Source organism: Ptychodera flava, chromosome 2 (genome assembly GCF_041260155.1).
Source record: "Ptychodera flava strain L36383 chromosome 2, AS_Pfla_20210202, whole genome shotgun sequence".
In the NCBI taxonomy this organism is placed as follows: Eukaryota; Metazoa; Hemichordata; class Enteropneusta; family Ptychoderidae; genus Ptychodera; species Ptychodera flava.
Window position 1 is genome coordinate 23873353 of NC_091929.1, and position 288358 is coordinate 24161710.

At 37.2% G+C, this 288358-nt stretch overlaps 10 protein-coding genes, 1 long non-coding RNA gene and 1 pseudogene across 17 annotated transcripts in view; 8 read left to right on the forward strand and 4 right to left on the reverse strand.

Moving 5' to 3' along the window:
- Positions 1 to 6442: 6442 nt before the first annotated feature.
- Positions 6443 to 45422, forward strand: LOC139117267 (zinc finger protein 26-like; annotated as a pseudogene).
- A 5858-nt stretch (positions 45423 to 51280) lies between these two features.
- On the reverse strand, positions 51281 to 84021 carry LOC139117282 (charged multivesicular body protein 2a-like). 2 transcript variants are annotated; one of them, XM_070680256.1, is made up of 6 exons: positions 83866 to 84020; positions 82132 to 82334; positions 81183 to 81362; positions 80160 to 80290; positions 54020 to 54081; positions 51281 to 53248 (listed from the first exon to the last, which is right to left on the reverse strand). In XM_070680256.1, exons 2-6 carry the CDS (start codon positions 82303 to 82305, stop codon positions 53124 to 53126), a joined length of 672 nt encoding a protein of 223 aa, XP_070536357.1. In that variant the 5' UTR covers positions 82306 to 82334; positions 83866 to 84020; the 3' UTR covers positions 51281 to 53123. The 2 variants fall into 2 exon arrangements, with proteins under 2 accessions (XP_070536357.1, XP_070536349.1); XM_070680248.1 differs by lacking the exons at positions 51281 to 53248; positions 54020 to 54081 and adding exons at positions 74970 to 76902; positions 78550 to 78611 and having other exon boundaries at positions 83866 to 84021.
- Positions 58874 to 72641, forward strand: LOC139117275 (zinc finger protein 26-like). The gene is made up of 2 exons (XM_070680233.1): positions 58874 to 59066; positions 67088 to 72641. Exon 2 carries the CDS (start codon positions 67796 to 67798, stop codon positions 69353 to 69355), a length of 1560 nt encoding a protein of 519 aa, XP_070536334.1. The 5' UTR covers positions 58874 to 59066; positions 67088 to 67795; the 3' UTR covers positions 69356 to 72641.
- A 1733-nt stretch (positions 84022 to 85754) lies between the features above and the next one.
- On the forward strand, positions 85755 to 108135 carry LOC139117354 (uncharacterized). 2 transcript variants are annotated; one of them, XM_070680389.1, is made up of 21 exons: positions 85755 to 85913; positions 86401 to 86501; positions 87213 to 87329; positions 88002 to 88093; positions 88563 to 88731; positions 90011 to 90141; positions 90695 to 90827; positions 91318 to 91494; positions 92585 to 92828; positions 93277 to 93427; positions 95474 to 95630; positions 96832 to 97000; positions 97593 to 97753; positions 98002 to 98081; positions 100172 to 100320; positions 101028 to 101133; positions 101736 to 101817; positions 102221 to 102389; positions 103086 to 103169; positions 104134 to 104204; positions 104718 to 105080. In XM_070680389.1, exons 1-21 carry the CDS (start codon positions 85877 to 85879, stop codon positions 104913 to 104915), a joined length of 2778 nt encoding a protein of 925 aa, XP_070536490.1. In that variant the 5' UTR covers positions 85755 to 85876; the 3' UTR covers positions 104916 to 105080. The 2 variants fall into 2 exon arrangements, with proteins under 2 accessions (XP_070536490.1, XP_070536480.1); XM_070680379.1 differs by having other exon boundaries at positions 85756 to 85913; positions 101733 to 101817; positions 104718 to 108135.
- Positions 108136 to 109265: 1130 nt separating this feature from the next.
- LOC139117375 (hsp90 co-chaperone Cdc37-like) lies at positions 109266 to 123463 on the reverse strand. The gene is made up of 10 exons (XM_070680452.1): positions 123334 to 123463; positions 121782 to 121915; positions 118990 to 119053; positions 118610 to 118711; positions 117571 to 117693; positions 116852 to 117010; positions 116263 to 116378; positions 115634 to 115754; positions 113436 to 113513; positions 109266 to 112160 (listed from the first exon to the last, which is right to left on the reverse strand). Exons 1-10 carry the CDS (start codon positions 123364 to 123366, stop codon positions 111966 to 111968), a joined length of 1125 nt encoding a protein of 374 aa, XP_070536553.1. The 5' UTR covers positions 123367 to 123463; the 3' UTR covers positions 109266 to 111965.
- A 151-nt stretch (positions 123464 to 123614) lies between these two features.
- On the forward strand, positions 123615 to 174791 carry LOC139117359 (DENN domain-containing protein 5B-like). Of its 5 annotated transcripts, none has more exons than XM_070680403.1 (22): positions 123615 to 123790; positions 141674 to 141783; positions 146372 to 147020; positions 147781 to 147968; positions 148202 to 148858; positions 149438 to 149672; positions 150504 to 150651; positions 151641 to 151734; positions 152644 to 152679; positions 154140 to 154265; positions 155036 to 155188; positions 155526 to 155616; positions 156699 to 156773; positions 162188 to 162290; positions 163207 to 163335; positions 163725 to 163846; positions 164336 to 164478; positions 165335 to 165453; positions 166070 to 166322; positions 167212 to 167338; positions 169162 to 169336; positions 169916 to 174791. In XM_070680403.1, the coding sequence occupies exons 1-22, from the start codon at positions 123694 to 123696 to the stop codon at positions 170097 to 170099; spliced, it is 4014 nt and encodes a 1337-aa protein (XP_070536504.1). In that variant the 5' UTR covers positions 123615 to 123693; the 3' UTR covers positions 170100 to 174791. The 5 variants fall into 5 exon arrangements, with proteins under 5 accessions (XP_070536504.1, XP_070536521.1, XP_070536531.1 ...); XM_070680420.1 differs by lacking the exon at positions 156699 to 156773 and adding an exon at positions 159432 to 159452; XM_070680430.1 differs by lacking the exon at positions 156699 to 156773.
- A 2363-nt stretch (positions 174792 to 177154) lies between these two features.
- Positions 177155 to 180370, forward strand: LOC139117379 (uncharacterized). The gene is made up of 2 exons (XM_070680465.1): positions 177155 to 177966; positions 178767 to 180370. Exons 1-2 carry the CDS (start codon positions 177408 to 177410, stop codon positions 179909 to 179911), a joined length of 1704 nt encoding a protein of 567 aa, XP_070536566.1. The 5' UTR covers positions 177155 to 177407; the 3' UTR covers positions 179912 to 180370.
- A 2605-nt stretch (positions 180371 to 182975) lies between these two features.
- On the forward strand, positions 182976 to 243772 carry LOC139117425 (USP6 N-terminal-like protein). Its single transcript, XM_070680537.1, has 13 exons — positions 182976 to 183462; positions 216409 to 216476; positions 221611 to 221696; positions 228228 to 228270; positions 228585 to 228665; positions 229197 to 229304; positions 230504 to 230613; positions 231416 to 231464; positions 232284 to 232404; positions 232876 to 232970; positions 233173 to 233238; positions 234241 to 234340; positions 234525 to 243772. The coding sequence occupies exons 1-13, from the start codon at positions 183459 to 183461 to the stop codon at positions 235673 to 235675; spliced, it is 2082 nt and encodes a 693-aa protein (XP_070536638.1). The 5' UTR covers positions 182976 to 183458; the 3' UTR covers positions 235676 to 243772.
- LOC139117450 (uncharacterized) lies at positions 222806 to 223588 on the reverse strand. Its single transcript, XR_011548539.1, has 2 exons — positions 223398 to 223588; positions 222806 to 222997 (listed from the first exon to the last, which is right to left on the reverse strand). It is a non-coding gene; the product is annotated as an uncharacterized lncRNA (long non-coding RNA).
- A 5115-nt stretch (positions 243773 to 248887) lies between the features above and the next one.
- LOC139117440 (alpha-ketoglutarate-dependent dioxygenase alkB homolog 4-like) lies at positions 248888 to 249936 on the reverse strand. Its single transcript, XM_070680561.1, is given in 2 exon segments — positions 248888 to 249763; positions 249765 to 249936. Coding segments are annotated over 2 exon segments (825 nt in total). The 5' UTR covers positions 249831 to 249936; the 3' UTR covers positions 248888 to 249004.
- Positions 249937 to 249963: 27 nt separating this feature from the next.
- Positions 249964 to 267979, forward strand: LOC139117434 (receptor-type tyrosine-protein phosphatase O-like). Its single transcript, XM_070680549.1, has 10 exons — positions 249964 to 250454; positions 252160 to 252244; positions 253817 to 253907; positions 255858 to 255931; positions 257000 to 257134; positions 258352 to 258474; positions 258836 to 258984; positions 260032 to 260173; positions 264155 to 264257; positions 266049 to 267979. The coding sequence occupies exons 1-10, from the start codon at positions 250354 to 250356 to the stop codon at positions 266114 to 266116; spliced, it is 1071 nt and encodes a 356-aa protein (XP_070536650.1). The 5' UTR covers positions 249964 to 250353; the 3' UTR covers positions 266117 to 267979.
- Positions 267980 to 273751: 5772 nt separating this feature from the next.
- The window catches only part of LOC139117390 (oxysterols receptor LXR-alpha-like), a 71381-nt gene continuing 56774 nt past the window's right edge, over positions 273752 to 288358 (forward strand). Inside the window, exon 1 of the mRNA XM_070680483.1 lies at positions 273752 to 273880. The gene's annotated coding sequence lies outside the window, so the exon portion shown is untranslated. The remainder of the gene's footprint in view (positions 273881 to 288358) is intronic.

The following is a 288358-nucleotide window of genomic DNA, read 5'->3' on the forward strand; positions in this document are numbered from 1 at the left end:
GATGGACAGAGCTTCTTCGTCCTTGCAGGCGATCCACCAGAGCGTTCGCATAACAAGGTGTTTCTAAAAAAAGAGAAATAGCGTTTATTTGTAATGAAAGCCCCTTTCCATTTTCTGAATATGTATATTTTTGCTATTATTGTCAAATCTCCTTTAGCTGTAAAGTTCCATTAGTAATGTTTTGTTGTAGTTTCGTATGTGAAAAAGGTGATGGAATAGTTGATGAAACAAGTCATTGTCAATGACATAGTCCCCACTTGTAATAGGAGTATTAGTCTTGATGGGGCAGGGAAATGAGGTCATTAAGAAGTATCACTGGAGTGTATATGTTCAGATCTATGGACACATAGGTCTATGTCATTGTTCCCAATTTGAAACAAGAGGCATGTATAAGTTATGGTTCTAAATCAGGAAAAAAGATCAGACCTCTAGTTGTATTGGCCAGCCAAGAAATACATATGTGCATAATAAATGAGGTACAAGATGTGACATCTTAAGGTCTATTATCCTATCAAAATCAAAGCGTAAAGAACTTGTGGTTACTGAGATATGCATATATATGCATATTGAAGGTCAAAGGTCATCAAGGTCACGTGACATTTTGAAAAAAACAACAACATTGTATTGCTAATTAATCCATATATGCCAAAATTCAGACCTCCAGCTCTATTGGCTTGGCCACAATTATATATGGGCATAATTAACGAGGTTAAGCATGTGTTGTCATAAGTTCTTCCAACCTACTCAATATAAAGGACATAGCACTTGTGGTTACTTATTTATTGACATTATCGTGTATTGTAGGTATAAGGTTATAGAGATTTTTGACATTTTGTCAAAAAATTTCTATCCTATAGTCTATCCCTATATACTAAAAATCGTACATTTACCTCTATTGGCTTGCTCAAAATTAGATATGCACATAATTAATTAGGTACAATATTTGGCGTCATAAGGTGTCCCATCATACCAAATATGAAGGGTGTAGCATTAATGGTTCCTGAGTTATGGACAAATATGTATATTTGAGGTCAAAGGTCACCGAAGTCACATGACATTTTGTCAAAAAAATTGTATTGCTAAGTTATCCCTACATACCAAAAATCATACCTCTAGCTCTATTGGCTCGTTCAAAGTTAGATATGCGCATAATTAATGAGGAACAATATGTGGCGTCATAAGCTGTCCCATCATACCAAATATGAAGGGTCTAGCACTTGTGGTTACTGAGTTATGGACAAATATGTATATTTGAGGTCAAAGGTCACCAAGGTCACGTGACATTTTGTCAAAAAAATTGTATTGCTAAGTTATCCATATATACCAAAATCAGACCTCTAGCTCTATCGGCTCGCTCAAAATTAGATATGCGCATAATTAATGAGGTACAATATGTGGCGTCATAAGGTGTCCCTTCATACCAAATATGAAGAGTGTAGCACTTGTGGTTACTGAGTTATGCACAAATATGTATATTTGAGGTCAAGGGTCATTGAGGTCACGTGACATTTTGTCAAAAAAATTGTATTGCTAAGTATCCCTACAAACCAAAAATCAGACCTCTGGCTCTATTGGCTCGCTCAAAATTAGATATGCACATAATTAATGAGGAACAATATGTGGCGTCATAAGCTGTCCCATCATACCAAATATGAAGGGTGTAGCATTAGTGATTACTGAGTTATGGACAAATATGTATATTTGAGGTCAAAGGTCACCAAGGTCACGTGACATTTGTCAAAGTGTCTGAGATATCTGCGTGAACGGATGGACTCACATGGATGGACTCACGGACTGACATGACCCAATCTATGAGCCCCCTGGACTTTATCTGTGGGGACTAAAAACTGTGTCACTGCATCCTTTTTGCAATATGAATACAATGAGAAACTAAATTTTTATTTTTCTTGGCCTTATACATGGGAGTCTATGGACTGCCTTATACATGGGAGTCTATGGACTGCCTTATACATGGGAGTCTATGGACTGCCTTATACATGGGAGTCTATGGACTGCCTTATACATGGGAGTCTATAGACTTCCTTATACATGGGAGTCTATGGACTGCCTTATACATGGGAGTCTATGGACGCCTTATACATGAGAGTCTATGGACTTCCTTATACATGGGAGTCTATGGACTGCCTTATACATGGGAGTCTATGGACTGCCTTATACATGGGAGTCTATGGACTGCCTTATACCGTACATGGGAGTCTATGGACTGCCTTATACATGGGAGTCTATAGACCGCCTTATACATGGGAGTCTATGGACTGCCTTATACATGGGAGTCTATGGACTGCCTTATACATGGGAGTCTATGGACTTCCTTATACATGGGAGTCTATGGACTGCCTTATACATGGGAGTCTATGGACGGCCTTATACATGGGAGTCTATGGACGGCCTTATACATGGGAGTCTATGGACTGCCTTATACATGGGAGTCTATGGACTGCCTTATACATGGGAGTCTATGGACTGCCTTATACATGGGAGTCTATGGACTTCCTTATACATGGGAGTCTATGGACTGCCTTATACATGGGAGTCTATAGACCGCCTTATACATGGGAGTCTATGGACTGCCTTATACATGGGAGTCTATGGACTGCCTTATACATGGGAGTCTATGGACTGCCTTATACATGGGAGTCTATGGACTGCCTTATACATGGGAGTCTATGGACGGCCTTATACATGGGAGTCTATGGACGGCCTTATACATGGGAGTCTATGGACTGCCTTATACATGGGAGTCTATGGACTTCCTTATACATGGGAGTCTATGGACTGCCTTATACATGGGAGTCTATGGACCGCCTTATACATGGGAGTCTATGGACCGCCTTATACATGGGAGTCTATGGACTGCCTTATACATGGGAGTCTATGGACTTCCTTATACATGGGAGTCTATGGACTTCCTTATACATGGGAGTCTATGGACGGCCTTATACATGGGATTCTATGGACGGCCTTATACATGGGAGTCTATGGACTGACTGCCTTATACATGGGAGTCTATGGAGGTGAAAACTAAAAAGTCCTCTAACACCGCCAAATTTGATCGCATTGTGAAACAAATCGACGTGCATCTGTATGAGGTAGGGTACTATCCTTGTACCAAGTTTGAATGAAATCGCTCCAGGCGTCTCTGAGATATCTGCGTGAACGGACGGACGCACGCACGGACGCACGCACGACCGCACGGACGGACGCACGGACATGACCAAACCTATAAGTCCCCCGGACGGTGTCCGTGGGGACTAACCATGGTAAGAAAAACGTTATGACTTTAAAATACGATTGGAACTAATTTGATATAATTGGATGGTGAAGTAATGCCGATTTAATCTACAAATGTAATCTCATCTGCTTTTCTTTTTACATTATACACTTGTTTTTATGAGTAATTTGTAATATTGAAACATTCAACTATACGGCACCTAACAGTTTTATAAAGTCCAATTATCCCAAATTAGTTCCAATCGTGTTCTTAGTTCCTTCGAAGAGTGAATGCGGAATTCTTGGGCAAATGGACATACGACATAATTTTTGTATTTTCGACTTCCTATGCAAGAAGTGGTATCCTAGAATTCCCATGATCAAAACTGTGGATATCATCGTCTTCAAGCGGTTGTCGTACCCCAACTTAGAATCATTTTGAAATATTTTTGCGAATATGCTCTGCCGCTGCGTTTGGTCTCCGACACGAACTTCGATTAAGTTTGGTTGCCCAGATGAGAAACTGTTTTCACATAATTACAGTGTACTGAGAAGGGTTTCGTAAAGGCTCGCGGGTTTTGTAACAAGAAGAATGCAATTCTGCTCTGTACATGTTAGATTCTGCACCCCATTTTCAACCTAAAACTGTGTATTCAATATTAATTTAAGGCAGTATGCGTCTTAATAGTGAAAGACTTTATTATTCCTCAATGCCAGCACCAAATTTGTAAGAATCCAATTTCATTTTTCCTTTTTAGATTTCGTAATCTTTCGACATACCAGGCGACGGCTTTTATGTTAGTTACGTCCAAGAGCGCACCAGTTCCTTGCAACATTTCACCAATGCGGGCGCTTCTCCTGCCGCGCAATCCATCACCCAATATTCCTCCTGCATCCCTTCATCATAGTCAGTGTTGGCAAAATATGTGATCCAAGCAGTCACTCTGAAATAAAGGCGTTATAGCAAAACAATCATTTGAGCAGGTTTTGGAAACATTTCCACCAAGAATTCGATATCGCCGTATGTCGTAGACCAAATGTCATCTATTTAATTTCAATCTGACTGTTTGAAAATCCAAATCCAGATTACTTCACTAAGCATACACTCTCCAGGCAAAAAGACCTTCTTTTACGAGTGTGTGTTTCTCAAGCAGCTTAGCATTTTGTCTTGAAATGTACCAAGGTGACACCACTTTTTGAATATGATTTTAAACTAAATTCTTAGTCTGAACCTTTTTTATGAAAGTTTCAAGAAAATGACAATATTGAAAGGATGTCTTCTTGCATTTCTATATGCAAACCAATGGAATTGGCTGATACTGTGCTATCCATGGGTAGTCCTCTACCTTACGAAGCGATGGATTTAGTCTCCTCAGCAGTTTTAATTCAACAGAGAAATGCCTCGCTTTATTGTACCGTAATTTCAAAAGAAAGTCGAGCAGGTCACAACGAATACATATAAAGCATTATAATTGAACTTAAGGATAAAAAAAAAAATTGTCACATGTGCAGCTGAGGCGTACATTTCCTGCAGTTAAAGGTATTCAAAGAAGTTCCAATGCAATTTACCAATTACCTATTGACTTACACCTTATCAGGCTAGCGATGAGAACTCTAAAATGTGAGCAGAAAGGGACTGACAAGGCATTACGGGGAGGGTCAGTGTTTTTGGATGGGTCTCCAATTTGCGCGGTCATTTTAAACGGTCATTCGATTTCACGCATGCTTTTGGAGGAGGGTCACCCGTTTTTGAGCAAAAAGAAGACGCAAGATGTGGCTAGTGTAGTGCTTTGTCCAAAAATACCAAATCATAATACATGGGACTCTATTGGGAAACTATTAACAATTTCCCTCTACCAAATTGATATAAATGAACTTGATTAAAATAGGATGGTTACAAGTGCATATTTGTACAAGACATTTGATTTTGGAATTTCATCGAAAATATTTATCCAGCATTATACATAGCGGCTGTGAGAAATCTATGTATAATGTTGTTTTTTTTCCAAACAAAACTAGCTGAATCTGTAAATATTTTATAACGGATATGATTATAAGGTGTTTAAAAGTGAAGACATGTATGTGAACAAAAAGTATGACACGTGAATTTCACCAAAAAGACTTCTTGTGGTAAACTATTAAACATTCTTTCCCTACAAAACTTGCCATGTCTGTGCACTTACACGTACAGCTTGTTAAATATAAGCTTGAAGGATGTAATAAGATTCTTGACAAATAATAATTGTGCTCGCTGTAAATTTACAAATTAAGGTAACCATTAAAGCATTTGTCTCACTTGAATTTGACTAGTCAATTGCAATTCAAGTTGTTTGTAGACTTCTATATTGTAAAATGTTGTCTGTTTTTCATCGAATTACTCGAAACCTTGCATAAAAGAGATTATTTGTAAAGTTTCAAAAGTATACTTTGAAAGTTCAAAGGTCAAATGATAATTTTAATGTCAATTTAGATGTTATTGATATGGAATTAGACACGCAGGTGATGGTTACTCTTTGTGTTTGCATGAAAATGCGAGGTTCAGTTATTTTCTTGAAAACGTTTTTAACGGATCACTATTTTTCGAAAAGCGTCATTTTGAAAAAAAAGGCGGAACAACCCAAACCAACCCCCAAGTAATTTCTCGCCAGTCCCTACCCATACTTAGGAATTAGTGGCTTAAACGGTTTAGCTATAGCGGCTGAAACGGTTAGATTGAAATGGTAAGCTCTGGTGGCAACCTTTCTTCCGCTGAAGTCACATCACAGTCACTTGTGATCTATTCCGCTCGGCGTCTATGCCCCCATAGACGTGTGTACATATGCATGAGCATATGTAGGCCTACACACGTCTATGGGGGCATAGACGCCGAGCGGATAGACCGATCACAAGTGACTGTGGTCACATGTATTATTTGTATAGGTCATGGATGTAAAATTTTTTTTACATCCATGTATAGGTCTACCAATGCATATAGCCTATGTCTCGATTACAAATGGATCGCCGTAAGCACGAACTCCGAAAACTACATGTAGTTTTCTAAACGTATGCTATACTGAGTTTGCATGGCACAGCAAAGCACAGCGTAGCAGCAGCAGGACAGAGAGATGACCCCCCCCACCCCCACCCCCACCCCCACCCCTCCCCCGACATAATGTTCCGAACAAGTATCCGGAACGAGGGGCGGGTTACGGTGCACTGTGGGTAAAAGCAAGTTTGCAAGATGGTGGAATAGTACACAAGAAGCGCCAAACTCCGAGATTTCAAGTTTTGAAGACTCGTGATTTCAGCAGATAATCACGAAAGGGAGACCCTCTGAAGAAATTCTCCTTCGATACGTCACGACTTATGTCTAAAACTGAAAGGGTGACCATACCGTTGTCAATAACAGGTAAGTACTGTGTAGGCCTACAGGCCTGCAGTGACAACATTGGACATTTGGCCCGCGTACATTCGACTCAATCACTCAATCAATGCAAGCCAATCGTGCTGATGCAATCAGTTGTCAGTGACGGTTTGCTTGCATTGAGTCGAATGCCTGGGGCCTGCGCCCCTATTATAATTACCTTCGATTTTTTGCGTACTTTAAAAGACTTAGTCGACACATATTGTTCGAGAACCGCGTTTTGAGTACAGTGCTCAAGTAAAAATTAGGATGCACATTGTAACAGTGATCAATCATATCCGTACGGTAACCGTGATCATATTATCATTATGAACGCAGGGTTTAACATGACGCGCATTTCTGCGTCCTTTACGCATAAAACCGGACGCAGGACCCCTCAAAAACTAAACCACACGTCCCTTGGGACGCAGAAATATCTGCTGCTGGTGTACACCTCACGAAGCTGCTGAACACGTAAAACACATCCCAGTAAACCTTACCGACCCCATACTTTAATGGAATGCTCCATAGTGCATTGGCCTCCACTGTTTCATAACCAATGGTAACCGCGGAAACAAATTCTATTGCTGTAAAAAGTGACTTTCAAAATGTAAACTGATTCTTAATTGGTCGATTTCTTGTTTGTGTCGATTAACACATGTTTATGCATCATGGCGGGTCGTGTCAAACAGGCCGATCTGCGAAAGTTTTTCGGTGGCCGCAGCAACAGCACCATGCAGGTTTGGTCGAGGCCGAAACGGCAGCTACGCCATGCGATACTGATACATCAGGTCCCCCGACCAAGTCAGCAAAATTACGAACATTCAACAGAAGTTGACTCAATAGATTTAAATGGCTTCGATATTCTGACGAGCGAAACGTCATGGAATGCGGTGTATGTCACATGCCCGTTCATGGAAGGTTTTTGTAATTTTCAACATTCAACTCTCACTCGTCATCAGGACTCGAAAAGTCGTCTCACAAGCGTTAAAATCCTAAGCATGAGGACCGGCAGTTGCAGGGTAAGAGCACAGTTACGAGTGGAGTGATACGTAGCGGTAAGAGTAACGAACTCGAGGCGTACGCTGCACAATTACGTACTGTTTACCTGATCGCTAAACGTGACCTTCCATGCGATGTATTCACTGACATCATTCATCTGCAGAATCTGAACGGCTTAGACATTGAATATTACAAACGTCCTCAGATAGTTATGGAGTTTGAAGAGTGTATTCAACGTGTGATCGAGAAGTCCCTGATTGATAGCATACATGCAAGTGACTTCATCGGTATAATGTTGGATGAGATTTGTGACATTACCATTCATAAGAAACTTGCAATATACTATATGTTCGATATATTCAGAATGGCGAGGCGAATGTCTCTTTCCTCTGTAACCAGCAAATTACAGATGCCACTGCTGCAGAGATCGAAAACGCCTTGATTGAATTTTTGACTAGGAAAGAAATCTGTGACGCAGCTGTAGACAAAATATATGGACTAGGAACAGACGGGGCGGCCGTAATGACCGGTCGGTTGAACGGGTTGGGGGCAAAATTAAAAGCCAGAAATCCCAACCATGTTCAAGTGCATTGTGTTGCACATCGATTGAATCTTGCTGCTTCCCAAGCAGGCAGAGATATTGAATATTGCAAAGAATATCATAATATAATCCATTCATTGTATAAATACTTTAATGACTCTAGTGTGAGATATGACAAATTTAGAGAAATTCAAACTCTGTTGAATGGGAAGGCAAAACAAATTACTGAGCCTACATCTGTTCGCTGGCTGTTGGTTGAATCAGCTGTCAAGATGATTTTCATGAGTTTTGAGCCAATTGCCTTGGCACTGGCAAGTGACAAAAAAGGGGGAAAGGCTGATGAGCTGTTGAAATTTATCTCTAATTCATTGTGTGTGCTATTCACTGCCTTATCGATTGATGTTCTTACTGTCATTGGAATTTTGAGCCTTACATTTCAGAAGATTCTGTCCACCTCTTATATAAAAAAGTGTTGTCTACTAGGGACACATTGAATAGAATGACTAATGATTCACACACTGTCAGATAAGTCTTTAATGATTTGGGTGATGTTCCTGGCAATGGTCAGAAAAACACATACAAAAACATTCAAAATACTGACAATCATCCACTCAGACAGAGGTTCTGTGATGCAAGAGAAAATTATATCAACAAACTGCTGCAGAATTTAGATAGCAGATTTCCAGATGATGAGATGAATATTCTGGAGTGTTTTGATGTGATTCTCAACCCACACAGATAACCTGAAAATGTGGCCAACCTACCTGACTATGGGGTCAACCAGCTTGATCAACTGTTGAATCATTATAACAATACACTGCAGGTATTGATGCTGATAGAGCTAGGGCACACTTTCTGTTTTACAAACACTTCACAAGATCTCATAGGGACGCACTGAATTTTGACATGTATATCAAGCTGTTGCTAACTGATTTTACAGAGGAGTATCCTGATTTTGCCATTCTTGCTAAAATTGCTCTTGTCATACCAGTGTCCTCTGCCCCATGTGAAAACATATTCACGACTCAGAGTACAAGCTGCAAAACAGCCACGCATGCAACATTGATAAAATTTGTCCGCATTTCAAGCTGCGCGTCCGATGTCGCGTGCGTACAGCTATATTTAGTAACAAACCTGTAACCGTGAACAGCGCTATTCAGCTCTGGGACTATTCGCCCCATAGACGTGTGTACATAAGCGAGAAACAACCCAAGTCTGGAAACAGAACGGCTATTTCCTATAGGGATTATGCCACCATGTCATCTTCGACGTTCGATTTTACGGTGAAAAGTAGCAAGTTCGTCTATCATGTAACCGTCGATCGTTCCCTAGCATTCTCAAAGTTCATACCTGGTACTTAATTTGCTTCAAAAACGCTCGTTTCGTGTGATTTTCGGCCAAATTCGACGGACACATCGCCAAAACATAAGCGTGAGCAACATTCCGGTCACCTCTTGGGCACCTCCACTTTACTGACGTTGGCGCCGCCAACCCATGAGGGGTGACTGGAATGTTGCTCACACTTATGTTTTGGCAAGGTGTCTCTCAAACTCGGCCAAAAATCACATGAAAATGAGCATTTTGTAAGCAGATAAAGTATCAGGTATGAATATTTGTGTGATTTTCAGCCGAGTTCAAAAGACACCTCGCCAAAACATAAGGCGTGAACAACCTTCCAGTCACCCCTCATAGGTACGCGACACTAACATCAGTAAATTGGAGGTGCCCAACGTTCACTGTGAGGTGACCGGAATGTTGCTCACTCTAATGTTCTAGTGATGTGGCCATCGAATTCGGCCAAAAATCACACGAAACAAGCGTTTTTGAAGCAAATTTAGAACCAGGTATTAATTTTGAGAAGGCTGAGGAACGATCGACGTTTACATGATAGACCAACTTGCTACTTTTCACCGTAAAATCGAACGTCGAAGATGACATGGTGGCATAATCCCTATAGGATATAGCCATTCTGTTTCCAGACTTGGGTTGTTTCTCGCTTATGTACACACGTCTATGGCGCGAATAGTCCCAGAGCTGAATAGCTCACGAGGGACTGTGGCCACAACCAATCCCCGTCATCCCGCTTCCGCAACCTGTCCACTTGCAGAAACAACCTCTCATCAACCCCCGCAAAAAGGTCATTCGATCAACAGAGAGAATTTTAACTTTTCCAGGATGGCGAAGTTTCAAAAGAAACCAGAGACGCCTATTGCGTCCAGTCGCTCTTCACAGAGAAAATTTTGCAAAGAGATTAGTCTTAGCTGTTTTTAAAAGAGGAACAACTGGGAAGGAACGTGACTGGCAAAGCGAAGAGTGGTTGACAAAAGATGAAAGTGAGTCCGACTCGAGTTGGAGTGGTGAATAGAGCAGTGTTCCATGAATATTGCAACCGCAGCAGAAATGGACCGGGCGTGGAAGAAATGTATTAGCAGTATTAACACCGGCTACGTAATGAGCTTATCAATCACGACAAGAAGATCTCCGATTTATTTGACAGCATTCAACAGTGAACTTTATTTCGTTTCTGTTGTCAGCAATTTTTTTTAAAAAAAGCTCCTTATATTGTTTTTCAAGATTTCTAATCGTAATTTTTAAGTGTAGGCACTCAACTGTTTGCCTTTGAATGTGCCTACAGAAATTCTCAACGGTTGATAATGCTTTATAAACGAAACAAGAAATGGAAAATGAATTCTTGTCATTTCTTAATGTTAGCAGAGTTCCTGCATGTGTAAGTAATACATATTTGTTGTAAATTTGTTAAATAAATTTGCAAACGGTGCAAATGTAGTGAAATGAATCGAAAGTATATGTCTATTAATTATGTTCCAATTGCCAGCAGGAGCCATCGCTGGTACAGATTTTGCTGGTATTTCTTGAATGGACAAATTCAAACTGAATGTGAGCACACTGTCCTTGACCGTATTTTTGTACATCCATGCTGTGAACTCTGTCTAAGACTAAAATTTTGGAGCTGCTTTTGGGAGACACAGAGTTTGGAGCTGGTTTAGGATGGGTTTAGGATTAGAGATCATTCAGTTACTCCCAGCCCCCGCAAGTGTAGCAATGTTGTCACCAACAACTACATGTACCTCTGAGCACACATTTTTGAGTTCAACACCCGCACTGTGCAGGCACATTTTTAGCTCATATTTGGTTTTATATATAAATACCAAAAGAGCTTATATGATGAGTCTGAGTGGCGTCTGATGTTTTTTATTGTGCTTGCATTGTGCTGGCACAGTGCTCCTAAAGTGCTGGCACTTCACACTCAATATTGTGCTGGCATAATGCTCTAAAGGTGCTGGCATTGTTCTCGCAAAATACCAGTATGATGACAGGTTCTCTGTGGCCTGTACTGTAGTGGGGGATTCGGAAATTAGTGTTATGAAATTTGACAAATGCTCCACCCCCTGGGGCAAGACAAAGAAACCCCCCTCCAATGGGTGGGGCATTCATATATTATCCTAGAGGGGTACATGTACTTGTTCAGAGAAGCAGTAGGGGTGTTTGGCCGCCCATAAAAAGCCAAAGGCCCATTTTAGACCTAAAATCTCATTATTTTAGGACCCCATTTTAGACCTTATGACCTTTGACCCAGGTCAAAAGTCATAATGTCAAACTTTTCAAAATATTATAGTGTAAAAAGCAAGCATTTCCACTATACCACATTTTGTTTAGGGCTACATGTTGTTGCTGGCCAAGCCATGATTTCCGAAAACAATTCTTGAAATACTACAAAATTTGAGTGAAAGAAAACATCTTTCAACCTCACCAAATTTTGATCCAGTCTCTGAAAATTATCAGTTATCTGCAGTTACAGTCATACTGGTGTTCGTCTGTAAAGCACCTATACCAGTTCATTTGGCCATGGTCGACCTGTCATGATAATTACTAGGAGTACTTAGTAGAGCCACTTTGTTGGATATTTTCTATTGGGCAAAAATCTTCTATGTATGGAGTTCTGTCTAAGGGCGACATTTTTTATTTTTTTGTTTCTCATCTACCGACCGACCGTAAATTTAAGCTCCGACATGAAAATAAAAAAAACTTTTTTATTTGCGCCGCCTCTGAGGCGATCATCCTAGCAACAGCACCACCATCATCAAATTGTGAGATTGCAGCGACTCCGACTGAAAGGACAGAGAGTACAGAACACTGAACTGAAAGACAAGCAATTGCAGTGACAGTGAATGGACAGAACATTAAACTGAAACAAATACATGTTTTTTTGTACTTAAAAATTGTAGAGACTGAATGGACAGAACATTGAACTGAAACAAATAGCATTTTTGGTACTTGTTTTTTTTTATTTTGACCGCCCGCCCTACCCGAGTATTCCTCTGGAGATGAGAAACAAAAAAAGGGTCACCCTAATCAGTGACTGTGTTTTAAAACCAAGTGGATATTTATTTTGGCTAAAGCCAGAGAGTTTCTTCAATGGTTCCCCTGCCACACAAAAAGATATCGATGCTTATTGAGTGCAGCTCAAAACTCTGTTAGGAAGATGGGAACTGATAGTTGGAATTTGTTCTTGTGTGGCACTCAAAAATTGACCCCATTTTAGACATTCCATTTTAGACCAAGTGGCCGAAAAACCTAACCCATTGGGCAGCACGTATACATATTGGCATGTAATGGAAGTAAATCCCCTCATTTTGTTGCTTTCAGCAGATACTCACGAGAGAGAGAGACCCTCTGAAGAAATCCTCCTTCCATACGTCACGACTTATGTCTAAAACTGATACGGTGACCATACCGTTGTCAATAACAGGTAAGTGTACAGGCCTGCAGTGACAACATTGGGCCGCGCCACAGGCATTCGACTCAATGCAAGCCAGTCGTGCTGATGCAACCAGTTGTCAGTGACGGTGTGCTTGCATTGAGTCGAATGCCTGTGGCCCGCACTCTTATAATAATACCTTTTGATTTTTTGCGTACTTTAAAAGAAGTTATTCGGCACATATTGTTTGATCGGAGGGCGAGTCACGTGTTCGCTCAGACAGGCCTCGGTTGCGTTTCACAGCTTGTTTGGGTGCCATATTATAAACACTGAGAACGGTGTTGAGTACAGTGCTAAAGTAAAAATTAGGATATGTTTAGAATCCTGCACATTGTAACAGTGATCAATCATATTATGGACGCCTGTGATCACAGGGTACAAAACCGGTGCATGCCGTAAGGAAAGGGCAATGCACACAGTACTGCGAAAAACTAGCTGTGGTTCCATAGCTCATGGTGTTTTAGTTATGCGGCAGCCAATTTTAACCCCACCCATCCCACCTCGGGGCCTAGTGGGGGATTTGGAAATCAGTGTTATGAAAATTGTCAAATGCTCCACCCCCTTGGGAGAGACAAAGAAAATCCCCATTGCCCCCACACCAATGGTTGGGGCATTAATAAAATCTGCGCTTTTCCATGAAAGTGACTAGGGGGATCAGTATGAGGCAATTGTCCCAACCTCTCAGGCATAGTTTCATGGCAAACACGGTCTTATCCCCCACATTAGTCCCATGTCGCCAGAGGTACATGTATGGGGTCCCTCAGGGATTGACTGCTGCATTATAACTTTAAGGTGGTTAGAAAGGCTAGAGCGTCAGTTATAAATTTCAAAAAAACTATTAAAATATAAAAGTAGTCAACATTCTCTGTGGAATAAAAAAAACTAGACATTTGGGCACAAAGGCATTGCAGAGTTATAGCCTGTTAAAACTTCTGAAAAACTGACCAAATAAGAAGAAGTTGGGGAGTCCTTAGTGTATTAACTATGGTAGAGGTCCCCTAGCTTTTAATAAAATGTTTGAAAAGGGAAAGTCATTATTTGCTGTTTTTCAGGAAAGTTTGACAAGGCGGTGCTTGCATTCAGAATGAGTGACTGCTATTATAAATGCATTTTTAGCTACTATAGACTATAGTCTATAGAAGCTATTGGGATGGGTATCCGTCCGGCGTCAGTCTGTATGTATGTATGTATGTATGTATGTATGTCCGTTTGTGAGGCGTCCGTCCACTCAAATATCTTGAGAACCGCAGTACTTACTGATTTGATATTTGTTGTGTAGATGAAAAATATGATTTTGAGAAACTTTTTTTTTTAATTTTTTGATATTGTTGAAAATAGGCAAATTAATGCCAAAAAAGGTGTTTTTGGTAAAAAATCTTCTTCTTCATAACCGCTGGTCAGACAGCTTTGTTATTTGGTATACAGGTCCCTAGGGGTAACCCAATTTAGATTTGTTCAAATTGTGATGAAATATGCAAATGTGTATTTTTTAGGAATTTTTTGTCATTTTTGGTCAAATTTGACTTACAAATGTATGTAATTCTTGTACTGTATAAACCCTATCAATTCACCCAGAAAAAAATAATTAATAAGATTTTAAATAATTGAATTAATTAGGAAATCATCAAAGCCAAAATAATTTTAGTGTGGAATTATCAGAAAGTTCAACTTTTTTGACAGTTCATAGTGAAATGCTTACCATCTTGGAGGATTAAAACATGTAAAGGCAACTTTCCTGAATCCCAACTTTGATATATTCTGAACCACCAGTTATGTTATCTAAAACTAAAGCTGTAGGATCGATTCGGCATTTTCACAATTGAGTGTACCAACTTTTGTTCTTGAGCGTTACGGAAAAAATTCTAAAAAACTATTTTACAGTATACCGTATATTTTTAGCTACTATAGACTATAGTCTATAGAAGCTATTGGGATGGGTATGCGTCCGGCGTCAGTCTGTATGTATGTATGTATGTATGTATGTATGTCCGTTTGTGAGGCGTCCGTCCACTCAAATATCTTGAGAACCGCAGTACTTACTGATTTGATATTTGTTGTGTAGATGAAAAATATGATTTTGAGAAACTATTTTTTTAATTTTTTGATATTGTTGAAAGTAGGCAAATTAATGCCAAAAAAGGTGTTTTTGTAAAAAATCTTCTTCATAACCGCTGGTCAGACAGCTTTGTTATTTGGTATACAGGTCCCTAGGGATAACCCAACTTAGATTTGTTCAAATTGTAATGAAATATGCAAATGTGTATTTTTTAGGAATTTTTTTGTCATTTTTGGTCAAAATTTGACTTACATTGTATGTAATTCTTGTACTGTATAAACCCTATCAATTCACCCAGAAAAAAATAATTAATATGATTTTAAATAATTGAATTAATTGGAAATCATCAAAGCCAAAATAATTTTAGTGTGGAATTATCAGAAAGTTCACCTTTTTTTGACAGTTCATAGTGAAATGCTTACCATCTTGGAGGATTAAAACATGTAAAGGCAACTTTCCTGAATCCCAACTTTGATATATTCTGAACCACCATTTATGTTATCTAAAAGAAATTGCTCACAATAGTTTGTCATGATAGGGTGGTCAAATAAATAGAGATAGAGAAAGTTCTAATTTCCATTTATGGTTGACTTGGTAAGGATAAAATAAGATTACTTTTTGAGGAAAAAAATAGAGTGGTCAATTAAAAGAGTGGTCAAAGTGATAGGGTTTTTATGGTAAAGCCGGGCTGTAAGATTCCTTGTGCTATTTATAGCAATTATGCAATCTGTGTAAACAGTGCAATGAAAGTGTAACATGATTCCTTATAATGCTTTTGATGACCTTGAACTTCTTAAGTTACAAACATTTGTCTCTTCAGTGTGCTTTCTCTGAGTATGTACAGTCTCAACTTATTCAACAGAACTTACTTACAATGTAATTTGAAAGTTAAAATTTGCTTGGTTAATAGGATGAAAATAAAAGATAACCAGCTCAAGATTCTTATAACCTGACAGATACATGTATGCTGTTTATTTTATTATATTATGACATAAATCTTGATTTAAGCAAGTCTTGTTTACTTTAATTAGAATGTAATTAACTCTCGTTTATTTGCTATTATAGACTAATATAGTCTGATGAAATATGCAAATCTGTATTTTTACGGAATTTTTAGTCCTTTGGGCCTTTGGCCCAAAGTACTAATGTGATGACGCGGCCTCTGTTGTTGCATACAGTGGGCCGTATGCTGTGGACGCAGGTATCTCAGAAACGCTTCAGTAACTTTTTCTGAAATTTGGTCTGGTGGTCACTTTGGCATGTATCTCAAACGGTCTTTTTTCTTTTTTTGATTGAATCATTTTAAAGTCACTTTTTTAGCTTTTTTGTGAAAACCACTATTTTCAATTTTTCCTCAAAACCACTGATTTGATTATTGTGATATTTGGCATGGGTGTTCGTATAGTTGAAATGCCGTCAGAAATGTTCAAAATTTGGTGATACATGCCTTGTATTATTTTTAAACAATATTTTTATCCATTTTTATTTTATATTTACTTGATTTTGACTCGCTTTCGTTAAAGCTACCGTCTGCGCATGCGCACAACTCTAGGACAAAAATCTGAGTTGAAGAATCGAATCGGACGCCATCTTGTTTCTCGGTCTGGGAACAGTTTTTACTTTGTGAACGTTTCACTTTGTATTTTAACATGTTCTATAGTTATGAAGTTGACAGTGATGCACTTTTACGGCTGTCGTGTATTTTTTGGTACGAAAGGCGCCTTTGATCGACTGAAGAATGATGGTACCGGCAGGCATATCAGAGGAAGTAATCCACTGGCCCGCATAGGTCAGGGACTCACTTAGGGAAGAACCACTTAATTTCTCGGGGGGGGGGGGGGGTATGGAGGATTTTGAGAAAAAAAAATTGTCAGCAGGCGAAATAAAGAAAAAAATAAGCCTGTAATGGCTTGAGAAAAAAAATTCTCATAACAGACAGAAACAAAAAAGGAATTGTCACAATGCAGTTGAAATGAGCAAAATTTTGGAAACTTCATTCTCATGTGTTCTTTGCTAGCATGCTGCCATAGGCAGCGCAAATGTTTTTACCACAAGCAATTCTCATGTGTTTTTTTTTACCAGCACTTATGATATAAGCATTCACTACTTTACACCTCAGTGCACTCGATGTTTTCCTTCCCTTTTCTGACCCAAGAAATCATATTTCAGGATTTCTGTTACAATATCTCAATGGTACAGGCAATATCTAGATGGGACTATTTGACTTCTGTACATTGTGAAAATTTAAAACACAAGACATGAGTCAATAAACTAGTGTAAAAAACCATATATTATTCTCTCAACATAAATATGTTAGAAAGATTACAAGTTGTCAAAGAAAAATTGAGGAACAACAAATATAATGAAATACAATGTGTGAGCCTTGTTTCTCTGACCACAAAAGATAACATCTCCCCTGAGAACTTAGAAGGAATTGACTGTTATAAAGAAAAGCAGGTATAGTACTGATCACTGTTGATTTGCCAAAAAAGTGTTCTATAATTTAAAGTTGTATATATACTAGAATTTCCATTTTGTTTTCATTCGTTGGAATGTAAAATGAATATATAAAACCATCCTGTGATATGTGAAACACTGGCTTAAATTTGAAAAATTGCACTGCTACTCCATTTGATAAAAAAATTGATGCAGGTGTGACAGTTGAAATTAAAAAATGCTGTCTCTCTGACAAAAAAAGTTCCCTACCCACTTCCTGCATATCCCCCCCGAAATCAAATGAGTCTCCCCTAGTTTGCGCATGCGCATATAACAAGTTAGCGTCGCTCCTGGCAAGGACTTTGAAAAATCAAACCGACGGGCGACGCCGTCTTGTTTCTCGGTCTTTTGCGAATTTTGACGTTTTGAAGCTTTTAGCGTTTATTTAATGATGTTTTGTAAATATGAAGTTCACAGTGATTGTATTTTTGTTGCTCTCATGTACTATTTTTGGCACGAAACGCTCCTTCGTTACCGGCGAATCCATTGCTTTAGCGAGGCAATCCCACCGGCGGCCCGTCGCTCTGTCCTTCTACCTCCATGTCATAACAAACTAGCGTCGTTTTATGTTGATGTACTGTCCTTTCGACACAGCGATAACTTTAAGTTTTCTGTTGCTTATTTTGGGTAATTCGACCGTTGTGCATTGATTTTGACATCATTGTTGAAGACAGTGTGTGCTTTAGACTGTCGGGTCGACAGTCCTCGTGCCTTCTTTTGACCGGATCCGGAGTCACTTGCAGTAGTAATCCAACGTAGCCGATCGAGCGCCGAAGGCGCAAGGTCGAGTGCACGACCTTGTATAAGGCACGAGCTTGTATAAATACCGAAAGCTACGCGAGACCAAGCAGTACAAGCGACTGGCGAGAGTCTGTGTGCTTATGTTGACCGATTTACGCGCACTTCAGAATTACGGCATAATCCGACATGGTAATTTGGCATGATCATCAGATCATACATGATCCGAGATTGCACTTTAGCAAGGTCACGATAACTAATGTTGTTTGTTTCACTGTCGTTTAATACCTATATTTCCACTAAAAGACCATTAGAATTTCCTCCTGGCTACTTTGAAATCGTGCACTGGCATGCATGTAGTTGTCAACATCACTATGCTTGAATGTAGTAGACTCTTACTATGAATATATCGACTGTCACTGCATATTGCATATGTGTGCAAGTCACTCCATATCATATCAAAAAATGTAGTATTGCGACGTTTGAGCTGCCACAAGCCAGAATTTACAGTTTATGAGAAAGTTATCTTACATGTAAAAACTCAGTTCTACTGTGAACAAAATGCAAGCTATGTTGCATAACTATGGTGAATAACATAATATTTGTACCTATCACCGTGTCAGAAAATCAGAAGGAAACAACCACTCAGACAAACTCTGGTCAGGATGATACTGTCCAATTTTAATATTTGTCTCTCGGCACACACTAGATACTCATGACTGTAAAACAACATTTCCATAACTGTATATTCAGTTTTTATATTTAGTTTGCTTTTCACCATATTCTATGTCCTTCCCTGCACTACATAATTCAAAATTAAATATTGTTTTTGGCCTATACATACTTGAGGGGTAAGCTTATTTAGTCTCATACATTAAAGATGCCCTGTTGACCTTCAGAGTCCAAACTTTTTATCATTGTGGTATTGTAGATAGGTGTACACTCCAAAACTAAGTACAAGTGTGGTGAGTGTAACAAGCAAATGTTTTTTAGTCAATGGCCCAAATTTATTTTCTATTTGATGGACAATAAATACATGTGTAATCAATGCCAACAATCCAGTTTAAGTAATTTGTTTAGATTAGCCATTGTCCATATATTACAATAGTTTGTGGCTAAATTTTCTCCCTTCTGTATCATATAAGTTCACCGTTTCCTGTTTTAGATATTGTTGATCCTATTGAGTTCCATCTCTTTTCTTGATTCACTTTCATATTAACTTTCATTTATGTCCAAACAATTTGACTTTTTGCCAAATTTCACATTTATGGCAAATAATAAACAGTAAGGAGGCACAAAGGACGTCGGTGCCCCGGGGCCCCATGTTTTCCATTTTTGGTCAGGCCATCCTGAAATGAGCTATCAAAGATATCCACCTTTTTCATCAATACATGTGTCACAAAAGGTTATTCTCTACATAACACAGCAGAGCTCTGTCAACTGTTTAGTCGCTTGTTTTTCAAAACCGCTGGTCAGACAGCTTTAATATTTGGTTTACAGGTCCCTAGGATGACCTTAGTGAGATAATTTCATACTGTCAGGAAATACTTAATTTTGTATCCATGTCTATGGTAGCTTCAGGGACTTTGGCCCTATTGTTTACTCTTGTGATAGCTTTCTGAGTAAGATTTTCTGAGCAAATCAAAGCAAAAATTACAAAAATCGGACCATGTTTGGCAAAGATATGGCATTTTTTGTGGTGTGAAAATGGTCAAATTTGACTGTTACGAAGGTACACTGCATTTTCAACGTTAAGAAAATGCTGTTTTCATAATGTAAACTCTAGTGAAGGTACATGTTTTTTCTTTCTGTGTGGTCTTAAGGATGTCTAATACAAGTAGTAAGTAACGCCATGGTATGCTATTCACCAGTTGATTAACAACATTAATAAATCCAAAAATAGCCCATCGTTACGGATTTTTTCGTTTTTCATAATGGACAATTAACTCAGTGTGTAACTTAGTTCTATTATATAGTTATTTTGTAAAATGTTGTTAAAAATCCATTGCAGGTATCTGTCAAGTACTGTAATAAACTCTACTGTCATAAGCATCCATTCATTTATTTTCAAGAATTTGCCAAAGACTCAGCCTAAATTTTCCGGAAATTTATGTAGTGTCCATACCCCACCATTTAATTCCACACCTATATTAGGCTTTCAGCAAACAAAGGTAAAATACATATTGTAGTACTTGGTATAGATGAATGATATATGCATTCATCTTAGACAATCACCATTTAAAAAATATATATGAATTATAGGCCAAATGTAGTGTCCGTACACCCCATGTAGTGTCCGTACCCCTTTTCCAGTGGATTACACTGATTTGGATTTGACTGAAGTAAAAGGTTTGATATACCTCTAGTACACTGCTGAGTGGTTTAATTATAATGTAACCATGTATAATCAGTGTGAAGTCAAACAGTAAAATGTAATTTCAATTGACAGATGGATTCAATAAGGTAATTTGGGGGGTCAACACAACACACAGTACGTTTTTGTACAGGAATTTGCCCTGGATAAAAATAGTGCAGATGACCTTGTAGCTACGATATACATGGATGGTATGGAACATGTACATAGTATACTACCAGTTATAGTAAGTGTACAGGTCCTATTCTAATGGCAGAAGAAATGTTTAATTTCGGCTCATACTTACCGACACCCCAACACCACCCCTATATACCGGTACACAGATATTAATCAATAGCCAACATAGAAAACTGCCATCAGGGCCTATACTTAATTTCTTTGCTGTCTGTGTCTGACATAAGGTGGACTCTTATACAATCAGGCATTGGATAAAAAGTCTTGAAACGTCAATGTTTATTAGACAAGGGGTTCCTGAGATGATCATTCATTAAATATGCCAAATAGCAATAACTTGATGCTGCTCAATGCCTTTCAGTGCAAGTACATCTCTATATCAACAACATGTTCCAGTATAGTAAGTGTCATTATTTAAATGTGATGCATTACTTTTTGAGGCTTGAGCTCACATTATCTACAACACTATGGTAATCCACCTAGCATAGCAGTCAGTCAGCTAAAACCCCTCGAAATAGACATTCAACAACTGGCCTAGCATCTGAAATGACTGTGCTGTGATATTTAAGAGAAATTAGATGATAGGTTTGAATCAGCTTTTGGAAAAACCACAATTAATATTAATAGCACTAGTGATAATACTGATTCTTGCATAAATATAAAAAATAGTGTCGCTCGCATCTAAAAAAAATGAAGTATATGTTCCTGTTTCCTGTTTTTCACTTGCAAACAAAAAGTGCTATTTGTATTTGCAAAAGGTTTAATTTTCAATGTTTAGACAGTAGTCCGTTTTAATGATCAATTTTTAATTTTGAAGATCAACAGTAAAATTTGGTGGCCCAAACTTGAAATGTTGGGATATCAAATTAAAGGCATTGCTCGCAATCCCTGGGATCGCCTTTGTTCTAGTATGGAGGTGTGATAGCCTTTTGTTTTCCATTGAAATTGTAATCTGGTGGGTAAATTTTGATGAGACAATCTGGTGCCAACGCATGCCTTTAAGGTGGTTGGAAAGGCTATTTTTGCACCAATTCTTTTCTCAGAGTTAATGTCAAATTTCAAGTGTTAGAATCAAGACATTTAGTTCAAATTTTCAGGATAACTCCCTTAGTTAATATTTTCTCCAAAGAATATAAAAACTGTATATTTGCAGCCATTATTTTGAAATATGACACCAGTAATATATAAAATTTAATTTTTCATATTTTTTACATATTTGAATTTAATAATAATTGGATAGTATTAATATTCCAAATTAGTCATAAATATGTAGACACTATTTATTGTAAGATTTGTATGGCAGGATTTGTAAATAAAATTTGTTTTTATGATTTTACATGGGTTTATATATCAAAAATTTTTTAAAAAATCTTTCAAATTTTAAAATGTGATTTTTCAAAAAGTACTTCAAATGCAGGAAAATTGTGCCGTACAAATCTTATCTGTAACCTTGTTAATAGGCTGTAAAAATTCCATGTCCATATCTCATTTCAAAGTTTGATTAAATTGGTATACAATTATGTAGGAAAACTGTTCTTCTGTCAAAAATGTTGAAAACAAGCCATATTTGCACCCCCTTTGAAGTCATAGAGCAGTTTTTTTTTTTTGGTTAACCCTTTTCCTGCCAAGTCGGTGAAAATCCGCTTGAAATTCGGTGTGTAGCTAAAAGCTGAGCAGCCACGGCCGTTATTCTCCTAAGGCGGTGGAAATCGGGCTACTTTTTGGTACCCCCTTTCCTGCCTAGTCGACGGAACTACGTGTAGCAAACCCTTGCTCACGCTAGGGGTCGTTCGAGGACAGGTTTTGGGCGAGGAACGGCGTTTGCTCTTGAAATGGGTTCACAGGGAGTCCAAGGACAGGGAAAGGTGCAAAAGCTACCCAGCCAGTCCCCCACCCCGTTGGGGGACTGGGTTTTTTTTGGGGGACGAGTAGCGTACTTGGCAGGTTAGCATGGTGACGTATCCCAGCGGAGTTTGGTCTAACTTGGCTCTGAGCCACTACATAGATTGCGGCCGAAATTGACCGTCTCGGCAATGCTAATCTATAAGGCAACCGCCTAAGACCGCCTCAGCTGGCGGTGCAATTTTTGCCAATGGTGCGAGACGAAAATCACGGACTTAGTCCTGATTGACGGGAAGTGCGGACGGATTTGACGGACTCGGCTTGATTAGTCCCTGACATGGAACTGATCCGAACGGACTTGAGCGACATTTGTGAAGGGTAACCACCGCTTTTAACCGACTTGTTACCTTCTCGAAAAGACTACCCAGTCAGATGTCGGACGTTGTCGGCTACACTTGGCTCTAGACGTTCAAGCCGTGCAACGAAACACACCGCCTCAGCCTTGCCATTCACGAACAAGGCCTCGAAATTCGATCCCATTGTTCACTGACTTGGCGGCTGCGGTTAGGTGCGTGAACCGTTGTTCACCGACTTGTTACGCCTATGTTGTCCCTGTGAAGTTCGGCTAACGGCGAGTCTAACGGGAGTTGGCAGACCTGTGTTTGGTTTATACCGTGGTATAACCGACTCAGGTAGAGGTACCTGTCGGTATATTCCGAGTTTTACGCACTCGGGCGTCAATGACGGGTCGTCATCACCGCTGATGACGTAGACGTGCTGGCCATGTTATTTGAAGGAGCCATGATTGCCCAACGGATGAGGCTGAGACAGCTGTTGACAATTTTGGTATCCTTCCTCTTTGACCGCCTTAGTTGGGTAAGCCGCTCGGAAGGCAACGGTTATGACCTAAACAAGCCGCTGAAGCACTGTTCGTTGCCGTACAAGAACGAGACGGCCAGTCCATTACTGCTTAATGGGCGATCAGTCGGGTTGGCTTGTCACCGACTTGGATGACAATACGCCTTGCTCGGGCGTACTTAGAAGGGACATGAGGTTAAAGATACGGGTTTCCACCCGTACTGAGCATGGGCTTGGGCCAACGTCCTTGGGTGGCAGGTGCGCATGCCACGTACCCAGCTGGACGGAATGTCAAGTTGAGATGCTAATGACATTGACTATGGTATGCTAAGTGCTCGAGGGATTTGCATTGCAAACGAGTATTATTAGCATATCAAATGGTACGGACAGGCAATTTACATGACGGGTAGGAATGTCAGCACGGTTGGTGGACTGATTGCCGTAGGTTCATTATAATAACAGGTGGCTGCATATATTAACACCCCTGCGTCCAATCATGTCCAGGGCTTTGTTTCCCTGTGGCTTTAAAAGGGTGGGACCTGCTAGTCTGTCGACACTGTTCCAGACATGAGCTTGACGGACCGCAAAACTTTTCTGAAGGCGAGCAGACGACTGAAGCTCAAAGATGCAGAGTCTCTGGGCGGTAGTGGTAGCGATCGTTGTGATGTCCCTAGTAAACGTTCAAGAAGTCGGGCAAGAAACGCGCCCGTAAGGCGAAGCTATCTCCAGCTGGAAAGCCCAGTGGTAAGCGTAAACGTAAGACTGATCGTTCTACCGATGATGATGGTGGGTCACCGGTTGCCAGTGGTTTTCACCCGGCTGCTCCGGGAGAGACTACTTCACCTGCAGAGACATCTGCTGCTCTTGTGGGAGATACTTCACCTGCACAGACTCGTCTGCTGCTGCTAGTGAGACAGTTAGTAACGAGACGGCTGATGCCATTGGTTCTCCCCGGCTGCTCCGGGAGAGACACCACCTGTTGCGTGCACCATGAGCCCTCATCCTGCGTCAGGAGAGGTTCCTGTGCCCAGTGCGAAAGAGCTTGAGTCCTCGTCATCAGTAGAGGCTGCCCAGCCCGCTCCTGCCATAGTTTCGTGTGCTGCGATGTCCCGCCGAAAAAGATAGTGCGGAGGGTTCGTTATCAGGATAGCCCACCTGATTTTGAGCCAGATATGATCCTTGATGCCGCTACGGGCGAGTTCAGGCCCAGACGCCCAGACGATGGTGATATCACCGCTGAGTCCGACTCGGAGGTTGACGAGGATGCGGCAGAGGACGATGACTTTTATGACAGGCAGTATGTAGGTGAGGCAAGCTCTGACGACGATGATGACGTTGCTGCTGTGTTGGCGGAGGATGACACCCCTCCTGTCTGGCGTATGTCGGAAACTACCGATGCTAATATATTTGAGGAGATCGATTTTGACCATGAGAGAGGACCGACTTTCACCTTGCCCAGCCACTCCCGTGAGATCGATTACTTTTTTAAGTTTATTCCAGCTACACTGATCAGATTGGCAAAGGACGAGACTAATAAATACGCCAAGTTCCACCAGCGATATATCGCTAGAAAGATCGATGAATACTGGTGTAACGCTGACTACCGAGAGGTGCAGGCGTTCATTGGCGTCTTAGTCTGTATGGGTATCGACCGTAAATCATCAGTGGAGGATTATTGGTCTAGCGATCCATTTCTGAGAAACCAGGGTATTTCTACTGTGATTACCCGCAGTCGCTTTCAGCAGCTTATGCGATATTTTCATCTGGCAGACCCAGAGAACGATCCACGTCGTGATCCTGATGAGGCACGCCGCCGACGTCGGTGTCAGGAGGATCCCCTTTATAAAATCAATCCATGGATGGAGCCCATAGTTGACAGGTGCGTAAATAATTATAAGATGGGTAGAGAGATCTCCATCGACGAGGGCATGGTGCGATTCAAGGGCCGTTCTAAATTTAAGCAGAGATTACCGCATAAGCCTGACCGAGAAGGTTTTAAGATATGGCAGCTATGCGACTCCACCACTGCATACATCGCTAACTTTGCACCGTACCTAGGTGTGAAATTTCGGGATCGGACTGATGAGAGACGGCAGGAGCGAGGTGTGTGTGAAAAGAATTACGATGGAGCTGGTCCAGCCATTTTGTGGATATAATCACAGCCTATTTTGTGATAGCCTGTTTAGCACGGTCGTTACTGCTAGAGAGCTGATGGAGACCGGGATCTACATGGTCGGGAGTTTTAACCGCCGTAATCGTCGCACCATGCCCCCTCAATTAATTCCGCCGGGTAGAGGAAGCGCCTTCCTCTGTCTGTTGGGATATGAAAGCCACGACCAGAACGGACTCTCGTCTTAACATCACTGCTTATCAGGATAGTAACGCTCAGGTGCTGATCTTGAATACGGTCTATCCACCCTTGGAGTGCGTGCCAGTGGGGGAGGGAGACGAGCAGCGACAAGTGCCTCTGTCGCTGTATAATTATCGCCGGTACATGGGAGGTGTCGACCGAGCCAACCAGAAGCGCAAGTACTTTCACACTGGGCGCAAGAATCACAGATGGTGGACATATCTGGCATGTTACCTGATTGATGTTGCCCTGGTAAATGCATATATATGCTTCAAGCATGTACACCCTGATAGTAAGCTGACCCATAGATGTTTCATCTGCGTGTCGGGAAACAACTCATTGGCGGTTATTGTGGGCGATCGCAGCCCAGTGTGAGAGAGGTCGAGGCCACCGTTTCTCTTGCCTCGTACATAAATCCACAAAATCAGCCGATGCACGTTGTCAGCCGTTTGGAGGGGCGGCAGAAATGCTGTAAAGTATGCAGCAGAGAGGGTAAGACCACTGCGAGCGGACGACTGTCTGAGACGTCCAAAGGATGTAGTCTGTGCGGGGTTCATCTTCACGAGGGCGAGTGTTTTGCGGCTTTTCATCATCGCATGATGCTACGAGGTAAGAGGAGCGTTGGCGTGCAGACCTCTACTCACACAGCCCCGACGACACCCATCAGCAAGAGAACCCGACGTAAATAACGGACAGGGGATAGCTTCGCCTTACAGTGGCTTGACTGTATTATTAACACGGACCATGATCACATTTTGAGCACGGTTGTGCCGTTTGTTTGTGCTTTACGATCCCGCTGATTGTAAATTGAAACACGGATTATTTTGTACAATCCCCCGATTGTAATCTTTGTAACACGGACCATGCACTCGGACGTCGAGACAGACTCTGAGATTTATTATTCGGCATAATGTAAATTATTCCCGAATAAAATTATATCTATGGATCGCATATTTTCGTTTGTTTTGTTTTGTTTAGACGGATTATTTTGTACAATTCCCCGATTATTATTTTTGTAACACGGATCTGCCACCCCCCCTTTTAATTTTTGAAACACGGACCATGCACTCGGACGTCGAGACAGACTCCGAGATTTATTGTTCGGCATAATGTAAATTATTCCCGAATAAAATACTATCTATGGATCGCATATTTCGTTTCTTTTCTTTTTACCCCCACTTCGTTTTTGGCAGATCCGTAAGGACGCTATAGTAATGGATGAACGTGCGTTGTATCACGTGGGAGGGGCACAGCCCAACGGAGGCTGTGCTCGTGCGACGTAGACGTTGTACCGACCATCTGTCGTTTGGGTTAGTGCATGGTGCAGTTGCACTGTCCAGAGCTAAGGAAGTACAAAACTGCACCTTAGAAACAACTGCCAACTAACCTGTTAGGAAACGGTAACACTAACGAGCTAAGTGTGCACTGAACTGGCCAAACTACGTACACGCCTTCCTTCAATGGCGGAACTATGTCGTTGACACTACGTCAAAGTGGACTGCACTGTGCGACTCTTCCAAGTCGTTCAAAGTACGTGGCCAAGTGACACAACCCAGGGAAACAGGACGGTTTGAGGGTGCTGCCGCACCCATAGCACTAACCCCTGGGTCTTCTACTAACCCACGAGCGAGGTGATGTTTCCCCGGTGTGGCCGTGCGTGCCGGCGAACGAGCTTTACTTCCGCGAAAGGAGGCTAGAAAAGGGCATAAAAGTGCACGTCCCCCGGGGCAAACAACGCCCGTGACCGGAGTCCGACTCGGAGGTTGACGAGGATTCGGCAGAGGACGATGACTTTTATGACAGGCAGTATGTAGGTGAGCAAGCTCTGACGACGATGATGACGTTGCTGCTGTGTTGGCGGAGGATGACACCCCTCCTGTCTGGCGTATGTCGGAAACTACCGATGCTAATATATTTGAGGAGATCGATTTTGACCATGAGAGAGGACCGACTTTCACCTTGCCCAGCCACTCCCGTGAGATCGATTACTTTTTAAGTTTATTCCAGCTACACTGATCAGATTGGCAAAGGACGAGACTAATAAATACGCCAAGTTCCACCAGCGATATATCGCTAGAAAGATCGATAAATACTGGCGTAACGCTGACTACCGAGAGGTGCAGGCGTTCATTGGCGTCTTAGTCTGTATGGGTATCGACCGTAAATCATCAGTGGAGGATTATTGGTCTAGCGATCCATTTCTGAGAAACCAGGGTATTTCTACTGTGATTACCCGCAGTCGCTTTCAGCAGCTTATGCGATATTTTCATCTGGCAGACCCAGAGAACGATCCACGTCGTGATCCTGATGAGGCACGCCGCCGTCGGAGTTGACAGGTGCGTAAATAATTATAAGATGGGTAAGAGAGATCTCCATCGACGAGGCATGGTGCGATTTAAGGGCCGTTCTAAATTTAAGCAGAGATTACCGCATAAGCCTGACCGAGACGGTTTTAAGATATGGCAGCTATGCGACTCCACCACTGCATACATCGCTAACTTTGCACCGTACCTAGGTGTGAAATTTCGGGATCGGACTGATGGGAGACGGCAGGAGCGAGGTGTGGTGAAAAGAATTACGATGGAGCTGGTCCAGCCATTTTGTGGATATAATCACAGCCTATTTTGTGATAGCCTGTTTAGCACGGTCGTTACTGCTAGAGAGCTGATGGAGACCGGGATCTACATGGTCGGGAGTTTTACCCGCCGTAATCGTCGCACCATGCCCCCTCAATTAATTCCGCCGGGTAAGAGGAAGCGCCTTCCTCTGTCTGTTTGGGATATGAAAGCCACGACCAGAACGGACTCTCGTCTTAACATCACTGCTTATCAGGATAGTAACGCTCAGGTGCTGATCTTGAATACGGTCTATCCACCCTTGGAGTGCGTGCCAGTGGGGGAGGGAGACGAGCAGCGACAAGTGCCTCTGTCGCTGTATAATTATCGCCGGTACATGGGAGGTGTCGACCGAGCCAACCAGAAGCGCAAGTACTTTCACATTGGGCGCAAGAATCACAGATGGTGGACATATCTGGCATGTTACCTGATTGATGTTGCCTTGGTAAATGCATATACATGCAGTGTTTCCGCTGCCGTTCGCCAATTAGGCAATTGGCGAATGGAATGTCCATTTGGCGAATATTTTTGAAGGCCAGTTCGCCAGCCTGGCGAATCAAAATTCTAATACGGAAGTGTTGAGTCATTGCCACTGTTTTCCCTCTTGGCCTAAAGGGTTTAAAAATGGGTGGTATTGCGCACGCTCTGTTGACTTTTTAAACAATAGTCTAGGGGGTTTAAGCTAAACGTCGCTGAAACGTTTTTAATGACCCGCCATGATTGATTTGAATAGCACGCATGGTGCATTGTGACGGGTCGCTTACATAATGACCTCTTACGTACAGAAAAGCAGCCGACACTGATCAAAGTTCAATAGGGCCAGCAGAATGCAACCCGATAGCCAGAGACCCTGAATCACTAACGGTAAAAACTCAGTCACTGGCGAGCTCCACTGCCTGTACAAGTGAAAACGGCAAGAAACGCTAGAAAACGTGACCAAGGGCAGTGTTGAGAAGAAACGTAAATTACAGGAGGAATGGTTTGTCGAATTCCCTTAGTTGATTTTTGAGAAATGTTTTTCTGTAAAGTGTGCCAATCAGCAGGGCAGAACAATATTTTGACATCTGGTCGGTCATATGAAGTTTTTAAAAAAAGACAACTTCACCAAACATGAACGCACTGCAGGGCACAGACTGGCGAGTAAACTGTAAAGCCCCCAAGCAAAAAATGTCGACACTGTTTGGTCAAATATGAAAGACAGAAGAATATTTTGTTCTGGTGTACTTTGTAAACTAAATGAACATGAATCATCAAGTATTCCTTTCAGAGGAGGACTTGTGGAAAAGCTGAATGCTTTTAGAGAGATAATGGATTGTGAAAGTGAATCACTGGCTCTAGATCTGTCCAAGAAAGTATCTTGATCTGTCAGTGTGGGGACAGTGTTCAACAATGTGTTGATACAGTATCTTGACGAACGAGAAATAAAAAGTTGTTCACATGACTGTGTTAAAAATATGTGTGTGTTCATGTGTATGTTGTTTTCTTTGAAATTTACCAGTGTTCTCCCCAGAGCATTAAAAAGCATTAAAATCATTACCATAACAATTGCATGTATTGTTATGCAAATTAGCCACTATATGATTTTTTTTCCTGGGGAAAACTCTGTGGGTCACGCTCATACTGAAACATTTTGGTTGCAAAGTGGTGGCTAATCAGTTTTGATGCTAATTAGCCAGTATGGCTAACAGAAAAAATTAGCCAGAGGAAACACTGTATATGCTTCAAGCATGTACACCCTGATAGTAAGCTGACCCATAAGATGTTTCATCTGCGTGTCGGGAAACAACTCATTGGCGGTTATTGTGGGCGATCGCAGCCCAGTGTGAGAGAGGTCGAGGCCACCGTTTCTCTTCCTCGTACATCAATCCACAAAATCAGCCGATGCACGTTGTCAGCCGTTTGGAGGGGCGGCAGAAATGCTGTAAAGTATGCAGCAGAGAGGGTAAGACCACTGCGAGCGGACGACTGTCTGAGACGTCCAAAGGATGTAGTCTGTGCGGGGTTCATCTTCACGAGGGCGAGTGTTTTGCGGCTTTTCATCATCGCATGATGCTACGAGGTAAGAGGAGCGTTGACGTGCAGACCTCTACTCACACAGCCCCGACGACACCCATCAGCAAGAGAACCCGACGTAAATAACGGACAGGGGATAGCTTCGCCTTACAGTGGCTTGACTGTATTATTAACACGGACCATGATCACATTTTGAGCACGGTTGTGCCGTTTGTTTGTGCTTTACGATCCCGCTGATTGTAAATTGAAACACGGATTATTTTGTACAATCCCCGATTGTAATCTTTGTAACACGGACCATGCACTCGGACGTCGAGACAGACTCTGAGATTTATTATTCGGCATAATGTAAATTATTCCCGAATAAAATTATATCTATGGATCGCATATTTTCGTTTGTTTTGTTTTGTTTAGACGGATTATTTTGTACAATTCCCCCGATTATTATTTTTGTAACACGGATCTGCCACCCCCCTTTTAATTTTTGAAACACGGACCATGCACTCGGACGTCGAGACAGACTCCGAGATTTATTGTTCGGCATAATGTAAATTATTCCGAATAAAATACTATCTATGGATCGCATATTTTCGTTTGTTTTGTTTTTACCCCCACTTTCGTTTTTGGCAGATCCGTAAGGACGCTATAGTAATGGATGAACGTGCGTTGTATCATGTGGGAGGGGCACAGCCCAACGGAGGCTGTGCTCGTGCGACGTAGACGTTGTACCACCATCTGTCGTTGGGTTAGTGCATGGTGCAGTTGCACTGTCCAGAGCTAAGGAGTACAAAACTGCACCTTAGAAACAACTGCCAACTAACCTGTTAGGAAACGGTAACACTAACGAGCTAAGTGTGCACTGAACTGGCCAAACTACGTACACGCCTTCCTTCAATGGCGGAACTATGTCGTTGACACTACGTCAAAGTGGACTGCACTGTGCGACTCTTCCAAGTCGTTCAAAGTACGTGGCCAAGTGACACAACCCAGGGAAACAGGACAGGTTTGAGGGTGCTGCCGCACCCATAGCACTAACCCCTGGGTCTTCTACTAACCCACGAGCGAGGTGAGTTTCCCCGGTGTGGCCGTGCGTGCCGGCGAACGAGCTTTACTTCCGCGAAAGGAGGCTAGAAAAGGGCATAAAAGTGCACGTCCCCCGGGGCAAACAACGCCCGTGACCTCGTCATTTTCTGGACACAACCTCATCAGCGGTTGCCCCTCTATACGGGCATGCAAAAATTTTTGAAGTCTAACACGTATATGGTCGGTAATCGTACCCCGAAAATGCGGTATTTTCCGCCAAATGCCTGGCAGGAAAGCGTGCAGGAGAGCCTATCTTCTGTAGACACGGAAAAGGGGGCCGGTTTTGACCGACTTGGCAGGATAACGGACAGGGGCGCTCGGCAGGAAAAGGGTTAATCTCTCTTTTGACACCTCTTTAACACTCAAAGAATCTAAAAAGCATTTACAATAGCAGGCACTCACTCTGAATGTCAGCACCGCCTCTTCAAACTTTCCTTAAAAACAGCAAATAATGACTTTCCCTTTTCAAACATTTTATTAAAAGCTAGGGGACCTCTACCATAGTTAATACACTAAGGACTCCCCAACTTCTTCTTATTTGGTCAGTTTTTCAGAAGTTTTAACAGGCTATAACTCTGCAATGCCTTTGTGCCCAAATGTCTAGTTTTTTTTATTCCACAGAGAATGTTGACTACTTTTATATTTTAATAGTTATGTTGAAATTTATAACTGACGCTCTAGCCTTTCCAACCACCTTAAAGTAATACACAGACAAAGTCGGAATATAAGGTGCAATATACACACCAACTAAACTGATAAGAATGAGACTACCAACAGCTTCAATGATATCAAATGTTGGACGTCAGTCAAAAAAAATTTCAATTATTTCCCAGTTGTGTGAGTAGTATGTGTAACAGAAAATGTGAATATTTATTGGTTTCAGATAAAATGTATAACTATAATTTGACAATTATTGTAAGCAAATATATTGGAAGTCAACATGATTGTCCACAAAAAGCTGAAAGTTGTGATCAAAAGCAGAAAAACACCGGTCGTTTGTTCAATGATCCATGATAAATTCGCACCTTGGAAGGAACAAATTTATATTGTGTCAGAGAGTTTAATAGGTAGTCAAATTTGTTGTTTATTCTGTTTGTGTGGTGGAGTGACCTGACATCATCCTAAATTGCTCCTGTTCTTAATCATGTTTATGAGTTGCACTGCGCTACCCTCCATACTGTGATGATTTACTTAATCAACCAATGGCCTGTCAACTGTCTGAATGATTGGACTAAGACAGATACTACTGTATATTCACATTCACAAAATTTAGGTCGGACCTGGGCAAGATTACAATAATCCTCTCTGGGGAAAAAATTTGGTTCACCTTCACATTTTACAGGACCAGCCTAGTTTTGCCAAAAAGAATTAATCTAACTACTAAATGACACTTGAACTGCAGAGACATCTCAAGTATTGGTTTCATGAACTTTACGAGACAGAATTGGACTTGCAGATTGTACAGAAATGCATGTAACCAGTGCACAGTGTTTCGATGTCTTTGTTAACTAATGCCTTTCTTTCAAGTATTATGATGTGGTCCCACTTGTGGAGCAAAACCTGGTGGGAAGATATTGTGTTGAGAACATGGAATGATAAAGACTGGAGCGAAAACTTTTAGGTTCAGTTGGGCATCATCTTGGTCCAGACATGACCCAAATTTGAGGCAGTATTGGATTCCCCTATTGCCCAGCCGAAACTAGACCGATTCTGGCCTGACCTAGAGTGTCCATATTGACAATATTGAGTTGACTCAAAACCTGGGCTGGCCCAGGGCTGACATAAACTACTCAATGTAAAAATGACATGTACTGGAGTCTGTATTCACAGTAGAGTGCATCTTGCCACATGGCATTCTTGTGGATACAAATCTCTTATCAGTGTTTGGGTATCCCTCAACGAAATATTAGCTAAAGTTGATCCACTATATTGTATCATAAATAACCTCAGATTTGTTTTCTTGGTCAACTTTCACTACAAATTTATACCAAATATGACTACATTGTTTTCACAGTTTATTAAACTGTCTTAAAAGATATCTGGGGTTGGTACAGTTTATTTCAGGTCGCAGACTAAAGATTAGCTCCAAAAAAGACAAAATTAAGTTGGCTTAGTTTGTCTTGGAACTTGTATATCAAATTACAAAGCTATGAGACAAGCAGTTTTTGGAAGACTTTTTAACTAAAATTTGCAAAAATTGCCTCCAAAACACAAATTTATTATTTTTCCTGAAGCTATATGAAATTATCTAAGTATATCCTAAGTCATCTGTATACCAAATATCAAAGCTTGTGCGATAGATGAGAATATATGAATTGATCGTTCAGTGAATCCAGTGAATCAGTTGTGTGTTGGGTTGGTTTCCTTCAGTTGACTAATAAGATAAACAATTTTGTTTCTCTACACATGACATTGACAAGAGACACTTCATCTCATGAAGAGTAAATTTCATTATTTCAAGTACTAAAATGACATATTTCTACATCAAGCAGTTTGTTGATAAAATGTTATCTTGACAGGTCCACTGATACAACTGTTATGTTGCAACTTGACCTTTTTCAAATTATTGATCTGTCTTTAAAAACAGTTGTCTTTTCTTCCAGTAGCATGTCATATTGACCAGTATTTGGCTTGTCAACTCACATATACAAGCATTGCCACTTTTTGTTCAATGAATTTTGTTCAGACTTAACTTTAGTAGAAAACAATTTTAATGCATGTTGTGTAGTGTCCGTACCCCACCCCACAAACTAGTTAAATACAACTATTAATCAGTGAGTAGGGTTAATATTTGAAATTTTATAGCTTGATGATTTTACTGTTTTATCAAAAAACTTAAAAGTTTTCAATTTGTTCTTATTGTTGATGCAAAATTTATATTAGAGTGTTTTCTGAATAACATAAACCATGAACCATAAATATAGTTTAATAATATCTTCAATTAATTACACTGTGGTGAAAAGTTTACAGGATAAGGCAAAATGGAAAGAAAACCATGTTTCTTCATCAATTAATCAGCTATTATTTCTACACTAAGTAATGTAAATGATCAGCTTCAGTACAGGTTTGCTTTGGGCTGGTGTTGTAGTGTCCGTACCCCTTGTACATACTTTATGAAATATTTTGATGAGTCTTTCCAACATGGACTAACATATGAAATGATGCTATATATCATAGCTATGCATGCTGCCAATTATCATTTTAAGCTTTGGGATTCACTGTGGAAGATTATAAGCAATAATTGAAATGTGTTCGTTGTTTTTTCAAAAATAAAGTGTTTCCTTTGTTTTGTATGAAGGACAACATTGTATACACCCGCTGGAATTCAAAGATTCTCTACAAAAGTCATTTTATGATGTAAGGCTAAATGTATTGATTTGCATTTGGTAAAGTATTGTATATTCTCCCCTAAATTTTGCAATGGTGCAAAATCTTTTCTTAATTTTCTAAATTGTGTAGTGTCCGTACCCCATGTAAGGGTACGATAAAGAAGGCCTGTTTATTATGGAACTAAGACAGTTTGTGCGAAACCATTTCTGCACTATATATGTGGCATATGTACCTAAGTCCTGGTAAGGTTTTCACATTAAAACAATGAGGTTGAAATTTGGCCATTTTTGACCCCTACTTTGTACACTCAATTGTGAAAAGGCCGATTACAGATCACCCAAGTTTAGTGGCAGAAAAATACCACCAGAAAAAAATTTTGGTGGCAGATTGATAGTGTTTGGTGGCAAATGCCACCATTGCCACCGATTATTTCGATCACTGAGTGATATAAGCAGGTACAGGTTGATTTATTCAAATATTAACATATTTCATTGTTTTGTGAGCTACATCAGGGACATCAATCGGTGTCGTAGTAAACAGGTAAACTACCTAAAAAGTATAAGGTGGCTTGCAGCTGTTCTTTGGTGATGAACCTTGACCTGAGCGTGATCGATACACTACAGCACCGCTGCGTAATAACAGCTAGTGTAGTACACCATGTAGCCAGATTATGCTGTCAGTACAGTGCTCAAGTAAAAATTAAAGTATCTTTCGAATCCTGCACATTGTAAATCTAAAATTTGTATTTTTGGTGCATTTTTTGCCACTTGTCTGATGGCTTTGATATTTGGTACAAAGGTTCCTGGGAGATATCTAAATGTTTTCTATTGAAATTATGATGAAATCTGCAATATGCGTTTTGGTGTACTTTTTGCATTTTTACGCTCCCATATATGCATATGTATATATGCAAATGGGAGGTATTCGTTATAAGGTGGAAAAATGGCGTCTGTGTGTATGTATGTAAGTATGTATGTATGTCTGTTAGTCCGTCCGGATCAAAAACTCCTAAACTGTAGCACCTACTGTCCTAGTATTTGGTGTACAGGTGCACCTAGGGGTGGAGATGTGAATTTGTTCAAATGAACATGTCAGTGCCAAAAATATGCAAATGAGGGGGGGGGGGGAAGGAAAAATCCTGCAAATGGCTAAAACTCAGTAAGCATTGGTCAGATTTGGTTGAAACTTGGTATGCAGATTTCTTTAGGTATTCTAAATTATGTGTGCAAAAATTGGATGAAATTTGCATGTTTGTATTTTTAGGGTATTTTTTCTGTTTTTAGTCAAAAAATCTTGTTCTCTGAAATCGCTCGTCTGATTGCTATGAAACTTAATATTCATGTTCCTCAGAATGACCTCAGTCATGTTTGTACAAATTGTATTGATATTGTCATATTTGTAATTTTGGGGCAATTTTCCCAATTTTTGATAAAAAATTTTTTAATCCAAAAACTACTGATTTGATAGCTTTGATACATGTATTTGGTATACAGGTATTTAAGATTAATCTTAATATAATGTATTGAAGGTATGTTGAAACTGGCAATTTTTTTATTTTTGGGGCAATTTTTGCCTTTTTTGGTCAAAAAATTTTTCTCCAAAAACTTCTGATCTGGTAGCTTTGATATCTAGTGTAAAGGTTCCCTGGGTTTATGTTAATTAGATATATTTAAAATTAGGATGAAATCTGCAATTTTGTATTTTGGGGGGCAATTTTTCTCATTTTTGGTCAAAAAATTTGTTTCTCAAAATTTACTAGTCTGATTGCTTTGATATTTAGTAAACCGATCCTTAGGGTTTTATTTTGTTAATAAGATATATTGAAATAAGTTGAAATCCGGAATTTTGAATTTTTTGGACAACTTTGCGAAACTTTCAGTTTTACTGGGATATCTTTCATTTTGTATTTTAAAGATTTTTTTGGTAATTTTATACCTACTGGAACTAAGAGTATATAATGTGGTGATTTAGTAAGCATTTGATATAGTAAACTGTATTTGGTGTTGAAATGCGGTAAAAAAATCCTGGCAGATTTTGAAAAAATTCCAAACAAATGCCAATAAAAAATTCAGCCAGAGAAGGTTTGACAAAAAAGAAAAGGTGGGAGAGTGGGGAAAAAAGAATGTACAATGGATCGGATAAAAAAGATAATGTACCTCATCGATCTTCAAGACACCATCCCTTATCAAATGGTCCATCCCGATGTATTTTTGTGCACAATTAACCATGCAGTGTATTTTAGTTTAAGATGTCAAGTTAGGTAAGGATTTGAAAGGAATAGTCAAGTTCACCACAGTTTAACTTTATCTCTTGTGTCATCATCCTTGTGTAATTGGTTAAGTTTGTAAGTTGTTCCAGATGTGGATGTACCAGCTGTTCTGGAAGAAAACAATGTTTACTTTTTCCTGTAGGGTTTCTGAGTTGATGATTGTATGTTGAAATTTCTCCATGTATCTGGTGTATGGGCAAAGTGTAAACATTGGTTGCATGTTATGTATTTCAGTCTATGTCAAATATTGTAAATGAAAAATCAAGAACAGTTTACTATGTGCTTGTAAAAGATAACATATTTGTCAATACATAAACTGCCTTGCAGATTGATTGTCTTAAAAATTATCACAGAAGTAGAAAAGGAAAAGAAACTAATCAAATTGCTGTAACATATTCACTCTCAGTGCCTGTATAGGCCTATACTTAACTATTTTATCATTACATTCAGCTGTTTGTTATATCTTTATCACTCTCCATGGGCCAAGGCACACTTGGGGTCAATGTCATCACTCTGTGCCAGTCTGTGTATGTCAGTCTGTCTGTATATGTATGTCCATGTTTCATACAATTGTTGACTTGTTTTGATAACTATATGGGAGCGAACAGTGATGTTGTCACTATTTTTTTGTTAAAAAATTTTTTCTCAAAACTACCCATTTAATAGCTGTGATATTGGAAGACATCTTCCTGGGTGGTCTTAATGTGATATGTTCAAATTATGATCAAATCTTCATTCACATATTTTGCAGCTATTTTTCCAATTCTTGATCAGGCCATCCTGAAATGAGCTATCAAAGATTTCCACCTTCTTCATCAAGACATGACAATAATTATTCTCTTTCATTCTTCCCAGAGTTCCAAGAGTGCTGGACGGCTCATTAATATTCATGAGCATTAATATTCATGAAAAACTGTAACATTTACATGCTTGTATTTTTACATTCTTAGGGCTTGATATACAAATAATAGCCATTTCCACTGTACCTTCAAAGTATTTTTTCAGTTTTAATTGAACAAAACAGAAAGAAAAATCTTTAGTAGTTGTAAAGGAATCTTTTGAAGCTTCTGAAAAATAATTTACCACTTTTTTGTCATCATTTTCCTGTGCTTACCGTATATCATCCCTCACCACTATGAAGTTTGGATTACCATTGCACTGTACCAGCATCCAGTGTTTTTTTCAAATGACCTAGGTGGTCTTGTTACTGCTCATGCGCAGACTCTCTAGAGTTTAAACCAAGAACTTAGGGGTTGACTAATCGGCCATAGTTTTGAAAGTTGAATTTCTCGATGTCAAATTCACTTCAATTGCTTCTTGATAGTCATTGTAGAATGGGAAAATTCACAAACAGAGAGGCTTGTTGCCACGGACAAGTAACTTTTGGCTTATTGACCTGAAAATAAGTGAGTGTTCATTGATAATTCAAAGACTGGATTCGTTGACACCAAACTTGCTCGTGACTTTCATTGCATGCAGTCTTTCCACAATGCCACTCATTGAGTCTGAACTGAACATTGAAGAGTACGTTTTAGTTAGAAGTCCTGTTTTTTGTGTTGATTTTCGCTTCCGTATTTCATTTTTATGGTGTTATAAACCTTGATACAAAGCAAAAAAACTTCAGTTTTTCTCCTTCTTTCGATCGTACAGAGATACTGTGTGACAGGAAAACCGTGTCTAGTTCATTAGGGCGATGATCTTGTGAACGTACGTTCAACAGCTGAACAGCTTTTCATATGCAAAATCAGCGTACGGTAATCAACCAGTGGTATTGTTTAAATAGCATTTTATTGAAAGGCATTCTATAGTACCATTGTTTTCATCAACTCTTCATGCAATTTTATGAACTGCTTGACCTCAAAAGTGTCATAGACATTCATGTTGATTGTTCAAAGCATTGAACTGCAAGTGCCGGTCGGTCACTTGTCAATGCTGGTCGGAAATTCTGAGTGCCGGACGGGCCCGACCAGCGCCGTCCGGCGTGGGCAGAACCCTGCTCTTCATTTTACTTTGCATATTAATTTGCATAATATTTTACGTATAATTACATATCATTTGCATGATTTTTGCATAGTATCATGGGATCTCTACTTGCAACTGCAACTACACTGAAGACATCTTACTTTTAATACAACACGCATTGGCTTTACATGATCATTATTTTTAATATTATATAGGGCTCAGCCCTTGGTTTCGCGCCCGGGGTTAAGATTGGCAATGTTATTTGTATTGATTCATGATAAACTGTAATTGTTACTTCATAAACGTTTATATGACAACTATGCCCAAACCCTGCAGCAGGGCAGGTATAGATTTTCTGTAGCGTGTAAAAATTTTGGACAAAATTGGCAATTTTTACAATGATAACAGCCTATGGCGTTAAACAAGGGACGTATTATGCAATAATTATCATTGCAATGGTAACCGCACTGCCCACCTTCCACTTGCAAGCTGAAAACTATAGCATTCCGTCTAAAAACTTGCAAATTTTGAATCTAATTATTGACACAGGGGGCGCTCTTCTAATTCAATCCCAGCATTCTTTGCGTATGCCCCGTTCATATGCACGACAGTTTTCTCTGTTTATCTATATCAACGATACTTGTATCAGCGACAAGGTGTATAATAACATTTACTGGCTAATAAAGAGGTATATTTTCATAAAGGCATGTTATATCATAGTAATTTGTTTCGTATTTGTTTATTTACGAGTACTCAAAAAAAAACAGGCGGCGCCCAAGAAAGAAGGGTACACTTCCGGTTACTCGCATAGTATATTATGAATAAGCGCATGCGTAGTCAGTAAGCCGCTGGCGCGACTATTAACATCTCAAACAGAGGACATCAAAACTTAATCATAAATGGTAACAACATATTGTACAGGCAGAATAACACTCCACACACCAGAACCATTTCAGGCCTCATGTTGAACTTCTGACATGCCTTGCATAGCATTCCTAAAAGAAAAGACGAAAAGGTCACTTTGTACCATAACAAAAGTATCCCGGACACTTCGATTTTACCCCCGAGTTTTTGCCTCCTTGGTCTGGTTGTGACACGAAAGTTAATGTAATCTTACCAGCCACAAAAAAATGACGCCGCGAATATAATTTTGTAGTTGTTATTTTCGGTTGATAGTGTGGCAATATTTGCCATAAAACGTAAAACGAAGGAATGCAACGATGATTTACAAAACGCTGTAGCCGTTCGTTCCAGTGAAAATTGTTATTGAAGCCCTACAGCCATAAACGTTAAAAAGACACGAAACAAAATGGCCGCCGCCCTGCACGATAGATTCTAGAGAGACATAGCAATTATCAACACTCACAAGTTACGGTGGCATTTGAAACTTAAAAATAACTTTCTAGAATAGGAGACCTACATTTGTTCCCCTGAAAGGATGAGAGATATCAGAAACCACGCCGAACCAAACGATCTCTGCGTTCTCACTTTGAACTGTTAGTTAGTACTCTCCAGTACTCTCCTCCAGTCATACAGTGCTTGGATCGGCACGAGCGCCCTCGAAACACACCGATCAATTTTGACAATACACGACGCAAGGTTTTGACGAAAGACATTTATCGAACCGATCTGACATTTAGTTTATTAAAATCACGAAAAAAATCTCAAGACAACTAGTCCCATGACAGGAAGAATGAATAAAACTCAAAACACGTCTCGAACGATATCACATGATTGACGGATAGTAAACAATAACAAGAAATGGCCGCCATTGAACACGTGCTACGATTGCATTTGGAAGTAGAGTGAAATCGCGTTTTCGTACACTTAAATAGGGCGATCTCTTATTTTTTAATCATTAGAGTTAATTTGGATAGTTTTGCCCTAAAACTGGTGAACGGGGAGTGAAATTTGCGGGTAATCGCCGCATGCCGAACACAAAAACTATGTTTACGTATTTGAATTTTATACGGACCGCGGACGTAGCACAGGCCTGTACAGTAAACGAAAACGGGCGACTGTATTTATTTCACCTACCTTTTCATCTGGAGTTACAAAATTTTTTCCATGTCGGGTCAACACTAGTTACTCTTCTCTTGTTCTGTGATGATGGTGAGTTCAGGGCCTTTCTCTTTGTTGATTTCATAGCAGGCGTCAGCGATGACAAGATCGGTGAACACATATCAGTTGTGGGGGTCGGAGAACACGTTGCCGTAGGGCTGCTCGGAGATGGGTTGGTCGAACGGCAGAGCCAGGAGTCCATAAACTTGCGCTGAGACATGTTGCATTAACGATTTTCGCTGAGCAAGTGACAAGTTCCTGATTTTTTCTAGCTTTTTAATAGCTCAGAGCGATTGTGTTGCTGACATGTTCACGGCAAAAGTCTTTGAAGTACTTTATCCGTACCCTTACCGCCATCCTTGTCAACCCCCAGGCCAAGTAATCAGCGTTGCCGCTGGCAGCGGTGACACGTCTTTTAATTGAATGTCTTTATTTACGTCAGTAAACGGTTTACACCATCAAATTGCGTTTATAACACCTTCAAAATTAAGATTCTTTGAAATTGAACTTGACAAAACGAGGTGTAAACGTGATAATTAGGGCCTATAGAACGTAAACAAAAAAGAGGACAATGAACAGGACGTTCAAACAACGAATGTCGGTGAAAATGAAAAGATTTTACAAAGAACAGGGCCGTGATCACAGACTGGCGGGGCCAAGTGGTAAGCGTGGCGGCCTTGATTAAAGCGTGGCGGCACCGCCACGCTATTTGTCCGCTGGGAAGAACACTGTTGTTCATCACTAAATTCCATCAATAGTAATCTACCACATATTGTGTTTTTGTGGCAGAATTATTCAGTAGTCTATCCAAACTTAAACATAGTACTCCCTATCTGATATCAAGAGTTTTTTGAACTTTTCCTCTTAGTGAAGGGTTAGGTTAAAAGGAACTAATGAATGTGCTGTGATTACCTAATGATGATCTTAGATTGTCACTAAAAATATTACTGCATGCACTTTTTAAAATGTTTCTCAAATCTGTGATGCACATGCAAAGATACTTGGTGATATGTAACAACCAGTAAACTTTGAAATTTCATGATTCTGCGACAAACACTAAAATTCAAAAAATTTTCCAAACACATTGATTTAAAAACTCTTACGCACTTATTCCACTTATGCTTATATTTCAGGATAATCAAAGACGCCTGTTTCAAAGAAGTCTTTTCAGCAAGTTCAAATATCAAGAGAAGTAATGTACAGAAAACATGAGTGAAATAGGAACCTCTCTTTTCTAAGACTGTGACAAGACTTACAAAGAAACGACATCAACAAATGGTGACTCATGGAAAGGAAAGACCACTAATGTGAAGAATGCGGCAAGAGTTTTAAACAGAATAAAGACATGAAACAACACATGAAGATTCATTGGTGAAGAGCAGTTTGCATGCAAATTATGCGATAAAGGCTTCAACAGCAGTAACTCTATTAAAATCCACGTATGGACACATACAAGTCAAAAGCAGTTTGTTTGTAAAGTATGTGGTAAGTGTTTTTCAAAGAGTGGAGATCTAAAAGTTCACATCGGGACACATACAAATTAAAAGCCATTTGTCTGCAAATTGTGTGGAAATGGTTTTACACACAGTGGAAATCTAAAAGTTCAACTTATGACACATACGAACGAAAAGCCATTTGTCTGCAAAGTGTGTGGAAAAGATTTAGCAAGGAGTGAAAATCTAAGAGTTCACATGAGGACACATATAAATGAGAAGCCATTTGTCTGCAAAGTATGTGGTAAGGGTTTAGCAAAGGGTAAATATCTAAGAGTTCACATGAGGACACATACAAATGAAAAGCCATTTGTCTGCACAGTGTGTGGAAAGGGTTTTGCACAGAGTGGAAATCTAAAAGTTCACATGAGGACACATACAAATGAAAAGCCATTTGTCTGCACAGTGTGTGGAAAGGGTTTTGCAGTGAGTGGAAATCTAAAAGTTCACATGAGGACACATACAAATGAAAAGCCATTTGTCTGCACAGTGTGTGGAAAGGGTTTTGCAGTGAGTGGAAATCTAAAAGATCACATGAGGACACATACAAATGAAAAGCCATTCATCTGCAAAGATTGTGGCAAGGATTTTACTGGCAGTGGAGTTCTAAAGGTTCACATGAGGACACATACAAATGAAAAGCCATTCGTCTGCAAAGTGTGTGATAAGTGTTTGCACAGAGTGGAGGTCTAAAAAAGTCACATGAGGACACATACAAATGAAAAGCCATTTGTCTGCAAAGTGTGTGGAAAGGGTTTTGCAGTGAGTGGAAGTCTAAAACGTCACATGATGACACATACAAATGAAAAGCCATTTGACTGCAAAGTGTGTGGTAAGTGTTTTACAGTGAGTGGAAATCTAAAGGTTCACATGAGGACACATACAAATGAAAAGCCATTTGTCTGCAAATTGTGTGGGAAGGGCTTTGCACAGAGTGGAAGTCTAAAAGTTCATATGAGGACACATACAAATGAAAAGCCATTTGTCTGCAAAGTGTGTGGGAAGGGTTTTGCAGTGAGTGGAAATCTAAAAGTTCACATGAGGACACATACAAATGAAAAGCCATTTGTCTGCAAAGTGTGTGGCAAGGGTTTTACTCGGAGTGGAGATCTTAAAGTTCACATGAGGACACATACAAATGAAAAGCCATTTGTCTGCAAAGTGTGTGGAAAGGGTTTTGCAAGGAGTGGAGATCTAAAAGATCACATGAGGACACATACAAATGAAAAGCCATTTGTCTGCAAAGTGTGTGGAAAGGGTTTTGCAGTGAGTGGAAGTCTAAAAGTTCACATGAGGACACATACAAATGAAAAGCCATTTGTCTGCACAGTGTGTGGAAAGGGTTTTGCAGTGAGTGGAAATCTAAAACGTCACATGAGGACACATACAAATGAAAAGCCATTTGTCTGCACAGTGTGTGGAAAGGGTTTTGCAGTGAGTGGAAATCTAAAAGATCACATGTGGACACATACAAATGAAAACCCATTCGTCTGCAAAGATTGTGGCAAGGATTTTACTTGGAGTGGAGATCTTAAAGTTCACATGAGGACACATACAAATGAAAAGCCATTTGTCTGCACAGTGTGTGAAAAGGGTTTTGGAAGGAATGGAGGTCTAAGAGTTCACATGAGGACACATACAAATGAAAAGCCATTTGTCTGCAAAGTGTGTGGAAAGGGTTTTGCACAGGGTGGAAATCTAAAACATCACATGAGGACACATACAAATGAAAAGCCATTTGACTGCAAAGTGTGTGATAAGTGTTTTACAGTGAGTGGAAATCTAAAAGTTCACATGAGGACACATACAAATGAAAAGCCATTTGTCTGCAAAGTGTGTGGAAAGGGTTTTGCAGTGAGTGGAGATCTAAAAGTTCACATGAGGACACATACAAATGAAAAGCCATTTGTCTGCAAAGTGTGTGGAAAGGGTTTTGCACAGGGTGGAAATCTAAAACATCACATGAGGACACATACAAATGAAAAGCCATTTGTCTGCAAAGTGTGTGGTAAGGGTTTTGCACACTGAGTGGAGATCTAAAGGTCACATGAGGACACATACAAATGAAAAGCCATTTGTCTGCAAAGTGTGTGGAAAGGGTTTTGCAAGGAGTGGAAGTCTAAAAGTTCACATGAGGACACATACAAATGAAAAGCCATTTGTCTGCAAAGTGTGTGGAAAGGGTTTTGCAAGGAGTGGAAATCTAAAAGTTCACATGAGGACACATACAAATGAAAAGCCATTTGTCTGCACAGTGTGTGGAAAGGGTTTTGCAGTGAGTGGAAATCTAAAACATCACATGATGACACATACAAATGAAAAGCCATTTGTCTGCAAAGTGCATGGAAACGGTTTTGCACAGGGTGGAAATCTAAAACTGACATGATGACACAAGAATGAAACGCCATTTGTCTGCAAAAGTGTGTGGGAGGGATTTTGCATTGAGTGGAAATCTAAAAGTTCACATGAGGATACATACAAATGAAAAGCCATTTGTCTGCAAAGTATGTGATAATGTTTTTGAAGGAATGGAGGTCTAAGAGTTCACATGAGGACACACACAAATGAAAAGCCATTTGTCTGCAAAGAATGTGGAAAGGGTTTTGCAGAGAGTGGAAATCTAAAAGTTCACATGAGGACACATACGAATGAAAAGCCGTTTGTCTGCAAAGTGTGTGGAAAGGGTTTTGCACAGGGTGGAAATCTAAAACATCACATGATGACACACAAGAATGAAAACGCCATTTGTCTGCAAAGTGTGTGGGAGGGATTTTGCACTTAGTGCAAATCTGAAAGTTCACTTGAGGATACATACAAATGAAAAGCCATTTGTCTGCGCAGTGTGTGGAAAGGGTTTTCCACAGGGTGGAAATCTAAAATGTCACATAATGACACATACAAATTAAAAGCCATTCATCAGCAAAGTATGTGGTAAGGGTTTTACAAAGCATGGAGATCTTAAAGTTCACATCGGGACACATACCGGGTAGTTTTTTCTTTGGAAAATCCATTCGTCTACAAAGTAGGCAGTAAGGGTATTACAAAGACTGGAACTCTCAAAGATCACATGAGGAAACATACAAGTGAAGACCCATTTGTCTGCAAAGTGTTTGAAAAGGGTTTTACAAGGAGTGGATAGCTAAAACATTCCATCAGGACACAGAGAATTGTAAAACCATTTATTATATTTTGCATGGGTTTTACAAAGAGTGAACATCAGAGAGTTCACATTATGACATACATGTACAAATGAAAAGGATTTGTCTGAAAAGTATGTGGTTCAGGGTTTACTCAAAGTAGAAGTCTGAAAGTTCACATCAGGACACATGCAAATGAGAGGCTAATTGTCTGCATATTGCAAAATTTTTTCATATATTTCAAGTCTCTCGTATCACATAAGGACTCACAAAAAATGAAAGGTTTATTTAAAAAATAGTGCCAAGGGCACTGTTGCTCCTAGTTTTGGAGAGGGTAAGAGAAAGTTGCTAAAGGTGGTTTATGTCAAGGCTAAAATGCTGTGTACATCAGTATTGAGTTATGTTGCAAGGGAGAGGAATACATGTACATCTGGACACTATCACCTGTTCCAATTTTGCCACAGTTACCATGGAAAGAGAAAATCTAGCAATAACAGATTTTAAGCAGTTAGCTGCTTTTTAAAAAAGGCACCCTTCGTAAGGACAGTGCATTCATGTGCTCTGCAATCAAAATATTGCGTACAAGTGACAGGGTCAGATTGCAGTAACCTTGTCTTTGTAGCCAAGTCCATTGCTGAGAGTTCTTTATCAGCGCAAGTCTTGCCATGAAGCCTTAAAGTCTGTCAGCTGCCGAGGGTGATATAAACCACATTAGTAACCCTAAAGGCTTGACCGTATCAAATAGAAACTTTCTTTCTCTTTTCAAGATATGGAGGAGAATTTCACAAACCTCTGAATATGTATAAGCTATCATCAAATCTGATATTTTAGCAGGATTCAAAAATCTGTAGCCTTGTATGTTTTACCTTCAGGTTTACGAACTTTAGACAAGGTGCAATTTATCACTGATTTGTTTAAGCTGAATTAGAATTAGTCAATTAGAAAAACACAGTTGGTACACATTTGGCAGCATGTCTCCCATTTGCAGATGTCACTGTAACGTACCATATATGTATCCACATCGATAAGCCTACTTTGTCACAGAATAGTGTGGGGAAAGCTACATGTACAGGTTATTCTGCATATGGCACAAGACCCCTAATTAATTTCCCATAGGCCACCACAGTAGCGTTGAGTTTGATTTTCCTATTTTAAAACATGCAGCGGCATGAATCCTCTCAACAGGTGTTAGGTCAATGTCAGCTTGACTACTGATTAATTTTTCGTGTGGGCAAGTTCACGGAAATTTTGAGATAGCGATGAAAATAGCGCCCTCAGTGGTGTTCTTGACAAAATTCAGGCGTATTCTTATGATTTCTATTAGCCCTAGAACTCCTCATATTACCACCAAATGCTTCAGCCATTATTCACAACAGTCTGCATTTTGATTCAGGTAGAAAAATATCTTTACAAAAATTCTTGACGTTAAAGTTCAAACTAAACAAGCATCCATGCAGATATCAAAACTTCAAGGTCTGCACTATTTTTCTTCCGAACTATCTTTGTGGGTAACGAACCCGGAAGTGAAATAGTGGTCTTGTGCCATATGTGGCCATGAGTACACTTACGGGTCTCTGGTCTTCGCCAGGTGCAAATGTTAAAAAGATGATATGGTAATCAGCATCACTGTATCACTGGTATCAATTTAACTGAATGTATAGCTGTCATTGTCAGAATTTTGGTCAGAATTATTATCTGGTGAAGAAGCATTATAATCCTTTGAGTCATCAAGGGTCATTTTTGTTACAGATTTTCTCTGGTCATAGTTGGTGAGATTGGATGCCCAAATCTTGATAGAGAACACTATGTTGTATGAGTCAAACCAGAGCTGACATCACTTTAAGAGGGGCATTACATGTGGCTGTAACTTTTGACTCATTTTTTCACTACTCTGTTTCAATGTATCAACTACAGAATTTTACTATAATCCGATCATCATGACCAATGCCCGGCTTGCCAACACGTCCTGTATATGTGAAATGACCATAGTTATTGTTGATAAATGTATTCTAGCCCGGACCTGAATACAAAATTTAAACAATAACAATGCAGATTATACTCATGTAGGGTATATTTATGAGCTAAATATTAGGAATTTCTCCATTGTTCAGGGATTCAAACCAGAAACTGCAGATGATACACAGAACAAACAAAATTTAAAAAATGACCAAAGTTACAGCTAATGGATCTTTTATTGGGCCAGATTGTTTCTGCATATTCATATGGTGTGGACAATTCATAAGCTGTCATTTTATTGAAACCAAATTATGAAATAATGTAAATAATGGATGAGATAATGCTGTGATTCAAAGTACAAATAGAGTAAAATCATAGCTATGTAAATCAAATACAGTATTTGCCAGCATTGCATATTGAAATGGCTGTATATTAGCTGCCAATCACCAGCAACAAATAGCTGCTGTGTTGCAAGGCATTATGTATAGTTCTCAATGGACAAACAAATAAAAATCTAGCCAGTTTCTTAAAGGGATGTTCACAAAGATGATTTTACATATGTGGTAGCTCTTTGCTCATTTACCCTGGAAAAACTATTTTCACTATTTATAAATCATGCGATTTTTACAAAAACCGATAAAAATAGTACAGGAAGTTGCCCATGTAATTTGAATCATGGGAAAAAAGCTCCAAGCTTGGAGCTTGCATCATGTGATATGGAAGGGACCATCTTTGGACGAGTATGGCCCCCACATTGTCCACTCACAGTAACACAGTAGTAAACAGCAACACAAAATCTGACAGTGGACAGTTTATTATAAGTGATTTATCGTTTATGCAAGGATACTCAGTATAAACAAAAGTTATGTAAATACGCACAGCCTGGTTTAAGCATGGGTGAGTGGACAATGCCATACCCATGGGAAGATGGTCCCTTCCATATCACATTATGCAAGCTCCAAGCTTGGCGCTTTTTCCCATGATTCAAATTATATGGGCAACTTCCTGTACTATTTCTATCGGTTTTTGTAAAAAATCGCGCGAGTTATAAATGGCGAAAATAGCTTTTCCGGGGTAAGTGACCACAAAGCTAGCACATATGTAAAAATCATCCTTGGTGAACTTCCCCTTTAACTGTATGAATATAATCCCTGCCAAATTACACATGGCATGGGGGCATAAAAATGAGCATTCAGTATTTTGCACTCTTATAAAATACACAAAGGTTCACAAGTATAAGTATATTGAAGTAAACATAAGCTTTTGTGTTCAGCTATTTGGGCTTTCTTTAGGGCTTCCACCATTAACAATGCTGCCACACCTACATGACTATAGTATGTGCCAAACTGCCATCTAGTTACACAAGCATTGCAATATCATAGGGGTGGACCATTTGATTTCTGGGGAAGCTGAAGCAAATGGGTATGGCAAACCAATTTTTTTCATGCATTCTTGCAGCAATTTTTTTCCAAAGATTTGTCAAGTTGCTAGTTTAAAAGCAAATTTTTTTTCAAACAAAAACATTCAAACACAGTCTATGTACAAAACAATTTTCTTTAAGTGACAGTAGCCATAATTATTGTTGATTTTTTCAGAATTAAAATTTTCAGCGTATCAACGACTATTTTAGGTTCTACTCTTGAGAGTTCTATTGAAATACCCAATATTCGGCTTGTGAACACAAGCATACATGTGAAGTGTACTAGTATTCTGTACCAATAGATCTCAGTCCAGAGTAAAATTTAATTGTGCACAGTAACAATGCAGTGTATACATGTAATGGCTTTAATTCTTAATATGTCAAAATGGAGAGTAAAACAACAAACTATAGTGACACTGAACCAAAATACTGAAGAAGATCAAGCAAACATTACTGTCACTTGTCTTAACATTCAATTACTTTATGTTAAAGGGTATATCAAACCTGGGAGACAACTTTATTTTGTTTACCATGAATATGTATAGGCTGAATTGCGATGTTCTTTACTTTTTCTTGTCAATAAATAAATCTATGTTCCAGTGCAGGAGGGATGTATCTCCTATGCTTTAACGCAGAAATCAGTTCAGTGTTATTATTTCTATATATATATATGTATATGTGTGTGTGTGTGTGTGTGTGTGTGTGTCTTTCTGAAAATAAAACCAGAATTGATAAATCTGGCAAAGCAAAAGAATCCTTAGGATTGAACTTTTTTGTCACAATAAAAACTTGCCATGTACTGATTATTGGTACAATGGTGATACAGAATCGATAGGTGAAAACCCAATAATTCAGATAAATTCACATTAATGAATTGCATGTACCAGTTATAAAATAATACACGTCAATTCACATGAATCCACATGAATACAGGCTTGCTGAATACAAAAAAAAGATTCTTGACTGTATTCATCTGTATATGCATTCTTCAGCTAAAATACAGGCAATAATCCATGTTAATACAGTAAGTATTATAGGGTTTTTTATGCAGTGAGTGATGGTGTTCATTTTGACATTTGAAAGATTTACCAGGTATTCACTGTCCCCATATGATTCAATGTTGTCCATTTCATAACATGTTCAACATAACTACACAACAGACCAAGGAAATCTGCAAGTTGAGTTCACCATTACAACTGGAAAATTACAGTATCACCGTACAATGAATAAATCTGCAACATTAACAAACCGAATCATGATCTTGTTTTAGTTTTTCACAATGTTACCTTCATTGTGTTACCCAAATTTGCATATATTTGTAACATTTGCGTTTATATGAGGCAAATCCCATCTATGATGTAGAATGCATCTTCACAGCCAACACTACGTTTATACACACAGACGTTCTCAATTTTTGCGTTTTTTCAAACATACATAAATGAAACATACATGATAGATCTTAGCTGAGGAAATGCAGCTTTCTGTGGTTTGGTCGGCTGCATCTATGCGGGTCATCAAAAGGTCAACCCCATCTGCCACGGGGGTTGACCTTATGATGACATGCATTGACACAGCCGACCAAACCACAGACAGCTGCGTTTCCACAGCTAGATTAATCCATGCTAATACTTCCCTGGCTATGTAGATATACGGAACATACATATACAATACAGACAGACATACAGACAATAGACATCAACTGCAATTGTATGTAAACATATACCAACTGAGAGCTAAAAGCAAACTGAGTGAACTTTGACGGAGAAAAGAAACTGGGCAAAAGAGTAGGGGATGGTAGGAAGTTTCTTGCTGGTGGGAGAATAATTTGATTTCTTTAGGGTGACTGCACTGATGGAAGTTTGAATGAGAGTGGCAAACTTGAAGATTTATACATGAAAAGGAACAAAAAACCTGCTAGTGAGGAAGTTCTGAATGCATCAATGGTCTGTAAAATTTCTAATCATTGAGGTTTCATCTCCATACTGTGCTACGTGAACTTCCTGACAAGCAGAGCAACTCGTTTCAACTCAATAAAGCATATCAGTACTTCACAGAAGAAAGGCTGACATCGTAGAAACGTTTAACATTTTCTACAGGATTAAATAAATCACTACCAATTTTTCATAGAGTAACAGTTATTTATTTACTTGTACACCATAAAATTTAAGCGTTTCAAGATACAAAATTTACTTGTACATTGTGTATTATTATAATAAGATTACAATTCATATATAATTGTCTATAATAATAAACAAAGGCTAAAGTAGACATTAAAAGAAAAGAAAAATCTGTGTAAATGGTTCAAAGACATTTTAAATACCACTGGTAGGTGCACTTTCTGACCTTTTGTCTAAAAAGAATCAGTTTATTTTTATGCATATGAGTCAAATCCTCTCAAAAGAGAATACATAAAATTTGCCAAATGAATTTCCCTTACACATACACAGCCCTTAGGATTCAAAACCATACCAAAATGCCTTGTTTTACTTTTTTTCATTTCTACCCCAAATTACATGTATAGGCAGATTTAGAGAAGTACTCTTATGGGGATTTTGTTTTATTTGGAAATACTGCTTTTGACTTCAAAAATCAGCACTTTCGAATTTGTGTCTGCAAACATAGTTTCTGAATAAGAACCTTGGCATAGAGTGTGTAACTCACTATTTGCGATACCTGTAACCTCTTTGTGTCAGATATTATAATCATGGATACTTCACAATATTTACACGAAGCAATGCTTAACAGCAGTATTTTCTTTCCTTTCTTAGAACTAAACAATACATCTTGTATGATAGCCTGTTTAACCCTTTCGTTTATGTTCAAGTCCAACTTTGAAATTACAAACAATGCACTTGAACTAAACAGGTATTGATGAATAGGGTGATGAGGCCATTGCAGGTAAGTATTTGAATGGCTTTTGTGCCTGTCATTGTCATTTCAAGGTATACAGTCACCTGTTTAAATATGCCCATATATGGTCAAAGGGGCGTCCATTGGTATTCAAAATGCCCATGTGAGGGCGCTGTTTTTAAAAAGTGGCCACCCGCTTAAAATCTGTGATTGGATAGATTTTCTCTTTCCATGGTAACTGTGGCAAAATTGGAACAGGTGACAGTATACCTATAAACAATCATCAATTGCTGGACTCAGAAATGCCAAGCAAAGGTTGGGGACAGCGACAACAATTCAATAAAGGCTGAAAATCTTCACGGCCAATCATTGTAATTTTTGGTGATATTTTCGTAATTTTTATCCTGGTATTTGAGTTTTTTTAGTCATCTCCCAAAAGCATGACAAAATACAGTGTATTGGCCTTGTAATCACAACACATTGTGTATATACAATATGTAATAATACTATGATAATGTCACTCATGCATGATCAGATTTCTGTGCAGCAACATCGATACCCTGCATAAATGACTTTGTAACTCATCAAATGCTGGACATCATAGTTACAATTCTACAAACTTGTATTTGTAAAATAGTGATAGCTTTTCACCCATCTGTGATTTATATCCAGAAGAGAGTACACAGACAGACAGGCAAGTTTTGAAAGTCGTCCACAAGTTTTCATGGGACAACACGACGCCGATCAAAAATTAACTAGTACAAATACTTCAAAGCATTTGGTATTTCTGTACATTGTAGTTGAGATCATAACATTGATATTAATAATACGAAAACTGAGCTACCTCAAAAGCGGATTCTTGGAAAATATCAAATCATCCAAAAGTAATTCATTTCATTTGTTCGTACATAAGGCAACTCAAAAACTTAAATGAGCCCCATATGTCAGTAGCTCTCTTTGGAAATCTCCCTCAAGAATCTTTCCATAGCAAAAATTTTCTTCTTGGTAAACACTGCCAGATACAAAGATATACCAGCTGTCTTCTACACTATAAATAACTATTGTGAAAAAAGCAAAAATCACCAACTTCACCTCTTAATTTACATTTTACTATTCCCTGCGTAAATTATCAAGTCTGGCCTGCAAATCAGCATCTGCGTCACTGAGTCCCGCTGCTTGGGGTTCTTTTGCTGCTGCTGTACTGACTGAAAGTTTTCCACCAGTCGATGGTAAATCTGTAAAAATGAGTGAAGTAAAGGATGTCAACTTGTTAACAAGACAGCTGTCAAATCCTTCTACTGAATTAAAAACACATCCTACTTTTTGAAAGAAACTTAATATATCAAAGATATGCAGTAGAATTAAAATTACAGTGAAACATATCTAAACTGAGCCCTGTCTAAACCGCAAACCTATCTAAACTGAACCCTTTCCAAGTCCAATTCCAATAGAACTCTATATTTAAAGGACTTCTATAAACCGAACACCAGTAAAAAAAGTCCCTGTAGGGTTCGGTTTAGACATGCAGGTTTTACTATAATTAAATTGAGTCTAAATTGTTTCTGATAGAAGGTCCTTTCCAAAGGTGATTACATAACAATTTATGCAGCAAAATCTGTGTTTCGCTTTCAGTGAACAGTGATGTCCAACTGATCTATAGCATGAAAAATTAACATCTGACTTGAAATGATGCATGGAAGCAGCTCTGCAGAGTTCTTGCAATGTTTACTTCTTTTACCACATGACTCAGTTTCAATTAGTAACATTTACGTTGAATAAAATTCCATCACTCCCCCCCCCCCTCCACATTTGCCTCCTCAGTATTGTGATTCTGAATATAAAGTTTCAGTTTCTCATTTTGTGAGAGCACCTCCAATTCCAAGTTTTTAAATGCAAATCCCTTGACACCCTTAAAAAAATAAATCATAGACATTTTTCTAAATGTAGTTTTTCCCATACACAAACGCTTAAAAATATAAGGCTTTCTATAATTTTGAAAACCTTACCAGCAAGGTCATCTGTGAGTTGAAGACCAAGTTCATCTAATACTTGTGCAACAATGGCATCACTGTAAGACAAAAAAAAACAATAAAGGAAAATTATCAATGAAAAAATGGGTGAGATTTGGCCCCTTTCACCACCATGGTTTGGCCCAAACCCATTGTTATCAATGGTGACAGTGGACCTGTTTACAGGAAATTAGGGTGAACAGGTTAATAGTACTGTATAGAGGCGATGCAATAGTGCAATCTAACATTAACTTCTAGTGGGTATTCTTTTACACACAATTCAAGACACATTAAGGTAAGAACATGACAACACTAACCCTTTCTTCGCAATACATTGGCTCAAACCATTTGATATCAATAGTGATCATGGACTGTTTACAAGGAAATTGCCATTCACAGGTTAAAAATCAATTAGCTGTTATTTTTTATGTACCATAGTTTTTTTGTTTACAACATACAATATCTCGTTCCATGTCAGACATCATGTTAAAATGACTAGTGTTGAACTTGTCGACACGGCTTGTAACTTTTCAACACAGCCTGTATGTGTGTAGTACCCAATGTTAAAGTTGACAACTGAATTACAGCCCAGACTAGAATTTATTTGTGACCAACAACATAATCAACATAACTTCTGTGCTACTGTATACATGTATTACAACATTCATGAACCTTTACATGTTCAGGAAGTGTCAATAAGTCTCCAAATGCCTGATAGAGGGCGCTGTGTCTACTCCATTCCTTTGTGTGAGGTGCAAAGCAACACGGTCAGTTTCAAGTCAATGCTTCCTATGAGTGGTGGACAGTAATACATAATGGAGAATTGGTCTACAATGTATAATAAGAACTATGATTTTTTTCCCTTTTTTCCTGAAAACAATGAAACCAAATCTTCCTCTCTGTATTTTGCAAAACTGGTCAAAAACTTTATTGTACTGATATAGAAATACAGTAATTTGCATACATAAAATATTTTGCAGTGAGATCGCAAGAATTAACCAGGATTCGACGTGCTGTAACAAAGCCTGTAGCTCTCATGTTAACCCTATGCCCCTGTCTCTGAATGTGTCGATGATTTTTTCATTACTTTTATTTTACAACTCAATGGCAACTTCTCATTCTACCCCCCCCCCCAAAGAATGTTGAAACACCCACTATTCAGCTTGTTAACTTGGCGTCTACATGTGTAAAACGCATGGCTATTGTTTACATTTGAATTCTAGTAAGGACCAGACGTCAGTTTTCAACAATAACAATGCAGTTTACACACGTACAGCTGAGTTGACAAGCTGAATACTGTGTATATCAACATTCTTTGGGGAAAGAGACCAAGGAATTATGGTGATATTCAAAATAAAAATGGTGGCATTATCATCAAAAGTTAGTATTATTGGGGCTTTAACTAATAATGGGTATGCTCTTTTACATACAATTCAAGACAGAACATGACTACATCAACCATTTCTTCACAATACTTTGGCTCAAACCATTGATATCAATAGTGATCATGGACTGTTCAAAAGGAAATGGACGTTAACAGGTTAAAAATCAATTAGCTGTTATTTTTTATGTACCATAATTTTTTTGTTTACAACATACATGTTTCTTGTTCCATGTCAGACATTTCCTCCTATTATTTTAACCCTTCTGCTATGTACGAATTCAAGATACCTTTTTCACCTCAAAATACTGCACATTGAGGAAACTGAGTAAATATATTTTTCTGGCAACAAAATGTAGGAGAGAACTTGCCATCAATGCGTAAGTATGCATACTGTTGTATTCGCTGGCGCTTATGTATTCGTAAATAAGTTATCTTTCTCTCTCTTTTGTGGATGCAATTGTTGCATTGACTAGCGATCAACATTACTGCTACTATTTGTACATATTGGCCGGAGGCCATAAGTACTAATAAACTGAATTGAATTGAATAATGTTGTATCATACTATCTTCAATATACATATCAAGTTTCATCAACTTTGGTCAAGTTAATTCAGATATATATCCCAAATTAGGAAAGTTTATTAATATGCAAATTAGGAATTGGCTAAAGTTAAAATGCTTAAAGCCGCACTTTTCAATCCCAGGTTTTCGCATTAGTGGAGTTCTCCTCCCAGTCAAACACTTGGCCAGTACGATGTTTGATTTCTATAACATTTAACAACTGATCTCAACCCTTTGTCACATTTTGCTAATCCTGCAAACAGAGTTTATGCAAGCTTTTGATTGACGGTCGGTTCAAATCGCCAACGGTCATTGATTCCCCACCACAAACGCTCAAATTTCCTAAAAATTGTCTTCCAGTCGCGTTAGACTTTGAATATAACCACAGAGTTCGATCGGCAGCAACTTCGCGCTGACCGCTTGGCAGTCTGTCTGAGTTTTTGCGGCCGGGGAAAGCTAAAAAGTGGCATTTTCTGGAGCGTGTGCCCGCATGTTGCCTGTTTGGTGTCCACTTACACAATGAACGCCGCCATAGCTTCACGCCCTTTTAAAGGGAGGCTCCGCCTTTAATGACTTTCAATAATCATAGTATCTTAATATACATACCAATTTCGACAATTTTGATCGAGTCAATTCAGATATATATCCCCAATTAGGAAAGTTTATTAAATATGCAAATCAGCAACTTTCTTTCATGTCATCCCTTAATGCCTCTCACGGCTGATATATCTTGGTGTGATCATCATTTGTAGCAAATCTCATCAAATTCTGTGCAGTCGTTCTCAATGTACATAAAGTGTAAGCCTATATCCGTTTTTCTAAAATCATTAATTGTGCAAATGAGCAAACCGTAAGCAAGCTACACCCACCAAACACTGATCAGTTCTTGCCTTTTGCAAACTGAATCTATGTACCAGTATTGGTTCTGATCTGATGAGCCGTTTTTGAGATATCGGGCGCACTAACAGACAGATAAACAGACAGACACAAAGAAAGACAGACATCGCTGCGAATAGCCCATTTGTGGGAACACATGAGCTAGAAAGACACCTACACAATCATAACTATTTTATTTCAAAAATAACATACCTTGCTGGCGCGTTCGTTGTTGACTTTGTGAATGTTAATCTGGTGATAATCATGATGACAGCGTCCGCGTCCACAGATTAGTAATTTGCCCTTGCTTGCTTTGGCTCACAAGGCGACCAAACTCTCCAGATAATAGATGCAGCATGGTAACAAAACTTTTACCAGAGTCACTTGTGATCGGTCTAATCCGCTCGGCGTCTTTGCCCCTGTCATAACATAAAGGAAAGAAGCTGGAACTGACGACGAGTGTTGATGTATAACTGGAACTCATTTATTGAATACGGAACCGTGGCTAGGCCGAACGGCGCAGTCAACGATACATGAATCTGCCTGTGTGTCAGTCGGACCAAGTTAGTTTGTCCTCTGTTGAGTCTTGGTCACTCCACAGAGGAGTGACCGTGGGTCCAAGTTCTCCCTAGTTTCGGTCAAAGTTCTAGTTTCTGAGTAAATGTCCTGTCTCGGTCACTCCACAAGAGAGTGACCGTGGTTATCGGTCCTTGAGTTCTCGCTTTTCCTCTGAGTTAGTGTGTCTATTTATACAGTATCTTGGCTATGTCGGATACCGACGCGTAAGACAATACTTTGATTTATCGACATTAGAAAAGATTATAAAAGTAGAAATTATCACATGCCTGTGCGTGGCTTACTACAATTCTTTTGTTTCAAACCCGCGCCATGAATAAATTAAAATGATGAAAACGGCTCAATATTTACGTTTGGTTGAAACACTATAGAACATGGGGGTAGCACGCAGAATACCTTCATGAGAAAAAGAAGTATACTGGATAATTCTTTCAAATGTCTGAATGAGCGAGATCATGTTGTCGATACCACAGGCGTGATGTTTTCTGGGTAGTTCTATAAGTGTAGTTATTCTACGTTTCGACGTTCTCTTTCGTAGCCTGATTAGGCTACGGAAGAGAACGTCGAAACGTAAAACTACTACACATAGAAACTACCTAGAAAACATCACGCCTGTGATTATGACACCCCCATAGACGTGTGTACATATGCCTGAGAAAAACCCTCGACGGTTTTTATCAGGCATCGTACACACGTCTATGGGGGCATGGACTCCGAACGGAATAGACCAATCACAAGTGACTGTGCTTTTGTCAAGGGCAGTGCTAAGTTACGACCAAAACACAAAAAGTTGGTAGAATTAACCTTTATTAGTAATACAACAAAACACCAACCCACCCGTAGGGACGGACATGTAGGCAGCCCCCTATGCACAGACAGTTTGCCCCAGTTGACACACAGGCGACTCATAAAGTATTACTGAGATTTTCACACTGTTTTCTCTATCATTTTCTCTCCTTTCTTCATGCTCTGACTGATCGGAGTAAATAAAATAAATGGTTTATATAACCACGGTTGTAGTAGAGACCGTGATATAACCTAACCTAGCCTCTGTGACTCTTTATTTATTTTACACTCCATTACATGGACGTATATCTCTCATACACACATGCTGTAATTAATTAGTCAACACAACTAATTATGCTAATCCGTGGACTTATCAGGGATTTTACGGGTTGGTCTACATCGCGAAAGATAGGAATGGTTACTAAAACTCCTTTTTCATTAACATCACTATCTTTCCGATGTTGACTAACCTCTGTTAGGTTATATAAACCATTTATTTTATTTACTCCGATCAGTCAGAGCATGAAGAAAGGAGAGAAAATGATAGATAAAACAGTGTGAAAATCTCAGTGATACTTTATGGGTCGCCTGTGGTTAACAGTGCACTGTAGCGAACAAATAACTGTCCCGAACGAGGGGTGCGTTATGGTGCATTGTGGGTAAAGCAAGTTTGGAAGATGGCGGCACAGTAAACAAGAAGCGGCGCGCCAGAGATTTCAATTTTTTGAAGACTCGTTTTGTGGATTTCAGCAGTACTCAAAAAAGAGAGACTTGAGAGACCCTCTGAAGAAATCCCCTCGATACGTCACGACTTATGTCTAAGACTGATACAGTGACCATACGTTACTTTGTCAATAACAGGTAAAATGAATACACAATGAAATGGTTTTAGGCATGTAATCGCATAGCTGCAAAATTGTAGCGCTACGGTGCTCAGGCAGTCGGTGATTTTTGGTTTTTGCGACTTCGCTCACCAGTAGCGCTACAAGGCCGATGGCCCTGGGGAGTATCATATAAGCGCACCCCACTCGACCAGGCGTGTTGATGTGGAATGCAACATATTTACTGCATTTGGTCGTACCTAGCTGCAAAATTGTAGCTCTACGGTGAGGCGGTCGGTGAGTTTTGGTTTTTGCGACCTCGCTCACCAGTAGAGCTACAATGCCGAAGGCCCTGAAGCATACAAAATAAAGCACGCTGCACATGGCATGGCATTTTGATGTAAAATCCATATATTTACTGCATTTGGTTATACTGATTTATCACTACTGAAGATTAAACACTATACTACACTAACCTTGTCGTGTATGGGGTTTGGTATTTGTTCAAATACGTCGAACGCGTTCCAAAAACATTTCTTGGAGCCGCCATTACCAACTTCTGGTAATGGCGGCTTCCAGAAACACGCTCAATGTTCATGCAACGCGATCGACGTGTCTGTGCTAATACCAAACCCCATAAACGACAAGGTTAGTGTAGTATAGTGTTTAGTCTTCAGTAGTGATAAATCAGTACGACCAAATGCAGTAAATATGTGGGATTTTACATGAAAATGCCGCGCCATGTGTGGCGCGCTTATTTTGTATGCTACAGGGCCTTCGGCATTGTAGCTCTACTGGTGAGCGAGGTCGCAAAAACCAAAACTCAACGACCGCCTCACCGTAGAGCTACAATTTTGCAGCTAGGTCGTACCGATTTATCACTACTGTAGACTAAACAGTATACTGCACAAACTTTGTCATTTATCATTATGGGGTTTGAAATTTGTTCAAACACGACGATCGCGTTCCGAAACATTTCTGGGAGCCGTCATTACCAACTTCCGGTAATGGCGGCTCCCACAAACACCAACGCCCCACGCTCAATGTTTTCAGAACGTGATCGTTGTGTTTGAACAAATTCCAAACCCCATAAACGACAAAGTTAGTGCAGTATACTGTTTAGTCTTCAGTAGTGATAAATTGGTACGACCAAATGCAGTAAATATGTTGCATTCCACATCAACACGCCTGGTCGCGTGGGGTGCGCTTATATGATACTCCCCAGGGCCATCGGCCTTGTAGCGCTACTGGTGAGCGAAGTCGCAAAAACCAAAAATCACCGACTGCCTGAGCACACCGTAGCGCTACAATTTTGCAGCTAGCAATCGCATAGGTGCAAAATTGTAGCGCTACGGTGAGGTGGTCGGTGATTTTTTGTTTTTGCGACTTCGCTCACCAGTAGCGCTACAATGCCAATGGCCCAGTAGAGGGTAAAATAAGCGCATCCCACTCGACCAGGTGTGTTGATGCGAAATGCTACATATTTACTGCATTTGGTCGTATCGATTTATCACTGTTGAAGACTAAACAGTAAAATGATCTAACCTTGTTGTTTATTGGGTTTGGAAATTGTTCAAACATGTCGATCGCGTTCCATAAACAGTGAGCGTAGGGCAGCCATGTTTCTTGGAGCCTCCATTATCGGAAGTTGGTAATGGCGGCTCCCAGAAATGTTTTCGAAACACGATCGACGTGTTTGAACAATTTCCAAACCCCACAAACGACAAGGTTAGATCAGTCTACTGTTTAGTCTTCAGTAGTGATAAATCGATACGACCAAATGCAGTAAATATGTAGCATTTCGCATCAACACGCCTGATCGAGTGGGATGCGCTTATTTTACCCTCTACAGGGCCATTGGCATTGTAGCGCTACTGGTGAGCGAAGTCGCAAAAAACAAAAATCACCGACCGCCTCACCGTAGCGCTACAATTTTGCAGCTAGCAATCGCATAACTCTTCATGGCAAGGCTGTTGTACCGGCGTTGTGGTGGGAGGCCGTATAATATACGGCCTCCCACCACGGCCCTGCAGACTGCCATGGACAAAACTGCTGCTAGCTCCTCAGAAATACGGCGCGTAGTTTCTCCGCAGAAAACAGCTGATTTTGAATCCAAAACTTGCATTGACCTTCTTTTCGAGCACACCTATCTCTCCTAGGTACACGATGTGCTCAGCCGCGCTTGTAAACTTACGCAGAGCCAACCTTTCTCCCTCTATGCGAGGGAAGCGTTTGTATCTGCCGCCATAGTTAATCTCATTCCATCCATGAGTACTCCGGCGAAAACTAGCCTTGCAAACAAAAGAGCATCGCGCGATATCGAACTTCGAAAGTCGACGTTCTGAGAGGAGTGGGATAAGAGAAAATTGTGAAATATGTAAAACTTCTGAAGAGAAAAAAAGAAAATTATTTTGTCAACATAGCTGAGTGGTAGTTAAAAATAATGTTAATTACAGAGTGCTAGATTGGGTGTTCTTTTGTCAGCAAAGCTGGTTTTCGCCCAAGTGCTCATGGGTTGAATGAGATGGTGGCGGATACGAACGCTTCCCCTCGCATAGAGAGAGAAAAGTAGACTTTGCGTAAGTTTACAAGCGCGGCTGAACACATCGTGTACCTAGGTGAGGCGGATGTGCTCGAAAAAGAAGATCAATGCAAGTTTTGTATTCAAAATTGGCTGTTTTCGGCGGAGAAACTGCGCGCCGTATTTCCGAGGAGCTACCAGCAGTTTTGTCCATGGCAGTCTGCAGGGCTGTGGTGGGAGGCCGTATTACGCCGGTAACACAGCCCTGCCATGTTGAGCTAGCAATCGCAGCGGTGCTTGAATGTGGCATCTATCAATAGCTCTTGGGTCAAGGGTCATTGAAGCTTCTGTCCCATACAAAATCTAGAACCATTTTTTCACATTTAATGACTCTTATCTCAAAAAAAGATGTATGCCTTTTTTATAAAACTCAAATAAGTGGGCCTAGTAATACTAGGCATACTAGGCCCACTGACTTTATTACAACTGAGGTCTGTCTGTGCAAACACTCGCCGTCCTAACGAACATTCTTTATGTGCAGACTAAGTCTTTTAACCCTTTCACCCCCAGTTCCCTGTATAACAGGTCCAACTTTACCATAGAAAACAATGGATTTGGGACAACCATGGTGGTGAAAGGGTTAAGGTACGTAGAAAATCGAAAGGTACTTACAACAACAAAGGCGCGGGCCAGTGTTTTTGTATTTGCACTACAAGCGATGCCTGAACCACAGGCATTCGACTCAATGCAAGCAAACAGTCACTGATGCAACCAGTAAGGACATTCTTACTGGATGCATCAGTGACAGTTTGGTTACAATGAGTCGAATGTTGCCTGTGGCCCTAACCATAAACCCTTGAGAACTTCCCGAGGGTCTATGCATGAACTAGCTGTATATCACAGCAGAGCTTGTGGCGTCTTAATACTGCTCGGGTTAAGGGTCATCGCTACAGAACCACTGCGAGCCACCCCACAGAGATTTTTGGGAGTTTACTATGACCAGTGTGCCCTCTGAGGGGAGGTGAAGGAAATTTTTTTTAGTCAAATTGACGAAAAGTTGACACGCTGTGCCTCACTGCACGCATGAACAGGTTATAACTAAAAAGTCAGCAGTTAGAAGTACAGCGCCCCATGGTTGTATGTCTTTCTTGATTTCTGATACTCTTGTGTGAGTCAATGAAAAGACAATGAAAACATACCGTAAATATCCTAATTGAAGCCGCGGCTTGTATTAGAAACATTTTTGAGGGACCCCTGGGATCGCGCACTGAAGTCCCGGTGCGGCTTCAATTACGTACATTTCCTGTGTTTCGATATTTTTCTCAATGCTCACCAAGCAGTGCAGGGGCAATCGCTATTGTTATGCAAATTAGTGCGTGAATAAATTACCTGCATAAAAAGCCCCTACCCTAGTGTAACTCCAATATAGAAACATTAGGAGAGTGTATTTGGTCGTTAAACTCGGTAAAATTCCTTTTAGATAATAAGGAAACTATTAAAAGATGAAACAATGGGAAACTGGAGTTCCCTTGACAGCATCGTAAGGAAAATGACACGTACTGACCCTGCTGACCCCCGTCCCCTAAATAGAATAGTCTCACTAAGGTCGGCCATGTTGACATGCATGGCATGCATGCATGATGTCTTTGTTTCAAGTTTAGGGGTTTTCGGACGCTGAAATTTCACAAAAATGTTGCTTCTGTATTCAGAGATTGTACAATCAATTTCTTTGGACTTGCAAGTCGATTTTGAAAGCGATAGAAGATCAAATGGTGTTGAAAAAAATCGTGCATAAAATTAGCATAAATTAAGCGTCCATAGCGTGGGTCCCCTTGATTTACAGCTGTCTTGTTTTGCCGAACCGGTGGCTCATACTCGGATAGTGCAATAAAGGCAAGGAATGATGACCTTTGGTAACTTTACTGGCATGTTTTTGTGAACTGTTTTGCGGTCAAATTTTATTTTCTCATGATCAAAAACGGAACGTGTACAAGTTTATATGCACCAACCATGGTCATTCAGCAGTACAGTATTAGGCAGTTCATTATGTCAATATGATGCAGGTGGTGTTGTTGTAGGTCAGGCATCGGTAAGGGTACGTGGGTATTGAATGAAAACTACGTATTTGAAACATGGTATCTCAATCTCTCAACTATTTTAATTTTACACAAACACCGTTGCTTCAAAATTGTTGCATCATGACTATGGCGGTGTTTACCACACTGACAAAAACTTAGGCCGTGTTCAAACATACACACAAACGTGCCGATACATGGGGCATTGTTTGTACTTTGTTACTATCAATGACAAAATGCATAATGGTAGTAGTGTTAAAAAGGAACTTTTTATTGGGTATTTTTTCTGTAAGAAAGACACCTGTCAATCATTAGCGCAAGTCAATGACAAGTCAATTTTCAGCATGCATTGTTTCATGATGGGCTCAGAGAAGGGGTGCGGCTTCTATAATGGTACAATTCAAAAACCCAAAATGGGCAAACAATGAACAAGACAATGTTTCAAAGTCAGGGTGCGGCTTCAATTAGAGGTGCGGCCTCAATTGGAATTTTACGGTAATATGGCTGCCTCCTTGCCCATCGATTAATCAGCAAGATAAGTTTACTATTGGTACGTATTATCACTGCGGAGACTTACAGAAATGACGTATTCAAATATTTTTTTGACCAAAAACTACAGGGAAACGTGGTATCTGTGTAAATCATGAATCTGTTGAGAATTTCTAGTCATTGTCAGGCTCTGTACAGCTGCATCAGTGATGCGTCAGATTACTTGTAATTTCAATTGCATCAGGCGGGTTTGCCCTGCGTCATGACCTGTCAAATTGGCTTAGCAGGCACACTGACTATGACACTGGTCAGTGTTGCTGATTTAGCTTGCAAAATAATGTAATATATTAGTTTTTCAATAAATCAACTTATACCCCGCTTTATCATTGACTAATATTCATGATTCATTCTCTGTTCCTGCTAGCTACCTCAATGATGACAACATGTATTTTCAACAAACCATTTGCCATGAGCCATCGACAGTTAATACAACATTTGCCTGCTTGCGTAAAATGCATTGAATACGTTGGAGGTAAAAAGTTCCAATTCGAGCAGAAACCTTTGATGGCTCACCAAAAAACATCTGAAAATACATGTTGTCAGAGTCAAGATAGTCAGCAGGTGTGGGAGATGACAGGTAGTCAGTGATATTAAGCAGGTACAGGTTGATTTATTCAACAAACCCACTGATGCCTTTTATACCCAAGAAATGGCTTTAACAGCTGTGATATTTCTGACGATGTGCAGCTTGAATAAGCTCTTTCTCTGATTGGTCCATTTTCACTATTCATAGCCACTTAGGGAGTCTATTTGTATTGTTTTCATTATATTGGTCAGATTCAGCTACCTAATTGGGTCAGATCTTATTCAGTGCTGCACATTAGCCCTGATATTTGGAAGACATGTTCCGAGGGGTGGTCTTAATGTGATATGTTCAAATTATGATCAAAATCTTCATTCACATATTTTTGCTGCTTTTTTTCCAATTTTTTGCTCAGTGAGCAGTGAGCCTCATGTGTTCACACACATGAGCATATGTCGCAGCCATGTCTGTCTGTCTCTCTGTCTCTCTGTCTCTCTGTCTGTCTGTGTGCTCGATATCTCAAAAACGGCTCATCAGATCAGAATCAAATCTGGTACATAGGAGTAGATTCAGTTTGCAAATGGCAAGAACTGAATAGTTTTTGGTGGATGTGACTTGCTTACTTTTTGCTCATTTGCATAATTAATGATTTTAGAAAAAACAGATATATATTGACAACGACTGCACACAATTTGATGAGATTTGCTACAAATGTTGATCACACCAAGATATATCAGCAGTGGGAACCATTAAGGGTGACATGAAAGATAAATGCTAATTTGCATATTTAATGAACTTTCCTAATTAGGGATATATATCTGATTTGACTTGATCAAAATTGACAAAACTTGGTATGTATATTGAAGATACTATGATTTAACATTATTGAAAGTCATTAAAGCATTTCTACTTCATCAAACTCTTAATTGCATATTTAATGAACTTTTGAATTTAGGGATATTTATTTGAATTGAATTGACCAAATATGATGAATCTTGCTATGTACATTAAAGATACTATGATATAACATTGTTGAAACTCATTAAAGATGTTTACTTCAGCCAACTCCTTATTTGCATATTTAATAAACTTTCCTAATTAGATATATATATATCTGAATTGACTTGACCAAAGTTGATGAAACTTGCTATGTACATTGAAGATAGTAAGATACAACATTATTGAAAATCATTAAGCAGTTTTACTTCAGTCAATTCCCTATTTACATATTTAATGAACTTCACTAATTAGGGATATATATCAGAATTGACCCGACCGAAGTTAATGAATCTTCTACATCTATTGAAGATACTGTAAAACATCATTATTGAAAGTCATTAAACTTTTTTACTGTAGCCAATTCCCAATTTACATATTTAATGAACTTTTCTAATTAGGGATATTTATCTTTATTGACTAGACCAAATTTGATGAAACTTGGTATGTACATTAAAGATACTATAATACAACATTGAAAGTCATTAAGCATTTTTACTTTAGCCAATTCCTTATTTGCAAATTTAATGAACTTTCCTAATTAAGGATATTTATCTGTCTTGACTAGACCAAAGCTGACAAATTGCTTTGTACATTGAAGATACTATGATACAATATTATTTAAAGTCATTTAGCATTTTTACTTCAGCCAATTTCTAATTTGCATATTTAATGAGAACATTTCAGTCAATTCCTTATTTGCATATTTTAATGAACTTTCCTGATTTGGGATGTATACTTGGATTTAGAATTAATCTGTGGTGAATATTTTTCATTATGTTGATCATAACACTTTCAATGAAGTTCGAACATGTGACAAAGGTTCAAATTTACACATAACTGCAATATATAATTAAACACGTGAGCATTTTCAGTTCATATCTGGTTGGTCAGGCCATCCTGAAATGAACTATCAAAGATTTCCACCTTCTTCATCAAGACATGACAATAATTATTCTCTTTATAACTAGTGAAGCTCTATTGGCCTGTAGGTTGCTTGTTCATCACTAAATTCCATCAATAACCATAATCTACAACATATTGTGTTTACGTGACTGAATTATTCAGTAGTCTATCCAAACTTTAACATTGTACTCCCTGTCTGATATCAAGAATTTTATACTTTTGATCTTTACTTCATGGTGAAGGCTTTGTTTAAAAGAAACCAATGTCCTGTGATTACCTAATGATGATCTTAGATTGTCCCTAAAAATATTAGTGCATGCACTTTTAAAAATGTTTCTCAAACCTGTGATGCATATGCAAAGATACTTGGTGATATGTAACAACAAGTAAACTGTGGAATTTCAGGATTCTGCGATGAACATGAAATTCACAAAATTTTCATCACTGATTTCATGATATATACACTTATTCCACTTATGCATATATTTCAGGATAATCAAAGACGCCTGTTTCAAAGATATCTTTTTAGCAAGTTCAAATATCAAGAGAAGCAATGTACAGAAAACATGAGCGAGACAGCAACCTTTGTTGAAATGGGAAACCTCTCATTTCTAAGACTGTGACAAGACTTACAAAGAAACAACATGAAGAAAGTCACATGGGGACTCATGGAAAGGAAAGACCACTAATGCGAAGAATGCGGCAAGAGTTTTAAACAGAATGAAGACATGAAACAACACATGCAGATTCACTGGTGAAGAGCAGTTTGTATGCAAAGTATGCGATAAAGGCTTCAACAGCAGTAACTCTACCAAAATCCACGTATGGACACATACGAGTGAATAGCCATTTGTTTGTGGTAAGTGTTCAAAGAGTGGAGATCTGAAAGTTCACATCAGGACTAAAAAAAATGAAAAGCCATTTGTCTGCAAAGTTTTGGTAAGGGTTTTACACACAGTGGAAATCTAATATTACATGAGGAAACATACGAGTGAAAAGCCATTTGTCTGCTAGGTATTTGGTAAGGCTTTGGCACATTCAGATGAAAAGCTATTTGTCTGCACAGTGTGTGGAAATAGTTTGCACCGACTGGAAATCTAAGAGTTCACATTGTGAGACATACAAATGAGAAGCAATTTGTCTGTAAAGTACCGGTATGTGGTAAGGGTAATACAAGGAGTAGAGATCTAAAACTACACATGAATACAAATGAGGAGACATTCGTCTGCAAAGTATCAAGTAAACGTTTTGCAAGGAGTGAAGATCTAAAAGTACACATGAGGACACATACAAATGAAAAGCCATTTGTCTGCAAAGTTTGTGGTAAGGGTTTTGCACTGAGTGGAAATCTAAAAGTTCACATGAGGACACATACAAATGAAAAGCCATTTGTCTGCAAAGTGTGTGGAAAGGGTTTTGCACAGAGTGGACATCTTAGAGTTCACATGATGGCACACACCAATGAAAAGCCGTATGTCTGCAAAGAATGTGGTAAGGGTTTTGCAAGGAGTGAACATCTAAGAGTTCACATTAGGACACATACAAATGAAAAGCCATTCGTCTGCAAAGTGTGTGGTAAGGGTTTTGCAGTCAATGGAAATCTAAAATGTCACATGAGGACACATACAAATGAAAAGCCATTTGTCTGCAAAGTGTTTGGTAAGGGTTTTGCAGATAGTGGAAGTCTAAAACGTCACATGAGGACACATACAAATGAAAAGCCATTTGTCTGCAAAGTGTGTGGTAAGGGTTTTGCAGTGAGTGGACATCTAAAACGTCACATGAGGACACATACAAATGAAAAGCCATTCGTCTGCAAAGTGTGTGGTAAGGGTTTTGCAGACAGTGGAAATCTAAAATGTCACATGAGGACACATACAAATGAAAAGCCATTTGTCTGCAAAGTGTGTGGTAAGGGTTTTGCAGATAGTGGAAGTCTAAAACGTCACATGAGGACACATACAAATGAAAAGCCATTTGTCTGCAAAGTGTGTGGTAAGGGTTTTGCAGATAGTGGAAATCTAAAACGTCACATGAGGACACATACAAATGAAAAGCCATTTGTCTGCAAAGTGTGTGGTAAGGGTTTTGCAGAAAGTGGAAATCTAAAAGTACACATGAGGACACATACAAATGAAAAGCCATTTGTCTGCAAAGTGTGTGGTAAGGGTTTTGCAGATAGTGGAAGTCTAAAAGTACACATGAGGACACATACAAATGAAAAGCCGTATGTCTGCAAAGAATGTGGTAAGGGTTTTGCAAGGAGTGAACATCTAAGAGTTCACAGTAGGACACATACAAATGAAAAGCCATTTGTCTGCAAAGAATGTGGTAAGGGTTTTGCAATGAGTGAACATCTAAGAGTTCACATTAGGACACATACAAATGAAAAGCCATTTGTCTGCAAAGTGTGTGGAAAGGGTTTCACTGGGAGTGGAAGTCTAAAAGTTCACATTAGGACACATACAAATGAAAAGCCATTTGTCTGCAATGTGTGTGGTAAGGGTTTTGCAGCTAGTGGAAATCTAAAACGTCACATGAGGACACATACAAATGAAAAGCCATTTGTCTGCACAGTGTGTAGTAAGGGTTTTGCACAGGGAACACATCTAAGAGTGCACATGAGGACACATACAAAGGAAAAGCCATTTGTCTGCAAAGTGTGTGGTAAGGGTTTTACAAAGCATGGAGATCTTAAAGTTCACATCGGGACATGTACCGGAAATCTTAAAGTTCACATCGGGACACATACCAGATAGTTTTTTTCTTTGAAAAATGCATTCGTCTGCAAAGTAGGCAGTAAGGGTAAATGCAAAGACTGGAACTCTCAAAGATCACATGAGGACACGTACTAATGAAAACCAATTTGTCTGCAAAGTGTGTGGCAAGGGTTTTACTTGGAGTGGAGATCTAAAACGTCACATGAGGACACATACAAATGAAAAGCCATTTGTCTGCAAAGTGTGTGGGAAGGGTTTTACAAGGAGTGGATAGCTAAAACATTCCATCACGACACAGCGAATTGTAAAGCCATTTATTATATTTCGTATGAGTTTTACAAGAAGTGAACGTCAGAGAGTTCACATTATGACATGTACAAATGAAAAGGATTTGTCTGAAAAGTATGTACGGGGTTTACTCGAAGTAGAAGTCTGAAAGTTCACATCTGCTCAGGACACATACAAATGAGAGGCTAATCGTCTGCATATTGCAAAATTGTTTTCATATATTTCAAGTCTCTCGTATAACATAAGGACTCACAGAAATGAAAGATTTATTTAAAAAATAGTGCCAAGGGCACTGTTGCTCCCTGATTTGGAGAGGGTGAGAGAAATAGTTGCCAAAGGTGGTGGATGTCAAGGTTAAAATGCTGTGATGTATCAGTATTGAGTTATGTTGCAAGGGAGAGGAGTACATGTACATCTAGACACTATCACCTGTTCCAATTTTGCCACAGTTACCATGGAAAGAGAAAATCTTACCAATCACAGATTTTAAGCGGGTGGCTGCTTTTTAAAGACAGTGCCCTCACATGGGAATTTTGAATACCAAGGAACTCCCCTTTGACCATATATGGGCATATTTAAATTACAGGTGACTGGGAGGCTGTTTGAACTTCTAAGGACAGTGCATTCATGTACTCCACAATTAAAATATTTGGTACAAGTGACAGGGTCAGATTGCAGTAACCTTGTCTTTGTAGCCAAGTCCATTGCTGAGAGTCTTCTTCAGCATAAGTCTTGCCATAAAGCCTTTCAGTGTATCAGCTGCCGAGAGTGATATAAACCACATGGGTAACCCTAAAGGCTTGACCGTATCAAATTCTCTTTTCAAGATATTGAGGAGAATTTCACAAACCTCTGAATATGTATAAGCTATCATCAAATCTGATATTTTAGCAGGATTCAAAAATCTGTAGCCTTGTATGTTTTGCCTTCAGGTTTACGACTTTAGACAAGGTGCAATTTATCACAGATTTGTTTAAGCTGAATTAGAATTAGTCAATAAGAAAAACACAGTTGATACACATTTTGCAGCACATCTCCCATTTGCATATGTCACTGTAATGTACCATATACCGGTATGTATCCACATCGATAAGCCTACGTTGTCACAGAATAGTGTGGGGAAAGCTACAGGTTATTCTGCATAGAGGCAACAGAGTACAGAACAGCTGGCACAGGACCCCTAATTAATTTCCCGTGGGCCACTACAGTAGCCTTGAGCTCGATTTTCCTATTTTAAAACATTCAGCGGCACTAATCCTCTTAACAGGTGTTAAGTCAATGTCAGCTTGACTACTGATTAATTTTTTTTTTCGTGTGGGCAAGTCCACGGAAATTTTGAGATAGCGATGAAAATAGCACCCACAGTGGTGTTTTTGCCAAAATTTAGGCTTATTGTTATGATTTCTATTAGCCCTAGAACTCCTCATATTACCACCAAATGCTTCAGCCATTATTAACAACAGTCTGCATTTTGATTCAGGCAGAAAAATATCTTTACAAAAATTCTTGACGTTAAAGTTCAAACTAAACAAGCATCCATGCAGATATCAAAACTTCAAGGTCTGCACTATTTTTCTTCCGAACTATCTTTGTGGGTAACGAACCCGGAAGTGAATTAGTGGTCTTGTGCCATATGTGGCCATGAGTATACACTTGCGGGTCTCTGGTCTTCGCCAGGTGCAAATGTTACAAAGATGATATGGTAATCAGCATCACTGTATCACTGGTATCAATTTAACTGAATGTATAGCTGTCATTGTCAGAATTTTGGTCAGAATTATTATCTGGTGAAGCAGCGTTATAATCCTTTGAGTCATCAATGGTCATTGTTGTTACAGATTTTCTCTGGTCACGGTTGGTGAGATTGGATGCCCAAATCTTGATAGCGAACACTATGTTGTACGAGTCAAACCAGACCCGACATCGCTTTAAGGGACAATACATATGGCTGTAACTTTTGACTCATTTTTCACTACTCTGTTTCATTGTATCAACTGCAGAATTTTACTATAATCCAATCATCACGACCAATGCCCGGCTTGCCAACACGTCCTGTATATGTGAAATGACCATTGTTATTGTTGATAAATGTATTCTAGTCCGGACCTGAATACAAAATTTAAACAATAACAATGCAGATTATACTCATAAAGGGTATATTTATGAGCTAAATATTAGGAATTTCTCCATGGTTCAGGGATTCAAACCAGAAACTGCAGATGATACACAGAACAAACAAAATTTAAAAAATGACCAAAGTTACAGCTAATGGATCTTTTATTGGGCCAGATTGCTTCTGCATATTCATATGGTGTGGACAATTCATAAGCTGTCATTTTATTGAAACCAAATTATGAAATAATGTAAATAATGGATGAGATAATGCTGTGATTCAAAGTACAAATAGAGTAAAATCATAGCTATGAAATCAAATACAGTATTTGCCAGCATTGCGTTTTGAAATGGCTGTATATTAGCTGCCAATCATCAGCAACAAAGAACTGCTGTGTTTCAAGGCATTTTGTATAGTTCTCAATGGACAAACAAATAAAAATCTAGCCAGTTTCTTAAAGGGGATGTTCACAAAGATGATTTTACATATGTGGTAGCTCTTTGCTCATTTACCCTGGAAAAACTATTTTCACTATTTATAAATCATGCGATTTTTACAAAAACCGATAAAAATAGTACAGGAAGTTGCCCATGTAATTTGAATCATGGGAAAAAAGCTCCAAATTTGGAGCTTGCATCATGTGATATGGAAGGGACCATCTTCGGACGGGTATGGCCCCCACATTGTCCACTCACAGTAACACAGTAGTAAACAGCAACACAAAATCTGACAGTGGACAGTTTATTATAAGTGATTCATCGTTTATGCAAGGATACTCAGTATAAACAAAAGTTATGTAAATACTCACAGCCTGGTTTGAGCGTGGGTGAGTGGACAGTGCCATACCCATGGGAAGATGGTCCCTTCCATATCACATTATGCAAGCTCCAAGCTTGGCGCTTTTTCCCATGATTCAAATTATATGGGCAACTTCCTGTACTATTTCTATCGGTTTTTGTAAAAAATAGCGCGAGTTATGAATGGCGAAAATAGCTTTTCCGGGGTAAGTGACCACAAAGCTAGCACATATGTAAAAATCATCCTTGGTGAACGTCCCCTTTAACTGTATGAATATAATCCCTGCCAAATTACACATGGCATGGGGGCATAAAAATGAGCATTCAGTATTTTGCACTCTTATAAAATACACAAAGGTTCACAAGTATAAGTATATTGAAGTAAACATAAGCTTTTGTGTTCAGCTATTTGGGGTTTCTTTAGGGCTTCCACCGCTAACAATGCTGCCACACCTACATGACAATAGTATGTGCCAAACTGCCATCTAGTTACACAAGCATTGCAATATCATAGGGGTGGACCATTTGATTTCTGGGGAAGCTGAAGCAAATGGGTATGGCAAACCAATTTTTTTCATGCATTCTTGCAGCAATTTTTTTCCAAAGATTACCTTGAAGCAAATTATATTTGTCAAGTTGCTAGTTTAAAAGCAAATTTTTTTTCAAACAAAAACATTCAAACACAGTCTATGTACAAAACAATTTTCTTTAAGTGACAGTAGCCATAATTATTGTTGATTTTTTCAGAATTAAAATTTTCAGCGTATCAACGACTATTTTAGGTTCTACTCTTGAGAGTTCTATTGAAATACCCAATATTCGGCTTGTGAACACAAGCATACATGTGAAGTGTACTAGTATTCTGTACCAATAGATCTCAGTCCAGAGTAAAATTTAATTGTGCACAGTAACAATGCAGTGTATACATGTAATGGCTTTAATTCTTAATATGTCAAAATGGAGAGTAAAACAACAAACTATAGTGACACTGAACCAAAATACTGAAGAAGATCAAGCAAACATTACTGTTACTTGTCTTAACATTCAATTACTTTATGTTAAAGGGTATATCAAACCTAGGAGACAACTTTATTTTTTTGACAATAAATAATAATGGTATGTACCATATGCTGAATTGCGATGTTCTTTACTTTTTCTTGTCAATAAATAAATCTATGTTCCAGTGCAGGAGGGATGTATCTCCTATGCTTTAACACACAAATCAGTTCAGTGTTATTATTTATACATATGTGTGTGTGTGTGTGTGTCTTTCTGAAAATAAAACCAGAATTGATAAATCTGGCAAAGCAAAAGAATCCTTAGGATTGAACTTTTTTGTCACAATAAAAACTTGCCATGTACTGATTATTGGTACAATGGTGATACAGATTCCACAGGGTGTTCATTTTGTCGCCAGACTATGGAAAGATTTACCAGGTATTCACTGTCCCCATATGATTCAATGTTGTCCATTTCATAACATGTTCAACATAAATACACAACAACAGACCAAGGAATCTGCAAATTGAGTTCACCATTACAACTGGAAAATTACAGTATCACCGTACAATGAATAAATCTGCAACATTAACAAACCGAATCATGATCTTGTTTTAGTTTGTCACAATGTTACCTTCATTGTGTTACCCAAATTTGCATATATTTGTAACATTTGCGTTTATATGAGGCAAATCCCATCTATGATGTAGAATGCATCTTCACAGCGAACACTACGTTTATACACACAGACGTTCTCAATTTTTGCGTTTTTTCAAACATACATAAATGAAACATACATGATAGATCTTAGCTGAGGAAATGCAGCTTTCTGTGGTTTGGTCGGCTGCATCTATGCGGGTCATCAAAAGGTCAACCCCATCTGCCACGGGGGTTGACCTTATGATGACATGCATTGACACAGCCGACCAAACCACAGACAGCTGCGTTTCCACAGCTAGATTAATCCATGCTAATACTTCCCTGGCTATGTAGATATACGGAACATACATATACAATACAGACAGACAGACATACAGACAATAGACATCAACTGCAATTGTATGTAAACATATACCAACTGAGAGCTAAAAGCAAACTGAGTGAACTTTGACAGAGAAAAGAAACTGGGCAAAAGAGTGGGGGATGGTAGGAAGTTTCTTGCAGGTCCAGGGAGAATAATTTGATTTCTTTAGGGTGACTGGTGGAAGTTTGAATGAGAGTGGCAAATTTGTAGATTTATACATGAAAAGGAAAAGTGAGGAAGTTCTGAATGCATCAATGGTCTGTAAAATTTCTAATCATTGAGGTTTTCATCTCCATACTGTGCTACATGCACTTCCTGACAAGCAGAGCAACTTGTTTCAAGTCAATAAAGCATATCAGTACTACACAGAAGGAAGGCTGACATTGTAGAAACGTTTAACATTTTCTACAGGATTAAATAAATCATTACCAATTTTTCATAGAGTAACAATTATTTATTTACTTGTACACCATAAAATTTAAGCGTTTCAAGATACAAAATTTACTTGTACATTGTGTATTATTTTAATAAGATTACAATTCATATATAATTGTCTATAATAATAAACAAAGGCTAAAGTAGACATTAAAGAAAGAAAAATCTGTGTAAATGGTTCAAAGACATTTTAAATACCACTGGTAGGTGCACTTTCTGCCCTTTTGTCTAAAAAGAATCAGTTTATTTTTATGCATATGAGTCAAATCCTCTCAAAAGAGAATATATAAAGTTGGCCAAATAAATTTCTCTACACATACGCAGCCCATAGGATTCAAAACCATACCAAAATGCCTTGTTTTACTTTTTTTCATTTCTACCCCAATTAGATGTATAGGCAGATTTAGAGAAGTACTCGTATGGAGATTTTGTTTTATTTGGAAATACTGCTTTTGACTTTAAAAATCAGCACTTTCCAATTTGTGTCTGCGAACATAGTTTCTGAATAAGAACCTTGGCATAGCGTGTGTAACTCACTATTTGCAATACATGTAACCTCTTTGTGTCAGATGTTATAATCATGGATACATCACAATATTTACAAAAAGGAATGCTTAACAGCAGTATTTTTTTTCATTTCGTAGAACAAGACAATAGATTTAGTATGGTAGCCTGTTTAACCCTTTCGTTTATGTTCAAGTCCAACTTTGAAATTATAAACAATGCACTGGAACTATAAACAGGTATCAGTATTTGAATGGCTTTTGTGCCTGTCATTGTCATTTCAAGGTATACAGTCACCTGTTTAAATATGCCCATATATGGTCAAAGGGGCGTTTATTGGTATTCTAAATGCCCATGTGAGGGCGCTGTTTTTAAAAAGTGGCCGCCCGCTTAAAATCTGTGAGTGGAAAGATTTTCTCTTTCCATGGTAACTGTGGCAAAATTGGAACAGGTGACAGTATACCTTTAAATAATCATCAATCGTTGGACTCACAAATACCAAACAAAGGTTGGGGACAGCGACAACAATTCAGTAAAGGCTGAAAATCTTCACGGGCCAATCATTGTAATTTTTGGTGATATTTTCGTAATTTTTATCCTGTTATATGAGTTTTATTTTAGTCATCTTTCAAAAGCATGACAAAATACAAAGTATTGGCCTTGTAATCACAACACATTGTGTATATACAATATGTAATAATACTACAATAATGTCACACATGGATGATCAGATTTCTGTGCAGCGACATCAATACCCTGCATAAATGACTTTGTAACTCACCAAATGCTGGACATCATAGTTACAATTCTACAAGCTTGTATTTGTAAAATAGTGATAGCTTTTCACCCATCTGTGATTTATATCCAGAAGAGACTACACAGACAGACAGGCAAGTTTTGAAAGTCGTCCACAAGTTTTCATGGGACAACACGACGCCGATCAAAAATTAACTAGTACAAATACTTCGAAGCATTTGGTATTTCTGTACATTGTAGTTGAGATCATAACATTGATATTAATAATACGAAAACTGAGCTACCTCAAAAGCGGATTCTTGGAAAATATCAAATCATCCAAAATTCATTTCATTTGTTCGTACATAAGGCAACTCAAAAACTTTCAATGAGCCCCATATGTCAGTCGCTCTCTTTGGAAATCTCCCTCAAGAATCTTTCCATAGCAAAAATTTTCTTCTTGATAAACACTGCCAGATACAAAGATACCAGCTGTCTTCTACACTATAAATAACTATTGTGAAAAAAGCAAAAATTACCAACTTCACCTCTTAATTTACATTTTACTATTCCCTGCGTAAATTATCAAGTCTGGCCTGCAAATCAGCGTCTGCGTCACTGAGCCCTGCTGCTTGGGGCTCTTTTGCTGCTGCTGTACTGACTGAAAGTTTTCCACCGGTCGATGGTAAATCTGTAAAAATGAGTGAAATAAAGGATGTCAACTTGTTAACAACAACACAGCTGCCAATTCCTTCTACTGAATTAAAGGTATACAGTCACCTGTAATCTAAATATGCCCATATATGGTCAAAGGGGCGTTCCTTGGTATTCAAAATGCCCATGTGAGGGCGCAGTTTTTAAAAAGCGGTCACCCGCTTAAAATCTGTGATTGGTTACATTTTCTCTTTCCATGGTAACTGTGGCAAAATTAGAACAGGTGACAGTATACGTTTAAAACCACATCCTACTTTGAAAGAAACTAAATAGATCAAAGATATTCAGTAGAATTAAATTTACATGTACAATGAAATATATCTAAACTGAGCCATGTCTAAACCGGAAACCTGTCTCAACTGAACCCCTTCCAAGTCCAATTCCAAAAGAACTCTGTATTTAAAGAACCTCTATAAACCGAACACCAGTCAAAAAGTCCCTGTAGGGTTCGGTTTAGACAGGTTTTACTATAATTAAATTGAGTCTAAATTGTTTCTGATAGAAGGTCCTTTCCAAAGGTGATTACATAACAATTTATGCAGCAAAATCTGTGTTTCGCTTTCAGTGAACAGTGATGTCCAACTGATCTGTAGCATGAAAAATTAACATCTGATTTGAAATGATGCATGGAAGCAGTTCTGCAGAGTTCTTGTAATGTTTACTTCTTTTACCACGTTACTCAGTTTCAATTAGTAACATTTATGTTGAATAAAATTCCATCACCCCCCCCCCCCCTCCATTTGCCTCCTCAGTATTGTGATTCTGAACATCAATTTTCAGTTTCTCATTTTGTGAAAGTGCCTCCAATTTCAAGTTTTTAAATGCAAATCCCTTGACACCCTTAAAAAAATACCGCAATTATACGGTGTCGCTCAAATTTGATCAGAATTGGTACATACCAGTATGGGTAACAAAGATCAACAATAAATGTTGTTTCTATCTGTTCAGTGCAGGAAAATTCTACGTTGATGTTATGACAATGATTTCTGCACAGTACAACCAGAAAAACAACGAGAAATATTTAAACCAGAAAAACAAGAATGACAAAAGTAATTAAGGTCTGAAACTTCAGGTACTGGAGGTCAACTTTAGCAACATGCATAGCAGAAAGGCAGCTAGCCCTCCTTAGTTTGACCACAGACGGTCTTCCTCCCCTCTACTGACGGTCTTCCTCCCTCTACTGCATATGGTTTGAGCAGGTCTGTTAATATGTAACAGTTCAATGACAATGACAGGAAATGACTCAAGTCAGTGGAGTATTAAAGCCTGTTTCAAGCCTGTTTCAGAATTTCGCTTTTTCTTACCTCATTTGCACATTTTTGACACTGATGTGTTCATTTGAACAAATTCACATCTCAACCCCTAAATCTACCTGTACACCAAATACTGAGACGGTAGCTTTGGCGGTATGGGAGCCTTTGTGTGTGACGGACATAAATCCGCACATACCCACAAACATACAGACATAGACATCACTTAGACTCATCATATAAGCTCTTTTTGGTATTTATATATAAAACCAAATATGAGCTAAAAATAAATCATAGACATTTTTCTAAATGTAGTTTTTCCCATACACAAACACTTAAAAATAAAAGGCTTTTAATAATTTTGAAAACCTTACCAGCAAGGTCATCTGTGAGTTGAAGACCAAGTTCATCTAATACCTGTGCAACAATGGCATCACTGTAAGAAAAAAAAACAATAAAGGAAAATTATGAATGAAAAAATGGGTGAGATTTGACCCCTTTCACCACCATGGTTTGGCCCAAACCCATTGTTATCAATGGTGACAAAGGACCTGTTTACAGGAAATTAGGGTGAACAGGTTAATAGTACTGTATATAGGCGATGCAATAAGTGCCCCATGAGCTGTAACTTTTACCTATTTTTACCTATTTTTTTGTTTAGTAAAACATGTTTAAACATCAATAAAATATATTCAGTTCTTCAAAAATGATTTATTTCCGTAAAAATAAATCGTAAATTATCTCCCCCCACCTTTGCACAAACGCTAAAAAATCAGCCTCGCAAAGCGCCAGATGTCAACAACGTCATATTCCAGTCCGGACCAGAATGGAAATCGGAAATATAAAATCGCTTGTTGTTGGCCTACGGTACGTGTTGTGATCCCAAACTCATTTGTGATTCTGCGTTATTTGGTAGGACAATTAACATTTAGTAAGTCATCATTGAAAACAAAACAAAGAGAAAATGTCGACAGTTACAGCTTATGGAGCTTTAACTATTAGTGGGTATTCTTTTACACACAATTCAAGACACATTAAGGTAAGAACATGACTACATTAACCATTTCTTCACAATACTTTGGCTCAAACCATTTGATATCAATAGTAATCATGGACTGTTCACAGGGAAATTGCCGTTCACAGGTTAAAAATCAATTAGCTGTTATTTTTTATGTACCATAGTTTTTTTGTTTACAACATACAATATCTTGTTCCATGTCAGACATCATGTTAAAATGACTAGTGTTGAACTTGTCGACACGGCTTGTAACTTTTCAACACAGCCTGTATGTGTGTAGTACTCAATGTTCCAGTCGACAACTGAATTACAGCCCAGACTAGAATTTATTTGTGACCAACAACATAATCAACATAACTTCTGTGCTACTGTATATATGTATTACAACATTCATGAACCTCTACATGTCAAGAGAGTGTCAATAAGTCTTTAAACGCCGATAGAGGGTGCTGTCCTCTGTGCGAGGTGCAGAACAACACAGTCAGTTTCGAGTCAATGCTTCTTTGAATTGGAAAAACATTCCTATGAGTGGTGGACAGTAACACATATGGAGAATTGGTCTACAATGTATTATAAGTACTATGATTTTTTTCCCCTTTTTCCCTGAAAACATTGAAACCAAATTTTCCTCTCTGTATTTTGCAAAACTGGTCAAAAACTTTATTGTACTGATGTAGAAATACAGTAATTTGCATACATAAAATATTTTGCAATGAGATTGCGAGAAATAACCATGATTTGGAATGAATCATTTGACCTGCTGTAACACAGCCTGTAGCTCTTATGTTAAAGCTATGCTCCTGTCTCTGAATGTGTCACAAGCTACCAGGGGGTCAGAGTGCAAAGGTTACCACAGGTCAGAGTTCAAAGGCTGAACTTCACGACAGCTTGAATATCACAGAAACAAGAAACGCAACTCTATATCTTTGAAACAGTTGCCATAGAAAACTATGAATAAATCCTCACCCTTCCTCTTCATCATCTTCTTCACCCATGGCGTCATCAATAGCATCATTCATCATTTCTTCCTTCATGTCCATGATCTCCGATTGCTTCTCAAATTCCATCATGATTTTCTGGATCTGTGGAAGTTTCAGCTGTAGGCATAGACAATGGCAGAGGAACAGTTATTTTCAAGCCATTTATTAAATTGAGCAATGTGCAGCGTATTGGAAGAGAAGCTTGTACTTTTTTGGTTGGCAGGGTAGTGCCTCACACTAAGGAATGGAGTAGACACAGCGCCCTCTATTGGCAGGGTAGCACTGACATTAATTCAACATTTAGAAGCAGCCAATCAGCTACAGCCTTCTGAACCTCTGCACTCGGGCAAAAAGTACGATACAAAAGAATTACGACATGCCGGATCTTGTTTGACTTTGAAATGACCTATGGTTAATTTATTAAACATTTGGCAATGATTTCGACGCATGAAAACACAGAGTTCTCCAAGAGAAGATTTTTAGGAATGGACCACCCCTCTTCATTTTCACAACAAAAGAATATGTAAATTGTGTATTGCTATGTAACTGGATTGTCCCTCTGTTTTTCCGAGATGTTGAGAACACTGGACTAAAGTCTAATCTCTGATCACCATTTCCCCTGCTGGATGAAGGGAATTCTATTACATGGATTAGTCTTTACCATTAAAGGGACAATGACGGCCATTTTTCATGAATTTTGTTTGATGTGAGATACTACTTATATTGTTTGACATGTTGAAAGATACTGAATGAATGAGTGACCATGTATATATTTGACCCAGGTTTTAGACACGATACATGAAACCATGGAGAAAAAGAATTAATGGTCATGACCACTAATTTATTTTCGCCATGGTTTCATTAATTTTTTTCTAAAACCGTGATCGAATATATGCATGGTCACTCATTCATTCAGTATCTTTCAACATGTCAAACAATATAAGTAGTATCTCACATCAAACAAAATTCATGAAAAATGGCCGACTTTGTCCCTTTAAAAGTCCCGTACCTGTTTATTCATAGTCTGCATTGCCTTGGTAACACCCTTCATAGCTTTAGCCATTTCATTGTTAGATCTCAGAGTCTGTATCTTCAAAGACACTGCCTGTATGTTTGCCCTCATCATGATGAACTTCTTCACGTATCTTCTCGTCCTGACTAAATCCTTTGCCATAATCTTCACTGCATCCTGTGTTCAAGTAGTAAATAATGTTAATAATCATATCAGTCGAAATGATGCAAATTTCTATGTACATTATGGTAGTAGAATGCTGTGATTGTTGAAGCATTAATTTGCTGGAATTCAACTTTAAACTTTCACTGATAGATCAAATCCGCTGAATCAAATACTGGAGAAAATTAAATAACAACAGATTCTATTTTTTTTCACTAGAAAAGCCAATGAATTTAAATCCAAGTAAAATAATGAAATTAAAATCCTTTGAAAATTATTGATTACATTACATTAATCCTAATCCTCCAAGAGAGTATCACTACCCCATCAGCCGAGACTGACTTGATGTAAGTGTGAATTCAAAATCCTTCACTCAAACTGAACAAAATCAGACCCTTTCTTTGTCATTATATTTACACTAGCCATCATACCAGTACAAGCACATAGTAGTACCAATGGTTAAATTTAGTAATTTTCATGCACTGTGTGATAGGGATAGGTGAGATTTTACTTTTATGTTGCAATGATTTGTGAAATGCTACACTGAACATGAGCATGGCAATGAGTCATTGTAAGTTGATACAAACTCTCCCAGAAAAAAATTGAGAATGGTATCTTGGGAAGGAGAGTGATTACATCTTGAAGTTGAACAGTGGACCTAGTGGAATGAGCAAATTACAAGCAAACCTGACCTGTATCCCCTAAGTCAATAATATTTTACATGTTACACTGGGTCCACTCTGCTTATAGTTTGCCCACTTCTCTATCTCATACAACAACTTACCATCTGTCCAAGTTTGGCCATTTTCTTGATATCAGCGATAATTTTCTTTTCCTGTTGCTCCATTTTGGCTCTTTCCCTGTCTAAGTCTCTCATGGCTCTGTTCAAAGCTCTCTGATTCTGTTTCAGGATTTCCTCCGGAGTCTTCCTCCTTCCAAATAACCACTCCAAAGGCATCTTGGATTGGATTTAGTCAATGTACAACTCTGCCATATTTGAGAAAAATTCAGATTAAAGGTAGAATGCGCCTCAGGGACACTAATTTGTGCTCTCAAACTTTTACAATTCTTTTCTGATATACCACTTGTGGGGATTCAATTTAAAGCTCTTGGTGTAAGAAAGCTTTTCATAAGCTTAGTTTTTCGAAATTTGAAAATTTTATTTTTGTCCATAGAGTTAACAGGGGGTCGGTGGCCTCATTGAATTTCAAGTATCGGTAAATTTTATTTGTTTCTCTAGTACCAAAATTTACACAGTGACCCCCAATTTTTTTCTTAATTTTGAAAGAGAATGGTTGAAATATTCCTCAAGGAAAGTTTGAGCAAAAGTATAGATCTTCTACTTTCGAGGCGCATACTACCTTAATTCAACTCATAGACAAAATTGTTTGAGTTGCATACCAATACGCCAGGTCCTGTCTCACAACAAATGTTTATAACAATGTAGAATGAGGAGGCAGGCAAGGTTGCAGACAAAAATTACTCATACATCAGAAAAAATTTTGATTGGCAGAAAAGAAGTTCCTGGCTCCTACTTTATTTTGTAACTTACATCATTACCTGAAGACTTCTATATCTAAACTGAAAGCATTCAGATATACAACAAGTGGCTTATCAATATCTCTGTGTATAAACTGATTTTTACATCTTGCAATTCAATTTTTCTTTTGACAAATTCAAATACTTTAGGCACTCTGATAGTACGTTTCAGTTTAGGCAGTGTGAGTTTTCAACAACCGTGTTGTGTTATGACACTGGACACTATAGTGTGAAATTTCTTGAGAAGTCATTCATTAATGCACAGTGTAGGATCATGAAGAATGGGACCAATGACACTGACCATGACAATCTCAGAATTACAACATATCTGTACAATATTATGATCACGATTTATGTATTAAAAGTCAAAAGTATCAATGGGCGTACAGAGTAAGGTTACTTATATTAGGCATTCACCTGATCCTGTTACTAATGTTAGTGTTAGAGGGCGATGTTTTACCCCCGGGTTTTACCAAATATGCTACAGACTATTGGAAGACAAAGTGTCCAATTTGGAAATGTTTCACAGGCCTATTCATGATCTAGAAAGGGAATGACTGTGACGTAGACTTGTATACACTGTACTCGCATGGAATGGATTGCACTTGAATTTTGGAGGTACAAGCTAGAGCTCCATGGTTGAACTGTGAGGCTGAAGAAGCCAGCCTTGGAAGCTACTTCCTGTTTTGAAGAATTTTGCTGTAGTATTTTTGAGAGTAGAAACCGGGACTTTTAAATCCCGTGTAAAATGTATCATCTATCATGGATACATTATAATATTCAGGAAAAGTTACAGCAAAACATAACTATTTACCAAAGATAACTCAATTTATATGCATCTTTACTATTTATAGCACGTCTTCTGACTGATCTGGGTCAGTCGATCGACCTTCGTTTCGATCTCGCCAGTTGCTCAGCTGTGAGATCCCCGCCTATTAAATCAGCTTCATGTATCTTGAAAATAAGGGCACATACTCACCGAGCAAAATCAGAATCCTATTACTCCCAAAGACAACGACGAAGTCTGTCCTCGCGGTGCGTCTTCCAGCTGTGGGTCACCCTGTCTAAACTGCAGTACAGTCACCGTCACAAGAGAATCCTGTCGCCTATGTTTTGACCATGACGTCATAGCTGATGTGATTGTTCTTTATATATTTCCTCAAATGTTGCTTCACCTCACACCGGGGGTGGGGTTCGCCACGACGACGTGACACGGGACGCGGCCGTGGGCTGTGACTTTTAATACAATTTACATATTTTGACGACAGCATTTTATTGAATCCCAGATTTGAAATGCATGTGAATTTTTTATTGTTTGCTTCCTTGATTCTACTAGTACTACCACCGGATCACGCAGCATCCGTTACTGCGCTAAATGAACAATATTGTCAAATGTCATTTTCTGTACAATACAGTAATTGCATAAGTTGTTGGTAACAGTGAGAAGACAAGAAGCATGGCGAGAAAAAGAAGTCTTCCATTTTTTTAAATAAACATACGCCATACTATTTTATTTTACGCAGTTAACACTACTTCATGGAAAACTTCCGCCCTCAAAAATGTAGGGAGCTGCTTAAAAAGTGTCGCTATTTTTCTAGCGTAGAGTTCTGAAACATTTCTTTACAAATGACTTTCCGAGTGTATGCAGAGAAATGTTACTGACCACGCTACAAAGGCACACAGAGATATGTTTATCAATAGCACTGAGAAAGACTGCTGAGTCAGCATTTTCTTCACAGGTTCTTTTGCACAGAAAGGATCAATCTTGCAATTTTATCTTGATATCTGGCGAGCTGACAACTATTTTTAGGCCTAATTATTTTTTTTCCCGAAAGACCTCATTCAAAGTCTTTTGTAGAAGTCTCAAGAAAATCACAATATTACAAGGATGTTCTCTTGCATTTCTTAATGCAGATTCTAGTAATGGAATCAGCGCCACCCATGGACAGACCCCTACCTCGGTGTGAAAAATCTATGAAGACTTTTATTGGTATTTTTTCGATCCTGCCGCCCCTCTAAATTTGTTAGGCCTGACAATTGAGAGAAAAGAAACATTAAGCTTACACCTTACACGAGCTCAGTTGCGAGGAAATTTGAGTTTCTTGAACGTTGAAAGTTCTTATCGGGTCAATTATGATTTTAGTTTCTTGTCAAATTTGTTTTTGTTATCTAGTGTGATTGTGCATTTTTATTTTCCTGTGTGCAGGTTCACTCCTTGCCACTTTTTTCTGTGCATTGTATTGTTCTAGCTTTGTTAGTCATGTTTCATGTTGTTCTGCTTTGTATCAGTTTGTATGTTCATTTGAGGGCCCTTGGGAAGATAAGCATCTTTACTGAAGCTTACCAGGCTACCCTCGTTAAACAAGGTTTAATAAATAATAAATAAATAAAATTATGAGGGCTTTTGGGGAGGCGTCATTAGTTACGGCCTAGGGGATCGGACGAATGTTAGTGTGGGCCACTAAAAAATTAAAACTTCAAGGAGGATGAAATGTGGAGAGGAAGAAGGGGGTTGCTCAGTTTTCGTACGGAATAAATTGAAACACCTCTCAGATTGCACCATTGCACACATCAATTTCTCAAACTTGTTCATGCAAGATAGGGGACAACCCAGCCCCTCTTACCCCTCAGTCTCTGGCGTTAATGACGACTCCCTTAATTTCACTAATTTTTCACCAAATATTCAGTTCTTAACCGATACTATGAATAATGATGCTTTTCATAATACTAGCGTATGCAGCATGTAAAGAACGTTCATAAAACAAGATTTTTACTCAAACAAATACGCTGATGCGTATGGACTGAGGGCTCCGGAGCATCCGATTCCCAGCTCCAGCGCAGCGAGTAATTGATTGCGCCGCCAACGTCCAATACTTGATAGATATCCTAGCAACTGTCGTCCATACGCTACCTGTGCGCGTATTATGCACGTCCAAAGTGTCGTGCGAAATCCAGTTATATTTGTGACTGCTTTCTGAAAATAGTGAATTATGAATGCAAGAGATAACGTCGGATCGGATGGATCGGGTAAGATGTGCTTAATTTTCAATTCAGCTCAAAAAATTATCACGTTCCTGTCGCAGTGAAGGACGGGCCACTCGCTTGGATGTATAAACAAACATGGCGGCCTCCATTCACAACAAGTCCCACTGCCTGTAATGTTACACGATTCACATATTTCCTCCGTCACGGACACGTCACTCCACAAAACCGCCTACAAGAATCTTTACAGTAAAAGTTTAATGATCAAGACGATCAAAGTATACACAATTCTCTTAATTTCGATCTCACGGTAAAATATCATCCGATTTCATTTTGCTCAAAATTACTGCCATAAGTCCTCGACTCGTACCTAATAATATGCTCGATTCCTTATGAAAATGATATTATAATTTAGTGCTTCAACCCAAGCCCATTCAATCTTTCAGGCTTCATATCATAAGAAGTTTACTGCCACTGACAGTATACACGTATTTGTCTAATATTTTTATTTTGTCCCCAACTCTTGTACCAGGTTCAGGAAAGAGGCTTGGGCAGTTAGATCCACTTGGAGAAGAAGACGATGAAGTTGTCGGTGGAGGAAGCGGGGATGAAAGTGATGTTGATGATGACGAGGCAAGTTACCATGGCAACAGATAACTTTGATACATGTTTCGATATTATGTGCATAGAGTTTATATTAAGATAAATTTAGTCTTGGCCCTGCCATTGTCATTGGTGTACATGTGTGCAGTTATAGTTTCCTGAGTGTCATTCTGATTTTTCTGTGAAAAATATTGATCATTGGCCCAAATACCCACAGCTCAATGCCAAGGGTTGATCAAAAATAATCATCAAATAAACCACACACTGTTACCCATTATCACTATACTTCTTTTCAAAAAAATATCCTCAATGAACCAGTCCAGAGTCGAAGATTTTTTACAAAAATTACACGAAACCTCAACTTAGAGTACTTTGATAACATAGGGTGTATACTGTCTGTATGTACTCATGTGCAGGGTAGTAGGTAACTGCTATTCCTGTCAGGTTTTTGAATTGCCCGATGAAATTTTACAGTACCTACACAATGGATGGGTGGTATTATTTGTCTGATTTAAGTTGGTTTCTTTGATAAAAACAAGGTAATCTGTATAGTTGTTTAATTAAGACATTGCACAGGGCAGGTACCATATACACATAAATTTTAAAGTTACCCATCAGTATCAAAGGTTTTGCCGTTATTTTTATTTATGAATTGCCACTTACACATGTGAACTGTGTAAGGTAACAGAATCCAGAGAATGGTGTGTATGACAAGGACTTTTACTGGTGTTTTTTTTACAGTATGACAGTGCTGAGGAACTATTCCGTCTCAAGCAACAGGAGGAGCAGAATAAGTTTGAGATGTTGTGTGACGGTGTCTTGAACAGCATATCACTGGTGAATAACTCACTGGCAGAGGTAATTACGTGTATCATTCCTTTGACTCATGGGTGCTATTTCCACATGCAGACATATTCCAGTGTTCTCAACAGCTTGGAAAAACAAAGGGATGGCTAATTTACAATGTAACAAATAATTTGTATATTCCTCTGCTGTCATTAATGAATGAATAGATTTATCCAAAAATACAGAAGAGGCCCTTGTCTCCTCTTGACCCAAGTTTCACCCCCTCCCACAAGTTTCTAAAGACATAAAGAAACAAGTCCTCTACTGGCAGAAATGTGTTGAAAATGTTGCATTAAACAAAAGCCACTCATAGAAATTGTATAAATAAATAAGTAAACAGGAGGGCAGAACACACATACAAGTATGTTGTAAATGAAACTGGTGGATTTTTTCTCCCCAAATTTAATAGTGTGTTGTTTTTTGTCTGTAAGTATGTTTGTTTGTTTGTTTTTCAATCATCATATGGTTAAATCTTCCTTGTGGGTGTTAGATAGCAAAAGTTTTTAGTCTCACATCTAAAAAATAACCAGAATAATTCAGTCTGTCAAAATTTCCTCTCAACAACAAGACATAATCTTTCAATGCAAAAAGAAACTTTCAAGTACAGATAGTAACCAGACTTTTTTGACATCGTAAAATAGATTTTCATGTATTTTGTCATTTCTCTTTGATTTCGTTCGACAGTTCCTTGATGTGAAAGATGAATTGCTGAAACATGCCCTACCTCCCGCGTTACTGGCCAAACTTACCATGGTTGCCGGCAAGATTTACAGAAGGTAAGACTTCATCAGAAAGTTGATAACACTTGATTATTATCTCTTTGCATTCTTTCTCTATTAATTTTCTAGACAATTTGTTTTAACCTAAATTCCCCATAATTTACACATGTACAATAGTTGTGCAGTATGAATAGTTTCATAATATTCAGTACATTCATATAAATATTACTAATTGCATCATTATACCTGTATATTGATGGCATAATAGCAATAAAACAACCTAAGCAACAGTATAGCACTAAGTTTTGACTAGTTCACTTCATATATGCACTCACTATTGCTCGTACATATGTATGTTGTAATATACTATAACGTAGCTGGGTGTTGGTTATTGTTTAAATATATTTCATTCTGGGCTGACTGTCTTTTACTGACACATTTGCTCTTCAACCTCATGCAAGATCTTTCTTGTCCCCAAATATTTCTTCTGACTCCTTTTTGCCTGCTATGTTCATCTTTACCACAGTACAACAGACCTGAACACACCAGTTGGAGAGTTAGTGAGACTTGTCAAAGTCTATTCAGTGCCTTGGGAAGAGAAGAGTGCCGCCCTCAAGAAACTCCATGCAGACTATGAAAGTAAACACAAACAACTAAACATTGCAATACGAAGACTACAGCTAGTAGACACACATGTAAGTCTCCTTTTTGGATGATAAGCTATCATTACACTGTATGAGATACAATGGTCTGAATTAAAAAACCTTGACAATTTTGAGTGTTTTGTGTCAAACTTTAAACTCTCTATTACTTCTTGAATTTGGTATAGTACCATGTGATTTAAATTTATCTTCTACACTATGATGCGTCAGAATAGCTTTTAACCCTTTCACCACCATGGTTTGTCCCAAATCCATTGTTTTCTATGGTAAAGTTGGACCTGTACACAGGGAACTGGGGGTGAAAGGGTTAAGGCCTTGTCACTGTAAGTTTTGACTACTTTTCAGTTTTTTTGCATGTGTCAGCAACAATTTCTAGGTCTACTTCCATACAGTGTTGCCAGTACTCAGCATGTCAATACTGACTGTAAATATGTGTCCTATATTGTTAGTGTTGATAGTCGAATTCGGGTCTGTTCGTGAATTCATTTGTCAACAGTAACAATGACTGGCTGCATTGACAAACCAAATGCTGGGTATTTCAAACTGCTGTAGACCAAGAAACTGTAGCTGATACATGAGAAAAAAATGAAAATTTTTCAAAAGTTAAAGCTACTTTAGCCTAATTATCCATCTACCTTGATTTTGATGGCTCCTATCTAGAAAGGTCTGGCAAGGAAGGCCTTTTTTAATCCTGCCCCTTATAAATTGAAATTAATTACCAATCAAAGTCATAATTTCTCATATCACGCAGGACAGTTAATCTTATCTACCAGAAATAAAATTCACAGAATCAAAGTATGTCAGAGAGATGAGAAAGGGCTTTTCTAAAGAATGAGACAAAGAATGTGTAGCATGACTGTATATCAAGATTATATAGAATATTTCCACTGTTTGTATTTTGTCAAGTCAGTGCAATAAGGTCGTGTTTGCAAATTTCAGTATTTGGCGGGTCTGCCAGAAAAACTTGATTTTAATATGATCGCAACCAGAATATAATTTTGAAAATGTTATAAATAATATTCAATAATGGTTCTACTCAATAAATATGCTGATTGAATTTTAGCCCATGTAACAGGTACTATAGGTCGTTTTCAGAAGATGAGTGATTTCTACCAAAATGTCAGTTACAATCCTCTTGTGCTGATGCAATGCTTTTTGTACCAGCACACTGCGACCTTTTGGTCCTTTGCTCATAAAACTCTAAACTTTTTCATCAGCAAAGTGTGAGACTATGCAAGTAATTCGCTGAACACAGCATTAAAAAATTGATGGACTGAGTAATTTTGTGGTTTTTTTTAATTGTTCAATAAAGTCCAAGAGAATAGAGAAAGAGAAGCGTATAATGAACTGGGAGAAATTATTTGCCAAACTTACAAGCTCAAGAGGACATGGCAGAAGATGGAAATTCTTGATTGAAACTTTCCGACAGAAAGCTAAATTAGGGTGAGTCAAGTTTGCAGATACCGGTATGCAGGTAGATGTATTATTATTATGATGAACATCAATTTATGATGTCACATTGTATCAAAAGGGTAAAATATAAGATGATCCACTTTGTCAACAGATTAGAATATTTACAATGATACAGTGTGTATAGATGATATATTTACAACAATATATTGTATCAACAGACTATAATATTAACCATGATACATTGTATCAACGGAAGAAAATATTTGCAACAATATATTGTATCAACAGACTACAATGTTTTACAATGATACATTGTATCCACAGATGGAAATATTTGCAAAAATACATTGTATCAACAGACTACAATGTTTACAATGATACATTATATCCACAGCTGAAAATATTTACAACAATACATTGTATCAACAGACTATATCAACAGATAAGAATCTTTTCAGCAATACTTTGTATCAACAGGTTAGAATGTTTACAATGATACATTGTATCCACAGATGAATATATTTACAACAATACATTGTATCAACAGATTAGAATATTTACAACAATACTTTTATATCAACAGGTTAGAATATTTACAGCAATACATTGATAACATGGACAAAGAAGACGAAAGTGATTCTGAAACGGAAGATGACAAAAAGGAAGTACAGAGTATGATGACACAGTCTACCACAGAAGATTTCAAAATAAGTTCTGTAAGTACACAAAGCCCTGCATTTCCTCTGATCAATAGCTTCATTTGAGATATGTCAGTGACTGTTTTAATTGCTTCGCTTCAGCCAAATAAAAACAGATGTGTTTCTGGTAATATTCCCATGAAAAGTAGCTACAATAGGTTAGAGGAAAAAGTGTTATTTTATTTATTTAAAATGTATTTATTTTTGTTGGCTGAAACTAATAAATACAGCAAAATTTACAGAAGTCCTCAAAATTTTTGAAAATGTGAAAAAAATGTCTATTGGGGCAGATTTTTCTATCATGATAGGTCTCATAACTAGAAATCCGCATATTATTTTACTAGACCTAATATCTAGATTCTAGATGATAAAAATCAAATGTTACAATTTGAAATACCATTTATTGTCTAAGTGAGGTTTAATACACATGATGTACCGGTACATGCATGCATCTGGTGTAAAACACATATGTTCAGATATTTTGATTATTTGCTTTGACTGTTTGCAGGATGAACTTGACCTTAGCAGTGACTCTGATGGATCAGAAACTCCACAGCCGACAAAGGGAGTCAGAGATGACAGTCAGCTTGACAGCAGTGATGAAGATGATGAGGAGGAGGACGGGGATGTGGAGGAGACGAGACATGTAGATGGGGAGGAGGGAGAAACCACATCTCCAGGCAAGGTTGGTATGACAAGGGCACACCAATGAAGTCAGCAGGAATTAATCATGCTATTGTCATGAAAGGATAATAATAGGACTTGTTGGCAGTGTCACTACCCTCCTAGGATCCTATGGCCTGAAAATTTCAATACTTAAGGTAGTATGTGCGTCGAAAGTGGAAGACTTAAACTTTTGCTCAAGCTTTCCTCAAGGAAACTTTCAACCATTCTCTTTCAAATTCAATAGTAAAATCAGGGGGTCACTGTGCAAAGTTTGGTACTAGAGAAAGAAATACCTAAAATTTACTAATATTTGCTAAAACAGCCATTACCTCTGTGGTAACTCTATGGGGAAAAATTATATTTTAGATTTTCAAAAAACTAAGATAGCAAAAATTTTTCTTACCCTCAGAGCTTTAAAATGAGCCCACAAGTTTTAGATCAGAAAACTTTGTAAAATGTTTAGAGTCAAATATGTGTCTCCAAGGCGCATTCTACCTTAGGCTGTTACTCAGTGCTTAAAAAAACATTTACCATGTGTTGTGTTGTTATTTTTCTCCACATGAAAGGAATACAGATATCGGCATTATTTAAATTGTTGTACATTCAATGTTTGCACACCAGTAATATAACGAATCATGTACTATAGGCACATACCAACTATTTTTCTTGCCAAATTTTCTTTTAATCTCCAAAATGCTTATTAGTACAATACATTTACACTGACTGTGTACACTTTTCCCATCATGCAGTCTGTAAGGTGCATGCCATGACCTTGTACACTGAATATCTATATCTCTACAAAAAGAAACACAGTTCAAAGGCATGCCATCATGTATTGCTTTGACTCTTTTTACTGCACTGCAACAGTTTGCTTCATTCTCTGTGGATCTTTCTACATGTTTGATGACCTTTGACCTTTGACCCTGAAACGTCACATGATGAGGTGTCCATATCTCAAATTAACAGAATGATAACCGGGTCATGTATGATTTGCCTTTCTTTAACTTTTGTTTTTTTCACATAAGTAGGTACCTATGAGATCAGAGCACTGCTTTTCAAAACACCGATTTCCTAATGATTAAACATTTCACATATTTTGCATTTTTCAGAGAGTAACATTTCAAGAAAAACCAGACGGTGACGATAAAGGCGGTGGAGGTGAACCAGTTTATCTACCAGCTCCTAAACCACCCATGGAAGATAAACAAGTTTGGACACATGAACCAGAGTTCGATAGATTCCTCAATATCCGTGTGTACAGGCCACTTCAGCTTCCACAAAATCAACTCAGATGTATGCTGTCTTACGGAAAAATCATGAAGAAGACGGATGCATTTGAAGACATTGAAACAGGTAATAATTTGCGTAGTTGAGCTCTTTTAACCTTTGAAGTGCCAATGTCAGTTTTTGTCACCTTTATAAAATACCAGTATATCACAGATAATTTTTTTCAAATCCTAGAAATTTTTTCAGATTTTCCCCAAAATTTTGATCAAAAACTGTTGCCAATGAAAAGTTATGGCCATTTAGCCCAAAACTATAATAAAAATTACAGAAAAAGTCACAAAAATTTGTAAAATGTTGCACTAAAATTTTGAAGGGGAAAATTACGGCACTCAAAGGGTTAATCTTTTTGTGCAGATCATTCTAGATTTATCCAAAAACTTTGGCTGTTATCATCCCATACATAAAACAAGCAATACCTACATGTAAATAAAAACTTTCCTTTAAAATTGAAACAATCATTTTGAGAAAAGTGTTTTACATTTTTTGTCGCTTTTTTGTTTTATTTTGACTATAGAAGAGAAGGAAACGGAAAAAGATGACAAACCAGTCGAACCAAAAGGAAAGAGTATGATTGGTAGTAAAAGTAGACCACAACCAGGTGGTAAAGCCAGTGAGAAAGAGAGTAAAGTACCCCCTCTAGAGTTAGACATCCCAGACTCTGATCAGTAAGTGATACATCAATTCTGAAATGCACTGTTTCTTTCCAATGCTATTTGATTAGGAGATGTGGAAAAAAATGTTCCTAAGTTCTGTCATCCATGTGAGAATCCTGTGGTATGTTAGGAACTGTGGATAATTAAAACATTTGCATGGCATGAGAAAATCAAACATCAAAGTCCATCTCCCCTTCCCTGATTAAAAGTTTGGAAGTGTCAAAATCAAAATTGGCGTAAAGTTAGTACAAATTTGTGCACAAACACCTCTCCCTAACCTTTTCATCACAATGGTTTAATCCAAACCTATTGTTATCAGCCATGATTGTGGATCTGTGTACAGGGAATTCAGGTTGACCAGGTTGATGTGATGAGTTTATCCAAAGTCCCTAAGAAGTACAATGTATGGCATGAAAACCTCCCTTATTTGATAGTGAGGGCAGTATGTATCACTTTTTGTGATCTGCAATATTGTGGTGGTGATGTCACTGTAATATTGGTGATCTAGTGCCCCGGTTTTCAGTAATATATCTTTGATATAGGGCCAGCTGTGAAGGATGTCAGACTTCTTGTCTGTATGCAAAAACAATTTTTTCTCAAAATTTTTGGGAAGATTTTGGAAATTACAAGACATGATCATCGAAAATGGTACTTTCTTGCCACAAATGTTTTGCCTGAAATCACAAAGTTTACTTCAAGTGATATGAGAATCAGCCTCAGTAACAAAAACAGATGCAGAACAGACAAATTTTGTCCAAATTCCTGTCTATAGTGCTCAATTTTCCAAATGTTTTATCAGAGAAAATCTTAAAAATTTCAGCCACTGGTATGCCCATATGTTAAAATTTTTTGAAGTTTTTAAAGTGAAATTTCAAGAAGGCAGGTATAATTACATGTATTGGTATAGTATGGTATGGATATTTGTTATAGTGACATTTGCACTCGCAGCTCTTCGCTGCAACTGAGACAAAATACAAAATGCAAAACAGTAAAAATACAATACGTGCAACCAGCCCACACGGGCTTACAGGTCACTTCAAAGCAGTAAAGTACAATAAATTAGCACTGGTATAAATACAAAAAAGTTTTCCTGACATTATAAGCTGCTTCAACAAAGCGTGCTAACGGTCTACAACAATTTGTAAATAAAAATTTTAACTTTTCAGGGTCTGATAAGTCACTGAAGTTTGCTAATTTTTCCATAATTTTGTCATATAATATTCTACGATGATGGTCATATGCCTTACAGTAAAACAGAAAATGCGTTTCCGTTTCTGGGGTACGCAAATCACAAAATTCACAAATTCTATCTTCTACGTCTAGGTCTTGAAATCTACCCGTTTCAATACGCAAGGGGAGGGTACCTGATCTCAACTGAGCAATGAGAGACCTCTGGCTCAGACATAGATTTACCTTTAGGTACTCTTCAGGACCATAGGTCTCTTTAAAAGTTACGTACGTACGTAGCTTGGGTTTGCTCTGTACAGAGCTAGCCCATTCCCATTTAGTGTGACTATATAATAGGTCCTTTACCATAGACAGATTACATGATACGACAGAATCAAATATGTCAGCCCTTCCTAATTCATTGAAAACATCATAAATCTCTGAGGACCAGGTATTATTATTAGTGTTAAGATCCCAAATGAACACTTTCTTCGTGAGCCTGTTATCAGGCATCACAAGTAACCTGTTCCACATTCTTATCATATTCAACTTCCGTCTTTCCCATGAAGAGGCCCTTCCGTATCTCCAGTAATGGCCGACGTGAATGGGAGCAAAACGATTAACTCCATTGTAGAAACGAATCGCTCTACTTTGGACTGACTTGCAGCACTGGAATTTCTTAAAGCCCCATACTCCACTACAATAATCCATAATGGGAACAACTCCTACATTAGTGTAATATGTACCAAACCCAATGTCTTTAAGGAGGGAAAATTCAGACATTATGGCACCAAGGGCTCTTCCAGCAGAGTCAGCAAGTGTAGACGCAGTAATGTAAAAATTCAAGTGCTCATGAAAAATAACCCAAGGTACTACTTATGTTGCCTACAGGTATCATTTAATGACCTTTGCATTGCCCAAAGTGGAATCGGGTCTGGAGACACCAGCTGGTACTCCGGATGAAAATCTAGGAATAGCTGTTCATCACGGACAGTTTGAAGAAATGTTAGCAATGACTACCATCGATAGATTTGATCTGGAGTCACTGGTAAGTTGAAATTTCCTGTATGTTCTGTGAAAATTAAACCTTACTGAGACCCCAAAATAGTTAAGGTAGTATGCACCTCGAAAGTGAAAGACTTAAACTTTTGCTCTAACTTTCCTCAAGGGATCTTTCAATCATTCTCTTTCAAAATCAAGAATAAAAATAGGGGGTCACTGTGCAAATTTTGGTACTAGAGAAACAAATTACCCAAGATTTACCGATATTAGAAATACAAAATGGCCGCCATCCCTGTGTTAACTCTATGGAGAAAAATAAAAATTTCGAATTTTGAAAAACTAAGCCGGTGAAAAGTTTTCTTTCACCAAGAGCTTTAAAATGAACCCCCACATGTGGTATATCAGAACAGAATTGTAAAAGTTTGAGAGTCCGAATGTCTGTCCCCGAGGTGCGTTCTGCCTTAACTGAAATTTCATGCTGTACACACTGAGCCCACTCCTCAATTGACACAACAATGGTACAGCTTCATTTGTACACTATGTGATAATGGGGAGGGTATGACAAGAGTCGAATTCTGTGATGGAATGTTAATTTGCAATACAATTGTACATTCTTCTTGAAGGAATTTTTCTGTTTTGGTTTATTGATGTCCCCAAGACAAGCAGATTGATTCACCATTGATAACAATGGTTTAATGCTAAAAACTGTTGAACATAAGAAAGTGGCATTTTTAATTCTGTAACACTTTTGTTAAATCTAATTTTAATATCAAATGTCAATATTGGACTGTGTAGTTTGAGTGAATTGTGCAAAAATAAAAAAGATAAAAGAGATTTTGCATTTTCAGAGTGGTAATTTGTTATTCAATTTTCTTACGACTATAAGTTATGAAGATCAAAGGTTCAATGCTGACTCTTTTCCAAACTGAGCGATTGAGATAAGGCATACCTACAAAATCAATGCCTGGAGCATGTCTATCTCAAAGCTAGGAACAGTCATGAAATGTCTTATTCTAGGGTCATTCCAAGAAACCATCAATTTTTTTTGTAAACTTTTCTTTCTCTTGCATAATTACAGGTAAAATTTTGTCTATTTGCATTAAAGTAAGCATTTTAAAATGTAACAAAATGCAGAAGAGGTCCAGCCAATTATAAGGTCAAATTGATGAATTATTATTTTAGTTCCTTAAAATTTGATGGATTATTTTCATTCTAATCTGTGGTTCTATCAACCTTTTGTTCTCCAGGAAATTTCAACCTATGATGTAGAAGATGAGGTGGAAGAGTTGGAGATAACACCGTTTCCTTTGAATTCATTAAAACCAACCAAGAGAGATCAACAAAAATCCAGCAAGATACCTCTTTCATTCTACTTTACCAAAAAACTGAAACCCTGGACAGCGGATAAGGAAACAGGTTGAGTGTCTATAATAACATTTATATACACTTATGAAACATTTAAAATTTTTATACACTTTTTGTTAATTTCTGGTGAATATTATGTTCTGTTCAGTTTTAGAATACTGCAAGATGCTTATAGCCTTATTTAATTTAAAAGCCGATGTAGAAATCTACATGATAAGAGAAAAGTAATGATATACCTTAAATGCAAAAACATTGGGGGTTTTAGTATGCATTATGTGCATATGAATTAGATAATTTGCATATGTACTTTACTATTATCAATATTGTAGATTCCAAATTTTAGTTCTATTAAAATTGAACTTTTATGGAATATATTATCTCTGTCAGACACTAGAGTGACAAAAATAAGTGCAGGTCACATGTGATGAGTGGCTAATGCTATATGATGAAATTTGTAAATATTCTGCTTGCACTTTGAAATTGTTTCATGGTATGATAAATTGCTTATAGTTGATTCCATCAGTGATTGCAATGCACTTTATACATATACAGCATCACATTATCTGCAATTAATATTCACAGATGGTAAATTGCAAGGTTGTTTCAAATAGTTCTGCTTACTTTTGTATACTTGCATTCACAGAAACACCTACAATATATGAGATTATCAAGGATGAAACAGGCATTGACGTGGAGAGAGTTGACCTTGAAGATGTCCACACATTCTTACAACGCGGTCCGTATGAAGATAGATGTCTATCAGCAATGTCTCTCCGCTCTACCACAAGTACATCAAGTAAACAGGTGAGTATGCTCATTGACTGGTGGTACTGTCTTACCCTTTTGATGACAGATTTTTGGGTCAACCCCATTGTTTCCTAGGACTCAGTTGGACCATTACATTGGGAAATGGGGTGAAATGATCACAAGTGTATAACACAAAGGAGCTTATCAATATTTTGTTTTGATAATATTGACAAGTGTGTTTTGAAAAATCAGACAATTTTTTGAGTAATTTTCAATGATTTTTGTATCAATATATTGTTCTGTAGAATATGATGACAATGGAAGAAGTGGAGGCATTAAAACACCAACACACAGTTGAAATGCAAGTTTTACAAGATGAGTATGAGTAAGTATTATGATGTCATCTCTTTTAATGCAAAAATTCTTGATGGAATGGATACTGTAAATCAGAGTTTAGTTCAAATGTTGTTGAATGGTGATGCCTTTCTCAAGTTCAAAAATTGGCATTTTACTCATCAACAGGAATCATATACAGACTGACCATAAATCCAAATTTATCATTTTTTTTCAGTTGCTTTAACAGTGATGATTGAATTCTCATCTTCTATAAATTGTGATGCCATTCTCTCTTTTCCTCTGTTGTGTCATTGCCACTGAAATCAAATAATGATGATGTCATTGCCACTGAAATCAAATAATGATGATGTCATTGTCACTGACATCAAATAATGATGATGTCATTGTCACTGATATCAAACAATGATGATGTCATTGTCACTGACATCAACTAATGATGACATCATTGCCACTAAAATCAAAAAATGATGATGTCATTGTCACTGATATCAAATACTGATAATGCTGTTGTCACTGTTCAGCAAATAATGATGATGTCATTCTTACTGACATCAATTAGTGATGATGTCATTTTACTGACGCCCAATGATGTACTTCTCATATAAAGTATATGTCTGTCCTAATTCAAAAAGGACTAGCTTGTATCGGAATACCATTTGTATTCAAAAGAATTAATACTCACACAGAATAGACAGTCAACCAATGCATTTGAACAAAGCCAAGATGTTGGTACTTCTTTGGCGATATAGTGACCTTTAGTGGCGTAACTTTATCAATGTAATTGCTGTGCATGTGTGAAATCTCATCTAAATGTCTGCATAACAAATATTTGTTGGCTTTCAATTCTTCTCGATTTTTACTCACACTACAAATAAACTTGGTAAGTGTATTTATTCATGCATGGCAAAATGAACCATAGCGTAGTTTCTTCTTTGGTCAAACCACACCAGTCCATCTATATCTGAAGCCTCTCACCATAGCTACAGTGATCTGCAGTCAGTGTCCAAAATGTTCACCATTCTCCATCAATATCAGTTAGATGGCCCAGAGCAAGAGGGACAGATCTCCTATGCTTTAACCCTTTGAACCCGGCTCGGACAAAATGTCCGCATGATGTCATTGGTCACCAGGGGGTCAGGTTGCAAAGGGTTAACACAGGTTATATATCCCTCTTGCACTGGGCCATCGATTTGTCCTTGCACTGATGTAAGCTGTTCATCCCCAATTTCATGTGAATAGGTCCACAATCACCATTGATAACAATGAGTTTGGGCCAAACCATTGTGATGAAAGGGTTAGGCCTCCGTGAAAGTCACACAACAATCACAGATAGTCATTCACCAAGTACCACATAAATACCTGCTCACTGCTGTGACAAAGTTCAAATCCAATTTCCATTTCACCAACCCATTTGCACTATCTCAAGGCTCTTCCATAGCCTATCACACTCCAATATGCTTACAGATTCAACAACAGAAGCACACATTCTTTGGCCCCACAGTTCCACAACTCAAAATATTTAAACTTGGTACACCCCTTGCATGGTATTGCAAATGTTAATGTGCACTAGACTAAGAACCATCTAGGCAAAGTGATGTAATTAACAAAGAAAATGTATCAACAGATGCACTGTCACCATGAAAATCTGTCCATGTGAATAGCACACACCTATGGACATTTTATCATGGATTCATTTTTCTGTTGAATGTACTGTCCTTGCCATCACATACAGCAAAGATATGTATGAATTATATGCTAAGAATAAACAGACTTCACCAATATAATGACTGGAGTAAATGCCTATGGCCCATAACAGTAAACTGGAACAGTTTGATCTAATTTAATTTGATTTTGTTTCACTGTGCATAAAGTGTAAGTGTTTTGTTTTTTCCCTCATAAGAACAGTGTGTAACCATTTTAACACACAGAATTTATGTTGGCCAATGAGCTGTTTTTGCAGCGAGGAAACCCAAAGTCATGAGCCATAAGTCTTTCACTTTCAAGGCACGTGTTACCTCAATCTCCCTTAACTCCATTACATGTTAATGCAATTTCCCCACAACATCTTTATACAGACATTTACTGATGGATTTTCAATACATCCTTTGCTGATTTCAGGGTTAGGTTGAATGACCTTGCTAGAAGTCTACAGGAAGTCCAAGAAGCACAGATAGCAGCATTAACCAGCGGTGCAGGGGTGACCGTCATCCCAACCATGCCCACAGAGGATTTAGGTGAACAAATAGCAGCACCAAAATCGGCTGAAGGTACAGTTGCTAAGATATACTTAAACAGGAACTTCCCCTATAAAAGTCGGATTATCATAAATCTATGCGAATGATAAAAAAGCCATGCCACTGATCTGACGTAGTCCATGTTTGGTTCCAGAATCCCATAATTTTGCCATGTTTCAGGCGTTCATTGTCATTGAATCTTGCATATGTCTGGGAATATATAGCATCTACACTTGCTTTGAAAATACACTGAAAAAATGTTCTTTTTTTTGCCGGAAAACGCATATGCTTCAAAATGTGTTCCCTGTACGACCATTTTTAACCTCCCTTTGCATATGTCATGAAATTGCCTATCATGATTATTCAAATTTATCACACAGTCAAAGCGATGCTATGAGAATTCAAGAACTCCTGCCCAGTGTATGCTAATTACTCTGTCATCAGTAATACCCCGATTTTGCGCCCACGGTCCTGTAACTTCCCGTTTAATACAGTGCTCTCTGCAGCTTAGAAAACAGAGGGTAGCAAATTTACTTAACAATGCATAATTTGCATATTCTTTTTAGTGTATAAATATATTTCCTTTGTTTGATTACTAATATATGAATAGATTACTATAACAGAGAAGTAGCCCTCACTCAAAATCCCCTTGTGGAGAACTCTGACTTAATAGGACACTAGCTTGCTATGTAAAGTGTGTGTATGATGTCATCTAATTTTGATGTCATCTTTATCACTAGGGAAACGAAGCTTGAAAGGAAGTCACTCGCCATTGGACGGTTGGCATGCACACTCACCTGATAGGTTAACAAGTCCCAAACCACCATCTGTCAAGAAAGAGAACAGGTAAGGACAGACAGACAGACTGACAGACAGACAGACAGACAGACAGACGAACACAAGGACAGACACAAGGACAGACAAGGACAGGCAAACAGTCTGAAAGATAGATAGACAGACATATAGATACAGATACATAAGTAGTGATGAAACAAAGACAGGCAGGGACAGAAAGACTGACAGACTAAAACAGACTAAGGTAAACAAACATGTAGAGATACATATGGATCTATGGAGCTACGGACTGTGTAGACTATCAGACAATTCTACAAAAGCTACACATGTCAGATTAGAAACAGACTGATGAACAATGAGAAGAAGAAAAACTCTCTCAGATTCAAAGCTAACTTAATCAATACTGTCAGAAACAATATGACAGACAAAGACAAATAGACACTGACCATGAAAAGACATGTGACAGTACATGACAACTGGTATGTTTCAGTTGACATACCATCTAAACAGTTCTATGTAGATTAGTAAAGTTATAATTTTTCATACAACATACACCATTTAGCTTCCACAACATATCCATTATATTAAAATATCACCATGATACTGAACTGTGTGCTTTGACAATGATCAAAATCACTTTGCATTTCCAGCAGGACTCAACCGGAAGTGAAAGCCAAGCCCAAGGGAAGAGTTGGTTATCCGTTGCCAAAATGGGGAAATGATTTACCAAAAGATGTAAGTAACACAGTCTCCACTTGTCCATGTCATGTTGATACAAATCTCATGTACCATGTCTTACATGAAAATATGTATACTTAGATCCATGACAACGTCACGTTACTTATTTCTCAATCTGAAAATATTTTTTTATTCAATAATCCTTGAAAAAGAATCTAAAAAGTTAATTCATTTTCATCTTAAAATATATTTTAAAATGCACTGTATATTATCAACACTGTCCAACACATGTATATATAGCATATTTATTCTTAAATTGGTATTTTTTGTTCCTTGACTTATTAAATAATGTCAGGAAACAAAATATTCTTAGACTAGACTCCATGAGGAAGCATTTTGTTGTGATGAGCATCCTTTTGCCTTGACCTCACACCTTTGACCTTTACCATTGGGGTCACAGTTCTTTGACAGGATGAAATTATATGAAGAGGACAAAATTAAAAACCAGAGAGCGTTGATCGAGAGGACGCAGTCGGAGATCCAGGAGCACATAGAGCGTCAGTTAGCAGGGCAGCATAGATTAGCACACAGTGCTGGGGATAGAATATTGCCAATGGATCCATCTGACGGTAAGGTTTAACCCTTTGAGCGCCAAAGTGAATTTTGTTACCTTTATTAAATATACACCAGTAAATTCTTTTTCAGATTTTTGCCAAAATTTTGATAAAAAGCTTCAGCCGATGAAATGTGATATCCATTTGGTCCGAAATTATAAAAAAAAATAGAGAAAAGTTTATAAAAATTTGTGAAGTGTTGCACTAGAATTTGGTTTGGAAAACTTATAGCACATAAGGGTTAAAGCCACAGCTCCTGTATAAACGGAAGTAAGACAATGGCGGCATTCATTGTGTAAGAGGACACAGAAGAGGTAACACATAGGCTCACACTCCAGTAGATTCTTTTTTTTTCTTCCTCTATTGATCGCAAAAGATCACATATCTTACAAGTTATCATCATAAGTATCTTTGCAATCAAGCGATGCACTTACATTCAGAAAATCCAATTGTCAACAATAACTTTGGACATTCACATACACACAGGTTTCATCGTCAAAATGAACACTTGGCATGTACCGTAAAACATGATTTTAGGAGTAGAAAAGAAACTGTAGTTTACAAACAGCTTGAAACTACTCAAATTACATCAAAAGTTATAATTTATGGAGCTTGAAATAAACTTGTCAAACAGTCAGTGGGTAAAATGGGAAAGTTGTTGTAGTAACTAAAAGAAACAGTCAAATAATTTTCCTTTCTTCCACATGACAGATGTTTGCCTACCAGCCGTGTTTATGCCCAGTAGGACAGGTCAGCTATACAATCCAAGAGCTCATCACTACTTCCATCCATCAGGTATGAACCTTTTTGACAACTTACTATGAAAGTGTCAGCCAAATTTTGTTGTCCATGCCTTTCACACTATTTGCTGTTTTAACATGGTCACTATGTGCAATAATTTCAATGCTTTAGAAGGCATCACATTGCTTTCAAATCCAGGAATATTACCAATGATAATATACATGTATTGTATGCAGTTTCTGTGTATAGACATTGTTTTATATATTATTGCCTGAATACATGGGTTTATGTGCCCGAGAGCAGGTGACAATTTGCCCGACGCCAGGAGGACAAATTGTCTCCTGCTGCGAGGGCACATAAACCCATGTATTCAGGCAATAATATTTTTATTACATGCCTCTTCACAGTTAATGCTAAATAACATTTAGTTACATGCAGGGCATTTTCAAATAATTTTACCATTATCGACCTGCATAAAACAGATATTAACGAAAATCAAAAGAGCAGTGCGCGCATGGATATTTTACATCTAGCGTTCAACGTCTACATTGACGTCGAAAACGTCGAAGGGCTTCACTGGACCGGGTAACCATGGAAACCGGTCAGTACATCGTTCACCGGCCCGCTAACTTCCCGGATGTTCCTATTCAAATCAATGCACTGATTTGCACTCACATCGAGGCATGTAATAAAAGAGCCATTTTTCAGGTTTCGACCGAAACAAACAGTGCAACTGCAGATTATTTCCACAAAGAAGTTTATTCAATTTCAAAGTATGTTAATTATAATATGTGCAGACATTTCACACAGAACTGAAGTACAGTAGTTTTTGCAGGACAAAGACTTGAAAATCCCAATGCAAATATGAAATAATATACCGGTATGACAGACTACTTGAGTGACATTGAACAGAAAATGATGTCTGATTGTGAGTTTATTTAACTCTCATACTTTTTCCATAACAATCTCTGTCAATTGCCATTCACAACTTTCCTTCTTTGCATCTGTTTTATTTCAGGTTCACTGGGCACTTTAAGGCTAACACAGCCACCGTCCATGTTCCAATTACCACCTTTACCTGACAAAAATGTATCCTTTTACCCTTTTACCACCATGGTTTGGCCCAAACCCATTGTTATCAATGGTGATTGTAGACCTGATCACAGTGAATTGGGGGTGAACAGGTTAAATATATTTTGCATGGTAGAATTCCTGTGTGTTTATATGTCAAATATCCTAGTAGTGCATTGTGACATCACATCATCTCTAGTATCAGACTGAACTCTGATTGGACAAAATATGAACCTATTAGCATTCTGCGATGTCAAACAAAGAACTTCTAATATCGTCTCTACCCTATAAATGCTACAGTGTAACTTTATAGTATGCCAGCAGTTGGATTGATGGCATGTTTCTGCACCATATTTAGTGACCCACCAATATTTTGTTTGATTTCCCACAAGAACGATTATAAACCTCACCATAGTCAGCATGGGTATAGAAAATGTCAACCACAAAAAAAATCTTGTCTTTTCAACATCTTTGTTGAGTACATCTCTGTAGCCTATTCATAAATGATAAATTCCTTAACTTGTTGTACAGAAACTTACAGCAGCAGAGTTATTCGACATTAGAAGAAACTTTCTACCAAAGACCGCAGAATATGCAATGGACATACCACAGACTCCTCCGACTCAGTACTTTTCCATGTCTCAGCCAATGACCCCGGCACCGACAGCGGATCACTCCATGCCCCCCACAGCAGATGCACCTCCACCTATCCAAACACCTCCAGTGTGAGAGAAAGGACACAGAAATGATGCACACTTGCTATGCACCCCTGTCACAATAATGGAATCTTCCAGCACTCACCCACTTTTGTCGCTGCTTGCAGCCCTATGTAGTGATAATGGATTACCTTAGTCTTGTATAGTTGCAACTTCTGTGTTGTGTATCTTGCAAGCGACTCGTCACGAGCCACTTTTCAAAAAACATTCAAGTACGCATTAAGTTTTTGCCAAAACGATGACTAATTCTATCCATTATATATTGTAAATATCAAAAAATCTTACAGTTAACCATTTTGTCAACATGAAATTACTCAGCCAATTTACTGTAAAATGTTTTAAATTGGGAATCACAAAACTTAACATGTCTCGAAACTTTACCAGAAATTGAATTTGTATACTTTTGCAAAATATTGTTCACAAACAGAAAATGAAACTGACTAAATATTGCCAAACTTGTCACAAAATTATGAAGAACAGGCTTCTTTTAAAAGCCACTGTTTAAATTCACAGAAGATCAGAACCAAATGATAGCTCCAGTAATGAAGATAGACCTTACATGTAGCATGTTATCATGGTAGCGACATCTACGTAATGGAAGTGGTGTTTAATATATCGAATGCCGGATACTTCAATTGACCAACAAACTCATCTACATTGTGTGAATTCAAATTTGCCAATTGTTACACTCAACCACATGTGCTTGCCAACATGTTTATGAATCCACTGCAAAAGTCAAAGGTGATGTTGAAGTTCAATTAAACACTCAGGTACATGATGAGACAGGACACTGTTTCGGAAGCAATCTAACAGGACATCAAGCGACAGTAACGCACACCAGGGGACAAGGTTGCCATCTTTGGATAGTCTCTTGTTAAATTCTGAAAGTGGTTCACATTATTGCTCTGGCTGAAATACATGCAAGTGGTATATGAGCAAATACCAGCATTTATTCAACTCCCACATGCATACAGGTACATATCATAATTACAATCGTGGTAGTAACCATGGTAGCATGGTTTTAATCAGGGTGGTACCATGGTTACAATCATGGTTGTAACCATAGTAGCATAGTTTTAATCATGGTGTCATTGTTACAACCATTTTTGTGACCACAGTTGTAACCAGGGTTGTACCATGGTTGATAATAAGAACTCATGATCCAACCCAGAGAAACCAAAGTAATACATAATTTCAATTATATTTTCTTGCATACACTGAAAATTACATCATTAAAGTAACAAAATGTTGAATATGCGAACATAAATATGAGCAAAGTTTGCATGTTTCAAATCTTTTTGCGGATGTGCTCCGATGCTTGAGTATGCATATAATAGTGGAATAAATATTCAAATTTTTGATGGAAGAAGGCAACTTTGTCCCAAAATGGTAATATATGCACATTGCATCTACCGGTATATTTCTACAACACCGCAAAGATAAATATCACCATGTGAAGTTTTCCACCATTTTAAATGCATTGTTCACTTTGTATATAGTAATTGCAAGTATTTAAGCAAAGTAATAACATGCATTTGTGCTGTTAAAAGGAGAGTATTTTCAGATTTAGTACACGGTATATTTCCGATACAGCAGTCTGAAAGTACTTGAGTTAAATGTAATCTCCTTCATAACTATTTATCATGTCACAAAATCTACTATGAAAACACAAAAGGCAAAGAACTCACCTCTCTGTAATTTAAGGGTAGAATGCTCCTGGAAACTTTCAGATTTTCCCGAAGAAACTTTAAACCATTCTTGTTCATAATCAAGAATAAAATCAGAGGTCATTTCGCAAGATTGCCAAAAATTTACTGATATTGTATATTAAAAATAGCTGTTGTAACCTGTGTAGAGGAAAATTGAACTTGCAATATTCACAAAAATACAGTGAAAACTTCAAAAGAAGTCCACCCAAGCAGAAGACCAACACACTGTTATATTTAAAATTTGAGCATATGAAAACCCAGAGACGCATTCTACGTTAATTATTTTTGCTACGACTACATGTAATGCACATTCTCACAGTATTTGCTAAATGACACATGATGTTAAAAGCACATCCACAGTTAGACTGAAAGATCTTTCGCTCATGGGTGTTTTGTAAGCTCCCTTTAGAGCGCCCTCTAGTGATGGATCGTTCAGTCTAATCCACAGTGGGTCTAGAAAACTCTGTGAACTGGTGAAGACGAAAGGCCACCTTTTCAAGAAGTCGTCTTATATTGTCAGAAACATGGCAAAGTACTGTACTCTGAGTTGACCCAACTACTTGACTTGTACACCAAATCTGTCTTTACAGGATACCTCCATAGCTTACTCCCCTACCTTGCCATGCATGGATTGCCCCAAACAGAGGGCTAAACCATTGTACTGGTATAGATAGGTGTAAAACACAAGCATCCATTGATGAGTGGTATCCTGATAAGACAGGTTCACATTTACTGTGTTTCATCTGTATAAAAATCTGTGCTGATTCAGACAAAAGTCCAGACAACAGAGTCATTGAATTTCCACATTGATTAGTTTCACTGTGTTACTGAAAATATTACAACTTCAGAAAAGTCATCATGGATATTTCATACAGCCATCAATATTTTTTCAGTTTAGTTACTGCATAGAACACAACAATATTTGATTGATAAAAGTCTAGTTCATTTGTGCCAAATTTGATGACAGTCATCCTACAGTTCATGAATATGTTTAAAAAATTTCATTACTCCTTTTCTCAACATACCAAAAGTTCTTGTCATAAAGTTATCAACGCAATGGTAATTTTGCCAGATGTCGCTGTCTATTTATCATACAAGTATCTCTCTCTCTCTCTCTCTCTCTCTCTCTCTCTCACACACACACAGACACACACAGTACACATTCATTGCATTATATAAGAAAAAATATTTGAATTACAAAGCATACAAGCAACATGCAATTTCAGCAAACTTTCTTTCTCTGCCGTCCAAATTCAGTAATTGTACAACAGATTTACTCACAACCCACTTTATTTTGTGGACGTGAAAATATATTCATGTCTGTATTCTGATAGATAAGAACATGTATCTGTATTTATTGTCTTCAGTAGAAATGGATAGAAGTTCACTGTATTGTGTCTTATGATGTATAGAAACTTGTAATATTCTGATTGTATATTTTTTCTGTAGTAGTATAGGAACTTTTGAAGGAAAAAATGTGTACAGAGATGTGATATGAATAAACTTGTAAAGACTCTGAAACTACTTTTAAATGCCATTGAGTATTAAAGATAAAATGTTTGAATGGTTTTGAATGTGTGACACAGTACAGAGGAAATGCTGCACTTGTCAAGGGTTTGAAAGTTACCACAGGACAGCTATCATTGCCAACAATCAGGCATGAGGAAGTTGTTGTTCTCAAAGCATGAATATTTGTAGATATACTAGCTACAATGCTTGTGCCTTTCCACTGACCTTGTTGATTGTACAAATTACTTTCCTTGTCACAGTCTGGAAATGGGGCAACCCTTATTGGTTCAAAAGGTTGGTGCACTCAGTGCAGAGAAAGTGTCATATGCATGCAGTTTTCTGTTCAGCTGGGGCATTACCACTATAATTCCCTGGTAAATGGAAAATTGAATCTTGTGTCTGTGAATGCAATGAATATGGAATATACAAGAAAGCTGCCATTGGAGCACAGAACACTGTAGCACAGAAAACATATGATGATAGCTTCACTATATATTTAGATACTTATTTTTACAATCTTCTATAATCTAGCTTATCTTTTGCAACATTCCAAAATGAGAAAACAAAAATTACTATATATTTTCCAGCATTTTTGTTTTTGAAAATTGTTCTTATTCCAAAATCATGTCAAATGCCCAACTCACAACAAAGCTTACATGTAATATCTTCTATGCTATTGATGACGACTGAATTTCAGTCCAGACAAGAATTTATTTGTCAAAACATCACATATTCCACGCCATATTTTGGCAAGGTATTTCATATTTCAATGTGCTCTAGTCAGACGAATAAAAATATTGTTTTATGGAACAAAATCTTGAAATTATGAAAAGTTAAAGCTGTTGTTCCTGTAATCCTGGTTGTTGGTTAAAAGGCCCTTTTCCTGTGGGTTTTTTATAAAGCTAATGATTCCAAATAGATGTTGAGAAAGGCGGATAGATAAGCAGACAAGCAGAATATATCCAAGCAAATAGTCTTCAAGCCTTCAGCTAGTGTTGAGGACAGGTATCTGATATGAACTCGGTAAATTTTGCTATGTTGTGCACGAATTTTGTTTCTCAAAAGTGTGCCAAGTGCTGTCACACATGTGTACACACACACACACACATACATCATAAGCACGTACCAGACCAACAGCAGAAAGGTTTAGCAGAAGCATATTTTAATGGATGCATACAAAATTCGGTCAACAGTCTTCAATATCTGAACCTGTCATTAATATCGAAGGTTTGATAACATTCAAACCCTGTACAGCATTCACAAAATTATGAACATCACCATGGCAACTTAGAATTTAAATAACAAAGCCAAAATTCTTTTCATCTGACTATATACAATATCTGTATTCCTCATTATAATGGACATAGCTGTGGCTTTATTGGAATTTTCTCAATCAAATCTCCATAGCTACAACTACATGTCAGTAATGTATTAGCTCTTGGCACAAAAAGTTAATATATCAGAAAAGGATAGGCAACTCAGAGAAGACCCTTTATAATGGAAATTTCACATTCTTGGAAAAATTTAACATCAGTTGTATATCATTACATTTATCAGATACCCGGTACAAGCTCATTCATTCATATTGTTCATTGCGAACACTGCAGCCAACATGAGGACAGATTGTACTCCCAAGTTCCAAGAGAGAGAGAGAGAGAGAGAGAGAGAGAGAGAGAGAGAGAGAGAGAGAGAAGCAGCCAGTGATGTTTTTGTATAACAATTTGATAAAATATCAGATCACAGAGCAAAATTAGGGTTTCACTTTACAGTCCTGCACACTGATGATGGTTTTGGTCATTTGGAATCCAATACGGCAAACACTGAACAGAACAGGGCCAAAGCTGAATAATTTTGAAAATTAACATACTCCTGAGGGTCATATATCAAAAGGTTACTGGAAGGCCCCACAGAAAACCCATTTGTTGTCATAACAAAATGTGAGCCTAGAGTTCTTCATATATGCCTTACTTTGTGCCATGTTCTTTCTATAAATCAATGCTGATAGTTGATTATAATTATATAGAAAATCACAATATTCCTAGTTGCTAGCTAAATCCCTTGGAACATTTGTTTATCATCAATTATATAATACCAGCCTGTTATTGATGGCAAAAATAAAGTGACCTGATTGGTCGAAAAGTGAAACTGTACAATCTTTGTGACACAGCATGGTCAGCTTAAGCGTCAGCTCAAAGTGAAAAATTCTCTTTTTAAGGTTTCATGCCAGTCTGTTACAATAAAAAGTCATTAAACAACTTTTTTTTTGACCAGTTCACTCTGTATATGAACTTGCTATCGCTCACGCACATGTGTTGTGAACTGGTTAAAATCTTGTCGTACCATATATCCCCCCACCCCCACTAGAGGAGTGTAGGACACAAGCAGTGTCTACTCATACTTCTCTGCTAGCTTGTTTTCCATAACCCCTTTCATCCCCATATCACAGTTACAGGTCCAACTTTACCATAGAAAACGATTGGGTTGGACCAAACCACTGAAGTGAAAGGGATAAATTCTGACCAAAACTTTAAGAAAAATTTTTCAATGTAACAAGCCTTGCATAAAAAGTTGGTTTACACTGAAATTTTGTCAGGTAACTACAAAAAAATATGTAGACACGTTTTTGTTCGAAAGAGTCGAAAACGGCAAGAGTCCTTCAGCAAAGTGAGTTCAATATATCACAGTCAATGTAACACTGTCTATGTCCATCCAGTTTGAGAATTATTATCAAGGATGCTGATTGTGGGGAAGCAATTGGTTTAAGGTAAAATCCACCTTGGGGACAGATATTCTCTTATTTTTAAAATTGTTTGCTGATATACCACTTGTACAGGCTCATTTCAACCCTTTCACCCCCAGTTCCCAGTATACAGGTCCAAGTTTACCATTGAAAATAATGGATTTGGGACAAACCATGGTGGTGAAAGGGTTAAAGTTCTTGGAGTACGAACAATTTTCAACATTCCAGTTTTTGGAAAATCAAAAATTTCATTTTTCTCCACAGTAGTTTGAATTTCAAATATCAGTGAATGTTAGATCATTTATTTCTCTAGTAACAAACTTTGCACGGCGACCCCTCGTTTTTATTCTTGATTCGGTAAGAGAATGGTTGAAAGATTTCATTGAAGAGTTTTGAGCAAAAGTTTTTAAGTCTGTTATTACTTCTTGGGCGCATACTACCTTGAAGTGTACCAGTATTGATTAAATTATTCTTCACCAAACATAACATGTTTTGTGCTCACTTGGCTTGCCAATAGACCCCAATCTGTATTCTAACAGTCTATGCACATTTCTACTGCAAAGGATATGGAGGTCAAACCTGTGAACATTTCTGATTGTGTCAAATCAATTTTTTAAATGCAAGTTCACCACATTTGCAAATTTCAAACTGCATTTACAATTTTACTGAAAGAACATAAACCTTTCAAATAATAGACATGTGATGAAATGACAGCATTTACGAAAAGAGAAAGCACAGAACAATGGCAGTAAAAAATTTTTATTGACAAATGTATTAAGCTTGACATTGGGCTACATAAATATTCCTACTTTGTTTATTCAATTGTGAAAAATGTACAATTTTACATATGCGTATCCTTTTTGGCTTTTGAATGAAAAAGTTCAAACTTTGAAATCAAATAACTACTGTATATACTAAAATTCAGCATTTCAAAGAGATTATCTTTGACCTTTTGAATTTTGACCCCATGGCGACCTTTCAGATTTACTGTCAAAGTGGTTCAAGTTGTTTGTCAGCTACCAATCTTTCTAATGGCATAATGTAGGAAGCTAAGAGTTTATGAACTAGGAATACTACCAGCATTATCCTAACATGATCATTTTGTTCACTGATCCGGATTCTCATAAACCGGCTCTTCCGACTCTTCTCCGGCTGCTCCCTCCTGTTGCTTGGCTTCCGGAACCCACATTCCGGAATCCACGCACCTCTTCATGTGGTACTTGGCTTCCTCACTGTCCATTTCCATCAGCGTTTTCTGCAACAGCTCGATGTTTTTGCTCTCAAAACACGATTGTAAACTCTGCAAGATAGAAATGATACCAAGCATCAGTGAGGCAGCTACCCATGTCTCCATTAGACTGAAAGATTTATCAGTCAATAACTCGTCCTGGTACTCTATAGGATGGAAATAGTTCAAAGGTTGTCCTCAAGGAACACATCTCAGTCTTGGATGCTATGAACACCCAAGTACAGGGCTATGAACCTATTCACCCCAAATTACAGTAAAATGGTCCAGAACCACCGTTAAGAACAATGGGTTGGGCAAAACCATGATAATGAAAAGGTTAAAAAAGATATCTAATACTCGAAGCCTGACATAATAATTCAGGCACTTTTGAGTATTGTTTGAGTATGAGTATCTGATGACTATAACTCATTATAAATGATGAATATTAATGAGTCATGCATTCCATGTTTTTAAGATTTAAAAGTAGGCTATGGTTTAGCCATTATTTGTTATTAATGGATTGATTCTATGAATCAAGAAGAATTCCAGACACCAGACTTGTTTATTGAAATAGATGATGAGTAATGACCTTCAACATTTACACTGTGCTTTTCAAGGAAAGTTAACATTATTTCATGAAATCAAACTTTGATAGTAAATATGTCCACCGTTAATGATGAACTGCAAACAAGTGAAGTGAAGGAAAAAAATTCAAGGGGACCAATGCAGCAAATTTTCTCTTTGTCAAGGGAAACCAACAGCGCCCTATTGGGATACAAAGTGTATCTTGGGCAATGCACAAATCTGTCAATGACTTCCACAGGAAGTGAAGTCATGGTGATATACTTCCAGATTCAGGAATGAGGTAGAGAGAAAATATTTTACCAGATGTAGAGATGGTGACATTTCCACCTTTGTTATTCTCATTAACTGTCGTACGTACAGAGGAAAAGGATAACGAATTGTGACGTCACCATTGCTATTTCCGAGTTTTATCAGCTAGATATGAAAGACAACACATTTCTACATTCTAGCAACATAACCTTTCCTTTAACCCTATCACCACAATGGTTTGGCCCAAATTTGTCATTATCATATAATGACAGTGGACCTGTTTATAGGGTATTGGGGGTGAGCAGGTTAACTCCATACATACCAAACAAACTGCTCTCATGATGATTTGAGTTTGCTGATCAGTTTCACTGTGCTGATACCATTTTGCGACATTGTCATATTTCCCCTGTCAGGCGTATCATGATTATCAAATTCCCCTGTCCTGATTTATGATCAATTTCCCATGTTGCCCTGCTACACACAAGTACAAACAAAATTATGAAGGAAACTTACTTTAGGTAATGACTCAAACACTTCTACTGGATCTAATCCACCAGGTCCTAGTCTACTCTCTCTTTCTTTTCTCATTTCCTGTCATGTAAACAAATCAAATAAATAAATAAACAAATAAATAAACAACAAATTCACTGTCAGTCATATCAATTCATTAATATTTGAATGTTATCAAATATTTATAAATTTAATTTTATATTTCTTTCAATGCTACAAAATGACATTCACATATGAGACAAAGCCAGGGCTTGACAATTTTTTTCCAGTTCACTTGTCCGTTGGACAAGTGGATTTTGAGTTTCACTTGTCCTCTCAAAATTTTACTTGTCCTCCATTTGTAATAATCAAGACCAAAATACTTGCCACGAATTCCGTATCGGCTTTGAGGGCTTTCTATTTTGGTAATTTTCGCCGATGTTGATGCCGATTTTTCTCAAAAGTTTACATTGAAGTAGGCCTGCGTACGGTCTGTGTGTTCCAGGCGTTATACGGCCTCCACCACAAGAGGCCGTATAACGCGGGAACACACAGACCTGTACGCAGGGCTAACAAAACATTGAATTTGAAGGTACACATCATACATCGGCTTCCCGTGTTTGGCAAGCATAAATGCCGTCGTAAAAAGATTGGTCAGTTTCTGTCGCTGGTCGTTGTCATTCGGTTCACGCATTGCGAGTGCATGCGATTGGGGTGTTGGCAAGTGAAACCGTATCGGGCTCAGCGGGACCCACAAAATTTCCACAATCATTGTCCCCGTCACGATCTCATCTGCGATGCGCCAAACAGTCCAAATGCGGTTGACTAAACTCGTGAGACCTTATCGATTCAACGCGAAACATGTCGCATCCGTCAAGAAAAGCATTTCGCTTGGTTTGGCCATGGAGGTAGTCTCTTCCTACCTCCATGGTTTGGCAATGGTGGGGTATTTGAGACACGACGTACAGAACATTTTGGAACCGTCATATTTCAACCAAGGCCACTGTGCTTTCCATTTCGGGAGATAACATCTACGGCGTTTTTCCTCATCATAACGCTTATGTTTAGATCTTTTGTCAGAAACATCATTCTAATCATCACATCGAGTCGTTGATTCTCAGACGATCCCACTCACGCTGGCCCTCGTGGCGCCGTCGTAAATCATCACAACGTCGTTTCTCAGAGTTACACAATGCACATCATTGTAAACCACGCGCCTCTTTACGGCAACAGCTTTGCTTGATTTTTGCGTAGGTCTGCGGAGCGGAAATTACGCTCTGGCTCGCGAAAATGCACAATGCCTTGTTTGCGTTAGTGGAAATATTACCGTAAAATACTCATATTTACAGCGATCACTCCACAAACTATCTGCCAACAATGTTCATCTACCTCGCTAGGCCGCATAAATGATTTTGAAGTACTGCACGGTCGATCGCCGATAAGCAATATGATTGGGTTTTGCAATTTTTTACCTAATTTGTTGGGGCGGAGCAGTCAGCATACAACAAAGAAATGCTCTTTACGCCAAATTTTAAGCGACTTTTTTAATTAGACGATGAAACAATTTCATGTCCATCATCGAAAAATTGCAACATTGTGTGAGTCAACAAGTGAATCGCAGAAGAACGTCACAATTGTATCTAAAAAAGTCAGTGATTGACATTTATTTTGTGTGAACGACAACGCAAATCGGGCGACACGTGCACAAACCGCAACTTAGGTTCGCATTGATTGCGCCAGAAGTTGTATAAACAACTTGGCAAAGGCGACCAGATTTTATTTTTGACTTGCCCAAACGTAAATTTCACTTGTCCCGGGCGTCGGGTGATAGGAATTGTCAAGCCCTGAAAGCATGTTACTGCTACTGAAAGGGATATCAACAAAAAAATTCCTTGTTTTGGCCTAAGAAACTAATTTACGCATTAGGAGAAAAGAGGGCTAGGAAACCCACAAACCAGTGAGACTAAAATAAAATTCTCCTTGATATATTATCACTATTATTCACTTGAATTCAGAGTGGCTAAAACCATCCATGGGACAAAAAATTACAAAGCAGACAAGAGGATACACTGTGAAATATCTGAAAGTTGCTTTACCATTCCCCTTTTTTGTGCAGTACGGCAGACTGTATTTGCATACTCATTCTAGTTTATTTTGTGAGTATATTTCTTAGTTTGCTGCTGTTTTCATGGCATGGTACTCTGTGGTGCAACTGAACTCACCTCCTCTGCCTGTTTCATGGCTTCATCTATTCTTGCCTTGGCGCGACCTCTGACCCTTTCTTTAAATGACTCCAACTCATCATTGAAGCAGTCCTTGTACATCTTGTCAGCCTTCTTGATTCTATGGAAACAGAACACAAATAACAAACACTCAATTTACAGCTGCTGCGAGGTAACTTATCCATTGAACAAATCTGTAGTCATGGTCCCTCATAGGTAAAGCATTGTGAAGTGAAGGGGTATGGTCTACTCAAAAACAGAATGTCGCCCTGACTATTATGATGTTCTGCCAAAATGGACACTGAAGATGCTATGTTACAGCAGTACAAATAAGTATATAATGGATAAGTATGCGCACAGGAATACACATAGTTCTATCTATGTTTCTGCCCTAGTTTTGTTTGTACCAAAGTCCATGGAATTCCTGGTTTAAATCACTGAGCAATACCTAGGATGTAGATGCCCTTCAATACATAACGCACAATTTTACATCAATGAACATTCTCCAATGATAATGACTCATTATCTGTTAATTTGCATATTCAAACAATGCTCATTAATGCACTTTGCATAAATGAATATCATTATTGAAGAAATTTCGAATTACAGGTGCACTTCGTATGACTTACTTTGTAAAGAATGGTCTAATACATGCTCTTGGGTCTTCTTTCATACTCTTTGCCAATTCCAAAATGTACTGCATCACAATGGTCTGGTGGGCTACCTGTTCCATAAGTCCATGTTTCTGTACAAAAAATATCACAATGGAGATTAAACTATAGCTGTCAATGCCGCCCATCTTTGTCATAAGATTTTTGTAGACAAGGCAAAGGCTTATGAAGACACAGACAGTACTCTGGTGCAGACTCAGTACTCCAAAGAGATCACATGATGATGTTGAAAATAACCTTGTATACAAATGTGCCAAGAAATACACTTATTGCTACATGTATGAGGGTTTGTGCATGTGGTTTTGTTTGTACCATGGTCCATTGCCATTCCAGGTTTAACCTATTGCACTGATCATCATTATATATTTGTTACTGAATACAGCAATGCATGCATGTATGCAAATGCACATTTGGCTTTGGATAGGTGATGATTTCCTAACAATGGTGGCTGCGGTGGGATACTGCCTGTTGCTACTCTGCACATGAACTCATCAAACCCAGCAAATTTTACACTGAGATGAGATAACACTAATATCTTGACACTTACCTCTTCAACTTCCAGATCAATAGCCCAGATGGCTAGATAATTGGCGGTTTCTTCACAGGTAAGGTTTGGATTCTCAACCAAGAACTCCATGCTATCATCCCATCTTCTCATCATTCCAAATTTTTTTATTTTGGTTTCATTTTTCTCTACAAATGTTCTCTGCAAGGAACATACATGGGGACAGATTATTACAGCAAAAGGACATGATGTAAAACATTTGGGCCAACGTGAACACAGGACCAATGATAAGCTATAGTTACGCTTCAGCATTATCTAAAGGATTAAAAGCACCCTGAGACAAGTATTAATTTGTACAATGAGGAACATATGACCAAGTATTATTAAAGTGACATCAGTATTTTTTCAATAAAATCAAATGTATGTGTAACTTATCTAAAAATGCTTACTAGAGTGTGACCACAGAAAGTTTTACAAACAATGGACTGGCAAGGAACTCACAACTCAGACTAAACTATTTCTGAGTTGCAACTCAAATATGGCTGCCACAATTATACACATGTGTAAGCACATCTAATCTACCAAATCCATCACCAAGTATTTAAACAGTGACATTTTTCAAAGGTAATATGGATTAATAATGGGAATCCAAACATCTCTCTGAAGATTAGATGGTATAGTTTGGTAAGTAAAATGCAAAAAGATTCAGCTGATGAGGCTTCAAGTTTATGTATACCTTGGTTTTTTTCAACCAAACTTACATGTCTTTTACTGAGTTCTTCATCTGTCATATCTTTCACATCTTTCTCATCTTTGTCATATTTGTTAATTATTGTTTTCTGCCAAGCATCATGGCCGATTGTGTCCACATTCCATGGGGTTAACTGGAAAAAATTTAACAAAATCTAATTTAGTTATCTTTTGACTGTAAATTTACATGTAAAACCGCCTTGAATGAACTGCAAAAGTCTTGACTTTGAGCGCACCGTATTAGTATAGTTTTAGCAACTTGAGAATTCTTAACCCTTTGAGTGCTGCAATACTTCCCACCCAAGTCTTAGTGTAACATTTTACCAATTTTTAAGTATTTTTCTGTACAATTTTTGACATTTTTGGACTAAATGGATGTATCTTTTCATTGGCTACAGTTTATGATCAGAACTTTGGGAAAAGTCTGAGAAAAATTGCCTTTGTTATATTTTATAAATAAAGACAATAAACCTTTGACACCTAAAGGGCTAAACTATAAAAAAAATGTGCAATTAATATAGGATGTATACCACATATAGAAATGATCAACACCATAGATTGCAGACCCAGAAACCGAAAACAGGAGAGAATAATAAATAAATCGTCCCCTGTAGAGCTGAAGTGTCCACTAACAATTAACCCTTTCACCACCATGGTTTGTCCCAAATCCATTGTTTTCTATGGTAAAGTTGGACCTGTATACAGGGAACTGGGGGTGAAAGGGTTGAACAAACACATGCACTTATTTTTGTCTAACCTGTTCTGGCAATGAGCAGTGTCTTGGAAGCTTTAGTTTTGTGCACTTGGTCAGCTGAAATTCATTGTCATTAGTGAATCATTTCCAATCAAACAATCAGCTACACAATAGCTTTAGTTTCTGTAAGTTGGTGTAAATAATCATTTGACAATCTACCTATCTGATTCAGATACAACCTTTCAAGCTGCTGCACATCGCCAAAGCTATTCTGCCCGATAACAATCAGTATTGATTAAGAGTGGATATTGGTAAAACAATGGTGGTGAAAGAGTTGAAGATAAAACTGTTCTCACTCTCTCCTTCTTGGCAATCTCATCTTCTTTTTTCTTCCATTCTGCAGTCTGTTTTTCATATTCTTTCAAAGTGTCTTGCAATTTGCGGCCTTCTTCTGAATCCTGTGAAATAAGCCATTGAATCAATGGACCACTGCCCCAAACAAACTGGTGAACCATCAAAATTCATCATGGGGTTATGATCATATGTTATTAAATCTATATGTGCAGATGGCAATGTTTCTTTCACTGTTTGTCTTTGTTCACTGTCATTGCCTCTCTACTGGCAATGCAAGTAAAAACGACCATGATATAGATGATGCCATCTTTACATCCAAATTCTACCTGCACTTTGATATTTTTTGGAAAAAATGAAACAGAAAGATGAGGTCACAACTTGCCTTTTTTCCTTCTACACAGAGTTGTTCAAACCGCTGCCGAGTCTCTTCTAAATTTTTCCTGGCCCTTTTCATGGTGACAAAAGACAAAAATTTACAAAATTTTGATTAGTTTCCAGTGTTTCCGCTGCCCGCTCGCCAAATCGCAAATGCGAGAAAAAAGTAGCGTTTGGCGAGAAGATTTTGGCAAAAGTTAGCCAAACTTGCGAATCGAAAATTGCACTATGACGTCATCACTTTGTCCGCGCGCACATGTCCTGCATTCAACTTGAGATGTAATGCTTTATCTCTGTGCATCCCCGACCTTATGCGTCAGGAGATCCTATTTGTAACACATACAGTATGAATAAAATTGTAACGAAACAACTCACAAATCAATAGTACCGCATGTATATCATGACTAGTTGACTAAAATGTTGCGAAGTTTTGGGTTTGACTACGCGCAATGTGTGCCTACAGATAACTCCGTGCAGTGACAGCCATGTCATCGTCAACACTGAATTGAATTGAAGGATCGTAGTGACGGTGAAACTAAGCAAAACGGCAAACTTTCCTTTTTGACTTTGGCTGCTCCACCAATATGGGGGGAACCACCCCTACAACACACATTCTAAGCGCAAGTAAAGCTATGAAATGGAAAGAAAAATTATGATCAATGTAGGAAAGTCGATCGTGAATTTGGAAAGGAAGGTAGCGGCATGCATGGTCAAAAGCATACGCATGACATTTTTTAGAACGTAGAGCGAGTAAGGCACTCCTGAATAGCGAAAATGTTCGTGGTGTATTGCTGCCAACAAGAAAATACCTTTACTGGCGTTAGAAACTTGTGTGAATTGGCTTCCTTAAATATAAATTCGCGACAATTTTCAGTGTATCACGGACCGTGGTGTATTGTGACGTGACATCGTATACAGACTTTCAGAGAAGCGCTCGCTCGTCCGCCGAGTCGGCCTAGTTCCGCGTTCACATCGTGCAAATAAATACGCAAGTCTTGTCGCGATATTTGAGCATTTAACTTGATCGTCAGTGAAACAAAAAGATGTTTCTCCATATCAAAAGGGTATATATTTGATATTTTACGGTTCTGTTCTAGACGTGAACATTTAGATTTATGATCTGTGATTTCTGCGAGCCATGGCATGATTGAAGCTGGCTGTGAATACACACTGACGTCTTTGATGATGACCCCTGACCCAAGCGCCATTGATACGCTATGCGCTGTCTGAGCTTCGCTTGCTAAACTTCAAGCGTAAAGGAAATGTATTGGAAGTCTAAAAAATGCACATATTTCTCAAGTCTGAGAGTACTTTACTTTCAAACTGCTACGAGAATGGATATCTGATTCGTTTGAAAAAACTAGTATGCTGAACCAGGTTTCGTGCCGTTGTCTGTAGCGATATGTACAGTATCGCACAATAGCGATTTCAGGTTTGTTACTGAATAGGCCTATAGTTGCAATGCATACGCCTAACTTTGGACAAGTGTCGCTTGGAATTCGGACAAATTTTATGTTGTATGTGTGGCTGATGTTGGCACCTTGTAATCTGAACCATAAACTGGTGTGACTTTTAGTATCCATAGTAGCACTAACAGGGTTTATTTCTGTCATTCTTACGGAAAATGCAGACAAATATTTATTTTTGCATATTAATGAGAAAAATGACGTCATTTGTGATCATCGGTATCGGCTTGGCTAATTGAATATCTGGATTGGCGAATAATTTTTTAGGGCTTCTAGCCAAATTTGCTACAAGATTTTGGAACCCAGGGGAAACACTGGTTTCATGAAATAGTTAGTATATGCTGTATATGCTGCGACACTTTATCCAGAGTTAACCTCTTGTGGCAAATTTCTTTACATGTGAGAAGGCATGTTTCAGTGTAAAGTTTGTGTACCCATTCTTGCCCATTAAAGATTGTTTGGCAAAAATAAACATGACTGCATGTGCACATAAGACATACTCCTTTCTTTAACCCTTTCACCACCATGGTTTGGTCCAAACCCATTGTTATCAATGGTGATTATGGACCTGTTTACAGGGAATCGGGGGTGAACAGGTTAAATGCTTTCTAGTGATACCAGCTCAATTTCACTTTTAATCTGGGTACTTTTACACGCAGTATGCTGTACTTATGAATATTCATAACTCCTGAAAATGTGAAGAATTGTACAGTCACTTTGGCTCTTGATACATCACACAATCTCATCCAATTCTACATGGAATATGGTTCATAATCATAATTTTGTCAGGTACAGCAATTATGTAGACTCTAGTGTACACCTTGCCTTACTTGGTATAAAAATTATGCAAACAAACTGGTGGAAAAGTACAATTACACAACTCCAAGGTATATGTTGAGAGTCAATGAAAATATAACTGTGTCCAACCTGTAAATTGAAACTTTTGCATAACCTTTATATCCTTACCCTTATCCTTCCCAATCAGCCAAGTCAGTAAAAAACAGTACTGAGCAAAAAAATATATGTTATAGTTGGTTAAGTTGTGAAAATAAAGTTTACAGAATCCATGTTTTCAGTGGCCTTAAAATGTTTGGGGTTTTGTTAAAATGCAAAATATGGAACCTGTCATGCCTCACTGATTTTAACCAGTGTGACCTGATGGTGAGATATAAACTTGGCAGGATGATGGTTAAAGTGTTATTTTATGCTGTTCATAAAATAATTAGATAAAATATCTTTTGTACGTTGTCTAGCAGAAGACAAAAACTAAAACTATCCTGAGTCTTTGGTTGTCAGCACATAAAACATGTCCATACAGTTTAACAATACTTACTGTGTAGATTTTTTTATAAACTCTTCCTTTTCCTTCTTGCTTTCTTCCATCCTTTCCACTCGAGCCTGGTGTCTCCATCGGAATAAACTTGGTGTGTCAATGTTGGGATGAGTGTCATCTTCATCATCGGATATCTAGGAATTAAAAATGCAAAACAGGCACAAAGTATCGGAAACTGTAAAAGTAAGGCTTACACTTTTAAGGAAGGGTTCCCACTCTACTCAGGAATTTATTAAGAATTCTACACAACTTAGTGCTTGCTTTCCCAAATGCTTGAATGCACTGACAGAATGCTGTGTGATTCAATTGGAAAAAGATGTCCAAGCTATTGGCAGTGCATTGCAAGATAAAACGAGGATGTGACAGTATAATTCAGTGTAACAGTATGAATACTTGACACCGGTGAGGACAGTGTGAATATACTTTGAACAAGTAGCATGCTTAATTCTAAGCAAAGAGGGCCTTCATTTTATTTGAAGAAGATACCTTATACGGCAGCATATATGTCAATTATACTGGGTTTATCAATGTAATTGTGGTACAGTACCAGGGCTAAAAAACCATGCTATTGTGTGCATCATTAGCAAAATTGCACTCAAGTCAAAGTAGAGTCTAGGTCAGACTCAATATCTGTAAAATTACCCTAATAAAGATAGGACGCTGGCAAATTAAGGGAAGGTATACATGACAGTTATGGCTTCTGTAGATTCTGGCTGTATTGTTTCTATTGTCACAATACTTGATTTAAAATTTGCTATATTTCTCAATTCATCAATCAGTGGATGGATTAGCACACACAAATTAAAGAATACATAAACAAAAAGATACCCCGCTTGAAACAGAAATGTCTGATGCATATAGGAGCATAAACTTTGAATTTTTTTTGTTTCTCTTCAACCTTATTAAAGTTATTAACGACAGTAACTTGACATCTTGTCATAATAATGACAAAAAAAATTCACACACATTGTATTAAGGTAACAAAACAAAAATATGCAAATTAAATTTTAAACAAAGATCATTACACTATTGTCAAACTCCTACAATCGATGTTTTTTTTTCTTATATGTTTGCAAGTTGTTGCTCAGTAAGTCTGAACATGGACGTAAAAACGAGGCGATTGTTCAAAGGCGCAGGGGAGATGGTGTTGTGTATTTGGGGGAAACCCCAAAATATTAATTTTATGCACACAATAAAAAGTAACATTGCGCACTTTGAAAAGCATCGGAAAGGTGACAATGAATTTTGGCCGAAGTAGTAGATTATTTGATATCATTGTTTTTGGGGGGTTCGATGGAGTACATCAGCTGCAGTTCGTTATCACACTGTGAATTTCCAGAAACTTCCGTATTAAAACGTTCTCGGCACCATTTACATCACGAGCACAGTGACAGTCGCGTGCAGTGACCGTAGAAGTAAAATTTGTCGATCTCTTCGCGATGAAGAATTAACCAATAAATGTCAAGTTAAGGAAAAAGGGAGAAGCTATCATTCAATGAACTCCACTTCCGCAGATATCAAAATTCATCCAAGAAAGAAAAACATCACTCACTTCGATGTGATCCCACTTGCTGTAGTCCACCATTTTCACCTAATTATCCCACAATGCTTGGCGCGCTTGACCTCAAATGAACATAATTTCAATAACAGCCCCGACAAATCTTGTCAAACCTTTCAATAAGTGCGTTAAATTGAAAATTATTTTATTTTTCCAGTTAAATGATACAAAAAGCCATTTTTTATATCATTGCAAATATTTGAATGAACTGCTGTGCTCAAAGTTCAGGTCTCGTATAATCTCGCAATGTTCGAGATGTTGTTGTGATAACCTTCAGATGCAAAAATGGATTCGTCGAAGTTACAACGGTGAGATCAGCTTTCCCGTGAAAACATCGAAAACTCAGCATTTACAATGAGTGGTACGGTTCAAGCACAAACTAGATTCGCCGATTATTTTGTGGTTTGCGGTCTCGACATATCGTCAGGTCTAGAACCCGACCAACTTTCCGGTAAGTGTCTTTTTTGACACCTACAGATAAATTTTAATGAAATATTTTTATCGATCATACGACCTAGTGATACCCGACGTCCAACGTCCGCCGCGCCGCACAGCTGCACAGAGTACACTCACCGCCACTGTTTGATCCTTGAAAATATGCCCGGCGCCTGCCCCTCTTCGACGCCGCTAGAGCTCATTCGAAATTTTATTTTCATAGTGGTATCTGCATCATGCCTAGCACGGCATCTTTGCTAATTTGAAGGCCGTACAGTTTTAATTGTCACTCCATCTGTGGGAAAAATAAACAACAACACCAACTGAATACTGTACTGTCAACAGGAAGTAACATAAATTATACTCTCGATTCCGTATCTTATATCCTGTTGACTAAGAAGACAATGACAGGGAGACAAATTCCCAACGTTCCTTGAAATCAGACGTTTGCTTTTCTCTATTATGTAATTCACAGACCAGAATATTTTCAATCTGACCGGTTTGTTTATTCATGGATAAACCGACCATTCTTTCAAATCCATGATTTGTCGTACCGTGATATTCACGCGAGGGGAAGTTCAAACTGGGATATCCTTTGACCATTCCGTGTTAGTCTTTTCATTAAAGTACACAGAATACACATGGTTAAAATTTTCTTTAAAAAATACGAAAAAAAAAATCGCGATATCACTAAATCTCATCTACAACGTATGTTGTAATGCGATAGGGTCACTCCAGTACAAACTGTACAGCCGCCGACTATGATTCATATCTGGAGAAAAGGGCAACAGTTTTTATCAGGTTGTTGTGAACATGTATACTTGACGAGTCATGTCAAGCACCCTACAAGCCAAAGGAAAATTTACACAGCTCCTTTCTACTTTTATCCGCCACCTGTCAATTTTCAGAATGGCCATCGTTCAACATTGGCGCCAGTACATTGGCCGGGGTGTAACTCTGTAAGAAGCTTTGTTAATTATTGATATGTTTCATCAACCACAGTCAACAAAAAAATTACAGTAATGCACTTACTTTCCAATGAAAGTATTGCTGAAAGGGTTTCAGTTATGAGTTGATAAATTAAATGTCATAAAGAAACAAGTCATATGATTATTCCGCATTCCGAAGCAATTTTTGTATATCCCTCTGAATTCAACATTTGCCGTAGCTTTGCATAGCAGGTCTATATGTTACCAGTTATGCCTGTGGTTGGAGGCGTAGCTGGTAACACACAGCCCTGCCACGCATAGCGTCATTGGCAGCTATACTGTGGATATGCACTTGAAACGTGCGTACTTGTTGATGTTTTGTAATGCGCCTCAGCTGTTTCACTTATGCATTATTGGCATTGTCATTAGCATTCCAGCCCATTACGTCCCTGAGCTGCCTAATGAGTTTTGCGCTTGTTGTCAAGGTCATTATATGAACTTGGCAATGCAGCTGACCCTGACTTTCAGTTGCCCCTGAGAAATTAAGACCTGAATTGGCCTAGCGTGTTCTTTTGTCACAGCAGAGGCTTATAATATGTTAACGATATCTCTCAACTATGTGAGTTTCCAAAGCTTGGGGATATACCTGTATGCAGGTATATTCCCCAACCGGGAACAATGAAATATTTTTACCTAGCGTAACAATGCTGTGATGACTAATATGGCATACACAGGGGGAAGTCCCAGCAAAATATTAACAAAAGACCAGTACCAGCTTAACTGTTGTCATCAGTCATTTGACTACAATTACATCAACATTTCCTTCAAAGATTTCTGACAAGCATGACCCAGGAACTGTGTTGTACAGCGCTGTTTTCCGCTGATGACTAAAATAGAGTACAAAAGGAAACTCCTGGTGAAATAATCAAGGAAGGCCATTACTCATTAGCATACAATGAAAAACAGCATTTCTGTTTTCAACACGTTCTTGTTTACAAATCACATTTACATCAACTTTCCCTTCTCGGGTACCTACAATGTATGCAAAGCACACAGGAAGACAAGGTATATAGATGTTATGCCATACCCGAAAAATAATTTTGAAAATCCCTTGAAGGAGATATCTGTGTGCTCTAATCAGACAGGAAGTATGTAATTTGAATATGTTACTACAAGTTATCATAGTCATTGGTGAGGATTTTGAAGGTAGTTTCATGTATGACCTCTCGTTGGTTAAAGTACGCTTCCACCGTGGTTTCGGTGGAAGTGTAGCATATGAGGAAAGGTCCAAGGCTAGTAGTGATAAGGAGAAGATGTCAAACAGACAAATGGCCCATATGAAAGACAAATATAAAGACATATTATTACATAATTTTGTCATGAAATATTTGTATTGATGAAGCCCCTTAAAATATCTTCAAAAAAAAATAATGCTCCATATACAGACATCACGATGTGCGTGTTTTATATTTGCTTATTTGAGCAGTTATTGTGTTTGGCAATGCTGGGCATAACAGATTCACACATGCTGATCTGTGTATTTGTGATTTGGAAGAAATAGAAAATGGGTCACCTTTTTTATGGAAAGGAATTTTTTGATTGGTGTTCCTCCTACAGTTGTTGAACTTTGGTCAGAAATACTCAGTTTTATATCCCTTGTTAAACACTCACGCTCCTACATTACTGTATAAAGAGTGCCTAACAAGCAAGAATTTTTCAAACAAAATTTTCTGTCAGAATTGTAGTAGATTCTTGTATAGTAGTAAGTGCCACGTATTTGCTTGTTGTGTAATTATTAACCATTTATATATGTATTAGTGATAATTTTGAATTGCATTTTGGTGGTCAGTTTCAATATATTTGTTTCAGTTAACGTTGAATGGTATGTATGAAATATTTTTGTGACATTTTGGTGATAATTACAAATGTAAAATATAAAAAAAATATCGGAAGGTTAGAATTACTTATACACGAAGGTGTTACAAAGCAAAAAAGAGAAAGGTTAAAATCAGCTTTATCAGGACTCTGTGTAGATATTTGCATATTTGTCTGAAATGGTACAAGGCAAGAGTTCAAGGGTCAAATGTTACATGTTCAGTCATTTAACATAGTCTCGCTTATCGGATCACTGGCAAATATGATCTGCTTTATAAATATAACGATGAACTGTCTGTTCCAAGGGCGTCACCTCTGCTGTACTTTGTAAGCACCAAGTGGATGTAATTGAGTTGTAGTACTGAAAATATTTTAAAGAAATATGCTACATAATTAATCTTTTATACACTTTGAATTTGGAAAATGTTCATGTGGGAAGTTGATGAATTGCCTATGTTACAAAAAAATGAGGATTAAATTTGCTCCCTACTGGCATTTTATCAGTTGTAATTATTTGACCTACTGGTATTAGGGTAACTGACAGTGACTGAAACGTGGGCATATCATTGATAAAATCTCCACCCACTGTTGTAGGTAACAATTTACAAAGAGTTAATTCCTGGTATGTACCAAAAATGCCAATTATTTTTTTCAAATTTTATCTAGAAGCAGGGTGGATGTGTCGCTGTGCCAATCAATGTTGTTTATGATGTAAAAACTGAAAAAAGCCAATAAGCAAAATGTCTCATGTTAAGGACAAATTATTAAAGTGTTGTCAAAAGACAAGAAATTGCATTTGTCAATTTTTGTCACCTCTGTAAAATATGTATCCCATTCAATTTTTTTCAGGTTTTTCTAAGTTTGCTGAAAAACTGTAACCAACTAAATATGGTGTCCATTTGGTCAAAAAAGAATAAAAATTTGAAGAAAAATTCATAAAAATTGGGAAAATGTTACACTAAAATTTTAAAGGGAAAAATGATAGCACTCAAAGGGTTAATACAGAATTTGCATATCATGCTTGTTTCAGAACATCAGTAGAATACAGTGTAGGGTTTTTCACTTGTTAATTAACATATCAGCATAGTTATCTGCCCTGTGTAGCAAAAAAGCAATAGATCTCCTTTTGTCAACGGCAACACCCTATCAAGAATTCAGATTTGTTATAATACATGTAACCCGGCAACACGATTTGAATGTAACTGCAGTGCTTTAAATAGACTAAATGATTTGGGGTGTGCATCGGGTATGTCATCATGAACTAACAATGATAGATAATAAATTTTCATCACTGATGTCCTCCATTATACAGACTTTGCAAAGCTTTTGATTTTCAAGCTGTCAACAGGTATCGCAATCTCCACAAATCACCTAACTCATTTGTTCAGGACAGAAATTGTCTCTGAAACATGATTTTACGATCTAAGTGCAGGTACGCTAACAATATTACGTACCATGTCCTTTTGTAAAGCTGAAAATATTTTACTTTAGAAAAGAAGGATAATTTGCTTTTAATTTTAAGAGGGACGGTTACATTAATGTAGAATTATCTAAATGATTTTGTCTTGCAGTTTAAAACAACCCTTGAGGTTTTGTGATTAAAATCAAAAAATCATTACTCATCGCAGCCATTAGCTGAACTGGGTACTGTTTTCATACTTTCAATATATTTTAGCATAGAACTACTTTTGACTATTCATTGTCTCTGAAAAGATCATTTGCTGAACCAGGTACCGTTTACATGCTTTCCAATACTTTTTAGCATAGAACTACATTTGATATTTAATTTTTTTTGTCGTATAACCCTCTTACCCTATTTCATCTTGTTGGGTTCCAACTGTAGTATAGAAAACCACAGGATCAGAACAAACCATGATGGTTAACGGGGAAGGTAGTGTGATGGGATTTTATGTGAATGTTAAAATATGAGTTGTTGTGGTTTGTAGGGTCCAGAAATGATCTGTGTACTTCACTATGTTGCATGTGTTAGTGCTCAAATTAATGCAGAGTTTTTTACTTGTAACATAAATTTAATAAAAACAAAACAAAAATGAAATAATGATGCTCAATTCGGCTTGATATATTTTACATTTTTTGCTGTATTTTTACATATTGCGTATTTTACATATTACTATTTTTACTATTTTACATAGCTCTAACACATAAAACAAAATGCAACTGAAAGCTTGCCGAAAAATTTAACTCATGATTCTTATAGTTATAAATATTTCTAATGCTTATTTATAAGTCACATCTTAATCCATGCAGCCATAGACTGATTTTAGAAGTTTTTCTTAATGTATTTGTGAATTCATTTTTTTTCTCCGTTTTGCAAATTGACAATTATCAGAACCCATTAATAGCGGAATCCCTGTGCTCAGTCATACAGTGATATCCTTAATAGACCCTCTAAGTCAGTCATTACAAATCTGTCACATAGACACCCCCTACCAATCCATTATTACAGAGGGTTACTCACGAGTCTCCCATCTCGAACACGCTAGATATCTTTAATATCAAAAGGTTTCAGGTCTTTAAAATTTATGTGCAAGATTTATTACACTCAACATTACTGTAAAGATCAACACATATTTTTACGATGTGAGAAACTTGTAAAGATACATCTTTCTGCATCATAAAATATCTGACTTTGCATAATAATATCACCATGAGTAAGAAAATAGTGATTAATTAAAAAAAATTCTTAGATGGAGTGAATATTCATAATCTATCCCACATTTTACCCTTTAGATTCCGCATTGTAATTTCCACAAGTGCATTAACACTACCATTACTGGTAGTGACAATAGTCGCCATCTGCCTTATATTCAAATCTGAATCCTAAGAATGATGTCATGTCTTATTCAGACAGGCTTACTCTCACAACATGTGCTTATTCTAATGGGGCTCTGTTTTGAAGATCCCTTGCCTGTACAGTGCTGGAAATGTATGATGGAAAATCATACGGTAGATGGGCGTGACTGTTGATTGTATTGTACACTGTGTGGGACGCAATCATCACCAGAGTGAAGGGTGATATTTAAGTCGTAACTCTCCTGAGAATCTCGATGATGTCATAAATATCAATTGAATTGCATCACAATTTAAAATCTTGTGTACATTCTGACCCCACAAGGGTACATCTAGTACGCTGACACACCGGGTCATTAATTTTTGACAAATTATCCCATTTATTCTGTTTCTCCCGGACACACCCATTTCTCCACCTGTGGGCAAAATGACACAATATCATTCATTCTAGCATAATATCAATAATGACGCATCTAGAATTTGCATGAAGCTTTCTTCCACAACATGCATATATTCAACTCAAAACAGCGTAATTTTTAGCAGATATATTTATTCTAGTAATAGTTTCATATCCACTACCTTTGAGAAATTTTGCATCTGCAGCTACATGTATGTTTATTTTAACAGTTTCATTTCCACTATAAATGTTCTTTTACAATATGAGTTAGTAAATGCAGAACAATTCTATAACCGTGTTATTTTGAATGCTAATATTGCCCCTGCTAATGAGAAATCTGATGTAATGCTGATGGCACGGTGATTGTAATATGCAGACATAGACAGACTGTATGCAAAGCTGTAACAGTCACGTCTCCATCTAGTGCTCCTGATGTTGAGGTATGACTCATCGTAAGGTCGTTGGGAAGGCAATGACTTGAATGACCTTGCTATGTTTTCCTCGCCTTCTTCAATATCATGCTTCTCGTTGTTTTTGAAATTAATTTGATGCAAGATTGAAGGTGACCGCAATTGGCCACAGTGCTGTGTACCACACAGGAAGGGTTTAAAATCTAGCCATGTGGATTAGACGAAAGATTTGAACCAGTGTTCAAACAACATGTTCTCGTCTGAAGTTGTTTCATGTTGAAAGACAGCCAGCTGCATAGAGCAATTTAAGACAAAATCATGCATAAATTCAGTGTAAATATTTAAATGCAGTATCGAAAATACAGTTCTTATATAAAACTGAATCTGTGCGCGATTGTGTGTGTGTTGATTTTCATAATAGCAGTAGCACACAAAGATATTTACAACAAAGAGGATGGCATAATATATGTATCAACTTCAGGTGTTGGAATTAAAATGATCTGTTATTATTTTTTCCTTGACATTTTGCCTCTGTCAATGATGAAATTTTAATCACACTTATAAGAGCTTCCAGTGTACAAAGCTGAACATTTTTCAATCTAGTACGTGTAAATGTATAACTGCGAAAGACCATGACCATCTGAAATGCAAAATTTATGTTTTGCATGAAAATTGAGGTACATGAATCATACAAAATACACTTGGGTAATTAATTCCTCCCATTCAGCAATACCAGTATTACGCTGTTTGTATTTGTCTAGAATATTGTTATCATATCATAAATTACACCGCCACCTTGATAGGCTGTTTCCATTTCATTACAATAATTAGTACAAAATGGGCAGAGTTTCAATTATTTAGTTATCAAGTGAGATAAGATGTATGCGTAATTCTGGCATTTGGTACACAGTGATATGTCAATTTGCTGGCAGATGTTGTAGATGATTTGTGATATGACGATGAATCATTTGATCTTACTGATACTAGGAATGATAGCTCCCCCGTAGCTAGGTGTATGGTACATGTGTTTTGTATTTGGGTACCACACAATGCATGTTATGAATTAGACCACCCTAGTTAACATTTGTAGGTGTACTAAGATTTTCACAGAACTGTCCCGTTCATCTTTGCTATGAAATCAATATGCGACTGATTTCGGTATGCCAAAGTGTGAATGGCATCATACAGTGCCTAAAAACTGAGCCTGTACATGTGTAGACAGCATTGTTATTGTTGACAAGTTAATTCAGGTCTGTACTAGAATTCAAATATTACATGATATTATACACATACAAATGCTGTGTTGACAAGCTGAATAGTCAAATATGTGTTTCAAGATGCTTTAGGGAGTTGAACAAGAACTTGCAGTTGACATACAAAACAAAAACAGTGAAAAAAGTCCACAAAAGTGACACCAACTGACCCGTTAAGTTTCTAAGAAAGAGTTGAAAGAATGGCCAATGATTAAAAAAGTTGAAAGAATGGCCAATAATCAAAAAAGTTGCTTTTTTCCCTGAAGCAAAAGCTATTTCGATAATTGAACTTTCCATTTCGTTTAACTGCATATGTTGAGTTTGCGTCACCGTAATTAGAGTAACGACTTTTTGTATGAAAGGTTTCAGTGTGGCTAAGCTTTTCCCTACAATACGCCATTTGTTCTTGTAAAATGCATATATCTATATGTGCATTTTGTATGTATAATTTTAATTTTCAGCTAGATTACTGCTAATGGTTATGTAATATGAAAGTTTCAAAAGCAGTCCAATGTGGACAGATAGAGTTTGTTAGGTTGAAGATATCTGAATCCAGAACTTTACAAATCTATTGACCAGGGCACTCTATGAAACAATTGCGCAACAAAAATGATGTATATTTGCAGTTTCTCTGTCACAATCCTTGTATAATGTTTCTTTTTCCAAAATCACTGTAGTCTGCTGTTCAGGTTGTAATATATTCAAATAAGCGTGATAAATAATGGGGCAGTAAATTTGACCTCCAGACCTCTCTTTAAAGTAATGGTGATCTAATATTGAAATTGATACTTTCAAAACTTGGCACAGCCTTGCAGTGTCATCTGAAACTGAATAAATGTATCAGTAATAATATGGCAATATTGTCAAATGTTTTGATCAATAACACAACCAGCAGAATCAGTAGTACTATAAGTAGTACTTCAGTATTGTGTCAATTAGCCCCATGTACTAGATAGCTGCTATACATTACATGTATTTGTACTTTTAGTTATCTTTTATGATGTAAATGAATATGTTTATTTCTTAAATATAGTTAAATGTCCATCATAAAAGATAACTAAAAGTACAATACATAATGTATAGCAGCTATCTAGTACATAGGCTAATTGACTATATTTCAGGAATAAACATATTCATTTACATTGTATGCAAAGTGTACCAACCCTTTGAGTGCCAAAGTCAAATTTCGTTTCCTTAAATTATAAGACACCCTTGTCAATTTTTTTTTCAGATTTTTGCCCAAATTTTGATAAAAAATTGTAGCCAATGAAATGTGATGTCCATTTGGTCCAAAATTATCAAAAAAATTACAGAAAAATTGGTAAAATGTTGTACTAAAATTTTGGTGGGAAAAATTACAGCACCAAAATTATCATCTGAGCTTTGTTAAAGTAAAGCAGCTCAATATAATAAAGATTTGTTTCAATGACGAATATTCAATCACCTCAAATCTTGCACTGTATAGTTTTTGAGCTCTATTAGGCATAATTGCTTGGCATATTCGCTTTAACATTTATTAATACCAGTACATGTGCTTACCAATTGATCTCAAGTATGTAACACTGAGAGACCTATACATTTACACACACATGCCAGGGTGTGCTTGTAATGAGATTATGAAATTCAAGTAGCTGACAACAGCTGTGTCACAAATTCACCTAAATTGACTGTAATGTATAATGTAATCAAGGGTGAAAGAAACCACTGCACACCATTTTGCAGTACAGGTAGTTGAATAGAAACCCTTTCACACGTTAAAAGGGGAAATGGTACATATCGGTACTTTTTTCGCTGATAATTGAATTCACGCATGCCAACTTTTGCCTCATTCTGTGAGATATGTCAGTCATCCTGATTACATCAGATAAGTTGTTTCCTATCAATAACGGCAGCGCCCTGAATTATCGCCTAGCCAAATGCTAGTTTTGTCATGCTTGTGATATATTTTATCAAATATCTAACCTTTTTACCACCAGTAAAAAACCTAGACCCTATTCTTATCAATAGTGACTCGCGAGCGCGGACCTTGTTGCAGGGAATCAGGGGGTGAGAAGTTGGCATGGCGAAAATTCTGGGGGAGCTTTATCAGGGCTTTGCAGCACATACATGTTGTTTGCTGGTAGAACCAGTTATGCGTAACCTTTTTCCTGCCAGACAGTATCACTTCCCCTTCTGCCAAACTAGTAAAAAAAAGCGGTATTGAACCAAAATCTTTTGTATTTTCATGCTCTTTGCTTGGTCTGGTACAGCAGCTTTTGTCAGTAAAAATAATGTTTTCAGTAACTGTTTTCAAGGACCTTCCAATATTCAATTTTTTGTTAAAAATGCATAATATTGGACATGTTATGCTTCACTTGTTTTAATCAACTTGACCTGAATGGTGAAATATGAACTTGGCAGGAAAAGTCATAAAGTTTGTTAAAAGAATCTGCTTTTACAAAATCTATTTCTTGTGCTCTTGCATTAAAATATATACAACAGACAATCCTCAAAAAATGCTTCGAAAATATCTGTAATTCTTCTCTTCAGAAAAATCATTTGGAAGTTGCTTGGTACAATACTATCATGCAACCATAAACCCATACGCATAGACACAAACCTTGTGAAAGCAGTGCTGTCCTAGAGAAGCCCAGAATTTCATAAAACTTTAAGAGACATTTGAAGGACCAACAGCTCTTGATGTCAATATAATTGCTGTATGACGTGACCACAGATTGCCATAACATGTAGTCTATGTCTTTCATGTAATCTTACTGAAAAATTATCTCTGTGACTGAACTGTTATAGGACAAGGTTTCCCATTTATATTTGTGCTGTAGTTTTACACACCCATTCACAGTATTGAATTGAAAATGTCAAATCCACCATGACGCTCCCTTTTAATAAGAAAAAATTAATTTCCTTTCCACTTACTTTTGTTGCCTGTCAGTTTATATGCTCATATTACTTCAAATATGTACTTGATTTAAGATAATCTGGGGTTTTTTTCACTACACAAGTCACTTTCTTGCTGTTTGGATTGATCAGAAATTACCCAGTCCTTGACCTAATTGTATGTAGGTCACCAAAATGACCCTTGACCCTTCCTGAGCAGTGAGTTCACTGTTTTGCCCGTGGGTTTTCTTCAAACATCAATCGCGGAGACGGTGATGCAGCTGACAAGATACTTGATCTGAACGTAATTGGCTCTTTTTAAATGATGTGTGTTATAAACTGGTGTGACAGAGTGATTTCTGTGTAAAGATTTCGATTTCTGTGTAAATATATAATGCTTCTACGATACTTTTATCGTATTCTTTCCATGTGGATCAAAATTGACTACAGTTGAAAACATAAATGCAACATTGCACATTTTGTTTCTATTTGATAAAACTGCTGACACAGCACGTACATGATGCTTTATTAAAATTTCTGCAGTCGTAAAACACTCTCCCAGGCCATCGAAGCTGTTTTATATTGATGTCGTTTACAGCCTTTGAGATTTCAAAGTGCCTCTCTGAAGAGACCACTGGATTTGTAAAAATCCTATATCGATTCCAATAAAAGAATCCAGGCACCATTTAAAACCATGGCAAGGCAGTTAAGCTAAACGTATCAATTGTATCACCACAGTTCAATTTTCCAAGGTATTATTAAGGAAATTAATCAATTAATAAGGTAAACAGATCATTATTAAATTACCATGAAAATTTAGCCCCTTTTATGCAAATTATTATTACACCCATTTTATGCAAATTTAGGCCGAGAATAGTATTGGTAAAATTGTCGCACAAGCAAAAATGTTTCAGTTATTTCCATATACATAGCAAAGTGGTATGGCACAAACTAAAATTTTTCAACTACCGTATGGTCATATTTCTGTCCTGGCTATTTTAAGGTTAATAACAAACCAAAAAGTGAAAAGCAGCTACGTTTATTCAGCCGTCCTTGGTATTTGAAGAGGTACGGCCTTCACAGAAGTATCGCTGTCGTGTCCCGAGGACAGCTTAGTGTTGATATTGTTATCAGATAATTCTTAAACCCTGAACGTTGCATAGGAATTCTCATACAACCAGTTCACTTCGATGACGTACATACATTTGTGATACATTTTTGCTTTGACTGTATTTAGGTACCATGTTATCTGCCTATAAATAATTAAAATCTTAGAAATATTTCCTTTATGTTGTTTTTGGAAACCTGTGAAACCATTTTTGTAACAAAGAGCATTTAGTGTAGTGTTACATCGCAAATGTTTGGATGTGAAAAATGTCAAAAATTTGTTACTGTTCAAAACACAGAGTATTATTCTTGATCTGTTTCAAAAGAAATGTTTATTTTATGAAAAGACACTGAGAAATCTTCATTTAACTTTCAAAGTAACTCTATGAAGTGTAATTATTTTAGAGTCAAATGTAATAATTTTGTACGAATTAATATTTCCTAGAATCTACCCATTAAGTATTTTCCACCATAATAGTGACTTACTCTCATTTTGATGATGAGTTTGGACCTTTACCCTTTAACCAAAATGGTTTAGCCCAAACATATTGTAACCGATAGGGAGAGTGGACCTGTTTATGAGGAATTGGGTTTGAGCAGGTTAGCAGCTATCAAGAAAAATAGCATCATCCTGGCCTTGAATTCACATTTTGAATAAGATAGAGCAGTGAATCCATACTGACGCCAGTCAAGTTGATTAATGAGGTTGTTTGGATACACTTTCATTATTCCGGCAATGCAATTTATCATGGAAATGCCTTGCAAAGTGACCACAATAATCAGATTTAGGACCAAAAATAGATAGCCTTGAACGATTGACACAGATACATTACTATTATCAATTGATTTTTCTGAGAGCACGATAAACTTAAGATGCCTGTTTTTTTCTCTACTATTCACAACAAAATTCTCATATGGTGAGAAAATGTGCCAGAATTTCTGATTGTCATTCCGTGTGACAAAGTAGAATTGCTGTTTAATAAGGATTATAAATATTATTTTCTATTATTATTATTATTATTATTATTATTATTATTGAGTTAATTATTCTAGTCATCTGAGTTTAATGAGGTGAAGGTTATTTTGTCATTCCCTTTAGTTAAAGATTTCAGTTTTCAATTAGCCCCTTGGCCTCACAAAGTTGCATAGTTTGTCCAGAAAGGACATTTATTTTTTGATTATTGCGTGTATGTGTTCCCTTTCCAGTCTATTAAGATGGAGAGGCTTCCCCTGTCAGGAAGTTACGCGTATCAGTAATTACCGAACAATAGCATTGACGTAGTTCCATTTCCAAGGTTACACCAGGTAGAGGGTGTACTGTTACTTGTATTTCCTGTGAATATAGATTTGCATATGGGGAACATTTGCAATCTTGTTCCCCTACCCCCTTACCCCCTTCAAATATGTCTTTACATATGGGGAATATCTGCAGTCTCCCCCCTCCCCCCCCCCTCCAATCTCCCACCCACCACTACCACATAACACGTCAACTTTTAAATCTGTCCTGGGAGAAAGTTGAAACAACGCTTATTAAAAAGATCAAATTTAGACCAGAACATTTGAAAACAAGTTTGAACCTAACTGCAACATATACAAATTGTATTACATCAAGATTCTAGCTTGTCATCTTAATGAAATTTTGATGTTATATCTCCAAAACACATACCGGTATAGCAAAAATGTAATTTTGGACTGAGAATGGACCAATAAAAACACACCAAGGCCCAATTAACATTCTCATGTTATCGTAAGGTAAAATAACTTTGTTATGCAAATCATCTGAAGGGAAGAACTCTGTGAAGTTTCTGTGCTGTGGCCTTTCTTTACTGTGTGTTGATTGACTTCAAAATATTTAGTAGCAGTATTGAATATTGCAAGCCGAGGTCACTTTTTTGTACTTTGTATTCAATTAACCAGTAAAATCTATTTATTTTCTATTCTTTTATGAAACTGTAAAATTCATCAGCCATTTGGCTTTCACTAATGAAGTTGTAAATGTGAATCTAATGATTTGGCTACAAAAAAAATGTGTGAAATCGTGACTTGTAAATTGTGTTACTTCATACTAGAGAGAGTGAAGGGATGAAAATGAGGTATCAATGGTAGACTGACAGACATCAACTCAATGCCATGTATTGAATGTAGACTGTATCGTATCCGAGGGGAATTATGCCATTGTATTCACACCAGTATATTAATTTGCAATTGTCTGGCAAAATATAAGCAATTTAATACAGATCTTTTGTATAACCCTAATCATCATCACTGGAAACGTTGGACCTGTCCACTGGGAAATTTGGGAGAGTTTATGCTGTGGGTTTACCTGTTCACACAGAACAACCTTCCATGTGTTTGTGTGTAGCAGTACCTGGTGCATTTACAATACTTTCAAATTCATCTAGGTTTTGTTCAAAAAAAACAGAAAAAATTGGTTGTACTATTTCCTGTCATTATCACGCAAAGTAAATTAGTGATTAACAATAATGTCAAGTTCAGCAGGAACCATTTCAGGTCAAGTCCTTGACCATCAGTGTGAAAATCAAGGTAACTTGAAGATCACCTTGACAAATGCTGCTGAAACACATGCCGTCATATTCTGATAATGGGCCCAGGGTGTTTATTTAAAATATGGGTAAATTGTCAGGGGCACACTTGGAGCTTAATATACTAGGTCAAGTTTGAAATCATAACCACATTGAAATATATCTTAGCAAGACAAAACAAGGCCGTGAAAATCATATGTACATATATTTTTGGGGTTTTTATGCAGATTTTGCTATACTTTTACCGAATTTAACCAGCTGAACCTGATCGCTATAGATGAACTTGACAGGAAAAATAGGTTAATCAAAACAGGGTTACAACTCTCCGTGGACGTCACACAAAATAATTCCTCGGGGAGGATTCTCTCCTGTACATGTAATCTTTCTTACTCCAGGTAATCAACTAATCCATGGATAAAGTGTCCATTTTGTAGCGTACAATGCACGTATGGACTTGACATAAGTAGGGAATCTGATATTCCCAACTGCACAGTCAGTGTTGAAATCTGTGCCAAGATCCCCGAAGTAAGATTTATTCTCATCTTAAGATTTATTCTCTCTTTGAAATCCATCTTGCACGCCGATCTCCTTAAAGGTGTACACCAGTTTGAAAGGAATACGTAATGGCGCCAGTCCTCATTCAATAATCCGAGCTTTAAGGCGTGACTTTGCACGCTGAACTCTCGTGTTACTGCAATTTTCAAAGGCTAGAACGACACTGAATCCAAACAGTCGTGCATTTTTGTCGGTATGAATATCATGGAATGGTATTTCCAGTTAATTCCAACATTTTGGTACAAATCATGTCGTTACATGTGTTAAAAGAGTACAACATTGTAGAATGGCATGGCCAGCAATGATAACTTTCACGGCCGATTATTTTCAAAAATTACTGTCAGTCATGTGGATAAAAAAATAAAAATGAAAAAGGGAATAGTATTCATCTAATCCTCCTTGGTTGATGGAGCGGACAGTAGGACAAAAGTTCAAGGCCACTCTCTATCTTGATATTGAAAGATTTTCCATGAAAACAACACCCATGCATGTCATGTGATATGTGTCACTTCTGTGGCACTGGAAGATTTTATCATAGGAAATTAATATCGCTGACTTCCTGGGCAGAATTTTCTAGCATCCTGTCTGAAACAACAAAGATGACAAACTTCAATACAGTGGCAAAGAGTGAGGAGTCTTTCAACCAGACTAGTGTCTAGCCCTTGTTTTAACTCAAAACTATGCTATTTGTATACTCTTGACTACCTTGCATCTAGCATTAACCTGTTCACCCCAATTCCCTGTATTCAGGTCCACAATCACCACCATAACAATAGGCTTGGAACAAACCATGATTGTTAAAGGGGAAAGCTTCATTGACTGCAACATTGCCAACAGGAAATGCATCCTTCAGGATATTGCTGTGTGTGCAAAATAAAATTTCTCATTTTACTCCAAAATCACATAGAAATATCTGGTATTCACTCATCAATGTGTATGGTGTCCAATCTTATTGTGAGACTAGAATTCACTTATCATAATATTACACACAATGCAAATTGTGTTTGCAAGGCCCATACTTAATATTTCAAGACTTTAGTGGCAGAAGACAAAGAAAATATACTTGTTTTCTAAAATTCACTGCTACCATGTAGTTACATCCCGTTGATGAATTTTGCAGTATTTTTTTAAAGCAGTTTGAGCCTCAAAAATAAAGCCATAACTTTTGCTAAACTTTCCTCAAAGCAATCTTTCAACCATTTTCTTTCAAAATCAAAAATAAAAATTAAGGGTCACTATGCAAATTTTGGTACTGGAGTAAACAAATAATACCCAATATTTACCAATACCTGAATTCCAAAATGGCCGCCATCCCTGTGTCATTTGGGGAAAATAAAATCCCAATTTTCACAAAACTAATCCGGTGAATAGTTTATGATGTACGCCGTAAGCTTCGAAATCAGCCGATACAAGTGACAGGCCAAAAGAATACCATAAAAGTGTGAGAGTCTTTACCTGCCTGATGTTCTGTCCACCTTAAATCACTTTTTACTTGAAATATTAGAATTTGCATGGAATATACATGTTCATATGATTGCCTTGTTGTCACTAGAAAAAAATTGTAGTCTGTAACTTGATAGTATGAGCTTGGTGATTTTGCTTGTGTGAAGAAATATAGTGAAACAAAAGTAATTTAGCAACTAAATAACAATTCTTGAGAAAGTTAATTTGACCAGATGTTTACAAAATCTCAAATGTCTATCTTCAAAGTAAGATTGAACATTCATGCTGGGTCTTGGGAGTGTCCAGACTTGTTATCTTACACATTACAATTGACACATCCATACATGAACCCCCACAAATAGTAGACCAGAAAAGAATTGTTAAAGTTTTAGAGTCTGAATATCTGTTCCTGGGGTTCACTCTACCTTAAATTCACTGTCCATCTCCCTCTTTGCAGATACATCCTTTCTATAACAATGGGCATGTACCAAAGTCCAGGGATGAAACGGTCGTACTAAGCCTGTTCACCCCCATTTCTAAATGCAAAGTTCCACACTCAAGGTTAAGTATAGAGGTTTGGGTCAAACCATGGTGATGAAAAGGTTACGGTCCATCTATGAATGCATGGCTATAAAATTTACGTTAGTTAGTATGTGCCCGGAAAGTGAGAGACTTAAACTTTTGCTCAAACTTCCCTAAATGAAACTTTCAACCATTCTCTTACCAAATCAAGAATAAAAATCTGGGGTCGCCATACAAAGATTCATAGCAGAGCTAACAAATTACCTAAAATTTACAAATATTGAAATCCAAAATGGCTGCCATCCCTGTTTTAACTCTATTGGAAAACTGAAATTTTTGATTTTCGAAAAAAAATAGATGGTGAAAATTGTTCTTACTCCAAGAGCTTAAAATGAGCTCCCACAGGTGGGAGATCAGAAACGAATTATAAAATTGGAGAGTTGGAATATCTGTGCCCGAGGCACATTCTACCTTAATTTGTTTTTTGATACTTTACACCAACCAGTGATAGTATGAAACAAAAAGTTTAATAAATGTACATGGATCAGATTTTATAGAATTCTACCTTCCTGTTTGAAAGTTAAACCAAACATAAGGGGCTAAAACAATAATAGCAGCCGATTAGCTAACATTGGTATTTAAGGTGGTATGTGCCTCAAAAGTGCATGATGTAAGCTTTTGCTCAAACTTTCCTCCATGATATTTTGAACCATTCTCTAATACCAAATCAAGATTAAAAATCACAGGTCACCATGCAAATTTTGGTACTAGAGAAACAAAGTGCCTAATATTTACCGATATTTGAAATTCAAAATGGCTACCATCCCAATTTTCATAAAACTAAGATAGTGAACATTTTTCTCACTCCTAGAGCTTTAAAATGAACCCTCACAAAGTGGTAGATCAGACAAAAAAATTATGAAAATTTGAGAATCGGAATGTTGGTCCCCAAGGCACATTCTGGCTTTAATAATATTAAATAAATAATACTAAATAATGCCAATTAGAGAAATGGGAACAGGTCTAAAGGTCAGAAAAACAAAACCATATACCGGTACTGTGTATATAACTGAGAAAATGTCAAATTGTTGGAAAAGCCACTATTGGCTTTACTGGAGAATTTCTATTGTAGGTTGTTAAACACTACAAAAAACAACATTTGTTTATGTTTTGTTTACAGGTGACCATCTACACTACAGACCATTACAAAGATGTTACAAATCTAAAGTACTTTCCCACTACCCACAGAATGTGGACTGGAATCGCTTTGATAAGGATGCCGTTGGCATGGTAATGTATCCTTACATTCAATAATGTTACTGATTCTCTGGATAGGTTTGCTAGATCATTTTTTCCAATTAAGGTTTTTGTGTTTGCGATTTTATTTTTTTCATTTTTATTTGCGCTTGATTTATTAACAAAATCAGTCTTTTAAAAAAAATTCAGAAAAATTGTAATGGCTGCGATCTGTGTATTTATAATATTGTCAAATTGCCAAAATGCATAAATGAAATATGTTGATACAATTTTATTTCTGTGCATCTTACTGAAGACCAAAATAAATGCCAATCAGAAATTTGAGATGTGTGTTACCTTTGACCACAAAAATACCTCCCCCACCTCCCTCTCCCTTCCCCTCATCTTACTGGATGAGAGAGGAACTACATATGTGTCACGATTTTGTCTTGTGTCAGTACATAAAAAAAATTATCAAGCCAGTAACAAAATGGTGTACCCTTGCTATTATTATAATGTGTAACGTGTTAGCATATGATGAGATATTTTTAACTACATTCAAAGGACTTGTTTCATTAATTAATAATGACAAATTTGCTTGATTCCGTGCCAGTTATTCAGTATTAAAATCACCCAGCTTGCAAACCTGATCCAAATTTCTCACTTCAGTACTGGTTTCATTGTTTATGAATGAAGATGGCTGTCAACATCAATATTTTTAGGTGACATGGCAATTGCAGACTTGTTTTTTTAGCTCCGCTGTCAGCGACGCGGAGCTTATCAAATAGGTTGATTTTCCGTCGTCGTCCGTCGTCCGTCGTCGTCCGTCAACAATTGCCTTCTCCTCTGAAACCGCAAGTCCAATTGCTTTGAAATTTTATATGCAGCTCACTTGGGGTGACCTCACTTAAGTTTGTTCAAATCGTGGTGAAATTTGCATATTTGTATTTTTGGGGCATTTTTTGGTGTTTTTGGTAAAAAAATCTTCTTCTCTGGAACCGCTTGTCCGATTGCTTTCAAATTTGATATGCAGTTTAGTTAGGGTGACTTCAGTCAGATTTGTTCAAATCGTGGTGAAATTTGCATATTTGTATTTTTAAGGCAATTTTTGTCATTTTTGGTAAAAAAATCTTTAAAAATCTTCTTCTTCAAAACTACCAGTCAGATAGCTTTGATATTTGGTACATATGTCCCTAGGGATGATTTATTTAAGATTTGTACAAATTTTGCAGAAATATGCAAATTTGCATTTTTAAGGCAATTTTTGCCATTTTTGGTCAAAAAATGTATTTCTCTAAAAGCACTAGTCTGATAGTTTTGAAATTTGGTATACAGGTTTCTATAGAGAAACTAAGTAATATATATGGAATTTCTGATGAAATCTGTATTTTTGTATTTTTGGGGCAATTTTTGCCATTTTTGGTCAAAAAATGTGTATTTCCAAAAGTACTCATCTGATAGCTTTGAAACTTGGTCTACAGGTTCCTACAGATAAACTAAATGATATTTATTGAAATTATGATGAAATCTGCAATTTTGTATTTTTGGGGCAATTTTTGCAACTTTTGGTCAAAAAATGTGTATTTCCAAAACTAGTCATCTGATAGCTTTACAATTTGGTATACAGGTTCCTACAGATCACCTTAACGATATTTGTGGAACTTATGATGAAATCTACAATTTTGTAATTTTGGAGCAATTTTTGCCATTTTTGGTCAAAAAATGTGTTTCTCATAAAGTACTGGTCTGATAGCTTTGCAATTTGGTATATAGGTTTCTACAGATGAGTTCAGTAATATATATGGAATTTCTGATGAAATCTGTAATTTTGTATTTTTTGGGCAATTTTTGCCATATTTGGTCAAAAAATGTGTATTTTCAAAATTACTCATCTGATAGCTTTGACATTTGGTATGCAGGTTTCTATAGATGAACTAAATAATGTTTATTGAAATTATGATGAAATCTGCAATTTTGAATTTTTGGGTCAATTTTTTCCATTTTTGGTTAAAAAATGTGTTTCACAAAATATACTGTTTTCGTGTCTTGTAAGCCCTTGGGGCTGGGTGAGGCAACCAAACTGTTTAAGACCACACATGACACTTTAATAAATTGATATAACATAGCATAACATGTTAACTGCTCTAACAGCTTTGAAATTTGGTATACAGGTTTCTATAGATGAACTAAATTTGATCTTTTGAAATTATGGTGAAATCTGCAAATTTTATTTTTGGGGGCAATTGTTGCCATTTTTGGTCAGAAAATTTTATTCTCCAAAAAATTACTCATGAGATAGCTTTGGTTGACATGTTCTTAGGGATGATCCCATGTGATATATTCAAAGTATGATGAAATCTTCGATTGTGTATTTTTGCAGCTATTCTAGCTACTTTTTTCTGGCCACTGCATTGAGCTATCAAAGATTTCCACCTTCTTCATCAACATGTGTCAAAAATAGTTATTCTCTACATAAACACAGCGGAGCTATATCGGCCGCTAGGTCGCTTGTTTGTACATCAACAAGGGTTGAGAAGTAAAGAAGCCTTGTCCACCCTATCGATGCCAGAATTACAATTTGTTACAAAACAAGCGACATGATATACAACAGCTCCTTTCCATCCCAACGAAGTTTGAATTACAATATTTTGTATATGAATAAGTATCCTGAAGTACGCAAGCCCTTTCCATCCTAACAAGACCAAAATTACAATTTTATAAATAAAACATAGAAACTCGTCCTGACCAAGCGAGATCAGAATTATAATTTCATCCATAAGGCCAAATAAAAAGATATGTTTGTTTCTGGTAACATGCCTTCGAAAATTGGGGTAGGTAGATGGGAGGAAAATTTTGTTTACTTACCTTTTTCTTGGCTGAGACACTTAAAATATGGTAAATTTAGAAAATTTACAAATATACAAATACATCCAGGGTCGCTTTTTTTCTTGGGTAAGTCAGGTTACCAGAAAGACACATTTTTTGTTTGTCATCTTGAAATATACAAATCCTTTCCCCACCTTGGCAAGACTGGATTTTCAGTATGGTTAGTTATAATGCATTACAACCTGTAGAGAGCCCTTGATACAGCCACTAGCTAGATTTATGACCAGATTATCAAAGGAAATTACCCTTCTACAGATTTTCCTTTTAGCTTGATGTGCTTTAATGTCCACATTTTCCTCCTATCTAAGCAAAGTTACTGCCTGAAATCTATCAAAATAATCTTTACACAGCAGTGACCACTGAAGGGAAGCCATTTTGTGCCCGGCTATAAATCCTGATTAATGTCCCATCCTTTGTAAATTTACCCAGTCATGGCATTTCTAAAGACAAATATCATGATGAAATGTGGTCAGGTCTCATTTCTAGTTTCTTGTCATCACAATATATTTTCTTCTTAACGTTCGAATCACGCAATCCCAAAAAACACTGTGTTACATTATCGGAAAATATATAGAGAAATATGAAGATATGGTTTTTATATGTAACCAAACAATTTTTACAAGTCTTTTTACAGTGTCAGCTGAAAAAAAACACAAAATTGTCAGTCTGTGTATCTCACCATAGTTGTTAAAAATTCTTTGAAGGCAAAACGCCAAATGGGAAAAATGAAATATTAATTGCACGGCGCAGAGCGGTTAACTCTGAGATAAAAGAAACTGACACATTATGAGAATGAATATTGAAGCCTAATCAATATTCTATTTCTGATCTTAATGGGCATTTGAAGCTTGAATGCCTTGTTGCCATGGTAACACGCCCATTGATTCTTCAAACTACCAAGAAATTTGTGTGAATTGCACAGTTTGGCCTGCAGTGGAATTTTCAGAGCAATTTCACTCAGCTTTTCTGGTGACACTCAACAAAATAAAGTGAACCAGCATCAGACATAGCGTACTGATACTTTTCTTTAAAAAATATCAATAATCTCCAATTAGATCTTATTGACTTGAGAAATTTTTAGATTACTTATGTATGGTCCAATACTCTGTCATATCTTATTTTCATACTTTTAACTAACGAGAAATCTTTCTTTTTTTGAAAATTGATCAAAATATTGTAACGTGCATCCTTGTAAACACCACAAAATCGTCTTTGATACATGTACTGGTACGCTGCCAAAAATCCTATATACCGTAATAATATGAGACCAGTCACATTGGTCATTGCTAAATCATGTTCTGGTACTATTCAAGCTGATGAAGTCATATAAAACCGTGTGAAAATCTGTTCTGTGTCTGCAGTAGTCACAAATAGGAGATATTTCTGTACTGATATTTGTCAACTCGGGAGTGGAACAGCAAACAAACTGACGTCATTTAGGAACTGAAAGTGTTTTGATCTCTTGGTCTGATAAACAGTAAATTTAACAGATGGTTTTAAAATGAAAATTACATATTTCCCTAAATGTTTTGTTTATGACCAGAAGTTAACTTTGCCAGCTGTATGTGTGTCTCTCTGTTCCTGGAAAGTGTCCACCGTCAATACATGACACACACATGGAAAACAAAAAAACAAGCTTGATCAAGAATGACTTTTATGTGCAAAATGTATGTGTTCATTAGAGGTTATATATACAGAGGGCGCACTTCGTTGTGATTCACACGACTTCCTCTCTCTTTTCTCTTCCTCTCTCTAGCTATGTATGCCAAAGGGTTTATCATTCCGGACGGAGAAAGACAACCGGGAACCCAAATTCCATTCATTTCTCATCACCAGAGAGGATGGCAGCAGAACCTACGGCTCAGCCCTCACTTTCTACGAAGAAGTCCATTGCAAACAGATCTGCCTGGCCATGCAGTCGCTGCAAACAATGTACCAGGCTGAGTTCAGTAACAGGGGCATTAACGTTACGAGGATTAACGAGTTTGCCGCGGAGCACGACGCTCCGAGACCGACTTTCTCAACCATCAGCAATTACGACATGAACAAGGACTGCCTGTATGTGACAAAGTGCATCTGTGTTATCACCCAGCAGCAGTTTGTCCGAGCATCGCGCAAGTTTCTAACGCAACTGTACGATGCTGTTGCGGCAAACGAGAACCCTCCCCTGCCGATGGAGAGTTACATCCACAATGTACTATACGAAGTGCCTCTGCCCCCAGTGGGGAGGAGCATGAGATTTAATGGGGTGAGATCACCAGTGCTGTGTCAGAGACCGGGAACTCTGGAGCTGCCGCTGTGTGACTTTTCATTCCGTGAACTTTTCACTCTCCTTGACGTGGAGAACCTAGTGCAATTATTTACATGTGCATTGTTGGAGAACCAGATTCTTCTGTTCTCAACAGGTAAGACATTCTCTCATCTCAGTATAATGCATAACTTCGTCCCTTGGCTTTGTGAGTACTATAGAGTCAGCATAATCATGAAATGTTATTTTGAAGTTTGCTAAGTTTGAAGTGTTCGTTTGCAATGAATATTCAAATTTGATAATGATCTGATTTGCATACCGTATGTGATTGACTGATTGGATTGCAGTAACAGCAATGTGGTACTTTTCTGATAAACACTCTTGAAATGTTTTACATTTCTATCACTCTGGTGTAAATGTGAACCATTTCTCTTCCGTTTCCAAATAAACAGGTCCGTAATCACCATTGATATCAATTGGTTTAGGCCAAACCACAGTTTAACAGATCCCGCATTTGCTGTACATGTTATGTCTTTGCTTTGATTGAGATGCATCGGTATTTAAGCATTGCATTTGTTGTATTTCATGATCAAGATTCTAATTTCAAAAAAGGCTTACTTTACCGTCTTTCCTACATCGCAGTAAGCGATTATCTGTGTAGTAGCCCTGGGACAACAATAACTATTCGATAGAATACATAATATGTCTCTCTGTGTGGTCTAATGTGACTCATTAGTTTCACAAAGTCAATTTGCCAACTTTTGAAACAGGAAGTAGGGTTTATTTCAGATACACAGTTCTCGTATCCTTGGAAAAATGAATTCTTCAGACATTGTTCATTTCAAATTTTCAGTCTAGCTTTAATACTCATGGTTGCAATGTGATATTTCTGATGTCAATTTGTCTATTTCTTACAGATTACCAAAGATTGATGCTAGTCGCTGAGTGCCTAAGTACTTTATTGTTTCCATTTACATGGCAACACGTGTATGTTCCCATCCTGCCAGCATCTATGTTACATTTCCTGGATGCGCCAGTTCCCTATGTGATGGGTCTGCACTCGTCCGGTGGCCAGGACAGATCCCAGCTGAATCTTCCCAATGAGGTGAGTATGGCCAGTGCAATGCTGCCCTCAAGTGGCAGATGTGCAAAATTCTTAGTGATATGCTGCCCTCTAGTGACCGGCTATGCAACGTACCTGTGTGACACTTGTCTTAAACTATAGCACTTGATATGCAAACTTCAATGTCATTGTGGACTTTTCATAGGGAATTTGGGGAGGTTAAGTGAGCTTCAACTTTGTCTTTGTTTTCTCATTAAAAACCTGCTTTATTTCAGGCCTCCCTTTGTTTTGTTGATATTGACAACCACATCGTTGAAGTACCTGAGGAATTACCCCAGTTCCCGTACAAATCTGAATTCATCCTGGAAATATCCCAAGTACTAGACAGATTCAAAGTCTCAGTGGACAGGGATCAGGATCTGGGATTCCACGAACCTGATTCCAATTCCAACTCAAGGCAAGGTTCGTCCTACGATCTGTACGGGCTCCAGGAAAGCCTCAACGTGATCAACGCGTCTATGCAGAAGGACGACAGCTACGACAACGAAAGTCCGAAATCGGGATCAGCAGTGTCCAGTCGGAGAGGTTCGCAGACTTCACTATCCACTGTGCCAAATAAGAGTGAATTCTTAAGAAACAATGAGATCGTATCAAAAGTAGCCGCGATCGCAAAACGTACAGGCGTCATCAAGAGTATATCGGATGTTGAAGAGGCCCCGAAGAAGGCAGACAATGAGAAAGACAGTGTCTACAAGTACAGTAAACTGAGCAGGGAGGATATTGATGAGTTGACGTTCAATAGCGCGGTCCGAGAAGTTTTCTGTTATCGCTTTGTGCAGATGTTCCGTAACTACGAGTCGTTTGTGATCCAGCCCAACCAAGAAATGGAAGCATGGATCAACGCTAGGGAACAGATGCAGAATTTTGATAAGGTAAGGGTCTCGGAACATCATCAATCACAAAAAAAAAAGAGGCGAGCAGGACAACTGCATATCCCAGGCTTATAGAGGACAGACGAAAGAGGATTTGCAAATAGTCTGGTGTGGCATATCTAGTGTATTGCTGAATGCAGTGAAATGCAGCAAAAATGATACCACACTGTAGCCACAGGGAATGTTCAATGTCTTGCCATAGAAGCAATCATTGTAAGTACCAGTATGCCTACACCCCTGCGTCCAGTGTACAGGAGAAGCTACTCAATCAAAAACAATAGGGTTGAACCATATTTAGTAGTAACAGTTAAGGGGATGGGGTAAAGCTGCACATAAAATGTGTGAAATGTTCAATATCAATTCCAACTCAATGAATCAACTTTTGTCAACTGTTGAAAATTTAAGCAAAATACGTCCATCTAAGGTGTTAGACAACAGTTGTATCATATTGGCAGTCATATACTGATTTGTTGTATGTACTATTTTATAGAAGACAAGAAAATCACTATGTTTCAGACATCTTTTGTATATATTTATTTATTTCTGATTACAAAAACTGCATCAATGATTGTCTTCCAGGCTGCCTTTCTTTCTGATCAACCTGACGCTGCAATTCCGTTTCTCTCACCGTTCATCGAGAGTCAGATGTTTGCCACGTTCATCGACTGGAAGATTATGGGTAACTGGGAAGAGATGGATAACAATCTCAGAGTCTTTGAAGCAAGGATTGATAACTACAAAACTAAGAACACTGATCCAACGGGCAGTGTGAAGACGCCAAACTATGAACACGCAATATCTGTAAATGACTATGGTAAGTCATCTTACTAATACTTAACCTGTGCACCCCTGGTTCTCTTTGCACTGGACCAACTTTGCCATAGAAGATAATAGGACCATACCAAAGTTGGGCAATGTGCCAAGTTTGTCCTTCTTTAGCCAGACACCTGAAAAATTGAACACCCGTTCACTAACTTGGCTGGCTATTTTCTCAGTCATATATTTCAACATCCTTGAAAGATGTCATGCTTTCTGTTAATTTCTCCCCGTCCCAAGCTGAATACAGTATCCACCTATGTGAAATATTTTTGAAAACTCCAGTTCACCATCACAGTACACTTATACATTTGTGCATGGTATATTCTTGTATAATTTGAATTTGGTACATAGACAAATCACAAAGGACATGTGTAGACATTTACCAGTACTGTAGGGTATTAAAAGTGATCGTAGCTTGCTATCCTTGGAGCGTTCATCTCCCACTTTTGTGAATTATTTCATCAAATGATATTTATAGATTGGGTGGAGTACAAAAATAGTGAATCATACATAAATATATGCCCGTTTATCAGTACCAGCATATTATCCTGATGTCAGTGTGACTGGAATATAAATAAAAAGAGCGTAACGTACAAGTGCATACACAGATGTTACACTGTGGGTATAGTAATTATACTGGGCAGGTCTCAAAATTTATCATGTTGCTATGATACCAGTATTAGTCACACATGTTACAATGTGATCAATTTGTAGCAGTTGCTGCAAAAGAATCAGTCTGTACTGAAAATTTGCATATGTATAATCAGCATAACAATACATGGTATTAGCATAACAATACCCCCTGACCTTTTATCCTTTGTCACAGAACATCTGATAATACGCAGGGCAACCACCGTTGATCATATAGCAGTGTCGCCACATTTGTTGTCGACAAACATAAAGAGGAAGCATGAACCGGGCGTCTTTCCGGAACTGAATGCTGAAGCCTTGGTGAAACCCGTCACATCCCATAGGTGAGAACACTTGGTATACTCTGTTACAATGCCACCATATGGCAATCCGTAAAATGTTGCAAAATTATCCACATATTTCTGATAAGGTTTAACCTGTTTTCATATGACAATGTTGCAAAATAATACAATAGAAATTAATGTAGTCTCACTTTCATGTACTTACTTATGAATTGAAATGTACAAAAATGTTGTCTACAAATATTCTGATTAATGCTTAAATCTCGACGTTATTGAGAAAATCCTCTCTTTTCTTGTTGAAATTGAAAGTATAGATATCACTAATGAACTAATGTACACTGAAAAAGTATTTGTTGATGACCTTGAACTTTATTTTATGAGAAAGCTATCAATAGGAAAAATTGCAGACTGCCATTTTGCTTCAATTTTGCTTCTTCGTTCAAATTTTATTGAGCTCTGTAACCTTTACTATAAATTGTTGGAATGAAAATACACAGTAAAAGTTGTAGACTGTATACACAAACCCTACCAGCATATGTCAACATTGTCTGGCCTTGCTATTTTTGTGTAAAGGTTAAACAATTATGATACAGTCTAGTTTTGAACTTGGTGAATGCAATGGCTGACAAGGGTTTCTCACTTGCAGACTCAAAGTTGAAAGCAGTCTAAATTATTGATGTTGTACCGGTATTACATCATAACACTTTATTGAAATTCTGGCATCAAATGTCGAAAGGAAATTTTTCTCCACCGTAGAGCTTGCATGTGTTCTGACCATGCTATATTGCGAATATAGTGCGGTTGTGTTCACATTTTGACCAATCAGGTTGTTGTATTTTTTGGCATCAATATACTTGTAAGATATGTAACATAAATGATATTTGACAATTTGATAAATGACAAGAAATATATAGATGAAAGAGTAAGCCCTCATATACCCACTGCAATATGTATCAAGATTCTTACTGTGCCATAAGTTCGTTCAAAAATTTAGGAATGAATGAGTAAACATGGAATTTTTCCCCCTGCAGTCCAAGCAGAGCCAAGAGTAAAGCTCAGTGGAGAAGAAAAGACAGGCAACACCAACATGCCGAACATTTACAGTTGAAACAAGATCAGAGAGAGGTAGGTCAGGGGTCAAAATTTGCATAAGTCAGCAGGCTCCAATGTTCTGTGGTATGGAAAATAGATCTTTGCTTCACATAAACAATAACGCCATATTTGAAATATACTGAAAATTTTGTAAGTAATTATTCCTTTTATGGATAATTCTTTGCATTCTGTCAAACCTTTGCCCGTAAATTCAATGATGTGCAAAGTAAAAAATTTAAGACTTTAAAATAGAGAATTTAATGGTAGGATGTGAACAAAATATAGTGGTTTAGCTCCTATTTACCATGTATTCTATGATCATCAATCATATATGAGATATTGCTAAGAGTTTTTTCCCCCTTGCTGTTGCCGTGTCATGTCATACGTACTTACTTCGAAGCGGTTTATTGTTTATACAATACTTGTACTATGTTGTGCATAGTGTTTGTGTGTAGAATAGATTTAATCGCTGGCTGTGTCGTATTTGTGGTATAATAGCATATACTGCATGTTAATAGATTTGTACATTTAGAATGGTTGTTGTAGAAAATTTAGCGATATTTCATTGTATTTCTGTGATATGTAATGTGATAATTGTATCATTTTGTCACTCAACTCTGCATCTGCAAGAAGAAATTAAGGTTTGAAAAATGAATATGAAAAAATTATTACATTCCAAATGCTATCCTGAATGAGATTCTGTTTTAATGCAAATGAGGAATAAGTCATGCATGTCATTAGTGACAACGTAATAATGCCTTGTTGTATGCTGATGTTCTGGACACTGAAAAATTTACAAACGTTCATTTTTTTTAAAATGTGTAACGATCCATCCATTATTTTAATGTAAGGAAAATATTACACTTAATATAATCAGTAAAGTACCTTTTTTTGCATGGCACTAACATCATTGGTTCATCTTTTGATCATTGTCATTACAAGGTTTACCTGGCTGATAAACATATGAAAAAGTGGCTAGTGAGTTTTCCATATTATATTATCGTCATTGTGTTGTACCAACGCTGTATGTGTAGCCTCTGGTTTTGTCTCCCAGTAGCTGCAGTGTATATTTAGATGATCTTTTTCCTCTTCATGTAATCCAACACATTCAGGAATTTATCCTGAAGACAGTTAGAATGACTTGACAAAATGTATGGTTTACCTGAAGACATTGGACCCATTCTTTATTATGAAAACAAACTGGGGTTTTCTTAGAGGGCCTCCAATAGCTTAGTAAAGCAACTGGACCCCCTAGAACTACATTGAATAGTAATGTTCTTCAGCCTTGCCAAATACAATTCCTTTGATGGAGTTTGATTATATTTCATAGATTGCAATGTACTAACTACTATTGCATGCATTTCCAATGGTTTCAATGTATTTACATAATATATTGATTTGCTACTTTGTATATTCCCTTTATGTATAACTTGCTGCACTGTAACTTTGTATTATGGAGGCTTTGCTACATGTTAACATTGTGCCATGTATAATCTGCTACATGTTAACTTAAATGTTGTACATAATCTGCTACATTTTAAACATTGTTCACTTATCACTCAAGGAGCCTGCACTCTCACAGCCCCTCATTTGCTATGCAACACGCAATCTCTGTATTACAAAAACAGTGATGCACCCTAAACTGTCTGACAGAGCAAGGCCTACAGGCATTACCTAGCAAAACCTCACAAGCTATACCAGGTCTCTGAGCTCAGCTACAGTAAGCTTATGTACTCAAGGGGTAGAAGATGAGGGCCTCTGGGCTGGGCTACAGTAAGCCTACGTAGTCAGGGTTAGAAGGCAAGACCATATTGCATAGCCAACGAAGGGCTATGAGAGCCATGCAATATTCATGTTCAACCTTAACCATGCAAAGTCAAGCTGTATTGCAGATGATGTGCAGCATGTCCTGAAAATATTCCAGTCTCACAAAAGAACGCACTTTGTCTTGAAGGCAGGCGAACACCATTGCCAAAAGGAGGCATCTCACAAAAGATTGATTTGAATGGATGCTCGTGCTATTTGGTATTTGCGTGATTGGTAGACTGTGTGGAGTAATTGGAAAACTGTGTGGAGCGTGTCAATACTAATTCATCTACCGCATGCTACTGAACAAATTTATCATGCTTTGTTCCTCTGCAGATAGCTTGATCTCAAGACCATTACAGTTATCCCTTATTAGCCTTTTTTCCAGCATCAAACAATGGTACACCTAGCCTTACTAAAGCAGAGTCGTGTTTCGGAAACCCCAATGAAAAAATGACAGAAAAAATACAACAGTACCTAAAAGAGGATGTTCCATATACTTTGTATGGATTTCTCAAAATGCCATTGAAAACAATTGACCAGGCAGTTGTAAATGAGTTCATGCAAACAAGACATGTCAAGCAAAACGTTAACATGTGCATTTAATGTGTGTTATTTTGATTGATTCTCAGAAATACATTCAAGAAGCCAGGGGTAAGAGTATCCGAGCGCCGCAGTTACTTGACATGTCACCGGGTGTCATGGCTCAGACCAACTGGAAATTTGTTGAGGGACTTCTTAAGGAATGCAGGGTGAAGGTAAGTAGACCAAGAAGATTGATGTAATCACTTTACATTCTAATATTATAAATAGGAGATAACCCTATATTATAATACCGTAAGCTAGATTGTGCTTTGTGGACAGACATTTAGACTCTCAAATTTTTACAATTTTTTTCTGATCTACTGCTTGTGAGGGCTTGTTTTAAAGCTCTTGGAAGAAAAACGTTTGCTGTCTTTATTTTTCAAAAATAAAAAATTGTACTTTTCTCTACAAAGTTAAGGCAGGGATGGCGGCCATTTTGAATTTCAAATTTCGGTAAATGTTAGGTAATTTGTTTCCCAAGTACCAAACTTTGCCCGATGACCCCTGATTTTTGTGCTTCATTTTAAGAGAGAATGGTTGAAAGTTTACTTAAGGAAAGTTTGAGCAAAAGTTTAAGTCTTTCACTTTCGAGGCATATACTACCTCAATGTGGCATTCCATTCTTATAATATTTTAGTGTCTGAGTGCAGTATTTGACCTGCAGTCAAATGTGGAGTTGGCCAAGTCAAGAAAAAAGCAATTGGGCACAATCCCAAAACCTATAATGACATGATTCTAAATTGATACTATTGTAGGGAGTCCACTAGATGTGCAGCAGGGTGCAAGACACTGCACATATAAATATTTGAGATCTATACATAGTATTGACCATGGATGTTAACATGTTTATAAGATGACACAAAAGGTGGATGTAACTTCCCAACAATATTTTATAAAGATAGTAGCTACATTACCATTTGCGCTATTTCTCATTCCCTTACAGACAAAGAGAATGTTGGTTGAGAAGATGGGTCAAGAGGCTGTGGAGTTAGGTCACGGTGAGGTCAAACTGACCGGTGTGGAAGAGAACACACTCATAGCCAGTCTCTGTGACCTTCTTGAGCGTATATGGAGTCATGGCTTACAGATGAAACAGGTATTAAATCAACAAAATTCAGTATACAAATTTTTAACATTTCTCACGATTTTCTGTAAATTTACTTTGCCTATGACTCATCATGAGATTCTCTTTAATATTTTGTACAATGCCAAACAAAGTTTTGATTGCTGACACTGGTTAAGCAATGTATGGTAGAAGTATAGTATGATGTTTGTAAGTATAGTATGACGTTTGGAAGTATAGTATGATGTTTGTCATCCTCAACTATGCCAAATTTATGACCACATTTTGTCTGATCCCCATACCAAACCTGTGACTTACTTTCCATTTCTGTTCAGTTTTCTCAAATTACCTTTTTTTGTCCTGATCACAGGGTAAATCTGCATTCTGGTCACATTTATTGGCTTATAAGGAAATGAAAGCCAGGAAAGATTCCACATCGAGTCCAAATTTTCTGGTACCAAGTAAGTTATGTCAACAAAATCCAATATTTTCCATTCAAATATATATTCTTTGAATCTCGAATATTTTCCATTTAAATAATTAATCTGTGAATCTCACTTTGCAGTATGTTTAAGGAAAACATTCATTTAATATTTTTAAGGTCATTTCATGTCAGCATCTTTTTAGATTGTAGTTACTGTCATACAATATGTGTGTGATGAAATTGCCGGTACACAGTGTACTCTATTTAATGAAAAAGTGTCATTTATTGAGAGTCAATTCAACTAAGGGATGGCAGATTGGAGAGGATAGACTGAATTGTGTCGCGTTTGGAGACTTTATCAAATTATCTACATTTTCTGGCTTACTATATAGGCCAGGAAAAGTCTAAAAGATATATCAATTGGAAAAACTTCAAAACAATGTCCAGTAGTTTAGATTTAGGAATCTGGTACATGTAAGTTATTGGCTTAAAGTCTCAAGAGGACAGATTTTGATATTTTGATATTGAATTCTTAAAGAAGTTGAAGCAAGTGATATAATCCATACAGATCAATATGTGTTTCCTTTGTGTCCTTAATCACAACTTCTGAAATACATTCACAGCATACATTACACATATTCAAGATGTTCAATCATCATAAGTCGTGCTAAAATATCATACATTGAATAGGTTTTGTGTCCAAGCTGATCTGGTCTTGCCCACAATGTTATCAAAAGAGGGCGCTCTAAGAATAGGTAAACAAGCAGTCCAAACCAAAAAAGTCTTTAAAACAAAAGAAATTTACAGAACTTTAAACATGGATGTTTTTGAAAATTTAATTTCTTTATATCCTGGTCACAAGTTTGCCTCCAGAATTACATAATTAGTATATGTGTTGGAATTTACTTAATATTTCAAGTGTTTCCAATGTATATACGATATGCCTCAATACAGAAGAAGATTGTTCAAATAGGATAGTACTACCAGAAGTAGGACACAAAACCTGTGGCAATGATTTTCATAAACAATATTATCGTATGCGCTGTCTACACTCTGAATTCCCACCTGACATATTTCTTTCTGTGTCTTGGTTCTTCATTGGATTACTTTTAACATTAGTAAAACCCAGTACTAACATTCCATTGGATTGGCTAAGAGGGGTATTCAAGTTCAAACTGTTCTATTTTGTTAAAGGTACACTTTGTAAACTCTACATGTTCCTACAGTGGGTTTCAATTCGGTGTCACAACTCTTTGTGTGAGGCAAAACTAGTTTTAGCTGGGAAAATATCTTCTAACTTTCAGCTCTAGTTGTTACTAAAACAGCTACATTGTAGATCAAGTGTAATCAACTGTTCAACTATCAGTCTAGACAGAGTTGCCCCATGCTGGTTTACTGTAACTAATCAATTAGTTGGTGACTTTGAAATGTGTGGTGATACCCAAGCTAATTCTTTTATATTGTACATACAATGTGTTCGTCTCACACACAGAGTTCTAGCACCGAATTGAAAAACACCGTACTATAGCACCAATATCACTAACTTTGAATTTTTTGTTAGTTGATCTACATTTACTCGCTTGTTGAAATGTTTACAATGTTTTGTCTGTAAATTTGAGCTTAAGTTCCTCGCAAGCCAGTGCTATTATTTGCTCGGCTGCAGTATGCAAAAACAAATTTACTCAAACAGCTAATATTAAACTGCTACTGATGTTCTAACAGTATCTAATATGATCTGTGTAAATTATGGACTCTCTTCTTTGATATCTGCAATTTTTTAGGTAATTTTGAACTACTCAAATATTAAAATTATCAAATTCAAATATTTAATTTCAGAATTTCCAAACAATTTTTTACAAAATTGTGGAAGAATGTTTGTGACTGAAAACTGCACGTTAATCCCCAAAAGAACAAAAATATTCTATTTCTAGTATAGTTGTTGCTAAATATCGGATAAGAAAGATATAAATAAATCTGTTAACTACAAGCAAAACAATCCCAGAATCTTCAAATTTCAAAAACCTGGCATACATATCTCATAAAGACAACAAATAAAAAATTCAAAGTGATATTGGGTCCCAACTTTCCATGATATCCTTTTACAAGCATCTAACACTCTGCCATGTTTCATTGAGATTTTCTCTGAACTTTCTTTGGTTTCCCAAAAATAAGAAAAATATGTATCTTTGATAAATATTCATTCAGCTAAAAATTAATGAGAGTTTGATTAATATGAAGTATTCATTTAAGGGACCAAATCTTTCATACTGCAAAATGTTGCATGCTCTGTGTGCAATGGTGTTTATATGATATTTGCTTGATATGTTTGATTCTAAAGTGTGTCTGCTTGTAATAGGATCACAATAACTATGTTTACAATCCCAGTACAAGTCGTGTATACAGGTCTGAATCTTGTTCAGAATAGCTGTTAACCCTTCCTTGTATAAATAACTTCTTTTTCTGTAACTGTGAAGTCTCCTATATGTATTACTGGAGCCCTTTGTTGTGTATCCAGCATGCCCGTTGTAACATTGTAGTAAACTTGTAACAATTTATCACAAAATTTGAACAAATAGTATCGAATTCCAGTGCACTTGAACACAGTGGAGTCATAATGGAATGAATCGTTCTTATTTTGTGAAGTACATTGCAACAAAGTAGCTTGTCTGATGAAGTAAATTGCAACAAAGTAGCTTGTCTGATGAAGTAAATTGCAACAAAGTAGCCTGTCTGACAAAAGTAAAGTGCAACAAAGTAGATTGTTTGATGAAGTAAATTGCAACAAAGTTGCCAACTTGCAATCAACAGATTTGTCATACAAAATTGACCCTCAATGACATGACATTCTTTTGACAATCTCAGCAATATTTAAACAATAAGCGCATGTTACTCATACCGGTACATTTATTTGTGTTTGGGGAGTTCTTTCTTTACTCCTACTTAAGTTCCTGACGCTAAGCATTAAAGCTGCTCACAATGACTATGTAGTATGGTGGCTGAGATGCTTTTATTTGTACCAATATAGATTGTAGTCACTATACTAAGTGCTTGTAGGTTAACTCAAACTGCTCTTTTGTGTGATGTAATCATTAGACCAACTCTGCTTTTCTATATAGTACAATTTTCTTACCGGTAGTCTTCAAATTATTCATAGTTATTTCCAGTAAACGATTATACTTCACACTCTCTGCAAAGAATTATTCAGTAATTAAATGCGGCTTTTTGAATTATTTCACAATACATTTTATATAAAGACTCTAGTCCTGTCAAAGAATGGGACGAGACTAAAACATTGTCAAATGTGCGTATGTTCATAAATAGATTTCATGTCAGAATAATTATATTGTTTTTTGAAGTTTTGCCATCAGAAAGAGTATGCTACCTGCTGAAAAGAACATTTTGCATTATTAAAGCAACCATATCATTCACTTGTCATTAATTTTCAAAAGATTCTGAAATTAAATGAAACAGCACCTTTTACTCATTTATTGCTCTATCTGGTGGCAAGTGTATTTTATCAATTGATACCAAGGTGGCTATAGGTAGTTTATGATGTACCTAGGTAGCAAAAATACCTATCAATAACCTAGGAGATAAAGATATTTGCCATATATGTATTTCACTCACTTATAAATGGCTGGAGAATTTAATGTTTAGTTTCATGGAGAAAAGTGAACACTTTCAACCAGTCACAATATCCAAAAGCAAACGTTTACAAAAATTACACAAACCGTACAAAGAAACTGACAAAATGTTTTTCTTTTCTCTCTTTGTTTCTTTTACTCGTTTTCATTTGGGTTTCTGGTTTCCAACTTCTTGATTTCCGTTATTTTTTTCGATGACTTCTAAAAGTTGAAGCTCACTGGAAGCAGTGTAAGCAATGTGATGTCTCACTCCTACACAAACAAATAGACCTAGCCAGTTTACTGTGTTGCTGGAGTATGGACTTTGAATCTGAACTGCACCAGACTTACGCACTGTCTGCTTCCTCTTCTAAGTGTATGTCTGTCTCTCTCTCAGCTGATGTCATGCAAAAATGGCCCTCTTTGTCAATGACATTGCAGCATACACAATTTAACAACACTGGAATAAGCTCTGCGTGTTACTTAAACCAACACCTGTTTTTCATGTCTGTGTGGCTCAAACATTAACATTCAGATGGGATATTGAACGCCATATTTTCTCCATTTTGACTAGTTCCACATTGATCAATTTCACATGCTGACATAATTCTAAAGGGTCAAGTTCCTTTACAAAAATATGGGAAGGCCCCTAAGAATACCTGATTGTTTTCATAAGGAATATTGCCCCAATATTCTTCAGGTAGGCAAAAGTTATCCATCACAATCTTTGATGTTACAAAATCTGAAATTTGAGATAGATTTTGAGAATTTTGATTATTGACAATTTATCTCAATGGTGTATCATGACTAAGCATAATAACGTATTCTTATACTGATCTGCGAGTATCCCAAATCTGTTGCCATGTTTTTACTCACTTTTAGACTAATTCCCAAAACATCATAACAGTAAATGTGTGTTTATAAGTGTGCCTCCCTAAAACTGAACCAAACTCACCACATTCCCTCTATTGTAAGCAATGAAATCAGACATTAGGTTGCTTCAAAGGAATACAAAATATACTGAAATGATAAGTTTTTCAGAAGTCATTTTATTCATGACTTTTCAGTACAAATATTGTTCAGCGCCAATACCATGTACAGAACACTGTTATCGTTGTGGAGTAACCGCATGGCAAAACTCATGAAATTTTTCCTGTAGCTACATTTTTACACCAGTTGTGTTTGTTCATAACATGAACGTCACCGCCACTGCCCTTTAAATACCAGTTTCATCCACTTCATTGGTTATAACAAGGTTGGACCTTAACAATTTATTGTAGGGTACAGGTCACCAACATTTCATTTGTGTTGAAGATATAAGTGTGAAAACACAAAGAAACTAACTCTATTACCGCTACAATTTACCCATCTTGGAAAAGTATTGTTAAACTATTGACCCCTTATATCTACAGTTAAGTAGGTTTGGGTGGTTTTTCCGTGATTTTTTAACTCTGATAGGAACAACATGATGAACTCAGCATTGCTTGTCATCTGTGGGGTCATTTTTGTATGGCAATTTTTCATTCTGTCATCATCTCTTCTAAACAAGCTGTTGGCATCATTCTGTGCATCTGAAATACTTAATATTATCACAGTAATCACAGTAATTGAATGCTTAAAACATAAAACTGATTGTGTTACCTTGATCTTGAGTGTGTTCATTTTACTCCTACCCTGTACCCATCCCTCCTACAAAATGGGATAGTCCAGCCTAGAAAAAATAGCTGGATGATTCCATTCTACAGGGAGGGGTATGTGAGTGGGATTAAAGTTGTGAGCATGCCTGTGCTTTGTGTGTATCTTATATGCACTGTGTTCTTAAAGCCAAGTGCAAAGTATATATGTTTTGTATTGAAAACAGTGATCAAGTATTTGTCAGGGTCTTCCAACAATATTCATGAAGCTGATGAAATGACATTGATCCGTCCATTTTACATTGAAATACAATCACATTGTTACATTTATGAGTATTCCATCTTTTACTAAATATATTTGACTGATCTGCCACAATAAATGATCCAATTTTCAGTAATTCATGTAAAAATATCCTCCCAGAAATACTTGCAAAAACACCTTGTTAGTTCCAGAGGGCATGCAAGGGCGCCCTCTGGAACTGTTGGTTTTGCTTGAGTTCTTCAGGCTTTTTTTTTTCAGATTTGATATCTAAAAATTTATGTTAATTGTGATAAGTAAATTTCATAAGCTTTATGTCTATTTAGTTTGGAATGTACCCAGTAGATGGTTGTTTTGCTGTTGTTCACCTTCATTTACACTATCCAAATATCTTTGTTACTGCTGATTTCCTTAACTGTTATTTCTGTTTATCATAAATCCTGCAGCATAACAAATTAATGTCATCAAAATTTCTTCAAAATGCACATTTTTCTGCTGCAAACTGGCATAATTTATTCTAATTAATCTTAAAAATGTATGATAAGATTTTATTGAAATCGTTGATTGCTAAACGGAACTTGATTTGAATGCACTGAAAGACCATGTTGTATATTTTGTTTTCAATTTTGGGTACATATGAAAACAGCTGTGATATACACCATCAACTGAGAAATCAGAAATTGATTTAGGAAAATTGAACATTCATAATTCTTTAACCCTTTCACCACCATGGTTTGGCCCAAACCCATTGTTATCGATGGTGATCTTGGACCTGTTTACAGGGAATTGGGGGTGAACAGGTTAAAGAAAATATTACCAGTCTGGTATGAGAGACATGAATGGAAAATAGAAAAATTATAGACGCAAGCTAAAAAATTGTCCTACTCTGGAAAAAAGTAGTTTCAACATAATTGAAATTACACAATCAGAATAAGAAATTTTTTTATTGTGAATGTGTAAACGTAAAGGTGTGGTTCCTATATGTAGTGGTGTCCACCTGTACAAGTTGTATTGTGAACCACATGGAGTTTTTTGTATTCAGTTGAAGCCCCTTAACTCTCTGTTAATGAAGTATATTTTGCATTTATGTAGATTTGAATCCAGACTCTCCCCAATCTGGTCATAGACGCCGTGGTAGTGGCCTGCCAGATCCAGTATTACCACCAGTACCTACGGATTTGGCCAGTGATATAGTGTAAGTGCTTACTCAAGTGAAAATTATTTTTCCATGAAATCATTTCTTATCCACATTCTTATGCCAGTGCAACCCTTTCACCACCATGGTTTAACCTTTGGAGTGCTTTATTTTTTCCAACCAAAATTTCAGTGCAACATTTTACCTATTTTTATGACTTTTTCTGTAATTTTTCTGATAATTTTGGACCAAAATGAACACAACATTTCATTGGCCAGTTTTTTATCAAAATTTTGGCAAAAATCTGACAAAAATTGACTTAGGTATATTTTATAAGGGTGAAAAAAATTGACTTTGGCGCTCAAAGGGTAAAACCAAAAGGCGTTGTTTTCAATGGTGGTTGTGGACCTGTTTGCATGGAAATGAGGTGAACAGGGTAATTAATATACGTACCATTGAGATCAAACTCACCATCATTACATTAAACTTATCAGTCATATATACTAGAATGGAAACAAAGTCATTAAAACTTCAAATTTGTCAACAAACCTCAACTATGAATTCCATGATTTCATAAAAGATCATGGATTAAACACATGTAGTACAGAAAACTATGTAAAGTACTGGTTCCTTGCTTCTGAAGTCATGTTACCACCATGAATGTTAGGTTAACCCATTGAGTGCTGTAATTTTTTTGTCCGAAATTTTAGCGTAACATTTTATCAATTTTTGTGATTTTTTCTGTAATTTTTTTGACAATGTGGACAAAATGGACATCACTTTTCATTGGTTGCAGTTTTTGATCAAAATTTCGGGAAAAATCTGAACAAAAATTGATTTGGTTATATTTTATAAAGGCGACAGAAATTGACTTTGGCACTCAAAGAGTTAATACCCCAGGTACAAAGGTAACAAACAAAACAGAAACTTTTAGCAATGAAATGAACTGGTTTATTGTAACATTTTTTGTTCACAGGAAAGTTGAAAGTATGACAGACGTAAAGACTGATGTAGGATATGCCAGGGCATGGATAAGACTTGCTTTGGAAAGAAAACTACTCTGTAAACATTTGAAAGAATTACTCTCAGATTATGAACTCTGCAGGTACGTACTTGATTCTCAGCATTTTTTCTTGCCATTAAGGCAGTATATACCCCAGGAGGGAGTCAGGTTCTCAACTTATAATACCTTGCTGGTATGCTGCTCATTTTGAAGCCTGTACTGTTTAACGGAGTTTTCACTGTCTTATTGTTGTGAAAATTAAATCTGCTGCAACAAACTTAATATAAGGGATAGCGGCCATTTTGAATTCAAATATCACTACAATTTAGGTAATTTGATTAGCTAATATTAAAATTTGCTCGATACCCCCAGATTTTCATTCATCATTTTGAAAAAGAATGATTTTATCCTTGATGAAAGTTGGAGCTAAAGTTTAGCTCTTCAGTTTTAGGCCTGAATTACCTTTAATAGTACATGCTATTCTATTGCAGGAGTCGATACAAGAGATATGCGTTCCTGAGATCAGACGATGAGAAAGAACAGTTCCTCTACTACTTACTCTCTCTGAACGCTGTGGATTATCACTGTTTTACAAACTCTTTCATATCAACAAGTAAGTCCAGTAACACAAACTAACACTTTTTCCAACTCACAGTCAACAAATGCAATAGAAATCAATTTTTGACTGCCCTCATCTTTAACTTTTTCACCATATTTCCTGATAAATAGAGTAACCCACCTATTTAAATAGCAGTGATATACCAGTCTGGTGCAGCAAGGGTAAAGTGGGAGTCTTTGCCCTTTTATCCATAACCTATTCATCCCCAAATGGCCTGTTAACATGTCTTAAGTCAATATTGATAACATTGGCGTTTGGGCCAAACCATTGTGGTGAAGAGGTGAAAATAGTCAATTCAAATAAAGGGGTCTATAGAGTTCCAGCGAAAGTTGAAGAATTACACTGAAGACTTTCTGGCATCTCAAAACGAGAGTTCTCATTCCATTGTGATGTCACACTGTCAGTTATAAGTGGTATGTTCAATCATATTACATGAATGCCATCATGACCCAGCCAATGACATCGTGCCTTCTTCCTTTTCAGAAATAACATACAAAGTACTAGTGTTTGTCAGTAAGAAGTTCAACTCTGCAACCAGCGCTAATCCATGGATAAGCATTGCTGGAGAACTCGGTGATACTGGGATTATTCAGATCCCAAAGAGTGCAGTGGAACTTACCTTTGAGGTAAGTGCAGCCAATCCTTTGTCCTTTTCTTTAGTATTCACTAAAAGCAGGGCTTTCATGTGTATCTGTATCCTCTAAAACAGAAGGGTCGTCTTGTAGTAGTTTTCTTTAGGGCCAGTTGCTGCAACTTCTGATTTTTTCATAAATTTCAATATTTATAGTGTAAACTATAGTTTCCTGTTCTACTCCCCTTTTGAGATACATGTATTCAGCGTTTGAACTCAGCCTGTACATGTGTACACTGCATTGTTATTTTGTGCCAAGTCAATTCTGGTCTTGACTAGAATTCAAATGTAAACAACAACAGTGCATTCTACTTGTAATGACACTGTGTTCCCAAGTTAAATGCATGTGTTTTGTCAAGCTTTGGGGATTAGAAAAGAAATTGCGATTGACATACAGAAACAAAGATAGTGAAGAAATTGAAAGTTACAGCTACTGGTTCTTTGAAGCCATCACTTATATCAATCTGTAGAACTTTCAAGAGAATAGCAATTTTTACCATACTGATATGTTAATCTCAGTCAACAGTCACATGCTCTGTAGTCACAGTCATACTTCACTGAGCAGTTTGACAAGAAATGGACACATTCATCAACCCAAACACTGTCGGGACATAGAGAGGGACATGTCGAACACAAAATGCATGGCTTTATGATGTCAGATGTTTTGAAAAGAAAGAGCACATCCTGCTTCATTTGTTGGCCCCAAGATCGACTGTATTTGTCCGTAAGTCAAAATACAAAGTGATGTCATATCGAGCAAAGACTAATCAGTCTGACACAACAGTCTGATGTGTAAATGGTGCTGTGTACTTGCTTACCAACTCATGTTCATTTACACAATTTTCTTTCAGCATCGTAACCTTGGAGTTCTGACCACAGTAAGAATTGGTCATGATAATTCAGGCATGTCTCCTAAATGGATGCTTGATTACATCCTGGTCAGAAATGAACTCACTGCACATACCTACAAGTAAGTCTTATACTTCATTTAACGTTGAGTCATTAAAGTAGAATGCGCCTCGGGGACAGATATTCAGACTCTCAAACCTTTTACAATATTCTGATTTTGAAGCTGATGGAGTAAATAAAGTTTTGACTGCCTTAGTTTTGTAAAAATTGGGAATTTTATGTTTCCCCCTTAGAGATAAAACAGGTATGGTGCATCTGTACACATCAGGTGTTTTTCTGGTACCAAAATTTACACTGGAACCCCCCTCTTTTTATTCTCGATTTTGAAAGACTTTTTGAATTGTTCAAAGTTTGCTGAGGAATGTTTCAGCAAAAGCTCAAATCTTTCAATTTTGAGTCGTGTACTACCTCAACTACAAAATATTCAAAGAACAAAAATGTAAATCCAATATCTTCAGCAAGTGCAGCACTGTGTTCAAATATAGAGCCACATTCCACTCTGTCAGTGTCCAATTTTGCTGAAGAGAAAATTACAGATATATATCAATTTTGATTGTGAAGTTTTGTGACTGATTGTGTGTAATGCTTTTTCTTGAGTGATGGGACTGGTCAACTAGGAACTTATTGTGAACAATGTAGCAATTCAAATAAATAACCTATCTGTTGCATATTCACAGATTTCCATGTGGTCGTTGGCTGGGCAAAGGTGTGGACGATGGCAGTCTTGAGCGACTGTTGGTGGGCGAGGTAATACCATCTACCACAGACACAGAAGATATTCTGAACGCGTGTCGGACCCCACCAAATCAACGGTCTCCTGTACAAGTGAGAAGACACAGTCCCATGAAAAACACAGGACCTCAGGTCCAGGAGATGATCACTGATGCAGTTAACCACATTGTCAAATATTTCTACAAACCTGAAAAAGAGGTGAGGTCATCAAGTCCATCAAATGATGCCTCTCCGCCATGTTATTTTACATTTACCAAATATTTCTTCAAACCTGAGAATGAAATGAGGTCATCAAATCCATCAAATAATATCTTGCAACCATTTTATTGTACAATTGTTAAATATTTACAAATCCAAAAACGAGGTGAGCTCATTGAATCCATCAAAGGATAACTTGCCACCATGTTATTTTATATTTGTCATACATTTCTACAAACCTGAGAAAGGAGCTTGGGTATTAAGTCCATCAAATTGTATCTTTCTACCAATAATTGTACACACCTTTTGTGTGCCGTATATTCCATAGCTAGAGGAAAATAGACATCATGCTGGCCATCTCACAAAATGATTTAATTTCTTTTACCCCAAATTCAGTGTCTCATATTTCAGTTTGACATAGTAATAAAAGACAATTTAACAAGTCACAATTTCCATCAGATACATTGGTGAGACTTCGCCACCTGGTTATTACATACGCAAGTCCTTTCAAAAGAATAGCATCACCTTATCATTTTCTCTGCCTTAAATTGTGCATTATTAAAATTTGTGTCACATGATGCACAATTTCAGGCCAATTAATATTCTCCATTGATGATGACACCTTTATTGGTTGATTTGCATACTCAAACAATGCTTTTTATACATACACTTTGCATAAATGAATACAATTATTTAGGTAATCAACATAGGATGTGTATTGAGGGGAAAATTTGATGTGATGGTGAAAAGAAGTACATCAAAAAGGCTTTTTCATTGAAGCGTTGCTGTTATCTTTTACTTTTTAACCAAAGGAAAAAATATATTGCATCAAGTTCCGTGTGGTTAACAATACATGTACCATAACTTTATCATCTTTCTTTGGTTCTAGAGGGGAAGTCTGACGCTATTGTTGTGTGGTGATAAAGGTCTGGTGCAATGTCTGGACCAGGTGTTCCAGTATGGCTTCAAGTCATCCAGACTCTTTAGAAATAACTTCTTCATCTGGGATTTCATAGGTAAAGTATCCACTCTAACAGTTTGAATTTTCTGAGTATTATTTACAAAACATGCAATACATCAATACAGTAATATGTTTGTCAGATTCAAGTTTACAAACTTTAATAACTATGTGTCCAAAACCCCTTGGCCATGTTCCCACTTCAGACATCTTGATGTTCAACATCAATTAATAGAATCTTTGAAATTTCTGTACCTATCCTACGCTTGTATGGACCAATCAAAATGTAGCTATCATATTTCTTTGATTTGAACAGATCCACTCAAATGGCAGAACAGCCTGTAAAAGGTGTACTCTGTTCCAAACTTTAGCACCCTCAGATTTCTGTATTTTTGCTATTTCAAGAGGTTTTAATTTTTTGTCTCTTAATCATCTAATGAGTCATTAATAATGGTTACTAACTAGTCATGAAAATTCATCTCTAGAAAACAATGAAATAAGTATGAATTCTATATATGGGATTGTACATTTCTGAATGAAAACTTGTCAGTAGAAATAAACTCTGCATGAAAATAATTTTCTAAATATGATTACAAAAATCCATGAAATCCAAAAACATATAGCAGTTGTAACCTGCTCACCCCAATTCCCAGTAAACAGATCCACAATCACAATTGATAACAATTGGTTTGGGCCAAACTATGGCGATAAAAGTGTTGATGGGTATGTTAGTATTAACACTTTCACCGCGGGAGGGCGCATTCTGCGCCAACGGCCAGACTGCGGGAGGCGCGTAAACGCGCCAAGAACGTACGCGTTTATATGCGTTCGATATACGTTGGCTTTGTTTGATCTACATCATGTTTGTTGACTATTTCCTCAAGCCTAGCGTAGTATACGAGGTAGGTCAAACCTAAATGAGCATGCGCGCCAAATTTGTAAACAAATGCCGCCATATTCGGTCATTTCTCGGCCGTGATTTGTAAGGATCGTGTGATCGGTTGTTGTTTTTCTCTCAGAGGGTATTTAAAAATGGCGATGCGGGCACAGTTTAACACCGACAAAGCCCTTGAGCATGTTTTTCTAGACACTAATAGTGGAATTGTCACTGATCTTGAAACTGAACTCGACGAGATGGCGGAAGTCAAATTTCAAATTACAACTCTAATACAGAACTTGAATATGTTCCCAAACCAGTTGAGCAAACACAGAGATCGCAAGCAAGACACTGACAGGAAGGTAGGCAATCTGAGCATGCGACAAAGTGCGACAAAGGACCGGTGACTGACATCACAACGTTGATGGGGTATCCTGTGGATGTTGTACGACATCAATCTATCAATGACAATTACACATCGGACTGGCTACCAGTATATAAGCTTAAATAGAACATAGCTCTCTTTTGAATGTCAGATGATACCTGTTGTTCGAAGATGAACTTGTAATAAATATGCATATTAATCTCATTTACGTGGAATATGTTTTAGCGTATGTGTTCCTCCTACTGAATTTGAGTTGATAAAACGTAAGTGGTAATTTTTAAAGTGTTACGCTGAGAAAAATACATTTATATATTGAAATAACAAAAAATGCATCATTTTTGATTTTTTTGGGTAAAATCCAATATGGCCGCCATGATCACGTGATCTTCAAGACGTGTCACATGACTTTTTGTGCATTTTTATGATGCTCTGTCATATTGCAATACTCACTGAAAAAATTGTCCCGAATACTCAAATAATTACAAAGATATAGCACATGCATGTAAATCAATATTTATAAGGCCATATACCCATAGAAAACTACGTACAGGAATGCATGTATAAAAATTAATTACGCAGTGAAAGTATTAAAAGAGAGTGTTTCCTGTATATCTTTCAGAGAAAGTCAGTACATACTTTGACAGTGTTGATCACGACGACGAAGGGAGGAGAAGTCCTCCCGACCAGAGACAAGCAAGACGGATGTTCTGTGGATATGTCAAGAAAATAAACAATTCATCCCAAAACATCGGCAAAGATGGGAAATTTCAACTACTTATGTGCCTTGGAGTTAGGTTAGTATTGTTTAATTCTAAAAATTCAGTGGGACGTTTATTTATGTAGTCCACACAGGCATTTTAATCATCTAGGAAAAATTGTCTCATCAGGTTCTTGACTTCAGTTTATCCAAAATGCCTGAGAGAATTTAGTGATGCAGCTTCTGTACTTATTAGATGTTCATTCTTTCTTGCAATCATTATACATAATATCATTTTAGACTTAAGTATTCAGTAACTTCTTGATCGAATTCAAAATCATGACTGATAGTACATACTAATCTTGCAAAGAAGTCTGCAATCAAAATCACTCAACTACATTGCTATGTATTATATTTCTTAGCAATTTTCTAACCTGTGCTACCTCCCAAAGAAGAAAATTGAAATATTTCATATGCCCAATAGCATATTTAAGATGTAGAATCAGTCTGAGAAGTATAAGTAGACCGAAATATTTAAGAAGATATCAATCATGTTGTCATTATGGAATTTTCAACGAATGCTAGTTCTGAAGATTTCAATGTGTGAAAACTGTATCCTCTTTTGGTATGTGGGATTAGCATATATTGTTTTTTTTTTGTTTGTTTGTTTTCACAGAGATCATGTGCTTCAGGTGTGGTTTCCACAGATAGCTGCCACACCTGTTACAGTGAGTATGTATGAAGAGTGGGCCATGATGAGGGATCGATCATCCATCACATTCCTTGTACAGATCATCAACGCTCTGCGGGAATTCAACATTATGCTTGAAGCATCGCTCACAAAGGGTCTTGAGGTGTAATAAACGTACATGGGTATTGATCGTAATTCTATCTCAAGAGAGAAAAAAATATTTTAGACTTGCACTGTTATAAGTCTTTGATTGGCCAAGCACAGTCAAGTGACACATTACATATCAGTCACGTAATAATAGCATAGAGCGTAACAGCTGTCCAAAACAGTGTACCACCAATGTCCATGTAAAAATATTGATCTCTGATTGCAATGAGACATATGATAGATTTATAAACTCAAAGTTTCTCATGAGTGCTTTTGAAAAAGAGAACTTTCCGTAGCTATATTTTGTCAGAAATAGGGAGTGTCTTTCTGTCTAATTCATTGGATGTTGCAGGGTACAGGGTATGAGTCGGTGTGTCTATTGACATGGCGGCATTGACAATGACTGTAGTTCACATATCAGCCAGTTGGTGGCATGGTGGTATTAAGCTGTTTTTGCTAGCCTGATATGTTTTCATATTTGGAAAGAGAAGTTTACATAATGAATGAAGAGGAAGGATGAAAATTGTACACATTACAGCTGATTGTGCTTACAAAGCAAGAATGGAGAATACTGGGCTTTCAAAGAACATTTAACAAATTGACCTTATCCTAGGGGATCCAGAAGCTCTACAAAGCTATGGGAAGGCCCCCTAAGGCCGCTCGCCATTTTCATGTCAAAGGTAAGACCCAGTGATCTTTAGGTGCGCTGTATACAAATATACTTTGTCAAACGGAAAAGTGAAAATCCACACTTAGCATACATCTGTTGATGAATGGGCATACTTTTTGCACATGTTTACATGAAAGAACATTTTGAATTTGGTGGCAAAACTTTTTTCAAGCAAAAATTTGTCACAACAAGATTGTACACCTTGTACTGAAAATTTGTAACAATGTACAGGACACTATAAGTGTGTATGCTCATTTGTCACTTTGAACAAGAGATTGAAATATGTGCACTTACACAGTCTTTCACCAGAAGTGCAACTTTGTATATGGGTATGTTACTTTGTTTCAAACATTGAAACTTTGTAAATCAGGTGTTTGTTTGCTCATACAAAACTCTGTCAATTGATATACACATGCACATACACATGCAAGAAAGTGCAATTTTATACACAGATTTCGGAGGTGTAAATGAAATGCACATCAAACGTGGATTGTAAAGTTTTGTCAGTAAAAGTTACCACCCTATCGTCAGGAATATTGAGAATATTTTGCACGTGAAATTGATGAAAGGAAGAACATTTGCAATTTGTACTTTTCCTATTGAGTATGTTTCTAAGATGTAGATTACCTATTTTTGAGAAAATTACAAAAAACAAGCAATTAAAAGTAATTCGCGTCTTGACCACATTTACAGTACTGAAGGTTTAGAATTGTAGATATTGAAAGCAATAGTACAGTGCTATAAAAAAATTGTTACATTGACTTTGAGAAATTGAATAGTATTTGCTAACCTCTTTTTAGTCCGGAATGCATTGACTTTCCATTGTTTTCCACAGTAATGTTTTGCCACAAAAGTCATATTTTCTGCACTTTGTACCAATTCTTGCAGAAATTGTCAGACTGTTGCGGGCTTTTGTGGTTTGGTGTTAGTCTGAAGTGCACTTTGGCTGCATTGTCATGTTATTTCTTTCCTCAAATAGATTATGAAGTGTTTCATTTGAAAGATTTTTGAAAGTTCTCAAGTTACTTGTTGCTGTAGAGATAGTAATATTGCTTTGGTGATAGATATGTATGAGTGAAATTATATTTCAAAATTTGAATATTTTTGTATGAGAAGTCCTGGCTATAATTTCCTTCAAATACTAATGAATTGGTATTGGTACTTATTGGGAAAAAAGAGAGAGCATAGGTTTTGTGCATTTCAAAATGACAAAATATATTTGCATAACAAATGTTTGCTTTACATTGTGGAGAATATTGTTGTTTATAAGTAAGCTTCTTTCAGATGTCGTTATTCAAGACTTTTTGGCCTTCCGAACAAAAATGTAGATATGTTTGCCAGTATCAAAAAGATAAGGGCTAAATAGCCTATTTTTAAGTGTTAGGATATGAAAATGACATAGAGTGGTCAATTTGTTACGCTCTGTACTGCTAAATATCCCAATCATTTCATGTTTGTGTTTTTACACTGTAGATGAACTAGTAAGTAAGATAACATGTTCATCTGCCTTCCTGACAGCAAGAAGGCAGATCACTGCACATCACTCCAAGCCACATCAATTACCATTTACCTAGGGAGTCATTTCAGAATTACTATATACCCAGGGAATCATATAAGAATTATGAGACCCCTCAGAGGAAATCCGCAGTTTATACACGACTTGTTTCCCCAAAAGTATAGTTGATCTTGTCTTGAACCAGTACAGTTTACAGAAATGTAGAATCAACATTAAAGTTACTAGACATGTGTGTTTCATGCAGAAAAAATGTTTTATTCCCTGTGTATCTGTGAGATATACCACTACTGGGACAAGAAAATGATTTATTCCACTGCCAGTCTACGTGACAGAATCCATGGTGGAAGTTTGGTACATAAATGAGGACAAAACAAATGTTTTCCTTACAAACATAAGTTGAAGTATAATGAGTTTACTTTGTAAGAATAAATGGTAGGCACGTTTGTATAATGAACGGCACTCAAAGATTCCTCCTGCTTGATTTTTAGTTTAATGAGTACAGCTGTTGGAAAATTATTGTTTTGTACACTTGGAAGTGACTTTGTGACCGATAGTACAATGGAACACCGGCTGTTATTGAGTACTTTAAAGAGCTTAGGTCTGTAATGAAACACTCTAAAGTGCATGGCACCTTACAGTGTTGCAAGTTGTAAGGGAACACTTTAAAATTTTACACTTTACAATAGAACACTTCAAAACAACACAGTGAAGTGGCCACATGTGCATGTTAAATTGTTACATTCTGGAGCAGAACACTTTAAAATTGTTACATTGTTGCAATATACACTGAAACTGCTTCAAAGTAACAATGTTTACAACTCAATATAATAGGATGTGCATACTGAAAGTTGCTTACAGGTAAAATGCACCTCAAGCACGTATTCAGACTCTCAAATTTTACAGTACTTTGCTGGACTACAGCTTTTGTGGACCCATTTTGAAGATTTTTGGAATAAAAGTTTTTGACGCATTGTTTTGTTTCAAAATTTAAATTTAAATCTAAGTCTAAAATTCAATTCTCACATGAGGATAGCAGCCATTTGAATTTCAAATATCAATGTACATTAAGTAAATTATTTGTCCAATCCCAAAGTTTGCACAGTGACCTGTAATATTTATTAGTGATTATGAAAGAGAATGGTTAATAGTTTGCTCAAGAAAAGTTTCATCGAAAGTTTGATATTTGAGGTGTGTGCTACCCGTACCAACAATTTCAAATGACATAGTCTGTCCAGGCTCTTTAAATTTTCATAGTCTGAGAGTGTACACAGTGGCAAATTCATGTCTTTCTGAACACCTTTAAATCCCTATATAATAAGTTCTTACACTATCAAATCTATCAATTAGAATATCAGACATGCCTTGAAGAGATGATACATATAGTAATGTATGCTTTGAAAATTTTTGTATGACCTCAGGGTAAGATGTATTGCCTGCCAAAATGGCTTTAACATTTCAGAGCATTACCTGGTGGAATATATAATGTAATATTTATGAGTTTTATTTCTGTTTTGTGCTACCTTTAACTGAATACAGAAGTTGAATTTTGTTGATATATATATTGATAATCAAGATTGTTCTCATCATTAAAATTTCATCTTTAATGAAACTGACACAAAAACACTTCATATAAATAATTTAGTTGTCCGTGTTATTTTACGGAAAATTTAAATGTCAAGCTTATTTCTTGTTCTTTCTTGACATGATTTCTGTAGAGTTAACATAGTATGGTTCGTAAAGAGTAAATTTGAATATTTTTTGTCTAATTCACAACAGTGCATATTTTTCATAGATTCCTTTCACTGTAAACCAGAATGAGAGAAAATTTACTCAGCAAAGTTAATTCTTTACCGTCTGCTGTGCCTATTTCCTTTGTGTATGGTGAATCTTGTTTCTGAATATTATGAATTGATAGTAGTTCCCCATACAGGAGACTGGTATGGTATCCATACACAGGTCTATGAATATAGTTGGAATTATAGCTTGCACCAGAAAGGAATTTCTTATCATAATGTGAGGCTAAAACTTAGCTGGCTTGTCATTCTAGGAATTTTTTTATGGAAGCAGAATGCATTAAATTAAACCAAACAATATTATTACAGTGTGCGAAAATACGATTTTTCTCACCACAACAAATTTTGCAGCTCCTATCCATTAAAATTTAAAACGCCCATGTCCATCGCTTTTTCTGAAATTCTGATTTTTTTTTCAAACATGAATATTTAATGTTTGATGTAGTCTTGTCCTTTTGGAGACATGTGAAAATAGTTTTGCTGTAAAATCAGATTCATAACACAATTACATACAGCACTTTTTGACATAATTGGATTTATTGACTTTAATGTGTGCAATGACTTTGAGATGAACACTCCAGAAGTAAATTGTTTTGTTTTGTCCATTTTGTATAATTATTTTGAGTGTAAAAGTCAGCATTTTTTTCTGTAAAGATAAAAAGAATAACAAAGATGTTTTATTAAAACCTATAATGAATATTATAGATATTTGGAAATAAAACTATTTGATCCTAAGTGCGATTTTCATTTCTTGTAGGCATCCAGGTGCTTTCTCAAGCACCATGAGGTACCTGTGCTATCTTTGGGATCTGTCTGTCTGTCCGTCTGTCTGTGAGTGTTATCTGTGTTTGTGTGTAGAGCCTGCATATGAAGGTAATTTGTGTAACACTGTCACCCGACAGTGTTGGCAACACCTCGATATAGACAATATGTCTAGTTTGTCTAATGCCAATGCTTCAAAGCAAACCACTGTAACTTGAGGGTGCTTCCAGACTAGAAAAGCTGTCTCATAGGTCCTCCCAAATTTTTTTTTCAGATCATTCAATGATCATGTGGTTGTCGGTAATTTTAAACACTTAGAAAAACTTCTGAACAGATCTAAGGAGTCCCCTGTACTGAGCTGGTATGAAATCTTCACAAAGCAGCGCTTGCCCGAACCCATTCACCAATAAAAATGTTGCCATATGTGCCTGTGTTGGTAGCCATAAAGCTTGTTGTGAGGTCCCTGAGCCTGGTTGTCCAGTAACTTTGGTGGTGACAGGGAGCTAAGCTTGTCATTCCTGTGAGCGCAATCTTCGAAATTCTCATAAAACATTTGGGACAGGGATTCATTTTGAATAATAATGACGGAACCGTGATGTCATTTGGAACCATCGCAATAAAAAACAAAGTTGGTGTGAACGTATATACATTGTATCGATCGCAACGAAGGTGTTCAAACAACGCCATCTCTGAGACAATTACACTTGTGATAGCGAAATTTTTAGTGTTTACTTCTGAAATCATTGGAAGATTCACTCTCTCTGTTCCTCTCAAGGAACGCAGACTGTGATTCTTCCTAAACATAAATTATAGTCTTCTTCGAAGTGTTGATAACAGGTTCTGTCTGGCGAAAACAGTTTCATAAAACGGGGTCTCCCTTCATGTTACCTTTAACCCTTTGAGTGCTGTAATTTTTCCCACCAAAATTTTAGTGCAACATTTTACCAATGTTATGAATTTTTCTGTAATTTTTTTGATAATTTTGGACCAAATGGAAATCATATTTCCTTGGCTACAGTTCTTTATCAAAATTTTGGCAAAAACTTGAGAAAATTTGACTGAGGTATATTCTGTAAAGGTGACAAAAATTGACTTTGGCGCTCAAAGGGTTAATCTGTCTACTTTTTTCGGCTTGTATACGTATAGAAGAACTTTTGTGCTTCAGAAAAAGGCATTTGTGCTAGACTGATGCTGTGAAGATGTTTGCAAGTTGCTTGACGCTTAAGTTTCGATGTGTTCCTCAGGGATTATGATGAAAAATCATCAGAAGGTACAATGCGCCTCTGAACAGCACGTACTGAAACGAATATGAGGATGTATGTTATTTGATGGTTTCTGCTTGTTTTCTGTCAGTGGTTTTCCGCCTTACTGCATCACTACCGTTCACTTCTTACTTCACCAAATGTGCTGACATGAACCCTTTACTAACTAGCATGCCTTATTCAAAATAAAGTTGTGTTTTAGGAATCTATTCTTGGCTTAACTTCATTAAAATTTGCATTCACGTACACAACCTATAAGAAGCGGGACTATGGATTTGGCAAATAGTGACGTGCGGCTAATAAAGCCCTTTCATAATGCTTCATTTTTGCCGGGTTTTTTTTCAGTGACGAAGTGGTGTGTGTTATTTCGTTACAAGACCCTTGAAATCGTCTGCTGTGCGCCCTCAGTGTTGGGGTAATAAGCGCCTCGAAAAAAAGTGTTCAACTTCTGCTCAAACTTTCCTCAAAGAAACTTTCACGTTCAAAAAGAAACAGCGGGGTCACTGCGCAAAATTTGGGACTAGAGAAAGAAACACCTAAATTTTACTACTATTTGAAATTTAAAACGGCCGCAATACCTTGAGTTAACGTTACGGGGTGAAATGGAATAAAGATTAGATTTTCATAATAACAAGATGGTGAAAACTTCAATTTCTCCATACGGTTTCAATACGAATCCAGCTAGCAGTAAATCAGACACGGATGGCAAAAATTTAAGTGATCTAAAAAAACTATCCAGGAAGTGCATTCTACATCAATTACACTGAAGGACCCTCTTACATTGAATATAGTTGATTGATTGGTAGAGGGACTTCTTATCGTGTAAGGTTTTTTTCTTGGCATATTGGACTGGAACTTCTGTCATAATATGTGACTTTCGAACAATATTTACATTTCCGACCTGCGTCGAGCACACAATGGTAATTCGTCAATACTATGTGCGCTGTAGAAGAGGAACGTTGTTTCTGGCGTGAATTCGAGAACAAAGTTCAAATGGGTGAATTACGATGTAATGCGACCCCAATATGAGTTTATACTCCGTGCCCCTCGTCTAGGCCCTGGAATTTCAAATGTGTAAACACACAGTATAGCGAGCACACCAGTCTGAACTTTTTTCTCTCCATCAGTCCCCGTCCGGATTTCTTGTTTCTGCAAACTTTTCGCGGTTTCTGGATGTCTTTTGTTCCACATTTGGTTTTGTGGAAAAGCAGACGGACGGATGGTGATGGCGATCAGTTTGCTAAAAGGTGATTTCTTCCTCGGAAATATTGCTTTCTTGTTGAATTTGAGCATTTTGATTTAAGTTGCAGTCCGCTTGTGATTCAACATGGCGGCTGGATTGAAATATTCGACTCTCTGTTTGGTTGCTAGCGCTGTGCATATTTTCCTTCATACAACGAACATCTTGGCCCAACGAAACACCATTTTATCACGGTGTGAAAACCTGACATCAAGTTGTGACGACCTAGAAGAAGATACTTGCGTTTACACCTTCCTCTTGCCGCGTGATGAACAGAAAGGGTGCATAGGTTTTCGGCGAAGTGTCATAATTCTGAGACAGCAGGACAAAGAAATCACCGCCCTGAAGGAGAAAGCCGAGAACTGCTTGGCGACACTTGTCGACCACGAATCCAAACTCGCCGACCTGGTCGAGTTCAAAGACCTCACCGAATATCAGGATCGGAAACAGTTTCGGAGACTTCAACGGCAGCAGGAAAGATGGGAGGAAGACCTGATTAGACAGCAATACATCATCGAAACCCACAAACGTGATATTGAGCACCTCTCCCTGGAGAAAGTCAGACAACAAAATGAGCTTGACAGACAAAATAAGAGAATTGAAGCTCTTGAACAGATCTTATCGTCGCTACAAGGATTAGGAACAGGTGAGAAGTATAGTGGTAAAACTTGTTGAAGTTATGTATGTATATATGTATGTATGTTTGTGAGTACAGTACGGATATCATGTTGTCCAGTACCTCTCCGTAGGTTTGGGATGATCACACAAAACTTATTAACTACGAGATTTTCTCGACAAGATATATAATGAATTTTTTTCCTACGTATATATACAAACATAATATGCTAAAACATTAAGATAAGTGGATGGCGGGAGGGACGGATGGGGAGGGACAGACACTTTAAGATAGATCGATAGATCGATAGATATTTGATAGATAGATAGATAGATAGATAGATAGATAGATAGATAGATAGATAGATAGATAGATAGATAGATAGATAGATAGATAGATAGATAGATAGATAGATAGATAGATAGATAGATAGATAGATAGATAGATAGATAGATAGACACAGACAGATAGACAGACAGACAGACAGACAGACAGACAGACAGACAGACAGATAGATAGATAGATAGATAGATAGATAGATAGATAGATAGATAGATAGATAGATAGATAGATAGATAGATAGATAGATAGATAGATAGATAGATAGATAGATAGATATGTGCTTTGTTTCTTTCGTTACTATTGGTAGATTTCGTAGGTCTATCCACTTTCAAAGGAGTCACATCTCTTAATAGTTGTAACATGAAAAGAAATTTCATACTCCTATACATTTCCTATACATTTCATTCAGTATTATCTCGGATCTCAGACCATAAATCGACTCTTCCCTGTATCATTTTGATATCGTCTGCTGTTGTTTCGTTTTTTAGGAAGTGGTGTGCTCGTTCCAAACGTTGCTATGGAAACTCAATCGCAACAAACCCCGACCGTGAGCCCTGAATACGTGGATCAAACTGATTTCACGGAGTCCGTTTTCAATCTGACTGTTCACGACCCAATAAGAAGTATTATAATGTTTGAAATAAACTGCGTGTCTTACATCGCTTACGTCACTGCCAATGGAACTGACATTATGGTGTTTGAAAACTACACAGCAACGCCCTACCAACACATCAGCGCAGAGCCCGGGGACATAACCTATAACGGATTAACTTTTTTCAAAATGGAGGATCAATATTTCTTGACTGTCACCAACTGTCGCCTTGGAAACCATTGCATCTATCGTTGGGAAAATGGAACTTTTGAGGAGTTTCAAGTCATTTTCCTGAGCGGAATTCATTCGTGGGGTATTCACTATTTCCACACTCTCACGTCCCAGGGCAGAAAACATTTTCTCGTCCTTCCAAGTTTCTCAAAGTACGACACGCGTCTTTACTCCTACAAACACGACATCGACAGCGTCATCTTCGTTTGGAACGGCGAGCGTTTCGTCACTTTCCAAACGATTCCCACCAGCGGCGCCCGGTCTGTCGCTTCTGTCGCCATCGGTAACTACGTCTACATCTGCTTCGCGAACAGTTTTTCCGGGAAAGTCTGGCCGCGATACAAAGTGTACTCCGAAATTTACAAAATAGCCGTCAACGGGTTATCTTTTGCTAGACATCAGCTTCTCGAGTTACCCGGTGCATCGGCGATGGCTGTCGCTTTCCATTTCGGTGGGGAAACTTACCTGGTGGACGTCATGTGGCAAGGTGTGTACGGAGGTCTTTCGACCGACACGCCCATATACATCTGGGACGAAGACAGCGCCCAGTTCGTTCAACATCAAACCATCCAGACCCTAAATGCCCGGATGCTCTGTCCCTTCATCGTCAAGAACCAACTCTATTTCGTCGTAACTAACAGTGGAGACAGCGAGAATGGCCCATTCGCCGTTATCTACACGCGAAGTAAATCGGGGGCAAATTTTATTGAACACCAACGATTCCAGGCTACCAGGGGCCACCATTGCGCAGTTTATCAAAGAGCAGACGAGAATTATCTGATTATTGACGATTCTGTGCTAGAACTCTAAGATTTGAGAAAACTCACCATCCAACCAAAATCACTGAATTTTTTCAGCCTATATTAGGCTTGAATTTTCTGACAGCAAAATATTATTTGATTATGTCATACCAATAACGGATATTATGTCTTCCACTTCTAAATTTCGATTCCTTTTCCAGACAATCGAAACTCACGTTTCCCAGATTCAGAAATTACTGGAATGCCCCTTGTTTATTCCGATTGTAAAGTGTATAAATTTATCTCAATGTTAAGGCGGATGTTTGTATATTCAATATTATTATCCGTGCATGCAACAGTGCCTTCAAACGAGCTAGATATATCTCGAGTATTTTTCTTTCCAGAGTTCTCTTTTCCATAAAGTTTCATCGAATATGTATAAATTATTTTTTGTTGTACTGAACCATCTTCTAGTGCAACGTGTTTATAACACTGTGTAAAATATGAATAAAGTCGTCTATACACAGATACCCAGTTGTTGTGCTGTGTATAATTTCACCGAACAAGAGCAAAATAATGAATTCTCGGTCAACTTGACTTCTTTCTGAGCAAATACCAAGTTCATATTACAACAGCATCAAACTTGATGAACAAGACGTTGGCCTGTTTACGCTCTCTCTGATATCATTATTTATCGTCATCATCTAATAACAATAAATAGTTATGGATACCTTTATTATTAGCTCGTTATGGTCGTCATGGTTAGCAGGAATAATATTCTCCATGGCAACAACGGTGGACTCAGGTGTCTCACATATCTGCTATACCATAAATCATGCATCTTCAACATGATTTTGTCAGCTCAGTGTATCAAGAACTCTAGAAACAATATTTTGCTTGCTGACGTGTTAAAATAAAGGCTGACTATTACGCGAATATGTTGTATGGCTGCCCTAGTTGACAGCAAATAGCGGTATAGCTCGAAGGCCCACCAGGCTGTTACCTGGCAAAAACATTACTTCTGTGCAGCTTAGAGTATTTTTAGACTTGACGGATCACATCTCTATTAAGTCTGATATCTTGAATTGGCTGAGCTGTACATCCATATTTTATACTGACATTTAAACTGACATTGTCAAAATGCCAAGAGCACAGATCTGCATTATCGACCGGATTCAAAGACACGGTGTTTCCGTCAGTTTGAATTAATAAGAGTGTAGTCCCACAGCGATCCGGTTCACTTTTCATGCATGAACCGTCTGAAGCATCGAGGAAAAGTTCTGACAAAACTAAAGAAAGAGATCATGAGCGTTCTTAGAAAACTGAGTAGTTCCATGCCTTGAAAATACATACATACATACATACATACATACATACATACATACATACATACATACTGATACATACGATTTACTGTCAAACTTATGAGTTAAACGTTACCCTTCTTTAAACAAATTCAAACAGGAAAATACAACTAAGCGGTTTAGTTTCACACGGCGAGAAGCCCTCCTTGGATCTTATTTATGTAACAACCTGCACTCCATGACGTGATCAGTATAATTCTTCGATTTATTTGAATTTCAATTAGTGGAGACAATCACTCGACAGAATTGTCCGTCGATGGTGATGTGAAGACAGGTTTCGGCCATTCGACCGAATGATTAAGATTTTTAGAAAGCATTTCTCTTAAGGTAGTATGTGCCTCGAAATTGAAGGGCCTGAACTTTTTCTAAAACTTCCCTCAAGGAATCGTTCGACCATTCTCTTTCAAAGTCAAGAATAAAAACCGGGAATGACTGTGCAAATTTTGGTACAAGAGAAATATATTACCCAAGATTTACCGATATTTGAAATTCAAAATGGCTGCCATCACTGGATTAACTCCGTACCCGTGGAGAAAAATAAAATTTTCAATTTTCGAAAAACTAATGATTTTTTTACACGGAGAGCTTTAAAATGAGGTACCAAAGTGGTAGATCAGAAAAGATTGTAAACGTTTGAGAGTCCGAATATCTGTTCCCGGGGCGCTTTCTACCTTAAAAGTAATGGATTCTCAGCATCCATTCAAGATGACACAATTGTAACAGAAATCGCTACTCTTTTACTTTCCAGGGATAGGATATGTGTGCGACTAGTGTGAAAATAACGTGTGCTTTGTTATACAATCATGGAAAGTCCCACATGGGCAGATCTCATAATCTTTCTTAACCGAAAAATGATGTACAGCAAAACAGACATTACAGAACAAGTCTTTTTAACTTATCGTTGAATGCGTAGGCCTTAAACCCGTATTTGGTGTATTTTTTTAGTATTTTTTGATAGATGACTTGAAATAAAACGTGACATCGGAACGTTTATTGACAGTGGCGACAAGTGAACAACTACTGAATAATGTTCGATTTGCAACTCATATGTGGCGAGTGACGTGACAAAAACTTACATGTAACAATCGACCAATTTCATTACCAAGAATTGAAATAGTGGCATTTTAATGGCATAATAACTGGAATAAAATACATCTCTTCAAAGATCGGATGGTAGTTTTTCTGTACACGAAATACCAAAAGATACAGCTATAAACGAAACTATAAAGTACGTCTTTCATGGCCACTGTGGCATTTTGGCTTCCGCATTGAGTCCCCCACAACCAAATAATGTTTCGTAGCCTTAAAACCGTAATTTGTCATGTTAAGAGTGCATAATTCAAATTTAACAAAGAAACCATGGAAACGATTTGAGAGAAAACGTTTGAAAATTGGAGAAAAAGAATCAGACATTTTTGCTGAACTTCGACCAAACCTGTCAATACGCTTTAGATTTACATCATCAAGTGAATATTTGGTTATTTTTGATCAATAGTTGTCAACCGGAAGGATACGCGTCGATTTCCATTGCGTAGCCCCCAAAGTTCGAAACCTTGGTTTTTCACTCGCATCCTGCCCGATCAGTGACAATTTCACTCCGTTTTACTAGCTGTGCATTCATTGACGAGGTTCTAAATGCAACGCTGACAATTTGAGACACGTAGATCTAACAAGAATGGGCCTAGCTATTATTTTTACAAGGATTTCACAGAAAGTTGTGACGAGACATTCTGTTGTTTTTATACCCACAATCCTCAGCGTCGGAGGAAAAAAGACAGTCACGTGATCGTAGGTTTAGGGAGGTGTTTTCCCAAAATGGCGAACGCATTCCGAGTGAGTCCTCCCAATTTCCTATATCTTTCGTGGACCTTTCCTGGGTAAAGTGACACGCCGAAATCACGAAATATCCTGGGTGGCAGACGTCAGACTTCAAGAACTCAACTAAAGGACTGTTGAGAGAGTAGTTGGTTTTTCGCAGCAGCTGGCCTGCGCCGTCAAATTGAATGGAATCCGGAGTGCACGACTTGGCTTATTCACGTCAATACTTTGTGTGTGTGTACACATCGTCACAGCTCTGTTGTTTTGGGTAAATGTTAATTGTTACACGCTGAAAACTCGCGGAAGTTTTGATTCTGACACATGCTATGTGGACTAGACTTACACAGTGAATATTTAGCCTTGCACCGTCGCCGTACGAAGTGTTCCATACCCGATTAGCGAAGAGATCTACAACAAAACTTTTCACATCCAAACATGGGTAAGTTTTCTTTATCTTGAGCGAACTTTACAAAAAACGAATCTGAGTCAGATCTCTAAAATAGTTTCTCAGGAGGAACCAGACGTAAGAGCTAAAGCGTTGAAAGTTGGTTTTGTTTTACCAAAACAACATTGCATGGGCCAAGTTGGACCGAAAGGGCGGGTCAACTACGAACGGTACCCATCCCAGTGGCTCTGACACCGGACTTCCTGCTGAGAAAACTATGTACCGTACATTTTGGTTTCCAGTGATGAGATCGTTTTGCTCCGGCAGTCATTTCCTTTTAAATCGTTACATGGAATAAGACCTTGTCTATAAGTACTGAAGATTTCCTTCTTGCTACGTTATGACCTTCAACACTTACATCTAAAACCACTGGTTCAACTTCAAGTTCCAGTAGCTGTTGTCTGTATGGTTTCCAGTGACAGTGTAGAACACTGCGTACCATACACAACATGAACATGTAGTTGTCGTCCAACACATAGACCCACGGAAAGCCAAGCTTCGTGACATTCGGCCTTGGTATCTACATGTATGCCCTGTACGCTATTTTTAGATGATGGTTAAGCGACAATTTATGAACCAAGGGGCCAAATGGCACATGTGATTTCAAGCAGGGGGCTGGCATATTTACAATATTAGTGTGAACTAATATGCTTTCTTGATCTCCTGATTGACTAGAATTAGGTCACACATGTGTATGAAAGTCTCCAAATCAGACAAAGTTCAATAAACAGTCTGTTTGAGGGGCGTTACTTGGTATATATTACCATGTTACCTCAATCATTTTACCAGGGCTTCTATTTGTATAACAGTGTGATTATATTAGGGGACAACAGAAATGTAACCCGGATTTCCAACAGAGTTTGTGTTCCCAAGTCCCCTCAAAAATACTTCATAATTAATCTGTTTCATCCCCAATTCCCCGTAAACAGGTCCACAATTGCCCTGACAACCATGTGTTTGGGCCAAACCATGGTTGTGAAAGGGTTAAACATGTTGATGAGATTCCTAGCACTTTCACCCCTATTTCCCCTATGTAAATCTGTCTGACATATGGAAGACAATAACAATGCAAAATAGCAAGAAAGTCTCTTCAAACTAGAGGAGTTAACCCTTGAGTGCCAAAGTCAATTTTTGCCGCCTTTATGAAATATACCCCAGTCATTTTTTTCAGAAGTTTGCCAAAATTTGGATAAGAAACTGTAATCAATGACATGTGATGTCCATTTGGTTCAAAATTATGGCAAAAAGTACAGAAAAATTCATGAAAATTGGTAAAATGTTGCACTAAAGATTTGATGGGAAAAATTACAGTACTCAAAGGGTTAAACTGTTGCCCCCTATTCTCTGCCAGGTAAACAGGTCCACTCTCATCATTGATAGCAATAATTGTAAATTCCCAAGACAAACAATAGATAAAGATATTTTGTCCATCACCAGTGCTTTTCAACATCAAGTGTATTTTGAAGTTTTTCAGGATAAACCAGTTGATCGTAATGTTTATTGATATTTAATTATGGGATTATCCAGATAATTGTGTTAATACTTTTCTATTGATTGAAAACAATTTAAATATACACAAAATTCTTGACGTGTACATTATAATTTCTTGTGGTATCATATATTGATGCACAGACATTGTGCACACACCTCGGTAATCTTTCTTGTGATTCGTAAGTTAACAGACACAAGGGATGTGTCATTTTTTTGGGGTGAGCCAGTTACTGATTAACAATTTTGAAGAAGCCAACATGAGAACAATTTAGACAAGGAAAGTGTTACCCTGATGAGTTAAGGTGCCATCCGGGCATGTGCGTGTTCAAGAAATGAAAGGGCACCACCACAGTGTTGTCTTCACTGCAGGCGAGTGATAGCAGGGAAATTTTGATTTTTCAGTGAGGAAAATGTATCATGTCATTGTGTGTTCTAAACACATATCAGATATTGACAGGGCAAAGCGGGTAACAGCATATATGTGTTTCCTGAATCACCAACACTTCCCCCTCCCCCTCCCTTCCCCACAGTCTGTTTCCCACAACCTCTTTTCTGCCTCAAGCAGACTGTAGCTGGGTGACTTGAAGTCCCTCAACGAGTGTGCTATTACAGTTATTAGTCAAAGCCAGTCAGTGAATGTAATAATATGCATCACTCTCACTTTGTTGGAAATTATGATGATGATGCTGGGATGACAACAAATTTCCAACCTCTATATCAGCAAAGTTTGTGACATAAATTACATCACTGGGAACATGGTGTATATGCATCTAGTCCCATTGACAATATATGTTGTAACTCCCAAGTCTTTGCTACTGTAAGTGTAACACCACCCAGATAATAGCAAAAAACCAATTGTACAATATCATCTGATGTTTTCAACCTTTTTTCAGCTATAGCGTTCCAACATTGCCAAAACAAATCACCAACAACAGGACTATTTCATAACTTTGGAGGAGACATGTTTATGGTTGTTGTTAGGTTTTAACCCAATCAGCACCAGTATCTACATATACTTGTTATTATCTAGACACAGCCAGCAGAAATTGAATTATGAAATACGGTGTCTGTAACTTAATATGTAATATATATTTTATGAATCATTCAAGCGTTAATGGACCATAGTGTTTATTAGAAAGGAATCGCAAACAACAGATAGTGATACTTGAAAAAGTTCAAGGAAAATTATGGCAGGTGACATAAATGTTGTAATGTTACATATGCCTTGCAGACTTCATATCGTCTTTCTAAGGATAATGAAAACTGTCTGTAAAGATTTTAGAATTTTTTGACCAAATCTTAAAGGGATTAATCTTAATTACAGTTATGCAGTAGTGATATTTCTTAATCTGTATGCATCTTTGAAAGTCAAAAGTGAAACTTCAAGATTTTTTGTGAGACAGCTGTTTCTGTGTGTCAAAAAAGGAGAAGTGAATCTCAGTTCAGGAAAGAATGCAATGATTTATTGACTGGTTACATGTAAAAAAGTGGATGATGTTGAGTAAAGTTGCCCCTTTTCACCACAATGGTTTGGCCCAAACCTGGTGCTATCAATGGTGGGTGTAAACCTGTTTACAGGGATTTCGGGACGAATGCTTAAACCAAGCAAACTAAAATGTTTTTTGCCAGAGGGTATAATCCTGACCCTTATCTAAGACAGGAACACCGATGTTACCATTGTTAAGGTCAAGTTCAAATCAGGACAAAGATCAAGGCACCAAGAAGATCACTGTGATATACACACACCAAGCTGTGATTGTACACTGTCATTATCAGGTCAAGTCAGTGAAAAGTCAGTGTGACTTGGATGCTTTTCACCCCAATTCCCTGTAAAAAGTCCATGATCGCCGTTGATAACAATTGGTTTGGGTCAAACCATTGTGGTGAAAGGGTTGATAGGAAAGACAAGTCAGTGATTTCATGTTTGTGTATACATGTTTGCAAATTGTCAGTCATGTGAAAATATGTCATGATATGAGACATGTTATGCTTTACTGGTTTTACAATAATCAGCTTGACCTCATAGTGACAGATGAACCTGTCAGGAAGAGGGTTAATGACATTTAATAACCACAGTACTACCGGTCAGGCCGTCTCTTCCTGATCAGCGCTGGCCAAGTTGAATTTATGAACCTGTTACCATTTGCAGTCTGCAGTAACATGAACCTCAAACAGAAAGTCAGCTGGTTGTGTGTACAACAGATGTCCACATGCTCTGAATTCACCAAGGGATAGATACTCAGAGTTCAATGTCACTTCAGCTATGAACAGTAATCATGAAAGATTTCAGTGAAAATAGATATTAACAACACCTACATCATGTACTATAACACACATAAACAATTTTCTTCTCCTAGGCATTAAATTCATTGCAGTGTTCAGTAATAATATGATCGATGCCCTCAGCTAGTCAATGTCACAAGTGCCAAATGGAACACAAAGATAATTGTATGAGTATACAGTAGAAATGACAATAAATCTGAGTCTCACATTGTATCCTAGTTTTCAAACCACAATGAAAGCACTGCTCTGAGATTGTTTCTCAGACACGGCTGGCTTTAGCTCATCTTAGGAACAATCATCCAATTGAATTTGTAGAAAAAGATACTGTGGTGATTTTGATAATTTTAATCTGTCAAAGAAGAGAAAGTGAAAGAATAGGGTTCATTGAGTAATGTTTGAAGCAATATCACAACCAACCATTACATCATTCAGTGTGTATGGTGATATGAACTGTTCAATAGTAACAGAAATAGATGTGTATCTGTGTACACATAGACTTTGTATAATGTTGATTAAAAATTGATATTTCATCAGTCGCCATACTTCATCCATTATGCCTGTGCTACACTTTCATCCCAATTTCTATATGCAAAGGTCAAGAAGAGTTGTGCCAAAATCCTGGTAAAAGGGTTGATGGTGCACTAATTGAATGATGAATAAGGTTTGGATATGCCCTCCTTGAATCATGTTTTCAATTATACATAAAAAACATAAATCACTTTTATGACCTGTCATAAATTATATGCATATTTTGTGTAGAGTAATGGAACTTAAAGTGCATATTTGCATACAGACATGCTCATCTTGAATTGGCAAGATCTTCATCATTGTCATCCTCCAGTCTTATTATGCCTTAGGAGATAGTAGCTCGGACAAACCCATAATTTGAATGTCGATTGATATTTCCTTGGTAGCATGCGCAGCTACAGTGTAGGCTAGCCTTCTTAACTACATGCCAGTCCCTTAATTGATCAGGGCTACACATTACATGCATTTGCCAGTTTCTTAATTGGATCAGGTACACACATGTGAGATACATGTTAGTCCCGAAATTGATCAGGTACACACATGTGAGTTACGTGTTAGCCCTGAAATTGATCACGTACACACATGTTAGTTACGTGTTAGCCCTGAATTGATCAGGTACACACATGTGAGTTACGTGTTAGCCCTGAAATTGATCAGGTACACACATGTGAGTTACGTGTTAGCCCTGAAATTGATCAGGTACACACATGTGAGTTACGTGTTAGCCCTGAAATTGATCAGGTACACACATGTGAGTTACGTGTTAGCCCTGAAATTGATCAGGTACACACATGTGAGTTACGTGTTAGCCCCGAAATTGATCAGGTACACACACACATGTACATGTCAGTCCCTAAATTGTACATTTCAAATCCTTAATTCATCAGGTGTACCGTACACACAGAGTGATAGACAATACACATCAGCGCTTTCAACATGCAATATATGCATGCATCAGTGTACCTTTTAGACCACAGTCATGCATACATGTTTGTATACATGTTCAGAATGTCCAGTCTCCATGTATCTCTGACATACATGTAATGACAAACAAACCATCTGCAGTTTGCTGACTTCATAGAACACATGTGAATAAAAGTCCTTTTCATTAATAATGACTTTCATGTTATTATGAATATTTTTGTCCCATTGTACAAGTCCCATTGGGGAGAATAGCTGTTGTACAATTTCTAGATGGTGGCATTGTTTACCATATTGTGTTTTACCTCAAGGTTTTGGATTTCTCGATATCCTTGTACTAAAAGTAGATATTGTACTGGTGGCTATTGATAACAGATTTTACCCTTTCTCTAGCAAGGCCAGGGAGATAAAAACATGGTTCTACTTCTATGTTGTAAATGTTGAAAACAATTTTTGAAAGGCATCTTGAAATAGGTGGTGCAAGTTAGATGTATATTTTCAGGGATCTTTAGATCGTCAAGTTTGTTGAAATCCATGATATACATGTAGGACATGTTACCAATTTGATCTGATAGTGACAGATGAACTTGGCAAGTAAAAGGTTGAAAGTTAAGTATAGGAACCCCACTGTCCTATGAATCTATTGCCTCATATCTGCATATTACTGTATAGCATTATCTCTGTGTTGTATAATCACCCTGGGTTTGTTTATTACAGTGGTTCATTAGTTGGGGATCAGAATGCAGAGGTCATGACCTTTGCCAGGGGGGAGGGTTGTATGCATACAAACAATTTCTTCAAGTAGGTCCAGCAACCCCCAGATTGATCAGTTCATAACACTAAATGATACCCTAGGAGACTGCCCAATAAACACGTCTTGGTTGTTAGTTATGTCAGATTGTTGCGCCTTACAGATTACTTGGTGCTTTTTGGAATTTGTCTAGTTCCTGTATATGCCTAGTTACAGCAGGGGCTTGGCATTGCATGTTCTTGCCACCAGTAGAGGACACTCCACTTGTGCAATAAAAAAACTGAGATATTTTGTTGAAATTATTGGCTTCCCTTTGTTGACCCAGGACACTAATAAACCTACAGATGGAGCAAGTTTAGGCGTTCCCCTGTTCAATCCATACCAGTACTTCATACAGCTGGTTGCTATCATAAAACTCTCAAAACTTGAGTTCCTGTGTACTGATCACAACTTCCGGTGTCATTTGGTAAATTCAAGCGTCAAAGATTTTCTTCAATGTTGTTTCTTTTGTAGTTAGTACAATGTAGACCTGAAAGTTTCCAAAGTGAAGAAGGTTTTTTCTTATATTTTAATTAAACTTGATACAAGTAACTCTGATGTTAACACATGGTGCAATGGAAAGTTAAGTTTGTTTAATTGGTAGGAATATTCCTTCAGACATCCGTTTTCTTCCATAACTTTTATTGTTATGGATAATTGCAAGACCACTTTCCATAACTGTCAACGTAACTAATAGTACATTGTTACCAAATCCATAGGGTCTGTACCAAATCAGTATTCCTTTTGAATTGTCTGACAATGTGTCCATTGTTTGTACAGCTATATGCATAGTTATGCAGCAGATTGAGGAAACCCACTCCCCATTTATTTCCTTTCAGACAAGTTGATAACTTTTATTCACGAACTTTGTCCATAGTTCTTTTATAAATAGTAGATATTGTCCATCAATGACAGAGAAATCAGTCTCACTATTGTCACTTTGTATTGTAGTATATCAAGGGGGTCCATGAGTACACTGGAAAAGAATTTCTTAGAATGTTATTGTCTCTGTTTTATCGCCTCTCATGGAAAGACAATCCCATGTCACAGAGGTGAACAAAACTACAAGGTTAAGAAAGACTTATTGTAATGAATTAATTCTTTCTTCAGACCTTACCAGTAAGGCAAGACTGACAAACCCCGGACCCACTCTGTTCAGTCTCACAAATCAATATAACCCCAGGGGGTCCAGTGGCTTCACAAAGCCATTGTAAGGTCCCCTAAGATTGTGTCATTGTTTTCATGGGGAAGATGTGGCCCAGTGTTGTTCAGGGTGGTTACATGCATGATGTTCATATATTGACATCATCCCTGAAGCCACGGTCCCTCCACAAAAAGGTTTTGTCTGTTCAGTGCAAAGTTTCATTGTGCAGATAAAACCATTTGTAGTAAGTTTTAAAGTACTCCACTCACCGGAGCTATTTCACAAAACCAGTAGATACCCCACTCACCCAAGCTATTTAACAGAACCAGTTTGGTAATTTTTAAATCAATCATATTGTGGATCAGTTATGTTTAAAAGTTTATGTGAAAAGACAAGAAATGGAGAAAAAAGCCAGTAGAAATGTAGAAAAAGGCGAAAACAACCGGCTGTCCACTAAAATTTGTCAACTGTGAAATCATCAGTTTAATGGAAAAAGGGTATATTTTTCACCCATACACCATTTGTAAACGTCTATTCTTGTACATTTGCCACCTGTAACCAAATTTTCTACATCCCTGAACACATGTAATGACTGGTTTCATCGTTTTTGTGTTGTTTAGTGTATTCATTTGTACATAATGTGATCATTGTTATGTTCTGATAAACAGGCTGTTTTCAGTAATTTTCCTACTGTAATAACAGTGATCAGAAAATTATAGATTGTGAAACAGACAGACTCCAAAAATAGTGAATATCTTTCATGCGTCTTTAGGAAACGGGCCACACCTTGAAGTATTTATTGTGTAAAATCATCATCTACATGTACGCATCAGTGGATGCTATGATATTGTGGTAAACTTATGAGAACACAGTGTGATATTCACTCAGTACATGATGATTCTGTGCATGTCTTAGAGGTGGAACGCGCACAGATCCATGTATTCGGATTCTCACACTTTTTCAATTCTTATCTGATCTACCACTTGTTGGGGTTCATTTTGAAGCCCTTTGAGAAAGAAAAACTTTCACCATCTTAGTTTTTTGAAAATCCAAAATTGTATTTTTCTTCTTAGAGTTACATGCAACACAGGGAAGTTGGCCATTTTGAATTTCAAATATCGGTAAACGCAGATAATTTGTTTTTATAGTATAAAAAGTTGCACGGTGACCCTAATTTTGATTCTTGATTTTGAAAGTGAATTATTGAAAGATTCCTTGAGGAAAATTTGAGCATAAGTTTAAGTCGTATACTTTGGAGGTGCAATGACATAATCATTTGTATAAGGTGTCAACTGATTATGCGTCCAGTAACTGTCACTCCCAAGCTACCTTTGGAAAGCATTGCCCTAACACACCTACATGTACTTTGTGTATTAATACTTATGTGATCCCGCTTTGAGCATTGTGAATCAGATTCTTTGAAAAAGGAGCAGCCATACATATTCAGAGAAAGTACCATTCATGCTCTCAGTGCAAACGGTAGCAGCATTTTTAGCATTGCACGTATTGTTTGAAGTTGTCCACAGCACTGGATTTTTTTAATCCACTGCCTTTTGGCATGCAAAGAAGAGATTTAAAAAATCCTTTAGACAAGAGGCATTAAGACAAGTAGAGAGTAGAGTGAAAGGGAAAGAGAGAGAGAGGTAAAAAGGAAATTATGTCAATACAGAGAAGAGGAACACAGAATGCAATTTCCGGTCTTATAAGAGCTTTTGCTATTATGGTCTAGTAATCATGCCATTGTGATTGTCCAGTGTCTGTTTGGCTAATACTCATTCATCAGGCTTGTTTTTGTCTGAGTTGACTGCTTTCTGTGATCAAGGTAAAGTTGTACATGTAGATAGGGAAATGAAGTCAAAGATGTACTTGTATGTTTTTGTACTGAGCTGTATGTTGTTGAAAGCCTGCTTTTTTGCCAATGACATATCCAAAAATATTAAACTAAAAAGTTGAAAAAAAATTGCAAAACAATGGTAAGTGTAATTGCTCTATTTAGAATGATCCATATTTCAGTGCAATGAGCATTTAATTGATGATATTTGAAACCTGATGTGATTGATATTTAAACTCTAAGTTTATTAAATATTTGAACTTGCATTCCACTAAATTTGACCCAGCAGTTGTGAACTTTAAGCCTTTTCTTGCCAAGTCCATATTTCACCACCAGGTCAAGATGGTTAAAATTATGAAACACAACGTACATGTATTCCATATGATGTATTTTCCAACATAATACTGTACATTTGAATGCTGTTGAAAACATAATACTGTAAAGTTGATTTTTTTTTGGACAAAAGATGCTATAACATACCAAGCCAAGTGGGTGAAATACGTCATGTTTTGGCTCAATATTGCTTTTTACTGACTTGGCTGATTGGGAAGTGATACAGTTATTACTGTCTGGCAGGAAAAGGGTTAAGCTTGAACTCAGATGAAGACTTAACGTAAGTGCCTGTTCAGATAATGTTTGTCATTGCATTAAAATTGTTTAAAAGTAATTTCAAAATATCTGTAATTTATTCGTCCATCACGAGTAACACTTCAACTTTCAGATTGAATTGGATATTCTCGTCCTGTACTTGTCTCGAAGTGTTCAGTGGTTTATACAGAGACAACAGTCAGTGCTTTTGGCGTCAGCTAGATTTATGTACGTAAGCCATAAAAGCTTGCATAAGGAGGTGACAAATTTTCAAGCAAATACTACACGAGAGAGACAAATTCTTCACAAACTTTGACAGTGTTATGTTGTGTACACATATAGGATATTTTGCATTCAGCATCAAATTCTAACTTCATTGCTCAAATATGCTGACAAGAACATAAAAAATGTCACCAGAAGATTTATTGTATTATAATAGTGTAAGAGAAGTGGAAAAGGCTTAAAGTTTATTCCTCCACTCTTTCGTTATATATTTTAAAGAGAGTGAGTCCCTTTTTACATCCGTCATGAGTATCTCAACATATTTCTTACATATTGGCATACTGTAGGCTGTAGTGTGTTAGTCTAGGAGCTTTCCTCACTATTACATGTATGTTTAGGTGGGAGCATAGCGTACACCATAACTAGGAGAAATATCAAACAGGTGAAATAGGAGATAGAGCTATGGAGCATCCATTACATGTAGCCACTTTTGTAACTGATCAGAATAAATAGTCTCTCTACTCTTTGTGTAATAGCCTTTCCAAATTTTACCAGCATATGACTACTACACCCATATCAGATATGTCAATTTAAAATCTCGGACAAGAAAAGACCATAGAGCAAGAGACAATCTCCAGATAGATTATGCAATCTAGGGACAGCAACAGACAATCTAGTGACGCAATAGACAATCTGATCCAGGGATGCAACAGACAATCTAGGGACAGCAATGGACAATCTAGGGACAGCAACAGACAATCCAGGGACAGCAACAGACAATCTAGGGACAGCAACAGACAATCTAGGGACAGCAACGGACAATCTAGGGACAGCAACAGACAATCCAGGGACAGCAACAGAAATCTAGGGACAGCAATGGACAATCTAGGGACAGCAACAGACAATCCAGGGACAGCAACAGAAATCTAGGGACAGCAATGGACAATCTAGGGACAGCAACAGACAATCTAGGGACAGCAATGGACAATCCAGGGACAGCAACAGACAATCTAGGGACAGCAATGGACAATCTAGGGACAGCAATGGACAATCTGCATTTATCTAATCGTCTCAAAACGGACGAACTACGAGCAGACCTACGAGCTCGTACGAGCGAAGTACGAGTGACGTAATGTGCCGTACTTTCAAAGTACGAGTGACGTAATGCAGGTTCCAAAATCGACAAAGTGAGATCGACAAAGTGAGCGTCAAGCTGAGCGTGGAAAAACAAAACAGCGTCGAACTGAGCGTTGAAAAAAAAGACAAAATAGGATTCGAAATGAACGTAGAAACATGCCAAACAGAATGTCAAAGTGGGGTTCTGAGTACGGGTGCTAAAATATAGCAAATATGCGAAATAAACACATAATGACTTGACTGATTTCAGCTTGAATATAGCAAGTACGGGAACGAGTTCAAAACGTCTTTCACGTGGGTAGGCCCTACTACTGACTTTGCAGCACTATATTTATAACACTGTTGACAAAATCTAAACAACAATAAATTGTGGGTTCATCGTAATTTGTATTGCATGCATTAGTGAATTTTCAAAAATGACATTCATAATTGCATATATTTCAACTTGGGTAGCAAGAAAACCAACGACTCTGAGTGACTGGCATTGGGCGTTCGTTCGTGTGCAAACATCGCGTGCAAGTTACAGACGATGGGCGGTACGGATACGGTGGGAGTAGGCAATAATAGCGATAAACAAAACGGCCAGTTTAGCCTACCCACGATATTGTAATACATACGTCATCAACCCTCTGATGTGATTTTCCTCTAATTAACGCCAAATAAATAAATATATTTGTAAAAATACATTATTACGTCGACGCCGACTTCATTGACGTCAACAAATCGACGTCAGCATTTATACTACGACTGATGCCTGGAACTTATCTACCGAACTGAGTGTAGCTAGGTAAGTTTTGAATGTGATGAGTTGGTTTTGAGTGATGTTTTTTTGTTGTTCAGGAGAGCGAACGAACGAATTGAATATAGAAGTATCGAGCATCGATATCTTGTATGGCTTCTGCAAGTTCCGCGATGACAAACATGAATATTGACCCCACAGTGACCTGACTATACCATTATTCAATAGGCGGGGCCGTATTCTCAACAATACACACCAATAATAGTGTGGTTCCGATAATGTACTTTTTCAAAACTTGAAGTTGAATGCGTGGTCAGAAAAATGTTAGTCTTTAAAATCATTGTTGAGTAGAGGTCATTTTCAAATAGACTGTACAATATGAGGTACACACGGGTGCCAACGAAAACACCCGCCAACTCATAAAATCCTTCATATTATTCATTGTACACTGTGATTAACATAATGTGGTGATCAGATTATTTCGAGGTCATAAGCTGACTCGCGAGCCACGCAGGTTTTATGTATGTGAAATCATTGCACTTTCGAATTCGAGAAAGTAAAAAAGATTTACAACGGCGGTAGGTTTAAGTGCATTAGAACCAATCGAGGTCGACCGGCGGTCAACAAAATGAGCCAAAACTTATTGTCTCCAGCGGTCTGTCGCCAATCTCATAAACCAAGCCGACGTCAGATATTCTATAGGTGTCAATTATTTGCCTGATTTGCTCTCGTTTTGACTGTTTGAGTTTTCTATACCCGGGTGTTTCGACGGGTTATCACAAAGCAAACGGTAACACCCTTACTATTGTTTTGCGCAGAGTGACACACCAAAACTTGCTGTTTGAAAAGTTTTGACACCTCGTTAACTGATCATTATTACGATGAGCTCTGTAATGAGAGTGTTACTTTTGTTTTCACAGCCTTACGTACAGGTATTTCGAACATGTATTGTTCGGAAGAGAAACCGTTTCAACCGTCCGATTTCTTTTGGCTTTGACATAGGCCTAAACGTAAATATACGTCAGAATCGGGCGCTATTTATTGCTTTTGGTCATACTAAATTCTGAAGAGAAACTTTCGATCGTCGGATTTCATTTGATATTCGGAAGATAAAGTGTTTTGACTGTCGGATTTCATTCTCGTTAATGTATCTCAGTATCAGGCCTTATTTTATTGCTTTCGGTCGTACTAAATTCAGCCTGAGAAGAGAAACTGTTTCGATGACTTCAGATTGTCGTGTTCGGACATTGCAACCTCTTCTTTAGTTCTTCTTTAACAGCTTAATGTTACAATCGACGTCTGCAAAAAAGTCTACCATCGTGGCGTATAATAAGTCAGAGTGTCGCGTCGTCTCCAGTCTTGACCCGTACGTACAGACTCGTCCGAAAGTCAAAGCCTAAAAGTATTCCTCCGCACTGCACTGAACCCGCTCTCACGACCAAAAAATAATCATACGAAGTTCACACCTGCTCCTACTTCCGAGTTTCGAATATACACAGAAAATGTGTCTAAGCGTTCGTTTGTCGTAAACCCTTTCACATAAACAAAAATCTTTCATCCATGGAATACAACATAGTCCTAGGCGTATTCATAAAAAATTAGGTCAAAAGGCATGTGTGACTTACGTCACTCGTAATATGAAAGTACGAGGCCGTACTTCTGCTCGTACAATGTCAGTTTCGAGACAATTACATACCTCCAATCTGGGGACAGCAACAGACAATCTAGGAACAGCAATGGACAATCTAGGGACAGCAACAGACAATCCAGGGACAGCAACGGACAATCTAGGGACAGCAACAGACAATCTAGGGACAGCAACAGACAATCTAGGGACAGCAACAGACAATCCAGGGACAGCAACAGACAATCCAGGGACAGCAACGGACAATCTAGGGACAGCAATGGACAATCCATGGACAGCAACAGTCAATTTAGGGACAGCAATGGACAATCTAGGGACAGCAACGGACAATCTAGGGACAGCAACAGACAATCTAGGGACAGCAACAGACAATTCATGTGGCAAAAGTGAAATAATCATTCAGAGTGGTACTTGAGTAACATCGAATGCTAACTCTTGTGTACTGCTTTCCCAAGTAGTCACACATCTTTGCCTTTGACCCGTAGAAATATGCAGTGTATGAGAAATAGTGACAGACAAGTGCAACGAGCCATCAAATGTTATGCATCGAGTTCCACTTGCCTCGGGGCAGATATTTTGTCTGGGCTTGTAAAAGTCTTGTCGGTTAAATTGACTCCCACAAAGGGCAAGTACAGGGTTACACTTTAGAGTAAATGAGTGGTACTCATTTCACAACAGGCTAAGGTATGTACTGTGACAAGGTCTCAAATTAACAGTATTGCTGTTTTCACTGGCCACTTACCCGGTACTCCAGCTCAGAGCAAGTTTTTGAACTCTCAACATGAATCTCGTTGTAAATTTGATACTCATGTGTATGTAGAAGTGTTCAAATCTAGTGTATAATAATTGCTGCTCCACGTATTTTTATTGAGCCAGAAAACAAAAGGTGATTTTGTAAGCTGTGTTTACCTTCAGCAATCAACTTTAAAAATTTCTCACTGTTTACCAGATGTAGTTCTTGATAAATGAATTCAAGTGTAAAATGTCAACATTAGTTCTGTCTTACTGTGATGTCAAACTGCCACTCTGTCTGTAGGTATACCATGCTGAATGCTGAGTCGCGTATACATGTGTACCCATTCTATACACAATTCATAAAACTGATTTCACTACATGTAAGTGAGCTGTACGTGCGGTGCGGTAAGTTTCAGATACATGTACTGTTGTGAAAGTGTTGTTTTAGATCAGGCGGTCAAATGGTGTGTATCAGACCGTGATGTAGTGTACCTGGATATGATAAATAATTATACAGTACAAATACTGTGCAAAAGAAGTAAAATCTGTTGAGTTTTGTTGGGATAAGGGAATTCATTATATCTGTGTTTAATTCTGCTGTGCTATGTATGTGCACTGTCCCAAGAAAGTGAAATAATTGTGTAGCACAGTTCATGTATGAAGATGAATCAGAATTTTAGAATGGCAATTTTCAGACAGACATGATTTCCTTTGATATTTCTGTGAACTGTAAATGGCTGATGGTGAGTGGCATATGTAATCGAACCAACAGCTCTCTTCATCCTTGCCTTCCCATGGGTTTACACTTCACAATTGCCATACTGAATGTCATTGACAGTCAAACCCTGATCTCCAGTGCAGTGGCAGTCCATATGTCTCCAACTTCCATTTGGTTTGATATGTCATCTGTTCAGTGCCAGTCAATTCTCAGAATATGAATGTTTGTTTTAGAAATATGAAAATCACAGACACCATTGAGGATTAACCCGTTGAGTGCCACAATCAATTTTTGTCAGCTTTATAAATGTAACCCTGACATTTTTTTTCCAGATTTTCCCAAAATTTTGATAAAAAGTTGTAGCCAATGAAAAGTGCTGGCCATTTGTTCTAAAATTGTCAAAAAAATTACAATGAATTCATAGACATTGATTGTCAACATTAGTCTGTACCTGGCACATCATGACTCCAGTTTACTCTGTATCAAAAGTTAAAAATTGAAAATACTGGACTGCAGATAATATGCAATAGCTCCACAGGATATGTGAATATGCAAAGGCTGTGGCATAAACAACTACAAATAAGTTATTAATTTAAAAAAACATGAAAACTGCCAACAAAATTAACACAGGTGAAAGAAATAAATGATATTTTAGTGGTGGTTTGATTTGCAAAATTAAGACGCTGAACAGAAGGAAGAAGTTTAAATTGCTTTGAAGTAAGACATTCTTTCTAGACCTTGTCTTCTATTGTGAAATTTGATTTCATATGAACCAGCATTATCAAAATGATTAAATTTGTCATGTTGAAATTTTATCCAATGTTAAATATCTGATACAAGTCTTTCAAGAGCTCATCAGAGAAATTCATGCTTGCACACTGCCACTGTTTATGCTTGTATGTGTAAACAAGTATATGTTGTATTTCAGTTTCATTTCCATTTGACCTTTGACACATGTCACTTGACTCATTTTAACCAATGGACAGACTTAATGGCTATTTCTGATGGTTCACCAACAGTTGTTTATTATGTTACAGTGATCCCATTTCATGCCTAACAAGCTGTCAATATTACAGCAGCCAATTTCAGTTTCAGTTTCATATCCTTGTGACCTCTGACCCATGACCTTTAAGGTCACAAGATTAAGTCTTGTGACTAATTTTAACCAATGGGTGGCCTTTATGGCTGTTTACCAGGAATGGTATGGTAGATCGTCGTGATCTTATGTCACGCGTAACAAGCTGACAATATCGCAGCAGCCAGTGAATTGAATTATAAAGATTCTAATTACAGTGGTACTTTACACCCATCAAAATTGCATTGTACAAAATTATGGCCTTGGCACAATTATTGAACTCTTCATGTGATCTCGGGGAATGAGAACATGTGTTACGTGATAGTTTTGAAACGTTTTTTGATTATTAACAGAAATGAACCTTGTATAAACAATCCCACTGTTACAAATCATAAAATCTATTTTTGTTTCGTATAACTGAACTGACATACGTGCACTGGTATAATCTGTGCCTAGTTTAAATATGTATTCCATATTAAATTCCAAGAAGGGAGAATAATCGACCCACACCAATCAGTTTTACACATCAGCACAATCCTAGGGGGTCCTGTGCTTCACAAAGCTATGGCAGGGCCCCCCAAGAAAACATTGTTTTCATAACATAAATTGAGCTCTGTGTTTATTAGGTGTGCAGTGATATTTCTTGTAACAGTGGAAAGTGAATCTGTGGATAATACGCAGGAGGGATTTAAACATGCATTATTGTTAAAATTATGTTCATTTTCTCTGTTTTTATAGTGGTCCCTTGGTGCATTGTCAGTCGAACCTTTCCCAATATTCATAAGAAGATAGCGTAAAATTTTTGTCACTAACGTTTGCAGAGAGAGTAAAATTTTGAATGCCGTACTTGTCAGTCTCTCTTGATGATAGAAAACATCACAGCTAATGCCTGTGTAATGCCTAGCCTCAATCAACATCTTTACCAGTGATACTAGCTGGTATATTATGATAGGGTACGTGTATGTTGACACACAGCTGTATACAGTTAAAATTTAATGAAGCCTACAATAACAGCATGTTGCACACATGAAATTCTATTACCAGGGACTACCACCTGTTTTGTACTTTCAGGTGAACCTGTGCAGTGTCAAATTTTCATAGTTCTAACCTTGTTGATTGTGTCCAGGAATAGTATTGGTTTAACCCTTTGAGCACCAAAGTCAATTTTTGTCGCCCTTACAAAATAAGCCTTAGTCAATTTTTGTCAGATTTTTGTCAAAATTTTGATAAAAAACTGGCCAGTGAAATGTTGTGTTCATTTGGTCCAAAATTATCAAAAAAGTTACAGAAAAGTTCATAAAAATTGGTAAAATGTTGCACTAAAATTTTGGTTGGAAAAAATACAGCACTCAGAGGGTTAAAGCCAGTAGTCTTGCAGTGTAGTTGGCTAGTCTTACCTAATTTCTTTATTGTACAATAGGGCTGATCTGTAATGACGTCGGTGTTCTATCATTTACAAAAATGAATATTTTGTCCTCAAAACTTTGGCAAGACTTTCAGGAATTTTGGAAATTGGTGTTTGTTACCACTGATGTTCGGACTGAAACTTAAAAATATCTGACCACAAGCTGCAGTAATATATGAAGTTGCACAAAGACAAAATTTGTCAGAATTTCTGTCTGTAGCAGCAAATGTCAGGCGTGTTGCTGTATTTCGTAACAAACGAGTAGCATTATTCCTCTAGCATTAGCTTTTTCCCGAAAAAGATGCACACTAATTGACAGTGATTGGTTTTGGTCAATTCAAGGTGGTGATGGGGTTATTAAATAGTTTGCCAAAGTGCAGGATCCTGGTCACACCATTTATTGACCTTGAACATGGAGGTGTTCTCATCCGATTTGCATACAGTACATGTAATTGGCATTATTGTTGTACTGTAGCAAGTGCAAAGAAATGGCAGCTTCACTTTCTCTGAGCAACAACGTCATTGTCCTTGATGTCAGACCATTGGCCTTGATCATCTCCACCAGTGTTAAATGTGGCTAAGTTGAGGAGACATTTGTACACCCCATGCAATATGAGAACCCCTAGTTCACTAATTATGTAGCAATAGTCATTTTCACCGCATCGTCCGCCCGCACGGCTTGTTAGCCAGACAGGAGTCTTCCACTAACTACGCCATGCGTGATCACGCTGATATACTGTGCGAAGGAAATCTGATAGAACTTGAAAATCAGGCGGACCAATCACAGCACGCGTTACATAAACAGAGAGATCCAAGATGGCGCCGGCAAAGTGCAGAGTGTGCATCTGCGACATGGATCAACGAACAATCTTCACATCAACGTTTCCCAGTCACTTACTTGGTATTCTAAACGAAGTTTGCGGAGGACTTGACGATCGTGTTGGATCGAGGTGCATTTGTAAACCATGTTTCGCAAAAGTAAATACTTTATCTAAGCTGCAAGACAGTGTTACAAATTTACACTCTCGCTTTGAATGCGTAAGAAATGAAATGTAAACAACGACAGCGATCGCTGATTGGCTGGTTACAGGTCTAATGCAGTCGTGCAGTGGCGCTTTAAAAACCACGATCTGTTGGCTCGATCGGCCAAGGCCTGATTTCGGGAAGCATCCGGCTGCCCGAACAGCAGGCCTTGGCAAGCGAAGATGTTTTCACCATGGCCTCGGAGTAGTGTTATTTGCCTGCCTAGCCTAGCACACCTCATAATGTAAATGAGACCTGATTTCTCATAAAACAGACCTGCAAACGTACCAAGCATACATTAACTTGTATTCACAATGATACTCCTTCAGTTTCAGCAAGTTTATAAAACCTTTATGCTCACTGTGGTGGTGAGACTGTTTTAAATTTACAGATTGTCAAAATTTATCTCAAATTCTGTAGCAAGATGTACCTACTATTAGTTCATAATTTCACTTATGTCATAAATATGCCAACTTCTCATGAATAATTAAAATCACTCACAAATTTTCGAAAAACGTGCAATTTGACAGGTCTCCCCTGTAGCATGATGTAACGAAAGCCTCCATACATGTATTTGCACAGTGGTTGATGACAATAACCACATTTATTGTATCTATAACAACGTATGCAATGTAAACTCTCACAATTGTAGCTGTGTATCTACATTTATTTTATCCATTACAACATACAAACCTACAGTACGGTGAAAACTCTCAGAATTGTAGCTAAATCGACATCTTTAAATCCGTTACAACCTACATGTATGCATGAAAGATCAGAGTCATAGATATATGTACATCTATTCTATCCATCACAACCTACAGTGCGAGTTAAAACTCTCAGTAGCTTTATCTGTGTTTCGTTGGTTGATATTCACGTTACGCCTGTCATCGCCGCAACTAATTTCGTTTTCTCCTTCACGCTTATCATCTGCACCTTGAAGACGAATATTATCCCGAGGGATGTATAAATTCTTGATAAACCCATTACTTTGCAATCACCCTTGCAATCACTAAGCCATCACCAAAGCTAATGGAATATTCCCACAGAATAGCTTTGCCAATACATGTTTCATGTTCGCATCTCCTACACAGACATGTTTATCTTGCCAAATTAGACAGTTTGGCTGTAGGTTATACAACACAGATACACACCAAATCATGACAGATTTTCCGTTCTTATGCCAGTGTTGTAAGGTAGATCAGATTGGCTGTTAGGGGTGTGTACATTAAATTTAATACAAGGTCATTAAATTTTAATAAAAGAATAAATTAAAGCAAGGAGATTGATTATTATTATAACCACTTGCAATTATGTCTCTCTTCTCATTACTGGTACATTTTGATACAGTACTACAATATTTTGTCAACATGACCTTTGACCTGTTTGACCCTTGACCTGCCCAATACCAAATTTGATGAAGTCCTATTGTCGTCAAGAGTACAGCTGGACTTCTGCATGAGTTGAAAGAGGGTTAAAGTCTAGGATTGTATTTTCATGAATTTACATTTCATGTAGCCACTCCTGTGAAAGAAAATTTGACAATTATACAATGGAGTGCAATTACAGTCACCATGGTTGTATGTATACAGTAGCTGCGAAAAATACTTCTGAAAGCACACAACACAATTTACAAGTTATGAAATGTGCACAGTCTACAATACACAGTGCCATTATTGTCTGATGAATAGGCAAAAATTCAGTTGTCAACAATATTATTGGACAATACATGTACCGGGTACATACAGTGTGCATACAGGCTTTGTTGAAAAGTTGAACACCAGGCACTTTGATCAGATCTTTGAAGTAGAACAAGAAACTGTTCTTTACTAACAGAATGAAAATGTAGGAAGTATACATAAAGTTAATGGAGCTGCAAACCAGACTTAAACCCCTGGGTATTCCAGATTTGCCATACAGTGTATAAACATGCAGCAAAACTGTACAGTCGTTGAAAGTCTATTTGCCAGTGTTTCTCAAATCTTTGATCCCAATGTGAGATACAGATAGAGTGAAAGTAATGTGTACTGTTGATAGTTCAGTCTGTAGGCTATATTGACTGTATGTAGGTACATACACAGCGTAATGGCCTATTAATGTCTGGTACATGTACCTGAGCACGGTTTTCTCTTTTGTAATAATGCTATAATTTAGGGTAGCGAGGTGCCTTCTGTTAACCCATCGAGTGCTGTTTTCCCACCAAAGTGTGAGTGCAACATTTTACCAATTTTTGTAAATTTTTCTGTAATGTTTTTTATAATTTTGGACCGAACAGATGGAACTTTTCATTGGTTACAGTTTTTGATCAAAATTTTGGGGAAAACCTGAAAAATTGGCTGGATCTGAAGAAAAAATTGTCTGCACTATATCTCATTATTAAACTTAGAATAAAAATTGATTTGGGCACTCAAAGGGTTAAAAACTGAATGGAATTGTGATTTGAAGTACAGTTTCTGTGAGTTTGCAAGTTGAGCAAAATACATGAAGACAGTCAAACAGTTGCCAGAGGCATACTCTTTACCGAGAAATAATGTAGCTTGGTCTCTTTCTTATGGATGAAAACACTTTCAACATGCAATTAGGCAAAATGTGGGACATCAATATAAAACATATTCAAGTGTTCAAGTAGTTTAAGTAGGCACACGCATGGCTTTTTACCCTGTAGACCTTAAACTTATTATTGAAGTTTCATAAATCTTCTCATTTGAAGATTTATTACAATTATATGTGGTTCGGTTAGGTTGTTTTTCCCAGTGGACTGTTTCCAGAACCTGCATTGTGTTTCTGTACATCGACCTACAAATATGTCAATCTACCCATTGGTATGAACAACTAAGTGACGTTAAACAGATATCACACTGGCAGTTTGTGTTGAGGACATCCAGATGCTCAGTCAGTGTTTTTGTTCAAGTTTATCGAACACTGGGAAATACTATTTGTCCTGCCCTGTAAAATGATGATTTGATGTCATCATGATCTAAAAACCCCTCGGGAAGGACCAGGACATGCACAAACTTTGTTCTAAAACCCAGCCAAACATTTTAAATTCTATGAACCCACAAATACCATGTCAATTATGCAAGTTAGTACTCTACCAGTATTTTTGTCAACATAGAGAATATTTTCAGGCAAGTATTCGACCGATAGTCGTGATTCACAAAAAATTTTCCATCGATGGAAGTAGAGAAAATTCTTTGCATGACACCCCCACCCCCATCAGTAATACCAAAATATTGGAAACAGCTAAATAAAGCAAAATTTTGTAACAAGATCATAACTGTGGGCTGCACGTTTTCAAAATTTAATACATTCTTGCTTTGCCTCCCAAAAATACCTTTTTACCTTTTAGAGGGACAATGACAGTGTGTTATGTTACAGCTACCAGCATGACAATGAAATTTGAAAAGGAATGTAACTTTTGAAATATAATTAAGATTGAAGTTAAAAATGCAAACATTCCAAGTTTGGTAAATTTGAATAAGAACTGAAATTGTTTCAATCAAGCTGAATTATAATTAACTTAAAAGTTACAGGTAATTTCCCAGTATGTGCACAGCATAGGGTGACCTTTGACCTGGGAATATTTACCACACTGTGTGAGTTATGTTTTTTGACCTTTATCACTCCTTCCTCACAGTTAATAGAATTAAGATCAATGCTCTTTACTTCACACATCCAAAGACTGCAATATAAGAAAAAATTCATCGAACACAAACAAAACACCAGCTGTGAGTTTGCACATCAATTTAACCCTCTGAGGTGCCAAAGTCAATTTTGGTCGCTTTTATAAACTATACCCCAGTCATTTTTTTTTCCAGATTTTTGCCGACATTTTGATAAAAAAACTTTAGCCTATGAAGGGTTATGTCCATTTGGTCCAAAAGTATCAAACAAATACTGAAAAATTCATAAAAATTAGTGAAATGTTGCACTGAAAGTTTACAGTGTTAGAAAAATTACATCACTCAAAGGTTTAAATGTAACAAGGAGTATGTATGATGATTTAATTAAAGGCAAGAAAGATAAAGTTTACCCTATCTTGTAGACTATATTCCAAATTTCTATAATTACACCATAGCACAGCTTCCTATACACACAATCTTTACAATACTAATAATTTTGAACAGTGTAGAAGTGACTTTTAAAGGCCAAATTGTTGAGTTGCTGGGTTAGTTTTCTGTACATGGTGTTTCGTCATGAGACAACTATGTCAAACACGTGTACTTGTAGAGTCAGATCGACCTTTGACCCGCCTTTGTAAATCAAGTTTATAAATAGTTATCATGAAAGCGATCTGAGTGTTGTATACAGGGCGTGTTACAGCACTCCTGTATTGAAGTACGCAACTCACCAGTTATTAAAACTCCTTAAAGGGGCAGTCCGCATTCCCTGGTTCTCACATTATTGGTTGTTGATGTTGATTGTTTACATAATTTTAGTCCTGTGTTCTCCTTTGAAAGTTGTGCACAGTTGGTCAATTTGCTCAGAGAAGCTGATAAAAACCCAGCCACTTTAACCCTTTGAGTGCCAAAGTCAATTTTTGTCACCTTTATAAAATATAACACAGGCAATTTTTTTTAGGTCCAAACATTTTTCCCAGATTTTTCCCAAAATTTTGGTTAAAAACGGTAGCATATGAAAATTGATGTCCATTTGGTCAAAAATTATCAAAAGAATTACAGAAAAATCCATAAAAAATGCTTAAATATTGCACCAAAATTTTGCTGGGAAAAATAACAGTACTCAAAGGGTTAAACTGTAGACGTTTATATCATTTTGGTTTTACCTTTTATGCATCAAAAGCATGCGAGAATATTTGATATTTTATCACATTGTGCAGTGTTCATGAACTCTATAAATGTATATCACAAATATAGTTGATCACTTTTAACAAAATCCCAAATTTGTTCGGAGAATACCTCCCTGCTATCTGTGCTATAATTATAAAAACAAGAAAAAAGCCAATTGTTTTAGAAAATTTATTTGGACCAAATGAAATGTATTTTATTTTATTTTATTTTATTTTATTTTATTTTCTTTTATTCAATCCACCATTCAACGGACAGACACCCAATTTACAGGATGGGGTACCCATAACCCACTACCCAATGGAGCAATGAGGAGTGAAGTGCCTTGCTCAAGGGTACAGCACTGAATTAGACTCCTGAACTTACCATATTCCGACAGTGAGTCTGTTACGCAGGACTTACCTGGTCTCGAACTGTTGCAAGCACACATGATGCAATATACATGTACTTTTAATATGTCAACCTTTGGATTTGTCAATTTTTAATGTTCAAACTGATCCAGTATTTGTCGTTTATTCCTTTCAGTTTACAAACTCCTGTTTCGGTGTTTCAATGAAAAAACAGCCAAAAGCAAAACATAATAAATTGCAGCATAAAAATGAACGAAAACAATCAATGCATTATTATCATAATTTTATTGCTGGCATATGTACAATAAGAGAATAAACAGCAATGACTATATAATTGGACAATATTATTTTTAATTAGGGCAGTACCCTGGTCTCCCTTGGGTTCACCTTAATGTAGGTTAATCAATAATAATAAAGGGAAGAGTACAAATGGTAAGGGGGACTCCAAAATCTTTCACCTAGTGTGTTCTCAAACCCTCAATAGCAAAACCCATTTACTCCAATGATAACTGTCATCAAAAAGAGAGTTAAGGATCCATAAGCTGTAACTTTTGATGTTGTTCCAGAATTTTTGTTCTATCTTTCGTAGACACTCCCAAAATCATAGGCTGATGCCCGCTGATCAACTTGTCAATACAGCTGTTCTTTGTTTGTTTGTAATTGTTGACAATCAAAATGTAATACAGGACTAGAATTTATTAGTCACTATGTATGTATGAATAACAAAAATAATGATTAATAATTACTGCTCTAATAAAGATGTGCTTATTGTGTACTTTTAGAGGTGGGCAAATATATTGGTAGTGGTCCCGGGCCCTTACACCCAGACCATCTTCTGATCAAACTTTCACTTGGTGTCAGGGAGACCCCCATTCAGTGAAAGCTATTGGAGGTCGTGATAAAATTTAAGACCACCTACCTAGGCAGGAATACCTTCAAATGTACAGTTACATTGCACTATAGGCCTCCTTAGGCATCAAAAGACTGACTAGAGGTGCTTTAACCCTTTGAGTGCTGTAATTGTTCTCACCAAAATTTTATTGCAACATTTTTACTAATTTTTATGAATTTTTCTGTGATTTTTTGATAATTTTGGACCAATTGGACATCACATTTCATTGGCTACAGTTTGTTATCAAAATTTTGACAAAAATCTGAAAATAATTTCCTTGAGTATATTTTCTAAAGGTGACAAAAATTGACTTTGACGCTCAAAGGGTTAATATTACCACTTTTGCACAACTTTGCTATATCGAGTGTAGTCACCCTTGTTACACATGTACAGTTCAAGAGTTTCCACCAGCAACAATAATTGCAGTGTTTCCATGCACTGGCCATGCTACTGTTCTCACACACAGTGTGTCCACTTCACACCCACTGTCATGTAAGTAGTCCTGATGCTGACCTAAATAACAGTGCTGGTTGTTGAACTAGTTTCATGGTTATCCAGCCAAGATTGAAGAGCAGCAGCTCTGTGGTCTGAAAGTTTTGCTCATAAATGGAACATAAAATCTGCTGTTAACGGCCCGTAGCTGTAAATTGGGTGATTTTTTCCACTCTTTTCATTTTCAATGTCAACTACAGTTTCTTCTTGTACTCCCAAAAAGCATGTTGAGATACACAGTATTCAGCTTGTAAATTCAGCCTGTACATGTGTAGACTGCATTGTTATTGTTGACAAGTGAATTCTGGTCTGGACTGGAATTCAAATGTAAACAATAACAGTTCATTGTACAAGTACAGACGCTGTGATGACAAGCTAATAAATAGTTGGTGTTTCAACATGCTTTTTAGAACATGAACTTGCTGTTGACATACAAAACAATAGTGAAAAAATCATCTAAAATTACAGCTATTGGCCCTTGAAGTGATACAGTCTCAACATAACTTCTTTTAATAAGGCAAAAAAAAAAAAAATTGTGCTGTTCCGATAACATGGTTTTCAAAAATAGGGTAAGCAGATCAACAGGATTTTTTTTTTTAAATATGCATTTTTCAGCGGTATTCTTTGCCCAGTGGTCCCCAGGTATTGGTAGCAAAATGGTTTATCTAATCATTGAGATATAATCGGATTACGTATTACGTCAGTATAACTGGTAGCAGTTTATCTTATTTGTCAAGGTATTATGTGCCTCAAAACAAAACACTCTTAAAGGTAGGGGAATTGATCCCAGGGATGAGTTTGTTCTAGTCTGTAAGAGGATGACTGAGGTGTCATCGCCTTTTGTTTTCCATTGAAATTGTAATCTAGTAAGTAAATTTCCTGACAAGACAATCTGATGCCTGAACCATGCCTTTAAACTTTTGCTCAAACTTTCCTTAGAAGGCTGTCAAACCATCCAGATTCATAATGGAGAATGAGGGGTAACTGTGCAAAATTTGGGATTGTGGAAAAATAAGTTACCCAAAATTTACTGATATTTGAAATTTAAAATGGCTACTACATGTATACCCTGGATTAAACTCTTTGTGGAAAAATAAATTTTCATTTTTCAACAAAAACAAACCTGCTGATGAGCAGCTGGCTCAAAAGATTTTATCTGATTGGTCGATTGTCACTATTCACAGCAACTAAGGTAGTCTATTGTGTATAATTCAATGATAATGGTAAGATTCAGCCAACCAATTGGATAACAGCTTCCGAGATGCTACACATAAGTCCAAACAAGTCAGTGAAAGCTTACCACTTACTCCAAAAGCTTCAAAATGAATACATACAAGCAACGGACCAAAAAAATATTGTGAAGATTTGAATGTACAAAAAATCCATCCACATGGCACAAATCTGCCTTAACCTGTTCACCCCCAATTCTCTTTAGACATGTCCACAATCATCATAATAACAATGGGTTTGGACCAAACTATGGTGATTGTAGGGTTTATTAAATACATACTGATTAACAATATTAACATTACTGAAGTGTATGGGCACAAGGAAGTCAGCAGGGTCATGTATACTTTAATACTCATTATAAACAGTACTTTCTCTCTCTCTCTCTCCTCTCTCTCTCTCTCTCTCTCTCTCTCTCTCTCTCCTCTCTCTCTCTCTATATATATATATATATATAATATATATATATATATATATACTATTATATATATATATATATACATGATATATATATATATAATATATATATATATATATATATATATATACATGTATATATATATATATATATATCTATCTCTCTTTCTCTATATATATATATATATATAGAGAGAGAGAGAGAGAGAGAGAGAGAGAGAGAGAGATTCTCATGAATCGGACAAATTATATGTCATAATTTGAATGAAATGCTGCTGTGAGCAATGTCAGTGTGCAGGCCCAGTAGGTCAAAGGTTGTCTACACTGACTTACTCAAACGATAACGTGATTAAACATGGAAATCTCACATATCATCTCGTGATCTTTGTATAAGTTATCCAACTGTTGATAGAGTGTGGACGTCATCATGTTTAAACATTTCCCTAACCTTATCATTGAAATTTGGTGGCATTTTCTCATGATTAATCATGTGAATGAAAGTGAAAATATGAGTACGGTAGTTAAGCAGTATATAATCATATTATTGAAAGTATTGTCATCATTAATTTCTGTTCAGACTTGAATTTCCTTGTCAAAGTCTGTTACATTCATGTGTATGACCACACAGGTCATTGCCCACGTCTACAGCTATACTTTGGTTCGCCAATGAACTGTGTAGTACCACATGTACCAAGTGGGTGCGACTGAATAACAGTGGACCCAATGAATCCTCACTCTCAGAACTATCACTATCATGGGAAGGGGGACTCCCAAAGTGTTGTGCAACAAGTGGACCCCCTAACTTTATGTTAGTTTGTAAAATCTCTCATTGGAGACCAGTGTTTCTCAGCCTTGCCTCTGTCAGAATGCGACAGTAGTTGATATATGGCTTACAAGCTGTACAAGCTGAAAATACTCTTTAAAAAGCAACATGGATTACAAGCTGTAATCTGTCCACATCACATCGCAAAATTAGAAATTAAAGCAATATCTATCAAATGTACCCTTTGACCTTGTTCAACTTATGCAGAATTAATAATAGCAAAAAAATCCTGTCAGACAAACCTTGCCATACTAGGGTAAAATTTGAAGATGAAATGAATTCAGTGAATTGCTATGTATGAGCTGGGTATGTGATCAATTAGATATACACTGTACATATGACATGTAGAGGATAGTATTACCGGTGAAGGTGTGTATGTCTGTGTTTGGTTAAATCATTGATGTTTACTCAGTGAATTTTCCGCTCTCATAGTGTAGGCAGGATGTTGCATTGAATACACTGTCTGATTTCACAGGATGTGGGGTGTGGTGTTACAAAGATGTTATTTACAAAATTGCACATTTTTAAACGTCATATCACTGTTTTCCAAGAACGTCAATATATTTTTTAAAAAATTGAAGTTGTTGGCGGTCTACAGAGAATGTTGACGGTACGTGTGTCTCTTCAAGTCCAGACAGGACAGTCTTTGAAATTACCTGTGTAATGTTTGGTTATTCCATATCCGTAGTTGTGCAACTCACTGTCCTTGAAATACAGTGGGACAACATGATCAGTGTTTGTGTGTCGCATCTGAAACAAGATTCACAATATGCTGTTGTCACAACTGGTCAGGTTTTACTTCATGTATTTAGAAAAGCGTTCTCTAAGACATTTTGAAGAAGAATTTCATGTAATTTCACAAAGCTCAAAAGACGGCGTGCGTGTAGTATAATGATCAATCAAGAACACCCATGTAAACATTGGTAATTTTCCCGATGAAATGCACCACACGGGGTATAACACACAACTTACTCTTGCAGAAAAGTCTTTTCACTGCTGGACTGATTTTATCATATTTATCAGCAAAATTCATCTGGGGAGAAATAAACTACAAAAGATCATTTGTTTGCAGCTTATAATATTGCTGTGTATGGGTCACCTTCATCAGTATCCACAGGCATATTACCATCATCGTATAAAATATTGGAGCCTGAAAAAAGAATTGCAAGGCCTCACAAAATCATTATTTGACATTCTCTGTTTGGAAGGCAATAAAATTTAATAGTTGTGTTTACTGTGTCGGTGTGTACATTTAGCAACCATGGTTAACAAAATCTACCAGTATTTGTGGATCAGCCATGTGATGGTGTGTCTTATCTGCCACTGCCATGACCTTTGACCCCACCCGGCGTTGATCAAAGCGCATAGAATTTTGAATATTTATCTAGCAGTGTAAACCCACATGCAGGTGACAGTTGATACAGCCAGACAAGGTGAAATTATTATATAATTCTGTCTGTCATGTGTTCGGCCAAATATGCAAATATCGTTTTGCATACTGCTGTGATGGTGATTTCCTTTGATTAGGTCTGTTATTGCTGAGTCAGTTTCAAATTAATTACAGGTAGTATTAAACAATATGATGATTGTAGACTCTTGCTGTCAACTCTTTCTCTGAATACCATAGCGTTGGTCTGACATGGTGTGTTATGGATAAAAGCAGTATTTTGAGTTACTGGGTTTGTGGTAGTATGCGCCTCAAAAGTGAAAGACTTCTGTTCAAACTTTATTCAAGGAAACTTTGAACTATTCTCTTTCAAAATCAGGAATAAAAATCAGATTTTGGTGCCACAGAAACAGCTTGCCCAATATTTTACTCATATTTGAAATTCAAAATGGCCGCCGTCCGTATTGGAAAGAAAATTAATTTTCACAAAAAATAGAGGATGAAAATGTCATTCACCCAGCACCTTCAATTCACACTGAGCTGACAAAAGTGGTAGATCAGAAAGCGTAGTGTTAAAGTCATAATAGTCTGAATATCTGACCTGAGGCACTGTCTATCTTATGTTGGTATTCCAAGGGTTTTTAATGATAACAGAAATAAGATATATACGCAATGTGAATTCATGTAGAGCTGCCCAGTGTAGTTTGCCCTATAACATCAGTTTATTGCCTTAAACTTATATAATCAGTTCAATATAAACTTTCAACCATATTGATATCTGCAATCTTGTTCAGTCCTGTTGTTTTCCATGGCAAGGTTAGACAACCGGACATAGATTACAATACAACAATATACCCGGTGATACAAACACTTGTGCTTCAGTAGCAAGTGCAAATAGTGGGTGTGGGCTTCTGCTGTAGATAATAAACAGCTTGAAGCCTTTATGCAAATTTCAAGGTCAAAGTTGAAGAGATGGCTTAATGCTGGTCGAATTGGTTATTGTTGCTAGCATCCTAGGAAGTGACCATCGCCAATCATGACATCGCATTGTTGTTCTGACATTGCTGTAAATATATTGAATAATCCTTGGTTTACAGTTTTCAATGGGTAACATCCAAATGAAAATAAAATGAAAAATTCAAAGTTTTCTACTGACCTAAACATTTCCGTCAGGCATTTTAACAGAAACACACATAATATTTTCATACCTTATTGACACAAATTTTATCAAAACTATTTAATATGCTTTGGAATTTGTTTCTCTACATGGCATACTTCACTGACCGTATCTCTTCCTAATTCTGTAAATTTTGAACACCGTAATACAGTAGTCAAGAATTCATTAGCTGTGGAAACGCAGCTATCTGTTAGCGGGGTTGCGTGGTCTTTATGTGGGTCAAAGGTCAACCCCGCCACGGATAGCTGCGGGCCAACTGCGAGCGAAAGTGGGTCTATTACGACGACACAACATGTATCGGAACTTTGAACGGGGAAAATAAACCAAAGTGAGCGTAATTCAATAAAATGACCTATACCTGCCTGAACTCTGATTATTGCTCATTCCCTAACTCCTTTGGTGAACAAAATTTCTGGTTCGTTTACGTAATTTCGGCTGATTTTCCAAGGAGTACTCAAGATTTTCACTCCAGCAGCGAACTTTGACTTCTATTGATATGCTAATAGGACGTCGCTCGTTCGGTCAGATCCTTATTAGCATATCGATAGAAGTCAAAGTTCGCTGCTGGAGTGAAAATCTTGAGTACTCCTTGGAAAATCAGCCGAAATTACGTAAACGAACCAGAAATTTTGTTCACCAAAGGAGTTAGGGAATGAGCAATAATCAGAGTTCAGGCAGGTATAGGTCATTTTATTGAATTACGCTCACTTTGGTTTATTTTCCCCGTTCAAAGTTCCGATACATGTTGTGTCGTCGTAATAGACCCACTTTCGCTCGCAGTTGGCCCGCAGCTATCCGTGGCGGGGTTGACCTTTGACCCACATAAAGACGCCGGCAACCCCGCCAACAGATAGCTGCGTTTCCACAGCTAAGAATTCATGTACTCACAGCATACATGTATTTGGTGTCTCTGATATTTTTTATACAAAACAGGTACAGTTTCCTGTCTGACTGATTTCATTGAAACATCAGTATAGATAAAATGATATACATTATAATCAAAGAAAAGATTTTCTTCTTATGTAAACACTGAAAACTTGCGCTGTAAATTACTTCACGCCAAATCATTGATTGAATTAATGTGTTGAAGATTAATTCTGCAGTGTGTATTGGCTTGATTATCAAAACTGTACAATCTATACATCTGCACATTGATTTGCATAAATGTATGTAAACTCTGATTAAACCTTTGTCATCTATATGAGAAATTCTAACATTTTTCTTAACGCTGTGTGAGAAGAGCCAAAAAATATCATGTTAAACCCAATTTCTTGCTCAGAGTGTGGATAACTGTTGCAAATATACTGTGTATTACAATATTAATATTTGCACTCAAGGCAGGCAGTGGAATTGTTAATAATCCTATGATATATACTACATACATATAATGATTGGCTAATACCGGTATCTTGTGAGACATTGATATGCCTGAAGCTGATTGGCTGATCAGTAATGACATAATTTGATTAATTTTGTGTGTTTTATTTGGCCTTTTACTATTTGAAGGGCCAATAGCAGTTACTTTTGAGGAGTTTTGCATTATTTTTGTTTTGCACATCAATTTCAAATCCTGGTTCTACTGTGCAAATCATGTCGAAAAACAACACAGTGTCTATAAATGTAAAATGCACAGTTATTGCTTAAATTTTAATTCTAGTCAAAATCAGGATCACTTATCAACAATAACAATGCAGTTTACACATGTACAGACTGAGTTGACAAGCTGAATACTATGTATCTCAACATGCTTTGGGGAGTAGAACAGGAAACTGTAGTTGACATACGAAAAAAAAATGGTGAAAAATTCATTAAACATTACAGCTACTGGTCCTATAATCAACTTAAAGGTAACAAGCCATAGCAAGGAGCTTGACAACAGAAATATTCAATCAAAAATGGAAATTTCTAATGAAAGCTAAATTATTCTGAAAAGGTGTTGTTTCCCATAAGACTAAATACTGTAGTTATGAATTTACAAAAAGCAAAGGACTTCTGTTGTAAGTGAATGCTAAGATTTTCCATGGTCTGCTAAAATCTGTCTTTGTAAACTAAATTTTTACAGCCCTACATTTTGAGTGACATGCCAATACACATTCTGGAGTCATACTACTTAAAAAGACCAAGTTTCATTAATGGAATTCCATGTGGCATTCTGGTGCCAATAATTTATTATGAAGTGTGCCACTGGCATAATTTTTGCTCCCAGCACTGAAATATTTCCTTGTGTATCTAAGGGGATGTCATTAAATATTAATGTTGTTTATATGTATGACCTTGCTGACTGTGACCTTTAACTGAGAGAGTTTTGTTTCAGTGTTATTCAGAGCAGTGCACGACAAGATATTTGTCAGTTTAAAATCCCTAAGATTTACCCTAAGATTACAGAACATCAACAAATCATCTGAAATTCTGATAAAACAACGTTGCTTAAAGAATGTTAACTCTCTTGTCAGCCATTTAGGATCAGGCTGTAAATGGATGTCTGTAGGCAGAGCTGGCTACGTGAGATAAAATTATGCAGTTGATAACTTGTGGTGTTTGGTTTCACCAGCCGATGCCATACAGTTGTATTTTGTAGCCTGTCTGGTATTTGCTTCTCATGCAGGCGGTCATTTCACATCTAATCAGACCAATTCCTAATTTGTCAGCCATGCGAATGTCAACAAACTGACTCTGGCCTTGTGAGGGCGCTCTTTTGATTGACAGTTTGTCGGCCATGTTTTCATTGCATCACAGCCTGGCGAGACTGTTGAAATTTTTAAAGCACTGCCTCATTGTAACATTCATTTTTTGTTGCAATTCATGAGTAGTAATTCTTGAAAAATAAACTGTGTAAAAACTGTATGATTTATAATAACTTTTAAAATGTTCATTTCTTGCCTCCCCCAGCACCGGACTTTAATATATCCAAATGGTTATCAATGGCATTACAACACCTGTGTATAGAAAAACAGGGGTTAAAGGTTAAAGTCATTGTTTTCTTTTACAGGTATGAAATAAACAAGATATTTTTGAGATGAAATATGTATCACTTGTTTATATTTCCAGTCCAAATATAATGTTGACGCAACTTTTTATTTTTTGACCTGCAGAGAGTGACCTTGATGTACTGGCAAGAGCTAATCAAGAGCGAGCAGAGATAGTCAACCGCTACGATAGGGTAAGTATTGACCAAGGGAACTCACTCACTCACCCCTCAAAAAAGTGGAACAATCCGATTGTTATCTGTGGCAGAGTTGGACCTCTGTCAACAGAAATAGCAATGTTGAATCATGCTGAGTTCACCTTCTGCCCACCAAAATGTGGTTCAGCCCAAATGTTGTGAGTAATATCATTGAGTCTAAATACCATGAAATAGGGGTGAAGGAGACAGACAAGAGGTTGTACTAAACATATCTGTTCTTGACTTTAGGATAGGAGTATATCAGCAATTAACCCATTGAGAGCCAAATTCAATTTTTGTCACCTTCACAAAATGTACCCCAGTCAATTTTTTTCAGATTTTTGGCAAAATTTTGATGCAAAACTGTAGCCAATGAAATGTGATGTCAGTTTGGTCCAAAATTATCAAAAAAATTATAGAAAAATTCATAAAAATTGGTAAAATGTTGCTGCACTAAAATTTTGGTGGGAAAAATTACAGTACTCAAACGGTTAAACACTGCTTGTATAAATGAAATAGATACTGCCATGTATTCAGTGCTTTCATGCTGTTTGTGACCTAATGATTAATAAAACAATCTAGTTGGTGTCCGGTATGCGTAGCTTATGATTACTCCCACTCTTTGTATCAGTAATGTGAAGTTATGTTGCCGACATTTGACCAGTAACTGCCTATTCATAACAGAGTATCCAATACACAATGGTCTAATCACTCTAGGAAAATTAAATGCCAGGAGTATTATCAAGCAGGGAGATTTCTTTTTGAAAGCTCATTCCGTTGATAGACTTAATCACATTGATAATGCCATTATAACCCGGTAAATTGAATGTGATTTCAGAGTAATTCCGCTTGGGTCTTTCTCAAACATAAATGATTACTATCCATGTATTGTAAGACCTGTTCAATCTTTGAAGCCAAGTGAAATAATTATTTGATACCGATGGAAATTACATTCAACCCTTTCATCGTCATGGTTTGACCTAAGCCAAGTGTTATCAATGGTGATTGTGGACCTATTTACAAGGGATTAGGGGTGGACCAGTTTAATCAAAGTAACTTGATTTGTGCCAGTGTCAGGACTGAAAGGGACTCCATCAATTTTTGGTCATGTATTTATCTATTGTCTCAATATTTCACAGTTCAATATAGATACAAAGATATGAAAAACTACATCTACGGTAGTTTTGATTGGCCTTCATACCTTTTTGTGAACTGACCCAACTTTATAACTTGAAACATTGAAGTAAATCCACAAAGGGTTATGTGCTGTACATGTAAACGCTTTTTATGTGATTTTTTTTACCATTTTTTGCTCACGTGTTTACACACGTGAGCATATGTCGCAGCGATGTCTGTCTGTCTGTCTGTCCGTCTGTGTGTCTGTGTGTGTTTGTCTGTCTGTCTGTCTGTTGGTCTGATATCTCAAAAATGGCTTATCAGATCAGAATCAAATCTGGTACATATATTCAGTTAGCAAATGGCAAGAACTGATTAGTTTTTGGTGGGTATGGCTTCCATACTTTTTGCTCATTTGCATAATTAATGATTTTAGAAAAAAACGGATATACATTAAAAACCGCTACACACAATTTGATGAGATTTGCTACAAATGTTGATCACACCAAGATATATCAGCAGTGCGAACCACTAAGGGGTGACATGAAAGATAAATGCTAATTTGCATACTTAATGAACTTTCCTAATTAGGGATATATGTCTGATTTGACTCGATCAAAATTAACCAAACTTGGTATATATTAAAGATACTATGATTTCACATTATTGAAAGTCATCAAGCGTTTTAACGTCAGCCAATTCCTAATTTGCATATTTCATGAACTTCGTTAATTAGGGATATATATTTGAAATGACTGGACCAAAGTTGATGAACCTTGCTACATGTATTGAAGCCACTATGATACAACATTTTTGAAAGTCATTAAGCATTTTTACTTCAGCCAATTCGGAATTTGCATATTTAACGAACTTTCCCAATCAGGGATATATATCTGAATTAACTTGATTGTAGTTGTTGAATCTTGCTATATACATCAAAGATACTGTGATATAACATTATTGAAAGTCAAAAGACATTTTTACTTCAGCCGATTCCTAATTTGAATATTAAATGAATTTTCATAATTAGGGATATTTATCTGAATTGACGTGATCAAAATTGATGAAACTTGCTATGTACATTAAAGACACAACATTATAGAAAGTCATTAAGCATTTTCTCTTCAGCCTATTCCTAATTTGCATATTTAATGATCTTTCCTAATTAGATATATATATCTGAATTGACTTAACCAAAGTTGACAAAATTTGCTAGACATATTACAGATACCATGATACAACATTATTGACAATCATTAAGCATTTTTACTTTAGCCAATTCCTAATTTACATATTTAATGAACTTTGCTTATTAGGGATATATACCGGGATTTACTTGATCAAAGTTGGCAAAACATGCTATCTACATTGATGATTATACCAGGTACTACAATGTAGGTTAAAACAATATCGAAAGTCATTTCACATTTTCATGTCAGCTAATTTATAATTTGCATATCTAATGAGCTTTCACAGCTCGGCTTGAAGGACATGGCCAACATTAATTACACTTGCTATATAAAGTGGTGATACAGCAGTCAAATAACTTTAATATTTTTATTTCAGCTAATTACATGTTTGTATACTTCATGACCTTTTAGAATTAATCGGCGGTGATTATTGTTCATTATGTTGATCATAATACTTTCAATGAAGTTGCAAACATGTGGCAAAGGTTCAAATTTACACATAACTTCAATATATGATGAAACACGTGAGCATTTACAGTTCATATCTGGTTAAAGAAATAAATGAAAGAGACAAAAGCATTTGGCCAGCAAAAATTAAAGTTGTAATAATTCCATCTCATTTTGCTGTCTTTAACCCTTTTCCTGCCGAGCGCCCTTGTCCGTTATCCTCCCAAGTCAGTAGAAAACCGCCCCATAATATGTGCCTGCAAAAGATTGGCTCTCCTGCATGTTATCCTGCCAGGCATTTTGGCAGAAATCACCCATTTTCAGGGTAGTTTTAGCCGTACTTATACGTGTTAGACTTCGATAATTTCTACATGCCCGTAGACAGGGGAAGGAGCTCAAGGGTTGCTGCAGAAAAAAATCGAGGTCACCGGCTTTGTTTGCCCCTGGGAGTGCGTCATTTTATTGCCGTTTCATGTTTATTTTTTCGGAAATAAACTCCTTCAGTATTGCACACGTCCGCTAGGCACAAACATCACCTCACTCGTCTGTTAGTCAGAGACCCTGAGGGTCGTGCTAGGAGTGCAGAAGCACCGTCAAACCTATCCTGTTTCCCCAGGGTAAGGTCAATTGAATACGTACCTTAAACGACTTGGCAGTGTAGCACAAAAACTACGTTTTTGCCGTTGTATTAACGACATGGCTGAGCCATTGAAGCACAGCTCAACGTAGTTTAGCCAGCTCAGTTGGGAGTTGGCTTACGAGTGTTACCGTTCATTACTGACTTAATCGAGTGGTCCTCAGTCAGGTACGGGTTTGTACCGACATGGCTTGGGCTGCAGCTAACCAGTGATAACCAGTCACTACACCCAAGTCTTCAGTTCACTTTTGCGATGCACGGGTGCAACGCAATATGCTTCCATTGTTCTAGCCATCGACGTGTCCACATGCCTGGCAGCCATATTGTACTGCTAGCTGGTTTGCATAACAAAAGCAGTCCCTGCTAACTGCAGGCGGTATCCCCGTAGCATATTGACCTTATGTCACCTTTGAATTCTCTGTACGCAAACAGCGTACGTAGTTACTAATGCGTCGGCAAGAGGATACATTTGCCTGCAAACCAGAGCCAATACTTCGGACGATGGAATAAATAAAAAATCCAAAGCTACGTCCATTGAATGGCACGGCCAAGGCGGTGAAGGACGTTGCCTGGCTTGAACTTGCAGAGCTGAAGCCCAGCTTAGTACGTCGGACACCAGTTTGTAATGGTATTTCCGAGTCGTTCATATCCGTTCCATCGGAGGAACAAGTCGAGCCGTCCCGTCAAAATACGTTCTCATTTTCAGTCACGCACAACTGAATAAGTGACTTTCGTCTCGCACCATCGGCATATCTGCCAAGTCGTTTGCAAGAGGTAGCCTTCTAGATTAGCATTGCCGAGTTGGTCAAGTTCGGCAGCAATCTCTATAGTGCCAGGCAGCCAAGTACGTCCAACTCCGCCAGAAAATGTCACCATGCTATCCTGCCAAGTCCGCTAAAAAGCGGTAAAAAAAAACCAGCCCCCCTCGGGTGTGGGGGACTGGCGGACAGGTTTCTGCACCTTTCCCTGTCTATCAACTTCCTGCGAACCCATTTCGAGGGGAAAAGGCGTTCCTTGTCAGAAAACCTCTCCTCGGATGACCCCTAAACGCACAGGGGATAGCAAACGTAGTGCCGTCGACTTGGCAGGAAAGGGGTACCCAAAAAGGGCCCGATTTCCACGGGTTGGGAGAATAACGGTCACCAGTGCTTAGATTCTGGCTACACCGAATTTCAAGCGGATTTTCACCGACTTAGCAGGAAAAGGGTTAATAATGTTACATTGTACCAGTCATTGTGTTCACCAGAAGCAAATACACTGTTCAGGGATGGAACATATGGTAACACAGTACACATATGAGAGTACTATATGATATGTTCAGATATTTTGTCAAAGCTGAGCCCTATTTTCCTGTAGACTGATTGATCTGAATAGACACATGTTCCCTTCGAATAGCAATCAGCGCATATGTTTGAAAAGCAAAATTAATATCGTTTGATTACTTAGAACTATATTACATTTATTGGTAAATATTTTTAAAGATTCTAGTTTAATTAATCAACAAAGGAAAATAATTTCTCGAGTTATGTTTTTCTAAAAAATAAATTTTTGTTGAATTATTTGCGGTGATATTCACTATTGTTATCAGTATACACGTCACCATGGTTACCACAGCTATTTGATGGTACTATGGTCACTGTTGCATCGGTGTCACCATGGTTACCATTTTACTTCTCTCATCCGCATGTTCTCCTAAAGTGTAATCTTTGAGATATTAATGTCTGTTTTGTCCTCGCTGCAGGGCCGAGATGACGGCGCAGAAATAGATCCCTGGGAGGATGCAAGTTTTAGAGTCTATAAAGTCACTGATAGATACGGGTTCTTACAGTAAGTATAGAAATAAACACACCGGGACCCATAATTATACAATATACAGATGATATATGATACTAGTCGCTACTTTCTACTGAATAAGATTAACCTGGTACATATTATAATGTACATTACCAATACAACAGAAGATCATATCACATATTTTGTGTACCTTAGGGCAAATGAAGGTACATGTTATCCACACAGGAGTAAGTGTTTTCAAAATACACTGTTTCCATCTTATCTGAGAGTGTTCTATCAGAGACTATGGTTGTCTTATTTTAGTGTCAATTTTGGATCGATAAACGAATAGAAGACAAAATGTACATTTTTCAATGCAAATAAACATGTTTTGCTGCATCTCAGTATAAATAATTTACAAAACTTATCCTCTATTAGTCATTGTGATCTAGATTAACATGGGTTTTGTATCCGAATGACACTTCAAGTATTACAAAATCAAGAGCAAAACAGCTTAAAATATCAAGAGTGATTTTGATAAAAAATACAAGTCTGAGTTCAGACTTTGGCAATTAGAAGACAACAAGTTAAAGATATGGAATGAGCTGGGGATAGTTTGCTATTTACAAGTCCATAAGAACTTCACTTTCTTGCAACTAGTTTGTAGCCATCAGTCTCACTTACCAAATTTTAGGCCTCCCGCAAACTGTTACTGCAAATTTGCCGCAAGCTTTGCAGTAAATTTGCAGCAAACTATTTGCCGCAAATATGCGGGTGGTTCATTTTTCAGATGCAAATTAGGTTTCTTGTGAACTTGCTGCAAATATGCAGCAAACTCCCTGCCGCAACGTTGCTGCAAACTCTTTGCAGCAAATTTGCGGCACAATCCTTGCAGCAAACTTGCGGCAAATTAATTTGAATGTTACTGAAAATTTGCCGCAAACTCCATACAGCAAATTATTTTATTTGCGCTGACCAAATTTGTTTCTCGTGAAACTGGTATTTCAGAGTTTAGTTGGATAAAACACATCTTGTGCTGTCCACAGTCCGCCAATATATAAATATTATTTATCCAACTAAACTCTGAAATACCAGTTTCACGAGAAACAATGGTCAGCGCAAATAAAGTTATTATAAACAAAAAGATGACAGAGAAAAAAAGGTTAAATTCAATTGTGGTACAATTTATTTTATATGCCATGTTCATTTCATGCCACATAAGTGTCATGATCATGTCAAGATTTTCTTTTGACTTGAGAAGTTTCATGTAACATTTACATTACTGTCAAAGGCTGCGATTTGGCTTTCTGTTCTCTGAATTTCTTGTCCCCTTTATAGTGTACCAGCAATGGATTCTGAAAAATATAAATCGTTCAGGGAAGAGTGTAAGTCTTTACCGTTTGACCAAACATTGTAAATTTCATGAAAGAAATCGATAATTATTTGAAAATGAGACAAAATCAAGTTGAAAAATTGAAGCAGAAAATGCATAAATATTCATGATTGAAATTAAATTAATAATGATTAAAATGTCCGACAGCGGACAACTCGCCGTATGTTGTTTACATACACGACGGCGACAATCTGCAAAAATCTCAGCACTTACTGTAGTGTAAGTAACTGTTGTGAAACGAAAGTGAATTCAGTATGAATCAGTACTCGACGAAAATTTATCTTTACGTAAAATTTGCAATACAACGATTACAGAACATAATTATAGCGATCGATGTACAGACAAACGGTACATTGACTTACATTTCTGAACGGCTCGCAGACGCTGGACGATTCCCGGTCCGGTTGCAGGTCTCACCGTGCTGTGTGTAAATACCGTACTCAGAAAATATAGTCGGCATCTTTACTGCCGCTCGCGTTCACAAATTTAGAACTCCGCCTGTCCCTGGTACTGTATACACGTTTTTGCAACTATGTGATATCATTTGGCTGGCGATTCCATAGAAAGATCACGAAATTGTCCACTAGAAAACTCCCTGCTCACAAGTACGCAGCCGACACTGGCCGATGGTACTAAGCTCTAACTTCGCGCCGATCAAGCCTCATGACGATAACGGAAGTGCGATCTATAAATCATTACGCGATTGATAATGTAGTCCCGTTTTTAAATGCTGGAATTGACTCTACATCTGCACCAATCCGTTATATTTCATACTTAATATAGTATTTAATTTATTAGTTCAATGAAAATGGTTATTTTTATCATAGAAAGACTAAAAAGAGAGTAAAAATTCTTTCAGCACGAAGGATCAATATCAATGCGCGAACTGACCTTGATGAACCGTGACCGGAGAGTGTAAACATGTCGGCTGCTCGCAGCTGATACGCAGGACATGTTGGACGTTGGTGAAGCGGCGCTTTGAATTTTCGTACAGCGACTCGGGATGGAGTGTAATCCTAAACCTCAAATTTGTGCTCGGCAATATAACTCTAACGCTGAAAACATGGACAAAAGCCTTTTACCTCGACCCATGTTATCAGAAGGCGAGATTTTGTCAGCGGCATCGATGGGACAGACTGTAAGCTGCAGTGCATTGTACGTACCGTATATGTACTACTATATTGATGGGATGAATAGAATAGCTTGGAGCACAGCAACTACTCTGCTTGGAGGTAGTAGCGGAAATATTACTGTACAGATTTGCAGTAACAAAAGTCTACGACGTGTCCTTACAGACCATCATCAAGCGCACATTTCGTTCCAAACTGTTTGCATTTTGGTATCATTCGCAGAAATACAGGTGTAACTTGCAAGACAGACAAGTCCCTGTTTCAAAAATGTTTCCCTAAAAATTCAGTTTTCGATCCAACCATAATTTACCCAACCAGATTGTCAAAGGGTACTTTTATTACATCATGTCACTACAGTATATACTATAGATGCACTCTATATCCATGCAATGCTTTCACCAGCTTAACTGAAGCTGTCCATTATCTAGCATTACCAGTTATTATAATTTAAAAACTGGATTGTCTGTTATGAAATAAATGAACATAAAATATAAATGAAAGATCAATTTTATGTTGCTTACACATGACTGGTCACGAAGTGCAACAGTAACAGGGAAAGACACTTATTTTTTTATCCACTTGCCCTTCGGGCAAGTGGGGGGTTCAGTTCACTTGCCCGAATTGGAAAACCACTTGCCCAGTATAATTTACGTGTTTGAAAAAGCTAAAACATTGGTTTTTCATTTCACACACTTTATTTTGAAAATTATCATGTTATCATGAGAAAATGTCAGACATTCTCATAGGGTTCTCCTCACACTTCTAAGAGTGCTGGATGGCTCATTTATATTAAATTAATTATCAAAGCCCCACTAGCTGTATCATTTAGCATTCTTTATGTGATTTTACTTCTGAACTAAAACAAGTTTTTGGGAATGTGCTCTTTGATGGGTTGGAATACAAGTATTGTTAACTGCCCAGTGAGACTGCATGTGCAATTTTGAACAAGAAAAATAATGTGTGCCCAAACGTAAAATGGCACCCAATGCAAATATAGCAAAAACAGTGTACACCGTGCATATATGCATTTGAATATTCACGGAAACAACAGAGTAGTCCAATGTAATGCATAGTGTTGAATGTTTTCAACTGGGACAAAAATTTTGTTTTCTTTGTAGTATGGTGGGAAATCAAATAATGTTAACATGTAAATTTACTTGTCCGTCCAATTTTTCACTAAAGAATGTTTTGTAAAGCTGCAAAAGACTATATCTTGTTAATGGGTAGAATTTAAAGAAAAACCAGAAAAATAGGAACCTTTTCATGTCAACAAATTTCAAGATTTACAGCTAGTGGGGCTTTCATATTCATAGAAAAAATTCTAATAGTTCATATGTTTACTTTCTTGGGTCTTAATGTACAAATAATAACAGCCATTTTAATTGTACCTTCAAAGTGTTTTTGCAGTTAAAAGTTTTAACTTATATATACAGAAAGAAAAAAATCTGAAGCTATAAAGGAATGTTTTGAAGCTTCTGAAAAATAATGTACTTCTTTGTCATGTTTTTACTGCGCTGACATCATACACAAGCCCTATGAAGTTTGGATTACCATTGCACTATACCAGTATCCTATGTTTTTCTAATAACCTAGGTGGTCTTTTTAATGCTCATGCGCAGACTAAATAGAATTTAAACCAACAACCTAAGGCGTCGGTGTTTTTCTATGTGTTTGAAAGCTGAATTTCTCGATGTCAAACTCGCTCCAATTGCTTCTTGACAGTCATTTTAGAATGGGAAAATTCACAAACAGAGAGGTTGGTCGCCACGGACAAGTAACTTTTAGCTTATTCACCTGAAAATTAAGTCAGTGTTCATTGAAAATTCAAAGACTGGACCCGTTGACACCAAAGCTTGCTCATGACTTTCATTGCATGCTGTCTTGCCACGATGCCACTCACTGTCACTCACAAGTTAACATTGAAGAGTACGTTTTAGTAAACTCCCTTTTTTGTTGTGATTTTTCGCCACTGGACTTTATTTTTACATCATTATAAACGTTCATACAAGCACAAAAACCACTGTGTGTTTCTTTTTTTACCGTATCGACATTTGTGAGACACAGTAACCTCACAGTCAATGCAATGAACTTTGGTGAACGTACGCTCCACCAGCTGAACAGCTTTTTCATATGCAAAATCAGCGTACGGTATTTAACCGGTGGTATTGTTTGAACTGCATTTTATTGAAAGCGATTTCATGATTCTTTTCATCAACTCTTCATGCAATTTTATGTAAAATCTTATGGAAATGTTCACAATGACATAATATGAAATTTTTTTGTTGTTTAAGTCCGTGTTCCCTCACCAGAAAATCGCTCTCGTGAATTCGATTTCTAGGTATTATTTTTTTTCACTTGTCCCGTCAGGCAAGTGGCATCGGAGGTTCACTTGCCCGAACGCGACTTTCACTTGCCCCGGGCAATCGGACAACCCTTAGTGTCTTTCCTGCAGTAATCAGTGTGTAGTGTGTACTCCCTGGTAATGAAATAGTGGGAAATATGTCAATCATGTGTTGCTGCATATTTGCAGCAATAATCTGGTTTGCCGCAAATTTGCAGCAACTTAGTCGTTTACCGCAAATTTGCTGCAAACTGACTTAAGGTTTGCAGGAGGGTCACATCTACCTGCAAACTTCTGCAACTCCTTCCTGCAAGCTATATGCTTGCTGCATATTTGCAGCAAACTTACGGCAAATTTGCAGTAGAAATAATTTTCGGTAAGGGCAGTCTCAATTACAAACTCTTTAAGGAAAGAGGATTTAATTTGATTGTTAGAAAACCTTTCTGGATTAAAATGTATTGTCTAGATTTTCTTTATCCAAAATTTAACAAAGTCAGTGTTTATGTTTTGGCTCACCTGACATGATCAGGGCATCTTTCAAAAGTTAATGCATCTGTTGAATTTGATTTATTTTTGAGTACCTATGTTTTATTTGTAAACTGGAATTTCATATTCCAGTATTACTCCTAAAATCATGTCAGAATGCATTGATGTCCAGCCTATCTAAACATGTCCTCTCTGTGTGTATTGTCCAATGGTGTTGTTTACAACTGAACCTCAGCCTTTTGAGCAGCAAAGTCAATTTTTGTAACCTTGATAAAAATATACCCTAGTCAATTTTTTTTCAGATTTTTGCCAAAATTTTGATGAAAAACTTTAGCCAGTGAGATGTGATGTCCATTTGGTCCAAAATTATCAAAAAAATCACAGGAAAATTCAAAAAAAAATTTAAAATGTTGCACTAATTTTGGCAGGAAAAAATTACAGCACTCAAAGGGTTAATCCAGACCATAAAACATTTGTCATTTAATAACGCTGCATACTGTACACAATGCATATAGTCTTGGCAAGGCCAAAATTGTCTTTTAACTAACCCCAGGCAGCAAAAACCATACAGCATTTTTTTCTAGAAAATAAAATACTGAAAACATGAAGAAAAATTCTAGCAATTGTCCCATTATAAGTTCAATTTTCAGTGAGTTTTTTTTAATGTCATTTTCCTCAGTAATTGCTGGATCTGTTCCAGACGTTGAAATCAAATTACATGGCCCATGCACAGTTATTGCCATCAGATTTGACATTCCTAAACCAGCTGTCTTATCAATTTCAAATAGAGTTATCATCTGAAATACCCAATGTATCTCGGCTTAAATTTCCACAGTGGACTATTTTTATCTGTAATAGATTTATTGCAATGGGAGTAAGTTTACTATCATCATTTATCGTTTATCATTTGAATTTCCGGTTTGTTTCTGATATAAATGTCTTCAGATATATGTAGATTTTTCCATTAAAATTATCCCAAAGGGTTACAAAGGAAGAGTGATACTATTTAATATAATAATCATTTATAATAATCAGTTATAAATGTATTATCTTGTTCAAAATGTGCACTTTGCTGGTATGGTAAAAATTACTATTTCTTTGTTGAACAAGGGTGCATACAAAATCCAAGGCCACCTCTGAACCCCTGTGATGACCTTTAACCTCTGACATTCAGAAATCTGTTGCGAGATTTGTTGTGGGTTGGTATTTACGGTGTTTTTGTTTGATTGTTTCAGTGAAAATGAACTGCCAGCTCAGGCCAATGAAGAGGAACAAAGGGTGAGTTTTATGAATTTGTCATATTTGGGTTTCTCTATTATTGTAATATAACCAGGTATTTCAAGAACCAGGCCAGCTTTCAGTGTCATATCAGACAATGTTTTTAAAATTTTAGACTATCTTATAAGTTGTGACAATTTGGTGACAGTGTCATTCTGATGCCGTCTGCATATTTACTGTAGCACATTAATTACATTGCTTACTGATTGGCAGGAGAAAGAAGTGAGAATGAAACAAAATTGTTTGTGGTAAACAAGTTACTTGCACATGAAATTGATGGTCTTATGGACATATTGATATTTTACCCTTTCCAGATGAAGGCGACAGAGATGGAACGTCTTCAGAAATGGTTGAAGATGATCAAGAACTGGGACAAATATTACCCTAGTGAAAAGGTATATCTATCTATCTACCTATCTATTATGTGTCTATCTATCTGTCTGTCTGTCTGTCTATCTACTTATCTATCTATCCATGCCAATCTGTCTGTATGAATCTGTCTTTGTCTGTCCCTCTGTCTGTCTGTTTCTGCCATATCTAATCTATCTACTTACCCATCTGTATCTAATCTACCATATGTCATACACACAAATGTGTTCGTACACATTATGTATTTTTTATTATACGTAACCATATATTTATTTAATACTTATATTGTAAAGACACAGGTGGCCCCAGTGTAACGTAGCATGGAAATTATTGTATAAATAAACTAATGAGAAAAGATACAACTGTATCTGATCATACTCTACACTGCGAATATTTTGGGCCTAGAAATAAAATGACCCATGTAAGATTTGAACTGAAAGATTGATAAATTTTAAGCAATAGAGGGCGCTCTGGATGTTGGACATTAACTTTGTCCTGATGTTTAGGCAAGAGTTGAATGGTCATTTACAGTCTGTTTACCTTTCTTGTCTCCATAGTTACAAAGAAGAATTTACAAAGGTATACCACTCGCCATTAGGGGAGATATTTGGTCACGATTACTGGAACTTAAGAAGGTGAAAGATGAACAACCAGGTGTCTATGAGGTGAGATTGTATTGAACACCTCTATTTATTAATGAGCTGACCCATTGTATGTGGACCACAAGTTGCCATGGAAAACATCGCCACAACAACTCTGTCGATGGCAGTTTGTTTCCAAAGCCTAAAGCTTGTGTCAGGCGTCAGATTGTCTTGCCAGGAAATTTACTTACTAGATTACAATTTCAATGGAAAACAAAAGGCTATGACACCTCCATAATCCTCTTGCAGACTAGAACAAACTTGATCCCTGGAGATCGAGTCCCTACCTTTAAACAATTACTTGAATCATTTGTGGTAATATTTCTTTTTTTTCTTTCAAAAAGCCACAGTGAAATTGAATTACATGAATACATTGTAGAAATTTTACCTCAGAGTTGTGAGTGTTTGTAACACGTACATGTATATATAAGCGTTGTGGAAACATGAACAAATGGGATACATTTGTTGAAGTGGGGGAGGGAAGGAGAGGAGAGGGAGAGAGAGATCTCTGGGAAATCTGGAAGAGCAGACGGCGACAATGGGAGACACATTTTAAGTCTTGAATGTTGTTGGTAGTTGCATTTAACTGAGAAGAAGCTTTTCAAATTGTTACAGTCATTCCTCTTGAAAAGTTCAATGCTACAAGAAATAAGAGAGGTAGATAAGATGAAGCAAACAAACCCAAGTGACTTTACTTAGAATGACAGATTTTATCAAAAAATTATCGGCCAGTTTATAACCATTATATTAAATCCTGCCAAGTTCCAATGTCACCACAGGTCAACTTGGTTACAACTAGTGAAACGTATCATGTGCCGCATTTTGCACTTTAACAAAAACTTCAATTATTTGAAGGCCCTAATACCTAGAAACTGTGAACATTATTTTTCGGACTAAAAGCTGCTATAACATACCAAGCCAAGTGGGTGAAAATACATTGTTTTATGCTCAATACTGCTTTTTACTGACTTGGCAGATGTGGAAATGACACTTTCTGGTGGAATTATGTTTAAGTTCCATCAAAAACGCGTTCATAATAGTTATAATCAGATATATATATATATATCTTGTCTGCAATATATATATATATATATATATATATATATATATAATATATATATATATATATATATATATATATATATATATATATATATATATATATCTTGTCTGCAGTACAGATAGATATCTCTGAAGAGAATTATCACTCTTTTTTGTTACAGAAAATGAGAAGACGTGCCAGGACGACGTCTCCAGACATCAGACAGATAGATCTTGATGTCAACAGAACATATCGAGATCACATCATGTTCAGAGACAGATATGGTGTCAAGTAAGATCAAATTTTGAGCTTTGAAAATCGTATTAGTTTGTAAAGAATAATCTTTACCATTCGATTTAATTTTGAGGGAGAGAAACTTTTGCAATAAGTCATTGTTATGTTGACAGTCAAATTTAAACATGGTAAAGTTTTGTCCTCTCTGGCTAAGTGTCACAGCTTTAAAATAAGTCCACACAAGCAGTAAACCAGAAACGTATTGTAAAAAATATAAGAGCCAGAAAATCTTTACTCTGGGTGTATTTTAGCTTTAAAGGGCAGTAGCTGTAACCTTTTTGATGAGTTTTTCACTATTTTTGTTTTGTATGTCAATTCCAAGTCATTTTTCTAAGCCCCAAACTCCCAATATTTAGCTTGTCAACTTGAAACTCCCAATATTTAGCTTGTCAACACAGTGCCTGTTCATGTAAAATGAATCTGTTATTGTTTACATTTGAATTCTAGTCAGGACCAGAATTCACTTGTCAACAATAACAATACATTTTACACATGTACAGGCTGAGTTGACAAGCTGAATACTGTGTATCTCAACATGCTTTGGGGAGTAGAACAAGAAACTGTAGTTGAGATACAGAACAAAAATATTGAAAAAAGTTATACAGCTACTGGCCTTTTACGGTAGAATCATCTTATGGGCACATTCCAACCTTATGACATTTAAAATGACTGCATGACTTGTCAGAGAAAAAAACAAAAGGAACCAAAGTATTGAACAAGGGTAATATTTACGAACTTACTACATTTTAACAAAATACTGTTTTGAAGGTGTATTTTCAAATGTTATTTTATTTTTCAGGCAACAAGCACTTTTTCATGTTCTGGCAGCCTATTCCATGTACAATACTGTAAGTTGTTTTAGTTCACTACTTTTCTAAATGGTTCTATTATGTGTTCTTAAAAATGTATTTTCTAAATAGTTCTCAAAAATGTTTTTTGAGAGAGTAGAATTCTTCTGTCTTTGCTTTTCATATTTAAGCCATCAACACTTGTTGTGTTGGATGATGTGAATGAGACACCAGCCAAATTAATGATGCAAGTATCTGAAAATGATGATTTTCATGCAGCAAAAGGATATGAAATATTTCGAAGGTAACAGATGACTAGAGTACAGCAGAAACAATTGATACAGGGATGGTTTTATCTGTGTTTTCCTGAAGAATGTGTAGCAGGCTTGGCTATATCACTGTAGTAAAGAAATAATATTTTTTGTAAGACATGATAACATCTCATTGTGATGTCAGTGCTTACATTTGGCCCTGAAATTATTGGTACACAACGTGAAATTTAGGGCAAAAAGGATGGTTTCAAGGTGTAATCTCTGATTCAATAGTCTCACAACTATTTCTGATGTTGAGAGAACACACTTCAAATATGTTGCTGCACAGATTGGTCTACTCTGCAGAGTCAATAAGATTTGTGCCACTCTTTGTCATGTGTACTCAAGTTTCTTATGCCATCGTTCATTTGTTTGTTTACTTGTAAATGTTTGTTTGTAAATATGTGTTTATTTATAAATATTTGTTTTTAAATATTTGTTTATAATCATTTGTTTATTATAGCATTTTTAAATATTTGTGATTATTTATAAACGTTTGTAATATTCATGAGTATTTATAAATATGTGTTTATTTGTAAACATTGTTTGTTTGTTTATTTGTAAACAGGAGGTTGGTTACTGCCAGGGTATGAGTCAGATAGCAGCTCTCTTGTTGATGTATCTCAATGAAGAGGATGCATTCTGGGGACTTTCACAGCTGCTAACAGACACCAAACATGCAATGCATGGTGAGACCCATATTCAGAGTGTAACCTGTGTTGCAGATCATTAGTGAAGAATTGCAAATTTTGCAAAAGATTGTAGTTCTGCAGAATTTTCAGGATTTATCAGAGTTTGTGTGTCTGTAGCACTCTTGCTGATAAAGATGACTGTAACCAATATTCTGATAATGTAAATCAGACATAATCCCTGCTTGTAAGTTTTAACCTCGGCACCCCCAATTCCCTGTGAACAATCCACACTCACCATTGATAACAATGCATTTAGACCAAACCATTGTGGTAAAAGGATGCAACTATCGCGTACAGTTGGTGCAAATTTTTCACAATATCGTCCAAATAGAGCTATAACCCCTTATTTCAAAATGCAAAATTTGTATATTTTTTGAGTATCTACGCCCCAATAGACATCTAAAGAGCAAAGTAAGGATTGATAAGTTAACAACATTGATAATTTTTTGTTCTCTGTTTTTATTGCAGGGTTTTTCATTCCAGGATTTCCAAAGCTTCTTAGGTTTCAGGAACACCATGACAGAATCATGAAGAAACTCTTACCAAAAATCAAGAAGCACATGGTACGTACCATTCAGCGTCTTCATTCTTAGAAACAATTTGATTGGATCATTTGTTTCAAATGGTGCTCCATCAACCAATCAATAGTATCCTTTCAAGATCCTGTGCTCATACGATAACAGTAGTATGATGTCTGTATCTTTACAATTCTCATATTCATCACATTCATAAATGATTCCATTTCTCTTTGTCTCTCCTTGACAGGATAAAATGGACATTTTTACAAGTCTCTACACAATGAAGTGGTTTTTCCAGTGTTTTTTGGATAGGGTAAGACGATTTTGTAAAAGTGTCCTGCTGCATTCATAGACAGTGTTTTTTATGAAACTGTCAAAAAAAGAGAAAAATTTCCCGGAAGGTGATCTTTATATCGTTAAATATCACAACAGTGTTGAAGCAGAGCAAAGTTTTTGAGCGAAATGAAACAATTCAAAAGATAATTTTGGTATGGTGGAGCTTCTTAACATTAAAGGGTCACTAACTGTAAAATTGTAATGATTTTTTTTTGTCACAATTTTTAGTTTGTGTATCAATTACCATTTCTTTTTTTTTGCTCCCCAAACCATGTTGAGATACACAGTATTCAGCTTGTCAACTCAGCCTGTAGATGTGTTGACTGCATTGTTATTGTTGACAAGTGAATTCTGGTCCAGGCCAGAATTAAAATGTAAACAATAGTGCATTTTACGCATACAGATGCTGTGTTGGCAAGCTAAATAGTTGGCATTTAAAATGCATTTGGGAGCAGAATAAGAAAGTGCAATAGATATAAAAACAAAAAATTGTGACAGAAATTAAAAATTACACCTACTGCCCCTTTAAGGTAGAAGGCGTCTCTGGGACACAAATTTAGACTCAAACTTTTACAATTCTTTTCTGATATACCACATGTAGGGGTTCATTTTAAAGCTCTCGGTGTAAGAAAACTTTACACTGGCTTAATCTTTCGAAAGTCGAAAATTTTATTTTTCTCCATAGCGTTAACACAGGGATGGCGGCCATTCTGAATTTTAGATTTTGGTAAATTTATTTCCCTACTACCAAAATTTGCACAGTGACCCCGAATTTTTGTTCTTGATTTTGAAAGAGAAATTTTTTGAAAGAGAAAATTAAGGAAATTTTGAGCAAAAGTTTAAGTCTTTCACTTCCAAGGTACAAACTACCTTAATAAATGCTCTAAAACATACATGTAACTGAATCTATATTTACATTAACTGTCAAAGAAGGAAGTTCAACATCATTGATGGTATTATTCATTTTGTTGTATTTCAGGTTCCTTTTACGTTAACACTAAGACTGTGGGACATTTATATGCTTGAAGGGCAGAAGATACTGACAGCGATGTCGTACAATGTTCTCAAGATGCACAAACGTGAGTTACACTCTTTCACTTCAATATCTCGACAGCTCGTGTTTACCCTCGTCTCCACCAAGCGGTGGTTTGTGAGGATGTCTGTCCACTCAAATATTTTGAGAACCACAGTACTTACATATTTGTCATGTAGATGTGAATATGATTATGACAAACTATCTTTTTTCTTTTTCTGCCATTCTAGGGTTCATTTTGAAGAAAAACATGGAAGAAACTGTCTGGTACCTTCAGGAGGATCTTGCGAAAGACTTTGGGTACAAAGACGATGACGCTGTCGAGTCTCTGCAAGAAAGTATAGCTGAATTAAGAAGATCTAAGCTGATAGTGCCTCCCAAGCCAAAGGGAAGCAATGAACTCCCACAGTTACCTTTCGGAATTGAAAGGAAGTCCACGTATTTCCAAGCGTCAGGAATACGTAAACCACTCAGTGAACTTGAACGAGGACAGATTGCAAAAGTTGATAACATGCACCAGGAGAACAGCAGACTCTCACAGATTGAGAGTAATTCCGACGTATCTGTTGCTCAGTCGAATACGTCCACGTACACCGCGGTGTCGGGAACGACGACAGACGCCAGGTCATGGAGGTCACCCAATGGGGGACGGTCAGTCCAGACCAGCGTTACGAGTATGAGCACAGTAGGGACACTTGACAGTCAAAGTAATGACAACTTCAGGAGGATGAAGATAGAGTCCCCAGACGCCATTGACGAATCGCCATCCTCCTTACCCATGCAACACGCTCCCGCGGAACGACCCACGAGTTACCCTTCTGGGAGCGGCTCAAGACCAACATCACCCTTGGATGAGACAAAGCGACATTCACATTATTCGGACGGGTCTGCGTACGATAACGTTGAGGATTCATATGAACGCTCCATGGAGGACTCACTAGAGAGTCTCGGAACACATGGAGGGCGCTACAATAGACACGGTAATTATGTATCATATTCAACGGGCATCGCACCGGAAAATACCGAGCAGTCGTTTGTAAATGGCTATGAAGAGTCCATAGCGAATAGCGATGGAGCACAACATAGCGTGAACATCCAAGTGGAGGTAAGAGCACGGTCCAAGAGCCCTGGCAGTGAGGCTGCGACTCAGAAAAGCCCATCAAAACGTAAAGCACCGAAACCACCGAAGCGGGGAAAGTCCTCGAGTACCCAAGTAAAGCCCCCAAAGAGAGAAACTGCCATTCCTGCAAACCAGCTTATACAGAACGGGGAGCTAGAAGGACATACAGGTCAGAATTTTTATCAGAATCCCGATGCAAACTATCAGAACCCAGCACCTGTGAGGAATAAACCAAGATCCAGACAAGGCGTAGCCGTATGATCAGACTCTGACCCATGCTGCTCGGATTGGCAAATGTGGTGGGATATCACCACTCAATACAGTGATGTCACTCACTCGACTGTGATGTCATATGCATGAATTGTATATGTAATGCACGTGAATTGATGAAGTCCTCCACAATCCTGTAGTCAAGTGACTTTTTGTAAAACGATGAGGCATTCAGCACGTCAGTTCGAGCAGGTGCTCGTCATATGTTACCGCATTGTATAATTACCCATGAGAAAACTACAGAACTTCTGCTAGCATCAAACAAGTGCATAATGACATCACAGACTCCATCATCATTGAATGATGAAATCCCGGACTTCTACAAGATATTCTACCATGTTACCATGGCGACCAGTCTCTTGATCAAATATTCAACTCAAATTCAGATTTCCCCGAGAGGATGGGGAAAAAATGACCCGTACTCAGAACAAAAAAAAAAACTACTTTTAACCTTCCTTCTTCCATTTCCATAGTAACAGCTCATCATGTGCGTAATTTATTCTTTCTCAGGTTTACTTTGTTTCTGGTGAGAGGGTTTACTTTGTATGTATAGGATAATCACTATATAGAGAATACAACTCTTTGGATACATTTTAGATCTTTTGTAACCAAAATGTATCGAAAAATGAACCATATTATGACTCAAAATGAATTCATTTTGTATTATTTTTATCTTCCTAAAGGTGCTTAAACCTCTAGCACTGATGTGAACTTAGAAATCTTATTCACAGAGCGAGAGCATGATGACTGAAGTTTTGCAATACACTTGATTTAGGGTTCGACCAATAAGCAGTAAAGAAGAGGATCACTTCTGCTCTGATTGGCTGTATAGTTTTTTTGCATATATTAGACCTTTCTGGCCATCCAATCAGGGACCTATGATTGGAGCGAACAAATCACCTCTGAGTGGCTGTAAAATTTTGCATGTATTATTATAATTTCAGTTTATTTTATGCAATTGCCTTGTGCTTCAAATATTTAAAGACAAGCAAACAGTTATCAAGAATTTTGAAAATATTTTATACTGTCTGAAATGCACATAATTTTAGGGTGTAAAAATACCATTCCATATGTATATGTATTTTGATGCATTAGCTTATCTTTTTCTGATAATTTTTCTATTGAAATGAATTAATAAGGCAGTAGATTGGTAGGAAGGTTTTCTATTTATGTGTGCTGCGGGTGAAAATTTCAGCCTTGATAAAGGAATTTAGATAAAAACCCAGACTAGCAAAAATCTAGAATCAGGAGACAGCCAAGTAATGCAGGGTTAGTGTATCAAGGGTCAGTACAATTTCAATAAAATGTAGTCAAACTTCAGAAATTTATCTGTCTGATGAGACTTATTTTATCAAATTATACGCAGAGACTTGAATTTCTGGACAAAAAAGATTATTTAGGAGTCCCTGTATACAATATTACTGTACTTGGAAATATGTATCAAAAAATATTTCAGTTTGAGTTTCAAGAGAGAATAGGATTTCAAAACTCCTTGTGTGAGTTTTGTTGCAACTTAGGGGGCCCTTGTATGAATTTTCCAGAAACTTGGAGGAACCAGAAAATATTTTAGCAACCTAGAGGGCCTCACTTAAAAGCACTGCAATCTTGGGCTCTGAGAGATAGTGCAAGAGTAATGGAATAAATTACTCTGTTTTGGAAACTGTTAGGTTCATGTATTTGATGTGAAAAGTTTAAATACAAAGAATGTTTCCACGATATTCTGCCTGTTAAAACTGTCGTGTTCAAGGATCCACACATAGTTTTGTGAATTTACGCAATTATAAACACTTATGTTATTATGAAATCTCATTCAATGCGAAATCAGACAGAAACTTTTATAAACTTTCAAGTAATTTAGTTCTTTTCTAATCTTTTCTACTCACTGTCCTGTACTCCACCTGTGCCAGTCCAAAAATTTCTCTGTTTCTTCAACAGCTTTGAAGTTGCGCTTTCTTGCAAAATTTAAATCTTTTTTTCAGCTCACTGTGTGTTTCACAAACTGCAAAAGCTTATGTTTGTGTTAATGTTCTCACTATACTTGGCAGTAATAACAGTGAAACTATTTAGCACTTTTTACTGTTAAAAAATTACATTTCTTCTCAATTTTGCAAATGTCTTTCAAAATCCATGGACAGATTCCTGTTTGTTGTAGTATCCAAGAGCGAAAAGCACAGATATTATCTTTCTGTTGATTGAAAGAAGATTTGTGGAGACAGCAGGCCTGTTTACACACTATTCTAATGTGTCGCCATGACATGTGATGATGTCATCATTATTTGTGCACTAAAAGTGATGACACTATAGCAGTTCCAATAAGTTGTATATTTCTTTTCTCATATAAGAACTTTTGTTAGCATTGTTGCTTTTGCATATCTTTGTGTCACAACACTTGAGACAAGCTGTGCTGATAAAAAAATTGGACGTAAAAATAACCTGATACTATTCGTTGTCTGCGTGTAATATAATGCAAAACAAAATTACTATTTAATGCTTTCACTACTGTATGCATCTTATTAATTTATGCAAAAAATCATACATTTTCATTGAAATGAAATTTGTTCTTCTTTATGAACTTGGCAAAGATGTACCTTGTTTTGATCAAAGCAAGATTGAATGCAAAAAGTGAAATCTTGGAAAAATCATCAACAGAAATGAAGATGAAAGATTGAATGAATTTTGTATGTATAGATCTGGAGATATGATCCACATAGGAAGGCGGTTGGGTTGGGTATCTTCATATGTACCGTCTAGCGGGTTTGATGTGAGCAATAATATTATTATATCAGGTTCAATAATATTCTCAGAGATGTGAATGGATGGATAGATGTACTGTGGATTTTAATATCTACCCAGGTTGAAATTGATGTTAATCTTTGCATTGCTTTCATCATTTGTGAAAAATTGGTGGTCTTAGCAGAGTCGCTTGCTGTCTTAATATTTACACCTGCAAATTTGCATTTCAGTATATTTACCGTGACTTTTGCACATTTGTGAATTTCAGCATTTTCCTGGTTAGGCACACTCTGAGCTCCTGTTATAACCTGGAGTTGAAATTTGACTAAGTGATATTGTTATAGAACTGTCTTGTATGAGTCGTTGAAAGAGTGAAATCTTTTCAACCGATGCATATGGCAATCATATATTATATCCTGCAGTGTTGCGAACAAAAGCTTAAAAAACTTTCTGAGGGTTCATCATAATTTATTCAGTTGATGAGAGCCAGCGTTTCATTGGTCAATTGTGCTGCTTTGTTTGCTTTGTGTTTGATTTCTCCAGTGTACTTTCTTCCCTGGTATGTCTTTCCAGATCAACTTGCAATAAATCTAGTGAATCAATTTGCATTTCAATAAACAAAATAATTTACTCATATGCACACAAAACTCATGCCCACATACTTTGAGGAATCCATTTTCAAATGAGATTTTGTTTCTCTCTCTTTTTTTTGGTTTAATTTTGTTTAATGTGAACAATACATATGTTCTGAAACGCAATTGGGTAAACTGTAACAGTTCACTGTGTTGCAAAACAAAATTGTATTTTCTGTTTTGCATTTCATGGATAAAGAAATAATTTCTAGTCTCTTCTCGTAGATGAATACGTCTACCTCTACCTCCAAGTTCTTATAGTATTCCAATTTTTCTACAGTCTTGTTCAGTTCTACAAAATGTAGTGATGAGAAGCGCGATGAGCAAGTCAATGTCAAGTTCTTACAAAAAATAATCAAATGCTCCATTGATAGAGCTAAGAGTTTCATACCATCACGGATGATGCATGTTGATTGGAGCTGAAAATTTGCATAAACTTTGCCACAGTCTGGCACCTGATTTAAAGTAGTGGATCATAATCTTTGCATATCAAAAAACAGTACTTTATCCGTTTCAGCCATATCGGGATAAATCTACCAGTTATTCATTGATTTTTGTCCGCCAGTTTTCAAACAAAAAACTTTCTTTGATGTTAGTTTGCCATACCTTCTATGGATTCACTCTGTTCTGGTCTAATCCCCAGGCCTTGCATCACTAAAAACTAGCTGTTTTTCTCAACGCTATGTTGAACAACTAACATCCACAGCCTGGCTTTCCATCATCAAACTGATACGTATTTGCAAGTTTAGTTCCGGAATATGATACATTCCATTTGTAAAATGTCAACAACTACAGATGCTTGTTTTGCTATTCAGTTTTCTGTAAACCTCGCAAAGCCCATACTTGGTTTTCATTAATGACGATACTGTATACAGCAAAAAACATCTTTAGACTGAAAGAGAGAAGCCATCTTAAATTCAACACAAGGAGCTTTATATAATTACCTAAGCTATGGAGCGGAGATCCTATGTCCACTTTAATTTTTTTTTTTCATAGTACTATTAAATGTGACAGAGGAAATTCACTGCTAATAAAAATGTAAAAATTACACTGCCATTTCTGCTGGTCGATCATTGGAAAAATAATGTCTTTGCAGTCAATAATTCCCCCTTTAAACAAAAACTGCATATACATTACAATTTTGGGTTGGTGGGTTGTAGTGTAGAACTATTTGTTATTAATGGTGTATAAAGAAATATATACTGTTTGTGTGGTTTTCATATTGTCTGTGAAAAACTCACACCAGCAACAAATTATACTGAAAGGTGAATATTTTATCAAGTCCAAAATCTGACTCAAATACTGATCTTTCTGTGTGCAAGTCTTTCTCTGAGACACACTATTTACATGAAATTTAATCTATTGCACAATTATAAACAGAATACAGTAAGTGTAGGGTCCTCTGATTTCCCTGTTGCAATGTCTTGTAGAAGGAGCAAAAATTTTGGCATTTCATGACCTTGGAATGACCTTGACATGACCGGGAAACATGCCATACACAGAGTTCAAAGTCCACTGTAATTACATACATTTATAAATGGGTCGAACAGTGGAGATTGGTGTGAATTCAAATAAGGTAAAGAATATTTGTCCTTCCCCAAGCCAACCAATTTCCCTGAACATAGGCTAAGCATACTGTTAAACATGAAAGGTTTATACCATAGCATGGTAGCATTGGATGTCATGTCAACACTGTTTTAAAGTTGCTGTTGAAAACTGATGTGAGAAATTGTCAACAATTTGTTACAAATGTATACAGGTGTATTTTGTGTTTTTGATGATCTTATGAAGTATTGAAGTAGTACAAAACCGTCCTTTGAAAAAATTGTGGATCGGTGAAAATCAATACCTGCCTGAAAAATTGCACTTTTCATGGTTTCCCTATATCACTGCACATCATGTATTGCTGAAACAAGACACTGTTAATTCCAGCTGGTATTGTTTTTTGGTATAGTGCAAGATCCAAGGTTCATGATCTCCAGATTTGCATATGTAAACAATGCACACAATACATTTGCATAAATGAATACTAATATGTCCATAAATCCTCTCACCCATTGACTACCAGAATGCACACCTCTCAATCTTAAAACTATGGTTCAACTGTATTGTTTTCAATGACAAAAGCTGGACCAGTACACTAAAACGCAGGGGTGTCAGGGTTCAAGAAATCTGTTTGCACACATTGTAGAACTCACCTGAACCAAAACCTTGATAAAGAAAAACACATGAACTTAATTTACAGTAATGTAGATGCTATAGACACTCTTACGCCAGTAGTTATTTTTTTGTTGGGGGGTTTAGTTTGTCATGAAAGTTCATTTTCCAATACTACAAACAAAAATGCTTGATATAGAATACTTGCTCTTATTGTATTTCAATTATTTGCCAATGTATTATTTTTTGTATTTACATATGTGAATACTGCCTTAGCCATAAAATGATTGTTAATATTCCATACTGTATTCTTGATTGAGAGGAAATTGCCGTGAGTAAACTAATCAGCAACGTCAACAATGCTGTTGTTTAGTGCATTTGTTTTCTGTTTTGTGTTTGTACCAAGAGGAACAACATCCACAAAGTTTTCTGTTTGTGTCTTTTGTCAATTTTGTTTTAGTCCTATCACCCCTGTTTGTGCTTTATAGCGGTCCAAATTTACCATAGAAAACAAGAAGGTTGGACTAAGGTTTGGGGCTAAAAGGGTTGTCACGTTTGCAAAAATGGTCGGTATTAAGGGTGACTAATCCGAAAGCCACCGTAATTGTATCTTTTGACATTTGGTTGGGTTTTTTTGGGGGGGGGGGATGTTTGCATCATGTATCAGCAAGTTTCATCATCTTCTTCCTACAGCATTTAGAAATACCAAGTATTTCAATTGCCAATACGCAGTGTCACTGTGTCACTTGCATTGTTATTGTTGACTATTGAATTCAAGTCCGGACCTGAATTTGATAATCAACACCAACAATGCAGCAGGACACACATATACAGTCAATGTTGACATGCTGAGTACTAGGTATTTCAACATGCAGTAGAAAGTAGACATAGACACTGTTGTTGACGTGTCATCATAACCTTGAAAAACTGTCCTAAGTAAAATTACTGGGCCTTTAAATTATAATGCAATACAGTCTATATTACCATTCTTATGAGGCAATTAATATAGAGATTTACAACGATGCAAAAATTTTGGAAATTTTTGTGCTTTGGATGATGTTATTTTTCATTTCACTTCTTGTGTTGTGCATTTAATTTTGTTTTGGTTGTTTTGGATTTATTTTGGTTTGGGGGTTTATTTTCTTTTGCTTCTATAACAAAGCTTCAAACTCAACAATTCATCTGACTGTTACTCAAGTAAGTTAATGCATGGGTGTTTGTACCCATCAAGCCCAAAAGTAAGAAAATGATCATCTTTAAAAACCACCAGATTTGATTGATTTTTGGCCTAATTATTGGAATTATTAAATTCTTTCAAAAAATGTCTGCCTAAATCTTGACGAGTTGAGTCACGTGACCAAATCTGATATTTTCCCGCCAAAATTTACGTCTTTATTAATTTTAATATTCCAACCGTAAACCGTTAAATTTTCTTGATTTTCTTTGCATTTTTGGAAACAACATCTATCATATTCTTTCAAAAATACATGGCACTCATGAAACTCTATCTATACTTCTTTCTGATATTCAAAATATTCATGTAAAACGTCAAAAATATTATATGTTGTTGTTTTTTGTGAAGAAATAATAATCAAAATTCAATAATTTTGCATCTGCCACTAGTTCTAACACAAGTTCCCATCCCAGTTTACATTAATTGGTCATAATATTTTAATATTTTGATGTTTAGCGGTTGGAATATTCAGTTATTTGCAATATACAATTTTGGCGGGAAAATAACAGATTATGGTCACGTGACCCGACTTAGGTAATATATTATGATAAATTTCAACTTAATCAAATGCGAAACATATTTTTGGCAATTTTCACAATTTTCTGACCAGGTCTGAATTAAAAGTATGTTCAAACTGATTTTACATGTACGTAAGCCTATACCCATGCATTAACATACCTGAGTACCCATACCAGTTTGCAAGCAACTTGAGATTCTTCAAAGTTCATTATCAACTTCTTGTATAGATAAGGTGTCTTTTCATATTTTTAACTGTACATATATACAGCATAGTGTTTCTTGGTTCAATTATTTGAACCATTTCTGGTCAAACAAAAAAAATGTTCTCTTTGCACAAGTGGTCGCCTTTATCAGCTAGTTATGACCTTTGAAGGAGAACAATTTCCTGTTTTGATCAAAGATCATACATAGCGCCCTCTAGAGAGGCTGGCACAAGTAGATAATATATCTCCCATACCAAGCAATGGGCGTGCTTGAGGAAATCCTTTCGTCAGAGTGCCACACCAGCTTGGAGTGTGGACATTTCTGGTTCACAACGATGGGAGAGAAATCAAAATGTATGTTCAGAGATAAATATATGAAAACAAGTCTGTTATAAGTAACTTTGGGTGTTTTTATCAACCAGTAATACGATTTGGATCCCATGATTTTCAAGTGAAACTGTTCATTGAAAAGGACTTGTCATTTTTCACTTTACCTGTAAACAGTAAGAAGTCTTTGTAGAAAAAACAATTACATGCTTTGTAACCCACTCTCTATTGTTCATAAAAATCCCACAACGAACAAATAAAGAAACTTTTATAATCATCAAAATAGTTTGTCTTGAGTCAAATGATCAGTTCACTGTTAACGTTATACTGTCACCTGTTCCTATTTTGCCACAGTTACCATGGAAAGAGAAAATCTAATCAGATTTTATGCGGGAGGCCGCTTTTTAAAAACAGCGCCCTCACATGGGCATTTTGAATACAAGGAACCCCCCTTTCACCATATATGGGCATATATAGATTACAGGTGACTGTATACCTCTAACGCTCAACTATCTGAAGCAAGCCAATGGGAAAAGCTGCTTTCTCTTCTGGCTACTCAGTTGATAAATTAAGTGAGAAAGGTGATAAAATTAACAGGATTGCTATTAAGATAAAATACATCAAGAGCTGCAGTCTAACACTGAACTTCTACACTTTACCTTTGTCATACAGTTACTCTGATGGTCATTACAATGTCTTCATTGTCTTTTGCATGTCCTGTTCTTTAAGAAAGCAAGGACTAACCTTTTATCAATACTATAGGTGAAGAAAAATAAGGAGCAAATCCGTGCATCTTTTTGAATTAAAATGAAAAGTGTGTTTACCAGGAGACATGACAAATTAACTTCACAAGGAAACAAAAACCCATTATATAAATATTTTGCACACATGGTACAGCCATGTTGGGAAAGTTTACAATTTGTTCATTAAAGACATTTCTCTGAAAATTTTGTCCATGTAATATTTATTATTAAGACCAGCACAACTGTTACACAATTGTTTCTGAACAACTCCACTGTATAATCCTGTGAGAAGAGTTATTCTATGTCCATGAATTGTTTAAGTGCCTTTGGAGTGAAAGGGCAGATTTCTTGACGTGACATGCTCATTAGTCAATTTGTTTACTTGTCTAATTTACGCTCTACAAATCTGTGTTTTCCGTCAGAAGTTTTAATTTCGTGAAACAATTTTAATTGCTTCTGGAATGTGTCGCTTCCAGGGGGATGGCATGTACCATCAGGTGTCACGTGAGGGCGCTCTGACCACAGCCCTGATAGTGAGCTACTGCTATGTATGTACATATATGTATGGGTGATTCCACTGTATATCACACACTGGATTGCTTATGAGATGGCTATTATCCTGTCAACTACCAGTTGATCAATTACTTGGCACATTGTGATAGATTCAAAACATCTACAAGTTTAAAATTCAACAAATTTGCATCCTCTTTTGAATAATGGGAATAAATGTTGATAAACTTTCACAGACATATGACATTATGGAAATTACTTGTGCGTGTTAACAGGGCAGGTTACAATATGTAAAGTCTCTCATTTCAGGAATAAAACAAGCCTAACAATGGGTCATATACAAATCAAGATGACTCACATGTTTTTATTCCCCACACTCTCAGAAGACTGATAAACAATGGCTTCATGCAATCAGCGGGAGGAGAATTTGTCCAAGATTTCAGAGAAACTTTGCAGATATTTTCAAAAATTTTGGCATTTGCCAGTGGCAAGCATGTGTGGTGCCACCGCAGGTGCAGATCTCTGTGGTATTAGCAAATATTCAACTTAAAATGATGGTAATTAGAAGATGAATGTAATGACAGTAATGAGACGTGCATGGACAGTCAGAACTGAATTGAACATACCATAGACTGCAAGATTCAGCCCTATGTGGGTATTCTATCTGCTCTAATCCTAGCTGTGATATCGCAGCGGTACTTGTGGCGTATATCGAACGCGATCAGGTCATTTGGGTCATCGTCACAGTCCCGCTGCGAGCCAACGCATAGGCTTCGTTGGCAATTTACTACGAGACCGACCGGTATCGTAGATTTAGCTCGCAAAACAATAAAATAGATAAAGCATGCAATAAATAAAACCAGATATGAACTGAAAATGCTCACGTGTTTCATTATATATTGCATTTATGTGCAAGTTTGAACCTTTGCTACATGCTTTGCTACATTTAAAGTGTTATGATCAACACAATGAATTTCACCACAGATCAATTCTAAAGGTCATTAAGTATTCAAATATGTAATTAGCTGAAATAAAAATAATTAATTTCTTTGAGTACTGTCATTGTATCACAATATAGCATGTGTAATTAATTACCTTTGGTCAAGTCCTTCAAGCTCTATATGCCAAACCGTGAAAGCTTGTTAGCTATTTATGCAAATTATGAATTAGCTGACATGAAAATGCAAAATGACTTTCAATACTGTTATAACCTGGTATAATGATCAATGTACACAGCATGTTTCGCCAAATTTATCAAGTAAATGCCAGTATATATCCCTAATTTGGAAGGTTCATTAAATATGCATATTGGGAATTGGCTGAAAAAAATGTCAAATGACTTTCAATAATCTTGTATCATAGTATCTTTAATGTACATAGCAAGTTTTGCCAACTTTGGTCAAGTCAAAACAGATAAATATCGCTAATAAATGCGGGATATCGGACCGCAGGCGGGCGAAGATTGCATTATAAGCGCGCCAACCCAAACTCACTGCATGGACATCACATTTACGAAATCGAAGTCCAAAGTCAACTACGTCATTGTTAGAATAAGAGAGGTTTTCCATCACACGGGAGCATACCACCACAAATTTTGCACAGATGGCGTTGCACTGGCATCGAAATTTGTGCATGGGAGCATGGGAACGCGGGCAGTTTCCCTCGCTATGGGTAGGAAATGCATTGAGCAAGACACACTTCCGGGTTCGCAAGATCCCATTTACGGGGCGCTCAAATATAACTATTTGCTGTGATACATAGCAGAGGCGTATATGTTTGTGATGCTGAGAATAACATCAGTAAATAAATGACGGGTTTTAAAAGTTGACGTTTTTTGCGATGAAACAGACTTCTGAAGGTAGCTCGCTTGGGGAACACGTCATCCCGGCCGCTGTCCGCTTTGACCCCAGTAATTCACACTGGTTTTGGTCGGCCCCAGGTACCCAAGTCACTTCGACCCCGTCACACTTTTGCCTACATGTCCACGGAGACGATTCAACATGTTCCACAACAAAGCCAAGACAAAATTTTTTTTTACTGTTTTTTCCATACAGTGCAGTATTTGTCAGTGACAAATTAATCTTTGCAATACATTTTTTTTGCGATGAGCTGGAAATTTGATTAATATCGAGTTAATGTACATAAATATTCCGTTATTTACTGGGACACGTTTATTTTCTCGATCCGCTATCTGCGGACTACGTGCTGAAGTACATTGACTGTTCATGTCAACGATCGTTTCTCCCTCTGCAGAGTTTCTGTATCCCGTTCAACAACGCTGTACCTCGATCACACGATAGTGACGCTATGTAGCTGTGCAGTATTGAAACTTATCATAAAATGGCCACCTCGTCTAACAGTAACACGTATTGTCGGGATTATCGTACGGAAAAAGACTGCAAAAGTAAGACTTATGAATCTTCATCAGAATTGAACACATCATGATTGTACACGAGTATCAACCGTGAATGCACGTTGAGCTCGGCAGTTACACAAGCATGGTACGCTACATGCATAGCCCTACGAGTATGGCGACAGTGTCCGGCTTTGGCTACGCCGCCTACCGGAGGTGGGAGGCGGCGTAGCCAAAGCCGGACACTCTCGTCATACTCGTAGGGCTAGCTACATGCACTGCCGCGATGCCGATCGTATGCATTCCAAGGCCTATCCCGGAATTTGTTTCACAAACAACCTCAAAGGAGAGCAAACATACTTCTATGGACAATGACGAACACATTTCTTGGCGAAGCAAAATCAAAACAGTGCAGAAGTACATGAAGTAGGTCATGGCCTTGGACTCTGTGCACGAACCTGATTGGACACTTCAATACCTTTGACCCAAAGTTATTATTCATCAGCACTTCCATGCCATGAGGCTAGGTAGAGAACGTATGTACTCATTTCTGGCGATCGAGCAGCGAGGGAAACAATCAATTACCAAGGATAAAGCTAATTTGCTAAACGATATTTTATCTTGAATAGTGAGTTGAATGAGTAATAAAATATCATATTTTTAATGTTCAATACGAGGTTGAAACACGGAGGGACCGTGGTTGAAACCAGAGCTATCCAGCTGTAGCCAACCTGGACAAGCACATTTCACAGCGCCCTCAAACAGTCGATTGTTTTCACTTGTCATACGCGGCGTAACAGAAAAATTAAAACTTTCATAACTTCATTAATATCCAAGCCACGCCCACCAAAACCTTTTCAGTTCTAGCCATTTGAATTCTGAAGATGTCTACCAAATTTGACTGAAATACGTTCAGCTGTTTTTGAGAAAATGGACCAACAGACAGACAGACAGACACACAGACAGACAGACATCGCTGCGACATATGCTCACGTGTTCACACGTGAGCAAATTATACCTACTGTATCACTATCTAAGACTCATCTTCTACTCTTGCAAACGAGCCCGACCGTGACATGTATTTTCGACCGTTTTTCGGTGAGTCATCGATGGTTCCTGCTTGAATTTGAACTTTGATCTCCAACGTATTCAGTGCATTGTACGCGCGATCGAGCAAACATCGTAGAAACCGTCAACGGCTCAGGGGAAAATGGTCGAAAATACGTGTTCTCATCTTCAAGGAAGTTAGCAGGCGTACAGAATGAGTCTCAGATAGTCAATGCTAAAGATGATACAAGTTTATTTATTCAAAGGCTAATATAGTTCATTATTTTGCAAGCTAAATCTACGATACCGGTCGGCTCTCGTGGAAAACTGCCAACGAAGCCTATGCGTTGGCTCGCAGCGGGACTGTGGCGATGACCTCAATGACCCGAGCGTGTTCGATATACGCCGCAAGTACCGCTGCGATATCACAGCTACTCTAATCCTAACATGTTAGGATTATCGTTGTCGGAGCAGCTTTACAAGAATGACTCTTTCAGTCTAGCTTAATCCTTGTTGAGTCTAGAATGACTTCAAAAATTGGTTTTAATTTTGACCCTACTGCTGCAGGAGTTGCAGTTGGAGTTTGTATCGTAAGATTAGGATACCCTTACTTTTAGTCTAGCATCTCTTGCCTTATTTTGGAGGCTTTTAGTAATCGGCACAATCTGTGCAATATTGTGTATTGCACCACAGATTGCGCCAATTACTAAAAGCCAATTTTGGACTCTCTGCTAACCAAGATTTTAGAATCATGCATTTAGTTAGCCAGAGAAATTCTAGACTTCATAATTTGGTTCCATGATCTAGTCATGATTCATATATTTGAAGGCAAATGTGATGTTAGTTGTTTGACATTAAAGTCTCAAAGTACAACACTGCCTGTGAAATTTCTTGCAATTTCTATGAGCGTATTGCCAACATCAGCTCTTGGTCCACCTCGACTAAACTCGGTAGAGAGTTCTCTGAAAGTGATAGCGATACGTCTTGATGTTATGGCTTCCCTATGGATAGCGTGCAACCACTCGAATCGAGCTGGTCCGTACAGAACAAGAAAAGATCTCCGGGGAAGAGGAATATCCACACAGAAATCCAGACCTGGTTTCGTCATGGTGAGGTAAGTATCAGACAACAGGTTCAGTGTTACAAGTCTTTCACCCCACAACCAAAAATCATCGAAATGCGCATCAATGGACGATCCCCTCTCGGGATCATAGTCTAGATTACACTGTTCAACAACTTCGAAGTCTTCAACACAATCGTGTTGAACCATTCGATTCAGAATGAGTTCACTGAAAGCTGGCAATCCACAGAATGTTGAATGATTTACTTTCTGTTTCTTGAAGTTCACTTTGGGTCCGTAATCCTGTTTCCTACGACCAGACTGAGAATCTTTCCACTGGCTTTTGTCCATCTCTTTGACTATGTCCGCTTCCTCTGCTTCGGAGACAAACTTTTCAAGGATGCAAACACCGGGAAAGTCGATGCAATCTGTGTCATTTGAGGTCACATGTGTGTCGTGCATCTGATCGGTCCACGCTTTATTGCACAACCTACAGAAGTATTTCACCGATGACGGTTTCTCATAGCGAGACACAACATTTCCGCGATTACGTTTGTGTCGACAGATTTTCACAAACCAGACACGTACGGACACCCTTACATCCACAAGTTCGCTGAACAGTCTCCATGTCGAAAGAAGTACATGAATTTGGACGATCTTGTAAAGTTGATGTCAACGATACGGCAGTGTCCTGCTGCAGCTCAGCGCAGTGATCCCGGAAGTTGTGAGACTAGTCAGCCTGATCAAAATGATAGATCGAGGCTCCCTAGGCTTGTCGACGGACATCCTTGCAGAGCCAACATCGTTCTGCAGCTGCCCCGTCACAACATGGATGTGTAACCACTCTCTTTTGTTTGTACCCGTGAAATTAAAATCGTTGACGTTTAGTATTTTAACTCGTTTTAGTGCACGATCACATGGTGGACGCAAAACGCGAATATTGTCAACATCACAGTCGAACAGCAGACTGTCGAGCACAACTTCCGGTCGGAGTCCTGAACGAGCCGCCCAACTTGTGAACATGATCACGATGATATGAGTTCCGTTAATGTGATGAGACACGTCATCATAAAGTAAGACGTTGGATCAAAGTTGTGGAGTGACCGTGGAAGAACAGATCGCGACCATAGCTCTTCATTTCTATCGTAGCAATGGATCGTGTTCGTCCTCGCAATCCAACTCGGTCAAGATGGATGCAGGCGACCATGATTTTGATTTCAACCTCCGTTGCGGTGGCTCTAACAATGAACAAGTAAGCTTATACATGAGGTAGTAGAGACTCCATGGCTTATATAAGATAGATGCGGAAATTTCAATGATATAGTTAGCATGACTTTCTCCCCAATTTTTCTTGCTGTTTGTTTGTTTACAAATCCACATGTAGAGTAAATAAAAATACTGCTGAAAGGTAATGATGCATGTTTGTTTGTTTGAAATAAATAAAACGTTCCAGAGAAAGTTGCACTACGAGAATATATTTGTTCAGGCAAAGTGGTAGTTCGGCAGAGTGTGTGCTGTTCTGGCTTTCATTTGACATGTTATGTTTTATCGATTGCTTTATTTCAAACAAACATACATCATCATGTTTCAGCTATATTTTTATTTACACAACCTATGTGTTCATAAACAAACAAACAAACAAATAAACAATAAGAAACCATTAGAGACTGAGCCCTTTTGGGCAAACTTTGTTTGTGTTTCAGAAGTGTGTAAGCTGTATCAAAGTCAATATCTCTCTACTCTAACTTTTCAACATTCCTCTAGCAGCAGCATAGGGTAACTCTACAGTCCAGTATGCCAGTTATATGGTAATAAATACCTACAGTGTTGACACTGGCCCCCAGTCACTAGGCTTCTTATCTACAGCAGGTGGTAACCGGAGAAGTCGGCCAGTTGCGAACTCGGCCAGCGCCGGTGCCGACCAACTCGGCCAGTGGGAGAAGTCGGCCACTCGCAACAAAGCAATATGATTGCATACGTATTCTCTTCACAGTTGAATATGCCAAACAATTTTATCTTTTTACAACCATAGTTTTTGTTATTTTGTCGGTTTAATATTCAGAAAACAACTCGAAGTCAAAGAGCTCCCACGTCCACCCTGCAAAACATGTACGGTCTGCCTCAGTATTTCTGCAGATCGGACGCGTACCGTATTAAAGTTCAGGCAAACATTATGCCATTTCTTCAGTAAAATTCATGGCTTGCTATGACGAAGGCTGCAAAACTCGCTACCACGATCGCGATACACCGCCATCTTTAATTTTACCCAATGTGTGTATATCATACGTGCGTTGAACTGTGATCTGTGAAGTTTGCAAACATTACGCTCATCTTATGAATGACATTTAGATCGCTTTCGCATATAACTTTAGTGAGACTTCAAAAAAAGAAACACTATTATGGAGCATATATTCTAATTGGGTGCATACTGTACTGGCCGAGTTCGCCCACTGGCCGACTATTCCAACTGGCCGAGTTCGTAACTGGCCGACTTCTCCAACTGGCCGAGTTCGTAACTAGCCGACTTCTCTTGTATTCCAGCAGGTCCTGGCTGGCCAAGTGGCCCTTATCAGTGGAAGAATGAAAATAACAAATTTTAGTTTAGATATTTCTACATGTAAATATAATCAATTATCATGCAGTCAAATAACAAACTTTAACACCCTAGGAGCAAGGATATGGTTAAAGAGTTTTGATCTATACAGGGAGGCATCTTACAGATAAAATGAGAAATTATTGCAATTTATGTAATATTCAATGCAAAACAAAGAATCGCAGAATGTAAAGTGTATAGTTGGAAAAGGTTTAGATAGATTAAGGGATAGGCATACTACTGGTAAGTTGAAAATATGCATGTACCTCTTGAAACATTCATGTGCAGCCTGTTCAAGTTTGATTCCAACATCTCCGCCAAAACCTGCAGAGTTTTCTTACCATTTTATCTTTTTTCTGTCCAGACCAGTAAGCACCGGAAACTTTGAGCAGTACTACAATCAAATGGCGGCCAATTCAGGATATAAATTCCAGAAAGAGTATTACAGTGTAAGTGTGTGTAGAGATTGTGCTGTCGTTGCTCGTATTCACAATTACCAAAATGACCTTGTGAGGGCGCTGTGACAGCATCCCTCTGGAAATTCAATATGACAACATGTTATGGTTCCCTGTGTGTACCTTTGCAATATTTTATTGCAAATTAAAAATACAAATGTTGGAATCTTTCCAATTGAACTTTTAACCATATGAATTATGAAATAGGGCTGATTTGTAATTTGCCTTTAGACTTTATCATTTATACACAAAAAGATGTTAGTATATATCTCAAAATTTTCACCAGCCTTTGCAATACACTCTTTCAGGAATCAGGCAAGTGGTTCTCTATTATAACTGATGATCTTATTTAAATAATAGACATATTTCATGTCAAAATATCTGACTTAAATGTAGCTGCATGTAGTAAAATACAAAAGACTGGTGCATAAAGATGGTTTGTCTGAATTTCTGTCAGCAACAGCAAATGTCAGGTGTGTTGCTATATTTAGTAAAAAGCGCGTAATCCCGATCAGCGCTGAGGACTGCAAAAATGTGGTGAGATGTTGATAATGAGAGTGAAAGAGTGGAACCAAATCTTTGTTGAGTACTGTATTGGTAAATCGATGACAATAGGAATGTTGAAATAAACTCTTATCAACAAGATAACAGTTACAAAGTATGAAATTTCTTGCCTGTCAAAGGACACTATTTGAAATGATAATGAAATCCTTAATTGGTAGTTGTTCACCATGGACAGGTGTATATCCAACCTCTAACTTGGCTTTAAAGGTTCCTTTAATGTATAGAGACACCCAGATTAGAGAGGTGTCTGCAATAATAGGTTTCACCGTACATGTATAAATAGTGTCTGTACATTTCTGGAAAGTCACTGAATTTTAAAGCCGCTTGGAATGTCCTTGAAAATTGATGATCCATTCAGAATGTGAAAATGTAATGAGATGATCATTCTCAATGTGATATCGTTATAATGATGTGTTACAGGATGATATACTGAAAAGGTGATGTACTGAAAAAATAGAACCTTGGGAAAAATGGTATTTTGGACCTCAAAAGTCCTTGAAAATTACTGAAAAAGTGCTTTGAGTGTATGGACCTTGTATTTATTATTACTCTACAATACCACCAAAATATACAAATTATAACTTGTAGATATGTGATAGGCTAGTGAGTACATGGTTTCACGTATTGTGAAACTACAATGCATGAACCACAAATGGTGCAGAAAGCTGTAAATACATAATTTTGTAGTCTTTCATTCCAGCATTACTCTTTCACGAGTATTTTAGGTTTATTCTTCAATTGCAAAGTTTGCCTTTATAATTTTTTACCAGATCATGTGTTTATATGCCTTTCTACCGTATGATCTATTCTTGATGTGACCAGGACATATATGGTACGAGAGCACTCCTTCATTTGAGAGGAAGGGACTACCCTACCTCAAGCAGCTGATCTCCATTATCTTCTTGATAGTGTTGCGTGATGGCTGTGAATAATGAGTTTATAACTAGAGACCTTGTGGAACCAATCTGGCGATTGTCATCAAGATCTCATCATTTCTTGTAGGAGCTGGGACCTATTGGTGTTGCGCAGTCTACCAGTGCTGGCATGTCAGCCGATAACATCGTGAAAAACAGATATTCTGATGTTTTACCATGTAAGTTTGATACATTTTGATGAATTTCAAATTTCATGGAGTTTATGATGATTATTATCCTAATATTATATAGGGCTCAGCCCTTGGTGTCGGGCCAGGGGTTAAGATTGGCAATGTTATTTGTATTGATTCATGATAAAATATAATTAATTGTTACTTCATATACGTTTATATGACAACTATGCCCACTTTCCCTCTGATGAAAGCAGTTCACGTACGTACACGACGTCAAACCCTGCAGCAGTGCAGGTATAGATTTTCTGTAATGTGTAAAAATGTTGGACAAAAATTGGCAATTTTTACCATGATAACAGCCTATTGCGTTAAACAATGGACGTATTATGCAATCATTATCGTTGCAAGGGTAACCGCACTGCCCACCTTCCACTTGCAAGCTGAAAACTACTGCGTTCCGTCTAAAAACTGGCAATTTGTGTATCTAATTATTGACACAGGGGGCGTTTTTCTAAAATTCAATCCCAGCATTCTTTGCGTATGCACCCGTTCATGACCACGACAGTTTTTTTCCCTTTTTCTATTTTCTATGCGTGACATTAACGATATTTTGTATCAGCGACAAGGTAGATAATAACACTTACTGGCTGGAGATATATTTTATAAATGACATGTTATAAAATAACAATTTTCGCGTTTCGTATTTGTTTATTTACGAGTACTCAAAAAAACATGGCGGCGCCCATGAAAGTAGGGTACACTTCCGGTTACTTGCATAGTATATTATGAATATGCGCATGCGTAGTCAGTAAGCCGCTGGTGCGACTATTAATCAAGATAATGTGTTTTTCTATGTATATATGTAATGTACCTATTAAATTATGGGTGAATGAATATGTTTGACTTCAGTATGAGATGTGTTACTGAAATCGTATCCATTTTATAGATTCATTAGTAATGGAAACTCAAACACTAGATATTTCTTGTCAAAGTGATAATGATAATGATTTCTTTAAAATAGCAATATGTACAACGACATCGTGAACTCTGAGCAAGATGATATTTTGAAAAGAGTATGAGTATTTTACCCCCCAAAGTCCTAAAGATATCATCTTCTTCATTTTGCTTTTCTGTTTATCATTCTAAAGATTTACGACAGTCCATAAGTGGTTTTCAGAAAAAGCAATCACTTAATTAGCCACTCTCATAATTGGAAAAATGTGTGATGAATATTCATAAGTTCTGGTGACTGGTTATCTTAATTGTTCATAAACACATAAATAATTAATAAAAAAATTCAACTGCTCTACCTACTTGAGTTGTTTTGTATTACATCAAAAGAAGAACCGATTTATCATGTCTTTTGACAAAATTATATTTGAAATGAACTGAAAATATTTTAAAGCTCCATTAGCTAGCTGTATCCTTTTACATTTTGCTTACCAAACACTGCCATCCAAACTTTGTAGAGATGTATTTGATTCCCATTATTAAGACATGTTTTACTGTAAAATGTCACTATTTCAAATTCAATCCTTGGTGATGGATTTTGCCAAAGTCTCCGTGTACTCACTTGCAGTGGCCAAATGTGCCTTGCAAGTTAAAATATTATTTGGTAGTTCAAATCTCAGTTGCACGTTTAACGCCAATGTTTGAATACCCTATGCATTGTGGTAAAACTTGGCAGGCATTTTAACAAAAGTTTTGATTTCAAATCATCTAAAAAAATGTAAAAAAATACAGCAAATGTGACTTGAATATTTTGAATGAACAGACAGATTCTTAAATCATACTGACAAGGAAAAATGGTGTGACAGCTAGCTTATGGTAGAGTGCTTGTCTTGTTGATGATTTTTTTAAACAGAAGACACCTAGATTTTACACTAGGATTGCTGTGTCAAGGAGTGATATGATGATATTTTACAGGAAAGTTGAGTCTGGCTTTGTCTGGTTCTCTTTCTAACCCATCTCCAAATCAAATCTTTCTCTCACCAGATGATCACTCAAGAGTTAAGCTCAGGAAAACTGGTAAAAAAGGCATTGACTACATCAATGCTAATTTCATACCAGTAAGTGGAAACAATTTCATTGAGATAAGCTTGTAATTAGTATACAGGTGAAATTAACTTTGGGTAAAGTTTTGCACCTATCAATGTTTTACACTAGGGGAGGGGGATTTTGGGCCGAATACGGGGATTTGATGTTTTTTTCTGAGCCGTGTCAAATTCCCCACCCACAGGCTACAAATATATGTCAAATACCCAAGGGTGGGGGAAAATAGCTGCTACATGTATATAGTTTAGCATTTGATATCAGTGAAAATTCTAGACACAGTGTATATCTTGGTGATCAAATTCTTCTGTTGGCCTACACTCCCCACTTCCCAGTGGAAAAACATTGATAGGTGCAGAAATTAAAGAAAAAGCAGTGTATCTGATTATTTCAAGCTCACAAGATCCAACTATGAGTTAATTGATATGAAAACAACAGAAGTGGAGTTTTTGAACCATGATGGTGTTTATGTTTATTGCTCAGTACGATAATGCATGCATGTATTCAGTAAATGATTTAAGGTGGAAGATATTTCATAGATACCTTATTACAGGAACCATGGCCAAAACTTTTGAATTAAGTGATTGGGAAATGGGGAGGGGATGACACCGAAACTAATGAATTACATTCCTAATGTGTCAGCTTTTATGATTAATAATCCCTAAGCTGTTCAGGTAAATATGCATATTAACCCCCCAGCCTCTGAACAAACCTCAGAAAATGTCAGAAGTTCACTGGGGTCAAAGTTCGCCAGGTTTCTGTCAATATGGTAAATAAGATTATCAAAACATTCAAGTAAAATTAAGTAATTGGCATATTAATGACCCCAATATGACCTTTATAACCTGGCAGTTTTGCTGTAATATTCATCAGTTTGATTGAACAGTCCATGACAAGCAGGCAAATAAGCAAGTGTTATTTATTAAATTCTGTGTTGACTTTCTGCTGTAACTTATTTTCCAGCAATAATTTTTAAGTTTCCTGCAGGGAAATGTTGAATATTGAATACCTTCTTGAAAAGTGACAAAGTAAGGTCATATTAGGGTCATGAAAATGACTGATTAGAAATGACTTTGTTTACACAGGGCTACAACTCGCCAAGGGAGTACATAGCAACACAAGGCCCTCTGCCAACGACGAAGGAAGATTTCTGGAGATTGGTGTGGGAACAGAACTCCACAACTATTGTCATGGTAACTCAGTGCGTTGAAAAAGGAAGAGTAAGTTTACAAAAATGTAACCCTCACACCCCTATGGTGCATCATTTATGGAACAATCCCATTTGTTCTGGATGGTTTTCAGATCCAAAATGTCACAAATGTGTGGAGTTATGATAACTGAAAAGAAAGTGAGAGTGATATATTTAAATGATTTTATGTGGTTCACCTGTTCACCCCTAATTCCTTATAAACAGGTCCACTCTAACCATTGATAGCAGTGGGTTTGGGCTAAACCATGTTGGTGAAAGGGTGATACAGATTGTAATATAGTGACACAGGTTCAAAACATCCAACAAAATTCTGTGAACGATTACTAGCATGTCTGTCGTGGTCATTATAAGACGCTATACAAACAACTTCAATAACCCACACTGTTCTATAAATTGAACACATGGCTACGCTATCAGTGAACAGCCAGTTTCCAAAGATTTCAAAGACTCAATGACTATATGCATTCTTTTGTTGGTTAAGTCAATTAATCACTGTTGAAGTAAAACACAAATACCCAAAGTAGGTCAACAGATTGTAGTTGTATCCTTTTAAGTTGCCATTGTGTTATGCAAAGTTCTCAATCGTACCGATCAAATATCAAATATTTTTTTTTGTTTTCTCATCACTTGTTGTGAACAGCATGTGCTGAATGAGGATTTGTGAAAGTGCATCACAGATTTAACATGCGTAGGATTGATTGTAAATGCTATTTCAGCTCTCTATTTTACGGATGTTCATTGAAAACTTTCGGAAAGACTGAGAAATTTTACATGAAAGAATGATATTTAGAACCATTACTGTTTACAGGGAAAACTATGAAATCACATACTAAAGATCCCCACTTCAAACTATTGCAGTAAAAACAGGGACAAAGCAATATTTGTTTGTGTCTTATTCTTTTAGAAGTGGCAAATGTATGCACATTCGATGCCACATTTTATTAATAAATGTAAATACTGGCAAACACTTTTACTCGGAACTGTTACCACTACCGTAACACTTAGTTACTATCATCAGTCTTTGAACCGCTATAAATAAAAAGTCATGTTTTTAGTAAAGTAGCTATTGGCATGTAGTGTTTTGATTTCGTAGCTATCAAGAAGAAATTAAAATCAGATCATCAAATTAAAAGTAATATCTAGACATCAGATTTACTGCACACAACTTTTCAATTACAATCATTTCATCTTGCATAAATCAAATAAATCTCTCGATTTTCCTTCCAGGTCAAATCTGAACACTATTGGCCATTTGATTCCAAGCCAACTATGTTTGGTGACATCACAGTAACCATGACAACAGAGTCAGTCCTTCAAGAATGGACCGTACGAGATTTCTACCTTGAGAAGGCAAGCTTTGACTTTCTCTTATTTTGATGTGATAGTAATTATTAAAAAGAACTTGGTCACATGGACAATATACGGGTACATGTATCGTTGGTTATCTGCAAAACAGTCAAAATGCGACAAAGTGGTAAGAAAGAAGAACTATACTGTATTTTCCCACATTTATCGCAATGCTTACAACTCAACACATGTGGTCTTCATTAATTTAAAGTAATTAGTATTGTTAGTGCAGAATGCGCTCCGAGGACAGCACTTATGGAATTCATTAAGTTTGTGAAGTTAATAAAGTTTTCGGTGCCTTTTTTTATGAAAATTGAAAATTTAGCAACTTGCTAGACTAAGAGTCTTTATTTTGTCATTTCAGAATCATGAGAAGCATTCTGTCCGTCACTTCCAGTTTACAGCCTGGCCTGACCATGGCGTACCAGAGTCCTCCTCTTCTGTCCTTAGATTTGTCCGTACTGTGCGGGGTCAGCTCCCTAAGAAAAGTGGTCCAATTGTGGTACACTGTAGGTATGTCAAAAACTAATCTTTCTGTAATCTTAAAGGGCCAGTAATGCTAACTTTTGCTGATTTTTGCTCTGTTTCTTTTAATATCAGCCAGAGTTCTTGTTTTATTCCCAAAGCATGTTGGAATACACTGTATTCAGCTTGTCAACTCAGCCTGTACATGTGTAAACTGCACTGTTATTGTTGACAAGTAAATCCTAGTCCACAATAGAATTCAAATGTAAACAATAACAGTGCATTTTACATATGTAGACACTATGTACATTAGCTAAATAGTGGGGGTTTCAACGTGCTATGGGAGAGGAACAAAAACAAAAACAAAATTAAATTCTGAAACAATCATCAACAGTTAGTGTTACTGGCCATTAATTTTAAAGTGATGATGTCAATGACATTAAGATTTGCAGACATTATAATGGTTCTAACCACTGACTACATACATGTGAAGTAACTTACCCAGCCTCCAACCATTACATAACCATTATCATTGTCTTTTTCCTCACTATTATCCTAATCGTTGTCACCATCAATATCATCTTTGTTTTCATCATCATCATCAGCATCATCAAAATTATATCATTATTATAGACATCATCATCATCATCACCATCATCATCATCATCACCATCATCATCATCACCATCACATCATCATCATCATCATGATTATCTTCATCATTTGTATCATCATCATCATCATCATTAGAATCATAATCATCATCAGAATCATCATTATCATCGTTATCATCATTAGTATCATCATTGCCATCATGATCATATCATTCCTATCATCATTAGTATCATCATTGCCATCATGATCATCCCATCATGTTAAAATCATTACTTGTTGACCAGCATCAATGTATTTGAACACAAACATGTCCAGATGGAGTTTTTCGTATATGATTAATGACAATTGTCCGTTATTGTTGTCCAATGCATAATGTGCCTTCATTGTCCATTGTGATTTCCTTCATTTCAAAGTTGAGAAATGTATAATACCATCTCTGATATCAGGAAAACAATAATCTTATTCCATTCATGTTTTCAGTGCTGGTGTTGGAAGGTCTGGTACATTCATTACACTGGATGTATTGCTGCAACAGCTTGCTATGAAAGAAGATGATTCTATCGACATATTTGGAATTGTTGCCAACTTGAGACAAAACAGATGTTATATGGTACAAACAGATGTAAGTCTTTGGATTTCTAACTCTCTCTTTTTCGAGTGACTCCTTCATATTGCATTTTTCCATGAGTGTACGCAGATAGGATAGTTCTTTAAGTAGTAACATTACAAGGGATAGTAATTTGTTTTTCAGTATGTGGAGTAAACTGCAATAAACTTAAATCAGGGATGTAGAAAGTAGCCAGCAAAAATTTCCAGCCATCAGCTAAAATTTACCGGCTGTGAAAATTATTGATTTTGTATAAAATTAGGACGTTTTGCAGAAACTAAATTTGCTCACACACTATTTGTAACCGACTGTACTTCTGTAACCAAAATTTTCCACATCCATATAAATAACAACTTAGATAACCTGTTAATAAGGGGATAAGAAATTTTTAGAACAAATATGACTTCTGTGTTTTGGTTGTCAGTGTATTTTCCTTCTGTTTGGTAATCTTTCATTCAATTTTCTCATCATGGTGTGGCAAAAGAAACTAAATTATGTTTTTTTGTATCTGTTCAAAAATTTGAAGTTAAGGATGTGCGATCGGAAAAATATAAGCGTACTGCGCCGATTTCCGCGCAGAAATGTATCCATAGTAATCACGCGCGCATAGTGACGTTCCGAACGTTTTTGCGTTGTACAAAATCATGAAAATCTCGTCTGCAGGTAAAGGAAAATTGCGCCGAGAAAACTGTTCAGCATGCCCTCAAAACACGCTGGAAGGTACGAGAATTCAGCAAAGAGATAAAAAAATGCAACATGACCGTAGCCTGTACAGCGTAAATCAGAAGTGTGACGTCTGATTTGCTATTCGTGGTGTCGCTAGTAGACCTACCGTAGAATGGAAGAAGGGCCGTCGCATAGTCGATTTGAGTGAACTAGCCGAAAATCTTGACACTTGTGTCAGTTGCGGGCTTGCCTTTAAGATTGTCATCGTGTATTGGAGAAACGCCAAGTTCACGGCCTCGGCTCCTGGCTCCACGTAGTGTGTGACAACTTACTTAGCCTGCAGCGAAGTCAACCTAATCCCCACCGATAAGCGTCACGGCAATAAATATTACGTGATTTTTTGTATGCTGTATTAATATATAGACTCTAAAAGTAGAAGAACCTAAAAGTCTTTGCTTTTTTCTGTCATTTCCCTCTCATTAAGTTTAATGGTAGGCTTGAATCATGACCATGCCTGGACAGGGCCACTGCAGGTAGCCACGGCAGGTCAGCGGCATTTGAAGAGCGCCCTTGTTCGACGAACCCGGGAGAGCATGGTTTATCGCCAGAACCTGTAAATCCTAGTTAGTTTTTGCAAAATTGTGAAAAATCGAGCTCGGTGACCTACTAAACAAAATGTGATTTTGAAAAATTCACAAAAAGTGCTATTATTTGGCAAAGTTTGAGAAAATTGACATTAGTAGAAACTATCAATAATTAATAAATTACCCTCTCCCATTCCTAAAATTTGGGGCATATTTGTTGCAATTTTGGTTAAAAAATAAGTATGATGACTTTTTAACTCAATTTTTAGTCCCCATGGACACCGTCCGGGGGGACTTATAGGTTTGGTCATGTCCGTGCGTGCGTGTGTGCGTGCGTGCGTCCGTGCGTGCGTCAGTGCGTGCGTCCGTCCGTCCGTTCACGCAGATATCTCAGAGACGCCTGGAGCGATTTCATTCAAACTTGGTACAAGGATTATCACCTATGCCATACATATGCACGTCCATTTGTTTTACGATCCGATTCAAAATGGCCGTCTGGCAGCCATTTTGTTTCCTGTATTTGATGTCGGTGCGTATGTTCACACAAATTTCTCAGTGATGCCAGGAGCGATTCCATTCAAACTTGGTACATAGATTACTCTATATGTTATACATATGCAAATTGATTTTTGTTATGATCTGGTCTAAAATGGCTGCGTGGCGGCCATTTTGTTTCCTATATTTTACGACTGTGCGTTCGTTCACATAAATTTCTCAGCGATGCTGGGCGATTGCATTGAAAGTTGGTACCTATATTAATCCTTATCACATATATATGCATGCCGATTTTTGTAATGATTCGATCATAAATGGCTGTGTGACGGCCGTTTTCTTTCCTGTATTTGATATCCATCCACAGGGTCCCCAGGTATGATCCACAGGGGTTCCAGGATGAAATTAATATTAATGCTGTGTCTATGCATAGGGGCTCATGAATGCAGATATCTGAGATATTCCTGTGCCAATTCTTTTTAAACTTGGTACAAGGATACTACACTATGGCATACATATGCAGGTCTATTTATATTGGTGTGGCATGCATAATTAGGTCTAATTTGCATAATTCGAGATTAGAGCGCTGTTTCTGGTACAACTGTACCAAATTTGATGAAACTTTGTGCAGATGGTTTGAGTCCCCACGGACACCATCCGGGGGGACTTATAGGTTTGGTCATGTCCTTGTGTGGGTCCGTGCGTGCGTTCGTGCATGCGTGCATCCGTCCGTTCACGCAGATATCTCAGAGATGCAAGGAGTGATTTCATTCAAACTTGGTACAAGGATTACTTCATATGTCATACAGATGCATGTTGATTTGTTTTGTGATATGATCCAATATGGCTGCCGTATGGCCATTTTATTACGATTTTTTCATGTATAGAGCCATTACTCAGGCATGTTTCAACCGATTTTATTCAAAGTTGGTATAGGACATTGACCAATGACATAGATATGCACACCAATTTGTTTTGTGATACAATCCAATATGGCTGCCTTACAGCCATTTTGTTTCGATTTTTTCATGTACAGAACCATAACTCAGGCATATCTCAACCGATTTTATTCAAACTTGGTACAAGGACATTGACCTATGTCATACATATGCACGTCAATTTGTTTTGTGATACGATCCAATATGGCCGCTAGGCGGCCATTTTATTACGATTTTTTCATGTACAGAGCCATTACTCAGGCATGTTTCAACAGATTTTATTCAAAGTTGGTACAAGGACATTGACCTATATCATACATATGCACATTGATTTGTTTTGTGATACGATCCAATAAGGCCACCATGTGGCCATTTTATTACGATTTTTTCATGTCCTGAACTACAGCTCAGACATGTATCAAGCGAATTTATTCAAAAGTATTTTTATCACAGACCTAATGAAGAGGACTCTATCCTCTCTGAGGACCTGTAATCAAAGTACCCCTTAACAAGTGGGGACTGTGTCATCAACAATGACTTGTAATGTAAGTAAAATCTTCGACGAGTAGCTAGATTTATAATTCTTTTTTATTCTTTACAGTGTAAACGTGAAAAATGTAATCATGATATAAATATGAAAATGATGACCTGTTTTATTGACTTTTAATGATTTTGCGAAAAACCGTGAATTTTTAATGTCATTTTGTAAAAAAACAAGCTCGGTGACCCCGTGTTTTTTTCCCAGTTTTGGACTATTCACATATGTAGGTATTCAAAAATCCCCATTTGAAAAAATTGACATTACTTTTACTTTTTCCGATCGTACATCCTTAAGTTAAAGTGTGTAATGGGTTAGAAAAATAAAATTAGCAAAGTCTAATTGCATTTATTTGACAATTTTCAGGTAGGATATACACATGGGCTAACCATTGTAGTAAAGGGGTTAGGCATACAAATGAGTAAACTATGATACACATGAATTCTTACATGATTCTGACATACATATTGCTCACACACTATTTGTAACCGACTTATCCCCTTATTAACAGGTTATCTAAGTTGTTATTTATATGGATGTGGAACTTTTGGTTACAGAAGTACAGTCGGTTACAAATAGGTGTGAGCAAATGTGTATGTCGACTCATTGTAAGAATTCATGTGTATCATAGATTACTCATTTGTATGCCTAACCCCTTCACCACAATGGTTTGGCCCAAACCCATTGTAATCAATGGTGGGTGTGGACCTGCTTACGGGAATTAGGGGTGAACAGGTTTACTGTGATAATTGTGATCAGTATTTTTTTCTCTTAACAGACACAGTATGTTTTCATTCATCGTGCCATCCTTGATATTCTACAAGGACGTGTCAGTGATAAAGACTGGCTGTTGACGCCATCTGTATCAACCCTCAAATCAGGTAAGCTTTTATCATACGTCCCAGAACAGTGGAATTTAAAGGTATACAGTCACCTGTAATCTAAATATGCCTATATATGATCAAAGGGGTGTTCCTTGGTATTCAAAATGCCCATGTGAGGGGGCTGTTTTAAAAAAGCAGCCACCCGCTTAAAATCAGTGATTGTTAGATTTTCTCTTTCCATGGTAACTGTGACAAAATTGGAACACGTGACAGTATACCTTTAATGTGCACTGAACAGCACCATACAGAACACATCATTCCATAACTCTGATCATTTCCTGGTATTTCAGACACCGTGCCTGTAGCAAGGGCCTTTGCCATTGACTTTTGTTAGTTTTAAGTCTCAACATGTAGTTTACAGACTTTCATAAGTGCCAGCCTTATTGTGCCTATACTAATTTTTAAAACGAAAAAGAAAATCATGTGAAAGTGCATGAAAATAGTCCATTTCTAGCTTCAGTTATAAATATAAACTGTGTAGTAATCACAAAGAATATCCAAATGACGTCAGTGCTACGCATAATGCTTTACTGTGTATTTAATAACACAGAATACCACAACATGTATCTTATGTGTACTTTGCAGTATTTTCGTAATGAAGCTCATGATATTTCTGATTAAGCAATAAACCACCTCAACAACAGGTATACCGTGAGATTTTTACCAGTTCATGACACAAATGTCGTGGACTAGTCAAAATAAAGTGGTACACTGGTTGCTGAAGTGGCTTAGCTATAATATCACAACAGTGTATTTTAGTTGTCGTGTGAATCATTGAAAAGGGATTTTTTTAAACTGAGAGCTTACAAATAATATATCAACTGTGCTATATTGAAAATATAGCTCTGTTATTTTCACTTTTCAACCAATCAGATCGCAGTATTTCCAATATCAACGTACTGCTATGATATAATATTCAATACATAATGATATAGTAAGCTTTCTTTTCATCACAAATCGTCTGAGATATTATAGCAGGTGGTATTTCACAATTTTGCTGATTGAAATTCAAGTATTCATGGATATAATTCTCATGTTGAACGAACTGGAACAATTATACTCTATACATAAGCTTTTTATTAAGCCTTTTGCTTTGCAAATTAGTAAACAACAATGTTTGGCACCAATGAAATCAGACCAGCTCACTTCATAACCACACAACTTGATTAAAATAGAGCAAATTCCTTATGATAATAAATAGAGTGAATTCCTAATATCATCATAGTTCCATCATAAATGTACAAAATAATTATTTGTTGTTGATAATGATAGACTAACTGCCATGTCACATTTCCAGCATTAATATTGAATATTTGTTTTAAATTTTGACAGAATTTCAGGCAATTTTGATTTCAAAAATGACAAATTTAGGTGTATGATTCTGTAGATGTTGTGATGAGAACAGTAAAAATCATCCTTCACATGATATGACCACAAGCTGCAGGAAGAAAGACAGACAGGCACACAGTGTGTCTAAATGTCAGTCTGCAGCTGCAAGTGGTATAAGACCATTGCTAGATATTTTGTAACAAACCTACAATCACAAGTAGTGCAAAAACTATTGATATATTAAAACTATACTGTGTGTATCTCTGGATGCCTTCAACAGATCATTTCAGATTAAAGACATTCTACCATGAAAATTTGCACCAAAAATGTGACATTTTGAAAATCCTGCACAATAAAATCTAAAAAGAGAAGCATATGATGTCACAAGCATTTTATCCAAGATGCTCTAGCAGACAAAAGCATACTGTATCGATTATCCTTTTTTTTTCTTTCTGTCAGATTCTAGGAAGATCAACAGGATTGATGGCAACTCTGAACATGCAAACAACAGGAATGCTGAACTTTGACCTCTGACCTTTGTCTCATTGCCAAATGTTAAAAGTTATCAAAAGTTATCGCACATTGACATTCTGTGTCTTTTTACACTCATTTTTTTATTGCTAAAATTGAAGCTAAGTGTTTCTCAGGTTTATCAAATATGAACACCAGAATTAAGTACTTCAAAACAGAAGCCATGTTTGTAAATGAATGATGGGCAAACTTTGGGTCAAAGGTGAAGATATTGAAGCCAAATCATGTTGCATATGATTCTTCAATGTTTGGCACTGAAATGTTGACCTGTTTATTTCAGTGGTGTTGACACAGTGCATACGACAGGGTCATTTGGTATCAATGGTCACTTTGGCTTGAGTGAATTTACAAGACACAAATCTGTGGATACATTTTGGGTTTTTGGGGGTGTGGAGGGATGGGGGGTTGCTCTAGCTATGGACTCTCTAGCTGTATGCCTAATCCTGACTCAAATGGGTCCCTAGGTTACTAGTAATAAATTCATAACGCAGTCAGTGTTCACTGGTTTGCAAACTTCCCATCACCATCTGGTTGTTCCCTTTCAGCCTCGTACCAGACAAATTTACTGTAATTTTTGCATATAATTTTTTTTTTCATCTATTTAAGTTGAATACTTCTTCTGTAAACTCACTTCCCTGACCACTCATCTTAAAAAAATTTTGAAGACCCTCATTGATAGACTTTAAGATCCATCAGTGAGGGACAAGAATACTGTACACTCCTATCAAATGCTGAATTTTCTTAATAATGATATAAATTTGTGCAAAGTGTATTAGCAGAAAACGTGCATGGTGTCACAGATATTTTCTGTCATATTCTGTCTTTATGTCAGAAAAGTGTCATATCAAGGAAAAAACATTTCTATTACGTGTATCTTTATGTGCATCACAATTGTGACACTATTTTAAGCTCTAAGTGAGAGTTCAGTGATATATTTGGGAAAATATAAAGTACATTAAGGGAGCTGTCATTATTTATGGCCTGGGGGTGTCAGAGAAATGTGAGGGGGGGAGTTCACTCAAAATGTTAAAAAACTTTAAAGGGGGTGTTGCTCAAAATATAGAGAGAGAGAAGAGGGTTACTCAATTTTTTGTGTGAAATGAATTGAAACACCTCAGATTGCACCATTGCACACATCAATTTCTCAAAATTTTCAGTGCAAGAGGGCTTAACCCCCCTCTAGTGCTCTCCCCTTTGGGTGTTCTAACAGTTTTTTCTTAGTAAAAAACAAACTTTTAACACACCTCAGATTGAATCATTGCATACATCAATTTGTCAAAATTTTCCATGCAAGATGAGGGACAGCCCCCTCTGACACTTTCCCCGTCAGCCTCTTGCGTGTTCTCACCTCTGTGCTTTCAATTTCTGCCCAGTCAGATATCCTAGTTAAAACCCTGTCATGATACCTATCCAAATTGAACAATACTGTATGATTTGCTACTGGTTATAGCATGAACTTTTACATCTGTATTTTGTTGTCACTTTGAATTTCATCAGGGTACATCAGGATTTGAAAGGGCTTCACTATTGCTGTATTTGTGTAAATGTTACAAAATTTTAATACACGTATTGGTATTTAACTTTTCTGAGGGGGGGGGGGCAGTCAACATTGCTGAGTTAGGGGGGTTACTCAAATTCATCATGGTGTGGGGGGGTGGGTACTCAAAATTTGTGTTTCTTATGAAATTCCTCCGACCCCCCCCCCCCTCCCAAGGCCGTAAATAATGACGGCTCTCCAAAATAATTATAGTGAACATATATTGTATAGTATATTGTGATATTGAAGCAGAATTTTATTTTTTTCTATTGAGATATTCAAAATAATGCAAATTAAATAAAAAAGTTTTAATAAATTTCTATACTGGTGTGTATGTTTTCTTCACAGTTTTAAATATCGCCATTAGCATTCAAGTTTGCAACAAAATTCTTCTTTTGAAGGATTGAAGAATGAACGTGGCCCTGATATTGCCGTGTGCAGATATATCTGTATCAGTGAGGTCAAAGGTCATTAACCGGCAGAGCGTTTCCATCCGCACGCTGAGGGCGCGCTAGTTAATACTGTCTTTTCAAAAAAAGTCAAAGGAAAAAGCCCTGCCTTAATACTTGTTGAATTATTTCAGTGACAAGTTCAAGTTTATGACCAAAGACTTGCACAACTGAAAGATATATGTGAAAAGTTTCTCTTACTATTTGAATAAAGGGAATATGCACGTGAGTGGCAAAACTTTTTGCATTTCTTCGACCTAGTCTAAAGTAGGATGTACCCGCACTCGTAATTTATACAAGCACAGACATTTCAATTTGAGGTAAGATAAGTGACTCAACCAATAATTGGCATACATTCTCCCATGACGATATTTGATTGTCACGGTCAAGAATCTTTACCAGTGCGTGCTGTCATACGCAACGTTCTTCCGTGATCACTTTTGACAGTCATGCATGATCACCTTTTAGTCATTTTGACATCAAGCCATGGTTTCATTTTATAAGTCGCTGACATCGATCATTCAGGTTCAAAATAAATCGTTCCTCGACAGCTAGAGCACTGACATGAAATAGCACGGCCGTAGATCATGCATAGATACTTCTGCCCGTTGAAGAAAATGTCAAGCCTTGTGATGCTGCTCGTTTTTCCAATATAAAAATCACACTTGCCACTATCGAGACTATTTTTAGGATAATCGCATGGCGATGAAAGGTAAAAAAGTGACGTGAACTTTGTATTCGATTATATAAAAGGTTTTATGGTTGCACGAAAATGATCGGGTATCGAGAACGGTGATAATTTTTCTGTGCTGCAAGTTGTAACAAGTTGAAACAAACTGACGAAACCATGGTGTTAGCTGTAGACATTACTTGTTTTTTTGCTGATGTGGGTTGAGGTGACTTTGTCATGTAAAACCGATGTTGTTCATTGAAACGCTACATGTAAAACGCTATTGTACAATTACGTCACGTTATCAAAGGCTGATAAAGCGATATCTTTATAAAAGATAAACAATACACATTAATTAGTTAATTAAGTACTGTTATGCACAATCACAAGGACGTTTTGGAGCCTGTGTAACCGCAAAACGTAATGGCCCCGCGATAAATTCTATGCATTTCAATAACAGACAATTTTTAATCAGTTTTTATTCCTCGTGTGTTATCAATTAAGTACAAACCTTACACAGACAGTCGAATCCGTAATACTTTACCGTTTGCGTCACGAATCCAAAAGACCAACATCGTTGCGATTTCGCAGAAATAGAGATACCGCGCGACGTCGGTTTCATCACGTCATGCCAGGAAATACTGGAAATAGCTGACAACTGACGGTATGACAACCCCGGGTGAGAACACGAAAGTAGCAAACGTCAATGAAAGTTTTACGTAATTTCAAAGAACCTGGAAAAATCCCAAAACTAAGCCTGGCGTAATATTACATTACGCTATTTCATAACTCTGACTTTTCGAAAGTTCAGCTTTCAAATAGAATTGAAAGGATTGCAATGTGAGTTTAGCGTATAAACTTTTGATGTCTTGTCGGGGAGTGAAATACACTATGCAAAGTGAACAGCGAACATACATACGCTTACATACATACATACATACATACATACATACATACATACAGATAAGGTGATCATTGTACAAAAGGTAGTATGATTTTATTTGCATGTACGTCAAACCTTGTTTCTATTGATAGCGATACAATGGCAAGCGTAAATATTCCTTAATAATGAAACGTTTCAACACAACACAACGCGATGAATTTCAATTTGTGCTGAAATCCTAGCGTGTATTTTGTGATCTGAACAACCAGACAATGTTTGATTTGTCATTACTCACAATTATTGCCAATTAATTTTAAAGGACAAGTGAACGAATACGGAGCTCGGGTGGATTCTGAAAGTCGAATAATTTATTACTACAGCGGTTACGTCAATGACTAGATTAATTGCCGTGACATTTGTAGATCCTGTTCCAGTTTGACACTCTAGACGATCGATGAACTTAAAAAAACTGCAACACAGCAACCTGCACTGCTTTTCGTTCTTTTATGAAGTGTGCATCGCCATATATAAATTGTCCTTCCGCTAAAACTCAATTCGAAAAACATATAGTTTTCACTCTCTTTTGTAATGTACGTATACGTAAGGCACCATGCATTTTCTTCCCTCAAAGTAACCGTTCTGTGTTGATATTGCTCAAATGGAGTTTTCTCCTGCCTTCTGTTTATCACTGTCCCTCATGTCGATCTCAGTCAGAGTTTACCGCTCTGTCCTGTCTGGCAGTACTCTTCTCACATATAGTAATGTTCACAAAAAATAATTCACAATGAAATTTTAATCTCTCTCTCTCTCTCTCTCTCTCTCTCTCTCTCTCTCTCTCTCTCTCTCTCTCTCTCTCTCTGGTAAAGCAACACTGGCGTGGTGTCGCGTTCTTGTGCAAGAGACATCTGTTTCTCCGTTGCATCTAAGGGTAATAGGTAGTAGGTGATTGGGCTCCCGTCAGTTGGATGAGGGCACAGAGAAAGCGCTCAAATAAATAAATAAATAAATAAATAAATAAATGATTACAGTTATCTGGCATCACAGCGATCGGAGCAAGGTGAAGATTTACAGCAAAGGTAGAATGCACCTCGGGGATAGATATTCGGACTCTCAAATTTTTACAATTCGTTTCTGGTCTACCACTTGTGGGGGCTCATTTTAAAGCTCTTTGGGCAAAGAAACTTTCCACCGTCATAGTTTTGTGATAATAGAATTTTTTAAAAATTTCCAAATATCGGTAAATGTTGCGTTATTTGTTCCTTTAGAACAACTTTGCCCTGACCCCTGATTTTCATTCTCGATTCGGTAAGAGAATTCTTAAAGTTTCAGCAAATAAAGTTTGAGCAAAAGTTTCAGTCTTTCACTTTCGAGGCGCATACTACCTTAAAGAAATTTACACCATCAAAGAGTTTGTAAACTTCTAACAAGAGAAAAAACATTCCGATGGGAACTTGGATACCAAATCACTGGAGAAAGCGACAACACTAGAAGAAAAAAAACTAGAAGAGGTTCTCATTATATAGACAGACGAAAAGACAAACATACACTTAGAAATAAGATAACCGAAATTTTGCAACCGCACAACAAGAGCTTTTTAACTGTTGAGGTACAAAGCAGATAATTGGACTGCATGGCCAAGTTTGAGAAAACAGAACAATATAGACCGTAGACAGTCAAGAACAATACTGACAACTGGAGAACAGGAAATTTACATGTTCAAAATAGCTACAACTGTGTTTAACTTCCGCTGTGGCTTTTGCGGTCTACCACAATACTTAGTACAATGAAACAATCTATTAATTCGCAACAAAACTTGGCGGAAGTACCAAATTACTTGTATAAACCCTATTGACACAATAAAGTGAAACCAAAGTCAATTGGAATATAACGTACCAATTCAAACCGACCGACTAATCTCCAAAAAGGTTGCGTTCAAAGTTATTTTAGACGATACCATGGCTATACAAGTGTGAGAGAAGTTTATATCCAAGTCTACTTTGCCATGTATATGGTGTAAAAAGAATTAGCATATCTGAAGTTAGCAGATCTACTACGCTCACCAATGTCGTTGTAGCGTGGCGTGCATTAAAGCCCCATAGATAGCTACAATGTGTAATAAACCGATCTCAAAATATCTTCAGTTTTCCTGCAGAACGTTTTCTTTGAATAAGACCTTTAAAGACTGAAAAGTGCGTAACACTGTCATAAGTGTAGAAAGTGGCATGTAAATTCAAACATTTTAAAGATTCCCCGCCATTTTCAAAAACTAACCATGTGGTAGAGAAAATAAAGATTACACCAACAAAATGTTGGCCATCGTGTGTTGTGCATTCAAGTAAATGGCAGTATGTTTGTTTCTTGGATGATCACGATGGTATGTGCAGGAAATACTGCAATGTTTGTACTTTTCCGTGGGGGCGTCATTTGTCAGCGAGCAGTGATACTTTAAACATGCCTTCAGTTAGCATATTTACACTTACCAACTTTGGTTAGAAAACGAAATCATGAAAATAATGCATTAAATTCGCAACTATTGGGGCTTTAACGCGCCAGCAAAATAAAGTAATGATGTCAAATTAAGACATTTATATCATTACATGTTGAAAACATGCATGGATATTATTTGTTGATAAATATCAGGGTTGATAGAACAAAACTGATTTTAATGTATGTTATGGCAATATGGTATAGAGAGAAATACAAGAAAACGTATGTGTTATATGTTTTATATAGTAAATGATGAATATTAATATCAAAAGTTATGCTTCTGAATTCTCCCGTTGCTCTGAGGGATACTTCCACAAATTGGCATTGGCCCCTTTTTTTCCTATATTATGTAAATAAGATTGGAGCACCGCATGTATAGGTGTCGTGGTAGCTCGATGCAAGCGATTAATTTCTTTGAAACCACAATCTGCTGGCACTTGTTGTCTCTGATCTGCGGCCGAACTCGATAAATGAAAGAGGTAAAAGAGTTAAAGATGTTTAAAAAGAAACAAAATTGATGAAAACAGAATGAGCATAAAGGAAAAAAACCCAAAAAAATCAACCAAAAAGACCCATCAAAATCAAAAAAGTTCCAGACACGAAAGGGCATATATCCTGTCACGAATTTGGATGATATGTTTCGTTATGTCGGATATGCATCCTGGCCTTCAACATAAAGGTCTACGGTGTCGCCTACGTGCAAATGTCTGCACGTTGTCGAAAGTGCCGAATCCAGCCAGACAATATCGCGATGCTCCCGGGTTTTGACCAACTTGACACTTTCTCCGAATCATTTGGCAACTCTATAATTACATTGGCAACGGAAATAATAGATGCTTGTCTGATTGGAATTTTTTTTTTGATTCACAACGCAAGTGTAAAGTATTTGAAATTAGGGGATATATTTCTCGCATGGCCGCTGTAGACGGAGACTATGATAACGGAGAGAGCCGTATATGCCCAATGTGGCATTCACAAGCCGACGATAACCTCAGTTTAAGGTCGACATGGCTTCACAAATGTGATTCTTTCCATTAACAGGAAAAGGGTGACGTTGCTTGTTTATATTTATCGTCAAGATTTGTGAAGGAAAAACAACACATAGTCTTAAATATGTGTATGTCCGTGTAAAGAAGTGACGGAAAATGTTAACTTAAATCCGTAACTAATAAGCTTAATATGAGGAAATTTTCCGGGATCATTTTTCCTCGCAGCTTCATTCGTGGAAAAAGAGTCCTTTTCACGTTTGAAAGTCCAAGAATTATTACAGCCATATTTTACACGGAAATTTTTGGAAACTCTGCTTGTAATCACACCACATTCAAACTGTTCTCCATAAACAACATTAAACTGCGCAAAATCGTTGACATAGGGTAAGTCTTATAATATATTGGCCCTATTATTTTTTAACGTTTTATTTTGTGAGTTCGGGAAAAAACGGCATATCCGAACAGTTGCATTTTCAGCAGCCATTTATCAGTACAAATTTATAAATTAATTAACACATTTTATTACATTCAAAAACGCTAAGTAAACGCAAGGTATGTGTCGACCTTAATTTACCCCGCGATTCATTGCGAATTCTTACAAACAGTACCTGCGCATATTTTGCCTGCGGTTTGAACTTTTCGTAGTCTCACATTACGTGATCTCGTGTTTTGCGAGACCATTGGAAACTCGTGTAATATGGCGATGGTCGCTGGACCTCAAAGGAAGTGAACTCGCAAACTGCTCGTAAGTATTTCCTTTCTTTTGACGTACCCCGCCAAGTTCCTGTGGTTGGGACTTTCTTAGGTTTGTTTTGTACATTAGACACTGACATAAAATGCAAGATCGGTGGTTTTTCTGTGCAAGGTCACGGCAATTTTCGTCATTCAATTCAGTGTCAGTCAGTTCGTACATTGCTCACAACATACACCGCATATATAGTCGAGTCGAGGACACGGCACTGTATCTCTGTTCGTCGCCACGCTCAGGTCAACTTGTTCATCCTATATTGGCATATTTGGCCGACATCAGTGAAACGAGCTTCAAACTCTAGAAGGGGTGTCCTCAATAAATGTCTCGAAAGACAGACGTGCGAGCGAAAGCTTCAGGTCACGAATATGCTCAAGGTCACAATGTGTTTATGCATGCTAAGTTCGTCTGACGTTGATTTTATTATGGGCTGCTCAGACAGTCGCATTAAAAAAAACACCCGCCACTGCGCGCGTTCTTGTTTGGTTTCCACAATAATGGTGATTTTCGACGGAAATTGTCCCGTTTGTTCGATTCACCACGATTTGAAGACCGTCGCTAAGGAATTTAGTGCAAATCGGGGTGTTCTTTTGGCCTGATTGGCGTTGGTAAAGCGAAAAGACGGCGAGCTTTTAGTGTCAACATTCTATCGTTTGTTAGCACCGCCGTGCTAATGAACGATAGGTCAAACCGCCTCCATGAATGCGCGCTGTAGGACAACAACAGTCGCCATTGCTACGAGTCCTGGCGATAATAATGGCGGGTTTATCACCTACTCGCTCTTCGAGCGTAATTTTCACAGCGCTCCGGCTCAAACTGTAAATACCCCATGAAAAATTATGCGTTTCTTTGAAGAAAATTGCGCTCCCTGTCCAAGGTGCGGGAGTTTTTAGATACCAGACAGCTACTCCGCCCTACGGGAGGCGCAACGAGCAAAGTTTCCAGAATCTCTAGAGGGTTTAATAATGTTTCGGAATGTACTAGTCGTTTTAGTCGAAGGGCAACATAGGGCTGGCAGGCTTTATGTAGTTGTATTGTTGTTGTTCTGGAGAATTTCACAACATAATTTTATGGCCAGCATAAATTTGGTAATTTCGTACACAGGGCATTGCTATGATTGTGTGTGTCACCTTTTTTGCGACAGTCACAATCCTAAAGATAACGACCGTTTATTATGTCAAACATGACTTTTTACCACGATATCTGAAAATATTTTTTTGTTCGATGAATTCTCCCATGCTTTGCACACCAGCAAAAATATCATTGATTTGAGAGTGACGACAAACAGCTCTGTTGTTAGGCATATGTACAGAATATGTAGAATTTAGAGCAGGTGTCCTGAAGTGAGAAATATTAAACAATTTTTGTGATATTGCCTTTGTGTTTTTGAAATGGAAAACTAAGTGCAGACAGAATAGCCTTTCATAAAGTAAATTCAGGTGTGGTTTGAAAATTCTAGTATGTATATTGTATATTGTAGTATATTAGTTAATGTTCTTTCTTTTGCATATACATAGCGTATACATATTCTTAAGTATAAAAAATAAATAACAAAAACAAATTGATGCCCTTTCTATGGAGCCTGGTAGAAGCTTCTTTAAATAGATTTTCGCTGGAGATTTTCAATGCTGGAGCTCCTCAAATCGACCCATAGGGGAAGGTAACCCCCCAGACTATCAAGTTATGAACTGAACCGGTTTGAAAATCAACCATCTGCAGGTGTAAGTATTGTTTTCAGGGCAGAGCACTGTAGGTAGGTGATGAATAACTGTTTGTAAAGGATTATTTACATGGCTAAGGAAAGGAAGGCCACCTGCAGATCAAAGAACAACAAAGATTATTATTTCTTATGAAAGGAATAAAATATCGGTGTATAACTTTCACTTTACGTAATGTAGAAGTGTTCTTTACATGGGGGTTGCTCTGGTCCATATATAGATTTCGTGCAACCTGGCGTCAAAGCTTCCCAAAAAGCTTGAGGGAAGATAAAGATTGATGAACAGGTGTACATGGAATATTTAGAATTTATGTGTTTTGACATTGCTCGAATGCATGTAAGCTGATTTTTGTAGCTTTAGTGAACGTCCATTTGCTTAGTCAAATATTAAATCGTTTGACATTTTCAAGATGATTTTTGTCTTGAAGGGCTGCTTAGATGAGTTGATGCTAACACCACTGTTCCAGTACATTGTGATTGTGAAAAGACGCCAATACAAAGTTTGTGCATTATGCAAAAGTGTGGTATTTAAGTTGCACTAAGTATGCTAGCATATTGAACTTGACAAGTTGAGCTGTTTTACTAACACACATGTGGACACAGTAGTGCCACCATGAAAAAAGTTATTCAACATATAAGATTCCTCTTCCTGTATCACAAATCTATTCCTTTATACCACTCGTTATTTTTACGAAACCAAGTTTCATTTATCATCTTGGTTCATCCAGCGAAAGTCTCGCCAATTAATCATGTTGTTGGTTTTGTTTCATCGATGTTAGCTCCAGAGTAAACATTTGATTTGTTCATGTAGGCGTATTTCAGAGTAAAACCGCTCAGTCACATTTCACTGTAATGATGGAAGGTGGTGCATTTTTTGCAGTCAATTTTGCGAGTATGCAGACCTGATGAAAAAATGGTACAAACAACATTAAAAATACAAAATATCTGTAAATTCTAGGGATGTAGAAAATTTTGGTTACAGATGGCAAAAATAAAAATATAGGTGATTACAACTCATTCAAGTAGTGTGAAAGTACATTAAGTTTGTGCAAAATGCCCTGATTTTTTGTTAAATGAATAATTTTCACAGCCAGCAAATTTTAGCTGATAACTGATAGGTTTCGCCAGTTCTGTTGCCAGCCATTTTCTACATCCCTGAACTTCTGATGTGTTTTCCAGTATTTTTATTGTCTTTGTAAAATGTTACCTGTTCGTCTCCCAAAATCATGTAGTTTAACTAATTTTCAACTTGTGTCAACACAGCATGTATGTACTGTTTGGTGTCAGTACTGTCCAATGAATTTTAGTCTGACCTAGAATTTGTTAACGACAACTTTGCATTCTGTACACAGAGTGCTGTGCTCTTTGTCATTCAAAATACTTTTACAGAGGAAAAGAAGAAAGTATAATTGTTTGATAGAACAAGATGGAAAATATCATGAAAGTGAATGGGTGTTGTCCTTTGGAAAGAATGAAAATGATTGAATGTCTATCATAAAATTCTGTCATTTAGTTATACAATATAGCTATAGGAATTATTGTAAAATGACAGAACTTGATCCGCTGGAGTAATAAATATCTAATTTTGTCCAGAGTGTTATCTGTTTCAACATGATAGTGTGTGGTTTTTGCGTCAAGACACATGTAAATGTAATGCAGCCACTGTAATTACCGAGATAATCATAGCTTCAAAAATGAACTGTTGAACCTGTTAGTAGATAAATTATGTTCCTGAGTATTCATGATGTGTTCATGATGTATGAGAGTAGAGGCTTTGGTAAGGTTTAGACTCTGTGAATCCATTACAGTTTTGAGACTTTGAGAGAGCCCATGATTTATAGCTGCACGGATGTTAGGCATTTGCAAAGCTGTAATTTGTAGAACCACAAATAATTCATCGCACACCTTTGAAATTAAAATGACTCATTGGTTAGCATGTGAACAGAAGTGGCCACTCTCGTCATGACCCTGTCACGACCTTACTGGCTTGTAGCAGTGGGCCCTTGGTCAATCTGATGCTACACAAACTCAAGATTGTTGTCTGTCGTCTTAAGAAAATTTCATGTGTAACAATGTATTCATGTAAGGCTGAGTCAAGGAAACTTTAATAACATACTGGAACTGTATCAAAGTAGTCCATAGTTTTGTGTGAATAACTCAACTCTTTACTTTGAGGTTAAAGGTATACAGTCACCTATAATCTAAATATGCCCATATATGGTCAAAGAGGCGTTCCTTCGTATTCAAAATGCCCATGTGGGGGCGCTGTTTATATAAAACGGCCACCTGCTTAAAAACTGTGATTTTCTCTTTCCATGATAACTGTTGCAAAATTTGAACAGGTGACAGTATACCTTTAAGGCAGAATGTGCCATGGGACAGATATTTTTACTCAAACTTTTAGAATTCTTTTCTGATCTACAACTTGTGGCGGTTCATTTTAAAGCTCTTGAGTAAGAAATATTTTCACTGTCTCAGTTTATTGAAATTGAAAATGTTATTTTTCCCCATAGAGTTAACACAGGGATGGCGGCCATTTTGAATTTCAAATATCAGTAAATATTGGGTAATTTGTTTTCCTGGTACAAGACTTTGCATGGTGACCCCTGATATCTAGTGTCGATTTGATAATGGAGTGGTTAAAAGTTTCATCACGGAAAGTTTGAGCAAAGGTTTTAAGTCTTTCATTTTTGAGGTGCATACTACCTTAAATCCAGTTTTGCTTGAAAACAGGCTATAGTGGTGATTGTGGTTGGCTGTGGCAAACTATTTGATCAAAGTGGTCCATTTGTACCAAGAAAAAAAATCAACAATCCTGAGATGGTGGCTGTACAGCTCACGTTATTATCATGTTTTTTTGTTGCTAGCTATTCTCTTCTATTCGGCACTGATACCTTGTACATAGTGTGTGAGATAATTGGTGGAGGCCAAACCAACATTTACTCAGGGCTTTATCCGAATCACATCGTAGGAATAATAGTTGAGGCCCAGACAGTCAATATTTATTCACCTGCAGAAACTCTGCCAAAATCACGTTCTAGGAATAGTCAAGGTCCCTACAGATGAGATCTACATGTATATTGCTGGTAGTTGATCGGAGCTTAGAAACATATGTTTTAAGGATACTGGCTGTTACAGATCAAGCTTGCAGCTCACTACTCAGATGTCGGAAACAACAGAGTTTTAAGGACTGAGTTGGATCCATGTGCTTAAGAATTATGAATTGTGAATGTTAATCATTATTATTAACATTATCTATTTTACATTTTCTGAAGTGTGCAGCTGGGCTGGGCAAGGTAGTCGTGGTGTAGCCTCCCAGACCAACCCATTGGTGAAAGCCCTAGAGTTTCACGTGCAGCATTTCACCAACAGCTTCACATTGTACGGACCATCAGGAGTAGCGATATAGCTTGTATTGGTGGGTCCAGCCATTCAAAGGTATTGCCAGTTCTGTATGCAAGATGGGTATCACTCCCATTACAATTCAAGTTTGCATCCTTCCTTTGATTGTCAGTGAAAGCTTGAATGAGAAAAAGCCAGCTGAAGGTTGCTCTGAGTCTGGCCTTGCGAGCTTCATGCACATGCAGTCTTGAACTGTAGGAGTCATGTGATTGGCTAGTCAGAGGCCATGTACAACTGCACGATGGCGCTCATCAATCATATGATGTATAGGTCAATTCAGCCAAGGGATGTGTTTAGAGGGAGGGTCCCTGCCCGAGAAGGCAACACCCTTGCCAGGGAAGATGTTGATTTTTGTACTGAAGGACCAAGAACATGCAGTGGGTATATTTGTTTTGTATCTCAATGTGCTGGTTCTTGTTCTACCCATCAAAGCATGCTGAAATACTAACTATTTAGCTTGTCAACACAGCATCTAGTTCACTGTTATTGTTTACGTTTGAATTCTAGTCTGGACCAGATTTCACTTGTCAACAGTAGCAATGCAGTCCAGGTTGACAAGCTCAACACTGTGTAGCTCAACATGCTTTAGAAAGGAGAAAAAACTAGTTGATGTAGAGGACAAAAATTGGGGAAGAATCAAAAGTGACAGCAACTGGCGTTAACTGTCCAGCGCAAGGAGACATTAAAGGCACTGTGTAGGACAAGTGGCTATGCCACCTCACTATGAGGGGGAGGAGGGGCAAGGTTTAGATAACTATTGAGGGCATAGTTGGAATTCTCATGACGTCACGTGACCTAAATCTCAAAACATAGTCACGTCAGTCAGATTTGAATCCACGCCTTTTCTGCCAGTCATCTTATGCCGGTTTCTTTGCTTGATTTCTGGATCAAAAATGGTTGTACACAGTTCAAATTGCATCTGAGTCTTTTCCGAGACCTTGATCACTATAGAGACTGTTGTATTTAGGCTGTTCATGTTATCTGTATACTTTTATGATTGGGTATTTTCAAAGGTCAGCTTCAGGAAGTCCAAGGTCAACATGTTGTTTTGCCAACAAATGGACAAAATGATAGGAAAACATTTGTCTTTTGTATCTCAGTGGAAGCATTACACATCAAATTAAACAAATCACATGATTTCATGCATTTCTATCTAGTAATATTGAAATGCACTAGTTCAGTTTTGACATAGCAACACTCATTCTGGAGTTTTTGAGTCAGTGTAAAAGGTCAACGCCCTTTTACCTCAATATGGTGTTACAAGCTGCTGGGATATTTGTGGTTGAAAAACAGCAATGCATGCTATTTATCAAAAATCATACGACAATCTGTAAATCGTCCCTAATTAATAACAGTTATCACTTATCAGTTTCAATGTCCCTTTTTTCTACTTCATTTCAAATAATTAATTATTATGAAAACCTACATGTTACCACGGACGGACAATTTTTGAAAGAACAGTTTCTTGCTAACGTGTTTCCTCCAGGGATACATTCTGCATGCATACTGCCCTTGTCCAGTGTTACATACATGTACACACCATCGTCTCGGGTTTCCTTAAATAATATTTTCAGCGATGTAAATAGGTTCTCTTTATATCATACCAATTATGTTTTGATCAACATGGTCGTTCCTGGCACAGGGTAAGATGGTTTTCATATAAAATCTATAAAGTGAGCAAAGTAGATGTGATAATCTTCACCATTTATTACACTGTAAGCCATGTTTGTGTTATATTTCACCCTTCTCACTAGATATAAATAGATGCTGCAAAGGGTTAAGTGGCACACTAACACATTCAATGTCAAAATTGGACACAGAATGGTTAAAAAAGCAGTGAATCACTGTCAGAACAATGCAGGGGAAAGGAAACCCTGCATACGTGTACACCTGTATCATGAGAGCTGAATGATTTTGGAGAAACCTACATGTACCTAACTTGCAGTCTAGGGAATACAGCGGTACATGGGTGTTTTTCCTTGGAAGACAGGGTCTAGTGGAATTGCTCTCAGATAATTTTTGGACAAGAAATATGTCTACTTCTGGCTTAAATGTCTTCCTAAATATCAGAAGAAGTCATATAAGCCGAAAGTGGTTTTCGTTTGTTCGTAAACCTGACTTTGTACACTAACTTCATAACCCAGGTCAGGGGTAAGGCAACAAGGGACAATTTTATCATAAAACTTCACCGTTGCTCTCTTTTCTTGTTAAAAAACTAAATTTTCATGTGTCTACATCATGAAATATTTTCCTACTCTTAGGTCAATGTCCGAGAGGTCTGTCCACTAGCAAGTAACATGATCAAGTAACGTTTAAGCAAACGCTTGAAATAACGATTAGATCGGCTGCATGCATGCCAACTGGGCAAATTTGTGAACAGATAGATAAAGCAATACTGCCACAAGCTAATGGTCTAAAAAGAACCTTGACCAAAAAAGGATATAATTCTCTGCCTTTGTTGTTCTCTGCCTTTGACAAATTCATAATTACAAATTCAAGGTCAAAAGAACTAATAATACCAGCGAGTGTAATATTGACAAATGGACATCCACAGTTAATCTTGTCTGCTATATATATGGACTCATACAGAAGCCTGTGAAGAAGTAAGGTTTTCAATGTCTTGTTATGCAAAATGAAATGTTAGTTGTATAGTTAACACAGTGTGTACATACTTCTACCAGTCGCCATTTTGAATTTGAAACAACAATCTTGATAATTTGTTCTGTTAAATTTCAAACTTTGCATGGTGACCCTTGACCTTTATCATCATAATAAAAAAAATGGTTGTAATTTTCCTTGAGTATTAAAAGTTTTAGCAAGGTTTAGAACTTTCTGTTGCAAGATGTGACTGTGAGTGGGTGACTGTTTAACTCCTTTGATGCTGTAATATTTCCCACTGAAATTTTAGTGCAAAATTTTGTTTTTTTAATATTTTCAGTAATGTTTTTTTTTAAATTTTGAACCAAATGGACATCACATTTCATCAGCTAGTTTTTTACCAAAATTTTGGCAAAAATCTGAAAAAAAATTAACTTGGCTTTAATTCATGAAGGCGACAAAAATTGACTTTGGCGCTCAAAGGGTTAAATGAAATAGAATCAGTGGCACGGGACTTAGGGTATAAGGTAGAACGTGCCTTGGGAACAGATATTCAGCCTCTAAAACTTTTTCAATACTTTTTAGTCTATCATTTGTTGGAGGTCATTTTGAAATTCATGAAGTAAGCGTAGCTATTACTAGCTTATTTTCGTGAAAATCAAAAATTTAATTTTTCATGATGGCCATTTTAAATTTCAAGTCTTGTGAAATATTGGATAATTTGTTTCCAAATGGCCATGTTTTAAGTCGCCCTGTGTGTCTGTCGCGAGAGCTTGGTTATTGACTATGCTGCCTCCCTAGGTAGTATTGCCAAACTCCAAGCACCTGCCTGCGACATACACGTGGGGCTATGTATTTAACACTGGTACAAAGCATGAACCGTGTAGAATCCACTGTGTAACTGGTACGTAGTGAACATGTGTTTGTATTTCATCCACTGTTTACTCTTCCATCCTAGCCCAGCCCAGTGTTTTTGCTAGAATAACGAAGAACAGTCCTATAAAATGAATATTTAAGCAATAATGTACCCCCTCCCGGCCCATAATGGACAAACTTTGCAATGTATGAGGCGAAGCCATGTACATGATGGAGTACATAGTTTTCTTGAGTCCAATGTATGCCGTGATGGGTTACATATTATTGCTGTTATTTTATAGATTTTTGCAATTCAAGGGAATTTGTAGAAGTACATTGTAGAAAACATCTGTGTCCACAATACTGGATAATCGGATACATTATCAGTAATTATCTGGGAGGATGACGTCACAAAATTCACTGGTAAAGTCGTATTGACAAGGCTATAACATAATTTTAATTAATTAGCTCCTAACAACACCTCATTATGATGTGTTATATTAAACCCTACAAATGCTGGAGTATATGGAATGACTAAGAGCCAATCAGATTTGATTTAATGAAATCAAGTGAAATTTTTAATGAGACTGGAATCTTGTCAATCAGCAAGTAACTGGTAGAAGATAATCCTTTTATTTATGATAATTGATTAATTTCAGGTTTCCTAATCTGTAAAAATCCCACTTACTGAATATATGTGTGTGTATGTATAGTACATCTACGTCGTCATATAATATTCATATTTGAATAACGCTGTGGCTTGCTGAGTTGAAAGAACATCAATAAATTTTGAGATTTTCAGTAACAGTTGGTAAATCTTCATCCATGAGAGGTCAGAGGTCAGAGGTCACCCTAAAGCTGTTACTGATCCCATTAGTCTCCTTCCATATCACTGTACCGATAACTGAGATTGAAATTTTGTTGGTTATTTTCATGAACTCGATAGTTTTGACATGCGCTGTAAATCTGTTATGTGACATTTAGGGACTCGCCCAATACGCAGTAACTGAATAATTATCATAGGCATTGATTTATGTTATCATTCAGTAATTAATTATTTATTGATTTATAATCAGTTTCAGTTTCTAATAATGTTGGCTTCATTTTTGACAAATTTACTGTGCAGAGCCGCATGCAGAGCATGCATGTATCTCACTATCGAGAGCATACATGCTTGTGTACTGTGAAAGTGTGTGGTGGGGAAACTGGCCGTATGTGGAGTAGTGATATGTGAAATTGAGAATGGCTTTGACCCAATATGTGGAAGAGATTTAGCTAAAGCGATATTGTGTGAATTTAATACCACTTTATGGCCTTGACTTCCGAAACTTTTAGATATTTAGATTAAATGTTAATTGAATAATTATTTTAGAAATTAATTGTCCAGCCAATCTTTCCATTCAATTTAAAATTTATTGTGTTAAATTGTGTTATGCAGTCTGACCTAACAGTAGCCATTCTTCTGTAATCATTTTCTCATTTTTGAAATAATCATTAACTGATAACTTTCACAAAGTTAATGGATAAACATAGCAAAGAGTATTTGGCCGTTTCCTTAATACCCAAATTGAATAACAGTTTTCAATACTAGATGAGTTTATGATGAGAAAAAAAGTTGCACTATTTCACATGAAAAGAGTAAAACATGGTGAGGACTTGTAAGTGTTTGTCTGTTGACTGACAGTGAAGGTTATCTTGGGTGATTTTTTGATGACAATTTATGCTGGTGTTTTTCCTACAAATGTACAGTTACTAAGTAATAACCATGTGATGTTTGCAAAAATTTTAAGCAGTGGTACCAAAATACAATAGCATTCTGTTTCACTGCTGTTGTCACAATTTTTCAGAAAGTTGTACGCCTGTATCGGTACACTGTAACTCAAGACTTGCTGTTCGGTACAACACACTGCTGTCCATTAGTGTCAGAGATACATAATTTGTACTTTAATTAGTAGTAATAACAAAAGAAATTGTTAGCAACCATTTCTTGTTTTGAAATCATTTCAATGTTATTGATTTACTCTGTGTTCTGTTTTGTCAACACAGACTGCATATTAGCATGCATCATTAATAATGATAATTGAATTTCTGTATGGGTGGAAATTCTGTCACAAAGGATAATAATATTTGTTCGTCTGAGAGCAGAATGACTAACAAATGAAATACATATCATTTCACTATGGTTAAGTATTTCTGTATTATTTAAGTACGCGAGGCAATTTGTGATATAATCTACTAATTTCTGAAAAATATTGGAAAAATTAGTAGTTGCCAGAGCTCTGAGTCTGGATGTCTTCTGTTTGATCATTAGACATATCTTCAGGAGTGATGGATGATTTTGATTATTGTGTGCAAATTTACACCGACTACATGTCACAGTAATTTGATGGAAACTGTATGCACGACACTCAATCATCATTGAGATTTCGTTCTGAAACGATAAACTTTGCTGTTTAGTTTCATGTCAGCAGATGAGCAGATTAAACTTCCAACAATTATTTGATGCGAATTTGCACATTATCATCAAGGAGCAAAAAGCACTCACTGCTGCCTGCACATGACAAACGAAATTTAGTTCATGTCCTTAGAGGGGGAGGGGGAGGAGGGGGATGGAGGTAGAGGGTTTAGAAAATTTGTAAATTTACACCAACTAAAGTATACCGGTATGCCACAGCAATGTGCTGTGGATATTATGTCCATGCATGACAATTAATCAAAAATTTTAGCAAAATTCAGAAAAAAGTTGACTGGTGTATATTTTGATAGAGGCGACAAACACTGACTTTAATGCTCAAAGGATGTATAGTCCAGTCAATCTACGAGATTTTGGCACCTAACCCACCACAAATTGCAACAGAATTTTTTTCTTCAGAATGCATTTAGGAGAGGTACCCAGAACAACATATTAAAAGTTTACTCGAATCCACCTTGGGGAAATATGTCTAATTTGCATAAATCAAATATGGCGGCCAACCATCCAACAAAATAACATAATTGGCTATATATCACATATTAAACAAGCTATTTCAGTGATTTCAAAGTCTGACACTAGTTATTTGGCTCAGGGAATCATTTTGGAGGTATAATGTTTCATATAGGCACCTCATTAATTTGCATAATTCCAATATGGCGGCCAACATTCCTACAAAAGACATTTTCGGTCATATACCACGTATTAAACAAGCTATTTCAATGATTTTAAAGTTAAAAGTATATTTCTTAGGCATGGACAAACGATATTCGAGATGCTATGATTTGCATAGGTAATTTGTTAATTTGCATAAATCCAATATGGTGGCCAACATTCCTACAAAAGACATTTTCTGCCATATACCACGTATTAATCCTTTTGGCGCCAAAGTCTATTTTTGTCAACTTTATAAAATGTACCACAGTCAATTGTTCTGCTTTTTGCCAAAATTTTGATTAAAATCTGTAGCTGCTGAAAAACGATATCCATTTGGTCCAAAATTATGAAAAAACGAACTGAAATATTGACAGAAATTGGTAAAATATTGCATTAAAATTTTGGAGTAAAAAATTACAGCAGTCAAAGGGTAAACAAGCCATTTCTGTGATTTCAAAGTTAAAAGTGTATATCTTTGGTATGGACAAACAATTTTCGAGATGCAATGATTTGCACAGGTACATCGTTAATTTGGATAAATTCAATAGGGTTGCCAACATACCTACAAAAGACATTTTCTGTCATATACCATGTATTAACCCGTTTGGCGCCAAAGTCTATTTTTGTCAACTTTATAAAATGTTCCACAGTCAATTGTTCTGCTTTTTGCCAAAATTTTGATTAAAATCTGTAGCTGCTGAAAAATGATATCCATTTGGTCCAAAATTATGAAAAAACGAACTGAAATATTGACAGAAATTGGTAAAATATTGCATTAAAATTTTGGTGTAAAAAATTACAGAAGTCAAAGGGTTAAACAAGCTATTTCTGTGATTTCAAAGTTAAAAGTCCATTTCTTTGGCATGGACAAATGATTTTTTAGGTGCAATGATTTGCATTGACACTTCGTTAATTTGCATAAATCCAATACAAAAGAAATTTTCTGTCATAAAATATATTTCAGCCATTTTGAAGTTTAATTATATTTCTTGAGCATGTAGAAACACCTTTTGTGGTTCAATGTTATTAAAAGACACTTTGATGATTTTCAGAAATTAAATATGGCTGCCAAATTAATGCCCAAATAGCTTCTAATAGAAATAAGGTCATGGTGGAGTTTTTAGGAATAGGAAAATCAAGAAAAAACTGTCAGAGGGCACTGCACCCAACGCACTGTATTTTGCTCAAAATATATTTTTGCAAATATTCTTCTTTTATCAATTTGTTAACCCAAAATTAAAATTGGTTAGGTTCACCTTTTAGCTTGGCAAGCAGTCGTAAGTTGCATTATATAGAAGGGTTAATGTATGCAAATGTATGCAAATCACCCGAATTCCTGCTTCCCTTTAATCAGAATTTCAAGATTTCCAAAGAATATAGTCTGTTCTGGCTGGGTCATATTTTCTGAAATTTTCACATTATGTTTTTAAATGCTATATAACAAAACAACTATTTTGTTTTGCGATAAAATTCTTACATTTTGAATTAGCGGCATGTTTATTTTGCTAACCATGATTTTTAACACTTTTTTGAGTGTCAGTAGTTCAACCCATGCCATTTTAGAATGAGGATATACTCTTCTTTCAAGTGAATATTACATTTCACAAAATAATTTGTACGGGTTTCCTTGTCATCTTAGATGAGAAATATTCCTTCTAAACAAACTGTGTTGGCAACGTGAAGCTCCACATTAAGTCCTTGAACATTTCTTTTTAAAATGTGGAAAATATACAATAAATGTACTTACAATAACGATCCATTTACGAATAAACGTTTATTTTAATAGGTGTCTGTGATACCTGAATTCGTTAAAATACCCCATAAATATATTGTATTTTGAAAAGAATGTTAAAGCAAATTTGGTAGACTTACATATATGACTTCCGAACGGATTAAAATACGTATATTTTGATGTGCGTTTACTATTGAGATGTAAGAAATTCATGCAATTTTAATTATTTGTGATTTTTCTAAATATGACAACCGTTAATGATTGTTAGTCACCTAATGATAATCTCTTTCTGAATATAACATTGGATTTATCTGTGTACGGCATTATTTGTGATTTTTATAGGTGCCTTATACTCTACAGTGTTAAAACATGTAATCTTTAATGTTTACTGTTTTAAAAGTCGTGGACAAAATCTTTAGTTTCTAATTTAGACTGAACCCCTTCCTTATGGACGAGTGCATCTTTGGTACATCCCCCTAGACGATAGGCAAGAAGTCATCACATATAACACCAAAAATACAATTAACACAACAAAGATAATAAAAACGCAAAAAATAAAATAATGCGACCAAAAATAACACATGCCACAATACAGACAAGTTAAAACTTAGCGCTGATGCAAACAATGTCAGACTCTTAATAACTTCATCAACACACAAACTCACAAAAATTGAAAATTGCATGCTTAGCAAGACCTAAACTTAACTCAAACAACTCATTAGCCAAACAGAATCCAACTGTTACACGATACAAACATGTACATCTGGAAAAATGACACTTGGAAAAATGACTCAAGATGTACTTCTTTGTATTGTGTAATAGTTGGATTCTGTGATTGGATTGATTACAAGTCTTCGCTCAAGCATTCAGTTTTCAGATTTTTTTGAGTTTGTGTGTCCATGAAGTTTTTTTTATGAATCTGACATTGTTTGCAATAGTGCTAAGTTTCAATTTGTGTGTATTGCGACATATTTTATTTCGGTCATATCATTTTTTCTGTTTTTTTATCTTTGTTGTGTTAATTGTATTTTGCTGTTATGTGTG

Excerpts from the sequence above, each read along its gene's own strand:
- LOC139117275 (XM_070680233.1), top strand. The coding sequence starts at position 67,796 with ATGAATACAAATGAGGAGACATTCGTCTGCAAAGTATCAAGTAAACGT.
- LOC139117379 (XM_070680465.1), top strand. The coding sequence starts at position 177,408 with ATGGCGGCTGGATTGAAATATTCGACTCTCTGTTTGGTTGCTAGCGCT. Across the intron at positions 177,967-178,766 it reads GCTACAAGGATTAGGAACAG|GAAGTGGTGTGCTCGTTCCA; the intron begins GTGAGAAGTATA and ends TTCGTTTTTTAG.
- LOC139117434 (XM_070680549.1), top strand. The coding sequence starts at position 250,354 with ATGGATCGTGTTCGTCCTCGCAATCCAACTCGGTCAAGATGGATGCAG. Across the intron at positions 255,932-256,999 it reads TCAATGCTAATTTCATACCA|GGCTACAACTCGCCAAGGGA; the intron begins GTAAGTGGAAAC and ends TTGTTTACACAG. Across the intron at positions 257,135-258,351 it reads AGTGCGTTGAAAAAGGAAGA|GTCAAATCTGAACACTATTG; the intron begins GTAAGTTTACAA and ends TTTTCCTTCCAG.
- LOC139117354 (XM_070680379.1), top strand. The coding sequence starts at position 85,877 with ATGAATGCAAGAGATAACGTCGGATCGGATGGATCGG. Across the intron at positions 88,732-90,010 it reads TACAGCTAGTAGACACACAT|TCCAAGAGAATAGAGAAAGA; the intron begins GTAAGTCTCCTT and ends TGTTCAATAAAG. Across the intron at positions 95,631-96,831 it reads GATTTGATCTGGAGTCACTG|GAAATTTCAACCTATGATGT; the intron begins GTAAGTTGAAAT and ends TTTGTTCTCCAG.
- LOC139117282 (XM_070680256.1), bottom strand. The coding sequence starts at position 82,305 with ATGCCTTTGGAGTGGTTATTTGGAAGGAGGAAGACTCCGGAGGAAATC. Across the intron at positions 80,291-81,182 it reads TGCAGACTATGAATAAACAG|CTGAAACTTCCACAGATCCA; the intron begins GTACGGGACTTT and ends CTATGCCTACAG. Across the intron at positions 54,082-80,159 it reads GAAGATGATGAAGAGGAAGG|TGATGCCATTGTTGCACAAG; the intron begins GTGAGGATTTAT and ends TTTGTCTTACAG.
- LOC139117425 (XM_070680537.1), top strand. Across the intron at positions 229,305-230,503 it reads AACAACCAGGTGTCTATGAG|AAAATGAGAAGACGTGCCAG; the intron begins GTGAGATTGTAT and ends TTTTTGTTACAG. Across the intron at positions 230,614-231,415 it reads AGAGACAGATATGGTGTCAA|GCAACAAGCACTTTTTCATG; the intron begins GTAAGATCAAAT and ends TTTATTTTTCAG.
- LOC139117375 (XM_070680452.1), bottom strand. The coding sequence starts at position 123,366 with ATGGTGGACTACAGCAAGTGGGATCACATCGAA. Across the intron at positions 117,011-117,570 it reads AAGAACTCAGTAAAAGACAT|AGAACATTTGTAGAGAAAAA; the intron begins GTAAGTTTGGTT and ends TGTTCCTTGCAG. Across the intron at positions 113,514-115,633 it reads CCATGAAACAGGCAGAGGAG|GAAATGAGAAAAGAAAGAGA; the intron begins GTGAGTTCAGTT and ends TTTACATGACAG.
- LOC139117359 (XM_070680403.1), top strand. The coding sequence starts at position 123,694 with ATGAGTGGTACGGTTCAAGCACAAACTAGATTCGCCGATTATTTTGTG. Across the intron at positions 148,859-149,437 it reads AGATGCAGAATTTTGATAAG|GCTGCCTTTCTTTCTGATCA; the intron begins GTAAGGGTCTCG and ends ATTGTCTTCCAG. Across the intron at positions 166,323-167,211 it reads TCTACAAACCTGAAAAAGAG|AGGGGAAGTCTGACGCTATT; the intron begins GTGAGGTCATCA and ends CTTTGGTTCTAG.